The sequence below is a fragment of the Ammospiza caudacuta genome, chromosome 11, assembly GCF_027887145.1.
Source record: "Ammospiza caudacuta isolate bAmmCau1 chromosome 11, bAmmCau1.pri, whole genome shotgun sequence".
In the NCBI taxonomy this organism is placed as follows: domain Eukaryota; kingdom Metazoa; phylum Chordata; class Aves; order Passeriformes; family Passerellidae; genus Ammospiza; species Ammospiza caudacuta.
Window position 1 is genome coordinate 17,075,150 of NC_080603.1, and position 288,358 is coordinate 17,363,507.

General features: G+C 47.0%; 2 protein-coding genes across 4 annotated transcripts; one reads left to right on the forward strand and one right to left on the reverse strand.

Moving 5' to 3' along the window:
* The first annotated feature begins 28,758 nt into the window (after positions 1-28,758).
* Positions 28,759-93,236, forward strand: P3H2 (prolyl 3-hydroxylase 2). Its single transcript, XM_058812161.1, has 15 exons — positions 28,759-29,226; positions 75,844-75,990; positions 76,931-77,120; positions 80,212-80,343; positions 81,436-81,578; positions 83,049-83,138; positions 83,488-83,528; positions 83,984-84,078; positions 87,149-87,276; positions 87,791-87,886; positions 87,979-88,129; positions 88,614-88,731; positions 88,874-88,949; positions 89,860-90,000; positions 91,056-93,236. Exons 1-15 carry the CDS (start codon positions 28,759-28,761, stop codon positions 91,146-91,148), a joined length of 2,109 nt encoding a protein of 702 aa, XP_058668144.1. The 3' UTR covers positions 91,149-93,236.
* A 15,812-nt stretch (positions 93,237-109,048) lies between these two features.
* On the reverse strand, positions 109,049-192,341 carry TP63 (tumor protein p63). 3 transcript variants are annotated; one of them, XM_058812605.1, is made up of 14 exons: positions 192,310-192,341; positions 188,692-188,820; positions 187,823-187,955; positions 155,456-155,710; positions 128,082-128,268; positions 126,257-126,372; positions 125,853-125,962; positions 125,493-125,617; positions 124,389-124,471; positions 123,327-123,463; positions 112,948-113,105; positions 111,917-112,061; positions 111,017-111,110; positions 109,049-109,791 (listed from the first exon to the last, which is right to left on the reverse strand). In XM_058812605.1, exons 2-14 carry the CDS (start codon positions 188,763-188,765, stop codon positions 109,495-109,497), a joined length of 1,914 nt encoding a protein of 637 aa, XP_058668588.1. In that variant the 5' UTR covers positions 188,766-188,820; positions 192,310-192,341; the 3' UTR covers positions 109,049-109,494. The 3 variants fall into 3 exon arrangements, with proteins under 3 accessions (XP_058668588.1, XP_058668587.1, XP_058668589.1); XM_058812604.1 differs by having other exon boundaries at positions 125,481-125,617; XM_058812606.1 differs by lacking the exons at positions 187,823-187,955; positions 188,692-188,820; positions 192,310-192,341 and adding an exon at positions 173,719-173,869 and having other exon boundaries at positions 125,481-125,617.
* Between the last annotated feature and the right edge of the window lie 96,017 nt (positions 192,342-288,358).

Sequence of the window (288,358 nt, forward strand, 5' to 3'; positions counted from 1 at the left end):
CAGCCAGCCCCACAATGATGTAACTCTGAGCACCTTATACCTTGGCCAGGCCAAAATTATTTGGGGTGTAAGAGGAGATAGGGAAGAGGCACACAGGTACTTAGGTCAAATTTTCTTTTTTCCTTTCATGTGTCCTATCCTAGAAATATTTAACTGAAGAATAATTTAGTCAGGATTTTTCCCATGTTTTCTGTTGCGTGTCATGTATTTTGCTGGTGTGTCAGTGATGGAGGAACTGCAGAGCAATAGCTCACATCCAACAACAGTAAAATGAAAGTTCAGAGCCCAAGCAAATGCTCTCCAAACCTCTTTTACCCTGTTAGATAATAAAGAAACCAAAAGGTACCTTGGTTATCACCAGAAAATAGCCTGTGGGAACATCCTGCTCATTCAGCTATCCCTAACTTGTTTTCTTTCTTTAGCTGTATGAGGTTTCCAGTCTCAGCTGTCCAATGGCACAACATGAAAGGGTGAAAGGGTGGCCCTTGGGAGCCAAGTGCCCATCCAGAAGCTGAAAGAAACCAGTTACAGCCAAAGACAAAGCTTAACCTAATGAGCATCATCAACAGAGAAAAAAATGAAAGCAGGAGAGTTTCAAATTGTCCTGTCACTTCAGATAAGATCTGACTTTCTACACGTAAAAATGGAAGTAAAATTAAAGGGAGTGGGGGCGAGAAAGAAGCTGGGGAAGTGCTGAAAGCTTTCAGGCTTTGTTCTTTCATCACAAAAAAGAAAAAGAGGGGCACGTTTTCCCCTTTGTAAGTTTTACTTAACGGCTAGACCCTTCTTCATTTCGAGCCAAGGGAATTTTTGCTTTTGAGTTTGAAAAAAGCAGAATCAGGGTCATGATTTTTAAAAAGCTTAAATCCCAGGCGTGTTTTAGAAACAGATTCAAAAGCACATGCTCACTGCAATTATCTACGCCTGCGGTGTTTTCAGACATGTGGACTTCAGGAAAACAATAGCCAGCCCTGTTATCAGCACAAAGGAGGATCAGTTTGGAATTACCATACCTGTAACGTAGGCAGCCCTCAGCTCTGAGGGCTTCTATTCCTACTGTTGTTCAGCTGTGAATTTACTTACAACATTCCTGGAAAAAAAAGGAAAAAAAAAAAAAAAGAAATAAAGGAGGGCATTCCTGACTGAAGTGTGGAGCAATTGAGAGCTGGCACCCCCTAAGAAATAGCTCTCAGCACAGGTCTTGCCTAAAAGCAGGGGGATATTCTGCCACTGGAAACTGATGGTTTTTGAAGCAGGAAAAAAAATCAGAGAGAAAGAATGTCTGAACACAGGGACACTGCTCTCCAGTGCAGGCACTGCATAAGGGTAAAGAGGTGAGGGATGGAACACTCCCCTGTACAGGAGCCATGACTCCTTCCATCCATTTAAAACAAAGGACCGTGATGAACCATTGCAGCTCCAGAAAATGGTTCAATAGAAAGGTTTGGTGCTGATGGCAAATATCCAGATGCTACCTGGTGTGATCACTGAGGCACACACACCTTGGGCTGGGCTGGTGAAATGCTGTCACTTGGAAACCCTAAGCTTGTTATTTAGGTTAACTGCATGTGACTTTTTTATGTATTTGAGTTTCAAACTCCCAGGGATAATACTGTTGAATCTCAGAAAGCTGGCTGGGAATCAGGCATGGGCAGTCAAGCCTTAAGGACTTGAACTGGGGAAGAAAAAAAGTGATGGTGAGTTTTAGCAGGTCCTGGCTCCCCTGGGCGGCACCAGAGGAAGTGGTCCCTGTGTGGTGTTTGCATTGCAAACTGCACTGAGCAGGCAGTGACGCTGCCTAACCAAAGTACCAGAAACATCTTAAAAACATCTCAGAAATCCTGAAATCCTGGCTCTCTGTGTCAGGGGCTACAAATCCTCAGTGGCCTGGGTCTCAGTGCAGCCCAGGGACAGGGGGACAGGACCCACACCCCGGTATCTGCAGCAGCCATCTCGGCTCCTTCCATAATCGATGGGGAGAAACTGGGAGGAAGGCAGGCGTGATTCACCGCACCTGCCGGCGCTCCTGCCCGGGGTCTGCTGTGTGTCCCGCTGTGCGGCACTGCCCTGCCTGTCACCGCACTGCCACCACCTGTCCCCTGCTGTGTCCCGCTGTGCGGCACTGCCCTGCCTGTCACCGCACTGCCACCACCTGTCCCCTGCTGTGTCCCGCTGTGCGGCACTGCCCTGCCTGTCACCGCACTGCCACCACCTGTCCCCTGCTGTGTCCCGCTGTGCGGCACTGCCCTCCCTGCCACCGCACTGCCACCACCTGTCCCCTGCTGTGTCCCGCTGTGCGGCACTGCCCTCCCTGCCACCGCACTGCCACCACCTGTCCCCTGCTGCTGCCCGGGCACAGCGCTGCTACCGCCCGCCCTGCCGGCAGCTCCTGCTCAGAGCCGCGGTGCCGAGCAGTGTTGTACATCAAAGGCGACTCCGACGAAGGGGAGAGAGAATGATGCATCTGACTCCATCATCGGAAGGCTAATTAATTACTTTATTATTCTATACTAGGTACATTGTATCTAAACTGAATCTGCCCTGCACTCACTCTTGCTCACAGCTGCTCACACTGCACTCATCTCTGACTCTCCCGTGACACCGTGACAGTCCCAACACACACACACACACACACACACACACACACACACACGCACACTTCTTGGCCCCGATAGGCCAAGGGAACAAAACATCCTCACTTTGGGTAAACAATCTCCATATTGCATTCTACTTCAGCACAACACAGGCACACCAAGCGAGATAAGAATTGTGTTTTTTCCTTCTTCTCTGCTCGTCTCACAGCTTCTCTCTGTTCAGAGGGCATGTGAATACCACAGAGCAGCACCCCCAAAAGCAGCACCCCGCCTCCTGCACGAGCGATCCCTTGGTGGCACTTGGGAACAGGAGCAAGTTTGTGTCACCCTTATCTGCGAGATCTCAGCTGTGCATTTCATTTCTCTGTGAGCTGAAACCTGCTCCGGGTGTGATTCATGTGCCATTACCATGGGTAAGCCCCGTGGTGGCGATTAGCAATCTCTTATATAAACCGTGTTTCCAGGGTACCGAGCACCTGTGAACGATATTAAACCGTAGGCAGGGGCTTGGGAAGCTTCTGGACCTTTCTGAGCTTTGGCAGGGGCACCCGTGGGCTCCCCCCTGCCCCAGGCTAGCCAAAACTGTGATGCTGCGTGGCAGGGAGCCAAGGCCAGAGCCCTGCCAGAGGGCTTTCCCCAGCGTGGGGAGCAGATACCAAAGCTCCCTGGCAGGGTTACATGGAGGGAGAAAAAGCCAGCAAGAGACAGGGATGGGGAGGAGGTAGAGCAGGGTGATCCTGGAAGGGAGGGCTGGTTTGGAGAGGGGGAAGTGCTTGGAGGCTTGGCTGGGGAGGAAAGGCTGGTGGAGGTGTGGGGTGAGGAGGTGACAGTGGAATGTGGGGACTCTCAGAGCAGCCTTGCTGGGGTGATGGGATGGAGCCTGGAGAAAACCAGTGGAGGAAGGGCAATGAGGCAGATTGGTTTCCAGCTTTCTGTTGCAAATGAACAGAGGTGGGGGAGGCTCTGAGGATAGATAGGGAGATTCAGCTAATCTCTATCAAATTAGCCATTCTTTAAAGACTTGCTGAGCAGGCAGTGCATCCCTGGGGGATACGGGTGCCAGTTCTGATCCTTATCCCCCTGTGCCCGTGGAAGTGCACTGCTCACCACTAGTGCAGCATGTGCAGAGCCTGAGTGAGTCCCAGCTGGGGGCTGAGTGTGCCCTGTGCCACCCTCACACCCCTGGGGTCCCTGTCAGGGCCACACTGAGCCTCTGATGAAGGGATAAAGGGATCTGGGAGAGCTGGTCCTGCAGGGAGCTGGGCAAAGCCCACCTGACATCTTGTGCCCAGCTCTGCCATGCACTGGTTAAAGCCAGCTCCATTCTCAGCCAGAAAAACCCTCTGATCAGTAGTGAGCCAGCCAGCTGCGTATTTACCTTCCAAGGCTGGCCAGCACTGACATGCTCTGCAGGGCCAGGCCCAGCTCCAGTGCGAGGGAGTGCCCGGGAATGCTGTGTGGGAAGTGGGAGGATTTACAGTGTTTGCCATGGGGGTCGGGGGGGTCACCTGAGCCCAGGGGGCCTCCCAGGTCCTTCTCCTTGCCAAGAAAGACTTTCCTTGCTTGGCCTCCCAGATAGCTGGATTGAGCAGCCCCTTCCTGGGGTCACTTTGGAGCAGCTCAGAAATGAAGCCGTGGGTAGGGCTGCATCCCAGCGGGAGCAGCATCCTGCTGCTGGCACCAGGAGATGGCTCCAAGGGCTGTGGGGAGCTCGGCTGAGACATGAACTGGGCTGCAGACATTGTTCTGTGTTGCTGAGCATTTTTTTTTCTTTTTTGCCTGCTGACCATCTCTTTGTACACCCCCACCCTTCTGGGCTGCCCTGACACCAAATTACAGCAAAAAATAGATATTTCCGGGGTAAAATGGGGTCAGTGCCTGATCCAGGAGGGGTGCATAGGGATGGACTTTCTTTTCAAAGTGCAAAGGCTTAGAGAGACTGCTTTACCAGCCAGCAGAGCATTCCACACGGGCTGTAGCACCCCAATGTTTCCCCCACCTCCATGGACACTGTGACCATGTTCACAGGGGTCTTAGGATGAGGGAAGAGATGAGGGTCTGACCCCATGTTTCAGAAAGCTTGATTTATTATTTTATGATATGTATTATATTAAAACTATACTAAAAGAATAGAAGAAAGGATTTAATCAGAAGGCTAGCTAAGAATAGAAAAAGAAAGAATGATAACAAAGGCTCGGACTCTCTGTCCGAGCCAGCTGACTCTGATTGGCCATTAATTAGAAACAACTAACATGGGCCAATCAAAGATCTACCTGTTGCATTCCACAGCAGCAGATAATAATTGTTTACATTTTGTTCTTGAAGCCTCTCAGCTTCTCAAGAAGAAAAATCCTAAAGAAAAGATTTTTCATCAAAGATGTCTGTGACAGGACACAAACGTAGCTACAGCTGAACTCCCCCACCTCTGCTCATTGCTGGGTTGTTGGGGCTTTTTTCCCTCTGTTACCAAGAATGCAGGAACCTGCTGCTCCTGGATGGCTCTGAGCTGAGTTTCTCTTCCAGCAGAGCCGCTTCCCAAGCAGGGCAGAGAGTGCAGCCAGCCGAGCTGCCGGAGAACTGCACAGCAAGGGAGGCACCTGGCACTGAGAGCCCTGCAGAGCCCTGCAGAGCCCCAAGCAGCTGCCCTGCACAGGGAACGGCCCTGGGCCACCAAAGGGACACGGGCAGGGAGCCCTGTGTGCCCCCTGGGCAAGATACAGCCGGGGCACATTGTTCTGGCCACTGCTCCGGGGGAGGCTGAGTGCGAAGAGGGCTCACAGGAACAGCTTTCCACAAAAGTGGTTTGAGTGACAATAGGTGACATGTAGCCTTCTCCTCTGAGAGGAGTTCTTGCAGGAAAAGGCAAAAATCTGAGTAAGGTCTAGCAGGATTTCCTATAGCCAGCCCTGGGGACAGGGTCAGTCTTTCTGGGTCATTGAATATTGGATATTTATGCTAATTGAAAAGCCTGGCAAGGTGAGGGCTGGCTCTGCAGATTCGTGGTATGGTAGTCCCACTCCCTGTCTTAAACTGTGCTGAACACCATTTTCAGCTTATTTGCCCAGCAAATGCCCTGACAAGGTTTGGGTGCTTCTGCTGTTGCCAGTGCACTTTTGTCCAATCCCCATTTCTGAGATTTCTCACCCTGGTTAGGAAACCAGTTGCAGAGCACCAGCGATTCCTCTCAACACGACTATTTCCCAGCCTGGTGAGTCTCCACCTTCCTGAGACAAAGTCTGACCAGGTGAGAGCCTCTCCAGGTGTTCCTCTCCAGCCCTGCCTGGCCGCCTGCCTCACCCCCCACACACATGGCTTTGCAGGCAGGGGATGCTGCTGCTGCTGCTGCTGCTGCTCTTGCAGCTCCATCTGCAGGTGCTCACCCAGGCTGTGCCTGCACTGAGCCGCTCCCCAGAGCCTGGATTTCCAACCAGACTGCTTTGCTCACGCTGGGCTTGCACAGTCTGTTGCTGTCTGTCCCTTTGCACCGGGTTCCTGCCCTCGGTTGCGTCATGGGGTGCCGCTCCTGCTGGCTGCCCCACTGTCTGCCTCTCCACGCGCTGTGTTCTCATGCCTTGCCTCCAGACTCTTCGAACCAGTCTGTATGATCCTTCTTATCCTCCTCCAGATCTCCCCTGAGATGATTTCTCCAGGACAATGATGGGAAATTCATTGTCTAGCTATGAGGAGAGGAAGGGTGTGGGGAGGAATCTTTATCTCCCATCCCTGCTGGGACATTGGCTCCTGATGTGATGTGACCCATTTGCTGAAAACCACATTTTCAAACTGTCCAGCAGTTATTCTGCTCATTGCTGGGTGAGAACAGTCTCTGGAGAACAGGATCACACGGCCACAGCAGCAAGTCCTGGGAAGATGGTGCAGGCAGTGTGCAAGGCTCCTGTTCCCATCTGCCCATGTCCCCTGTGTCACAGCAGCTGTCCCTGGCAAGGCAGGAAGGGCTGTTTGGCCAAAGTCCAGCAGCAGCTAAAGCAGAGCCTGCGACAGCATTTCATCATCCCAGTGTCCCTCTGCACTCAGTGCTCCCCAGGGCACACAGGGGACAGTGGCAGCCTGTCCCAGCTCTGGGCAGCCTGTACAGCTCTGGGCAGCCTGTACAACTCTGGGCAGCCTGTACAGCTCTGGGCAGCCTGTACAGCTCTGAGCAGCCTGTACAACTCTGGGCAGCCTGTACAACTCTGGGCAGCCTGTCCCAGCTCTGGGCAGCCTGTACAACTCTGGGCAGCCTGTACAACTCTGGGCAGCCTGTACAGCTCTGGGCAGCCTGTCCCAGCTCTGAGCAGCCTGTACAACTCTGGGCAGCCTGTACAACTCTGGGCAGCCTGTCCCAGCTCTGAGCAGCCTGTACAACTCTGGGCAGCCTGTACAACTCTGGGCAGCCTGTCCCAGCTCTGAGCAGCCTGTACAACTCTGGGCAGCCTGTACAACTCTGGGCAGCCTGTCCCAGCTCTGAGCAGCCTGTACAACTCTGGGCAGCCTGTCCCAGCTCTGAGCAGCCTGATCCAGCTTTGGGCAGCCTGTCCCAGCTCTGGGCAGCCTGTACAACTCTGGGCAGCCTGTACAGCTTTGGGCAGCCTGTACAGCTCTGGGCAGCCTGTACAGCTCTGGGCAGCCTCCTGCTGCTCCTTTGGCTGCAGCTGTTGTGATGGGGGCTCTGGCACAGCCTTGAAACCACAGCCACAGGGTTCTGCATCAATCCAGGTGTTGGACAGTCAGGTTAGGATCTACAAGGAGAGGATATGAGGGCTGAGAAGGCCTTACACACAAAGAACATCTCCAGATCAAAGTGATACCTCAGGAGCTGTCATGACTGAGGAGGGGCCTTTGGTTTCACATTACTAATAACATAAATCCTACAAAAGCTAGTGTGGGGTTTACACAGGAAATTCATGTCCTGTTGGCTGTGCTTTGTGGAAGACCTGCTCTGAGATGTCTGTGGGCAGAGCTTGGCAAACTCCGCACAAGTGGGAATGTTGAGATATTGGAGCAGACTCTGGGTTTACTTTCCAGGAAGAAAAAGGATCCTCTGCCCAGGGCTGACTCACTGTCAGGTAGGAATTCAGGAAGCTGTTGTACAAGATGATAAAATAAAGAGGAACACCAGCCTGCAAGGCTTTTAACTTGACAGATGAGTAGTTTGCAGCCTGTCTCTTGTGCCTACATGCATGGGCCTTGCTCATCCACCTGTCTGGAGAAGATGGCAGCAAGGGCAGGTAGGCTGACCACTGGCCTAGAGTCTGGGAACTGCTGGCTCTCAATTTTGGAATTGGAGAAGTTCTGCCACTTGTGGTATATAAAATGGGGGGTAGTGATGCCTCAGCAAAAGTTGCTTAGAGTGGCTGTGGGGATTAACTAGTTAATCCTGCAAAATGCTGTAGGTCTCTGAAGTGTGATGATTATATTACTGAATTTCACACAGGCAAACTGTGTTCACTTCACCTGAGAACTTAAAGAAGACTGCTCTCATTCAGACTCCCAGAAGAGTTTTTGCAACCTCTTGTGTATGTGACCTTGTCAGGACTGACACACCAGTCTCTGTGAAATCAGCCGTTGTGATCCCATTCATTTTTCTAGCAGGCAAGAGTAGTTCTTTCATCAGCTCACGTGTCTGATGCAGAGACCAACACCTGGGATTTCAGGTCCCTGGACCTGGTGCCTCTTTTGGCACAGCCAGGCTGGTGTTGGACTGGCTTCACCTGCAGGTTTGCAAGCTCTCCATCCTGAGTAAGCTGGCAGGAAGCACAAAAAGAGCATCACTCACACATCCCCACATGGTAAATTCCAGCAGCCCTGTCAGGAGCAGAGCGTGCCTCGAGCATTTCAGAGCTAGCAGTGATGCCTCATGAGGCTGCCTAGAACAGAGGCTAGGCAGAGTTAAAGGAATAAATAGGTATTTATGAAAAGGCCCTCAAAGAATACACCTTGGGCAGTACAAGAGCCTGGCCAAGATGAACTCCAAGTAATGAGTTTTTGCACTTTTGTAAGTTCTGACCATTTCCATATTGGGGTTAAATGTCCAGCTACAGCTTCAGGTTATGAAGTCCCATCCTCCCAGTTTGCTCTCCTCAGCTTGCTATTGTTTGTTCTTTTTGAGCCTGAAGCTGCGGAACCAAGTGATGTCCTTGGTTCTCAGGCTGGAAAAGGATTGCTTTGTGTAACTGAACTGTGAGGAGATACAAATATGTACATATATGTATATTTACATATACATATATACATACATATATATCCTATAGTGACATATATGTATATTTTTATATATATGTCACTATAGGACACGAAACAACACAAGCACACACCACTGTTCTCAAGGTGAAGAAAAAGGAAGTTTATTTTCTGACTCCAACATCCATAGTTTTCCAAAAGTGACAGTGGATTGGAGGGTGAAAGTGCCACCTCTCCAATGACACTGGACAAACCGAGAGTCCATCAAATTTCTCCTCCTCCATAAAAGAATGCAACACAATAAGTTATTTACAGAAAGTGTGTGAGAAAGTTTGCTACAAGAATGTAAACATCAGAAGGCTCAGAAAATCTTTAAAAATCAGGGCGACACCTATATGTTTTATATGTAAAAAAACATATATGTGTCGCCCTGATTTTTTAGCATACAAAGTGCTAACACTATATGAAGTTCAAAGTCATATAGTAATGCAGTATTGAATGCACATAGAATGCAGTATAGAATGCCTGTACCTTTATTCTTCTGCCCTTTCTTTTCTGCTACCATATAGGTCCCTAACTGTAAGTGCTGCTGTCTGCAGTACAACTCCTTGGTCATCTGAAGCATCTCCAAATTTGAGGCACTGACCTATATTCCTTCTGTAGGCTTCCTTGACCTACTGTGGCTGTTCTGTCACTTGAGCTGCTGTATTTGAATCTGATGATCATACGTAGCATTTGGAAGAGCATCTCTGAGTTTTGAGACTCCTTCCTGAGGAACATAGGCTCCATGTAATACCCCTTTCATGGAAAGGTTTCATGAGATGCTGATCTGGCAGTAGCTCACACATTGCTCACCTGGCTGAATGACTGGCAGCCAGTAGAAGAAAGAAATTTCTCTTCCCACTCCTGTCAGAGCCGTCCTACCCAGTGGGCTGGGCAAGTCCCAAAAGAAAAGCAGCAGAAGTTCACCCGAGGGATTGTGGTAAATTTTGAGGGCAGATGGATACATAAAATTCAAGCACTTTGTTTAAAAATAATAGATAAAAGCAAGTGTCAGTTAACAAGCAAATTTGTTGACATACAAGGGTATCAGTAGTATACAGAATCCAATAAGAATGCAATACAGGATCTGGAAAACATGAAAGCTAACGCCTAAGGCATCAGGAGAGGGCAGTGAGGAAGCAGAGGGCTGGGGAGGGTGCCGAAGCGAGCGGGATCCCTGCGGATCTGTCCCGCACCCCCGGGAATCCGCGGAGCCTGCAGTGGCGGGGAGCGGCCGCCAGGCGGCGCTGCGGGCCCGGCGCGCTGCGGGCCCGGGGAGCGGAGCCGGTGCCGGGATCCCATCCCGAAATCCCGGGATTTCCCCCCAAATCCTGCCCTGCAGAGCACCGTGCCTGCGGCTGCAGGGAGCCCAGCGCCCCGAAACTGCACCGCATCGCAGCCAGCCCCCCGTGTGCTGCTCATTTGTGCGGCTGGATAGCGGCGTTTGTCAGCCGGGCTCGGCCGAGGGACCGCGCGGAGGATGGAGGCAGGAGCTCGCCCAGGATGGAGGCAGGAGCTCGCCCAGGATGGAGGAAGAAATTCGCACAGGATGGAGGCAGGAGCTCGCCCAGGATGGAGGCAGGAGTTTGCCCAGGATGGAGGCAGAAGTTCGCCCCAGGATGGTGGCAGGAGCTCGCCCAGGATGGAGAAGGGAATTTGCCCAGGATAGAGGAAGGAGCTCGCCCAGGATGGAGAAGGGAATTCGCCCAGGATGGAGAAGGGAATTCGCCCAGGATGGAGGCAGGAGCTCGCCCAGGATGGAGGAGGGAATTCGCCCAGGATGGAGGAAGGGATTTGCCCAAGATCTCACTGCATCTCACTGCATCCCAAACTTCTTCTGCAATACAGACCCCTTGCTTGCTTGCTACCCCCCAGCTCCCAAAATACAGCCTGTACAGTCCTGCACTTCAGCATTCCCATACTCTCCTTCTTGCCCTGCCTCCCATTCCAAGGAGAAAGGGAAGCCACTCTCACTGTCCCACTTTACAGGGCACTCCATCCTCATTCTCCCCCCTGCACCCATCCTGGCCAAGAGGATGAGGACAAGGGACTGTGGACAAACACCCAAACTCTGGGGCAGCCATAGAAACCATAACATTGGATAAAACCCTGCCATGAAGGCCAAGCCAAGGGCTGCTCCTTGCACATGCAGCGTGCTGAATCTGGCCTCGATTTCCAGCACACTTGTCAGGCCAAATCCTGATTTATTTATGGCAGTTTTCCAATCAACTAGAGTAGACCAGGACTCAGGCTGAGACACACATTCTCACTAATGTTTCATAGAGCTGTACTTTTTCTTCCAACACGATGGTCTTGTTAGTAGCTGGAAAGCTTCAGAAATGTGCAGAACAGATGCAGGTAATTTGGGATTTCCAGTCTTGGGAATATTTTGTGCACACTGAAGTCAGTGGGAAAGCTACCACCACTTGCAGTGGGTGCTGGAATGCCTCTGAGCTATTTGGCAGAATAAATTTGATTGCCTTAATGAGTAAAGGAGGGCTTGGGTTTTCCACAGGATAAAACCTTCAGCAGCAGTGAGCTCTGGAAATGGCTGTGTTATCACTCAAGTGTCCCATAAAAACAGATCAAACCCAACAACAGCAGCAAAGTCCTGAATGAGGGAAAAAGGAAACATTTTTTTCTTAAAAGCTTTGGGAATTTGGAGCACTGGGAACCATCTCAGTGGAGGGATCAGTTTGAAAATGAAGATGTTTCTTAACCCCAGCTCGTTGTGGGAATATGCAGCCTGATATTTCTATTCTGAGCAAAGATCTTATCTGGCAAATGAGCCAGATTACCCAAAAGGCCTGTGTTTATCCCATTGCCATGACACAACAAGGCCCAAGTCCCACTCCCTGACTCACACAGCTGTGTGTGCAGCAGAGCTCATGGCAGGAGGACCTTTGAGATGGAGATTCCAGGAGTTCCACAGTGTCCATGGGCTGCTTTTGTCCCACACCATGGGTGTTCCATGCACTCAGCTCACAAAGGCTGTGTCTCCTTCTCAACCACCCAGGGAAGGCTGCAAGGTGGAGTGAAAGGCTGAGATTCAAACCTTTGCTGCACTTCTTCTGGTCTGTTATGTGATGATTTCCCTTTCTCCAGTAAGGAGGTTAATTTTCTCTCTGAAAAGAGGTCCAGCAGAGGCAAAAAGAGCCCTCCATGCAAGAGCCAAATCTCTTGCATGGTGCAATGACAATTCACAGCCTCTGTCACACTGATAGGTAACAAGAGTGTCACCTGTGTAATGGGAAGACTATTCCCTGGAGAATATTGGAATCTTGGACTAGATACAGAAGTATCTCACTATGGAATATTTTACATCATAAGGCTGTTTAAAGAAATCATGAAAGCCACAGCCCTCTGAGCTTGTTGCTCAGGGAACTGCACATTTTCCTATTGTGGGAACAGGTGATGGAAAATCCTCCTTCCATTATCAAATGCTCATGACTGACCCCAGCCAGGAGAGTGTTTTCCCTATAGTGCATTTTCCCTTCACATTGTGTTATTTCATCAGTTTAAATCCCCTGCTTGTGTTTCTTCAGTTCCCAGCTCCAGCAAGCAGCTTCAGCTGTGGCTGTGCTCAGCCAAGCTGATGTGCTGCACGTAGGAGACCCTGAGCTGACCCTGCAGTGACTTCCCTGGGTGCCTCACAGTAACCTGTAGATACTGGTGCTGTAAAAATGCTTTTGTGAGAGGCATAAATACAAACACTGTGAGATCACATATTCCGGGCTGTAACTGAATGCAGGCTCTTGGAAGGAAAACAACTCAAAGCCCTCCTGGAAAATGCTGTCAAGTACAAGCACATTCCATAAATTTTTCCGCAGCCCCAAATGTACCATGCAGCAAACAGGCTACTCTTGGAAAGTGGGGCTGTGAGCCCCACAGTGGCTGGGCATTGCTAGTGTTGTTTGTGATCTGTGCAGGATGGGAGGAGGAAGGGTTATCTCAAGCCCTTGTTGTGGTGATGTCCTTGGGATCTCCATGGGAACCAGGAGCATCAGGAAGGAGTTGTGCTTGCTCTGCAAAGAGAGCCTGGTGCCGTTGGTGTGGGGCCACAGAGCAGTTCCCTGTGCCCAGGGAGTGCCCAGCTGGGCTGCTGCAGGCAGTGCCAGCAGAAAAACCAACCAGGGGCTCAGGAGAGCAGCACTGAGAGCCCAGCACTGACACTGGGCAAGGAGGGCACACAGACTGTGCAGGAAACTGCTGAACTCTGCCTTGCTGCACTCAATGCCACCAAAGGACCTGAGAGTCAAACATGACCCAGCCCAATACTTTCATTTTTGCTGTCTTTTCTCCCTGTTTCTAGGCAGAGCAAAGAGTCCAAGCAGGATTCCTAACAGCTTGCTCTGGGGCCATCACCCTTCAGATTTCCTTTGAGAAGCTTGACCATCCTGGCAGATGCAGTCAGAACAGCAAACATCTGCTGTGCAGGTGATTTAGGGACAGCTTACCTGGCTGTGCAAGGTGCCCCAACAATGACAATTGCAGCATGGCCATAGGGAGCTCAGAGCTCCCCACCTTCCATCTCACACTTGTCTATTAGTGTCTGGTGCTGTTGCACAAATGCCAGGAGCAGGCAATCAAAAAGAATTATGAACTTAATTAAAACCCACCATGACCATTTAACGAGGCATAATGAAGCTCTCCAGGCTGGAATTTGCCCAGCACTCAAACACTTGCTATTTCAAATGAGTGAGAGTGGCCAGAAGTGGTTTTGCAGTTCAGGGGAAAACGGCTTGTCCAGTCCTACAGTGCCTCTACATCCATGCCAAGGGCTCAGGGCAGCACAGTTGTTTGTGCATCTCCCATTGAGCCCTGTCTGGGCACAGAGCCACCCTCACACAGCCCCTGCCAGAGCTTGGCCCAGCTCAGTGTGCTGCACACCCCCTTCTGCCACTCTGCATGGATTTCTCCCTGTTTCCAGCAGTTACTCTCTAATTATTCCCTGGAGCAGGGGCTGGATGCTGGGACAGAAAAGCTTGTGCCACAACCCTGCAGAGTCCCTCCCAGACCAGTAAATAGTTGTTGATATTGAAAATAATCCCTCTGGCTTCTGTTCACCCTCAGAGGAGGAGAATGCAGAGGCTGCACCCGGCTCCACTGCCATCTCCTGCTCACGCTGCTTTTAATGAGCCTTAGCCATGCTCCTCAAGGCTCTGTCCCAGCAGCACAGGCACATCTGGCTTGGGAGAAGTGCCAGGGCTTGGCCATGATGCAGGACCCCATCCATCAGCAGGGTCAGCCTGCAGAGCTGTCCCTACAGGCACTGAGCATGGGCTGGGGGCACTTCCAGCTCCCAGACCTTGTCCCGTGTCTCTGTGAGCACTCTGAGCTAAAGGTGTCCCTGTGAATGTGAGCACCCTGAGCTAAAGGTGTCCCTGTGCCCTGTGAGCACCCTGAGCTAAAGGTGTCCCTGTGACTGTGAGCACTCTGAGCTAAAGGTGTCCCTGTGACTGTGTGAGCACTCTGAGCTAAAGGTGTCCCTGTGACTGTGTGAGCACTCTGAGCTAAAGGTGTCCCTGTGACTGTGTGAGCACCCTGAGCTAAAGGTGTCCCTGTGCCCTGTGAGCACTCTGAGCTAAAGGTGTCCCTGTGACTGTGTGAGCACTCTGAGCTAAAGGTGTCCCTGTGCCCTGTGAGCACTCTGAGCTAAAGGTGTCCCTGTGCCCTGTGAGCACTCTGAGCTAAAGGTGTCCCTGTGACTGTGTGAGCACCCTGAGCTAAAGGTGTCCCTGTGCCCTGTGAGCACTCTGAGCTAAAGGTGTCCCTGTGCCCTGTGAGCACTCTGAGCTAAAGGTGTCCCTGTGCCCTGTGAGCACTCTGAGCTAAAGGTGTCCCTGTGCCCTGTGAGCACCCTGAGCTAAAGGTGTCCCTGTGCCCTGTGAGCACTCTGAGCTAAAGGTGTCCCTGTGAGCACCCTGAGCTAAAGGTGTCCCAGTGACTGTGTGAGCTAAAGGTGTCCCTGTGCTCTGTCCATCTCAGGCACTTCCCTGGGTTTGGAATGTCTCAGCTGTAATTGTCCTGTTCTCTGTGGCCAAGATTTTGGACAGATATGCAGTTCTGTGCATTCTTGCCTCTGGTTTGTTGTGAAAACCAAGTGCTGCCCAAGCCTGGAGGTTTGGCAGGGAGTGCCCACTTTGATTGGGAGGTTTTTTGCTTTGCCCAAACTGGACAAGTCACAGGTGTCTGAAAAATTTCTTGTTGCACTTGCTCAGTGTCATGGGGCTTGCAGGTGCTCACTGATGTGGCTGATGTTAATATTAAATTGTGCTCTAGATAGAACAAATATGCCATAGTCTGAAAAATCAGCACATTGATGTCCCAGTAGGCACACCAAAATTTGTTGCTATATTTCATTTTCATTTTGTGAGGATTCATTTTATACAGCTAACGTGGAGCTAATAGTATTTATTTCTTGCACAAAGAAATTAGTGAATGTCAGAGCAGCATTTAGAGACAGCACAAAACAGAGAAAAGCTGAAAGTGAAGTTGTATCCTCAGAGCAGCATTTAAACACTTGCACTGAAGCTACAAGCTGAAGAGGAGAAAAAAAAGGATGAAATTGTTTCATATGACATGAACACCTACTCTGTGGTGTGAGCAAACCCCAGTGCTGAGGGGGAAGGAGGAAGGAAGAGTGAATAATGGACAGTATCCCCTGGAGATCTCCTGAAGAGCACTCAGCTCACAGGAAATCAGCAGAACCTTTTGGAAATAAATGGGTAGCACTGATACATGACAAAAATACAGCTCAGAACATGTTTAAGGGAGGGATAGCTTGGTCTTTTCTGTCCAAGCTGTTTGGATAAAGGAGTGAAAATATAGCTATGACAAAAACAAGCCAACCAGGACGGTTGGAGGCCTGGGGAAGAAGAGGCTGGGCTGCATCCATGGGTCCCTGCCTGGCACTTTCTCCCTGACATGCTGAGAGGAGCTCACAAATGCAACAATTATTGTCTGGGTGTCACATTGCTGAATGTCATTGAAATGTCCCAGACTTCAGGTTTTCTGTGCTTGGTGCAGAGGAAATGTCCATGGCCAAACCTCTGCAGAGATGAAGCACTGCTGGCATCAGCTGCTTTATCTTGTATTTGGGGCTAACTCTGGCCACTTCTGTGCTGACCCTGCTCATTGTTCAGAGCAGAAGAAACCCAGCCTTGACATAGCTTTTGGGCTGGACACAGGAAAACCTCAAGTAATGCTTTTTTGAACACAGAAGCTCATTCTATTCACACAGGAATGTTTGTGTGCTTGCGAAGCTGGGGGTGCAGCATGGGAAAGAATGAGTTCCTGTGATGTTTTGTGATGAAAAAGTGGACACACAGTTAAAGAAAAAAGGTCCCATTTTATCCCAGCCAAGCCTCATTGGGGAAACTCCAACAAAATCAGTGATGTTTGGCCCAGAGATTGAGCATGTTGGCATGAGCATAAAATGAAGCATCCAAATGGTCACAGATGATTTATGAGAATTCCTCATGCCTTCACTGCCATTTCCTCCAGCTGTCCGAGCTCCTTCCACACCATTCACCCATTGGAGAGCAGGAATTAATCTCCTTTTTCCTAAATGCTACATTTGGGAAAGACATCTGACTGAGCAGGCCTTCTCTGCACATGGGAATGGCTTCAGATATTCAGGAGTTTCCTTAACATAAACATAAAATGCTGGCTCCAGCTCCCTGGAAAACCAAACACCTCCCTTGGGTTCCATCTCCCTGGAAAACCAAACACCCCCTTGGGCTCTCTGGAAAACCAAACACCTCCCTTGGGCTCCTTTAGCAGGTATCATTTCCCCTGTGGAAAGTCTGTGTGGGATGGACACAGCATCAATTAGGGAACACCCAGCCCCAGCTCATGGGCAGTTTGGTACCTCCCCAGTGTGAAAAGGACAGAGTTGTTTTACTTTGGGGTCTCTACTTGCTGGTTATTTCTTCCTGTCAAGTTTGTCCCAGAGCTGAATAATGGTTTTACATGTGTCCTTCTCCAGTGTTCACCTACATCTTCAGGTGTGAGGGCTGGGTCCTCTGGGACCCCTGGGATGTTTAATGTCCTGCAGAGCCCTGCCATGGCTGCTGAGGGAGGAGGAAGGCCACAGACCTTTGGTGTTCCTGTCAACCTGACCACCATGAGCTTGACAAATCTCACTTCCACTGGAGCACAGTGCTCCTAGCAGGTCTTGCTGATGCCTCATGCCTGGGGAGCAATGCTCCAAGCTGGTTTCTTTGCTGCCAGGTGTCCTCTGGCTGGAGCTGTGCCATGCTGAGGACAGGAGCCCAAAGGAATGACAGTGTCAGAGCAGCTGGGGCTTGAGGGTGGGCACCAAAACCACAGCCCTGGGAGGGGCCCTGGGTTGCTGCTACCTGTGCTGACCCTGATGTCAATGTTAACCCTCAGCACTGCCATCACAGATGGATTTTGCTGTCCTCTCTCCTCAGGATCTGTCTCTGGCTGTGCTGTCCATGAGCCACCCCTGGCCTGGGGCTGTCCCCTCCATCTCCAGCAGGATGCTGCTCTTTGGGCAGGGAGGAGCTGAAAGAAAAGCTGTGGGCACAGCCACTCCAGGTGCCACTGATACAGCACAGGACCCTGACTGCAAGCTGCTTTCATGGAGCTGGGGAAAATCCCCAGAAGCCCTAGCACGTAGGGAAGCTCTGGCCAGTGCAGAGTGAATTATTCTGCTCAGATGTTAGTGCAGAGGGAGAAGAGCTTCCCAGGGATGACTCACAAATTCCTGAATGTGCTGAGGTTTTTCTGGGATGAGGTCAGCTCTCACAGAAGCAGGGCTGCTGCAGAAGGGGGTGAGCTGATGGCTTGGTCTCCATGCTGTGTGTGTTCAAAGGGACACCACAACAGCCCTGGTGCAGGGTCCAGCTCTGGCACACATCCCTCTCCAGCTGCTGAGGATCTCTGCCAGCCTCCCCTTTGCCACCTCTCCCTGCCGAATTAATACCTCCAAACTCATCTGGAAGCAGAATATCAGCAGTTCCTTGGGATTTGCTCAGTGCTCATACCCAGCAGTGTAGCAGGCTTAGAGGCAGACACAGGAGCAGAAAGAAACACAAGGAAACAGTGCTAACATCAGACATGCTTTTATTTCAGCTTTCAAGGTGGTTTTCCAGGTCTAATTGTGTTCAGTAGTTAAACAGCACATTCATTTCTTTGTTACCTGCAGCATATTGGGTGTCCCTGTTCTTATGTTGTTTGGATTTCCAGGTATTTGAGGGTTTAATTAGGTCTTGTGTTTGTTTAAGGAATTATTGCCCACCCAATTGAAAGATAATGGGACGCTGTGGCCTTGCCAAGTGTTTTTATGCTTCAATAAAACAACCAGCAATTTACACAAGGCAATAAAACAGTACCCTGCCTCCTCAATGAAGAAACACAAAGCCAGGTTTGAAACCAAGTCTAGCTCAGAAAATAAATCCACTCTTACTCAATGCACTCCATAAAATTAACTGGGTACAGAATCCCCCATACACTCTCCTTTTCCCAGAAGTTTGGAAAATCAGCACAAGATGTGTTTGAAAATCCTGTAATGTATCAGCAGGATTTGTCCCAAGCCAGGTTGCTGTCTGTGAAACAGACTGATTACTTATTAAGGCTTCCAAAGGGGCATAGGTTTGATCACATACCCCACCAATCCCTTATTTCTTTTCTCTCTGGGCTCTCTCACCCTTTGAGCCCAGCCTGGTGGTGTGGAATGCTGGAGAACCCCCTCTGATGTAAGGAATTGCCTCTTTACCCACTCTGCTGCAGGGCTCAGGCATTTGAGGGCATTTCCCACACTGGCATTCAGAGAATTCTGAAGGCTGTGCTGACCTTTTGCCCTTTGAACAGCTCTGGCATCTCTGTTCAAGGGCTGAGAGCATCCTCGAGCCCTCAGGGTGGGCTCCTGTTGCTTTGCCTGCTTCTTCTGTAGTGGCAAAGGAGAATTCAGGAGACTGTGGCAGGGAAGAGCCCTGTTCCCTCAGAAGTGTCTTGCCATGTGTCTTACCTCAGTTTGAGTCTTGAGCTTCAAAGACCTCCTGGCCACAAGGATGCTCTGGCCTGCCTGTTCAGGACTGCCATAGAGGAGAGATTTAAAGCTCTGTGGTGACCAAAGTGGCAAGAAGAGGTCTGAGCCCAAAGTGGAGTAGATCTCCCTTCTTGTTCTCACACAGCACTTCACTCTTCAGCAGAAAAGGATTTCTGCTAGCTGTTGCAGTGGGAAATGCCACAACACTGAGCTTTGGGTTTTGCTCTATGCAGCAGTTTGTGCTGTGTGTTGCTGTTGGTAGTGCAGCAGGGGCACCACCTGCTCAATTTTGCTCAATTTTGCCTTTGGAGATGCCAACCAAACTGAGGCCCTGAAGCACAGGATGGCAAAAAGGATGGTGGTGACTCACTCTGGGGCACCAATACTGCCCTGGATTGCAGCTGGAGCCAGCAAGAACACATTCCCCAGTGCATCCCCTGCTCTAAACCCATCAGCCCAGCAAACCCAAGCATGTGCTGGTTAAGAGCTGGGAGTCGATCACAGCAGCATTATCCCTGCTGCCCCCCCAGAGTGCCCCCCCAGCTGTGGCCAAGGACAGATATTGAGGGGCTGAGGTGTTTTTTAGGCCTGCATCTCCACCCAGCCAAATGCTAATCCTCTGCAAGTGACCTTTGCTTTGGGGTGCCCCTGCAGCAGCTGCTGCTCTGAGTGACCTTCCTGGCTTACAACAATGGAGCTGTTTAAAGGAATAAATACTCAATCTGGCCCATTGCAAAGCGAGGTTCACAGCAATCTCTCCTGACAAGAAAAGGTCAGAATCTCCTCAAATAGAAACACACCCTGGTACTAAGATTAAAGCTTTCCCATATCTCTTCTGCCATTAAAATCCCACTTCTCATGAGAAACATATTTTCTCCTTTCATAAAGGATCCAGATCATTTGAGCCATCAGCTTGTCAAAGTATGATGGATTAATGCAGCAAAAGGTTGCTGAGGCTTTTAGCTATCCTTCTCTGGACAGATACTTCAAAAACCACTCGACCTGGCACACAGAGCAGATTTCACTCCTAGTCCTGCAGGCTTGGCCAGGGGATGCTTGTGAGACCAGATCACTGCTCTCTGCAGAAATGACAGGGGTCAGAGAAGTAACCACAGCCTAATTTCTAACAGCTGAGACCTTCGATGCAAGGAGCTGATACAAAAGCAGCACTGTCTGTGCCTTACTTCTTTTCCATTAAAAGCTGGAACAGAAACCAGAAAATTAAGGAAAACTGAGTCCTTGCTACTGTGTTTAGACATCATCTCCTCTTGGCTACCCTCCAGAATCTTTTTTTGGACAAGTCCCAGAGGTAATGCAATGTAGGAGAGAGGGAGCAAATGCACACTAGGGTCTATTTTTAGTGATTACAGTAAGGCTGAAATCTGTTCCCTTCGCCCAGGCCATCCTCAGCCAAAAAAAAAGGCCCCAGAGAAACTGTACTGAGAACTGTACTGAAGCACAGACTGTGCTCTCTGCTGGGCTGCTCACCCACCAGCAATGGGTGTCCCCTGCAGGGAGCAGGAGAGCTTCTCCTCTGGCCTGGGTGATTTCAGGCTGCTTGCTTCCCTGCCTGGGTGCCCAGCATGTGGTGTGCTGGGAATCTGCTCCCTGCACAGCCTCCTGCTGCTCCCCTCAGAGGAACAGCTTCTAACCAGAGAAACAGCAGCTTTCACACAGTGCTGCACCACAGGGAACACAGAGGCCATCTCCCTTCCCCTTCTTCAAGAGTGTTTCTACTCTGCTACTTCTGTAATTACAGGGAACACTCCAATGAGACAGGGTATTTGCTCCTCTCCATTATCACATCTGGATCTGCTGCTCCTGCCATAGGTCCCACAGCTGATGTTACAGCCACCCTCTGTGCCTGCACTGCTGCCTGGTGCAGTTGCTTGCCCTGGAGCCTGGCATCCCTTGGAAGGGCAGGAGGGGAGCCTGAGGCAGATCTGATCTCACAGTGCTGTTCTGGAGCAAACTGGAGTCACTCCATATCCTTACACTGCTGCTCCACCACATCCCATGGCTTCCATACCCAGCCTTTTTGCAATTTACACCACTGTGAAACCGGAGTGAGTTTGCTGCTGCAGGGGGTTTGTCCAGCTTTAATGAAGCCTAAATGTTATCAATGGGGGAAGAGAAGGAAAGAGACAGAATGAGGGAACATGTCATTGCTCGGATTGGCAGGATCTTTTCCAAACTGAATGTTTTCCACTGGCCTGCAGTAGTTCAGCAAATAATGACATTAATCCACTCCTTCCAAGTCTCCTTCCTCCATCCACCCCTTCCAGCCCTTTCCCCAGCAGCAATGGCCCTGCAGAGCATCTGTGCAGCATCCAGCTCTCCCCAGTTATTGACACAGGCACAGGGGATGGGACGAGAGGAAGAATGGTGCTGCAATCTCCTGCACACCTGAGCTGGCCACAGAACCCCAGCTGCCTCATTCCTTTCAGCTGGAGCTGACTGTGAGGAGGTTTCTCATGGATTGAGGGGCAGAGGGTACCCCTGGTGCTCTGTGCTCCCAGCCTGGTGCCAAGCATGGCAGTGCAGGTGTTATGGACCCACTGCCAGGGGAATCTGGGCATGGTCCATTGCAGGCTCTGAAATCTTTGTGTTTGCTCTCATTGCCCCAGGGCCACACAGTTGGCTCCAGCGCTCTGACTCCAGTATTACATTTGTAAAGACTGATCAAGACCCCCCAGAGGACTCTGCATTACACAAAATGTTAAGAATTCCAGTTCTGTTTCCTTTCCCAGGAGTAATTTCCCTTAAGACAGGGTTTGCTGAGATGTCCTGGGTTGGTTATTCCCTTCCCACATCTGGGTGGGAAGAAGTGTGCCAGCAATCTGTCTGCCTAGCAGCTGTAGTGAAGTGAGTTTTATGTGTATAGCATTAGCAGAACATTTTGGGATTCTCTAGGATGAAAACTGTGGCCATATAAACCTAACACCTTGCAGTAAAAACGATTCAGCCAAATGTGCTCTGGAGTGTAGCTTTAATCACCTCTGGGCCTCCCTCTCTGCATGCAGTGTGTCTGTGATCTGCCCCAACAGCAAGCACTTCACCCTCATGAAGGTTTTTGATTTTTAACCAGGGCAGGTCTTTAAGGAGATCAAAAGCTATTTAAATTGATACTTAAATGTACATAATTTCTTCTGTTTTCCCTTGTGCTGCAGCTGATAGGGCTGTAGGTGTTATTTGCACCTCTTGATCAGCTCAGTCAGAACTGCATTAATGTACAGGAAGATGGACTGTGAAAAGTGAGCCATGTGGAACCCAGTGCTTGTGAAAGAAGTCAGCTTAATGTCTTTCATGGTCTCTCAGCCCCCCAATGTTTTACGGAATCATAAAATTAAAATTGTGAAAGGCTGCAAACACAGGAGTCCCCTCTACACCTCTGCCATGCCACTGCTGTGAGAGGCTCTGGTGTTTGCTGTGGTCCTGGTGGGGATGGATCTCAGTTATCCCTGCTGGTGATAACCAGGGAGCTCCTCCCTGCTCTGTCCTGCCATTGCCAGACTGTTTTTTCATTTCCTCAGTGGGCTTTGCCTTCTGGGCTTCCCCTGCTGCTCTCTTCACCCCTCAGGTTTCCCAGGCAGGACGTTAGGTTTCCCCCTGTGAGAGATCTCCACTCCCTCCTGTTGGGCCTCTTCCCCCTGCCTGACATTCCCTTCTTCCTTCCATAAGTTGGGATCTGGCTCATGTGGAGGGCTCTGTGGGGAAGACAAATATTTACTCTTGGAGTCACAGTCTCTCACTGCTGGGCAATGCAGGCAGAAAGCTCTCTGGATAAAACCTTGCTGCTTGTAAATTATATTTTGGATGGGATGCAGCATCTACCTGAGCTGGCTCAGCTGCCCCATGGCTTCTGCATAATATTATTTTAAAATGCCTTCTGAGTCCTGAATGATATTTTGAAACCAGAAAAGAACTGATAAGAGGAATGACAAAACCAAACCAAACCAAAAAACAAAAACCAAAAAACGAAAAGATGAAACAAAACAAAGAAACACCAAAAAAAAAAAAAAAAAAACCAACAAAAAACCCTCAAAAAAACAAAAAAAAAACCCAAAAAAAAAAAAAAAAGGAAAAAAAAGAAAAGCATCAAGGTGCTCAGATTATAAATTAATGCATACAAAAAATAAGCATGAGGTCATACAGAAGAAATATATGGCCATACTGGATTAAGGGTAGTTTTATTGATTTTAATGAGGGTTTATTTACCATTTCCACTAAAAAAAACACAGACTGCTTCAGACAGCTTTTGAGAGGCCCTTGAATATTTCCCTGTTGGCCCACTTCAATGCCCACATCTGACTTTCACAAACTCTGATTCTTCCATGCCACTCAAGTCCTCACTCAGCTGAGGTGAGGCAGCTCAGGCCAGCCCCATTGCAGCCAGCACAAGGAAACCTGGGGATCAAATCCACCTGATGTTTACCCCAAAGGCTTTCAAGGGCAGGATTTTCATGGGAAGCTGGTGGTGAGTCTGCAAACATCCATACCAGCTGCATGTGAGTCTGGGCCTCTCCATCTGCACACACACACATCTCCATCAACCTCATTTTGGGCGAAGAGGAGGTTTGGTCTCTGTGGCCTCTCTGCCATGCCATCTTTCTTCTCCACTCACACACCACCACAGAGAGCTGCAGTTGATCAGCCAGAAGTGTCACTGGTGTCTCTACATCCCTCAAATCCAGCTCAGCAGGCTGTGTCACCTCCAGGCACTGATGCATGTGAGCTCCAGGGCTGAGCCAGGCTCCGGCTGTGCGAGCGCACGCTCTGCACTTGACCCATCCTGTTGGCAATGTCACCCACTTCGGTCCCATTACAGCAGCCATGAATTGCACCCTGTTCATGCTCTGGAACTGCCACAGCTCCCAGCTAAAGTTCAGACAGTTGCACAATGGAGCCATTCACACGTCTCATTAACTCCGGACTATGCATTGAAAATAACTGTGTCATATGAGTCTCCGATTCAATTTTCCCAGTTTATATCATTTATAGGTGCCTTCCTGTTCATAACAGCAACTCTAGTTATGTAAAAATTTTTGTCTGTCAGTGGAGGAAAAGGGTAGAGTACAATGGTACAGTAGAGCACAATGGAATAATTCTTTGGTGTTATTAATTGTTGTCATCCCAAATAAGATAGGCCATAGAAGTATTTTAAATCTGAGGTCAAATGTGACAGGCATGGAGCCAACTCCTTCAAGACACCAGTGTGCCTTTGGTTCTGTATTTTAAACTTCTTGAACTTGTTTTTTTTGTTTTTTAATTTACAACAGCAGTCAAGTTCAAGTTTCCAAGTAAGAAAAGTGTGAAGGCACTTGGAATTCCATAAGGCTCATACCATTGCCTACACATGGGAAGACACAAGGATCCTCTGCTTATGTGATTTATAGGATTGTATTTCTCTGCCGAGTGCCAACAGCAAGCCTTATGTTGTATCTGTCTGTGCTCTTGTATTAAGGTTTTTATAGCAGATGCAGCACAGGGGTTTCTGTGTATCACATAGCACGTGCAAACTAAAGCACACATGTCCAAAGCTTCAGGAGGCACAGTGGAGGGGTGATTGCAGAGATGGCTTTGGGGAGTTACTTTTGGTTTGTGCTGCACTGGAGAAGCAATGGCAGATTCTAGAACACAAAACCCTGTCCCAAACAGGCAGAGGTACAGTAAATCCCATAAAATGCAGCAGAGAGACAGGACAGACAAAGACAAAGAAAAGAACGAGCTGTCAAGGCTGGTATTAATAATGGTGTGCAACAGAGAGAGAAGGTGACAAGCCTGTGCCAAGGCAACTTTGCTGGATGCTGCAAAGGAAGTTATGAGATGACCTTGACAGTCTGTGTGAGGATACAAGAGCAGGTCAGGCACTTAGAGCAACACTGCAAGCAAAGCTTTGCTGGCTATCATTTTGTGCTTCTGCAGAGGTAATGTCAAGAGGAAGTCATTAAGGAAAACAAGGCGGTCATCAGCAAGATATGAGGTGGCCATGCATTGGAGAAATATCAGGATAGAGGGCTGCTAGGACAGAGGACATTCCAGGTTCTTGAGGCAGTAGCTCATGAAATAACAACAGCTGGCATTTGATCACAGGTCAGATGTCTGGGAGAAAGTGATAGCTGCTCCCAGGTCCTGAGCCAACAGAAATATTGCTAGAAGGAAGTAAAAGTCAAAATGCTTCGGAATAAAAATTAAAGACCTGTTCACCTGTGCTGACCTCAGGTTATCAGCAACCCATGCAGTGCAATGCACCAGAGACAGGCCCAAACATACAGGGGACAGCTGTGGGGAAGCAGATTTGTGAGCCACCAGCAAAGAAACAACAGGTAGAACCTGGAGCAGATGCAGAGGCATCCCCAGCAGGCACCTTGTGCTCTCTCATCCATGTTCTACACTGTTGCAATGTGCTACATCTTGCTATACCAAGATTTAAAATTTACAGAGATAATTCCTCCTTGGTCACTCGTCCTTTCACTCTGCCCGAACCCAGACTTGTTTTATACAACTCTGATGATGGATTTTTCCCAGAAGGAGAGTCTCAAAATATGGTGCATGATTAATATTGCATCTTTTCATTTGATATTAATTTCCTGACATTTACTGACATTCACAACCACTCTCACACCTTCTAGAATAAAACAGGTGTTGGGTAGATGGAGGCATTCTATGGAATTCTGCTATAGATTCAGGTCTAAATCGTGAAGTACTTAACTAATGGATATGATATATTCAATTAACTTGCACTTTTGTACATGAGGAAAAACCCAAAACCTTCTAATTAAAGGTATGTTGTACTTTTCCGTCTGATTCAAAGCTCTCTATCTCACTAATGTGCATGGCTGAAGGGGTCATCTGTGTTTGATTTGGAATTATAAAGTTTGTCCATATTAAATATGAAAGCAAGTCTACAAATGAAACAAAGAGGGCTTGAAACCTGGGTCTGCTTGTACAGTGCACGTTGGAAAACCATTTTGAAAGGCATTTTAAGTTTTGCTCTTATCTTCTTGCCAAATCATCAGTGGTTTGACTCACATATCAGAATTTTCAAGCGAGAAAAAAAAAGCTTCAGATGAACCAATTCACGTAGGAATAGGTTTTTCAAAACAGCTGCACAGGGGCCAGGATCAACATCTGAACACGGGCTGAGTTGTTACATTTTTAGAATTATTCCTTTCATTAAAGGCATGAGGGATATCTCATGCATCTTGGGGCCTGATTCAGAGTTGTAACATCCTAAACCAGTAATTGCTGTGCTGGGTGAAACCCTCCCTTTATATTTGTTTTGGAAGCAAAGCCAGTTCCTTTCCAGCTCCATGGAGGAGAGCCTACCTTGCCTGTGATGCTGATGGCTGCAGCAGCAGCACTGCTGGATGTTATGGTGCAGATCTTCTGCAAGAACAAGACAATAAAGGGACCAGCAAACTTCTTTCCATCTTCTGCTTGCTGCTCGGGCAGTGAGCAGGCTCATAAAACTGAAAGTGGTTGTTCAAGCAACTGCCCTGAATGCCAGAGAGATACACTGGATTGAGAGCCTTGTATGTGCCAACTCTTGTTGAGCTCTTTGCTGCAATTAGCTAACAACAGACCACCACAGTGAGGGAAAGCCAAATGTCTGTGAACAAAGACAGTGTGACTCCAGGCAGGGAGGCTGCCAAGTGGGGTGGTGGCAGTCTGGTGTCTGCTCTAAAGTGAGTGGGTGCCTACAGGGAAAGCCCTGCAAGATGGGCAGCAGAATGGGTCAGAACAAATAACTTTTTCTTCACTGTTTCAAAAAGGACTTTTAATGACAATAAAGATCTGGACCAGAACATGCAGCAGCGTGAAATAAAACATTTTGTTTGATTTCTTTCTCTCTCCAGTCACTTGTGTACTTTCTGCATTCCTTCCTATGCAGGGCCTCAGTTACCACTGCAAGCGCAGAGATGCTGCTGACTTGGAAGCAACGTGGAATTGGGTACAGCAGTTCTGCAAACAGATCAGCTGAGATGTACCATTCAGAACATTCACCCAGAACATTCCCAAGCATTTTATCCCTGTGATTTGGGGCAGAGCTCTCCCCAGCTCTAAACTTCTGCAGTCACCAGTGGCACCTCTGGAACCCTTGAGAAGGTTTAAGCAGCCCTCTCATAATGTCACCTCTGCTCCCAGAGGAGTGCTGATAAACTTTTCATTGCAAAAGGCTTTATCTGGACCTGAGACCTTTGTTTTGCATGGGCAAATGGTTACAGCATGTACCCCTCCCACTGCAGATACCCCTTCAGGGCTGGGTTTTCCTGTTTGATACCCTCCCCAGCATGCCAGCCTGGCAGGCAGAAGGGTGCAGGGACACCCAAACCTTTAAAACATTTTGTGACAATTTGCAAGAAAGCAACAAGGACAATTGTTATGAAATCGTTGCCAGATGGGAAAGATCTTCACCAAGAACTCTAGTAATCTCTAGTCATGTGGAAAAAAACTTCCTTTATGTGAAACCGTGGTAAACTGACTCCATAATCTGATCATTTGCCTGATGAGAGGCTGTTTAGCCCTGTTTCTGATCCAGGACACAGCAGTATAAACAAGGCATGATTTGATCAAAGTCACTGGAGCAGCAGAGGGGGATGCACAGCATGACCGTGAAGAACATCTGGCTTATTGCAGTAACAGAGTCTGGACCAAGTGGAATTCAAGCATCTCCCATTTCCAGCTGTTTTAGTCTATGAGAAGATAGGCAATATCTGTGGAGATATTCCTGAAATGTCTGAAAGAAATAAGGCCACAATGCTTTGTGAAAAACCCTACTGAGAACAGTGCTGTACACACAGCCTTTGGAGCAGCAGAGCCCGGCACATCTTACAGTAAAGCACCTAGCCAAATCCAGGGTTTGGTAACTCCCCCTCAGTCAGGAACAGCTGATTTCAGCCAAATTAACTGTGTTAATATGAAAAACTTCTTGGTGACAGGTGTTCAACACTGAGATTATTTAAAATGCCAACTAAGATATTTTTTTCGTGTGTCACCAGTCTGCATTGCCAAGCGTCTCGTCACAAGAAAGCATTAAAATTCATGCAAAAAAAAAAAAAAAAAGTAACATTTTTGGCAGGGCAGGGCATTGCAGCATTGGAAGAAAGAAATCTTGGAGGAATCGAGACAAACACACAGCTGGGAGCTGGAAAAGCTTCGCCAGCCACTCACTGTGCCCATCCCAGATTATTTATTTGCAGAATTCCCGAAGGCAGGAGGGTGCCGGGGTAAGAAAAGGCGAGCGGAGTGGAGAACCCAGCGAAAAACGCTCCAAGCAGCAGCCTGGCAGGGAGACAACACCACAACACCAAGCATCCTTTGAATAATGCCGCCCGCGCGGGGATGCGGGGCGGCGGGAGGAGTGCGGAGCGCGGAGGGAGAAGCGGGAGCAAAGCCTGCTGCCGCTGCTGCCTCTGACATCACCGCGGGACGATTCACATTTCCCGACTCCCCAGCCCCTGCGGCCGCGGGGCCGGGGATGCTCGGAGCAGCCCTGGCGGCCGCCGCGCCCCCTGCGCGCCCCCGGCTCGCTGCGGGGGGAGCGGGGCCGGGCCGGGGCCGGGCGGGGCGGGCCGGGCCGGCGGCGCGGGGCCCTTTAAGAGGTGCCGGCGGCGCGGGAGGCGGCACAGGCCGGGCGTGCATGGAGCCGCGGCCCCGCCGCCACCGCAGCCCAGCCCCGCGCACGGCCCCCGGCGCCCGCCGCACCGAGCCGCGCTCCCGCTGACGGACCCGCGTCCCATTACACCGACATCCATCGCTCGGAGCCCGCCGGGCGGACTGCACGGCGCGGACCCCGCATCCCAGCACGCCGGGATCCGCTGCACGGACCGCACCGCACCGAGCCCGCCGGGCGGACCGCGTATCCCGGACCCTCCCGCATCCCGAGCCCCATCGCCCCGCGCTGCCCCCGGCGCGGCGGGCATGGCCCCCGGCAGCCGGCGCGGGGGGGCCCGGCTGCTGCCGCTGCTGCTGCCGCTGCTGTTGCCGCTGCTGCTGCTGCCGGCGGCGGGCGGCGGGTGCGCGGCGGAGGGCGGCCCGCTGGAGCCCTTCGATGCGCTCTACGCCAGCGGGGTGGAGGCGTACTACGGCGGCGACTTCGCGGGCGCGGCGCGGTGCCTGGAGCGGGCGCTGCGCAGCCGGCGGGAGCTGCGGGCGGCGCGGCTGCGGTGCCGGCGGCTGTGCCGAGCGCAGGTGCGGCTGGAGGAGCCGGGCCCGGGCGCCGGAGGGGACCTGCGGTTCTTCGGCTCGGTGCTGCGGCGCGCAGAGTGCGTGCGGCGCTGCGAGGAGCCGCGCCTGGGCGCCGTGTCCCGGCACCGCGCCGCCGAGGAGGTGCGCGCCGACTTCCAGCGCAGGGTGCCCTACAGCTACCTGCAGCGCGCTTACATCCAGGTAGGCACCGCCCGAACCGCCCTCTCCAAAGGGTTACCCGCGTTTCCACACTCCCGAGCATCCCAGGTGTGCCCCGTCTGCCAGCTCTCCCGAGCCGTACAGGTGTGGTCCCCCAGAACCTTCTCTCTGGTGTGTGCCGTCAGTGTTCATGGCCAGTTCCCCAGACAGAGAATCCTGGATGGCAACGTAGATTCTCTCCAGTTTCGGTTCACCTGTGCTTTTCCTGTCTTGTTTTGGGTGGTTTTTCTATTTGCTTTTGGAAAAGGATGTTTTTGTTTTAATGTAACACAGTTCTGAAAATAGTTCTGAAAATTGTCTGCTTTCAGTTTGCAACCCAGAAACCCCTCAGTAACCCCTCAATGATCTCTGCCAGAGGTGTTTCCCTTGCAGACAACCTAAACTGATTCCATGTTTCTGGAGCTGGAGCTGTGGGTGAAGCTGGAAGGTACATAACCTGTGTTCCAGGGACCTGATGGTCATTGTCCTGATGTGATGTGAAATACTTTGCAGTATTTCTGCAAAGTAACAGTGTGCAGTCAGTGTTTAGCAGCTGCTGACATCCTGAGTATCATCCTCCTATCCTAGTAACTTCTGCCTTATAACTGGTGCCTTCCCTGAGAAAAATGGTGTTATTCTTTCAACTTCTTTGCCAAAAAGAAGAAAAAAAAACCCAGAGGGAAAAAACCCAACCCCCTCCCACAACCCACACCACGATAATGGAATTTTTCTTATTCATTCTAGACTTTTGCTCTGTCAAGCCAGCTACCTGTAGTAAGTCTTCCTGTTCATGACTAGTAAGGACAAAAACTCTGGGAATTTTGTTTCATGCCAAGCAGAATGTTTAAAGCATTTCTGGAACATCTCCCTGTGGATTTCTGCTTTATTTGAGCACATTCATAACCTTTTAGTTGCTATAGGCAACTTAATAGGTGAAGACCTGCCTAGTGGTGCACAGGGAGGGTGGTTCTGCTGAAATCCATTTCTAGGTGGAGAAGCAAACATCTTTCCTAGGCAGTGCTGGTGCCTGTGATGCAGTTCTTACGCAGCAACATCAAGGAGGCGAACCATCAGCACTTTGAAACCTAGTGGAAAATCATAGCTACATTGCTTTTTCTATGCTTCCTTTTCTGTCATTGCCTTAATGTCCGTTTCACAAGTCAGGGACTAGAACTCCATTGGCTTAAACTGTAGTGGCCATGTGATGCATAGAGTTCCTGACAGAAATCCTGTAATTTGGCTTGTGTGCAGTGCCAGTGCAGCTGATGGTCCTTACTGTAAAAGATACTCTATGTAGTGTCAGCATCTGTGGGAAGTGACGCAAAATTTGTCATGATAAAAATTAATGATTCCCTTATCTGATTTCAAAGCCTTTTTCAGACTCACTGAAGAACTTTCCTCTAAATTAAATGATAGGGTTTTTGTCTCCCACTTCAGTAAAATTGATATACAAAACCCCAGAAAATTTTGGGGTGTGGGCTGTTCTTCCATGTATGCTTCTATTGAGACTGAGGTAATTTTCCTAACAGCATCCTAAGCTTATCAAAGCAATGTGTTGAAAACAGCCCTTTTAAAATTTATTTTATGTGTGACTCATCTTAATTTGCTTTTACAACATCTGGGGATTTTATGTTCATGCTAACACTGATTTCACTGCTCTCAGATGGAGTAGTGGATCTTCTTGTTATCTGCATGGCTGTCCAGGTGTCGGGCTTTGGAGCCAAGGGAAGCCACTCTCTGATTAGACTTGTTCGTGTTTTTAATACCTTTTCTTTAATCCTGTCTGATTCTCTTGGGTTTTGTAAGCAGCACTGTCATCAGCCATGCCCCTCAGAGCACCCTGCAGTGATTTATCCACATCCTCACCTGGCTGCTGCCTGTACCTGAGCTCTGCTCCCAGGACTGCCCTTTTGCTCTGGCTCAACAAGTCTGTGCACAGGAGGAAATGCCCCGTGTGGGATTTGCCTGCACTTGCACCAAACACGAGCTCTGCTGTCGTGCATTTGGATGTGAACCATCCCCTCATGCCAAGGCTGAGTGCCAAGGCTTTGGCATGTTCCCTGGGGGTTGGGATGCATCAGCTCCACATCCTCTGCGTTGACTTTGGCTGCAGCAGCTGCTCAGCATTTTGTCTGAAAAGGGGAGCTTCAAAGTGGGGCTTGTGCAGAGTCCCTGTGCCTTGCTGTGAGTGCACGGACAGGCTGCACGGCTCTGGCCACTTCACCCTCGTGTTTTGCTTCTTGAACCCAAAGAGGAAATGGGATGAGGTGAAATACCTTGCTGTGTGCCCTGTCCAGCTCCTCCCTGGGCTCCATCACAGGACCGGGATGGTGAACCCTGGGAGGATGGCAGGGTTTGGTGCCATTTGTGGTTTGAGAGAAGAGCAGCAGCCTGGAATGTGCTTCCCACCTCCCACTCTTGCTGACCTCGTGCTTGTTTGTTTCTCAGGAGGGGAGAAACACATCCCGTCAGGAGGGAGTGACAGAGCAAGGAACAGATGAAAAAAACTGAAGGGTTTGGCTCTTGTGCAGTGCTTTGAAAAATGGTGCTGAATATACATGAGGTAATCCTTGCACCACTCCTGTGGGGTAGGAAAAGCAAAGGCTTTCAGTCCTGCTGGACACATGCACAGCCTAACGCTGGCCAGCACTGTGTGTGCCTCTGCTCTTTTGGGAGCAGCACAGCCACCCAGATGCCCAGGGAGCAGGCAGGGCTCCCCACTGCCTTTCGTGCCCTGGGAATTTCAGGTTGGGGTCTCCCACTGCCTCTGGTCTCACTGCAGAGCAAGAACCAGCACAGCCTGGCCCAGTCGTGATGATGTGAATGAGACTCTGCAGTGAATTGCTGGAAAACTGGTGCTAGATTTGGAAGTTTTGGACTTCTTTTCCTCAGCTTTTTGGGGGCTTTTTGAACTGGACAGTAGCGGCAGCTGCACTGGGCTGCATTGCTCCTGCTTCTAAGCAGATGCTGAAGATATTCCTGCACAGAGCACTTTAAAGGGACAGGGAGGTGATGATGTGTGTAGGTGAAATACCAGTGCTATCCCTCTACGAAAACATGTTCTATCAGCCTTTGATGTGATCATACCCATCATCCTATCAATTATTTCCTCATTTATCCGTGCTTTCCTGAAACAGAAACAGTGTTCTTCTGAAGACCGCTTTTCTATTTCTCAGACATGATCTGAGTGTTTCTGGTGACTCTGGCATGATGTGAGGGGAGGCTGTGGTGCACTGCAGGAATGGGACAGCTTGTGGGTTCAGCGAAGGGTTTCTGTCAGCTCTGGGCTCAGGATCAGGCTCCTGAAGTTGACTGCAGACTCTACAGACTGCCGACAGATTGCATTGAACAAGCAGCCCAAGTCCATGTGTGTTTGCAATACTACTTTGTGGCTTCTCAATATGTATTTAAGTAGAAGACTCCTCCTTTTTCTAGGATAGCTGGTGTTTTCAGGTAATTCGGAAATAGAGTGGGTGCATCTGCTTGAGGCAGTTAGGGTGGGGTGAGTTTGAGAAGGTGTGGAAGCAGAGAAGGAGATGAAAACATGCAATGCATGTAGTGGGCTCTCCAGCCACAGTGAGAAGGTTCCTCAGTGGGTTTCTGCTGCCATGTCCCATGGGCTGGAGAGCTTGCCAGATGCTGGTGAGTCTCAGCTCTGTGCTGGCTGCGTGGTCTTTGTCAAAGCAATAACCTCTGGGCTTGGCAGGTGGGTGTGGTACGATCTCTTTGCCCTCTTAAATATTTTATTAGTCATGTCCTCCTTGCTTTGTTGCTGTAGTCATCTTGTTCCTGTAAAAACCCAGCCTGCAGGCCATGATGTTCCTAACCCTGCTTTTTGGAGTTTTTCTAGCTCTGAGAGTGAGTGGAGGAGGAAATGCACACAATGTACACTGTGGCAGTGTTTGCTGCTGTGTGCTGCTGACTCAGGAGCCGTGTTGGAGCTTGCCCTGGATGGTGTGCCATGAACCCTGTGACAGAGCATTGCTTCCAGTCCCCAGTCTAACTTCTGCAAGTCAGCTTGGTCCAAAAACAACGAGTAACCTGGAAAAGTTGATCACTGTGTCAATTGCAAAACCAAGTCTTGTTTCTCTTCTACTTACTGATCCTCCCCTTGAGGTCTCTTTCCTTTGTCTCGCCCTGTTACCAGCCGCAGCATTCCCTGGCCTGCTGGCTGGGTCGATGGCTACAGCCTGTTTTAGTTTTCTGTGGATATTGGTGTGCTGTTGGTGAGCCCTTCCTCCCAGTTTGTAAATCCTGAGTTGAAGTGTTCTTGTCTCCCCACTTTGCTGAATGCCCCGTTGCACATCGGTGAAGCATGGCAGGAATTGTATGTACGTAGCCTGTAACCACCAGCCTTGGATCTAGATGATGAAAAGCTTTTTAGCCTGTGCTTGGGTTTAAAACAATAAATAAAACAAGTCCCCAGCATGTTGGACATTGCTTCTCTCTTAGTAATGCCAGATTGTAGGTGGAGCAGAAGGGGCAAGAGCCTGTGTCTGGCTTATCCTGTCCTTGGCTTGAGCTCCCCTTTGCCATGTCTGAGATGTTTTTCAGTTTTGTTACCATCATGACTTCATGTTTTGCAAGCATAAAACAATAATGTTTAGGTTTTCTGAGTTGTAGGAGAGACTGTTTATTTGTTCTTTAAGGGTGTTTCTCTTTTTTTTAAAAAACAAGGTCTTGTTTGGGGAGAGTTTCCACTTTTATCTGCAGTGCTGTGTTTTCCACAATGCAGCAGACGGGGCAGTGCTGGAGGCACCACTGGAATGTGTCCTTGGTCACACTGACTGTCCTGCCCACCCACACCACCAAGATGTCTGAAATGCAACAGGCACAATAATCACTTGATAAAAGACCACAGGAGAGAAAGAGGAGAGACAAGTGTGAGGCCAGACTTCAGAAACACTTGTGATAAAGATTATTCCCTGACTCCAGTTCTGCCTTTGAAAACTTCCTATTTATGACAATCCAGACCCAAGGGAGGAGAGTTGTGTATGTAAACCTTGGCCTTTAAGCTCTCCAGTCTGGTTGTTCTGTCTTCTGCCAGTGCTTGTGTGATCTTTCCACAGCCACATTTGGGTGTCTGAGTGTACCAACCCTCAGGGTAGTGGTTGTTGAGACACTTCAACCAAATCCTTTCCACCTCGAGTAATTAATCACTGCCCACCTCTGTGTGTTTCACAGGGCCAGAGACTTCTGTCTCTGTGACAGGTATGTGGATCACCTACCTAGGGGTTGTGGAGCAATTGTGGTTTCACATCAATGTAGTTGCTTAGGGAATTTGGTGTGTTTCACTCAAGGACTGCTGTTTTCCATGAAGGTTTTGCTCAGTTTTCCTTCATGCCACAATGCTGCATGCACCTAAGCAGGTCATGGGGTCCTGTCCTGGGTGAGCCGCAGCCTTTGGGGAGATGTGGTTTCACATGCAGCATCTCATGGGCACTGACACAGGATAATGTGTAAAACTTCTTACTTTAAAGTCTTTGGGGGAGCAGCTGTTTCTCACCACAGGCACCACCTGTCCTGCAAAGTCTGTCTGTGCAGTTGGTCCTGTTTTTGCAGGATTTATGTGACATCTCAGATGAAGACCTATAGTAAAACTGTCAGATAATCATTATTATTTGGATTTTTACTATTAGTGGTGTTTATTTATCTTCAATCTTGAGAATTGGTATTACTCAGATACTGGATAAATAAACAGATCTGAGACTTAATCTCTTGGAAAGTCTCTTTATTTAGATTTTCTGAGAAAGCATTCCTACTCCTCAGCAGAGGGTAAATGTTAGTGCTCAGAAAGTTAAAATTATTTTGGACAAAAATAAACTCAGTTTATGGGGATGGAAAACTTTGAGTCTTGATGGTTGGGTCAGTGTCCTGGGTTTAGGACAGGATACTTAGTCCTGCCCTAAGCCCGGGACACTGACCCAACTGCCCCTGCTCCTGTTCTTGCTGACCATTTCAAATGAAATGCTTCTAAAATATTTAGAGTTGAAAGTATTGACAGAGAGGGAAAGAGGTGACCCAGTGGTTCAATTCTGCTGCCAGCAAATGCAGCCTAGGTACATCTTTGTCATGAAGGTATCTCAGTGTCTTCACAGGAGTCAGTCTTGACTTTTTGGCCTTGAGTATGGGCTTGTGATGTACTAAAAACTAGACTAGCTGGTTGTAGTGATATTTCTGCTAGTTTCTTTTCTTTTTTGGGTGTTTGTGTTTGGTTTTTTTTTTTTTTTCGGTTTTTTTTTTTTTTTTTTTTTTTTAATAGAGCAAATCCAAAAGCAAAACTAAGGTGTTTGCATTTGCCACATCATTTCAACTGGTAGTAAATTAGCACAGCATTGCCCAGCAAATCAAGACACAACCAGTAAACACTTACTGGTCTTGGACTCACTAAGCTCATTTCATACAGCCTAGTAATCATCCATTTTGCCAGGGCTGCTCTTTTTGTCTTGCCAAATTCCCCTTTCTCACTTCATGGCTATGAGGTTGTGCCAGGGCTTCAAATTATACTAAATAGAATAATATAGGAAAACATACTAGTTATAGACCCAGTGCAGTGGGTCCCAGCCTGCAATATTTTGCAGTCTTTTGGAGAAAACAAGGTAACCCTGACTTCCTCATTTCTTGGCAACCTCTGGTGACGTGGCTTGGATGATGGATGAGGCAGGTGAGACTCACATGGTTGGAGTGGATTTTTTGAGACCTTGATCTAAAAGCCCCCCCAGTGCAGGTTAATATCCCAAGTGGAACAAAACTGGGCACCAGCAGTGCAGGAGAGCCCAGGCTCCTGCTGCTGGGCTGGGACCCAGGAACCTGCCCCTTCCCTGCTCCTGCATCTCCTTAGCTTCTCGTGGATATTGCACTTTCCCCTGCTGGCTGCTCCTTGGCAGAGCCCTGCTGCTGAGCTGCCCTGTCCATGCACCGTGGTGTGCTGGGATTTGTTAAGTGGCTTTTTGAGCTGCTGTTAAATCTCATCCATATGTCTGAGAGCTCTGCTCTGGCTTCTGCAGGGCCCTTTTGTTGTCCTTGGCCACAGGAATAACAAACGGCAGCTGATGATGGACTGCATGTGAATGAGCAATGCAGCTTAGCCTGCTAAGCAAACTTGTGCCCAGTCCTCTTGAGTTGTGGCTGCGGTTTCAGCAAGGATTATTCCAGTTTCTTGTACAACTGGTGATTTCATCGTGGATGGCACTGGCAGTGGTGAGAAGCCATCCTGTCAGTAGCTGCTGCCTTACTGCCAACCTCCTGAGCACTGCTGGAGCCTTGCTAGCAGGATTCTGGGCTCAAGGCACTGCTGGACGTCTGGAGCAGGGAATTGAGGGGTTATTTATCTTAGTTTTTTCCTTTGGAGGTGGTATGAATTAGTCATTGTCATTGGGTTTGTTCCCAAGGAGTAGGAACCCCTGTGCTCTGCACAGGGCATATTTCCATGTGTGGAGTCTGGAGTGAGGCCAGGCTGAGCTGGGATAAATGGATGTGAACCCGGAGTGACCCAGCTGAGGGCCCTGGAGTTCCTGGGGAAGCTGAGATCAGGGCTTGGCCGGTGTGTTTCTGCAGTAAGGGATGGCAGGAAGGAGGGCACGAACTTCCCTGCACGCTTTTGTTTCCAGCCAATGTATCAGCAAGGAGGTATTGACATTTTTATTTCTTGGCCATGAGCTGGTGGTGACTAATGAAGGCAGGGGGTCTGCCTGTGGGTGGGTTCAGGCAGCAAAGAGCTGTTCCTCATCAGCCTGTACCTCCCAACATCCTTCTCCTTTCCATGACAACTGGTCACTTAAACAGACCCTCCAGGGCTGACGTCAAGGGTCAGGGATTTGGCCACCAAATAATTACAGCAACCAAAATAGCATCACTTCCCCACCCCTTCCTTCCCACACGATCCTGCTGAATCCCAACTCATAAATGTCCTTTTTTTTCTTTCTTGGATGAGAAGCAAAGCCCACATGTATTAGCTGGAACATATGGCAGGGTTTGGCTGCAGCCCATAAGTTGTGAAGGCCAAATATTCACTTGTAGCTTCTTGTTCACTTAAAAAAAAAAAAAAGAGGGGAAAAACGCGTTCTTTCAGGATTGGATGAAAGGCTGAGTCTGTGCTGGTGCTGGGATGGGTGTGGGATAGCACGCTGACCGTGCTGTTGTGACAGGGAACATGTCCCCTCACAGCCACTGAGAGCAGTGGCCGCTGTCCCCTGCTCCCTGCCCTAATGCTGTTGCTCATGTCAGGCAGGGTTTGCAGACAGAATGTCACCAGCACCAGGGGTGCAGAGCAGTCAGCAGGTTTTACATGTGGATTCGTCATGGATAGAAGAAAATTCTGTCTTTGTAGCTCTAAAGGTTTTATTAAGGGTCATGGGAGCATCTGGGTGGGTGCAGAAAATTTGTGAAGGAGAGGAAAATGAAGGGACATTGTCAGAAATTGTCTGTCTGCACCACCAGGATGTACCTGGTGTACCCAAACTAAAAAAATCAGAAACATCACAAAAATGCTTGTTAGACACCAACATGCTGCTTTTCACCATGGCTTTTCCAAAGCAGCTGCAATGGTGGTCTTGATCTCACACCATATCCCTGCAGAAAGATGAGCCTGAGACTGTGCTTTGTCCTGTCAAAGTCAGAGGTGGGAGCACATGAATCCACAGAGCCTTCTGCCTGGAAAAAAGGGTGGGTAAATCCTGCTCAGAGTATTGCAAGTACGGCACTGCCTGCACCCACAGCCCTTTGAGGCCAGGGCTGGGCCCCGAGGGTGCAGTGGGGAGATGTGCTGAAGTTCATTGCCCAGGGCTGTGAGTGCAGCTTCTTTTGAAGATGGAGCCAGCCATATTCCTTCCCAGGAAAGATCAGTGGTGCACAGAGAGCAAGAGCTTGGAAAATATCCTTCAGAATATTTGCTGAAGGTGTTGCTGTGACTGCCCAGGGACTGAAGCACAGTCTGTTGGTTCCCTTGCTTAGAAAGCTGCTTTAAAGTGGTTTTTGCTAAGGCACTGCCTGTTCTAAGGTTTATATATATTCTGGGGCATCTGTGACCTGAGTTACTCTGTGTCTTTGGAAGCAGATGAGAAACTGCAAAGTTTTGTTGAAATAGTCCGAAAGGAAGATTTTAGTGAAAGAGAGGAAAACATTGTGTCTTATCTGCATTTTTCCTATTTATGGAGCTGCTGGTCTCTCTGTTGCAGGGGCTGAGAATGGACAGCAGTTTTTCTTACCTGTGGGCAGCACTGATGCTGGGGATGTGTTTGCAGGCTGTTAACCAAGAGCTGTGAGATGCCCTGAGCTCCAGAGGTGGCTGGAGCTGAGGAAAGGCTGTTTTTGTAGAGGGAACTCATGCTGCTTTGGGAGAGGCTTTTATTGTGTGGTGATTATCTGTGCTGCTGAGAGCAGCTGCTTGGGGCAGGGTTTGCTGAGGGAGAGGTGCTGCTGCATCTTGTGCTCCTAATTACCCTGGTACACTCAGCACACTGTGTAGGCACTGCAGGATGCTGCTCTAACTGCAGATCCCATTGTGGGCTGCTGGGGAAGCTGGTCACCACTGCTCCCTTTGCTTTAAATATCTTTTAAGATCTTTTAAATGTCTTTTGGGAGATGGTGGTTCCTTGGTTGGCAGCCCCACTCCATTTTCTTGAACACAAGTGTTGCACCCTGGTCCCCAGGTGGCTCTGCTGCTTCTCTGGAGCTGTCACTCCAGGGTCAGCCACAGACTCCTGCAGCCAGCCACCTTGGCTCACTGGGTGCTGCTCAGCAAAACTTGGGTTCAGCTTGGATCCTGCTACAAGGCAGGCAAGCACCAAATAAAACAGTGATGTGCCACTTGAGGAAGCAGCTTGTCCACTCAGCTGTCAAACTGCAGGTCCCTTCTGTGCATCCTGGGCTGGGCTGCAGGACTGTGGCAGCTCACTGCAGGTGTGTGCTGTGTGTGTGAGGATGGAGAGGACTCCTCAGGCTCCCCCAGAGCTGTTTACCCAGGTAATGCCCATGTCTGGGCTGTGTCTCCAGCTGAGTTCCAGCTGCAGCCAGGCTCAGACTGGCTTCATGCAGCACTTCTGCCTGCATGGGGGAGCTGAAGCTGTTGCACCCCTGTCTGCCATCAGCACGACCTTTGTGTGCTCTCCCAGCCACCCCTCCTGCTACTGGAGTTTGCTCTCCACCACCCAAACTGCAAAATCTTCCTCACTGTACCCTGAGCACTTCTTGCCCAGGCTCACCACCCTCTAAAGGGGCAGATCCTACCCACATTCAGTGCTTTAATGCTGGGCTCAGGTCTCATTCCTGACTTGGGAATTTCAGGGTGTAACAAAAGCACAACATGGGTCATCAGTGCCTGGTTGTGCAAGCAGTGTGAGAGGAGGCAGCTCTGCAAGGCACTGCTTTGTAGAGGACAAGGCTTGTAGCTCCCTGGTGGCTTGGGATGTGCAGGACAGTTCAGTTTTGGCAGCTGGATTCTTCCATGTGATAGCTGAAGCTCTGGGAGCTGGAGTAGGCTATGATTCTGTGAATGTTGCCAAACTCAGATCTGAGCTTAACAAAAGAGATTTTCCCATCTTGGGAGACTCATTCCAACCTGATTACTGTTTGGGTAGTTCAGCAAAACAGTCCCTAGAAAATGATTTTTGCACTGTAGCACAAGGCTTCCCACAGTGGTGTTTTTAACTCCAAATCACTGTTTCTTTAATCACTATGCTTCTGTTTTCCAAATATATTTTTGGATCCTTGCTGGGAAATCTGGCTAGATGACAGACTCGTAAATAAACCCTTTTTAGCTTCTAATCCTTTTTGAATCAAACCAAACCAGGTAGAGACCTGAATAGCCATTCATCTGGACTTTCTCTTGGAAAGTTACAGCTCTTAAAGTTGTCACTGAGTTGCCAGCAATCAATATGCTCAGCTATACTGAAAAGCACAGTGTGGAAGCCATAGTGTCCTTCATTATGCTTTTGAGAAGTATTAGATAGTGAAGGTTTGCATGTTTCAGGCTTATTGTTTACATTCCTGTCCCTCTGCTGCTGTTTTGCATGGTGGATGTGGCAGCCCAGCTCCTAAGTGGTGGAGCCCTGCTCAGAAAGGGTTTCAGTCCTTTGGGATCTTCTGTGCTGCTCTTTGGGGTTACTTTGGTATTGCAGCCAACCTGTGCTGAATGACCAAGTCCTGCTAAGTAGGATTGCCAGCTGAGCTCTTGCCTGCTCTGGGTGTGTGCACAGATGTGCATGGAGCTGGGGAGATGGACAGCAAAGCCCTCCTGGTGTTTGCCCACCTGAGATGGGAGGGAATGCTCAGGTGTAAGAGCCTGCAGTGCTTAGCCCCTGAGTGAGGGATTATTTCATCAGGCTAAGAATGTACTCAAGCCTAGAAAGGCCTGTGTTTGGGAAGTGATCAGGATTGCTGTGCCCAGTGAATGCTGCTGTTTAAGTGCCAGTTGGTCAATGGCACAGCTGGGTCAATAGTGCATTATGTCAACCACTTTACTGTCCATCTTATTTAAGCCACTTAATGGCAGCTTTGGAAGTTATTCTCTGCTATTGAAGGAGGAGAGCTAAGCCCAGACAGCTGAGAGTTCAAGTGTATTTAATTTTGCTGTTTGCTCTTGAGTCCTTGGGTTGGAAAGGTAAGGACTGTCGGAAGACAAGGCAGAATCTGCTTTTCTTTTTGTAGTGTTTTCTCTGTGTCAGGACGATCATCAGGCATTTTGGAGGTTATCCTTGTAGATTCCCCTGTTGCAAAATTGCAGTAGAATTTTGGCTATGCCGTATTCTCCCTTTTATGTGCCAGCAGGCTTGGCTCTCTGCTCTTATCTACCCTTAGTGCTTTAGCAGTCCTGAGCATGGAAAACTAGATCTGCTTTTGCTTAGCATTATAAGCCAAAAAGCAGCACTCAGCTATCTCTTGTTTCAGAGCCAGGGTGCTGCTGAGTGCAATCAGAGACTGTGTCCAACCGGTGACGGGTGACAACAGAAGGATGTCAGTGCTGGGGAATTTCAGACAGAGATATGTACCAAAGGCTGCTGAAAATAGCAGGGTTTGAAGCCTTCTGAGCTGCACACTTTGATCTTGGTCCATGCTGAGGACATCTGCTCTGACTGATGGACTGCACTGTAAATTGGTGATGGGTTTAGCAGAGTCCTCACAGGTGTCTGGATTTGAGATTTGCTGATATTAGCAGTAAAGCTGTGTAAAATGTCTGAAGGTGTATCTGTCCTTTAATGTGAAAGCAGTGAGATGGAGGATAAATGGAAGGGAGTGTGATGCAGCTTATTCAGAAAGAAAAAGAGCTGAAGTGGTGCCTGTATTTGCTGTGGGCTCACATCTGTTCTAATGACTCAGGTTGATGCCTGATGACTTACTAAAGCACAGCTGCACTGTGCATTGAAGTGTGTGTGTTGGCTGCAGCCTGTTGGGTTTTTGTTCTGCACAGAGCTCAGATGAGATCTGGCAGACCTCGGGCTCAGGCACAGCAGCCCCTGATTGTCCCAACTGTGCTTGATTTGGGAGCTTGTGACCAGACACCAGGACAGCAGTGGCTGGGTTTGCTCCAGCCCAGCACTCCCAGCCCTGCTTTGCCCATCTGTGGAATGAGTTTGATGTGCAGTAATTGCACACCAGGCACTCAGTGTGTGAGGCAGGGCTGACATCACATATTTGGGGAATGTCAGATGCGCTGCGTGGTGTCCGTGCTCCGTGAGGGAGTTCCAGCAGGAACAGCACACACAAACAGTAGCAGATTAATTAAAGATGTCCTGCTCTGCAAAAGGCCAATTATGGAGCAGCTTGCTCAGAGTCAGTAGTGCTGCCTGGCCTATTAGCAGGGTGTGAGCTAAGTGTCCCCTCAGAGGAGAGCACTCATCCAGCTGTGGCAATGCACTGTCACAACTGTCCTGCACGTCAGAGAGGACACGTGGCTGTCAGCCATGCAGGTCCAGGGCAGGTCAGCTTCCAGCCCTCTGTTAAAGCTGCTCCACAGGCAGGGTCTGTGTTCCACACAGCAGACATTTGCAGCCAGGTGTTCCTTACTGCCTTTGCAGAGACTTCAGTACCTTTGGTATGTTTATTCCAGATGTTTCTCCTCAAGCTGCTACTGCTGCTGTTTAAAGGGCCCTCAAGACCTGATAATATTCATGGGATCTGGGGAAATTGAGCATTTCAGATGAGTGGGAGTCCAAAATCATCATTAGGCTGCAGAATAATGGCTGTCCTTGTTTTAGGCCTTCAAAGCCTGATAGGATCATGGTAAAAAATGTGACTCAAGGGTTTTCTTTGGAGTGGTTCCTGAGTTACAAACATTTTCTGATTGGGACCTGAACTGAATGTGGAAAACCAGCTGCCTTGTCCAGGGCAGCAGCTTTCATTTCACAGGACTCATCTGGCTGAGCATGAAGGGTGAAATGTCCTAAATGTCCTAAACCAAATCCCATCCCTCTGTCCCACCACTTTATGGCCCAATGCCATAAATCCCATTCTGTAGCTCACCAAAAATTACCCTGTGAATCTTTTCTACACACATCCCTGCTTCTTTCTGGTGGACCTCACCAGCAAGACCCCTGCAATCAGAATGAACTCCTGCAAGGAGAGTCAGACCCATCAGCCATGGGGCTGAGCAGGGCTGACAGCTCATCCTGTCTCAGCTGCACTGCTTGAGGAGAGTTGCTGAGAGGGATTCTCCCTTTCCAGCAAGGCTTTATCTATTTTTCATATTGCTTTACTTAAAGCAAACAAAAAAATAATTCTGGAAAAATAATTATTTCAATATCCACTGAGATTTGTTTTGGAAAGCTGATACTCTGCTTGATTTGAAATTCACAAGGTGAACTGAAATTTCAGCTCTGGAGCAGATTTCACTTTGTCTTCCACCGTGGAGAGCTGAAAGAGAAGAGTAAGCAAGAAAATGGGGCAGGGAAGAGAAGTGGCAAAGGGATTGGGGAAAGGATTCACAGCATCAAATGTGTTTGGCAGACTCCTGTGCCAGACTGGAGGAGGAGGCCATGGGGATGCTGTTGTATTGAGGGGCACTTGCCTGCACCAGGGTTTGAGGAGGATGAGCAATGATGAGTTTGTTTGTTTTGAAAGGAGGAATTTGCCAAAAGGTTGGATTTGAACTTTCTCCTGTGGAAAACCAGAGCAAGAGCTCCCGCTGAGGCTGAAGCAGGCAGGCAGGCTCACTGTGGCTGGAAAGGGAGCTGGGGGTCATCCCTCACAGGGTCTCAACCCTGCACAAAGCACACAGCTGCTGTCGTGTCTCTCAGCTTGTCACTTGGGAAGGTTTTGAAGGCTTTGTAGCTCTGCTTTCACCTCTAAAGCCCGTGTGCCAGGTGTATGGAAGAGCCAGCACTGTCCCACAGGGGATTTGGCCCTTCCTCAGGAGGGACTCATCCTCCAGGCCAGGCAGGCAGAGAGGTTTAACCAGGATTATTCTCAGGTAGTGTGCATTGGGTTTTCACATCGCTGAAACATGTCAAAAAATTGTTATTACTTTTTCTCCTAGTTCATAGTAGATTTCACATTTACAATAGGACATTGGTCTTCAGCAGCAAGCATAGACACATTTCTTTTCTGAACTACAGAGACAGGGATTGCTGCAGAAGAAAATTCACAATGTTTGGTGTTTTGATGGGCCCCAGGTTACCAATTGGGAGTGTCATAGCCTGTCCATAAACACCTTTTCTGCTGTAAAGTGAGGCTTTCCAAGAGCTTTTGGCCTTTGCCTTAGCAAAGAGGATACACTTCCCTGGTATGGGATGCAGTACCCCAAACCCTGCTTTACCCCAGACACACACCTTTGTATCCACTTGCACAAGTGTTAGTGTGTTAAACTGCTGTGTGATGTCTTCCACAGAGCTGGGCAGGCAGGTTTGTAAATTTGGGAGATCTGAGGCTTGCTTGTGCTTACACACTCATGTGCACTCGTGAGTGCAGAGCCTTAGGAAGGAGTAGAACAGCTGTATTCCTTGGATCTTTCCTAGCTCCTCAGTAGAAGAAAACTTGCCAAAAATATGGCACCCTGAATTTGTAACTGCTCTCTTTGTTCTCATTTGCTCATATCTCCAGAGGAATGAAGTAATTTATTTGATTTGCCCCGCTGCCTCACACTCCTGCTTATGAATGGCTGGGACAAGCCTGGCTGCGTGTGGTTTGGAAGGATGTGTTCACTTGCATGTTGGTGTCCAAGCAGAGTAGCTGGCTCTGAAATCCTATCAGTGAGGCTTTTGAGTAACTTGAAACCCTCCTCATAGATGCTTTGAATTTCTTCCACTCTGACATTGTGTAAGGCCCTGTTGAAGTTTCATTACCTCAGTAAGCATGGAAAAGCAGCCAGGCTTTTCACTGAAACCTTCCCCACAAAGGTCTGGATTCATTCCCTCACCCCCCTTTTTCCTTGAATGCAGAGCACAGCTTATTGTAGTTTAAATAACAGGGGAGAAGGCCAAGGCTGCATATGGATCTGGGTGGCATCCTGCTAAAGAAATGTGTCCTGTCCCCTGGCTGTCTCTGTGCCACTCTGTACTAAATATGGAAGGTGGCCTGTACAATTTTCAACATAATTAGGATATTCAGTACTTTTTTTAGAGTAACTTATAACTGACCAGTCCCAAGCAGCTGCTGTTTCATGGGCCATTCTTGGTATTTTCTGTGCTTTAAATAACTCCAGAGTTTCGTGATGTGCTCTGGTGAGACTTTTCCCTACTTTGTCTCGAAAATTTGTTCCAGAGCCTTGTGTATTGAGTCATTGATTCCCCATTGGTTTAGCAGGGCATTGTGGTGTGAGCAGTCAGAAGATTTCTCTATTGCTCCTTCTCTTAGGGGCAGTGTTCCTGGCAGAGGAACTTCAGCCCTCCCCAGAATGGTGCAAATCCTCCTCAGCACAAATATCCCCTTCCCACATTCACTGCTGAGCCCCATCCAGGTTGCTTCTAGCCTGACTCCTCCTGCTACTTGTAACATAGATCAGAAGAGTTACCCAGGAATAAAAAAATGTAATTTTTTGCCAATTTTTCATCTGGTTTCACCCAAGGAGACAACCACAGTGTATGCCACTGCTATGTAGAGAAGCTAAAATATCCTGTTAAAAAATTGAGACAAACATCTGCCAGCAGTCACTAATGGAGCTGCTGATGAGTTTTCCTTGCTGTGGAATACTGCTAGAATTTGGGAAAGATTTTAATTTTTGCTTTTTTTTTTTTTTTTTTTTTTTTTTTTTTTTTTTTTTTTTGAGTGACCTAAGCCCAAACAACTGAAATTGGTGGCGAACTGAACATCAAGTGAAAAGGGGTTTTATTTGAATCCCACACTTACCAGTTTAAATCAAGTCAAGTTCTACTTGCTGATGCTTGGAGAGGAAAAGGAAAGACCTTTTTAGACACCAGGCAATGCAATATATGTGCCTCCCCAGACACTCCAATTTTCAGCCTTTTTATATTCAGACACCTATAAAATTAAGGGATTATTTTGTTTGGCACAAGATCCTGTCTATTTTCAGAAGCACCCAGAGCTGCTCCAAATGCTGCAGTTGCTGCTGCTGGGGGAATTGGCGCCAGGCAGCTGCTTCTCATTTCTAGGGAATTTAAGAAAAGTTCACAGTGCTTAGCTGATGTTTTGTGTTTAGTAAAGCCTTTGTTTTCTCCCTCAAAATTTCATTAATGACATTATTTGTTCCTTAAACAGCAAGGAAGCAATCAGGCAGAAATGACTGATGTTATTTGCTCATATGCAATCCAAAGTTGTTGAAGCAAGGAAAGAAGATGAGAAGACTTCTCGGTTCTGAGAAAGAAAAGCTGTTGCTTCTGGCTGTGCTGTGGGAGATCCAAGGCAAGAAGTTTACCTTAGCTGAGTGAATAAGCACAAAAACCCCATCTAACAGCTTTCCTCTTTCATGGTGGTTATGGCTTTTTTTTTTTCCCCCTCTAACTAATGATTTTTTGATGTGCAATCTGCACAGAGCCAGTGTGTGATTCTGCTCAGTGCTGGAGGATGGGATGCTCAGAGCCAGTCACAGGTGTACAAACTTTTGGAGTTCTTTCATCTCATAGAGCCTGGAGTGCTTGCACAGGTGTGGTAAATAAATTCCTGGGAGTGTCCATGTTCAGCAAGGTGAAAGCAGGAGGGAGAGTTCCTACTCTTGGTTTGTGTCCGTGGTCAGAATCTGTTGGGCATCAGGCACCCACCACCCTGGTACAGAGGCACTAAAGTGTGATCATGTGCTTTGCCACAGATCACACCATGTCTTGTTAGAATTATTTGATTTAAAAAACTAAAAGAGCCCAGTAAGTTGCCTTCCATAGAAAAAATTAAGAAAAATAAACCAAAAAGCAATGTATGCCAGAAGGGTGGCAGAGGGAAATGGACCAACAGGGCTTCTCTGCCCTGCTCTGGAGAGCATGAACCTCTCCAGAAATCCATCCCTTTCTTGATTTGTTAATTAATTTCCGTGGTGTAGCTATTGAAACTCCTGTGCAGGTGGGAGGGTTTGCTCTGCACATTTTCATTGCAAGTAACTGCAGTAGGAAAGCAGCTCCAGCACACCACAAGGGGGGCTGAGCTCTGTGTGTTGGCAGCAGGACAGGAATTGTCTCTTCATTAGCAAGCTGTGAATGTTTGCTCTAAACTGATGTTGTGAATTGACTCCTGCAATTCTTGTCCTCCCCATGCCAGATGCTGTCAGGCTCATCAGTAAAGCCACTCCAGGCCACCCTGTAATTCTGGTTAGACCTAACCAAACCCACAGTGGGGTGTGAGGGGAAACAGCTCTTGGTGTGTACACGCTTGTGAATGGGTGAGGTTGAGACACACGCTTGGTCTTTGTTAATGTTTCCAAGACAGAGGTTTGCCATGTCTTTGGGTGGATGCTGGCATTGCCCCTGGGTCCCTCTCTGGCTGATATGCAGGAAACCATTTTGCCATAAAAGCTGTGGTGCTAGAGCTGCTTCTCTGAGACAGCTGACATTTCACCCTCCTTGCTGAGAAAGCCTGGCTGTAATCTGCTAGATAAGGAAAGTGTTTTTATTTCACCTCCAAATACTGTGCTTGCTCAGAGTCTGGCTGTGCCACAATTCTGCAAGGAGAGGGGAGGCTGTTGTTTAGCACAGATGCTGATCTTAGCCCCTCACAGCTTGCTGAGTCACACAGATGCAGCCCAGACATGATGCAGGCTGCATCTCAGACTTCCCAGGCTTTCCCACCCTTGCAGATCTCCCATTGTGGTTTCAGCTAAAAATAGAATTGAGGGACTTGATTCATTCTTCAGGAAAAGAGCAGAGGAATGACCTGGATTTTCATGTCTTTTGCATGCAGGAGTTGATGTTCCAAAGGCAAACATTGATGTTGGCTCCTGGAGAGATGATTGCCTTCCTGCTTCATTCCTGGGGACTCTTTCTGACTGTCACATTTTGGGCTGTGTGCTGGCTCCTGTGGCACTCAGAGAGGGGAAGCCTTGCTGGGTTGGGATTTTGCTGTGGTGCTGATTCAGGAAGGCAGATGGGGAGGATGCTGGAAGATGCCTGTGTTGTGACATGTGACCAGTCTGTTTGCAGGAAGAGAGCTGCTATGCTGCTTTCACAGCTTCAGTGATAAGCAGCCAGCCTGGAGCAGGGCCTGGAAAATGTACAGAGTCATGGGATTTTTCATTCTTGGTTGTGCACAGCTTCTTCATCTTGGCCCTTGAGAAAGAACAGAGCTCTGGTTTATTATTTTCCAGCTCACAGCCAAGGCAGACTAGTCTCATGGAAACTGGATCCTTGGGGGAGGAAAGTTTAGAGGGTGTTGGTTTGTTTCCTTTGCCATTTATCTTGCTTGAGGAGATGAAGGGCTGGGAGTGAGACAGGTATATCACCATCTGAATAATGTGGATTGTCTAGTGTGTTTTGGGATGAATCCCAGTTTCCTTTGGCTGTTTTCATCCTAAAAGGTGTCAAGTGCTTATGTACATTTCATCAAGTGACTTGTTGATGTTTCTCAATCAATAAATGCCTCAGCTGAACTGAGGCATGTTTCCAGCAGGAGGAAATGATCAGAGGCTCTCGAGTGCCCTAGGTGGGAGCAGCAGATCAGTCTGGAGGTGCCAGCTGAGGAGAAGGCTCATGGAAGCAGTGCCTGCCTGCCCCTGACACACTGATCTTGCTCTACACATTGATTTTCTTCTCTGTTTTCAAGGATGTCCATGATATCAGTCCCCCAGCTCCTTTTCATCTCCTTTCCCATGTCTATAACATTGGGTCCAACTGGGTGCCAAGGGGCAGCACAAAACAGAGGTGCCTGGCCCGCACAGGGCTCCTTTGAATTCTGCTGTCAGGAGGAGGCAGAGTTGGATGAGAAACAGTTTCCTACTTGGAATTTCCTGTTTGGGTGCTGGGAAGGTTGTTAGGGATTCCAATCTTAATTACGAATTTTCAATTAAGATGCCTCACAGATAAACTTGAGCCCAATACCAGATGTGTCACAAACTCTTGCCTGCCATTCTGCTCCTTTGAAGCTCCTTGCAATAACAGACTATGGACGTGCAGTGCAGTGCAGAGACTACATTTGGATTTTCTAGTGAGAAAACCTGTTTGTCCCAGGCTTTTTGTAATTGCTGATGTTACTTTTAGTAACGTTTGTGTGCACTAGAAAATACATGATTAATGATATGGGCGAGGAGGAGGTTTAATTTTGGTTTTTGTTCTTATGCAACTGACAGAGAGCAGCTGTATCCAGTTACAACAAAGGTCCCCAAGAGTGGCCAGCACTGGGCACTCAAGGAAGGACAGAAAAACATGTTCAGAGCACAGACAGGATGCTTGTTTTCAATATACAAGGCAGTTAGCAATTGCAGTGCTTCATTAAGAACTGGGGCAAATGATCTGGCCTGGCAAATTTTCTGAATTGAAAGTGCTCAGCATCTTTCAGAAATTGTAATTAATTGTCAAAGATCATAGATTCGTGTGAATGCTGCATTGAGAGATACTAAAAACCTTCTGTAGTCCAGCCATCTGCTTGAGATGGGTGCATGCCAGATTATTATTATTATATGTGTTTTTAAAATCCTCCTGAGGACAATCCTGAATTCCCAAAGGAAAATGACCTTGAAGTTGTGTATTCTTTTTCCTGATACCCAGATAAACATTTTCACATGGTACAAACTAAGCCAGTGGCTGTACTCTGGTTCCTCACCACCTTTCTTTTTATATGTCAGCCTGCATCTGAAGTATGTTTTCAGCTCCCCTCTGTGTTTTTGATTCTAGCTTGAGAAAGCCAACTGCTTTCAGTCCTGGACCAGACCTTCCAGAGTAATTTTCTCATGCCTCCTGTCCCTGCCCCAGCTCTGCTGGATGTGTGTTTAACTTGGTTCCTCTTTCTCCAAAGCACAGCCTTGGCATTTCTGGCTCTGGTGCCCTGCAGTGGGAAGCAGAGATTGGCTCTTTGGAAGGGAAGCCCACATTCCTCAGGTTATCCTCGCCCTTACCTTTCTGCAGGAATCAGATCACTGGCAGGGCAGGGGTGGCCTTGGTGTTTGTAGGTCCAAGGCTGAGTTAAAGGGAAGGTGCTTGTAAAAAGGCTCTTCCTTGGCACAGCAGGGGGATGTGCCCACCCCAGAGCACTGACAGCATGTGCAGATGTTTTGGAGACAATGGGATGGACAAAGGCAGCGTTTCCTGTCAGAGAAGGTCCATTTGCTGAGGAAGGTGGTTTCAGGGCCAAAAGAGCAAGAGCAGAAGAGTCCCGTGGGTGGTTTCTTGCAGTGTTTTTCCAGAGGAGATGCTGATTTAATGCTTCCTGTTGTTCAGTGGTATTCTGCAGTTCCCAGGGCAGGAGAGTTCATGATGCTGAGCCCTTGTGAAGTGCAGTGGCCACACGTGCTCCCCACATCAGCAGAATTGGGAGATGCTGGGTGCTGCAGCCTGTCAGGCTGGAAAACACTGCCAGCTTCATGAGGAGGGGTCTGGAGGGCAGGGGCAGGACTGCAGGGTGTTGCTCTGGATATTCAGGGATCCTCCTGCCCTGCTGGGAGCTGGTGAACAGGATAAGGCCATAGCAGAGGGTCAGAGCCAGCTCCACAGCAGCTCCATAGCTCCTGAAGCTGCAACTGCTGGTGAAGACAACATTTCCTCAGTGTTTTACTTATAAGCAAATTCCCCTGCACTCGATTATGAATTATCAGATCCAGACAGAGGAAGTCTCTCATAATTCTCTTCCTCTGAGGTAACTCAGATTCTTTGTGAATTAACTTGTTTTACAAACTAGAAGCACAGGATACAAAAACAGTGGTTAAGAATCTCCTCCAAGTAGTACTCCAGTGGATGGAAAGTTAATGTAGGTCAGACAGCTGTGCCAAATCCCAGCTATCCAAACTGGGTAGCAGACTTTCTGCTTTCCTATATGCCTTCACTTCCTATATGATGTAAGCACCAGTAAGCAGCTTGACACGTGTGTCTGTTCCAATCATGTCAATGGATAAAGCCACACAGAATGTGTGCTCCTTGGGCTGAAGTTGTCTTTGGAGAACTGGAGATGTGTTTTCCACCCCTCCTCCTCACTCTGGTACCTCCAAAGAGAGCTGATAGCCTGTCTTCCCTTCCTCCTGGCTTTTTACTTGCCTTAACCTGCTGATAGACAATGCACTCCAGTCTGTGATGAGCTGTCACAGAGCAGGGTTATCATCCCATACCACTGCAAAAGTGACAAGTGTTTGATACCATTTGTTTTTTCCTTTTTCCCTTTTCCATTTTCCATTTTCCATCCTATATGAAGTTAAAGTTCACTTGTTTATGGCTGATCACATTTTGTCAGCCTTCCCAGCAGCAAGCAGTGCTTGGCAGGGTAATGCTGAGAGTGCATGGACCAAAAATTATAAATACCTTGAAATTTAGGTTGCATGCTACAAATTTCGGTTTTTATAGGGGAAAAAGTGTTGCTTCATGTTACAGAAAGGAAGTGGAAGAAGTGGGGAAAATCAAATGCTTCAAGGCAGGTCTTGTCCAGGAATGGAGTCCAAACAGATGCTGTCAGCTTGTGGCTCTGCAGGCAGAGGCAGTTTGGGAAGGGGACGTGAGCTGAGCACTGTACTCCTGTGTCCAGGGGCTCTGCTGCTGCTGCTGCTGCTGCTGCAGGGTGGGGAGAAGGGCCAGGGGAGCTGGAAGATGCTGTTCCCAAAATGAGGGAGCCTCCTTAAAAGCAGGAATTAGATGACAAGCAAGGCCCCTTCCCACTGATCAGGTGGAGGAGGAGATGGGCAGGTGTGGGTGCCCTCCTTATGTGACCCCTGTGAGTGGTGATGAGTTATGGAAATGAGGATGTGTGCTGGGGGTCCCATCTGGAAAGAGATTTTCCTGTAAATTCTGGATTGCAATGAAACCTAGGTGGGAGGGGAGATGTGTGTATGGGTGACATTATCCTGCAGAGTTTTGGGATGCTCCAAGGTTGTTCTGGAGTGTTGGCTACCTGGATTTGTCGCTTCAGTGTAACCACCAAAGTTGTCACCATGTCCACACCTGTGAAATGAGGCTCCTAGTCATGGATAAATTCATTATATTTGGAAATTTTCATCATACTTACATAATAAAAAAAGGCCAGATACAATCCTGCATAAAATTCTGGGTGAGAACTGTTAGAAAGAAATTTTAGTAGGAGATGAGAGGTGACTTAGGGGAGAGATGATAGTAGGGATTATGGAAAAGTTGAACTGATGTGTTTCTGCTTTGTTAATTGAAAAAATATCCCAGGGAGAAAAAAAAACCCAGCACAGTAAATTTCTTTCAGGAGCTGGACACGAGTGTTTAAATACCCACTTTGGTTTTGCCCTGTGGTGTGAGAGAATAACCCCATTCAGCAATATATTCTGATTACTGTGTCAGTTCCCTTCTCTGGAACACAGAGATCAAAGTTTTTTAGAAAATTCTTCCTTCCCACACGGAGAGCTATTCCTAGTATTATTTTTGGAACTGGGGTTACCAGAAGTTTTCCAGGAAGAAAATTGCAAATCTCAGTGCTCTGTGGGCCATCTGCTTAATTTAATTTTATTCTTTTTTTTTTTTTTTTTTCGTACACGAGACATTTTGGAGCCTGTACGTAACCAGACAGTCGTGTTGACTGATTCTGGCATGTCACAGAATGAGCACCTTGTAGCCTGGACCAGATGTGGGGAGGCTAATGAGGTGTCTGTAACCTGAGTGTGAAAACCTGAAGCTGCAACAAAAATTTGGAATTTGATACCTCTTGAGGTAATGGAAATTAGTGCTTTAGGCAGAAGAGAAAGTGCAGATTTGGGGTAAAGTGCTATTAAAGGCAATGAAGCAGTACATTAATTAGAAATTAGGGATGTTACTTTGAGAGTTGAATGCTGGCTAGAAAGTGAGCTCCCTGGAAAAGCTTTCATGATGCTTCTTTATATTTGGTTATTTTTAACTGCTGAGAAAACCTGCAAACATGGAGTTTAAATCCATAGTCACATTTACCTGGAGTATGATTTCCTCTCCTGCACTGAGAGCCAGAGCAGTGCTGGTGGGAATTGTGGTCCTGCACAGGGTCTGGGGCTCAGGAGTGGCCACGAGTGGTGACACAGCCACTTCTCCCCACCAGTCACATGTAGATGGAGATGGAGATGTTAAGGAAAGAAACTGTTTTGGAAGCCACCTTGGGATGCTGGCTTTTCTTCTGCCTTGGCAGGAGCAAGAAAACTCAAACTTCCAGCTGTGTGCAGTGCCTTCAGACCACTGTCAGTCATTCTGACATGCTTGGACCTCCAGCCCTATAGCTCAGAACTGTTAATGACAGTATTTTTCTCTTCACCTGACCTCCTGACAGCTTCCTTGGAATGTGAGAGCCTGTTGGGCAGCACAAGTAGCAGGGGCAGAACCAGCCACTCTCATCAGCTGGAGATGTGGCTTTGCCTTTGCTTTTCTGGTTCTGGATCCTTGACAGGAACATCTCACCATCCCTGGATAGCTGGGAGTGTGCAAGCCATCTTCTCAGAGCTAAGGCAGGTCCCCCATAATCCCAGTGCCCATTGCCTCCTTGGGAGCTGAACCCAAGGAGTGGTACCAGATGGGACAGCCCATGGAGCCCAGGACGTGCAGTGCACGCTGTTGCCCATGTTGGTGAAATCAGGGCTAGCCTGTGTGGTGGCTTTGAATCTGGAACTTGCAATTTGGTGTTCCCAGGGGGTTCAGGCTGTGAAGATCTCCCTGTAAAGATCTCTTCTCTGGGGTTGGATTCCTGCCTACTTGCAGCATAGCACAGGTGCTGTGAGCTGGAGCAGGGACAAACTGCTTGTGCCTAACCTGGGGCTGCTAAACTCCCCTCAGATATATGAAACTGCACTTAAATTTGAATGCAGAATTTTTGTGGTGTCGTTCTCATAAAGTAGCAGGAGTGTTTTTATCATCTCTTGGAAACAGAAGGAAAACCCAGATAGCTTGGGGTGCAACCCCAGGCATTGCATGTGTTACAACTATCTAGACAGATAGAAATAACTACTTTAAATCATCCTTCTTACTTAGGGTTTTTGCTTTCCTTTGGGAGAGGGCTCTTCACTCTCTCACTTATATTCCTTTGAGAAACTTCATATGTTTGTTTTTGTCTTGTCTGTTTGGCATGTTGAAGCAAAATGATGTGATTGACCTTTAGGGTTACAGATGAAGCCTGGTTTCCGATCCTCGTTAATTTAGGATAACTGCAGGAAAATCTCAGAAGCACTGAGATAGATATTTCAGATGAAAGCAGAAGCTGAATGGCTTGAAGAGGTTTAGCACTTGGGAAATTTGTAAATATTCAGCTGAGAGGAGCAGAGCATATGTGTGATTTACTGGGTGTGCTTGGCAGCCTTCGCCTGTTTATTGGAGCAGAGCAGGAATAGCCATTATTAAAAATAATGGCTAAAAAATTTAGCCTTTTTTATGATTAAAAAATCCCAACAAACTAACAAAAAAAAGTCCCCCAGGAAATATTTTAGAATTTTGCTTGAGGCTTGACTGAGCACACGGATTTGGTGCTCTTACCAGGGAATGCCAAAGGCATGGAGAGGAGGCAGAGAGCACAGCAGTGCTGTTCCTGTGGTGCTTCCCGGTGCATCCCAGCCTTGGCCCTGGCTCCCCAGCTCTGCTCACTCTGCAGCTGCTCAGCTTTTTTCTCAGGGATCTTGGAACGTGTTGGCAGCACCACGTGGATCACATGAAGCCAGGTCCAGTTCCCTGTCTGTGGGATGGAAACCTGCCCATCCCTGTTATCTGCCAGAGAGAGAGGAGGGAGCAGCAATATGTGAATTCAGCTCCCAGGGGCTGTGGAAAACCAGCCTCTCTCCTGTGCAGTCTGCTGCAATAAACATCAGCCCAGAGCCCCTGGGACAGATGGATAAATCCTCCAGGACTGTGCTCAGGGACCACTCCAGGTCACCATGGCTCTGTCAGTACAACACTGAATATTCAGCGAGGTTGTTGCTGTCAAGTGTCCTGGGCTTTGGTTTAAACATCAGACCAAACCCTTTAAGCACCAGACCAACCCTGCTTGGTGCAGCACCCTGTGTGCTCGCTCAGCCCCCGGGAAGCCGGGGCTCTCATGGAGTGAAGCAATTCACTGGAAAGCATTGGGGTAATTACTGACAAGGCTGTTTACATATCAAGTTCCCTCGTTGTGATGCACTGATTTGGCTCTTTGTACACAGCTGCCGGTTTAATGCTGAAGCCAGCCCTTTCCCAAGCTGGGCTGTGAGAGAACCGCTTAAAAATGTGTTGCCTAATTGCTGTTGCTTAATTAATGGTAGGAGCATGCCAGCTCTGCTCTTGGCTGTGCCAGGGAAGGGAGGCAAGCAGAGCTGGGAGGGGGAAGCTCAGAGGAAGCCCGGAGCACAGTAGGTTTGTGCTGGTCTTAATGATCTACCAAACACTGCTGAACTTTTTCACTGGGCTGCAAAAAACGTTAAAATTTTTCCTTCTCTTGTCCCTTCTTCCCCACATGGAGCCAAGTCTGAGAGGCAGCAGCTTGGTAAGGTATAGGTTGGAAGGGAAGGTGTTAGGCTTAACAAGTCCCAGAATCACAGAATATTCTGAGTTGGAAGGGGCCCACAGGGATCCTTGAGTCCAACCCCTGTGTGAATGGCCTGTCCTGGAGGTTTGCTTCTGCTACCTCCATGTTTTCTCTGGGTGTGTGGAGCGTGGGTGTCCCATGGTTGCCAGCATCTGGGGTGGCAGTGCAGTCAGTGTGGAGCAGTGCAGCCCCAGCAGAGTTTCCAGAAGGAGCTGGGAGCACTAGGATCGTATTACTTCTCTGCACCCAAGCCTGGTGCTTCACCCATCTCACTCTTCAGCTCTAATGTCACTTTTTTTTTTGTTTTGTTTTTTTTTTTTTTTAATTTTTAGTATTTTACTGTCTTGCTGTCTTGCACTACTGGACTTGGGTGTACAAAGGTAGGAAAGGCTTGCATAATCTCTTGCTCTTCCCTGCCTGTGCAGGGGTCCTGTCCTGGCGTGCTGGAGGCTGAGCAGCATTGTCCTGGCTGCCCTTCTGGTGAGAAGTGCCAACAGGAAGGTGCTGATGTTCAGACTCAGTCACCAGCTCCCAGCTGTTTTCAGCATTAACTGTCTGCTGCAATGGAAGGGTCATGTTCAAGTAGAATATCCCTCTGTGGGTGTTGGATGTCTGTGGCATGGGTGAGGGTATGAATGAGAGGGTGTCCTGCAGATGAGTATGTGCAGCTCCTGCCCTTGGAGCTCGGAGAGGAGTTTAGATCCATCTGCAGACATGCACTGAGCCTCTGCCGTGGTTAAATGGCTGTTCAGACTTGGAGGGAAGGAGTGGAACATAAGATCAAAGGTGGATGGATGAGGCTGTAGGTCTCAGACATCTGCTAAGTGCATTGCAACTGGCTGTGCTGCAACATTAAACTCCCAATGCCTCCTGCAGAGGAGAATTCCCACTGTCTGCATTACATGGCAGCCCAGATTCACAGCCTGTGCTGTGCTGCAGTAGAGTTTAATTTTTTTTTCCAGACCAGTTTTTAATCCACTTACTTTTCAATAGGCCTATTTGAACATAAATGAATGTAATTAAATATGTGTTTCCCAGTTGGATGAAGGCAAGGTAGAGGAAGGCAGATGGCTTGGAAGGGAACACAAAGGCTTTGGAACAAGGTGCTGTGAGGTGCTCTCATGTGGTTTTTGGAGTTCATGAGCATCCAGTGAGAGAGATGCCAGGGAAAACGTGGCTGATACCCATGTGAATTGCCTTGGTCAGAATCCTCCTGTTTGTTGCAGAAGTGCGTGGGACTCGTCAGGGGAAGTGGTGAGGAAATGATTTCTTTGGGATCTCGGTTATTGCTCTGTAGGAGTGTGAACATGCTGTGCTGCTGCTGTAGATCTGTTGCAGCTGTGTCATCTGATGAGGTGCTGAGCAAAGAGCTCTTCAGGCCAAGGGGCATGGTGCCTTTCAGTGCTTCACAGGATTTGGTGCACCAGAGTAACTTAGGAGAGACTTCAGTGTGTGTATGTAAAAAGGAGCATCTGGGTATGAGCGCAGGTCAGATTTAATTCTCACACTGCTATGGAAGCAATTCTTAATTTCTTGTCCAAGTGTGGAGTCGATTACCTGGACCAGTGAAAATTACCTCAAGTCCTTTGACTGTGGGACAGCAGAGTTCAATGCCTGCCTGTGATCAGATAAAACCTGAAGCTTGCTACAGTCCTTGGACTGAGAAAAAGGGGCTCCACAAATTTGTCCATAAGTTGGAGTTGCTTAAAAGGCCCTCCCGCAACTGAATCTTTGGTTTGTTTGCCCATTATTCTGGGAGGTGAAGTGGGATGCAGTTTCAGTGCCTGAGTTCAGTACTTTCAGAACTAGTCTGTGAAGATTTTTTGATTAAATTTCTCTGCAAGCATTAAAGGGAAAAACCCACAATTTGCCATCAAATCTTCTCCCCAGGACAAGGTTCCTGCCAGCAGTGCTCTCAGAATGCTCCCTCTCATGCTGGCACCAGATTAGTTTTACACTGGAGGGGGCTCAGGGCGCTGCTGGCAGCAGATCAGTGCCAGCCTGTGCCTGGGGAAGGTGGCATTGGCTCAGGCTCAGCTGCTGGAAGGGAAAGGAGCCTGAAGGTTAAAGAATAGTTAAGCTGTTGGTACCCTAGAGCTGTTGGCCACTGCTGGCTGGTGGAAGATGCTGCATGTGCCTGAAGCCCTGGATTTCTTTCTGTTTTCATACAGCCAATGCTAAGACATTCATGCACACTGAGGAAACAGTGCAAGGATCTCTCAGGCTGCAGAGGACCAGTTTTGTGACAGCTCCAAGGCCTGAAGTGTGTAGCACCTCCCATCAGGGGAAGTGGGAGAAGGGGCAGGAGCAATGTTTTTGGGGTTTTGGTGCTGTGGGCTGTGGCTGGACTGCTCCTTCCCTCCCCAAGGCAGCTGAGTGGGGACAGGGCTGTGCTCAGAGCAGCTTGCTCCCCTCATGGTGACAGTGCCGGCCCAGCAGCAGTGCTGTGCTCAGAGCTTGCTCCCCTCATGGTGACAGTGCCGGCCCAGCAGCAGTGCTGTGTGTGTGTGTGCAGATGGAGCACAGCTGCTTGGGGAGGGTGGCAGAGGACAGGGCTGCTGCCAGGGCCTCCTCAGGCCCCAGAGCTGCTGCCAGAGCAGGGACAGGGTCAGGGAGGGCTGCAGAGAAGCCAAGGGCCACACGCTGGGGCAGGGTGACCTCTGAGCTGTCCTGTTCCCTCAGTCAGGGCAGCAGGGCAGGGAGAGGAGGTCAATGTTTCCAGTCTTGGCTTTTATGCTTTGTTGCTGCTGCTTTCAGCAAACTGGTTTGGCCGGAGGAGTTGTGGGGGCTTGCAGACAATGGCTGCTCACATTTTCCAGCTGTCAGATACTTAATGACATTAACTCCCCAGCCTCCTGGGTTTTTTTTACTGATTTAATTTTTTTTTTTTTCTTCCTGGCCCAGCCGGCTGAAAATCCTATCTGAAAATCAGGTAGCCCCAAATCCTGGCCCTCATCAGTGCCCTCCCACTCTGCCAGGCTGCCCCCCAGCAGCAAAGGGGTTTTTGCTTATTGGAAGCAAAGTGCCGAACATCTGAGGTGCAGTGGGGACCCCTGGCCTTTCCCTCCCCTGGAGGAGCTGTAAATGTGCATTAACCTGATGGATGTGTAGGAGGGAAGCAGCTCTCCCTTGAGAGCAAGGAAATAATTCATTTTGTGTATGGAAAAGGCATCTGTTCTCTGCACAGACTGCTGAAAGCAGCAAAAGCCACAGGCTCTGAGCATCCCAGAGAAGGGGAGGGCTCAGGGGTTTGCCAGCTCCATGGCCCTGGTCACACTCAGCCACCAGTGTCCCTGCCTTGGACCCTTGTGGCCCTTCCTGCCTGTACACTGATTAATAAACTAGAGCACTGACTTTTTGTGACTGCCTACTGCTATAGCATTATAAGCAAAGAAAGAAGATAAAAAGGTTTGTTCAGTTAGTTTTGTAAATTAACAGACAATTTGTATTCAGCTTTTCCTGAAGGAAGGGTGGTTGGAGAGAAGACACTCAGCACACGGAAACAAAAGGAAAAATACCTTTGAACTCTGTCCAGCTGCTTGAATTCTGGAGCTGAGGTGCATCACACCACTTGTAAACTGATAACTGATCCTTTCTACCTAGCTTTGACTCCAGGCATACAGTTTGCCCTTGATATAATATATAATAGATAATACATCATTTAATATTTTATATGTAGTATATACTATATACTATATACTATATACAATATACTATATACTATATAATAATGCATGCAGGTGTGCAGACAGTTGGCATGCTGTCACAATATGCTGCTGCTGTGTGTGAGCATGCCAGTATATTTAGATGATAAGAGCTCTAATGCTTGAGGAGACTTTGGCCTGGGAACATCCTGGAGATTGACAGTGCCTTTATGCCCCACTTGGGGTGTACCTGCTAGGTGTGTGCTCTGGATTTTGCACAGGATCTGCACGAAAAATAAAAAAAAAAAGCTCATTAGATATTTAGGAACATTCTAGAGAGTTTCAGTAAGTTGCTTCAATTGTTCTTTGGTGCTCCTGCTTTTTATCTGTCTTTGTGTATGATGCTATAGCAGTAGGCAGTCACAGAAAGTCAGTGCTTTAGTTTATTAATCAGTGTACAGGTGTGTTAGCAAACCCTCTCTGCCCAGAGAGCCCAGACTCTGGGCTGTGGGGTGGTGGAGTGTGAGTGACCCAGCATGGGAGAGCCACAGCACCAAAGTCTGGCAAGGTCTAAGCTGTCATTCTGTGTAGCAGCAAGGAGATTTCCTCTGCAGGTTTTGATTTAAGAGCTGAGAGCCCGTGGGTCAGGCTCATGAACCAAAATTCATTATTATAGTTAGATGCCAGCAAAAGCATCTTTGCTCCCCTTTGTGCTGAAGAAAGTGAACCTCAGTTGTTCTCAGAGGCAGCAAGTGAGGATGTTCTTCCCCCAGCCTCAGAGTGGGCAGTGGGACCATCTGGCTCGTGTCTCCCAGGGGTTTGCTTTAGCCTGCAGACACTTGCCAATTTACCATCAGTGCAGGGGCAGGAGTGTGGGAGGGTTCCCATGGGTGGTGAGTAGGAGTTGATAGCTTGTACCTCGCAGACCTCCCGATGTGCAAGAGGAAAACTCAACTATAAAGGGCACTTGAGGGCTGTTGTTGCTCCAGACTTGACATTATTCCAGCCCGCTTCACCTGAGGCTTCTCCTTTTTGCACCGTTTCATTTTCTGCTTCACTGCCAATGAAAGCAATATTCTGTTTTGATATTATTAGTGCTAGAAAGCCTAATCAGCCCTTTTCTCTCCCTGACAATATCTGCCCTGCCTGCCTGCGAGCTGATCCACCCTGCCCAGCCAGTCATGCAGCAGGATTTCCCAAGGGCTGTGGCACAGCGTCCTCCTCCCTTTCTTGGTGTTTTTCCTATTTACCAGGCACAGAAGGCTGTGGGAAAGAGTCAGGCTGACTGTGTCATCCTTCTCCCTCTGAACTGACACACACTGAAGTCATTAACTTGACTATCAAATCTCAGCTGTGGGCTGAAACTTGGCAAAGAAGATTTTGGGCCTAAGTGTGTGTGTGGAACAGGATATAGTGGATTTTCCTGTAGGAAGCCACCTGGGTCAGGGACATAAGAGGGGTCATCATGACCATGCCTTCAGATTTCTTCACAGCTATGTGATTTATGGGCAGGGCACTCATCCTGGTTCAGATTTCTTTCACTGGTATTTATGGGCTGTGGTTCTTGCTGATCTGCTGTGCCTGACCCCTTCTTGTCAGCTGAACACATAATTGAATCATGTTAGGGTTATTGATTACAGTGTTCAAAGTGCAGTCATAGAAATGTGGATTTCCCCCTGGGAGAATTCACAAGTGCCCCTCTCCCCATCTTCAGATTGGATATTGTCATCCAAGAAAGCTGTGAATTAAGTTGTTCAGAAACAGACAAACCTGGAGCATCTGTTTATTGGGCCAGTTTACCTGGGGTTGTATTTTGGACTCCCCTTAGCAGTAGGAGTTTTGCCATTGACTGTCATGGCTCTAAGTTTTGATGCAAGCAAGGTGAGCTGAAGAGGATTTTCTTTCATTTTGTTTCACCAGCTTTCTGGTTTGAGTCTGCCTGTTACTTCGTTGCTCCAAACTACTTATTTGGCAGGTCAGGAGTGTGAGTCACAGCCATGGCCCAGGATCCTGCCTCCTGCTTTGGCCAGCAGCACTGCAGCTGGGGCAGAGCAGAGCTGCTGCTGATGCTCCAGTGCCTGCATGCTGCAGGGCATGGAGGCACTCACCTGGAGCAGGGCAGGGGGTAAATTCATAGGTTAATGGGTAAAAGCACTCATTCTGATCTGAGCCCAGACCGTTTTCTAATGTGTTGCTTTCCAAGGAGAACACTGTGTACTCTTACTTGGTAACTTCAGCAAACTTCTCCCAAAGGCAGGATTACTCTCAAAAGAAAAAGTCAGTGGGAGATGCATCTGCACACAGGCTGTCTCTAATATCATGGGCTGGGAAATGAAACTGGATTCTAAAAGGAGATATTCCCTAGAGATTGAATGGGCTTTGCAGAATTTGTGCTGACTAGGGATAACCTTTCCATGAGGATTGTAGGGAACATGGGTTTTGTTCTCTCTGCTGTCTGACTATATGACTTGTGCTGGACCCACTGCTGGAAAAAGAAAAGCAGTTCCAGTTGGCAGGACAGTGAGATACAGAGTTTCCTGGAGATATCCCTCCTGGTGTCTGTAATGGCAGGATCGTGTGGGCCAGTCCTCAAGGATTCATCTCTTGCTCCCCACTGCTAAAAAAAGCAGAGAAAGTGAATATGCAGACCCTTAGAAAAACTGCCTGGCAATCTTGTTGGTGAAAATGCCAGTGCCTGCTTCTAATAAGAAAGACAGGGAGGGAGGGAGCAATATTTTGTTTCTGGTGTGTAATGTCAAAGCAAACAAAAGCCCTCTTAGGGATAAAGGAGGCTCTCAAAGTGCTGTGGCCTGCTTGAGACGTGCAGAACTTTGTTCACAACCTTGAGGACTTGCAGGCCAGCTTCAGGCATCGTGTGTGTTGGCCAGACAACAATGAACCCTTTGAGCACACTTTGGGTCAGGGTACTGTTTTCTTGGAGGGGGAAAGGGAAGGGAGTCTGGTGCTTTGGTCTTGTATCAGCAGCCGTCTGTGGTGAGCCGCAGATGGTTTCAGTGGATGGCAGGGCTGGCTGTGGCTTCTCTGTGCAGGGCTGGCTCCTGAGGCACTGAATCTGCAGCAGCAGAGCCATTGCTGTCTGTACAAGACTTGAAGTGCCTCTGCCCCAGCTCTGTGGTTTCAAAGAGAGCTTTTAAACTAACGTGGGAGTCTGTGAAATTACCCTGCTGCGTTGTGTCAGCTGTTGACACAGCAACATGACAGTATGTCATCACTTATTTCCTGCTTGAGGGATCATAAAGCCTTTTTGCATGGTTTGGTGCCATCTGTTTTCCAAAAGAGAAACTTTATTGTATTTCTCTTGCTCTCGTTGTCCTCCTCCTCCAGACTTGGCCTCTGGTGCCTTTCCTGAATGTTGCTCATGAGCTCTCTGGGGTGAGGTGAGAGAAGGAGTTACCCACCTTTTGTACATGTTTGGGGCTGCGCTGGCCCTGCTCTGAGCCATCTCTTTGGGCTGCTCTCATCTGCTGACAAAGAGGACTGTTCAGTGCAGTTCATGGGTACCTAAGTCTGACGTCTTTGCCTGGGCAGCCTGGGATCAGCAGGCCAGCTGACCTGTTGAGCATGAGACAAAAAAGTGTAATATGATACTTGGGAAACAGCAGTTGCTTTGCAGCCCTGGTTTGAGCATCTGGGCATAGTGGGAAGCCCTCAGCCCATATCTGAATGTGAGTTTGAATTTCTGGCTGCAGTGGGAAGCCCACCCTGTCCTGGGCAAACCAAGGGGTGCAGCTCCCGAGGCTTTGGTCCTCCTGGTGCTTCACTCAGAGCAACTCTTTTTTTCCAGCAGCCAAAAGCCGCTACTGTTGATGTTGTTCTGGTGCAAAATCCAGCCCAGGACTGACGGAAAATTGGAGGTGGTTGTCTCTCCTGCCCCATCACAAGAGAGCTTTTGCTGCTGTCCTGCACAGCAGAGCCTCTCCCCTCACCAGGGCAGGGGCAGTTCTGTGCAGCTGCAGTCGGACACACGGGCGGTCTCACGGCAAATCCTTCGCAGAGCTGCTGAAGGAGCTTGGCTCAGGTCTCGTGTCAAGCAGGATGAGGGAGGAAAACGCCTCCAGCTTGTTTGTGGTCTGGCAACCAGAGACCTTTCTGCTGCTGTTACTGGGAACCAGCGTTCCTTTTTACATTTACGTCGTTCCTGGATTGTTTCTGCTGCGAGTGGCTGTGCCACAGCCAGGCACCGTGAGCTCCAGGGAAGCGCTCCCAGGCAGCCAGAGGAGAGGAGAGGGATGCTGCTGTCATGGGCAGCATCTGTAAATAATAACCCAGAGAGCTGAATGCAGCACTGATGCTAGCTCTGCAAGTCTGCCCATGGTTTGCCAAGTCACCATTTAGGTCATGCAGATTTTATTCTGTGCCCCAGATTTATTTTGGATGGAAAGCCACGTGTTTCCAGTGAAGTTACACCTGCAGGGATTTATGTTTTGAATTAGCTTCAGAAATGACCAAAACACATTTTTCAAAAGTTCTTCATATTTGCACTTTTTAAAGTACAGATTTTTTTTTTTTGGTAGTGTTAGAAGGATGCTCAGCATTTTTAACGGTAGTCTGATCTGGGAGCAGATGAATGTTTCTCCAAGAGCTTCTTGAAATGAACAGCTGTTGTTCACTAAGTCAAACAAAAGAGTTTTGTGGAAACTAAGTCCAAATTGATTCTCTTAAAAAACAAAACCAAAATTAGATGCGGTATTATGGTTAGGTGCACGTGCCGGAGGCTGAGTAAATTTAACAACAGACTTCTGACTTAGTCTTCACCCTATTTAATCCATCAATAGTTGGCTGTAAATCTCTGTTTAGAATAGAAGTGTTGGAAAGTGCTGCAGCTCCTGCACTCTCACTGGAATGCTGTGAGCTGTTGTTAGGGGTGTGTGGTGGCAGATCCTTCTCACTGATGGGATTTCTTTTTTCTGAGGTTTTGTAGTTTCCCCTCAGGGGTTTGGGGTGAGTCCCATACAATGTCATTTCCTCCTGCCTGCCTGCTGCCCTCTGTGACTTTCTGTCTCTGCCTACCTGTGTTGTCACCCTGGATTGTGTTTAAGCAATTTAAGGGATCTTTGTGAACCAGATGATGATTAGCATCCTTACCAGAAGTTTTGCTAAAATACTTAGCTGTATTTTCTTTTAAAAATCCCTGTTTCTTTCAGCTTTATCTTTTCTGTGCCAAGGAAAGCCAGACTTGGTACCAGTGAGAGAGAGACTGGTTCCTCTGCCTTCATCCATGTCATGTGCTGCCAGGGAGGTGCTTGCAGGTTTTATTTTCTAAATAAATAATTTTTAAGGGTTCCTGAGTTTGCTGATTGGGTTTTCAATAAAATGAAAACATTTGCAGAAAGCAAAAGGGTGAATCAACATCTGGCAACTTCCTCAGCCACTCTATTGGAGTTCTTTCTTGTGGATAAATGCAAAAAAAGAATTCAAGTGAAGTCTTTGTGCACATAAAACCCTCAGTGTCCAAGCATGATTGATTAGGAACGCTTGCTGTTTCCCTAATTCTCTTTCTTAATCTTGGCATCATCCACGTTTTCCGTCTTAGCTGTTTCCAGTGGGGCTGAAATGTTTGTGGAGGGGCAGGAGCCACCCACCCACCCACGTTGGAGGCTCCCCAGACAAATGGGGCAGTGTTCCCTGCAGTCACGGGTGGGAGCAGGGAGCCAGCCCCTGGCCACAGCTCAGGGCAGCAAAGCCATCCAGAGCCTGACCCTATTTGACTTCTCTTTTCTAGATCTCGGTCTCTATAAACAGCTTTTTATGGTATTTGCCCTTCAAAGAGGAACCAGGGTGTGGATGGGAACAGTGACAAAGAGCCACTTATAAGGACTCAGTGAGCTCTTACAGGAGTCCACTGCGTAATTTTCAGATCAACAGAAAAATCTTGCAATGTCTTAAGCCCTGACGTGTCATCTGAGGTTTTTAAATGCTGTCATTCTGCCTCCCAGCAACCAGGGCCAAGAGGTTTGTGCTCCTGTTTAACAGGGAAACTGAGTCATGGGGATGCTTAGTGCCTGGCAGAAGAATTCCCAGTAAATCAGAACAGAGCCAGCAACTGAAAGCAGAACCTGAGTGCTTGGAAAATACTGACTTCTCCCAGGAGCATGACTTCATGTGTCCTCAGCAAGGGCAGGCAGCTCCTCATTTTTGCACAGTGGAGCACAGCTCTGCCCTAGACGGCAGGTACTGTCTCTCAGGGGGGCATCAGTGCAGGGGCTGCAGCAGGGGCACAGAGCTGCAGGGCTTTCAGTGATAGCAGCCTGTGCTCAGGGGGTCCCCACAGCATCCCTGTGGGACACACCACTCCCTGGGTGTCCTGCTCATTCCTGTGCAGCTCCCCATGGGCTGTGGATCATCCTGCAGCAGCTGGGAGCCATCCTTCCCTGGAGCTGCACCAAGCAGCTGCTTTCTCCATCTCAGGCAGGCAAAGCAGTGCAAGCAGAGATGGAATAAACACCTGTGTCCTGCCTCAAGAGACACGTGCATCCTTTAGGATGTTGCTTCCCAGAGCCAGTTGAGAATTGAGGAACTGAGGAGCTGGTGATTGGGTAGGAGCCCAGTGAAGGTCATCCATCACCATGTATCTTTCCAGCCCTTGATGTGAAGCAGGTTGTGGAGGGGTGTGTCTGTACAGGGTTTCCAGCAAGCAGGACCACAAGGGTGTGAGAAGATGGAGATTTACACTGTGTGTTATTAACTTCATCCAGGCTGTGACCTGCATCCTCTGGCTCTATCCACATCTGCTCCCAGTACAGGAATGTGTGCAGTCCAAGTGCCCAGTCCATGCACTGCTCTTGCCCAGGGTAGTGCTCTGTGTCTTATTTCCAGCTTGTGAGGAAGAAGGGTGAAGGTACACACCCATAGGAGAGCCTCCAGAGTCAGAAATGTGGGATGTGCTCATCATCAGCACTTGGCAGAGGGCACATCTCTTGGCTGCTCTCAAGGACAGACATGTGCCCACTTCCCCTTGGGTCACTCACTCCTTTGGCCACGTGTGAACTGGTCAAACTGGGAGCTGACACATCCCATCCATGTCATTCTACTAATTCTTGTAAAGGGAAAACTGCACCACTGGGAGGACCCACTGCATTTCTGTAGTTCTTTACCAAGCCAGGAGAATAGAATCAATGAGAATGCCTGGAAGCCTCAGTCAGGGGAAGCACAACCCCTTAGCTCAGGTCTCCTTGCCTTTGTTCTCCAAGCAGGTTTGCCATAGGTGTCTCCCATTGGATGGGGATGTTTGGCAGCCCTCCAGGATGGGCAGCAGCTCCTGGGCAGCTCACAGGGTGAAAGTGATGCTGCTGCAGCAGCAGATCTTGTGATTTGGTGCTAATGGCTCTATAACTCCATTACTGTGCTTTTGTAGGGGGATTTTTTATACACTAATTAACCAACAGTTTGATTTGGTGGCGATAGTCTGGGCTCTATTACAAGTGGGCAATTGTAACTCAACATCCCAGTGGGGCCCCGTGGCACAAAGGAGGGGTTTGAAAGAGCTGCTTTTGGCAAAGGCTCCTTCATCCCACCGGGGATGGAATGTCCTGATAAGGGATGGAGCTGCAGGGCTAGTTTCACTCCTTCGAGGAATGGCATTGGGAGGCAGCCCCAGGTCTGGTTCTGATTTGCTGTGAGACAGACTCCTTACCTGCAATTGAGGGAAAATGATACCTCTGTGCAGGGGCCTCGCAGGGTTCAGCTGAGATTAATAGGGGAGGGAGGGGAGGTGAAATATCTCTGGCATTTTGTTGTTACTATTAATGATGTAGAGTGAAGCCAGGACATTTCTGTGAAGGATCACTGCATTTGCCTCTTGAGATCTGGCTGTGTTTCTGCCCTCCCCTACACTCTACTAATCAGAACAAAGTTAAACTGTGTAGTAGAAGGGCTCAGAAAGCAGCATTTCTCAGTGTCTGAAGGAAAAGCAGCACATTTCCTGGTGTAATTAGGTTCAGGCTCTCAGGAAATGAAGGCTGTCTAGCTGATAAGTGTTTAGTAATGATTACCAAGCCAAGGCTGGGGAAAGCAAGCAAAGTGTTTTCATTTCAGAAGCAGCAAATCCAGCTGAGATTGCGGTGTGTGTCATGTATGGAGACAATTGTCCCAGTGGTATGTGGCCTTGCTCCCTGGAGCACGAGCCAAACCTGCCCTGGTGTAAGTCCACAGGAGCCTCTGGAGCAGCACCAAGAGCCTGAGCAGCAGAGCACACATCTCCAAACAGTGCCCCTGGGCTGGCAGAGCTGCCATTCACCCAGACTGGTTTGACTCTGCTGTCAAAGCCAGCAGTTCCTCTCTCAAATCAGTAACAGTGCTCATCAAAGCTGGGGGAGCTGGAGGAGGGTAAGAAGCACGTTTGCAAGGGTAGAGTTACATCCTCTCCAAATGAAATACACGTTTCTGCAGTGGTGCTGGGTAAACTGAATGTGGCAATGCACAAAGTGGGTTCTTCAGAGTGCTGTGTGTCAACCCTTATGACAGGGAGCCTCTCCCTTGAAATTCCAGGGTCGCATTTTTCAGGGAACATGCCTGGAGGTTGCTCTGCTTGAAGTCAACACAATCCATCCAGCCAGCATACTCATCCTGTCAACAGCCCTTGAGACCTGATGCGCTCTCAGTGTCCTGGATGAGAAGATGCCTTGTGGACCCCTTCCTCTGCCCTGTTTCGTGTCCCTTAATTTCAGAAGATGCCTTTTGGTAGGAAACCCTATCCCTGTTGTATTCGGATGTGTTTGAGTTTTATGAACAACGAGCATTGGAGGTACTGAGGAGTTTTGCATCACTGCTGCAATTCCTCTTGCCTCCCAGATGAGTCAGCCTGTACTTTGCAGCTCCACATTTTCTGAAAACTCTACCATAGCCTAGTGGTAGGTCTTTCTCTCCCTAACGTGTACTCTGGTGGAAATAATATACTGATGTCTTAAAATCTCCCAAATCCCTTATTTATTGCAGCCTGTGTAAATGAGTTCCAGAAGGGAGTACCCAACTCCCAGGAGGACAGGGCCATCAGTGGCTTTTAAGCGCAGTGCTCAGAGGCAAATCCTGGTTCAGGAAGCCTGTAAGCTGCTGGACATTGCTGACAATGCCCTGTGTGTGAGGGTCCCTGTGTACCTACCATGTATTTATGGCTTGCCCACAAGTGTCCACCCCTGGCCACTGCTGGGGGAAGATTCCTGGGATAATCAAACCTTTGGACTGGACTTGGCAGCCCATGCAGGCAGTGTTCCTGGCAGGACCTCTCCTTTGCTTTGCAGACCAACCAAGATTAAATTGCAGAATTGTGGATATATTTTCACTTCTTCCTTGTACTCTCTCCCTTTATCTGCAGACTTTGTTTCCAGTGCAGTGCCTTCGTGCTGGCCCAGTAGTGGAGAATCAGCACAAAAATCTCTCTTCAATTATGGCAGTTTTCTTCAAACCCACCTAAGGCATAAGCTGAGTTTGCTTCCCCTTGGTGTCAGTCAGTTCCCCTCATGGTGAGCACAGCCCACCCCCAGTCTGTAGATCTCCTACAGACTTTGCAAAATGCTTGGATTGGAACGTGATGGGTTTATTTAATCAGATCTGCAGTGCCCTAATGTCCATCACCATCACGATGGCTTCCATGAATTCAGCAGCTGTCAATTATTATTTGCTGGTTTATGATTTGAGCCCTGGAAAAGGTATTCGAGAAATATTGTGTCTGGAAAAAATGTGAATTAAAACCATTTCCTTGAAGACTGTCAAGGTTTTGGGTGAGAAACAATGCACAGATATGCCATGAGTCTGCTTTCTTGTTGAAATTTATAGTTTGTTTGCTTTTCCCTTTGCTGCCCCATCACAGATCAGGGCAGGGAGAGATAACCTCTTCCTCAGATAGCACAGTCCTGTTTGCAGCCCACCCTCAGGGCTCTGCACTCTGCTTTTCAAACTAAAGCTCTGGTGCTAATACCACAAACTGACCATGGTTATTCAGCTCCTTCTCTAGAAGACCTTTCTGTGGCCTAAGGGAAAGGTAGGGAGGCAGTCCTCAGGCTGGCACAGGCCTTAAGCCTGTTGACAAAATTCCATTTACAGCATGAAAGGGCTACAAAAAACAAGTATCATTTATCAGCAGGTTGCTGTGTCTTCCTGGCTCTGGGATGGAGGTGGAAAGCCATGTGTGCTCTGAGAAGGGCGTGTTCTGGGGACACAGGGGCTGTTTGGATGTTGTTAGGTAGCAGCAGACAAGCACATACATCTCCACAGGAAACTTTGGCTCCCAAAGGGCATTCAGCAGCTCATTATGTCTGACTCTTCTAAGAGGTGCTGAGCCATTGCTAAACCGTAGAAAGGGAGGAAAGTTTCTGCTGTAGGAATTTTTCTGCTTGTCTCAGATTTTTCTGTTGTGTTTTTCTTAAGTGTTTTAGTAATTACTGCCATAGAGATACCAGTGTGGAGACAGCTGGGTTAGGAGTGTGACCCAGTTATCAGTCAGTGCAGCTTGATTAGCTGCAGTGTGGATGCTGGAGAAAATTCCCATCTAAACTGCAAAGCTGCTTTTAACTGCCTGCCAAGTTTGTTTTGTTCTGGTTTTCCCCTAAAAGCATGAGACCCTCCTCCCTTGATGGCAAAGGCTTCCCTCACTCCTCACCAGTGTGTTGAGTGAGATTCACCTTTCTTCTGCCAGGTATTCCCATGACTTTGGGGAACACCTGACTCTCAGTTATCAGTCATAATATAGATGAAAGCTCATTATTTGTCTGTCAGGCAGTGGCCTATAGGAGTGCTGGTGGTCCAGGGAGGGAATAGTCACATCCTGCTTGTCCTAGCTGCTTGATTTCATTAGATTAAAATGCCTAGGCTAATCTTTGATATTTTTCAAGGTAAGCAACAGCTCAGGCTGCCACAGGGATGTTATAACAACAGGAGGAAGGACATGCAAGAAGAAATTCTGCTGTGGGAAGCCTGGCTGGTTTTATGCTGTTCACCTTTTGTTGCCATTAGTGTGTGAGTGTATTGCTTCTCCCGTGCTACTCATCTCTGAAGGAACTGGTTAATTATCTGGCCAAGGAAAACAAAACTCTGGGGTGCAGGAACTTCATGGGTAACCACCTGCACAGATTCCTGAGGGCTGAATGCATCCCACCTTTTCCTCATTGAAAATACTGTTTCACACACAGCTGCTGCTCTCAGGGTTTGTAGACTGAGTGTCTACACAGGACAAAATGTGGCTCAGAGTGTATTTCACAGTCAGATCGAAGGTTCAGTAAACACAAACATACTTCCCACTGCTTTCTCTGCAAATGAATCCTGCAATGCTTCAGTGTGTTGGAGATTTATATGGGAAGGGTCCTTCCCGCTGGGAAGTGGTTTTGCTGTGAGTAAATGCCTTGCTCCTTGTGCAGGATTGGTTACACAAGTGTGCACTGAAGCATGTAATGCACAGCCAGAAACGTGTGGAAATCTTCATTCTTACATGCCTGGGAACAGTCCAAGAAGAGCATGTCAGAGAGGGAAGGAAGGGAGAATGTGAGGGTCAATCTAATTTGTTTTTTTAATGCCAAATGGCCCTTTCAGACAGAGTTATCCAGCCAGTCTGCTCAGCATGGACTCATGCACACATGAAATAATGCCAGCGTGGCTCAAGTGAGAGATTCATTAAAAAAAATATTATTTCTGTCTTCATTAATTGAAAGAACTTTTTTCCATAAAGAATATTGAAGTGGTGTTTGGTTTTAGATTTCCAAGTATCTCCCACTTTCTGAAGACAAAATTAATCATGTAGTTAGCTCATTTGACCACGCAGCTACCAATCCACATATGTTTGTGTCCTGAAAATTGCTTGTTGGAATACCAAAAAACCCCAAGCTGTTTCTAAATTTCCTTTCTCATGAGAGATTTTCCTTGTGTCAGTTCTGCAAATTTGTTTTGTTTTGGATTTGAGTCTACCAGAGTGATTGGTAGGCAGCAGCACACCAGCTGGGATGGTCTGAGAGGAACTGTCCAAAGCAGGCTGGAGGTTGTCTTCATTTTGAAAATGAAAAAAACTCTGAAAATTTACATGGGGAGCCTCCAGGAATGCATCATTGTTGCCCTCCAACACAGCAGTAGCAGGGATAGGAGGCAGCCCTGTTAATCTTGAGTTGGAAGACAAGAAACTGGTAAAAGGTTTGGAGAGCAGGGGATGGTGTGGAACTGAACTCAGAGATGGCCTCACACCTTTGGCTCCTGGTACCTCTTCCCTGCACTCAATTAAGGTCTTTTCCTGCTTGCCTTGCTCCCTGATTTTGGTGGTTCTGTGGGAACAGTTGGTGCCATAGTGGGCTGCAAACACTTCAGCAAATGTGTGACCCATCAGCAGAAGGAAAATTTCCTAATTAACTTCTCTGGAGAATTTCGTCCTTCTTATTTGCAATAATACAATAGTTGAGATAAGGTCAGATGCTATTTATAACCATCTCACCGCTCCTTGCTCCTTCTCTCCTGGGCAGTAAGCTCTGCACAGACACAACAGGATTAATCCTTCATGGCACTGAACCTTTTATTTCCCTTGTTGTGCTTGCAGGCTCCAGAGCCTCCTTGCTCTGCAGAGCTCAGTGCACTGAACCTTCAGTACAACACAGCAGCACTGGAGCTGTGGAAAAGTTTAGAAAAACATTATCTGTTCAGCAAACCAAGGATTGTCTGTGAGGTTGGAAACTTTGGTTTCTAGGTCAGCTGAATGGTTTGAAATCTTTCATCACAGGCTCCATGCCAGGTTCATACACTCTGCAGTTAACTGAGGTTATGTGCAGGTAGGTCCAGTCCTGGCATGGGAATAAATGCTGAGGGATCTGACATATTTTCCAATATATAAACCTTACTTCTGTTCCCCTCAAAAAAAAAAAAAAAAGTTTTAATTGAAACTATATTTTATGTGATGAAGAAACCTTAATATAGAAGCAGATTGAGTTAGGACAGTTAGACACAGAATGCATGACAGCTGCCAATATCTGATATTAAGTTCAATGCAATGGGAACTCAGTATGAAGAATAGTCTAAGGTCTTGGCTATATCATACCTGTGACCTCTTTTCTCAATCAGTCAGTTTGGCTACATTCTCTCTAAAATCCTCTGGCTTTTGCACCTCTTTCATCCTTGTTTTTTGCCCTGGCAAGCTCAGGATGAGCTGGGAGCAGCTGAATACCTGTAGTTGCTGTGGTTACAGCTGCAGTGTCAGTGCTCAGCACAAGCAGAGTGGTGGTGGGAGGGCAGCCCTGGCTGCATGAGCTGACTGTAAAGCTGTGCAGTGCTTGTCTCACAGGCCTGGCACCCTGCCTGTTCCACTTCCTTGTCCCACTGCCAAGCTCCAGAGAGCAGACCTAAAGGACTGTGAGTTTTGGGTTGTTGTAGCTGAAGCCATGGTGCTGCAGTGAGCCCTTTTCCCTGGGGAAGAGGACAGGAGTTTGTGCCAGCCTGCTGAGCATCTGGCACCAGAGGGGCTTTGGTCAGAATTCATTTGTCTGCAAGGGATGAAGGCAAGTGTGAATTGAGAGCATGTGCCTGCCCTGGAGCTGAGCCAGTCTGAGGTGTCTGGGCAGCTGTCAGTGATGGGGTGAATCCTCTGGGTTTCTCTTTAGGGCACCCAGCAGCCGAAGTGGGGGTAAAATCAAGCAGCAAGCCAGACATGTTTCAGTGAGACAGCTTGGTTCTTTAGCCCAGCAGGCTGGTGACTGTGGCATCACAGGTACAAATCAGGTTGCTCAGCATGGAGTTTGCTGGCTTAAACATACCTGGACAGGTACCAGAATGGCAATCAATAGTAAGGGTCTGTTAGAATTGTGTTGTGTGTCACCATGCAGCCCATGGAGGCTCCATAAAGGATTTTCTCAATGGTTATCAGTGAGAATTGGGTTCAGTTGTCTAGTGATGATCAAGATGCTCACTCCAGGTCCTTTCTCCAGCCTGTGTTTGTTCCTGCACAGTGCTCCAGTCACAGCAGCCTTCCTAGTGCAGGCTGGAAGCCACAACCCCACTGAAGCCCAGGCCAGCACTGTCCCAGCTGGGAGTGAAACTGAGCATTGCAGTTTGCTCAAATTCTTTCATCTGAGGTTCTGCTGCTTAAAATATTTTTTATACGAACCACTCCTAAATCTCATTGAGGAAAATAAACATCTTCCAGCATCAGAGCCCCGCAGCACTTACGTGTTGTGTTTTCCCCTTCTCAGCTCTAGGTGTTGGTATGTCAAGATCAAAATGGACAGGACAGGGTGTTCCCAGGGCTCTCTCAATGCTGTGCTCTGATTTCTTGTGTCTTCTTTGGCTGAAATACACAGGGTTTGGTGCAAAGCTGCAGCAAGAGTCCAGCAATCTCATTCCAGTGGGGTGAGCAAGCAGGGCTTAGAGCACATACTGAGGTTGTGAGTGCTCATTTGTCATTTTTTCCTTGCTCATTTTCATTCAGCAGTTGTTGTGCAAAGATCAAAATCTCCTTGTGTTATGTGCTTGCACATGCTTATGGCCCCCAAGTTGTTTGCCATCCAGATAAACAAAATTACTGCTCTGTGGGAGAAATGCTATTATTTTTTATTGTTATTAGTTAGAAACAATGGAAAACCAGGCACAAAGAAAACAAAATTATATTTTTCCAGTGGCTGCACAGTGAGATTGTGACAGGGCCAGGAACTGAGTCCAGGTGTCCTGAGTCCCAGCCCAGACCTTTAAGCACCAAAATATCCTGCTCCTTTTGAATTCAAAGTGTTTTGGCAAAAGTTTCCCCAGAGTGTTTCATAACTAATGTCAGAGCTAGACACTGAACGTGTCTTACCAGTTAGGAATTTTGCTTTTATACACACTCACTGACTTAAAAACTATCCCTAACCTTAGCAGCTGTTGGCTTCTTCATGTTACTTGAATGTTTCTAAGGCAAATATGGAACGTGATAAATTGAAAAGCATTGAGTTGAAATGTTCTGCTTCAAGTCCACTTAGCAAACTCCAAAGGTCATCTCTGCTGTGTAGAGCCAGCAGGACTAGACATAGAATGAGCCTTGTTTGAAAGGGATTTTCTGTTGTCTAGAAATCAGGCTTGTCCTATTTCACAGAGGTGGATGTTATCCAGAAGAATTAAGCCCATCCTGGAATCTCTGACAGTTTGCTGAAAAGGATCTAGAGCTAAAGGGAAAAAGAACATCCCACAGCAGACTATTGCAGGTTGTGTCTTTAGGGACCACTTCCCCTCCTGAGAGGTCTTTAGTCCCTTTTAAATCTGCACGGGCAGGGTGCTGTTTGTGAAATCTGTGGTGTGGAAGAATGCAATTCCCCCAGGCAGCTCAAACAGTGGCTTCTTAGCAGTCCTCTGGATCAGGTCAGCAGCTCACATCTCCAACAAACCTTTTGTTCCATCTTGACTGTCTCTGATTACCAGATGCAGTGGCATTCCCACAGACACTCAGCAGGACCTGAGAATTGCCTTTGTGAGATGCTCTGGTCAGTCCTTTATCCCACATCCTGTGGTGTCCAGCTGCAATGAACTTTTCCAGAGTGGGATTATTTGAAATGATCTATTTCAAAATGGAACTTCTGTTTCTGAATCGGAATGTCTCTTAAAAAAAAAAACAACTCAAACTTCTATTCTGGAGGGGTTTTGGTTTTGTATGTGCTGTCCTAGTTAAAAATTTCTTATAGTCATTTTTCATGCCTGCTGGAAAGCCAAGGGATTATTATGGAGAGTGGTGTCCTTTGGAAAAATCCAAATGAAAGACTGGAATAGATGTTGTTTTTGCAGTAAAATCTGGCTCCCCTGCACATGTTGTCAGTCCAGAGATAATCCTTAAAAACTTCTGAAGTTTACACAAGGCAAATATTTTGCGTTTCTGTGGGCACTGCAGCACAGCTGTGCTTTGGTGTGCAGGGGGGTGGGCTGGGATGCTGCGGCTCTCACCCTCATTTTGGGGACATTCCTGTGTGTTTCCTGGGCTGGCTGTGCCCTGGAGCCACTCTGCCCTGCTGCAGGGTGCAGGATGTGAAGCTCATGCTTCCCTGCAGGTCTCTGTTCCCATCCTGCTGCTGGGGTTTGCCTGCTGGGTGCCTGTGCAGGTGAGCTGCTGTACCGTGTCCCATGGATGTGCCAGGGCTTGCTGGCTCTGATGCCTCAGGAGCAGCCTTGCAGCAGTGGCACAGGGCTTGCTGTGGGTTTTGCTGCCAAGGAGAACACTTGGACCCAACCTAGCCTGGGCTAGCATTAGCCTGGCCCTGGCTGACAGGTTTGGGTCAGGCTGCTGATGTATCCCAGGGACCTGCCTGCAGCTTGCTGGTACCCAGTGGTGTTGGCTTTCTTTCAGAAGCAAATGTTTTAGTGACTTCTCTCTTGCTAGCTCGTGAAGAGGTTTCACCTGAACATCTGTTCTGCTCCTGATGCTCCCAGCAGCTGCCATGGATGTGTTTAGCACTAGCAGTTCTGTTTGTTTATGAGGCTTTCTCTAGGGTGAAACTGATGTCTGGTCTCCTTCTGAATCTCTAAACACAAAATAATTGGGTATATCAAAATAAACCTCTCTTTACACCTCTGCCACCATCAGCAGAGTTTGGCCTTTTGCAGCTATACACAGCTGAGCTTAATAAATGGCCCTCAGTCCCTGTCTCCAAGCAGAAGCCTCAGCCTGGACAAAGCTCAGCCTCCAAGGCTTGAGAGAGAGCAGTGTTTGCAACTGCTTTCCCCTCCTCTCTCCATCTCATATCTCATGAGAGCATCTTTCCACCTGGAACTGTGCAGAGGGTTGGAGTAGCTGAGTTGAGAGGATGTGCTGCTGGAACACAGGCTGGATCCCATCACCAGCAGACCCTGTTGCAGGGACTTGTCTGGCTCTCAGGAGCTCCAGCTCTTTCCATTTCACTTATATGGGGCTTTCCTCTCAATTCAGCTTTTTACTTTAGCCTCTGCATTCAGGTTTTCCTTGGTTATCCCATCATTTCCCAATCTAATGGTGTCAAAAGGATGTCAGAGCTGTGTTTATGTTCTACATCACCAGTCTCACTTGGTCCTTCTCCCCTTGTTACAGCTGAACAAGCTGGAGGAGGCAGCAAATGCAGCTCACACCTTCTTCATGGCAAATCCTGAGCACATGGAGATACAGCAGGACCTGGAGAACTACAAGACCATGTCAGGGAAGGCCACCTTGATTGACCAGGAGGCCAGGCAGCACATGGTGAGTCTGAGGCTGAAGAGGTGCCCAGCTTAAGTATCAAGAAGTCTGGAGAGGAGAGACTAGGAGGCCAAAAGAGATTAATCTGTGACTGAGGAAATTCTTACCAATACAGCAAAACAAACTCTCCTTTCAGCATTTTCCCTTAAGGCAAGCCTGCTCCTGCCTTTTCTGGGCACTCTGCTCTTTGTTTGATAGCTGCATCCCCAGCCTGGTCCCTCTGTTCAGAGTGCTCTGGGGTTCACATGGCTGTGAACACACACCAGCAGGCAGCTTTGATGGAAGCTTCCATGACATCTCAGCTCCTGTGTGTTTCCTCCAGGACAGCTCCTGTGTGTTTCTTTTGACCTGAGTTCTCCCACCTGGGCAAGGGACATGCACATGGGTGGCTGTGGTGGTGAGGGTGCACAGTGGCAGGCAGGAGAGTGTCAGCTGCTTCCACCTCCACAAAGCAAAAGCCCAAGTCAAATGCCAGGGCCACCCCCAACTTCCCAATTTCACAAGACTCAGGGGAGCAGAAGTGGCTGTTGGGTGTAATTAATGGCGGTGCTTATTAGAGGCCATTCTAAAAAAATGAGCAATGTGTTCTCTTGGCATTCAGTGTTGTTGTTTGGTGGGAGGGTAAAAACAAAAAAAAAAAAAAAAAACAACAAAAAAATTTTTTTTTATTTCAATGCATAAATCTAGGAGTGATACTAAGGATTCCCTAAGCATGGAGGATTCAGAAGAGCCTTTAAGCAGGTTTATTAGGTTCCACTGGTCCAAAAGTCCTTCGATGGCTTAAACATTGTTTGGTACAAGTGGTTATATCTGATAGGTATGGGGAGATTGTCCCATCCCTGTCCCTGTCGCCTTGTACCTTCCTTTGAGAAGCCCTGCAGGATGCTGTGCTCCAGGCAGCATGGCCTGCTCATGGTTTGTGTTCTGCCTGCCTGCTCTGCAGGAGGACTACAGTGCTGGGGTGAGGCACTACGACAGGGAGGAGTACGAGCTGGCCATTGAGCTCCTGGAGCGTGCCCTGCAAGGATACTACTCTGAGGATGAGGATTGCCAGCTCATGTGCGAGGGACCACAGAGGTTTGAGGAGCACGAGCACCTGGATTACAAGGCTGGTCTCTACGAAGCTATTGCAGGTGAGATCTTTTTGCATTTTTAGAGTTCTCACCCGTGGCCCTGAAATGTTTTTAGTTATTGAGTTTGGGCTTGGCTGGATTTGTTGAAGTGTCTTCCCTCCCACCTCTGCTGCTGATGAGTAACGCTGCAGGAGGCACCTGGAAACCCAGAAAGTGCAGACTCAGAGCACAGTGAGCTAGAACATCTCATTTTGGTCCTGAACAGAAGCTGGGCGAGAAGAATTGCATTTCCAGATGTGTGGAGCATTTGCAGCTTTCTGTTAGAGCTGAAAGTTGAGGTGCTTTATCTAAACTGCTTCCATTTCCCCTGTACACAGTGTCACACACCTCCCTGGAATCCAGGCATTGCTGGCCTTTGTTTATGTTTTCTGTTTCTGAGAGCACATGAAGAGAGCAGCAGAGTTCTCTTGGCCGTGCTCCAGGTGGCCAGGAAAGTTGCCAAAAAAGCTTGTAACGTGGATTTTCTCCCCATCCAAAAGGATGGATTTGTCATTAGTGGAGGCCCACCTAATTATGATCTTGACTGAAATCTCTGGAGAGAATGGAACGTTGCTGTGTAATCTTCAGATTTGCATGTGTGGCTCTGAGCCAGAGAGGATTAAAACAGTTCATTCTCATTGGAAATGAGATTACATTTAATTAGTTGTAAGGGAAGGAAGAGCAATAAATTAACGTTTGTTTGGTGACAGAAATCTTATTTATCTGCTTATGGTCTTGGAGTTGCATCAAGCCCCGAAATCTTGCTTCTTATGTGGAAAATACTTCACTCAGATGCAGAATGTTTTTTGGGTTTGCATAATTCTGTTTGTGTCGGGAGAGGAAATCTAATTGAAACAACCAAGAGGAGAAACCACCAGCATACCGGATGGGAAGCTGCCCTGGTGGGGTTTGTTTACCATGCAAAAAATAGAAGTGTTGGAAAGGCTGACTTGGTCCCAGTGTGGCTGTCAGCTGATCAGGCCTGCTTTTAGAGCCTTGAGCAGGACACCCATCAAGAGAGCAGCCTTCAGTGGCAAAGCAGGCCCAGCATCCTTCTCACTGAGAGCTGCTGCTCTTCAGACAGGACAAACTGTTCCTGTGCTGTGCCAGCTGAGTGCAGCCCCAGTGGGCTGAGGTGTTTCTGTGCTGGCCCTTCCTGAGCACAGACAGGGCCATGGTGGTGCTCAGAGCAGGACATCACCTGGGGGGACAACAGCCAGAGGGTCCCTGCAAGGGCTGAGGCTTGGCCATGTGTGCCTGGCCATAACTACCCCAAACCCCAGGACATTCAGGCACCCAAAGGAACATGGAGCTGAGGGAGGGAAATAAGATCCTTGGTGCAACTGCTCTTCTGTAGGAATTGAGGTGGCTCCTTCCAGGACAGCATAATCCAAAGTTCACCCCTGGTCCAAGGCACTCAGGCTCAGACATTTCAGTAGGGAGTGGGAACACATAATACACCAAGAAAAGAGAGTTTAGGTTTCTTCAAACTCATTTCTTTTTAATCCCAAACTGATTTCCTCTGCTGCTGCTTGGGGTTGAAACACTCTCACCTTTTTCCCCTAAGGACAGATACATTTCAGTGAATTGATTACAGTACCAAGAAAAAACAGTACTTCTCACTGATGGATTGATTATTTCAGATCTAGGATGCTTAAACAGGTTTAAATTACAGCAATATGATTTATGTCCTTTCCCTTCTTGCTTTTCCTAATGTAATACCCTGAAAATGCATGGTAAGTCAGAAAACTACTCAGACTACCTGTCAAGAGCCAAGAGCACATAGGCACTGTTCTGAGTTTCCACTTGGTTTCATTGCAAATTCCTCAGGTGGTTTTTATGGCAGCTCTTAAGAAATGCCTTGGTAGCTGAGCACATGATTATTTTCAAGCCTGTGTTTGTTTCTTAAGGTTTTTAATGGTGTGCAGAGACAGAGCAAGCAAATTAGATTCGTAAGTACATTGCAGCAAAGGCTCCAAAATGGAATCAGATGTCAGTGTTGGCTTTGAAACTGTACAGCTGGTACAACGTCTATACTATGGAGTCCCACTAATTAAGAAACTTTGTTAATGGCAAGTATTTACCCCGTGCTTGTGATTCCCTGAGGGGTGCCTCATCTTTGAGAAGCAGCAAACAGGGGGATTTTTGCTACCCAGATTTGCACCTCAGACCTTTCAGACTGGCCTTGCTTGGCTGTGCTGAGAACCTGCACCAGCCCCTCTTAGCTAAACCTCCCTGTGCCCTCTGGAGCTTTCTTGCTGCAGGAAAGGAGAGGATTAAGGATGAGCTGCAGGAAGGGAGTCTGGAGGTGGATTTCATGTGTCAGCACATGTGGCCACCTTGTCTTCACCTCTCTGCTTGCTTTGTGGTTTGTCTCTTGCGGCTGAAGTGCAACCTGCCACCTGCAGTCCCTGCACGCCGCAGCTCCTGCCACACCAAAGAGATGCTCAAGCTCCCTCTACAGTTGAGAGAAGGAGAAAGGCATTTCTTAAAGGAGGCAAAAATATAACTGCAGCTCTGTCCAATTGGCTCTGGGGGGGAGCCTGAGCTGTCGCCACATTTTACAGGGAAGAGCAAGGCACAATCCTTCCCAAGCATTTCTGAGATTCACATTCTCTGAACCTCAGAGAAAGGGAAAACACAATTCTTATCACTTGCTGTGCATGTGTTGTGCCAAAGTAGAATGCAATACGGAGATTGTTTATCCAAAGTGAGGATGTTTTGTGTCCTTGGCCTGTCAGAGCTAACTGTGTGTGTGTGTTGGGACTGTTGCTGACAGTCATGGGATTCTGTACAGTGTGAGCAGTTGTGTGCAGAGTGAGTGCTTGGCAGATTCAATTTAGATGAAATGTATATAGTATAGTATGATAAAGTAATTAATTAGCCTTTTGATATCCATGGAGTCAGATGCATCATTCTCTCTCCCTCACCAACGTCGGAGTTGCCTTCGATTTACAATATGAGCTCTTTCCCGCAGTGCACACTCACCTGCTGGGCCAAAGCAGTGTGAGTTGCACATCCCTCAGCTGAGGAGTTTGAACCTCTGTCTGTCCTTGTCTGGGCACTGTCACCATCCCCTCAGCTCAGAGCAGCTCTCCCTCTTTCGTGGCAGATCACTACCTGCAGGTGCTGGCCTGCAAGCACGACTGTGTCCGGGAGCTGGCCACGCGCTCGGGCCGCATCTCGCCCATCGAGAACTTCCTGCCCCTCCACTACGACTACCTGCAGTTTGCCTATTACAGAGGTAAAGTCCTGTCCCTCACAGCACTGCTGAGTTCTGCTCATTCGGTGCAAGTTCTTCCATATGGGAATAAGGCTATTTCCCCCAGTGCCCACACTACAGCGACGCAGAGGCACGGTCTGAAAGAGAAGCAAAGGACACTGGAAATGGTCTCTTCAAAAGTCAGGTTGACTAAAATACAGTGAAGTAATTTTATGAAGGTGTTTTAGATGATCAGTCAGGTTTTAAAAGCCCAACCTTTAGCTTAAACATTACTTTTCTTTATATAAATCGTGGTTTTTTAGGGTCATTTCATTTGCCTTTTAATATTAAAATCCTTTGGATTCATATGTTTCACATTTTCTGAAATGAACTGATACATTTTCTAAATTAATATATAACAGACATATGACTTAGCTCAAGCTTATCCCTAGATGCCAATTTTTGACAATTACCAAATATTTTAGGATTCGCAGCGAAGTTGCAGGAGTTGGCAGCATGGCAAAATGTCAGGGGTTGGCAGTGCTAAAATATCATGCCAGTTGTGTGGTTCTGTGGGCTATTTTATTATGTTTTGTTACATAAAAGAAAATAGACATCTGCTCTCTCAGGCTTTTGCTAATAACTTTTTATTGGAAAGGGCAAACTGTGCAAGGGTTTCAAAATTTCTATTAAAACATAAAGATTCATCATCACAACAGGAAGAAAGCAGAAGGAGTCAGTTCATGTGTGGTGTACAGGCTTCTTTATTCCTCTGCCCGGTTAGAGGTTTGCTGTGGTAGGTGAAAACTCCTGGGCCCTGAGAGATGCTGCACAGATCAGAGGCAGTTTGATGCCAGACAGTGTCCACATCCTGCCCATCCATCTGGATGTAATTGGGACACCATCTGGTCTGTGTGTGATGGTAGAAAAGTCTTGTTTCTGTGCCTCAGTTTCCCTGCTGGTGAAGTGGTTAAGACAAAGAGGCATCAAAAGAGCCCCATGAAGTCCTGGGCTGCTGCTTCAGCTGAGGGGGAGCTCAGGCTGTGCTTCCCTCCCTGCAGAGTCCCCTCCTGGGCTCTGTGTGAGCCCCCTGTGCCCTCCTGTGCTCCCCTGACCACTGTTTGTTCCCCCCAGTTGGTGACTATGTGAAAGCCCTGGAGTGTGCCAAGTCCTACCTGCTGTTCCACCCGGACGATGAAGATGTCCTGGAGAATGCAGGTTATTACGAGGGTCTCTTGGAAGGCACAGTGGATCCAGCCATCATCAAACCCAGAAAGGTGAGACTGAGTGACACCTCAGAGCTCTTGGTGGGAGATTTTAACAAAAAAAATGTGGTGGAAATTAAAGCAGCCTGGCAGCTTTGCCCCGGTGGGACCACTTTAAAAAGAGAAGCAGAAGTCCTGGGCTCGCTGGTGATGCTGAGGTGGTGATTTTCAGCGTGCAAGTTCAGAGTCACTGGTGTAGGGGAGAAGCTCGTGGACAGGATTTTCTTTAAATGGGGAATTCAGCCTAGTAAAGCCTGAGCAAGGCCAGGGAGGGCAGTGACCAACAGTGTAAACCCTCCTCTTGCCCAGTGCTCTGGAGGATACATGGAGGAGGAATGCAATGAAACTCCAAGCAAAGGGCAGCATCTCTTCAGACAGGGCTAGGAAAAATTTCCCAGGGGAGGATGGGATCCCAGCATTACTCTCAAATCTCTTAGCTTGGAGTTCAGGGCTCAGCCTGTTCTGCAGACAGTAGCTCTGCTATCACAGGGTTAGGCTGGGGTCAAGTAACCAAACAGTGTGTGTTCCATCACCCAGCAGGACAGGCTTCCTCTCCAGTCTAGGCAGCCCTTATCTCTGGCCCTGGGGCTGCCTTCCTCACCATACAGAAATTCCTCCCATCCCATCCCATCCCATCCCATCCCATCCCATCCCATCCCATCCCATCCCATCCCATCCCATCCCATCCCATCCCATCCCAGTCATTTCTCTCGCACCATAAACAGAGTGTTGGCAGGAACTGTTTTTTCCATTCCTTTGGGAATTCCTTGACATCCAGGCAAATCAGGGTGAATTTGATAAAGTACTAAAAAATAAAAGTAAAATTATGAAAAGGAAAACAAGAAAAAAATGTTCTTTTCCATCACAAAATGAATCTAGGAAAAAAAACTCTGAAGTTGGCAAAAAAATTTAATAGTTTAGAGTGTTTGGAAGTTTTCTGTTAAAAAAAATAAATTTATTTTTGCTTTGCACAATAGTTTTCTAGGAAAAATACCAGTGTTTGCAGATTTTTCATTCAAAATAAAGCCCTCTGATCGACAATTTCCAGCTGCCTAAGCTTTGCCCCCTATCCAAGCACTCTGAGTGCATCCCAGGGCCAGGCCATGGGCTCCATGGCGGGAACTGAGGCACAGCCCAGCCAGGGTCCCTGCCCCACCAGCCTGAACTTGACCTCATTCTGCAGCTGGGGTTTCTCTGGCCAGCCTTTTGCCCAGATATTTCAAGGCTCACCAAGGTGTTCAGGAATTTCTGCCAGCTTTGGACATGTGTTTTGGGGATTCAGGCTCACTAATTTTGGGGATTCAGGCTTCTGTCATGTATTGAGTGGCTCAGCCTTGTGCCTCGGGTTGGCCCAAGCATCTGTCAACCTAAAGAAACCAGCAGCATTGCATGGAAACCAAACCCCTGTGAAGCAGAGGGGCATTGCACTGTCCTGCAGAAGCTGGCCATGTGCATCTGCTCGTGTTTTTGTTCTCTTTGCAGGAGGCCAGAGCGCTGCTGCGGCGGCACAAGCTGGAGTCCCACCTCCTGCGGGTGGCAGCGGCCGGGCTGGGATTCGCCTACACGGAGCCGGTAACGCCTGCCTGTGCTGGGCCAGCAGCTCACAGCTCTAGGACAGCTGCCCCTGCCCCTCTCCCGTCAATCCAGACCTCTGTGGGTGACTCAGGAGCTGGGTCTTGGCCTGGTTTGTTCCCTGTAGGAAAACAGGGATGGCAAAGCAAAGGAGGCATTCCTGGGGTGAAGGAGAGGCGCATACAGCCTCATCCACATTTTCAATCTGGTGAACTCAGGCCATTGCCCAAAGTTATGTGGGATGGAGCCAGAGAGGATGGTTGATGTCCCTGGGAGTCAGGCAGAGCAGGTAATCCCTGGCTTTGGCTGGAGCATTAGATTAAGAAGTTTGTCCTCTCTTTTCCCACAGAACTACTGGAACAGGTACGGCGCCCGCCAGGATGAGCACAGGTGAGCCACAGCTGAGCTGCAGCTTCACCATTCCCCATGGTGGGATCGTGGTGGCGTACCAGCCTGCCACTCAGGGGTACTGCCCATCCACCCAGCACACCATCCTGGTTGAATTAGGGCCCTCTGCCCCTTGCCATTGCAAACATTCCCACAAGAACCTTATTTTAACTGAGTGCCTCAAAACCAGCAATGATCTAGAGGGAACTTGATTGCTGAGCCAAGTTGTGCTGGTCAGATTTGTTGGTGTCTGTGCTTTGTTGGTGGAAGCTGTTGCTCTCATTACCAGAACAGCAATGTTTGCCATAGGACAGGGCTTCAGCTTGTATGGCTGTGACATTTGTACAAAGTACTGATTTGCTTGGAGTTTTTGTGTATTGTTTCCAAAGGAAGCAAAAATGCAAGTTGAAGAACTTGTGGCCAAAGTCATGATGTTCCTTTTCTCTTTTGCTCCTCAGTGTCCCATCAAGCATCAGCAGTGAACCCGAGGATGGGCCCCGGCTGTCCCTGACAAAGAAACCCATGCCAAAGCCAGATCGAGAGCTGAAGGAGGGTAAGGCTGTTGAACATGTCTCGACAAAACTGGGATTTTTTTTCCTGTTGCTAGAGACTGCAGACTGCAAAGGCTGGCCACTGGGTAGTGAGGGCTACTCCTATTTAAGGGAGTTCAAGTTTTGTTTAAGAGACAGACAAGTCTTCAGTGCTGCCACAGCATTTCTGTGGATCCCAGGGCACTGCTGTGTCCTTGGACTTGTTTTTCCACCTGCTGGGCTACTCAGTACAGAGCCCTGAGATGTGGAGCTGGGAAGCCGGGTCTTCCTCACCATGGGGAAAGCAAACCAGCAAACAGTAGTCTTCTATCCCAGTGCTTTTGAGATCAGTGTGTTCCCTGATGTCCAGGCTGCTGGACAGAGGATGGGTGCTGGGAGCAGCCTCATGCTTTGCTCAATGTGCTGGATCTCACCATACTAGCAATCACTTCTCTTTGCAGACTAAGCTTATGATTTCATGTCTTAGCTCACATGAAATCACTTTGTTTATAAGCCTGTCAGCAGACATTTCATCTGATTTCAGCACATTTTCGGCAGCCACAGAAAATACCATAACATCTACTAAAGATAGGATTTTTCCCCTTAACAATTTTGAAAAACAATATTGTAGCCAAGCACCAAAGCAGAATCCTTGCTGCAAAACAACGGGGTCTCAAGCCAGGAGATGTCTTGTGTCTCTAGTGAGCCAGCTCCACAGCAGCAGGCAATTAAACCTCACTGTAATGCAATGGGTGGTAGCTCTTTTTGGGGACTTTCACAGCTTTCCCCAACCCAAGTTGTGTCCAGCTGCTCAGTGTTGTGCTCAGAGTGTTGTTATCCCTTCTCTAGCTGTACATAAAATAGACAAATACCACAGGAAGATACCAAAGATCTTGCTTAAGCCAAGAGCTGGTTGAATTATATTTGTTGGCCTGTTTGCTGTTTATAACCCAGTAATTTCAGAGTCCTTCTTTCTGTTTTTATTCCTTTCTATGCTCTTATTCTGGTTTACTTGCAGAATGTTTTTGTTTACAAAGAAAACGGAATCAATCAAAAAGGAACTGGGATTTTTGTCCATCCAGATACTGCCTTTTTTGGTTGTTTTTTGTTTTCTTTCTCTCTTTTTACTTGGAAAAAGAAAAGGCCAAAAGAGAAAAGTCATTCTAATTTTGTACTCTTCTATACTTCTACCCTTCCCCGCTTCCTCCTTTCTGCCAATTCCTTCTCTCCCAAAAGTCCAAAGAATTCCTCAGTTTCTCTGGGGTGTTTTTCACAGAGCACAGACATAGGTCTGTCTGTGCTGGTGCTCAGAGCAGGCAGAGGCAAGGAAAGCAGGTGGGAGCACACTGTCAGTGTGGGGCAAGGGTTCCGTGCCCATGGCACAGAGCTGCCCCATTTGTTCCCTGGGAGGAACCGGGAGAAATGTTGGAAGTGTTGAGCAATAACTTCCATGTTCATCCCTCATGTGCTTATGGCTGGGGAAGAACAGCTGAGCTGGAGAACTCAGCCCTGTGTTGGAGCATGCCAGGAGCTTGGATTTGAGAATTCTGATTCTGATCCAGCTGCATTTGCAAGAAGTGTGATTATCAGGCAACAAAATCAGCACAGTGAACACCAGAAATATCCCATATTTTCCATTTCCAAGAAACTTAACTCTTCAGAAATAAAGCTGTGAGCTAATGACAGGGCTTGTGGGGTTTACGTGTCTTCCATAGGCCAAGGAGACCTGCCAAGAACACAGTTTTGACTCAATAGACAGGAAAAGTAGAAGTTACAAAAGCATTGTCACAGAGAAGTTTCCATATGCCACATGGTGGGAAGGAACTCTGCAGCTCTGTTTCCTCTATTTTGTTGCTTGTCTGTGACAACAAATAATTTTCTTCACAGTTTAGATATATTTCATTTTTTTCCTGGAGAGACATCTGGTTTAGGCTTTTATTGTTACCATTTCATTCCTTTTCTTTCTTTGAGGAGATGTGTGGAAGAGGCTCAAAAGACGGTGGTTTAGGGGCCTTGCTCTGGTTTTTGGATCAGTCAGATTTGATGGGGATGGATTGAAACCTCTTGTTAAAAGCGTGCAGCAGAGGGAGGCAGCTCAGAGGCAGGATGTGAGGGATGGCAGGGACAGCCCTGCCAGCTCCTTTGCCTCAGTGGAGGAGGATTATCCCGAGAGTCCTCTGGCTCACCCACTCCCTGCCCTCCTCTTGGAGGAGAGCAATGCTTGCTGCAAGCTCAGCACCATGTGAGGCTTTCTCTGTGTATGGCAGACAAAAAACACTGATGACAACTGCAGAGGGTGGCTTTGCATGCCAAGCCAGCAGCATCCACACAGCACAAAATGCAGTGGGAATCTACTTGGGCGTTGACAGCTGGGCTGGAGAGCCATTAGCCACTGTCCCTGTCTCTCCCTCTGTCCCACTAGGGCTTGGTGTTTCCAGGCTGTGGCCCCTGCATTTGCAAGGTAGCTGTTGAGAAGGTAGAAAATGCTGATGCTCCTATATCAAATTGATTTCATCTTCTTGTGTGCCCATTGCTTCTGTTTCTTTTGTGACTGATGGGAGGCCACACTCTGTAGTAATCACATGCCCTCTGAAAAGAGAGAAGCTGTGAGACGAGCAGAGAAGAAGGAAAACACAATTCTTATCTCGCTTGGTATGCCTGTGTTGAGCTAAAGTAGAATGCAATATGGAGATTATTTACCCAAAGTGAGCATGTTTTGTTCCCTTGGCCTATCAGGGCTAGGTGTATGTGTGTCAGACTGTCACGGGACAGTCATGGGAGAATGAGAGAGGAGTGCTGTTCTGTGCTGTTGTGAGCAAGGGTGAGTGCACGGCAGATTCAGTTTAGATGAAATGTATATAGTGTAGTATAATAAAGTAATTAATTAGCTTTCTGATGATGGAGTCAGATGCATCATCATTTTCTCTCCCCTTCGTCAGAGTCACCTTTGATTTACAATAACACTCTGTTCTCTGCTGCGGAGCTCTTTGCCTGTCAGCACACCTGGGTGACTTCAGCTGGCCTCCAGGCTCTGTACAAGATGTCCACAAGGCCAGGGCATGTTCAGCAGGATGGTTTTGTGTCTCTCCTCAGGGGGCCCTCTTCTCTACAGCGATGTGAAGTTTGTCTACAACTCTCAGCAGCTGAATGGCACCCAGCGAGTGCTGCTGGATAACGTCATCTCGGAGGAGCAGTGCCGGGAGCTGCACAGGGTGGCCAGTGTGAGTGGGCAATGTCCCTGGGCTCAGTGTGACACCTGAATGTGTGATCAGCCCCTGGAGACCATGGACTCATGCCTTGCTGAGTGTTACAGCTGATGGCAGGGTGCCTGTGGAGAGCAGGTGGATGCTTGTCCCCAGTGCACACCCATAACTGCAGCATGGGAGCTGCTGCTCCGTCCTGGGCTGCAGGACACAGCCTGTGCAGAAAGAGCTCCTTCCCCATGTTATAATAACCCAAAGGATGCTCATCCACAAGTCTGGGTGAGCCTTCTCATTCACCATTAACTGAGCTTGGCAAGGCACTGAGGGTGGCTGAACATCCCCAGTTGGGAGGTGGTGGTTGATATCCTGCATCTGTGCTCACAGAGAGCTGCAGCACCTTTCCACCCCAACTCACCTGGCCCAGTGAATGCAGCCCTGGAGGATTTGGGGAAGAGGGTGCCATGTGCTTCCATTGCAGATCCCTCTCTCCTGACACACCAGTTCACCCCTCATCTGTATTCCTGTTTTCCAGGGGATCATGTTGGCTGGAGATGGTTACAGGGGCAAAACCTCCCCCCACACCCCGAATGAGAGATTTGAAGGAGCCACTGTCCTCAAAGCCCTCAAGGTACAGCTCCCTCCTCCTTTTCCTCTTCTCCCATGCCCTCCCTCCCAGTCTGCACATGACACTGACCTCTCCCTGCCCCTCTCCTTGCCCAGTATGGCTACGAGGGCCGTGTCCCCCTGAAGAGTGCCCGGCTGTTCTATGACATCAGTGAGAAGGCTCGCAGGATCGTCCAGTCCTATTTCCAGCTCAACTCCACGCTCTACTTCTCCTACACACACCTGGTGTGCCGCACCGCCCTCTCTGGTGAGGAGCAGGGAGCTTGGGAGGGCTTCAGCCCTCCAGGGGGGCTTCATGAGCTCAGAGCAGCTCTGTTGTGCTTAATGCTTAAATGGGTGGCCAAGGCTGGGCAAAGTCAGCATCCCACAGCAGCAAAAAGTGGACACTGCTGTCCCTCAGAAAAATAATTTCTGGGATGTCTCTTGGTTTTCATATCCGCAACTCTTCTATTTTCTCCTCCCTTTTCTCTTGTCTGTCCCTTCTCCTTTCCACCTCAGCCCCAGCTCTCCATTTCACTTCCCTGCAGTCAGAAAAAGGCAGAGCTGTGCAGATCTGAGTCCTCAGATGTTGCCTTTTCTCCCCAGCCATTCCTTTCCTCCTCTCACCTGTGAACACCACCTGGAGTGGGGTCAGGGTAGGCTCCCACCCCATGATGGGACCCCACAGAGCATGGCATTCCCATCTCATCCATCCCTTCTCCTTCCCCCCTCCTCCACATGGCCCTGCCTAGGCCAGCAGGAGCGCAGGAATGATCTGAGCCATCCCATCCATGCTGACAATTGCCTCTTGGACCCTGAAGCCAACGAGTGCTGGAAGGAACCTCCTGCCTACACCTTTCGGGATTACAGGTAGGAAGGAATCTTCCTAGGAACTTCTCTCCCTCTGGCTGTCCCCACCGTGGAGCACTGTGGGATCTGTCCAGGAGGTGGGGGTCAGCCTTGAGACCTCCCCAGTGCTCCCCTAACTGGGGTTTCCCACTTCCTTCCCCAGTGCCCTCCTGTACATGAACGCAGATTTTGAAGGTGGCGAGTTCATTTTCACAGAGATGGACGCCAAAACTGTGACAGTGAGTTGGTGCTGTGGGCCAAAAGCTGTTCCTCATCAGTCCATGCTCAGGGCTCTGGGCTTCCCCAGGCAGCCTGTGGCTCCTACCTTGCAAACAGCTCATACAAAATCCAGCTGCAGAGGTGCACAGACCATCTGCTCCCTCCCTAGAGGCCATGCCAAGCAGTAAACCTGTGGATTAGGGGTTCTCCCCACCCCCAGTGCAGGCAGAGGGATGGCTGGTAGTTGTCCCTGGCCTGGAGGATTGCTGAGCTGCCACCCCATCTCGTGGTCAAACATGAGGTGGTGTCTCCACACAGATGAAGGGCTCTTGTTCCAGAGTGGGTCACAGTGGTGGATATCAGATCCTGAGAGGGATGTGGCTCAGGCATGAGCCCTCACCTCTGTTCGGGGCCATTAAGGAAGCTGGGCACCCACTTTATGGTTGGACAGAGGTCTGGGCACTATGCTGGGGTCTCTGGAGAAGCTGGAGGGTAGATTGTGTCTACTTAAGTGCCTGAGGGTTGGTTTGGTTGGCAGTTCTCCTCCCAAAGTCCTGCAGGACTCTTGTGGACTCTTGCCAAGAGAAGAAAGAAAGAGGTATTTGACAGCCATGCCAGGCTTATCCTGGACCTCCCTGCCATGGCCCCATTGTGCTCTAGGTGGTCACCTGTAGGCTTTCCAGAGACTCCATGCCATTGTGTCCTTTCTGCATGATGTCTGCACTGCAGGAGCAAGCTTCACAGCTCCCTATTTACCCCACACATTTTGCCAGCCATGCCCAGAGCTCTGCATGTCCCCCCAAGCAGCTCACCAGGTCCTGGGGTGAAGCAGAGGGATGCCCAGTAATGTCCCAAGCCCTGGAGCGTGGTGAGCCCAGCCAGGCCAGCATGTGCAGCCCCTTGCCAGCCTGTTGTGCTGTTTCCCTGCAGGCCTCCATCAAGCCCAAGTGTGGGAGGATGATCAGCTTCTCGTCGGGCGGCGAGAACCCCCACGGGGTGAAGGCGGTCACCAAGGGCCAGCGCTGCGCTGTGGCTCTCTGGTTCACCTTGGACCCTCTCTACAGAGAGCTGGTGAGTCCCTCCATCCTGTGTGAGGGGAGTTGGGGCATACCCAGCGTCCCACAGAAGCCAGGACCACCTTATTTTCTCTAGTCCCAGTAGATCTGTTTTCCTCCCATTACAGCCCCCACAGCAGCACTCTCATGAGAGGAGCTGGTGGCCCCAGGGCAGGTTTTTCCTGCCAGTCCTGGTCCTGGGCACGTATTGCCCTTGGCCCGTGGGGTGCAGTGCTGGGCTGGAGTGCTGAGTGGGGTGTGGAAAGGCAATTTCTGACACCTAGTGGCAGCAGCCTGATGGATGGGGAACTCCTGCAAAGCCATCCACAGCTCTGAGTGCTGGGTGAGTCCTGCTGCTAAGTCCTCCCATAAGCACTTCAGCAACTTGAAATCCATGGCTCTGGACACCCAAGATGCCTTGGAAGATCTGGGCCGTGATGCTTTTCACCAGGCACCCTCCACATTCTGTTTTAAAAGGCTGCTGTACTGGTCCCTGCCTCCCTTTGGTAGCAATTCTGCTCTGTAAAAATGAAAGATACAAGACCGAGCAAAACTAAATGCAAGGAGAATGCAAAACCCTCATTCCTCTGCCTTGTGATGGAGGTGGGCTGTGAGGTTTGGGGAAAAGCTTATTTTCAGACATGTAAATCAGTGTCTCTCAGGTTTTTTGCATTAGCAGAAATTCCTCCAGGCTTGGTGCCTGTATGGTGGGAGATCAGCCCTGCCTGAGGATCTGGAAATCAACAAGCAGAGGGGACAGGAGGAGGGTGTGCTGTGGCAGTGGCTGCTAGTGAAGTGTGATCAGGGAACCACAGAACATCAGCTCTGCCCCAACCACTGCAGCCCTGCAGGGAGGAGGGAATCAGGCATTGAGGTGGAAAGGGGTTTGATTAATTTTGCCCAGCAAATCCCCAGCTTGAGTCCCAGGCTCTCCCCCATCCTCTCACCCACACTGCTGGTTCTGGGATAAAATCCTTGCTGTGTGTCCTCCCAGCAGCCTGAGCCTCACTGAATTAGCTGGAGCAGGCACTGAAGCTCTGTGTTACCATTTCTTCCCTTCCCCTCTTGCAGGAACGAATCCAGGCAGACGAAGTGATTGCAATGTTGGACCAGGAACATCTAGGACCCAGTGAAATGAACATCAACCCAAAGGATGAGCTATGAACTCGGCCAAAGACTTTTTCTATTAAATATTTATTTAATATTGTTAATCTTATTAGAACCCTTCTATTTTTGTACAGAGATGCTGTATAAATTAATAGGTTAATATGATGGTGGAGTTTCAGGAATGCCTCTTCTGTGTTTAGCACAGCTTTTGCTGGAACCCTCATCCCTATGCCAGCACCTCCTGGTGGGGCTGCCTCTGCTTCCAGCATTCCCTGTTTTTCTCTAGCACTTCTCAGGACTCATTCAGGCCCACTCTACCCCCTTGGAGATCCCTTTTTTTTTTTTTTTTTTTTAACCAAAAGTAGCTGCTTATCTTTAGCATCTGCTAGAGAAAACTCTCAGGTGTCCTAATGCACAAGTCTTCCTGCTCTGCTTCCTACTGGGGGAAACTGGAGCAGAACTGGAGTTATGACTGTCTCTCACCATTTCAAATATGCCTTTTAGGGGAAAAAAACAAAGGAAAACCCAAGTCCTAGCAAAACGGAGATTTCTCTGTAGGCATGTGGAGCTGGTGTTTGGGCATTAATTCTGAGCAGAGCTTCTGGAAATGAGCTGCTGAGCAGGGCCATGAGCTGTGCACAGGGAGAAGGGATGTGATTTGCAGCTGACTCTAGTGAAATAGGGTCTGTCACTCATGTTCAGTCCCTTCTCTTGCTGATGGCCTGGGAACTGAAGGATGCTGCTTCACACTGCATCCTTTGAGTTTCCAGCCCAGTCTGCTGCTGGTAGAACACAGAGTTTGTAGTCATAATTTCTGGGTCCCTGCTGGAAAGCAGCTTAGGAAGTTACAGTGCCATGGTGTTGGGTGGTCATGGTGTAGCTCTGCACTCTGGATGTCCTGGCTGCATGCTGCCATCCTGGCAGCAGATGTTCATGGTGTGGTAGTATCTGTTTGATCAGAGGAGTTCTGACCCAGCCTGAGGATGTTGCAGTGAAAGCAAGTAGTCAGGTAACTGCTGCTGAGCTAGTAAATAATTCCTCCCCATTAAATTTAGTCCTGTGTGTGGGATGAGAGAAGCCCCTATCTCAGTCAGAACAGGCACTGGGTCACAGGATTTCTGTCCCAGACATAAGGGCAGCTTTTATTTTGATGCAAGAGCTGCTTCTGCTGCTGGAACACAGTTCCTAAAAGCCAGGTTTCAGTAATCTTCACTTGAAATTACTGCAAGGCTGCTATCCAGAAAACACTACAGGGACTTTTGCTGGAGTTCACATACTTGAGCTGCTTTGCTCAGCTCCCTGCTGCATTGGCTCTTTCATCTGTCCTTTTCTACTCCCCTCTGCCAGTTTTGGCATTCCCAGGACTTAAAATCTGCCACAGAGAATTGTGTTTTCTCTTTACTGCTGTAGCTTCTGCCTGTTCAAACCTCCCAGGCTCAGAAGCCCCCTCTTCCCATCCAGTCACTGACTGCAAAGGTTGTAGACAAGGATTGGCTTTCTGTAGAGACCTCCTCAAAAGCTGGTCCTGGGCAAGATAGAGGTAAACTGCATCTGGAAAAATAAATGCCCAGACTGTGAAGAGGGAACTATTACCACCCAGAAAATGCTGGAAGAGTTATTTGCTGCATCTCATCCAATGCTGCATCTGCAGAGGAAAAGGCTCCGGGAATTGCTTATTCCTTTGTTGTTATCTCCTTTCCCTCATTGATTGTTGAAAAGATTCATCAAGGTGGCTCCCCAAAGAACTGCCCAAGGTTCCTGCCTTTGAAGAACCTTCCCTGCTTAAGTGCCTCTTCTGTAAATGCTTAACTCCATCCGTCTTTTCAAAACAGCCAGAGGACAAGCTGGGGAGAAGAAGGGAAGGGCAGCTGTTCACTTTGGAGAGCTGGCCCCCATTTCATGGTCCCTCCACGTTCACCATGCTGCTGCATCCAAAGCTTGACTCTGAATGCTGCACCTTCCATGTGGGCCTGTGCTGCCATCCCCCAACCACCACTGCCCAGGTGCATCCTGCAGAGCTGCCCCTGTGCAGCCCCAGCCCTCCCAGGGGTGCCACCAGCTGCTTCTGCTGCAAGGTGAGGTGCAGGGGCTGGCACAGGTCATGGTTTGTTTGTTCCTGTGGTGGTTAGCCAGAGCTGTGTCTAAATCCAGGGAAAATAAACTGAACACATCTGGGCCTGTCTTTGTGTTTCTTCAGTCAAATAGAAGGAGAGACCGGGGAGTCTGGGCTCTGTCTCATGATGGTACCTGTGCCTTTGGGGTTCCCTGCCTTACACCTGAGAGCACAGCCCCCTCTCCATGCTGGAGCAGTGAGGACTGTGTGTGTGTGTGTGTGTGTGTGTGTGTGTGTGTGCTTTTGGCTGCCTGTCCCTGTGCCTTGCTGTGTATCAGCTGTGCAGTAACTCCATGCCATGGACCTGCTCCAGGCAGTGAGCAGGAGGGACAGTCCCTGTGCCCTGCTGGGTGTTCAGGGTCAAACAGGGTGCCCTGGTGAAACAGCTCTGCTGCAGGGCCAAGGAGCAGCCTTGGAGGATGCAGCATTGCAGGACTCACTGCAAACAGGCCCCAAGAAGGGAGGAGAAGACTCTGGGCTGCCTGGGCCACGCCTTTCACCATGCTGCTCTGCCAGTGAAACCTGCTGGCAGCCTGGGCCATGCTGAAGCCACGAAATGGGAATGCAGTAAGTCAAAGGCACTTTTCCTGTTTGTTTTTCCAGCCCTTTGCTCTGGCAAAATCTAGCTCAGAAGTGGATTTGTATTTCTGCAGCAACAGCAGAGGGGGTGCCAAGTTCATTGGCACTCTGTAGATTCACAGGAGCAAGTTGCAGAACTCTTTGGGGTATGCACCGAAATACTGCATAGGTTTTTGCATCTGTGGTATCCAAGTGAGATGGGTTGCCACCAAGATGGCTTGGACTGAGAAGTGATTTTAACTCTTGGATTTGAGGTAGGGCCTGGCATCTGCCAGAGCTGTCAGGGTCACATCCAGAGTGCCTGCAGGGCACCTGCATCCCTGCTAAAAGAAAGCTGACAACAGTACTGAGTGTATACACGCCTCCTTGGTCAAATATGCCCCAGGGACAACCTAGAGTACTTATATTTTTGTTTCCTTCTACTTAGGTTCACATTGTTACTCCTCTCCTGACCTGCCAGTCTGGTAATTGCTGTTTCCTAAAGCCCCATCATGAAGTAGCTCCCCAGGAAGGCAGTGTCTGCAGTCACAGCACTGAGCTCAAAACTGATGTGCATTTCAGAGCACACCTCATGGCTCCCAGGCCAGCCCCAAGGCTTGCCCACCAAAGGGAAGCACAATCCATTTAGGTGTTGGCCATGTGGTGTTGTACATTCCCCAGTTCTATCATCAGCAAAAGGAGCCTTTTGGACATGGAGGTGTTTGAACCATGCCTTAGTTCCTTGTTCACTCAGCTGTGCTCTCCCTAGTAATAATAATAATAATAATAATAAATGTAGAGTGGGATTAGCAGGGTTGATTTATGACAGTCCTTGAGGAAAAAAACAACCTACACATAAAGGAAACATAATGGAATTTAAAAGTATTTAAAACAACAACTCAGATGGTTCTGTGTGTGTGTTTGGGTGTGGATGTGGTTTGGAAAGTGAAGCTTGCATGCTGTTAATCCATGCCAGGGGACCTTTAATCCCAAGGAGATTTGTTTTTCTTTCATGTCCAAGGGGGCCCAAGCCAAGTTCACTCAGCCCTTGCACAAAGGTGCTGCAGGTTGTGGGGGGCACTGGGGGAGCCTGCTCTATGCCACAGGCATGTCTCAGCAAAGGGGAGTCCATCATATTTCAGGACAATGCAGATTAAATGATGCCTTTATTAAGGACAAGATGGCACTTTGCTGTCAGGGATGCAGCAACAGAGTGTGAAGAGCCAGTGACAGCAAAAGCACCAAGGCTTGGGGAGCAGTGGCTGACAGGAGTCATGACAGCTCAGCCAAGCACCTGATGCTCATGCAGAGGGTAGGAGCATGGAAAACACCTCGTGTAAGTAAAGAACCTCCAAGAAAGGCCAGCAGAAAGCCTAAGGCTGAGCCCCCTTGGGCTGTAAATGCCTTAGTCCAAGTGGCTGCTGAAAGCTTCTCTCCAGCCAAGAGTTCACCCCTGAAACCTCACCTGAACATAAGACTTGGGGCCACTTACAAATTTCTGCATCTATAATCAAGGCTGAAATATGTCTAGTGGCTACAGCCTAAAGGAACCTGGAAATTCCATAGGCATTACCCTGAGAGACTTTCTGAGGCATTAATTTAAAGCAACTGAACCTCGCCAATGTTCTTGTGGAGGCTTAGAGCCATGTGGACAGTCAGTCTCCAGCAGCTTCACTGGATGATGACTAAACCCCATTATTTCCAAGCTTATAAAATATGGTGTGTTTGGTCTTTTTGTATGTCTTCTTTATTTCCCAGGCCCTAGACAGATAGAGGTGCTGTGACCATGGGTGGGAGCAGAGCCTGCCCTGGTTTGTCAGCTTTGCATTGCAGCTCCTCAGTGCCTGAAGCTGAAAAGAGTGGCAAAGCAAGGAGATGGAGTTTGCACTGAGCCCTGCTCATCCTTCCTGCTTACACCTGGGCAGAGCCTGGGCACTCACAGGCAGCTGAACATCTTCCCATGAAAAACTGTCATTAAAAAAAAAGAAAGGTTGTTTCCTCCTGTCCACGCCCTTGCCCAGCCTGGGGGAAAAAAGAACAAAACAGCTGGCAGTGAGATAAAAATGGGCTAGTCCTGCTTTGGGAAGAATTATATAAAAAGAGGAAAGAAGTATGTATGTCTTTTGTTTCCACAACTGCTCCTTATGTCTACACCCCACTGTAAGAGCCACCTTTTCCTGGGGGAGGTGTTCCTGCTTGTCTGTGCATTGGGCTTTGACCCAGGCCAGGTTCCAAGACACTGTGCTCTTGCCCACATGTGGATGGCCCCAAATATGTGTGCTTCCCCTCCTACCACTCCATTTCCAAATCAGCACCCAAACGGATGAGCTGCCTTGGTGTCAGTGAGAGCACCAGAACCAACGGAATGCAGCCTTGCACAGTGAGATCCTGCAGTGCTGCTTGCCCCAAGCACAGCCCTGCCTTCCCTTGGGACCTGGGGGTCCTCATGGACAGGTCCAACTGAGATGGACCTGATGTCACTGAGAGCAGCAGAGCTCCCCAGTGTCCTCCAGCAGCCCAGCATGTGTGGGGCACCTGACCATCCCGCCAGTGGAAACTGCTGTCTCCACAGCTCTAGAGGATACCACAGCCAGCCCAGAATTGCTTTTATCTTGTTTTAAACACATGATGAAGGCTGGGACTGGGTTGTTTCCTTCTCATTTAGCAAAACTTTTGTTATGCAGAAAAAGAAAAATCATAAATGTCAGCAGGTCCCAACCACCTGGCCAGCGTCCAACCCCACCAAAAATAACTGCAGCACACTTGAGGAACTTGAGAAAGCTAAACAGGTGACTCAGAGAGCTGCCCAGCCACCCTCACCTTGTTTCTGGTTGAAAGCACCCCTGAATTTCAGGGGAGAGGGTGCAGCTGAGCTCTGGCCAGGCAGCAGCATGCAGGGCTGTGGTGGCACAGCACAAGTGCAGGAGCCTGCAGTGTGTAGGAGCCCTGGTGGGAGCAGGAACTCTGGGGGCCCTGTGGGCAAACAGAGCAGGCTGGTGAGCAGACACACTTGGCAAAGGGACAAGTCAGCTAATGATTGTTTCCAGGGATGGTTTGCATAATGAAATGGCAATTCTAGTAGGTATTTCCTGAAGTTGAGCAGGGCAGGGCAGGGGGAATTTATATGGGCTCAGTTCAGCTTCTACTCCTCCTTGATTTGTAATGAGATTAGCAGCAGAGATGGCAGGGCACCCTCGCCTGCTGCCCCGATGGGGTGAGCTGATAAGCACCTCCTGCCTGGCCCTGCATGCCAGCCCAGCAGCTGAGCCATGGGGGGAAATCACCAGGGAAAACCACCCTTCCACCACACAGGGCCTTCTTGCAACCGTCCTGAGCTCAGGGGTAAAATGCTGCATGGGACTGGCCAGCCTGATCCTGGCAGTGCCAGGAGTGGTGCTGGTATCCCAGGGCAGGACATCCCAGTGTCACATCCCCTCCTTGCAGTGCTTCTGCACCCGATGTCAGCTGGCAGCATCAGGTTAAACACTTGTCCCTGCCTTACTGCTGAGATACGAGGCCACCACTTGGCCACCAGTGTGCCTTGGGCAGCCCCAGCGCAAGGAATGAGTGTTGGATTTGGCTGCATTGTGGCAGAAGCTGTGATGAAGTGTGACTGCCCTGCAGAGCCTCTCCCAGCTGCTCACAGTGCTGTGACTGGACTGTAGCAGAGGTGGAGAAGTTGTCTTATCATTCCCACCCCCAGAGAGGAGAATGTGGATCCCTTGACCAATTTTGAAAAAATCTTCATAGCGCCATGACAAGGTCTGTTCATGGCAAACCCAGAGCCACCTCTGAGTGTGCATAGCCCTAAAGAGGGAAATTTTGTCTGTAAAACCACTGAAACCCCCCACCTGTATTTTAAAGACTCGTATTAGTTACAGCAACCAAACAGGTGTGGGCCAAGTGTATCCATCCAGGGCAGAAGCTCCAGCTCCTGTGGAGCACCTTGGCACCCAGCTTATCCTTGCAGGGCTCCCTGCCACCACTGGGCATACCTGAGGTGATGGCTGAGCCTGATGTCCCCTTCACCATGTTGTCACAGGCTGCATTGCCCCAAGCCAGGATGTCCATGGAAACCATCTGTGGTGACATGCATTTCTCACTCAGCCCTTTTCATTGAGCCAAATCAACATCTGCCCACAGCCCAGGGGTGACCAAGTTGCTACAGGGGGCAGTTTCCCAGTCATGTGGTGATTGTGGGGAGCTGCTCCCACCACCACACAGGAAAAAACAACCCACCAGCATCTTAAAACCAGTTTGCAGCCCCCAGGCACCTGGGGGTTGTTTGTTCATCTCCTTTCATTTCATCACCTCATGTGAGAGGCTGAGAGCTGGCACTCACTGCTCCTGTGGTGCCAACTTTGAGATTGTTTTATTTGATTTGCCAACCAAAATGGGTGGAAGGGTGGAGACTGTATTTTCCCTTTTATTTTTGTTTTCAAAAAACCCTTCTGGCCCTGGGTGAGGCAGAAGAAGCTGAGTAGTTTCACGTCTATCTACTCTGTGACAGTTACCTGCCTACAGCACAGCCGGGCTCCTTCAAGCAGAAGAACTGGGTGTGGGTGGATGGCCTCCCTGTCTAGGTGGGGAGAGCTCTCAGCCACCTCCCACAGCATTTTTCTCCCCACCAAGCACACTGGAAAAGGCTGTCCTGTGAGCCCCTCCTGCTTTCCTCTGGCCAGCGGGTCAGAGGAAAAATGAAGTCAGCCCATGGCCCTGGGAGAGGATGGGGCAGGCCGTGGACTCCTCAGCAGCAGTGGCGTGATCACTGCTCTCATTTTGCACAGCTGCAGGGAAGGGGTCTGTCCCTGAAGTGCCCAGGGAAAGCCCTGGGCCATGTGTGGTTGACACCCTGAGGTGTTGTGGGCAAACACTCTCAGAATACCTACCCCCACACCAAACTGTGTTCCAGTGACTCTCAGGGATGGGATGAAGTGCATCTGGACTTTCTCTGGAGCCTGGCTGCACCCTGGGCTTCTCCAAGTGACTCACAGAGCTTTCATAGCATCTCTGCAAGCAGAGCAGCCCAGGAGGGTTTTTCCATCTTGCTTATGGCTGTGAAGAGTCAGATGTTCATAAGCATCTTCCAAAAGTTCAGCCACAAGCAAATGATGCGCTGTGCTCTTCTGTGCCCAGCAACCTGCCAGATCCACCCTGCCAGCCACAAGCCCACAAGATGCTGCCACAAGGCTTTCCTGACATCTTGGGCTTGCCCACCCTTCTGGAGCCTCCTGAGAGGCTGTGGGGAAAGTAAACGTTCCTGCACCAAAGCCAGGCGCTGCAGGGAGTGAGAAATCCTGGCTGATGAGCGCACACACCCTGCCCTGCTCAGCTGGCACCGTGCACATCCCTCCCTCCCTGTTTGCCGCGGTGCTGCCCCTGCAGCCACCTCCCGCACCCTGCTAATGAGCCTTTAGTTCCCCTTGAGGTGCAAGGTGCCACATCCTTTCTCCCTTTTCACACTAATTACACTGAAACAAAAGGGGAGATGCACCGTACCGGGAATGCTACCGAGCCTGAGTCCCCCACCCAGCGGGATGAGGTGGGAGCTCCTGATGGCACGGGCACAGGAACCAGCAGCCAGCCTCCCACTCCTCTTGCTCAACTGCTGGCGCCACCAGGCAAAGATAACAAACATCTCTCCTGCTCCTGTGATGAGCCTAGCAGCAAAAGGAAATTTCCAGGTCAGAAGCTCCTGCTGGATAGCCCGTGCTCCAGGCTATGGGGAAGAGCTGCAGTCCCATTTTGCTCCCACTGTGAGCACTGCATAGGACTGGGGAGACCCGTGTGCTGCACCCAGGCACTTCCTTGGGTTCTCCCCTGCTGCTTTCAAACTTCATCTCCCTTCCAGCATTTCCACCCTTCCCAAGAAATGACATGGCTGCTGCTAATTCCTTCTAAATACTACAGCTTCTGGAGAAAACCCAACTGGACTTTTTGTTTTCTCCTCCTTCAGTTGCTCTGCAAGCCAATAGTCACCATGTGCCAGGCCATGGTAGTCTGAAGGCAGCTCTGCCTTGCAGGCACACTCAGTATGAACAGGGATAAATGCACCAAAGGGATCATCCTGTTCTACCCTTCTAGAAGGGGGGAAAGGGCAGAGTGCTGCCTGGGAACACAGGCCAGCTCTGGGAGCATCACATTGACCTTTTCTCTCCCTGTCATGCCTGGCCACCCCAGCCAGCATTGCTCTTCTCTCACTTGCAGGGGGGATGCTCACTGCCAGCTACAGCAGCATGAATAGGAAGAAAATCAGGCTTAAGAAATTGGCCAGAATTAGTACAGATGTCTGTCTTGGGCATCCTTTTCTGCAGCCTCTCTGGGTTTGATTTGCCTGTCTCAACTGTCAAAGCTATTCCAGATGCCCTGGCCTAAGCAGGCATGCAAGGATTAATCTGTGCTCTCCTTGGGCCCAGCATCACCTCACTTCAAATGGAGATGTGAGACTCCACAGCTACAGTTTCTTTCCAGCTAGATTCTCTGGATGGGCTTCACCTCCTGTGAAACATCTCTGTTCTGCTTCCTGGCCATGGGGGCACTACTGCAAAAACAACAGCAAACAAACAAACTCCAATTTCATTCAGCTCACTGGTTCCTGGGGCCTTTTCAGACAGCAGCTGGTCACTGCCTGTGCAGGATCCAGGGTGCCTTCACCTCCTCACCTGCCCATCTTCATGTGGCTGCTGGCATCCCCGGCAGGGCTTTTAGCCATGTCAAATTTCCTCACCTCCGAGGCAAGGCTGAAACCATCTGAGACAGCTGCTGCCCATGGCCTGACTAATGTACTTGGCCTAATGGTTACTTGCTCACATTTACCCCTGGGTGAAATGATAAGGTTCTGGGCCAGGTGAAACACGTTCAGACATCTCTTCTTGGGGGTAAGCTGAGTCTCTGCTGTTAGAGTTGTGCAAAATCAGGTCTGTGTGTGGTTCTGGTGCTTGCTTTTTAACTGTGAGCCCTAAACCTCTGATGCACAGCACTATCCTGCCTGCTGATAGCTCCTAAACAACTGACTTCCTCCTGTTCAAACACTAATTAAGCAGCAGGAAAACGAGAATATAAACCATAATAGAGGCAATTGTATTGCTACCCAGTCACTTAAAGTTGGAATAAAACATTTCTCTAAGGAGAGCAAATCACCCTCAATGGCAGGCAGAAGCCACCACAGGCTGCTCCTCCAGCTAAGGGAAGCCCTGATCAGGATTTTCAAAGGATGTTGTGGGTTTGAGGCTTCCCAGAGAGGGAGGACTGGCCTCCATCAGTGATTTGCTCAGCATCAGCCTTTAGGGGGCAAATACTGCCCTGAGGGGAGGGCACTGGGCACTGCTCTGGGGCCAGGCTCCTTACACACGGGCATTGTGGCACCTTCTAAGCACAGCATGGTGGAGGTGATCCCTTACCTCCTGTTTCTGTGGAAAACATCTCCATGGAAATACTCCTGTTCACCTTCAGGCCAGCAGCTCTCTGAAGGCTTGGCAAGAGCCGCTTGACCATGTCCTTGGGATAAGAAATCAATGCCTTTATCTCACATTCTGCCACGGTGCGTGGATAATTTGATGCAATTGTCTAGCCACCCACGCCTTTAATTAATCAAAGAGTTTTTCATGCAGCACTGTGCAATATTTTATTTCCTAACACCCCTGCTCTGGTGTACTAAGGTCTGTTGTAACATTTCTTACCCAATTCCAGCACTGAGGGCTATGCAGTCAAGAAGAAGATGGATCACATGTGTGGAAATCTTCAGTGTTGTCTCCAGAGGCGACTGCCAAGGAATCAGAAGCTGAATTAATCAGAGGTTCACAAAGACATTTGGGAAAACAAAACAAAAACAAAAAGGAACCAGCCAAGAAATGAAAACAACCTCGGGAAGAAAACAAGAAGTCAGCAGTTTTCCTGGGGTTTCATTTAGGAATCTCAGGAAAAAACTGGAAGACATCAAAGAATCTCCTAAAAAACTGGGAAACACTTTGCTAGAGTTCACTGTTCTAGGACAGAGCTGAAAATCCCTTCCAAGGGGCCACCACAACATCTTCCCCTTCAAACCTTCTTCTGCCCAGCTTCACGTTGGTGCTGCTGATGGGGAAAAGGGTAAAGCCTGGATATGGTTGGGCCAAATGCTAAACACCTGAACAGCAGTGCCTGAAAAACGCCTGTCCACACCTGAGAGCTGAGCAGCCCTCTCACACCTTTTAGTGCAAATGAGTACTTCTTTCCAGGCTCCTTGAACATTGTGGCAACCCCAGCCAGGAAAACGGGGACCTGGAGCCCGAGGCAGGGCTGAGCAGTGGCGGTGCCTTGCTGCCGAGCAGAGACACGGCCCCACACAAGCACTGCCCATGACTGCCAGCACAGCACCGCTCCCCACCTGCCAGCCAAGGTGGGCGCCATCCTCTCCAGCTCCCCAGCTTTATTCTGGGAGCTGCACACCGTCTCCACGGCACAGCCCCGAGCTGCAGCAGGTGCCTGCCCAGCTCTGGGGGCCCTTCTCACATTTGGCCGCCACAGAGCAGGGTGCCAGGCTGAGCTTTGAAAGACGCACCATCCAACTGAGGCGCCGCCAGCTCGCAGCCCCGGGCGAGCCGCCGGCAGCAGCAGCCCGGAACCGCACAGGCGCGCCCGGGGAGCCGGGCCGGGCCGGGCCGGGCCTGGGGAAGTGCCGGGAGCCGGGCCGGGCCTGGGGAAGTGCCGGGAGCCGGGCCGGGCCTGGCCTGGCGCGGTGCCGGGCTCCCCACCCAGCCCGGCTGTGGCGTGGGAGCTGCAGCCAGGTGCTGCTGTGGGAGTTCCTGGCTGCGGCGTGCGCTCTGGGCAATCACCCGCCGGTGTTTTCTCAGCTGGAAGAAGCGATATGTATCGCTCTGGCAGAGCACTCCTGCAGCCGAGCTCTGTGTGTGTGAGTGAGGGGAAGGGGGAGCGCCCCTGCTGCCCTCGGGCACGGCACGCACGGTGCTGCGAGCCCGGGGCTGTGGCTGCGGCACAGCTGCAGCACGGGGCACCCATGCAGGGCTACTGTCTGCAATGTGCCTCCTGGCTCTGAAGGCATCTCTGGGCAGAGGCTCACTGCCTGGGGTGAGAGGAGTCATCTCTCCTGCTTTGGCAGGTGGTGGGTTTTGGACTTCATCTTCTGAATTTCCCATTTGTGCTGGAGTGGGTTGGGATGGGCACAACACTGGGGGATTCTCTGTGTGCACGGCAAAGGGCAGGGGAGCACCATCTTTCCCAAGAGGTGGCCGCAGGAAGATTTGTTTTGCAACACCAACAAGTCACTCGCTTATTCCGCCCGTGTAGAATAAACAAACAGGAGTTGCTGCCCTTCCACGTGGGGTGTAGGGGGTGAGAAGAGGCGGGTTTATAAACCTCTGCCCACGCTGTGAGCGCCGGAGGTGGCCGGGGGAGACGCGCGGCTCCCGCGGGGCTGGAGCGGAGCCCGCACCCCGGGCTGCGGCTGCGGGGCCGCGCGGGGCCGCCAGGGGGCACTGCCTGCCCGGCACCGCGCTGGGCTCTGCCCCCTTTTTCGTCGTTTTTGTGATTTTTTTGCCCCGCAAATCCCCTCGACATGGAACCCACGCGGCGGGAGACGGGACACGGGAGAGCCCTAGCTTCTGGGCAGCCAGCTCTCACTTTGTCTCAATTTTTTTTTTAATACATGTTTGGATTTCTCTTCTCTTCTCTTCTCTCTTGATTTCTCTCTCTCCTTTTTTTTTTGTTTGTTTGTTTTTGGGGGGGGTTGGTTTTTGTTTTTGTTTTGTTTGTTTGTTTTGTTTTGGGTTTTTTTTGGGTTTTTTTTTTTTTTTTTTTTTTTTGCTTTAGTCTGCTCTGAGACGCTAATTTTGAGACTGCTGGCAGCTGAACAGAAGAGGAAAAGCACCATCTCTTACCCAGGCCTGCTGATTTGTTTCATTGTTCCCCGTAGCCCTACACCAGTTTCTTTGCTGTGCCATGATGGTGTCTCTCAAGCTTTTGGAACTTAGCAACGCTGATTGTATGGATAGAGCCACCCTGCTAAATATTAACTAACAAGCTTAGTCTTCCCTTGGCCTTGATGCAGGCAATAATGAGACTGCATCTTCCAGGGCATGATTCAGAGTGGGAATCTAATATCCCCTGAATGGCTCCCCAGGGACTTTCTTGCCACTGCTGATGCAGAGAGCCTAATCTCCTACCCTAGGCTGTTGGGAGAGACAATGTAAGCATCTCCCTTGCATGCTGTAATGGTTGGTATCAGCCCAGCTGCTGGTGAGTAATTGCTGAGCGTGCCAGCAGGCACACACCTCCTGTTGCAGCACGTATCCCCATCATCCGGGGAAGTGGCACAGCCAAAAAGCCACTGGCTGCTGTGCCCACATTGCCACAAAGGCAAAGGGCAGGGCACTGCAACACTGGTGAGAAAATCAGCTGAAAGGTCCATGGAGACCCTTCCCAAACAATCTTAGAGCACTGAAATCAAAATCCAGTGGTTCATGGGCCTCTTACGGATATGGCTGTGCGAGCAGGGTGGGGCACAGCACTGCTGTGACTGCAGTGACCAAGGCAGAAGCACACTGGGCACAATCAATGTCCTCAGGTGTAGCAAACCCTTCAGGCCTTGGCTTCAATGCTACAGGTACACAGCCACTGTATAGCACCCTCAGTGTTACCTCTTGGTGCTCATCCATGCCCTGGACCTGTAGCTGCAGATCCCTGGTCCTGCCCCAGTTCCTGCATCTCCTGCCCCTAATCCCACAAAGTCTTTCCTATACTCACCTGTGGCCCCAGGCACCTGGTTTATTTCATGAAGGCAGAGCTGATGTTCCTAAGAATAAAACATATGACACTAAGAGCGTTTGCAAGGAAGTAAAAGCATTTTTACAAAACCATTTAATCCTCCAAACCCTCCCCCAAAAAAAGACTTTGACCAGTTTGAGCCAAGGAAGTCCATAGCAACGCTCACCCAGCAGCAGGGCAAAACTATCGTATACCTCTGAATATAATTTTGGCTCCTTCACCTTAGGGAAGCAAGCTGGGAGAAAGCCACAGCCAGTCCTTGCCAACAGAGCATAAAGATTATCTTCCTTCCTGTTTATTTGACCTTCATGGCCAGTGTATCCAAATATCAACAATGAGGCTCCAAAACTCCAGCCTCCACCTTCTGCTATGTGCTCAGGAGGACATTTCTGCCATGGGTCACAGGGAGGCAAAATAACCCAGGACCCAGAAACCACCAGCTGGAGCCTGGCAGGCAGAGAGAGCTGTTTGCCAAATCTCCGTGGCACAGGCACAGCCCACAGGGGCCAGGCAGGGCAGCCCTGCAGGGCCTGCCACGGCTCCCCAGCACCCCCCACCCAGCAAATCACACGAGGTACACATTCCACAGCCCAGTGAATCAGAAGGGCAAACAGCCCAAGCTCTGACTCTGTGCAGGGCTGGGCTGCCCACATGGTTTTCCCATGGAGAAACAACTTGGGAAGAGGCAGAGTGGGAGGCAGGTCCTGCAATCCTTCCCCCACGGCACAGGCAGCTGCTGTGCCATCAGGAAGGGGGTTTGCTAAGGCACACAGGACAGGAAGAACATGATGAGCAAGACACCCTCCACAGGCTCCACTCAGGTACTTGCCAAGTTCTGTTGTGTCTGGGTAAGCTTCATTCCAGGGGACTGCCAGCTTCAGCACACTTAGGACTAACAGCAGAGAAGGGCATGCACGTCTTCAGAGGTCCACCCAGGCTTGCAAAACACAGCTGGAAGCTCATCATGAATCCCTGCCCTGAAAACTTTGTGCTTGCCTACAAAGCATCCCAATATCCAAAATTCCAATGGGTATGGGTGGAGGGCAAAAGGGAGAGAAGCAGCTTGGGATTCCTCAGCACTGAAAGCCTTGCTGTAACCTAAGCAATGTAGAGGTTCCCTACTTCAGCAGTGGACCACAGCAGTCAGAAATGACAACCATATTTGAAACCTACTTGTTCAATGGAAACTGAAATCTTGTTTTACGTGATCCAATTCACTCATCTAGAGGCAGCATCCATCAGCTGAAATAGCAAATTCTCACAGCTGTTCTAGTAGCACTTCTCTTTTTTGAGACCAACATACTAATTTTTAATATCACATTCATTCATTCTGCCAGAGTACAACATGGGTTCTGTTACCACTGGATATTGATCTCTGGAGTCAACTACTTCTCTAGTAACTTGGAAAAAGGGAAAAGCAACAGCAATCAGAACCAAAGAACTCAGGCAGGCATTCCCTACCCCAATTAAACCTGCTCCCAAGGGAGGTTGGGGCAGCCTCTTCTTTTAGGACCTTTGACAGGTTTTCTTTTGACTCTCCCCATTCCTAAGCATCATCCCCCAACCATAACCCATAAAAACTGTAAGACAGCCATGGGGCCCGTGTCAGAAACCACTAATGAAGCTGGGATGTTAATGTGGTGGTCCATGGACAGAATGAAGCTCCCAGCAGATGGAGGGGACTCCACTCCCATCCCTTTCAGGACAACCATCCCATCAGCTCTGACCTGTTTCTTCAAATCCTTGAAAGAAAAATTGAGATGCAAAGGAGAAGGAAATGGCTTTGCTAGGATGCATAGGGTGATGCACAAAGCCTTTCGTGTAAGGCTATTTCCCAAGTGTGGACATCAGAGGACAGCACTGACCCTGTCTGTTCCAAGCACACCTTCCCTCCAGCAGGACATGGAATGTGGGGCACTAACTGGTGCCCTGCTCAGAAAAAAAACACATAAATCTGATGAAAGGTCAAAAAAGAGCCATGCCAAAGGCTGAAGACCTCACAGTTCAGCAAGAGGCTTAGGGGCTGACCTGCTGCATCTGTCAGAAAGGCAGCAGATGAATGTGTGATGGCACTTTGGACCACACCCTCAGGACATAGAGTCTGTGGGGACAGAAAACTGCACCCATGGGCAAGGGTGGCACTAAGTCCCAGCTGCTCAGAGGAGGATATTTCCAAGAAGACGCACAGGAAGGAAAAGAAGGTGCTTGGGAATTCAGCATCATTTTCAGTTCTGGCTTTTATTGTCATTCACTTCAACAACAAGGTGTTCAAAAACACAGAGGGCCTTGGTGCAGGTAACATGGTCATTGCTACAAGCATTGGCAGATTCTCAGCTCCATTAAGCCATAACACTTTGATGCATCAAAACAAAACAAAATCACAGCTCTACAGGGGAGGGCAAAAGCTACAGCAGTTCAAACTCACTTAAAGATTCCAGTTATACAGAAGTGGCATCCATAGTGGCATACAGTAGAAAGGTTTTCACAGCATATATTTGAATCATTAGTGATGCAGCAGAAAAGCTCCATCTCGCTGGCTGAGTTGAAAAGCAGATACTGAAATCTTGTACCGATTCTGGGCACATCATTAACTGCATTAACCTTTATAGTCAGAAGCTCCCTAGATCCTAAAATGACAGTGTCTTTTGCATCAATGTATGTACAATACTGAAGCAGCTCAGAAGGACTACACAATGGAGATGCAAAATCTTGGAGGTGAGAAGAGCACAGCCTAATTCACCTCCAGGGATTTGTAAAGTATCTGCTCTCTTTCCTCACACTAACACTGCCCTGCTGAATTAATCATTGCATCAAGTTTGAGCAGAACGACTCTCGTGCTTTGTACCATATAAAAAACAATAAAGAGCTATAGTAAGTTCTCACACTGAGCATGTTAAATACTTTGAAATCTAGGACACTGCTCTTTGAAGTGTTACAAAATAAAATGATACCACAGGCTTTCAGTAGGTGCTCACTCCCCCCTCAACTGCAAAGTAACACAGTAATCTCAGTATGAAAAATACAAATTATTCATCCAGTGACTGGCTGTTTGTTACATTATTTGTAACCCCTTCTGCATAAAAATAATAATTAAAAAAACAGAAAAACAAACAACAACATTTAATTGTGGTTCTGTCAGACCCAGTCGCCCAAAAAGAAATAAAACTGATCATGACGCACTGTAGGAAAACAAAAAAAATACACATACAAAAAATATTTATATACAAACTTGACAATAAACCATGTGGCATTATCATTTATAGCTAACCAAGAGGCTTGCAGAGCCACCAAAAGGCAGTCTTTGAATGCAACACACTTCTGGCACAACAGACAGGGCACCCTAACCACATTGTACTCATGAAATTCGCAACAAAGCAGGGCCCACAAACAGCCACTGCATTGAGTCAGGAATATTTAGCTGTAGTAAGATAGGATAACAAGTCATTTAAGCTGCTTTTTACATCTTTCCCCAGCCAAATTAAAAAAAAAGGCAGGCTTATGTTAAAAAGAACAAGCCAACTTGAAAGCAGCTGTGCAGAGCCTTGCTCCTCAGCTTAGGTTATATACCTTTAAGTATCAGTACTTTGGCTAATAAAAATGTGAAAACACACGTTGTTCAGTTATTCATCCACAGGACCACTGGCAGTCAGAAGAAATGCCTCAGAGCACAACTGTGGTAGAACCAGTAAGGAAAAAAACAGAGAAAAATCAATTTCTCATGTAAACATGGCTTATTGCTATCACAACACTCAACTCATAGAAACACAACACTCATAATTCCCAGAAATTATCCGTGTTTTAAGGCATCTTATGGTTATTTTTGTAGTTGTTTGTCACTTAACCTATAGCAACAACCACAACCCGTTCCATCCCTTTTACAGATACATCTATAGACAAGTCTGGCTTCCTCCCAAGTAATCTAGCACGGTCCAAACAAAAGGTAGCCTGAGTTTAGGGCAGCTAAAGTCCTACAAACTGACGTGCAGCTCTCACTCCTCCATTTAACTGGAGGCTAGGTGGGCAAAAAATCCTTATGCTAAACTAGGCAGGCTGCATGTGTGGCAAAGCCTAATTTTATAGCTTAAATGTCAGTAGTATCGTGGCATATGGTTGTATGTACAGGATTACAGTATACGGTTCAAGATCCAGTGGGGACAATTGGCGTGACCAGTAGTTTTATTTACACTTTCAAGCCTGAAAGAGGCAAACGAGGACATATGTATGAATGTATACCCAAAACGAGGGGAACACAGCTGGATTGGTTTTTCCAGAGAAAGTGAAGGACAAGGCAAAAGTCAGATGGAGGTGCTGTCAGCGCTGGCCTGCCCAGCAAAGTGCATGTGCCGTCTCCGCTGGAGAATATTACACATGAACAGAGCACTCAGCTCTTGAGAAAAGGCTGTTTAAGTGCAGCGTTCAGCAGACTGATTCCCATTTATTTTTCAGATTGACTGTCAGTTCAGGGTTGGGTTGCTTTGGGTTTTTTGCATTTGGTTTCATTGCTGCAGTGCATTTGGGTGCTTGGTGGTTTTTTTTCCCAGGGTTTTTGGGTTTTTTTTTTAGGCTTTTTAGAATTTTATTTCAACCTTCCTGCTTTACAAAGTGGGATAGCTGGGTGAGAGAAGCATATTTCAGGTCAGGGCACCCACAAGGTGTGTGAGGATCCAAAAGTCAAGAAAAGAAGCCCTCTCCCCAAAGGAAAACACAAAACAAGTTGGCCTTCTCAAGAAGGTCAATGGCAGTCAAGGAAATACCACCCACCTTCCCCCTTTGCTCAGCTCTTCCCCTTGCAAGAGCTGGAGTGGAGGTTGCAGTCCAGGAGCATGACCTAGACAGCACCCAGGGCATGACTTGGCAGGAGTGAGCAAGAAGGTTCCTCTGCCCTCCATCCAGGGGTGCGGTACCAAGCAGAAGGAAGACAAATGAAGGGCTGAGCAGTTTGTGGGCGGGGTGGAGGGGGGCCCGAGGCTCTCACTCCCCCTCCTCTTTGATGCGTTGCTGTTTGTTGCGCCGGGCATCCATGTCGAAGTTGAAGTCATTCCACTCGTCGCGGGGTGGGAAGGAGATGGTCTGGCGCAGCGTGAAGCGCACGGCGTCGATGACGCGCTCCCCACGCGTCTCACTCGAGCCCACGCTCACCGTGGAGGCGCCGCTGGGGGTGCGCAGCAGGTGGGGAGGGGAGGAGAAGTCATGGAGCTGCCGGTGGTCCAGGATGCCCTTCCAGATGGCATGGCGGAACTGCTCCGGGATCTTGAGGCTCACCAGATCCTGCAAGGCAAAGAGCAGGGCTTAGCAGAGGGGTCCCAGGGCAAGCTGGGCTCCAGGAGCGAACACAGCCTCTGTGCCACCAAGAGCCACCACAGCTGCTAAAACCCAGGTGGGCACGATGTGCAGCAGAAGACAAACCACTACTCCTGGAAGTAGGCATTTGTGGCCACAAGGCAGCAACAGCCTGTTTTGAAGGCACAAAAGTCTATTTTTAAGTACCACAAGACACTTGTTCATGCATAAGACGTGGTGACCTACAGCTAGAAGCTTAACTGGACTGCAAGGCCTCCAAGACAACCTCAGGTAGATCTGCTGGCTGTCAGTGGTGGGGGATGCTGGGCTGCTGAAGGCCAATGGCCTTGAAAATTTCCATGTTAATTACAAAGCCTGTAAAAGGATTTTAGAACCCAAGGCTGAGCTCCAGTATCCAGAGCTCTGGGTGTGACTCTATAGGAACTGTCTTAATTACTTTAACATAACCAAATTTAGTAACAGACACATAGCCTTAGAAAACCTGTACTTTGAGGCCCCATCATTTCTGGTGCAAAACATGAGAGTTGCATTATCTAAACTCTGGGATACACAGTATTAGCTTCTGAAAAAATTAGCCACCAACTTCAGTTAATTTGGGTCAGCTTTTCTAATTAGAGCAGCAACAAAAGGAAGGCAGCCCATGCTAGGGAGCAACAGCACCACAGTCTCCCAAAGTCTTGGGGAAAAATAATGGGACAGCCAGCTCAGAAGAGAGCAATGGCCCCGGAGAGGAAGCAGCAACCCTGCAGCAAAAGCCATGCAAGAGTAAAAAAGTGAAAACAACAAACAGGGATGAGATGCCAGTGGCAAGGGAAGATGATTAAGGTAAGGCAAGAAAACAGAAGCAGGGAGGGAAAATTGCAGACCACTTCTGGAGAGCCTACTTGTCTGCAGGCAAGTGAGGTGTAAACTGAAACCAAGCCTTGCAGAATTAACAGGCGCATGGGCTGGGGCCACTTCAGGGGCTCAGACAGACAGAGCTGGGGAAGGGGAGACACTTTCTCTGTGCCAGGCAAGGCAGTTACAGTGCTGGCCCCAAGTCCAGCCTCTCTTCACCTCACAACATCTCTTCTCTATGTGCAACAGCCTTAAATTAAACTAATAAATAAAAGTGTACTGAGTCTGGATTTCTGACCTGTTCCTAAAGCAGGGCCAAGAGCACAAACAAAGGAAATGGTGAGGAGTTACTTACATCCATGGAGTAATGCTCAATCTGATAGATGGTGGTCAGCCCCTGGGTCGTGAAATAATCCACACAGGATGAGCAGCCCAACCTCGCTAAGAAGCTGCAGAGGAGGAAGGAAGGAAGGAGAGAGAAAATAGGATCACCCTGGCTGCAACAGCCCAAACCACAGAAAAACCAAACACTCAGCCAATCTGCAGCAACAGGAAACAAAGCTTTCACCCTTGGCTTGACCTCCTCCAAGATATCCCAGGCCAGCAAGCCACATCGCTGCCACATCAAACAAACGAGGGAGTCCTTCAGCTCAGCACCCAGCAGACAGCCCTCATGGCAGCATCTTGCCTAAGTCAAGAGCCAGTGCTGCACAGCCTGGGTCTTGAGGCAGGAGGGCTCCTGCCAGGTCATGTCACCCAGAAGGTGGCTGAGCCCATGGCAGCCTGGTGCATGCACAGAGGGCTTCAGCAAGGCATGGGGTCTAGGGCTCAGACACATTATGCACTGCCAATCAGCACATTCTTCTCTAAGTGTAAAGGATTCCTCGTTTATGGGCAGCATCTTTCAACTGGTTTGACCTCACAAAGGGCAGAGGGGCTTCTGACCCCAGCCACAGCTTGTCAAGGGGCCAGAGGGGAAAAAAGAAAAGAAATGTTTGCAAGACAGCCTGGCACCCTCAAACTCCACCAGTCCAACAGATGCTGCAATCCCTCAGCTTTCTCACAGTCCTAACATCCCTGTTTCTCTCAGCTCCTCAGAGGTGGGGATTTGAGGCTTGGTGCCCAGAGGGTACCAGCCTCAGGACTGCCAAGAGCCCAGTGGGATCCGGTGCTCCAGGATCATTCAGGCTGCAGACCCATTCAGGGCTCTCTCCCCTGGCATGGGCAGCGTGCCGGGCAGCCTGCTCCCGCTCACCTGACGATGCTGCAGTCTGAGGGGTATGGAGGAGGGGGGGTGCAGTGGGACGTTGAAGGCATGGAGAGGGGAGGAGGCAGCGCCTGCGTGGGGCTGAGGCCATTCATGTCACCGGTCATGGCCATGTGGGTGCCCATCATGGGAACTGGAGGAGAGAAGAAGGAGGAGCACATTGTTACCCAGGCATGCCCAGATCCTGGCTTCACCCACAGCACAGCACAGCACCCAAGGACAGCACCCACAGCTGAAGCAGCCTGAAATCCCCTGTAAAACTCTGCACATGACAAGCTCATGAGAAGTTTCAGGCAGAGCCAAGGACCAGATGACAGACAGTCCTTCTGGAGCTCTCTCCTCACAGGAGAAAGTGCCACTGTCACGTCACCTTCCCTCCAAGACAGGCTGGATAGAAACCCTGGCTTGCCCTGCCACAGAAGAGGAGCAGGACAGAGCCAGCAGAGTAACCCAATACAGCAGCCAAACAGCTTTGTTTTCAGAGACAGCGAGAGCACCAGAAGGGGCTCAGCAACAGGTGTGGGCAAGAGTCCAGCTGTTTTGAAATAAATTAAAAAACAAAACACCAACCAAAAAAAGCCCAAATAAAACTCAGCCCCAGAACCATGTCTGTCATCCTGAATTTACAGGGCTGCTGAGCACACAGCAGCAGCCAGGAGGAACAGAACTGTGAGATGTTTCCTTTAAAATTAAGAACGGTTTAATTTAACTGAGGGGAAAAAATGCTGCCAATGTTTGCATCTCCTCTGCAGGGAAAGGAAGAAGAAACAAGTCTCAAAAGCCAGAGGACAGTGCAGCCAGCTAGATCTGCAGCAAGAAGCAGCTCTGATCACCCTGTGCGGCTCTGAGCAGGATGCTGAAGCCTTGCCCTATGGCACACCAGTGAGCAATATTTATTTGGTTCTGCAGGTTTACAGCGAATGACTCCAGGCTCTCCAGCTTCACACTAGCCATGTGGAGATGCCAAGTCTCCTTGTTCAGACTAGCAGGGAGGAGAAGGAGGAATAAGAGTTTCTTACTGTTGGTTCCCATGCTGTCGGGGATGGTGGTTGGGGTCAGGGCGTTGCGCTGCTGGGGGTTGATGAGCTGGCTGACCGAGGGCAGCTTGTTCATGCTGTTCATCTTGCTGAGAGGTGGAGAGTTGGAGCCATACGAGGACTGCGACTGCATGGAGGTCCTGCAAACCAAGGAGATGTTAGGACAGGGATCACACACAGCAGCTGGTTGTTGAGAGTATGCACCCAAAGGGCTACATGGCCAGGGAAATCACTGATACCACAGGATCATCACAGAGAAAGATCCTTGGAAAATGAGTCAAGAGGAAATAAGAGGTTTCCCAGATATTCTCAGCACTTTAAAAAAGTGAAATACCAAAAAAAGGAAAGCTTAATTTTTAGCTGAAACTTTTTATTTAAGGAGAAGTGTGTATGCAAGTTTTTCAGTTGAAAAGAATATATGGAATGCTGTTGAAGTGAAGGGAGACGACCCATCTTTGTTGATCAGTATCGACTCCCTTCACTTCAACAGAATGCCAGCAAACATGTGCCAAGATTTGAAGAGTATTTTAAACTCTCCTTGTAGTCAAAAACTTTTTCATAGGAACAAGAACTGAAGAAACCATCTCAAACCATCCTAAACACCTCTGAAACCTGACTGAAGAAACAGTTTTCAGTTTGGGTCTGCTTATCACCTTGTCTTTTCCAAAATTCCTAGTTATAACAGCCAGAGACTCCTTGCTCAAGACAGATTCCATGCACTTCAAGGACCACTACTGAGATGGTCAGAGCTGCCTGGGATGCCAACAGGGAGCTTTTGCTGGTGTTAATGCAAACCTGGTATCCAAGCCCCGCAGGCTGCTTGCAAAGAGGATCAGGTTCCTGCTACCACCTGACAACAGCACTAGACTCCCTCAAGTCCATCCAGCCCCAAACTCTAGCCAGCACACTCATGGAGTGGGCCAGAGAGGCTTGCCAGAATCCCTGCTGCCCAGCCCCAAGGGTCCCAGCTGCAATCCTGCCATGTCAGTGATCCAGACTGCCAAGACTGGGCTGCTTCTGAAGGGCAGCCCAGCTCCCAGATCGAGTTACAGCTGTGGCATCCCATCTGCAGTGTGGTCCTATGTGGGACATGCAGAAAATTAGCATTAAAGCTGGCCCAACAGCACAATTGGCATAGCACTACCATGCCACAAGGGAGCAGGTATTTCTCTCTCTGACACCAGGGGCATTTGTAGGACTGGGCAAAGGTTTGGGAATGTGCCTGCTCCCCAGGCACAAGTACCCTCAAGCTGTGGTCACCCAGCAGAGCAGAGGTCACAGAGCCCAGCACTCCTCTCACACTGACCCCACAGTGAGTGTCCAAGGGCACATTCCCATCTTAGTTCCCACTGGGAAACTTGTTCCCATCTGGGTATAACTGGTTACACCAATTGCTGGGAACTGGCTTTTCTTCTATGCAAATAAAATAATTATTACTCCAAATAAGCAAAGTGTAAAAGGAAAGAAAAGGCTTATTCCTAGACAATTTATTAAAACCTTCAGCATTCAAGGTCAAGTTCCACACAATTACATTGTCTCCAGCTTCCTGCACTTTCAAGACTTGCAGTGTTGGGTGGAGAAAACATCTATGCTAACAGGCTAGAGTATCTAAGGCCCTGAAGAAATGTTACCTAATTACACAATTACAGGAGGTGCAGATGGGTGTGAACTGTCCTTTGGCAGTGAAGATGCAGGACAAGATCCAGCAAACTTCACAGACTCAAGGAAGTGGAAAGGATAAGAAGCTTCACAAATTAATATTAACAATGGCAGCAGCTCCCAAGGGGAAGTGAAACTGAGCCATGAAGTTCAGACCCGACTTTTCAGAGTGAAGGGAAAGATTCAGATCTGACATTTCAATTCCCCAATTATGAAAGTTGAGGCCAGCCATGAAATTCAAGTCAAGCTGACACCGCCCTTAGCCCAAAAGGCTTCTGGATTTAGGACCAATGAGTATTTTACTTCATGGGTTCATGCACTTATCTTAAGCTCCAGCTGAAATTAACACACACCTGAAGAGTCTATTAAGGCAAAATCTGCATGATCTGCAAGTGAGGAGGTCAATGAACACAGCAAAATTCCAAATCAAATCAACAAAGGCTTCCCAAAGGACACTGAGTTGCATTGTTTGAGGGCAGCAGTGGGCCTACCTTTGCCCTCTCCACCACCAGTAGTGATCTCAGCAAAGCTAATTAGGAGACTACAAAATACTTGGGGGTAAAAGAAAAACAAAAAGCAATCAAACACAAGCCAACCAAAACTTTAGAAAACAAAGGCATACTTTAACATATAGCTTAGGGACTCCATGCTTATCTCATTCATACTCATAAGAGTCAAGATTACCATCATCAAGTTCAAGGGAGTAAAACAGAAAACAAAAGCATTTTTCTTTGTACCCACACTAGTTTCAACTAAGCTATTCCATCCCATGAGCAGATGTTTAAAAGGACATCTAGCCAAAGAGAAGTCTCAAGATAAACCAAGATGCAAAATTTTATTGAAAATTAATGTCACACATCAATATAGCAAGAGCCTTAGAAACACAAGAAAATGTTTTTGGTATTAAGCACAAGGACTACATGGTGTTTGAGGACCCATTTAAAATATATTGCTTTTTTTCCTCGATTTTTAAAAACAGATACAAGAATGTCATGCACAGTGATTTTCATTAAAATTTTACTTACTAGGTCTCAAGAAAGATTAGAAGTCAGAGCATTAACATTTCTTTGATATCAATGCCAATGAAATGCATTTTAATATCAAGGTATAAGGGCTTCAATTAAGAGTATTATACTTCTTGGAACAGTCTGATACAAAAGGCACTGAGTCACATTCTGCAACTGAGTTTTCTCTCTTCAAGAGGCTATGTAATTATTTAGCAAATAACATCTGTAGTTATGCAAGCTCATATGAGGGCAATCAGTCTCTCATGCTTCAAGGCATATACTGATCATCTCAAGAGGTCAGGAAGGAACTTTCTTGTCCCATATATGAACAAAGTTCAGTTCACAGCCTCGTATAACTCTACATTTTCCCAGCTCACTGGATACCAGCCCTTCACCAGAGGCAGCAAACTGCTGGGACAAACACACTACCTGACTGAGCAGACCAGAGTCCTTGTTGGCTAGAGGAGCATACAGCCATGTCAGCAGCCTTAAATTACATCAAAGGTTCATTAAATGCAATTGGGCAGATCAGGCTCAGAGTTTAAGATTTCACCCAAGCCCCTGTGCCTGCAGTTTGCTGCCCCTGCAGACCCACAGCCAGTCAGTGCAGACACACAAGTAGAATCAGAGCTGCCCAGTTCTGTGTCTGCCCTCTTTTTCAGCAGCCACACCAAGGATGACATCCCAGGTTCACACAAGCCCAAAGTGCTCATGGACAGTGGTTTTTAAAGCAAGGCTTCCCACAGGGCTGTGTAACACTGGGGTGCCACTGGTGTAGTTTAATAAGGGCATACAAGTGACACAGATGCTGCTCAGTTCCATTCCTCTGCTTTGAAGGCCCATGAAGCATCAGGGCACTGAAAAACAGAGAGATGCCCTTATTGCCCCCATCCCAAACTGCTTCTTATTCTAAAGCAAACAACAGTGCATCTTTTCAACCACTCCAGTGGTTTAAAGGCTTGGTACCTCGCTGGGAGCAGGGAAAGGAGGAGCTCCAGCAGTTGCTGGGCAGACAGGAACTACAGCACAGGGCCAGAGGTGGCAATAATGACTCCCCTTAGATTTCAGGTATGGGAATTTCCCAAGGCAGGCCATGGATGCAATCTGCTCTCTAGGGAACGGAGCTGTAGTACAGGGAGTGGATATATATCAAGTAGTTGACACAGACTGATATGACCTGAGTATACCTGATAAGGCCCAATTAGTCCACTTGGTTATTCCTTGAAAGGAAAAGGCTTATTTTCCTGAAGACACAGAGATGGCAAAGAAACAATGAAAAGATAGCTGGGATAAAGTTTTCATTTTATCTGCAGAGGACAGACTACAAAGCAACTCAAATTGCTTACAGCTCCAGGTATTTGATAAAAGAAAAAAAGAATAGCACCTTCTAATATAACCACCTGGTAGTTGGAAAGCAAATCAAGTCACCACTAAGATCAGCATCACAATCATCATCCTCTTACAGCCAAGTGGGACAAATCAGAAAGGCTTTCCAGAAAACAATAGGATCCAAATAATTTACATTCTTGTTCAGTGGAAGTCTGGGATGTTGTATTGCCCATTACAGTACAAAGCATTTCCCAGAGGCCATACCAAATGATGAACCAGAATCTTCCAGTGCAGGCTGTGCATGCCTCCTCAAACTCGCTGGTGAACAGGTCCAGAAGCAGTGCTCTAAATACAGATCAGTATATCCCTGTCACAGTACTTCCATATTGCCATCCAGAAGCAGAAAAAGCAAAAATCCAAGAATAAACCTTCACTGGAAGAACAGAAAATAGTGCCAAATATAATCCTATGTCTGGGCTGCATTTACAGTTCAGGTTCCCACCTCTCACAGGGAAAGGAATCACATTGCCTTTCTTTTCCCAAATAAAAAGGCACAGAATAATAGTGATCTGCTTTGTGATCTCAAAGAACTTCCTGGAATTTCCAGGCAAGGTAACAAGGCACTTGATTTTAATTAGCTTTCACAAGGAACGACCATAGAGCTGCAACTGTATGAAACAGGCACTGCTGGTGCTTAATTACTTGTTATTTATAGACTTAACCCCAGTTTTGGGGGCTCTTTTCCATCAGCCCTCCTCCACACTGCTATGGTAGAGCAAGTCTTGCTACGGCATTGGAGATAGCCAGAGATGGGATATGGCTCCCAAAGGGGATGTCAGTACAACTCATCACCTGCTCAGATCCCTGCTTTGCTGCCTGGAAGCAGATGTTGTGATGGTCAGAGAGAAGAGTCTTCTCCAACTGCATCAGGCTTTTTTTCCAGAGACAGAGTTTGATAAAAGCAGTGTGAGAATTTACAAGTCCTTGCTGAGAAACAGTCTTCTGTGCAGGAACTGCTAAACCCAGAAGCACTTCAAACACCCTCTGGTTGCAGGATTAATGTGCAAGGTGGACATGGCCTGAAGCCACTTGGCTGAGTCAACTGCAAGATGTGATGACACTGCTTTCCTTTGAACTATGAGGCTTGCAGAGATCGGGCAAAAGATAGGAGGGTTGATGAAAATGTTAAGGCAACATCTAAACTTCTGAACATCTGTAAGGAGAGGGGCTAGCTCCAACCCCTTTCCACAGCTAGGGCACTAGGGAGTTTTGGACACCCTGGGCTGCAAAAGGACAGGGACACTGGGCACAGATGGATATCATTACAACTCTACCACACATTCAACTTGTGCAGCTCAGCCCACCACTTGGGTCAAGCCCACAGAGTTCGGAGGAACTCCCAAGTTCAATAAAGCTGGATCAAAGTCAGCAGAGCTGGTGCAAAGTCAAGGTTACATGGCCATCCTTACAATTCTGATGTACTTTACATCAGACCCTTTAGAGTGGAAATAAGTGGAAACAACTCATGATGCCAAAGTCAAGGGCTTTTTCTGCAGGAAAAAAAAAAGTTACCTTACCAGCGCCAGTCCATATAATTATTACCTCTCCCTGTCCAGCAGTACAAAATACATCAGCTACTTATACTAGTGCATGACCAGCACTGAAACAGGCCAAATTGACTACCACAGACCATTTAAACACATATCCTCTGCTTCCATCACCCCAGTCCATGGACACATTTTTTAACTTAAACAAGATAAAAGGCATTTTAAAATTGAGACCTGCTCAGAGAAACCCCACTGAGTTTCACAAATACAGAAGTAAGAAGAAAGAGTATTAACACGTTACAAAAATGTTACACCAAGGGGAGAAAAGTTACACCAAGACAGACGAAATTGTGGTTCCCGACCTCACAAAGCTATAGGTCACAGCTAAGAGGTCTGTACAAGTGTCTGTTGTTTTTGCAAAGTTTGAGTCCCTTCAGAAGTTTGCTCTCTCTATTCACTCTGCTGCTATCAGGCTGTGTATTTGCCCCACTGCTCCTAGTCCTGCCAGCTGGGCAGAGTGACCCTGCCAGCTCAGTTTAGGGATATACTGATGGGTTTGGGGGGCTGGAATGTTTTAGGATGGCATCGGTCTGTTTGGGAGGGTCTCTCCTTGAGTCCATGAGTTCACTCCTGAAGCAGGCCGAAAGGAGACTGTAAAGAAGGAACCAGAGAAAAGAAAAAGATGAATGTACAGGACCCTTTGCCAGCCACCAAGAGAGAAACAGTTACTTTCCACCTTCATGATCACAGCATGGGCTTTCAAAGAGGGAAAATGCAGATGTCTTAGCACCTACAGTGAGGGTATGTAACAGAGATTCAGAAAGCTGGAAAGCCCCAGGCACAAGCGAGTGCTTGGCAAGGAAGGGAAAACAACCAGCTGATAGAGAAACCTGATGCTGTCCTAGTCTCATGGGTACAAATAAGGCCCTGATAATGTTTCCAGTGACAAATGTAGGAGGAATAAAAGCACTCAAAGAGGAAAAGGAGTAGCAGCTTCCATTGAGTCCATTTCTAAGTACAATCACTTCAAACTCACAAGCTGGTGCTAGAGAGGGAGAACAGTGCCTATGGGCCATACTGATTACAGCTCAACTCTTCTTCTTTGAGAAGCTGAGGGGTCCCTGGGGCCACCAGCTGATGCAGAGGGCACTACATCCTCAGAGCCCATTAACCACCTCTTTCTACCTGGTTCCTTTCATCTTGGCCATTCTGTAGGGAGAACACTATCCAGGTGCCTGGAGTTCACATGCAAGCACAGCACTACAAAACCAAACCAAATCATGCAAAATCCACTGTTAGCTTTCACACCAAAAGTGAGAATAATGAGGTGAAGGTACAAAGAATGCCTTCCCCACCAGCCCCCTTCCCACAACAGCAAGCACTGGCATCCTTGCAGCTCAGCTGGAGCACTCCAGGCACTGGATACTTCAGTCACAGCTCACTAATGAGGTTAATTCCTTCTCATTTGGATAGTGAGTTGTGCTGCTCACTAGTCTGAAAGGCAGCCAGCGGGCTCCTAGCTGCAGCCCTGCTGATAGGAAAGAAATCTTTGCTGGGTACAAGATCCCACTTGGATGTAAGAGCCCCCTTCTTGGTAGCCATTGGAAGACACTGTGAAAACCCTTCAATCACAGGAATGGGGCTGGGTGTTCCTTATGAACTTTATGGGTCTCTTCCAATTTGAAATATTTTGTGATTCTCTGCTGTAGGAAACTGAAATACACATAGTTTTGAAAACAGTGCTCAGCAGAGTGAAACCCACTACATGAAAAAGTGTTTCCTAATGAAACCCTCAAAGACTGTGCAGGTAGCTGTGTGGGAATATTGATGGCAAACATATTTCAGGGTAATGAGGAAACATTCCCTCCCCAAAGCATGAGCCACCTCTGATCTCTCTGGCAGGAATAATCATCTGGCAAATCTGTGTTTTACACAAATGGTAGCAGACTATGAACTCCTCTAAATAAATGTGTGTGCTGCAGTTCAAGTAGGGATCCAAGGATTTGACAGTGAAAAAGGAAGAATAGAAATTGAAAGAAAAAAACCCAACAACTTCCCATCTATGATCATGAAGGTATTTGGCATAACAGTAAATAGGAGAAAACCATGCACAAAGGAGCAAGCAGAGAGAGGAGACGAGACAGAGAAATACTGTGGTCTGGCACAATGTGGAGCTTTGCAGTATTTTGGTCATCTATTGGGACACAAGAATTCTGATTGTCACCAGATTTGTCCTTCCTATTCCAAAACAGTCAGACAGCTGCGTCTGCTGGTCTGTCAAATGCAATGCTGGTCTGTATGTACACAAGAACCATTATACAGTAGTTTTTAATCTGTCATTTTGGAGAACAATCTTTCACCATGATCATCTCAGCCTTACTGTTCCTACTCTTCAAAAAAGATGAAGCTTTTCATGTTATAGGAGTGACAGGGAAAGCTCTTTCCACACACCTAGACAGCTTCTCTATGTTAAAGACTGCCCCAAAAAGTAAACTGAAAAATCCAGTAGTTCCTCCATCAAGGTGTTACTCTGGAACACATGTGGGTGCTGCTTCATTTTGAGAAGGAAGAACCAAAGGCGACTTAAAAACATTCCATTCCCACAGATCCCTGCTAGGACCCACAGCTTCCAGCACATTCCACCTTGGTCACAGCATACACACTTTCCCAGCTCCCACTTTTCACATGGGAAACTGACCAAACATGAACCGGGACCAAAATTTCAAAGTACATCCCTGCATACAAAGTGAAAGGCCAGAACAGACTCAAAAAGGAGCCCCTGTGCTCCTGAGTTTGGCCACTCTGACAAGGAAGCAGTGGCAAGACATCTCCCAGCAACCTCCTCGTATCCAAGGCTGCTCTTATCCCAACCATTCCCTACAAAGCAGCTGCTCTCCCCACCCTCACATTGACACCTGAGGCTCCTTTTTTGAGGTGCAATTGCATCTTAGAGTCTTTTCAGCCTAAACATCCCTTTGCCCTGAACACATTCCTTCAGATATTAAGCCATACCATGGATTACTAAAGAAAAAGCACCAAAACCTAAAGTGCACCTAAGAAACTGCCTGAATATGCATTTCAGCACAGAGAACACTGCTTGATGGCAGGCTGTGGACAGAGACAATTGCAGCAGCTCTGGACAAATACTAGAAGTTATTTTTCTCCATGCTCCTGGCACCCTTTAAGGCTCTTAATCTTTCTCCCCTGCATGAGCACACTCAGCAACTGAGAAAAACGAGTATATAACTGGACAAGTGCCAGGAGACATGCCAAAAGAAGTTTCATTAAATTAAATGGCTGAAGTTCTACATGCTACTCTTAAAGGTAACACAAACACCAACCTCATTTGCCAGGAACCTATTCTACTGATATAGAAAGAATGAAAAAAGTAATCATGGCAAAGCCAACTGTCAGCACCAAGGGAAAGCTGTCATCTGCTGCTGTCCATTTCTGCTTACAAAACCATTTCTCAGCTGAAATGGTTGTGGTTCAGGTGAAGCTTTGAAGACAAGCAGTAGAGCACACAAATGCCACAATGCCTAGGAGCTAGTAAACACAAGCTATAGTATACACAAACAGTTCAGATGACTGATAAAAGTAAATAACAATCATGAGATTTTTAAGTACCCCAAAAAAAAGAGTCCAGAGCCCCTGGATGCTCCAGACATTTTGGCAGAAGGCTTTTCTCACACCTCCACAAGACTCCAGCTGACACTAAAAACATACAGGCCGAAATGTGAACACATGCAGAGATCTGGCAGAAAGCTGTGGTATTGCAGAAGTCCTGAGACAAGGCCAAGGCAGTGAAATAAATCCCTACAGGCTCAAGTGGGACTTATGTGGTGCCTTGGCCCCACGCTAACCTCTGCAGAGGAATGAGTTATACCCACAACCTCCTGACATGAGATCCCAGCACTGCCGCTGGCAGCCACCTACAGCCCAGGGCCATTTGCTGTCACCCGAGACAGCAGGTGAAGCAATGCCCATGGATGACACTGCTCACTGCAGCCTGGGAAGTCATTCTCTGCCCAAGCCTCTGACTGCAAAGCTTTGGGAACCCAGACACCTATCTGGCCTTTCTTTTCCCCATCCTCCTCACACTTAGAGCACCCAGAGCAATCCCTGCCAGCTGACCTCGGAAAGGATGGAAAATTTCTCATGAGCAATGTGAAGAGTCATCTGGCAAAGTGAGTTTGTGACAATACTTCAAAAGTGTGTATAGAATCTTTTTTTTGAAGTGTCCACTAGCTGCAAAGCAAATTTTTTGTGTTTCAGCTTTGCTCTCAACTTTCAGCTGCCTGTTTTAGGCAGTTTAATAGTTGAACTGAACAACTTGAAGTATTGCTGTACCACTGAAACACCAGCCCTCCAATGCACAGTTCAGCTGAGCTCATGCTCACAGTCCCAGCTCTAGACACTCTTAGCAAGGTGGTCAGATGGATACCCTGGAGAAGGCACTGGAGATGCTTCATGTTTGCTGCCATTCCCATGAGCAATGTGTGCCGGGATGGGCACACACAGCAGGGTTCTGACCACAGCCTGTCAATGGCTCTGCCTTGGGCTCTGGCTGGAAGTCAAACGAGGCACTGAGCCCCTCCTCATTCACCCTCTAGGGCCAGAAGTTGAAATATGTGAGATGAAAGACTAGAGAGGGACCTTGCCAGCAGTCAGGACATGCACTGGGGGAAGCAGGACTGCTTTGTCCCACTGCTCAGCCCTCAGCTGAGCATCGCGTCCCGGTGCACATCTGTGCAGAAACCTTCTGTGTCTCTCTCCTCTCTCCCCCCTGCACTGACACTGCAAGCACACTGGTACTCACTGCTTCTGGAGCAAGTGCTGGTGCTGTTGTTGCTGCTGCTGCCTGTAGGTCTCAATCGTGTGCTGGGGAAGGAACTGCATCAGCTCCAGAGACTCTTTGATCTTCAGCAACATTTCGTAGGTCTCCCGTCCCCTCACCTGGGTCACAGGAAAAGGACAGAGATTGGGGGGAAAGAAAAGCTTTAAAGGACTGCATTTATAGACCTTATTGATAGTCACCTTAAAGTCTTCAAAATGTCAAGTAAACAACCAGAGCAGGATGCAAATAATCTGTTTATACTGTATGCTCACACAATAAAAATGCTAGCTTTGTTCTAGAGGCGCAGCAAATAATGCTGAAGAGTGATAATCTCACACTGCAGGCTGATGAACATCTTGGGGCTGTCATATGGCTCAGTGTGAATCTATGCCAGCCAAAAGCAACATTCTGATCCAACCTATTTAGACAGAAAATGTCTTTACTTGCCTCAGATGTAAGCAGATCTAGTGCTGAATCTTACATGCCCTCAGAAAAGACATCACATAAATTTGGGAGCTGGGTTTGGTTCTCCCTTCTTCTCCAAGCACATCATGACTTGTGATTTAAGCAACTAAACATGGCACATGGGAAGGAGCTAATTAGCCAGTTAGAGACATTTCTTGCCCTTTCAGAGTCTGCACTTAATGCAGCATATTTCACTTCTATCACTGCATTACAATTGCACATAAGAGCCACAGAAGCAGCCACCTATCAGTTTTCTAGAGAAAGGTCATGTGCCACAGACCCAGAAATGACAGAGGAGGAAACCTAGTTAGATCTCAAAGACAATGTTTCCACCAGGACAGAGAGATCCCCTGCAATATTCTCATATGCCTTGCATAAGCCATTCTTAGCACCTAGTGGGATTTTTAATATTTTTTATTTGGAATATGTATTTAAAATTAGTAGTCATGGAATTAAAGAAAATAAAAATTATTCTTTCACACCCCAACCCCATCCTCAGTTCTTTCTGAAGTCTAGGTGAACCTCAAATCACCATTAAAGATACTAAACATAGGGTAAATAAAAAGAGAGAGAACTCACTGGCAAGTACAAGAGCTCATCATCTGGGGAACGTCTTTTTTTGATAGATGTCATCTGTATGCCATGAGTTCCTTGTCGAAAAGCTGGAAGAAAAACCCCAAAGGCACCCCATTAACAAAAAAGAAAGGGGGGGAGAGGGAGGAGAGTAGCATACAAAGAAGCAAAAGGCAAAAAGAGAGATACAAAAGAGATATGAAGTGCGTGACCAGCTCAGATCTGCAGTGCTCTGAAGAGATCTCTGCCTGAGCCACTCCAGAACTGTCCTTGCAGCTCCTGGCTCCTTAAGGCAGACATGATTGCAGATACTGGCTGGCCATGTCACCTGGAGAAACACATCAGCCAAGGAGTGCTGGATATATGACAAAACCCTGGCAAGCCACACTTTGAACAAGTACTGGCTCTTTACAGGAAAATTACAGAAAGTTTTGGTATTACAAGGCTCACAAGCTGTTGGTGAACCAGTGATCCATGAAGGTGAGACCATTGGCAGGGAGCAGAACTCACTGAGAAAATAAAGCTCCTCTCTAGTCTGCCTCCAGTCACAACCTGTGCCTGCTGTTCAGCCTGCTGCCTCCACTGAGTACAGGGGAAACCAAAGGTGGATTTCCACACCCTGCATGTCCAGTGAGGACCTGGCTCCCTTCAGAGCACAGAGAGGCTGCTTGCCAGGGGGTCTGCAATGCACAGAAGGGTTTGTGTGCAGTCTCAGTCTAGATCCCTGTGGCTGGGAGACACCTGCCACAGCACAGAACACTGGCTAGATGAAGCAAAGAATAACAGCATGACCCCAAACAAGCAGTAAAGGTTCAAAAGGTTAGAGTTCCAGACATACAACTGGAAGATGGCAAATAAACACCCCCTCCACTCACCATGGCAGGGCTAATCAAACACTGGCAACACTGCAAGGGAGCCCACATACCCAGACTGTCAAACACTGCTTTGTGAACACCAGCTCAGTCTCTAGGCTGATTCACCCTGGGAGAACAGATGCCCTCCTGCCTGCAAGCCCATGCACAGCACCACTCTGTCCCCGTGGCATAAGCACCCCGAGACAGCCCCCTCTGCCATCTGCCCAGCTGTGCAGCTACTTACGGCGCTTCGTACCATCACCATTCTTTGTGCTGTCGGACACTTGCTGCTTGCGGATGCTGTCCTCGTCTGCCTTGCGGTCTCTGCCCGGGCAGGCACAGATACGGGCTTCGAAACAGCGGCGCCCCAAGACCTGCCCACTGCGAACAGAGGTGAGGACAAACATCAGCTGGCATATCAGACATGGGCCAGCAGCCTTCCTCAGCTTCACACCACACTCTGCACCTGCCATCTACCAAGGTGCTGGGCAACTCCCAGCTGCAAAGATCTAAAAAATATCCTATAGCCCCTTGAATTAAACTGTTCTAAGGATATGGAATGCTGTCCTAACTGGAAGAGGAGCCAGAAGGGTTACACTCATGATGCACAACTCACTCTCTGGTTTCCAGGGTCACAATGATAAGGATTGGGCGGCGGTTCATCCCTCCAACGCAGCTGCTGTTGCACATGAAGTTGTACAAGACTGTGGTGAACTCAGTACCGACCTGGGTGAGACAAAGGTGGAGAGGAAGAGGTGGTGGATGGAAAGCTCTGCTTTTTCCAAGTCCTCCTCTTGCATTTCCCAAGCTGGGCTGCAAGTGGACCAGCATGAAATAGGCTCCCAACACAAAGTTTCCTTTAAAGGGATAAGGAGGGTGTTTCACAGCTTATTTCTGACAGAAAGGAAGATTCATTGTGATGAGGACAGGAAAAGCCCAAGATCACAACTCCTCTGACCAGAGTTACAACCCTCAACCCTTTGCATGCCAGGATGCCAGCAGCTTGAGCTCACAACATACCTGGGGTGGCTCGTAGGGGACCAGCACACTCTGCCTCCCAGTGATGGGGTCTTCTACATACTGGGCATGGCTGTTCCCTTCCACTCTGATCAGGTGGCTGGGAGGTGCAATCTGCCCTGCAAAGGCAAAGAGGAAAAAAAACAAGAGACTGTTCAGTAAGGTCATGCACAGGGTGGCAAGATCTGCCATTATGGGAGATGCACATGTCCCCACCAGAGGCCCATCAGAGCACACACAGGTGCCTCTCAGCCCTTGAAGCACCCCTTCACAACATCCCTACTGCCAGACCAAAGGTAACACAGGCTTCCCCAAGCTCACTCTGGACACCTGTGGCTAAACTTGAACAAGGGCTTCCCAAGATCCCAGAAGAAGTGAGCCAAAATGTGAACTGAATGGCAGCTCACAGCAGTTCTTCCAGCAGGTAACTCCTGCTGGATTTTCACACCAGCTGAAAGCCTTTATTTTCCTCCCTCTAATGCATATACAAAGTAAATTACTTCAAGTCTCAATTCCTACTCTTTTTCCTATCAATTGCTAGTCCTCTTCTGCTCCCTTCCATCAGTCTTGATCCTTAAAAAAAAAAAACAACCAAGAAGCAAAAGAAATATGCATTTAATTAATGGCCAGCTTGAAAAATCATGCTTGCTTACAGCAGCAGCAGAAGGGAACATGATCTTCTTCGTGCCTAGGCCGCTATCCAATAATTAAAAGCTTCCTTCCTACAGATTATCTTTATTGTTTCTACAACACACAACTACATTCTGAGGAGAGAAGCCTGCTATTGGTTCATCTCAAGAATTTGTTTTGGGTATTAACTGTTCATTTCCTACTCAAAATACAGCCTATTTCTACAGAAATAATTATTTCAGAATAAGAATTTATAGGGTTTTTTCTCCTTTCTTAAAGCTTCATTATTGAATGGTGTCAAACCTCAATAAATCCAGTCCTGTCAGAAAAGCACTTTTTTATATAAAAAACTATTTTGAAGAACTGTTTCACTCCACTCTGATTTTACACTCCCAAGTCCTTGCTTATTTCTGGGGCTTGTCTAGCTGGCTGCACTGTAACCAGCAATGGGATCCAGACTCCTAAGACATGCTGCTAACTGACACCAACTGGGTTTTTTTACAGTAGGAGATAAATAATGTATGTAGAATAAAACAGATGCTCATCTGAACATACGTGAACTTAAATGACCAAGGCAAAATGGAACCCAGCCCATGAGCTTGCAGAAAACCAAAGGACATTTTAAAAACAGCTGCTCCTTCAGCAACGTGAGGAGAAGCAAGTAAAAGATTAAAACATTTATACTGAACTGGGAGTGTTACATGTAGAAGAACGTTGCCTACAGTTGATGCTGGCACTTAGCATTTCCCTGCCAGAGATAAACAGCCCCTCCATCTCTGAGGCGTGGATTAAGGACGGAGATGATATTGCATCCTGTTACTAGATCCCTGTCCCAGCCACATGGAAGCTCATTCCTGAGCACAAGAACAGCTGCTTCTCATTGCAGGAGCAAAAGCAGAGCAGAGAAGTGCTGCCAGAGGGGCAGTGCCTGCCATGGGGACAGACATCCATCCGACCTGGGCAGGCATGAGGTTTATTTAGTGCTTTCCTCCCAAGGACGAGTGTGCACAGGGACAGCTAAAGCACTGATTGCATGATCCTTCCTGCCAAGCACAGGAAATAAAAAGCTGCACAAGGTGTCACAGAGAGGTCTGTTTCCATAAGGTTTGCTCTGAAGCTGCTGTCACATCCCTTGGTGGCTGCTCATCAGCCAAGCAGCTCTGCAGAGGGACTGCCAGCACATCACTGCCCTCCTTACCCTCGTTGAACTCCCGGCTCAGCTCGTGGTTTGGGCAGCGTTTGACCACTTCAGTGACGTGCTCAGCTTTCTTGTAGACTGGCATAGCCCTGATGACAGCTCCCTGAGGCGGTGGGGTCATCACTTTGATCTGGATGGGACACGTCTTGGCGATCTGGCAGTACAGCTTTTTCAGTTCGGTGGAATACTGAATGGGGAACAGAGCAAGAGAGAGAGAAGTTCAGCTGGGGATGAAGGCACACCAGGAACATGGAGCTGGCTTTGTACCTGTAACCGAAAGCACCAGCCACTAGTGCACAGGCACTGCATTTGTTTGTACAACAACCATGCTTCCAGAGAAGTGACAAAACCCCTAGACCTTTACCTGCTGTAAAATAGCAGAGCATAAATCTACATCCTAACTTCCCCAAAGGCAGAAATCTTCAGATAAAGAGCACTTCATTTACTCAAACAAATAAAGCCTTTATTTCTCTTGGGCACACACTCCGTCTTGCAGAGGACACCCAACACCCACTAACAAAACAGATGCTATTCTTTTCACAGCATCCTGTAATCCTGGAAGCACTCAAAACCACAGACATAAAAGTGTTTCATCCTGTTTTCTAAGAAGCCCTCCTACTCTTGCAGAGGGATTAAACAAAAACATCAACCTTGGAACTGAACAGTATTTTAAAACAACACCCTGATCAATTTAAGAGTTATACCAAATCTGACACTTCAGCCATCTTTTAAAATCATCTCCTACATCTCTGTAGTAGTCCCTTCACTTCTGAACTGAAATCATTACACCTAAAAGTGAGGTAAATAAAATCCAGTATTTTGTTTTTCAAAGGCCACAAGAGTTGAACAGCCCAAAGACTAGCCCACAGTGACCAAAACCTAGAGTATAACCCAGCAGCTGGCTCCAAAAGGGAGGCTGTGACCATGCAATGAGCACTTGGAACAGAACAAGATGCTCTTATTCACTGTGCTAATTTGAAGCATACTAGATTTCTCTTAAGATGTTCTTCACTACAACAGTAAACTAATGCAGCATTTTCATGGAGTGTGTTCACATCTGGAAACCTTAGCTCAGCAAAACAGCAAGGGTGAAGTTGGTGGTTTCTTTTCAAAACCCCTCACCCAAAGTAAAAGCATCTGCTTAGCAGGGAGGGTGGCAAGGAAAGTCCCAAGTGGTTCAGTATTGTACAACCTAAACCCATTTTCCTGGATATCTCCCATGAAGGAGACTGTCCAGTCTCCCCTCCTGTGTAAGGCTGTTCCAAAACACAGCAGGTTTTTCAGAACCATGCTCCAGAGGCATTCAGTTTTCTCCTGGTATTTAGACATTTTTGAGTGCAGAGCTCTCCCTGTAACAACCTAACCCACAGGAATTGCTGGCATTTCCCCATCTCCATGTCCTCAGTTCTTGCAGACAAAGAAAAGTGAAAGCCCCAAGGTGGTTGTTTCCTCACAGGAAAAGGTCTCTAGGAGCCCTGGGCCAATAGAGCCCCGTTCCCAGCTGTTCAAACACAGCAGTGACAGGTTCACACTGGTCAGGAGCACCCTGTGGCCATGGACCCCACCAGGACAGGGAGAGCCAGCACGTGCAAGGGTGGGTGGCAGATGATGCAGCAGGAAAAGGATTAGCTAGTGATAGTCAGGGATTATTTGCATTTCAGAGTGTACACACTGCTAACATAGGAAAAACCAAACTTGCAAGAGACACAGGGTAGGAGAGAGGGATTAAACATAAGCCAAGCCAGTCCCTTCCCTCCTCACTCAACACCATCCTGCCATGTGGCAGAAAAGATGCTACAGGTATTGAAGATACAAAAAAAGATTTCTTTAAAATGCAAAGGCCAAATTGTGCAATGTATTTTATGTGCCTGCAGGCTAGAGATTAAGCCCACAAAGGATTTACCCAGCCTGCGGAAACGGGGAACATGCCAAACAATTACAAAAAAAAAAGTTGCGAAACACATCTAGATGGTGATTTGTATCATACATCTTTTAAACCTGAAATTCCTTATTGTTTTTTAATTAAAAAGCAATTCCTTACTGAAGGTAAGAGTGAGCTCACCATGTTGTCCTTCCATCTGAAGAGGTAGGAAAAGAATCACTTATATTTAAACAGGAAGAAAACCTGTAAAGCACTGTTTCCTTCAACACATCAGTTTGCTCATAGCACTGTGAAGGTTGCAAGGACAGAAAGCCTCAAAAATCTCAAAAAGCCAGCTAATCACTTGGATGCCTTAACATCACTGAAGCATAAAGAATTGGGCACCCAAAGGTGATAGGCTGAAATGCAAGGACAAATATTGAAGAGCAGGGGTGTACAGAGGGCATGGCATATGCCAGGAGGCAACGTGTCCAGTGTCTGCAGGCATCCAGAGAATCAAACAAATGGAAAGAGATACCCTCAGTCACTGATCAGGACTCCTGGTGCTGACTGTAATTTTACATATAGTATCTTCAAAGACAGAAAGCTGGGGTTACAAGAAAGGGGAAAACCAAAAATCACTGCTTTCAGAAGGACTGAGATGTACCCAAAACCAGCACAAATACTGAGGCTTGTGATCAAACAGCACAGCCCCTCTGTGAGCCGAGAAAGGGATCTGCTCTTCATCCACCCTTTGGCACCCCAACTGTTGGACCCTTTGGCTACAACCAGCAAGGAAGGCATTGGACATACACCCCAAATTCACACCAAGCAAACAGCCAAGAGCTAATGGGTTATGATGAACAAGCCTATCCAACAAAGAAACACAGGGCAGACTCAAGAGCTGCAGGTTCTGGCCAACAACTTGAGCTTGGAATGTCAGGATGGGAGGGTGCCCAGGAGCCCACCTCTGCCTCAGAGCACAGTCAGGATGGAGGAAGATTTAGTGACAGTGCCCAGCAGAGTCAAAAGAGGCAACAGGGGGCTGAGCTGCCTTTTTGTCACCTGACTGCAAGAAGAGTTCAAGCCTCACAGGCACTGCACAGGGCTTGGGGACATGGCACAGAGCCATGATTTCACATCTACCCCAGGCACAGCTGCCTGTGAGCGTGTAATCGCTGAAGGGACAGTCATTTAACACCGGTGTAAATCTGTCCACGGGGTACCTGCTGTCAGACAGAGACAGGCTTGAGTTTCCCCAACCCGCCAACTTTGCTGCAACCAGGAGTAACTTGATGCACAGCCATTTACTGGCATAAATAGATGCCAACAACTAGGTCATAGTGACTTCGTCCTGGATCAGTGATAATCGCTATATCCACAGAGGAAGACAGGATATTGTATATAGATTTCAAAGCAAAAGCACTTCAGAAAGTAAACCCAAGGCAGAAGCTGTCTGTGCACTCAGATAGTGCCTGAAAGGAAGGATCATCCTCTTGGCACAGGTGCTGTTCCTCAGTGGTCCCACTCCACCCCACCCTGCAGGAGGTGACAGTCCCCCTGCTCACCACTTTGCTGTGAACTTACACTCGCTGTACGAGGACTAAGATCATGAGCAATTCCCAGAAATCCAAAACATGACTATTAATCAATACACTTGAGCAGGAAAACGAAATTAATTAGGAGTACCAATATAAAAAAATGAGTCTGACCAAACAAAAAAGCCTATCAGGTAACAAGATGACAACCATTATCTAGCAGTAGGAACAAAGCTGTGAGGAGCCTGAGGAGTGCAACACCACTTCCACCAGAGAACAGACGTGAAAGCCATTGAAAACAAAAGAGCTGAGCCTGAAAATGTGTTATCTACTCAAGAGGGAGAGGAAAGAGCATTGGCATTGGACTTTTCCTTGGAGTTTGACTGCTGCCTGTCAGAAATTTAGCATTTTGCTTAATAATGCATTTTAAAATGAAAGATGCACACGTTCCAGTGCCTGCAGCTCTGCTCTCCCCACCTGCCTGTGCAGACATACTGTATTACCCACTCTTGGCACCCTGGCTGGTAATTCAGTATCACAATACACACGGCAGCTACCATCAGGCAACACCTGTCTGATTTTTTAGTAAGCCCCTTCTACTGAAGGTGTGTCAAAGAGTTGAAAGGCAAAAACAAAACACTTCTTGACTCTCAAATGGAGAATTTTTGCTAGAAGGGAGTGTAGTCTCCTGAAAGGAAGTGCTCAATGTAATACAAGCCACAATGGCTTTTTACTGAGTACTCAATTCCTCTGCAAAACTCTGATGCAGTGAAATCCCCCAAACACTACTTTCGAAATCTACCTCTAATATCTGTTTTACCATCTGATCCAGCAGAGGGATTATGGCTCCTAAATCTTTAAAAGGAGTGGGGTTCAGTCAGCTCTACAAATGCTGACAGATGTCAGCCTGAAGGTGATCCCAGGGGTTGGCTTAAGGCATTACAGCTCCCTGAGCCCCTCCTGCTCACATCAACAGGTCTTTCGAATCTTTTGCAAGCTTCTTTCAAGCAGTCATGTTTTAGTTCAACTCAGTTAACAAGATTCATTTTACTTGATGTTTTCAAAGCTGTCAATCAGCTATGCTTTCTCCCCTACCAAATTAACTCCTTAAGATGGGGGGAAAAAAGAACAGGTTAAAAGAGTGGGAACAGAATAGCTACCTGCACCAAAGTATTCACAGCTGAAAACAAGGAGAGTCACAAAGAAACAGAAAATAATTTGAACATGTTTTAATTATTTAGGAGAACAAAAGGCATTGGGAAGAAAGGAAGCTACCAACTAAGAACAAAAAGTGAAATCTACACAACCACTTTAAACATTTTTGCTATGCTTGACCATGATTTAACTTTTCATTTACAAAAAACTGCTGGAAGCGTGTGGGGGCACGTCAAACACACGTGTGCACATGCACACACGCTCTTAGGAACCAACTTGTACCCAGAGGACACTCAGTGAAAGAGGAGTGATGCACACATGGACACCTCCTTTCAGATTCAACCTTCAGCTCAGCATAACCTTAACCACATGGCTTGTGAGCTGACTTGTTGCAGCTTCAGTGTGAAGTCCTCTGTCCCACCAGGCACCAGAGAAAAGTGGATAGCTTGCTGCTTGTGGGCACAGCTGGCATTCAAACCAGGGAGCCAGGCACGCCTGCGAGCATCCCCCATCTGTGATGCCCTGGAGCACGGGAGCAGCAGAGGATGCTGATGCTGCCCCATCAGTGCTTTGCAGGCATTTACCAAATTTCTCCACCCCAGAGCAAAGGAAAAACCATGTCACACTCTTTTCCCTCTTGAGGGAAGGGCAGTGAATCACCCAAGGGCGTTTGCCTTCGCAAAGACTTAAACTTCATTTTTTCCCTGGGGCTCTCCTGCCCCCTCCCCGTCCCCACCGCCTCTCCAGGCGCTCACGAACAGCGCTGATGAGTTATTAAAATCCTTCCTCCGAGCGCTTTTCCCCGAGAGCCGCAGCCAAGGGCCGCCTGTTGCCACCTGTCAGTCGCGGGGATTAATTACCTGCGCCGGGCGGGGAGCGGCACATTCCTGCTGGCCTCGCCCGCCGGGATGTTGACATCAGGCAGGTGGGCTCCGCATCCCCCCGCGCCCGGGGGGGAGCGAGCGAGCCCGGGTGTGCGGGGCCCAGAGCGCCGCGCACAGCGCAGGGCAGCGGGCACGGGTAGCGCGGGGTGCCCGGGGCGGGCGGCAGTCCCAGCCGGCAGCTGCTGCGCCTGCAAACCTTAGCGAAAACATAAATATACGGGCGCGCGTGTGTGTGTGCTGACCTGCTTAGGTAAACGGGCAAGGGGAGGGGTGGCAGGGAGGAGAGCGCAGAAACGTAGCCTGAGGACAGGGATTCAGGAGCCGCTCCCCGGCCGCGGGCACCGCGCTGAGCGGCCCCCGAGCGGCCCCCGGGCTCCCCCGGCCTTGAGCGGCCCCCGGGCTGCTCCTGCACAGCCCCCGAGCGGCCCCCGGGCTGCTCCTGCACAGCCCCCGAGCTCCTGCGGCCCCGAGCGACCCCCCGAGCTCCTCCTGCACAGCCTCCGAGCTGCTCCTGCGCTGAGCGGCCCCACGGGCTCCTCCTGCGCTGTCCCGCCGCAGGGCAGCGAGGGGGAACAGCAGCTCTGCCCCTCTGCAGAGGCACAGCCGCCTCCGGCCTTGGCACACTGAGAGCTCCGCGCTGCCCTGCCCTCAGGAGCTCCCTGTGAGCAGCGCTGCCCGGCCCCACCGCCTGCCAACACACCCCAACTCACAGGGCGGCATGTAAAGGGGATATGCACAGCTGGACACAGTACAGAACACTCCCTGAAATTCCCAAAAATACCGAATTGAGAGCATCTGCTAGATTTGCACATCTTTACGATAATAAAGATAATTCCTTCATTTGACAATATTCAGCGTCTCACTTGAGGCTCCCCGGGGGTTTTAATTCAAAACAATTAGGATGTATCACCTCTACCTAACACTGTATCACCTCTACCTAACACTGTCAGAAAAGCCACGATAGTAACAGCAGTAACACTGATAATTTCCCATACTGCTTTTGCACTATGAAACTGTTGTAACTGTGAAAACTTTACACATGGCCGCTTTTACATTTCAGTTTCATATCTACAGACTCACTTCATCAACAAATGAAAACCTCTGGAGGTTCAGCTTGAAAACCATTCTAAAAACAAACAACAAATCAAAAGTATTCTGTATCAAGAGGAAAAAATCTCAAGTGCAAAACTTTGGAGGCAAGCTTTACCCATTTTTTTGATACGAAGTGATAGGTGTAAAGGAAGGCTTTGCGAGTTCCCTTCCTTTGCTAGTCTATTATTTAAATATTTTTGAAATTAATTTATTTAAAAACCAAAATCATAAGACTCCTGCAGTAAAATGGCCTTAGTTTGGTGCACCCAGCTCACACACTGCTTGTGTATTGTATCCAGTCTCTCTGTCAGTTTCTAAATCAAAACTTCAGCAGTAGCAAACAAGTTTCAGATGCTAACAATGTCTAGTAATTTACATTTCCAATAGATTCCTTCGCAGCAGAGATTTTTTGAGGTAGAAGTATGAAATGAGAGCAAATCTCCGGAAAGGCAAGCTGATCTGATGCTGAACATCATCCTCAACATCTACATCTGCCAGCAACTTCTCCATTATGAATGCACAACCAATCAGAAACCTGTTTGCCTACCACAGAATATACAACATTAAGAAACATACTCTATAGGAGGTTCACTCTCATTCTACCCAAACTCACCTACAGGCTATGATGTGTTAAATTCCAGCAGAATAGTGAGGGGTGATCAATGTTAGTCTAAAGAATTACTTAATATTGGATCTGGAAAACATCCACTTCAATTATTAAGCATTAATTAGTAAGCCAACAAAATTGAATGGTAAAATTTTTAATCATTACAGTGATCACCAAAGCAGCTTTGTGGATAACTCCATTGCATTTCTCCCCTCCTTCTATAGGCCTGCTACTCTCAAAGACACGTGGCTACTTCACATCCTCCTAGCAAGGGGGTAACCCACTGCTAACAAAGCACTACACTGGAGTTACAAATATTTGCATCTCTATAAAATACACTCACCTGCTTGCAGGTGATGCAAGTGAGTGGACAGTACACCTATCACATGTTTGCCTACATGAAACTAAGCTGATTCTATGACCTCAAGTGTCAGAGCAGATGAACACTCAGCAGTGACATAACCAGCAATAGTCCTTCCAGGCAATTCTACTCATTACACCAGAATGAATACTCCAATGCTGCAGGCAAAAACCTCCAGGACTTGCTTTAGTAAAAAAAAATCTTCAGCATATGCTTAACTTTTGGTAGCACAGTTAACCACCGCCTGCTCAAGCCAGCATGCCTCTGTGTCAGGGAATTTGTAAGCTCAAAGCTGAATTTAAGATTTGATTCAACAATGAAAATTGTATTTTAATGAAAATCTTATTTCTGTTATAAAGGACTGCAGAAATTCACTGAAAAGCATGTATTCAGGCTCCCAACAGCAAAACCTCCCCATCACATACTGCTCCTGACTCACATGCCTTGGCCTCTGATACTGAGCACCAGAACCTGTTCTGCTCATGGACTAATTTATTTTAAGTCCAGGTTGGCCCTTTCAAACCTCCTCCTAGCTTGGTGTGGGGGATTCAACTTTCTTACAGTCACATGTTCTAGGCTCAGCGAAAGAGGAAAGCTGTTGTGTGTTTCCTATTATCCTCCCAGATCTCATTTGTTTCAAGTTCACATGTTGCAGCATGCTCCATCCTACCAGCCAAACTCCAAAAACTCTAATCAGCTAGAGGAAACATCATCAGGAGTAACCAGACACCAGTTTTTAGTGCATCTCCCTGTCACTTTTGTCCCCTGCTGAAAGTCAAAGGGTGATGAACTCAACCATGAGGGAAGAAGCACAGCAATACATAAAAGTTGCTCAATTAAGACAAAGTAAACAGCAAAGCAAAAATCCCAAAGCTCTCAAAAATTAGTCTGCTCCCACCAATTCTAACCTGGTTTCAAAAACATGAGTCAGCAGTAGAAGTCCCAGACAAGCAGATCAGATCTTGCAGCCCCATAGAGTAGATAGAGGCTTTGGGTCCTCTGCAATTTGTGACACAGCCACAGATTCAGGTGGCTCCACACCAGCTAAAGATCAGGGGAAGAAGCAGGGTACAAGCAAATGCCCAACGTAAGATGTTAGTACAAAACTCCTTTTAGTTCCTCCATCTGCAAATAAGGGGATTTCATTAATAACTCAGAGGAAAGTGAATGAGTCACTCATACAGTATCTGTTACACCAGGGGGAAGCCAAGCTGGACACGAGAATACATTAAAAAACAACAACAACAAAGTTGGTCTGGCAATATAGTCTTTTCAATCAGCAACATCCTTAAGCCTGCACATTCGTGTCAGAGTCAGGCTCAGAACTATCAGGCACTCTGCCACAGACTGCACCAGCCATTCAACACCCTGGGAAGCAGGACACTTTACTAGATGGTGACAGATTTCCACCCAAATTCTGGCTCATGCCAAAGGACTGGCCTACTTGTAAAATACCACAGGGTCAGCACGTTGTGAGGATAAAAGTATTTACGTCAAATACTGGCCCAGCTTCCTAGCTGGGGCACGGACAGAGTCACAGGAGATGCAAACCAGTCTTTGCACATTCATTCTGATACAGGAAAGAAAGTTCAAGCAATTCCAAGCTAAAAACAGGTTTAGTGTCTTGTGACCTCTCATACTAAACACCTTTGTCCAGATAAATTTTCTATCCTATTTGTTCTTTCTTGACTTGGCTTTCAGACTCACTGTACTTTACAAAAAGGGTAAATAATCCCTGAAAAACTTCACATAACAAATAATTTGGGTTTTTTCCCTTGCCTTCCTATAGTGCTATGGCTGTTGTGCTGTGACCAAGTGCAGGACTGCTCCCTGACTGTTTCTGGATGGGGAACTGGCCAGTGTACCCCATGGAGCAGGGCTGGTAGCTAACTGGGAGGCCAAGGGGCTCACCTGTGAACTGGAATAAATCAAAGGGCTACCAACCAAGTCAGTAAATGAGCACTCTTCTGGATGTGCACTCTCAACAAAGACCAAATGGCTCAGATGGACAAAGGTGATCCCCTTTCTCCTACTCATTGGCTTCCCCTCCTGTTTATTCCACCTGAGGGAAGGTGTGGATACCTCTCCACTTCATCCTTCTAATAGACTATTAATCACACCGATGGGAGGTGATGGAAGGGAAGACAGAAAATATTAAATCTGACAGGCTCTCAGAGTGGCAATGCCAGTGAAATGCATCATTAAGGTGAGTAATTTTCCTGTTTACTTCATAGGCTCTGAGCCCCCCCGCTCCTTCCTCCCTGCCTAGATGTGGGCAGGACCCATCAAGGCAAAGCTTTGGAAGCAAGCAGCAGCGTCCCCAATTTCTACATAAATGCTGCAGGCCAAAGAGCAAAGGCAAGTTCCAACTGAGTCCTTGACAGTAATCAAGCACTGCGGCGCCTCTGGTCTTGTCTTGTGCATACCTTGCAAGTAGCATCATGTCTTCCCAGGGAGATTTCACTGGCACAGCACGCAAGCGCCTTGTTCCTTGGCTTCTACCTCAGAAAAAGAAAGTCCTGAAAACACACACACACACACCCCTGCTTTTCTGCTCCAAGGGACACCATTTCCCTCTAAATTGTCAGTGCAGTGTTAGAAGCCCTTTCAGAACAAATATATGAATTCACCAGAAATCTCTTTTGTTCCTGTGCAGAAAGGATAGTGCCAGACCCTTGCCAAAATGGCATTGAGTCTTCTCTGTTAATGTCCAGGAAACTATCCTGAGTCAGATCTTATTACATTTTAAGCTAAGTGCAAGTACCAGCAAGTCTCTTCCATGATAACAGCCAGGGCCTGTCCCATTTCCTGATCACATTACGCTCAACTTCCAGAATTACATCTATGCAAATATTGTTCTCCTGCTTGTTGAGCATTTCATTGATAATTAAAGTGAAAAGTCAGCAAAGCTTTTCTGTCCAGGATGGTGAGCAAGGCAACAAACTCACACAGAGACACCAAGCAGGAACAAATGTTCTTCCCATGTGTGAAGACCAGCAGAAAAGGGCCCTCTCCTTCTTCTAGGCAATAGAGAGTCCAGACTGAACCAAACTATTTCTGCAAACATCACTCTGTTTTCTGAAATTACTGACCCAACAAGGCCACACTCTAGATCTGAGTCACAGTGAAAACATAAGGATTAGGAAAGACAAAAATTAAACCTAACTGAGCAAGTCATAAAGATGCAGTAACTCAGGTCAATAAAGCATGACAGCAGCTCCAGAATATTTAGGATGAATGGTGACTAAGTCAAACCTTTAAATCTTTTATTCATACAGTTAAGCTTTGGGGATGAGTAGCAAGAAAGTCAGCTATTACCAGCATTTGCAGAATTCTGGGATCTCTATTTTACCCAGATCTTCCTCCTCAGCCTTCTCCTTCCATCCTCGATGACCTAGCTAAGCACAGTCCTTGAGTCAACTCATGTGGTTTCTCCTGAGCCTACTTTCAAAGTCAAGACATGATTCAGCAAGGTGTTTAAGCAGATGCCTACCTTTAAGGTTGGGAGCAGCCTTGCTGACTCCAACAGAACCCAAGAGATTTCACTGGGAATATTCACGTGCTAGAGGTTATGCACTCACTCAAGTGCCTTACTGAACTGAGACCTTGATTTTCCTATGTACCGTGGGAAACAATTCATCAAGTTCCATGCTGAGGAACACAGCAGAGCTGCTGCAGCAGCCATCGGGACATTCCCTGCTCAAAAACACAGCACCTCACCCCCAGCCAGCCAGTGAGGTCAATGCTGTGGCATCTTCTCTGCTAGGAGGATGAACAAGCCCATGCCAGGTTTGGGGTACTTCATTTTGTCTCATACTCCCTGGAGCTGTACAACTGCAGCAAAGGGAAGAAAGCTGTCCCATAGAGCAGCCTTTAGAAAGGGAGGAGGGCTTGCAATGAGTTCAGAAAATGTTAGCAGCAGTCCTTCCTATCCCTCAGAGAAATAACTAATCTTCAGTTTTGCATCTCCTGCCCCCTAAGAGTAGAGTGTAAAACCACATCCCAGAGGACATGCAAGCCAAAGGGAATTGTGCAGTAACATGCCACAGGAGAAACTGAAGGCTTGAACACAGCATAGTCCAGATCTCTGATTTTTAGGCTGCTTTGAAATTTCAGCAAGAAAGCACAAATGTAAAAAATAAGCTTGCATGGAGCTGGATGCACTTCACAGGCAGATCTTCAAAAGCCTGCTAGGTAAACTCCAAAGGAATGACTACTCAAATACTCCATGACACAGCAACAGATCTATAAATTATTGGAAATAGATAACATCAAGTCTCTCAATACCTAGCAATTGATTTATTTCACTTGGTAGCACAGATAATGCCATCGGCATGATCTAACTAGAAATATAAAAGGAATTAATGTGGACTTCAGATGCAAATCCTTGCAACCACAACCTGAAGATAGCTTTCCAAGGAAAACACCAAACAGCACTTTGTCCCTGCAGACCTCACTACTCTGCACTGCTTCATTTGCAAACTGCAAGCTCTGAAGACCCCAAGCAACAGATGCTTTGTGAGAAGACCTAGTCCATTCAAAGCAAGACTGCTTTCCCAACCAAAAGCAGTCTTTGTTACTGGATAACAATGAGAACAGGAACAGTTCCCTGGGAAACATAATTTTAAAGTCAGATTTCCCAACTAACCACACCCAATTAGTAAGTAATGCCATGTTTTTGACTGATTGCGGAATCCCAGCAGATTTTTTACCAGTTTCAATTTTGTGATTTTCTCTATTGCCATAACAACAACCAAAAAAAGAAAACAAAACCCCATCATGATCTTATATAGGTGGCAGGTAACAAAAGGCAAGTCCCCTCCTCACTAAAAAGGAGTAAAACAAAATGGAACAAAACAAGACAGAGTTGCAACATCAGAAGTTATTCACTCACACTGTCTGGCACTCCCATTTTCCTTACAGCTCATATGTGGTGCATCAGAGAAAGGTGCAAAGTCTCCATGGGCAGAACAGGCTGCTGCCCTGCACCATGCTGTGCAGGTGAATTCCTGCCCTGGCAGAAAGCAAGCTTTGTGCTGGGATAGCTACCCTCAATCTCATAAGCCTTCACCACTGCAAGTGCTATCAAGGGCAACACTTGAAAGCATCCCCTTAGCAGCTCTCTGAAAGTAATGCTGTCCAAAAGAAAAGGCAGGAGAAGGGCTGGACTAACACTAGCAAGCCATTTTCAAGTGCAGCCCGCTGAAAACAATCAACTGGAATCAAAGAAGTCAAGGACTTGGAACCTGCACAAGTTCACTGCCTCTCTAGAATTTTACCAGCCACTATGTAGAGGAAGACACCATCGAACAATCAACTCTTTCCATCCACCAGCTTCTCAACTGAACAACAGAAAAAAATTTCACAGGGGAGTAAACATTTAGCTCTCCAGCTGCAGACAGCAAAGCACCAGGATGCAGAAAAACCATAAAGAGCATCAGAGATAATGCAAAACACACAACAAGCATGTGACCACGCTACTGCTACGATGGACAGCCGTTCATTATTGTGTAAGGGGGAGTGCAAGGCTCCTTTGCACTAAGCACTGGGTTAGAAGGAAAAAAATGACAATTTTACAAAGTGTGGAGGCAACAGATTCAAACACTCCAGAGGGAAGCACGTGGGAAGAAGGAAATTGGTGAGGGAGGCAAAGCCCTAGCCACAGCACACCATCTACCTGACCCTGAAGGACACCAAGGAATAGAGAGGCCCAGATAGACTGTAACTGTTGCCATGTATTTCTTATTTAAATACAATTTGTTTAATCTCAGGTTGGATTCAACCATCAAAGGCTCTCTCCTGTAGCACACCGACAGCTCGCTCTAAATCTCTGCACCTTTAATCCTTTAATTAGCCAAGAAAAATGTGATCTCAACTCTTCCACCAACCTAAGCTAATTTTCTGCATGAAGCTTCCAACTCCTGTAGGTTACAGGTTTTAGCTGCTCGTGTAGCCAAGGGGAAAAACACTAAACAAAACACACACCCCCAACACCCCATTCCCACACAGGCTGTGTGCTTCTCCAAGGAGCAATCTCCTTGAAAATTCCAACAAGAGGAACCCATTTTCCCATTGCAATAGTGGGCTGGGAGGCATAATTACATCATTCAATTCAGATAAGAAGCCAACAGAGATTTCTGGGAACAAGGCAATGTTTGCACACAACAGGGATAAAACTGGAGTGTTAAGCCAATGCTTGGCTAAGAGAGTGCCATTAGAGGCTTCAGCCATCTTTCTCAGAGATTTTGGGATGGGAGCTCCTAAGCAAGCAAACAGAACCCCAGACAGTCAATCACTGGAAACTCGCTCCAAAAGAGGATTTCTCCAGAGATGAGCCCTGCTATTTCTCAAAAGTGTCACAGCAACGCAGCTCTGAAAGAAGGAATAGCAGACTGCATAAGCCACCAGAGCATCAGGACAGAGACCCATTTGGGCAGCTTGAAATACATATCAGGCACTCCATGCAGCCCCAGCAAGAGCAAACTCAAGGAAGGACAAGAAAGCTACCTAAATTCTTCTTGTCTGAAGCCCTAATCACACTGGAGTGAGGTATAATCTGCACCTGAACACAACCCTGACCGCCTCTCCAGCTCAGGATGAGTCTTGCAGGGCAAGGCAAAGGCAAACAGTGCTCCTGCTCAAGGCATGGTCATGGTGCAGCTACAGGGACTGCTGGCTGGTCACATGCTGATCCCATGCAAGAGAAGTTGTTCAAGCACAGCAAGCCATCCTTGCACAGCCCCTAAACCATCACATTCCAGCTGCAATGTGCCAGAGCCAATGACCCTGCCCATTGCTGCAGCCCTACACAGACACAGCATCTGCATGTCCATGCAATGCTGCACAGAGCTCAAGGCCATGCCTCCCATGGGTGTTTACCTACCAAGCATTGACAAGCTGTAGGAGGCCTTCCTGTAGCTGGCCACATGTGAACAGCAGCACCAAGAGTCATCAGGGATTTGACAAAGGCATGGAGACTTGGCAGTAAGTATAACCTCCTCCTGAAGTGCCAGTGCAAAGCCCTGTTGACATCAAAGGCAGAGGACAGGCCTGTGTGCATCTTGCCGTTCTTTAATTTGCTTCTGTGTTGAGGTCTTGACAAAGATCAGCACATGACCAGGGCTGCCCCACTTACACCAGCACTTTTGGTGAAGTCACAGCAGGATTTGGTTTGACAAAAGGGTAGAAAAGACCTCAACAGTCTGCTGGTTTTAAGCACTAGCAAAATACTACCCAGGCAGTAGTACAACCCCATCTCTTCCTAGAAGAGACCAGTTGGAATGCATGCACTTTTCCTCTGAAAAGATTTTAGAGACACTGCATTCACAATGTCCACCTGAATCAGCCCAAATCAGTTCTCTCATCTCCTCAGCAAGGAATTCAGCCTGCTAGACGAGCAAAAAGATCTGACTAGCAGTTGCTACATTCCACTGACAACAAACCCCAGTCACACACAGTCCGCACCTTCAACACCCACATTAGCTACACGTGCAAACCAGAAATACAGCTGCATGTACATCTCTGGGGTTGTCTTACAAAAAAACCCCAAAACAATGCAGAGCTCAGTATGATGATGAGCACCATCAGCAATGATAAGAGAACCTCAGCATGGGAGCTTCTATTGCCAGCCTCACCACTCCAGCCACTCCTGAGTCATCTAACTGTTCTCTGCTGCCACAGGCCTTCAGAGGCATTTCAAATACACAATTAAAGGCAAGCAAATGAGCTCTGCAAGCTGCAAGAAGTTCATGCTCCATGCAGTTCCGACAGGACAAAGGGGATGGGAGATGGGAGTAGCTGGCAAGGAGCTCTGGATGGGAAGCTGCATTCCAGGGTCCAGGCAGGCAGCCTGGTAACTGAACCTCTGCACTGCCTTTGATCAGATGTATTACAGAACATCCTTCCACCAACAGTCCTCAGGGCGAGTACAGAAAAGCAGCGAACAGTTAGCGGATTTGCTCCAGGTCACAAAGCAAGCTCATCTCACAGCACCAAGATGAGGAGAGTTGTTTTTTTCCTCTTTTAAGAAAAAAAAAAAAAAGAAAGGAAAAACTGTTCTGTGCTCTGAAAGCAGCTAATCAGATTATTAAAGTGCTTAAAAGTTTAATGAAGAAATCAAGGCTATTAAGTAAACATTCAGCTTGATGTCTCTTTTCCTTCTTACCCACCCTTCCTCAATGCATTCAAAATCTCTTTTTGCTATGGTATAACATGTTTGAACAGGTACTGAGATACAAACAAGTCTTGGCCCCATCTCATACAGAATGGATTGGTTGCAGATGTTCTCCTGCAAGCTACATCTTGCCTCCTGCAAGAGCATTCATCTCAAAAACACATCATTTCACCTAGTTTGCCTGAAGCCAAAACTCAAAGGTTATTTAATTTTTAATATTTTTTTTATTAACTCTAACATACCTACAGCTGTGCAAGCAAAACCCCATCTGGTTTTTCAAGGCACAAAGAGGTGAGCAACTAAGTTTAGATAAAAGTAACAAAGTTGGGGCAGTCATCTTTCTGCTCACCTCTGCAGGAGCCAACAGCAAATGTCAGGGGTGCAATAAAACAAAAAACCTGCTATATTTCAGAGAACCCTGACATATTTCACTATCTTCCTAGGACAAGTCAGACATGAGCTCATACAGTGGCAGGTGAGTCAGTGACGAGTCAGACGAGCTCCTTAATTAAGCTTTAGGGGCAGATGATCCCTCGAAGGTGTAATCAGATTGGTATGGCCAGTGGAAAAAAAAAAAAAAAAAGAAAAACACTTTAAAAGGTTGAGTGAACTGCTACACCCTTGTTGAGCCATGCTGGAAAAGCTGAAGGCAGCAAAGCTGCCCTGAGACCCCAGCATGCAGGAATACCTGGCCACCACCCAGCAGCCAGCACCTGCCTGCGTGCTCAGTTCTGTCCCTCCAGGGATCAGAGAAATGCTGACTTCCCCAGCAAGCAGGTCAAACTGAGGTCACATTGTGGACATAGTGCCATCCCAGGGTCCAGTGTAAGGGGCACCCCAGGAGCTCCCCGCTCAGAGCAAGGGTTGCCAACAGCTCTGACCTGTGTGGTGGAGAGAGAAGAGGTCACAAGGCAGTCATTCCCAATCACTAACAGAATCAATCTTGGCTAGGTGATTTATCAACATTTAACATGCTACCAAGCCATCTTCCTTAAGCCCCATGAATTCTGTGTTTTGGAAGCTTCTCTGAAATAAGCTGCAAAACACGCATCAGAATACCGCTGCACTGAAACAAAACACCATTAAACAGATTGAGATCAGCAGGGTGACTAACAGCATCAGAGCATTTTTTTTTCTTGACACCAGACATGCAGCATGGAAATGGTTTTCTTCCAGCACGTGTCCCTGCAAATTCATCCTGGAACTCATCTCGCCCATGCAGCTGCTCTTCCTGTGCTGCAGTGCTCCCTCTGAGTGCCAGCAGCATCAGCACAACCCAGCTCTCCCCATCTTTATCTTGCACAGATCAGGCTGCTGAAAAACAAGCCCAGAAAGACAGACTCCAACCTCAAGAGGCATGGCAAAGGAAATGGGCAAAAATGACTCATCAGAGAAGTCAGCACACAAAGGGAATGCCAAATAAAGGTCAAATTTATGAATTCCCTGTAGAAACTGATCAGTCCACATGCTTTGTCTTCATCAAACTGTACAGAACTAATGATAACACTTCTGAAGATTTTCCTAAGGCCTCACCACTTTCTTTCTGACTACCAATACCATAAGAGGTTTTAGTAGGATATCTAGAAGGGCACAGACTCCCTGTTGTTGAAGTCATGTTTGCTCGTATGCCTACAAGAACTCACCAAGTATGGGTCTAAAAAAATGACTAAGAATGAGTTGTATGAGAGGTTTGCAGGAGAAGAGATGGGAGACAAGGAACTCATTGCAAAAGCAGCCACCACCCTGCTGATTAACAAAGCAGGATCATTCAGTGCTCAGACACTGGACTAACATCTCATGGGAAGACTCTTCTCTCCCACCCATGGCAGTGCTGATGCTCAAATGCAGACAGAGCAGATGCACTGCCTGCCCTGGCTCTGCAAACTCTTCAGGCTGGGCACCAAGCCCAGTGGCACTGCTCACATCCCTTCGCCATGGGAATCCCTTCCAGCCCTGCCTTTTAAGGGGGGGGGGGGTCCAAGGAGCTCTGGGTGAAGGTCAGATAGCAAACCTGAGCTCATTTTCCCCCACTGTAAGGTCAGGAGGGAGGCAGCTCCCAACCACAGCTCACACAGTTGAGCTAATGAGCCCTGACAAGTGGCAGGGTGAGTTTGTTAAGACTCAGCACCACAGCTAACACAGCACTGGTACAGCCCTGTGCTCTGCCTAGAGACAGGAACAGGCTTTCCCTCTAGCCACAGCCCCCAAATGGCCTGTGTGTCAGGAATTCTCACACCTGGCAGGCCCAGTGCTGGTAAAGCTCAGTATCTCAAGCAGGGGAAGCAATAACCCAAGCAGCAAATTTTAGCCTGAAGACATGTTTCAGTTGCCTCAAAAGCTAGTCAGTAGAAAGACTCTGATGTCCTGTAAACAAAGCAAAATAAGAGACATGAAAGGTAAAGCTAGTGATAGGGCACACACAGCAAGCAGCAGTGTCCAGTTGCCCCCCTCGGGCATCTCACATCAGGGGTTGAAGTGTTTTACAGCATGGGATCACAGTTCTGTATTTGAGGGTGGGTATGTGGAAAGGGGGAAGAGGGGGAGCAGAGGCAGAGGGAATGACTTGCACAATGTTACCCAGATCACATCTAAATCACAGGGCAGGAGTGGCTCCGAGGCTGGGCTGGGAGCCAAACACAGGCAGGGCTGCTCCTGAGCAGGGCACCTCCTCTCCAGGACATCATCTCCTCTCCCCAGGAGCAGAGCTTGGTGCACCTCAGGGCACCAGACAGGCAGGGAGGAGAGCCCCAAGGCAGCATGGCCATCATGGCTAATGGGGAAAACAACAGGGCCACAAAATGTAGACCCAAGTCCTTTCTCATTTGTTTAGGAAAGCCACGTCAGCCTACAGGTGCTGTTTTCCTGTTTCCTCTAGCACATTTTTCACCTTTCCACAAAGCTGAATTCAGATGGACTTCAGCAGATAACATGTATCAGCAGACCATAAAATACTGCTTCATATGAGACATGTAGTATTTTGCTCTGTTAAGAAAACTCTCACAGAACATATTTAAAAAGAAATAAAACAATACAAATGAGAGAGAAGTAGCACTCTCCTCCTACAGACAGCTCCACCAAGTTTTGTTTCAAAGTTTAAGTGTTATCTTGAACAACTGGAAATGGCAACTTTTTCATCAATACTCAGCTCTGTTTGCAAGAGGATCTAAGCTCTTACTTGGGCAGCTATCCTGCTGTGTTTACAATAACAAATCTGACACACCTGCACATAGCAAAACCTCATGAAAAGACTTCCATTGCATAATAAAGTTCATGCTCCTTCTATATAGAAGCCATCCCTACTCAGGACACTTCTTTTTAAAACAAAGTAGGAATTTCTTCACAGTATATGGCCTGCCAAGCACTGCAGCTAAACCCTCAGCACACAGAGCATCATCAATGCAACACACAGAGAATTATTCTCACTTCAGCACACCTCCAAACTGCTGTGTGCTCTGTGCAGAGTTGGCAGGCACATAATATCTATGACAAATGTGGTATTTCAGCCAACCTAAAGAAAGGAATGATTATCTCCAAGGGCAGTCTTTGTCTACACAGTGAACAATACCTCTTGCACCAGCCTCCCTGAAAAAATTTACCCAAAAGCAACTTATTCAACAGCCACTCAAATAGTTTTTGCACAACTTTTTTTTTTTTTTTGGTAGGGTTGAAATATCTTCTAACAGTGCTCAATTAGAAGTTTAGGTTATAGAGATCAATGGTATGGGGGAGACTGACAACTTATTAGGAAACCCTCCTTGCCCTGGAGCTGCTGCCTCCCTTCTGGGCCAGCAGCCGTGACCTTTGGAAAGGTAAGGAGGCAACTGTGCTGATGCCTCTCTCAGCTCTGCCAGGCTGCTTTGCATGCCTAGCACTTGTGAAATCCAGGAGAGCTCAGCAGCTTTTAACATGCCAGCCCAGAGGCAGTCCCCATGCTGAATGCTACAAAAACCAAAAAAAAACCCAAAAAACAAACAACAAAAACAATGACAAAAATAAAAAATCCCAAAAAGCCAACCAAACAAAGAAAAATCTACCAAAAAACCAAAGCATTAAAAAAAAAAAAAATCCACTCCAAAAACTGGTGGTTGGGAAACTTTGGCACTTCTGGGACCTCGGTTTCCCTTCTCTAAAATGGCGACTCCACTCCTGATTTGCCTACCAAGCAAAGGTGTTTGCTGATTAGGGAAGTAATGTTTGTGCAGCACTTTGAAGATTTAAAGTACTACATTAATCCTACATGTTGTTCTTAGTAGAAGCCAATTTTTAACTAAGAGGAGGAAAAAAAAAAAGAAAAGCTGATTTAAATAGTGACCCTCCCCTACTTCAAGATGTTCACTCATCTCCCAACATCAGCTATTCTTATCTGTAAATGTTTTTTTAACCCTTCCTTCTCACAGTTCTCAGAAACCACAAATCTCATTCAGCTTTTATTTGAAAAATGGCTTCTTTCCAGGCTGTGGCTGTTTCTTGTAAAGTTAATTCCTTTGGTAATACTGCTGGAGGCACATTGGTATGTTTGGTGTGTGTATGTACACTATATATTTTCCCCCTTTTCACACGGTGTTGTTTTTATATATGTGTAGTGAAAGATACCTAATCCAGGATTATGATTCTCTTTATTCCTTTCTCATGAAAGTAGGTGGGGCTTTTTTTGTGCAAGTTGCAATGATGAAAATTATGTTTAATTATGCTTTTTCCTCTCCACATAGACAAGAAAGTCTCCTTAAAAAAAAAAGTTTTTTGTGCCTAATTTTTCCCCTCTGAGTTTTCCTTCAAAAATAGCTAAAACCTTAAAACTAAAATTATGAAGAAGAAAAAATTTATGATGCCATCAAAACTAGAAATTGCTTGTACAAAACAGCAGAGGGATCTTCTGTCCCAGAGGGGGACACAACTCCTTCCCCATCCTCTGTTCTTATGCCTCATGGTTTTTCACTTGCAGATCTCAGGAGTAGTGTAGGATCCCTGGAATGAGCTCTAACTCATCTCCAGTTACAGTGGGAGGGAATCAGCCACAAACATTGCAACCAAGAAGCTAAATCCTAGTGGGGAGAGGAGGTCATTCACACCATCTGATGCTTTCTCCCAGCAGGACAGGCGTGCTGGGTGCCCCACACTGACTGTGCTGTTTGAAGATCACACTCAAAACAGGAAAGTCAAATTTTCAGTTCCCAGTGCTGACAAGTACCAGTTCATACACTAAGTAAATAACTTCCCTCCTCATTGCATGGGGTACAAACTGTCCCTCACAGCACAGTCCTGCACCACAGTTCAGCTCTGTCACCATGGAGGGCACTGGTCAAACAGCATAGAGCAAAACTCCTGCTCACACAGAGAGGCTACACTGCCTTAGTAGGATTTACAAAACAATCCGGGACATAAAAAAGCAGGAAAAAAAAAGCAAAACAGCATACACCACAAGGCATTTTCTAGAAACTGCTTCAAAGGTCTGTACAGCTACTTGTAAGGAGTAACAGAAGATAACTGGTAATAAAAACAAAATATACATGACAAAGATATTATGGGGAAAAAACACAATTACAGTCTAATGGGAACCTAATGCACTGAGATCTCATTTTACTCAAGCATAAAAACCCAAACAGAAGCCAGCAGTCCCCTCCTGACTGGTTCTCACAGGTGAACTGGTTCTTCCCAGCTTTGTGAGCTTGAAAACACCTCCCTGCCGTGAGAAAGGCACCTCCTTCAAAGACAATAAGCCTGGCTCCTCTCTTTCCAGGTTGATGACCTAGGACAAGTTACTTATGCCTGAGCAGCCTTGGTGTTAGGCCCTGTAATGTAACACAGAGGGAAACACACCTCAGGAGCTCCTCAAGCAAGAAAACACAAATGCCACCTCTCCCTGCATGGTGACAAATGACACCTGCCCTGGGCCAAGAGCCCACACGTGCTGCAAGCAGCCTCTTGAGGCAGGCACAGCTGCTGAGAGCTTAAAGAAGCCAAATCTGAGCCACGTGCCCAAGCACAGCAGCTCTGCTGATCTGCCACGAAGGCCTCGGCTCCCAACACTGCCGATCCGCCGTGAAGGCCTCGGCTCCCAACACTGCACCAGCCTGCAGCACCTGCATCCCAAACTGCAACCCATTCTCTCATCTGCTGCCTTCTCCTTCCAGGTGGCTTCTTCCCCTTTGAATTGCACCATCTTTGCCCTTCCTCTCTGCCATAACAAGTGAGGCTATCACTAGTGAAATAAACATTTCCGGGGAACCTACTGGGCTGCAGACACTTACTCCCAGCGCGGCCCACGGGTGCCCAGTCTGTCTGCGCGGGGAGGGCTGCAAACCCCTGGACAAATGCATCTCACAAGGATCCTCCTCAACTGCCCTGTGCAAACAAGCACAGCCTACACCCCTGCTGACCAGGAGCCTCTGAGGAGAGGCAAACCCAAAATCCTCCTACAAGGCCATGTTCAACCCCTCTCTCCCAACAGCTTTAAACACAACATTAAAGGTGAAACTGGAAAGCTCAAATGACACTGACCAACACCACCAAGCAATCACAAAGCTAAGATTCCACAGGAGCACTCAGCACAGCGTTCAGGTATATTCAATGAGACAGTCACCAGTCCTTAAAAAAGGTTTTCATTTATGATACTGAGAGACAATCCACAGTCAGGACATACTGGACATGACCAGAGTTACTGAAATGATGCACTATTTGAACAGATTATTTAAGAGAACACTGAACACATAATTTGGAACTGTTGAGTCAAGGCAACGTACACCTCTAATTGCCCTCTCACTGCTTCACTATGCTTATGCACAGTCTTCTAATTCATTTTATAGGGACTAGCAAAAAATATCCCAAATTTAACTATGTGGATCAGAACACAGAATGTATTTAAACTAAAAATGGAATGAGTCAATCTGAAATAGAAATACTGAGATAGCCCAGCCAAGGAATCTGTTCTCTCAACCACAAAAACCTGTTATTGCTTGTGTGGACTAATTTAAGTACATTCTTTTCAGCTTCCTTAAAATGCAGCTTTTCCAAATTCACTAACCCCAGCCAGCACAATCCACTTAGTTGCTTTCATGCATGTCACACACACTATTATCCAGCTTTGCTAGCAAAGAAAGTTTGAAATCTGAGCATTTTCTGATGGTTGAAGGTACAGCTGAATTTACTGAGAACAGGAAAACCAGTGAGCCTGCCTGGAACGTGGATTGCAGCTTTGGAGAGCTCCATGTTTCATAACAAACCCTGAAAGGACCAACCCAGCTCAGCTCCAACCTACTGCAGGGCATGAGAATAAACTGCTAAACTCAGGTATTGCCAACACCTGAATTATGCAAGTCTTGCAGGGCTTGGTGTCTTTCTTCAGCAGAATCAAAAATTTGCAAATAAATTTCAGTTTTCATTTAAAAACTTAAAGCAATTTCTGCCTTCTTGTGATTATCAGGAAAAGTTTTAAAATATTTAGCAGATGCACCCTAAAGGCCCAAAAACCTGGGAGAGAATAAGAAGAACCTGTTTGTCTTTTAAAAAAGAGTCTCATGACTTATATGGCGGTATCTTGCTTTTGGGGATGGGTGGATCAGATTCATTTTTTGATAGCTTGCATTTGGCAGTAATGTTAACTTTTACTTACCTTGACATACAACTCTAATTTTTACTTTCCTACTACTATCATGCTTTCCCCCATTTAACAGGTTCTCCTAGTGGCAGGTGGTTGCCAAATATTTTTTAGGGGGAAAAGGGAGTGCAGCTGTTTATTTATTTGAGCTCCAGGTGGGGAAGATCGGCATGCAACTTCCACAAAGCAAAAATTGGAGGTGGCACACTTTTGAAATGCCTTGTTTTCTTCTGCTGCAGAAACAGGAGGAGATACTGCAATGCATGGGCATATGGGAATTCTCCCACAATAAATGAGACACTATTCTGCTAAAGTTCTTAGTTCACCCAATTCAGAGGGCTTCTCCCTCAACCTCCAAAATCTACTTTGTCTCATCTTTACAAACAATCACTGCTTGTTCCTTTGCAGCATGGTTTTCAAGAAGGTTTTGTTGTATGAGGGGGCATGCAAGAAACTTTGTTCAATTTAGACTATAAAGGCTTTTGTTTTCAAACACTTCAATAGAGTTTAAATTGTTAAAGATTTTCCTTCTGAAAAGGCTGATTAACCTGCTTATATCCTTACGTTCTGAGGTCATTAATTAAAAAAATAATCAAGGATGCTTATAAAGTCCTCTGCAATCCAATCTCAATTTGTCATCATTAATTAGATCAACATTGCATACAAATGAGACCTAACCTGATTAGACAGCATGTTTTACTGGAATTCCTACTGACGGTCATGAAAGACTTCAGAGAGAAAATCTGCAATATTTTCAAAGTGAACTGCTCATACATATGGAATCACCCTGTCATCTAGCATCAGCTAGTGTTTCTCTTTTTAATTTTTGGCCTTTTTTTCTTTCTCCCCCCCCACTTTAATTAGGAGCCCATCACACCCCTGAGCAGAGAAGCTGTCACACTCATCTCCCTCCCAGCCTATAGTACACAAATACTGCTGATTTTGCAAAGGGTGTCCACTGTCCTAGGACAATAAACCTACCCTTCGGCAGAATCTGGAGAAGAAAAAACAATACCAAAAAGTTTTAAGAAAGAAATTATTCCAGGTCTGTTTCCAGAAACATAGCATTTAAATAACCACCAAGTACACTCTCTACTTTCCCCCACCTCCCACAGAATTAACCTTGGGTTCTAAATGCACAAAGTGGCTTAGAAACCTGAAGCACCTTCACAGGTCTCCAATCATGCCATGAAAGCAGCTCTTGCTTTTTGGAGAAATAATCCATTCCTCTTACCCAGCTCACTGCCTTCACTCCCATAACCTAATCTGACATGACTCAGCCCAGAAGATCAGAGGAGCTCTGCTGCAGCACATTGTCAGCCAGGAGAGCTGATCCTCTGCCAGGCACCACCAACCCCTTTTCCCAGGACAAGGTGGGTCAGACTGGCTCATCCCCTCCACAAAAGGGGAAAGTGGAACACAATGGACTTCCTTACTCAATATTGTTATCTGGGGAACTCCAAGAGGGAAAATGGGGAAGAAAAATAGAAAAACTAAACCAAACAAACAAAGAAACAAGGCTTTCAAGTTTTAGACTCTTAATAAGGGTGGGGCCATCAAGTAATTACACTTTTAATAGGTCACTGCAGTGGAAGAAACTCTTCCAGTTGGGTAAGTTCCTAATCCATCATTAAAAAAAGACGACAGGCATTAATCAAAGTGTATGAAGTCACATGGGGGGGGAGCAACTCCAAGAACTTGCTCTTGCTGAGAGGATGGGGCAATCACTCCTGCTTTCATCAACATTTCATGCGTGTTTCCACACTTCTCAGGACGACAGTGGGAAGCAGAGCCTTCACGTCCTTCCCCACCCACCCCACTGATAAAGCTGTCGAACGCAGATTACCAACTGCTCCAGAGCTCATGTGAAATGAGTTGGTGGATTAATTAGCAGAAGGGCAGAGCTCTGAAGATGGATAGATGCTCCACTTCACAAGGTGCATTGATTGAAGGTCCCCAGCCAGCACCACAGGACTGTCATAATCCACTGTGAATGTACAGCTCACTGCCAGCTCCTGCACGAGCAGCTACATCTGGGTCACTTGGCTCAGTGCAGGGACGGGACACCTGGACACACTCCCTCCTCCCTAATCAGACAGCTGTTTAAGAGCCCATTCCTTTAGTAAAATACATGGACTTGGACCTGAACAGACTTGCAACATGCATGGGGAACACACCTTCATCTGCTGGTCCACATCAGGGCAATGAAAAAGTAAGGAAGGCTAAATGAGCCTTTCCCCAGGCTATACACATCTGATGACTGCAGTCACCAAACAGTAATTTAATTTCTTTTTCAAAATCAGCATGTAATCTGAGCTTTGACCACTACCAAATCTACACTGAAATTCAGCCCTCACTTCCACCCCAAAATGCCACTATCACTGAGGTGAAACATCTCATTTAAGCTTGCTAGTAGCTCTCTTGCCTTCATCTCTGCTGGAGCAACCTACTACATACGTTCAAACCTCATTTCAAAAGACTGCTTTTCGTAGTTGAAAGGACAGCATCAAACACTCTAGCTCCTTGCAGCTGCGTTAGATAATTCTTTGTACCATACGTATCAAAAGAGAACGTCTTTTCATATCTCCTTCAAAGGACCCTCTCCAGAACAGCTAGCAAAAATCCAAGCCAGCATTTTCTTGCCCTGAGAAATGCAAAGTAGAACTGACCAAGAGTTTCCTTACCTAAAGGGAATTGAAAATAAATATTGTGTGTAGTGTAATAGGAGAAGCAAGGACATAGAAACAAGTGCGAAGTACAGCACAGCATCACTACCCAGGCTGATGAGTAAAAAAAAATGCAACTTCAACCTCACTTAGAAATACCTCACGCTTTTATGCATAAACAAATGAAAATCTATTTGTGACTGGACCTATCACATTTTAACCTCACCTAACATGATTTTCTGAACAACGTCATTAGTGTCAGTTCTAGACAAATTTTACCAGAAAAGGCTTTTAAAATGTAAGGGACATAACCTTATAGTGATCTGTGGTTATATGGCATCTTTTTCCACATGAGAGCACAAGGGCTCTGCTGCTTTGCTGGCAGCAGTAGCTGGGAGGGTTTTTTAGTTGCATTTGCAGCTAGATTGTATCTCAGATCAAAGAAGTTCCTCAGATTAAAAAGAAAAATAAAAAAGCCACACTATTTTAATGCTCTTAGCTTTCGGTAAAAAGTCTCTTTTTTTGGTTAAAAAAAAATTAAATCCTTGCTTTTATTCAGATAGCGTGGGGCAGGACATTATTCACTGCACCTTCTCCAAGTGCCAGCAGGAGAGGAAGGCAAATATTGAACATCTTTAAGATAGCAATATTATCCATTGTAAACATCTCTGCTCTAGAGCCCTAAGCCACAACAGCTGGACTTTCAGCTCCAGCAGTGCTGTGTCCTGAGCTGTGAAGTATCTAGAGATTGAACAATCAAGCCAGCGCCACCAAGGATCAAGAGCTGGGCTTCAGGCTTCAAGCTTCTGCCTTTTTTTTGTTAAGAAAAAAAGTGTTCTGAGAGCAAAGCATTAAATAAAAAACCCAAAACACCAAACCAACAACAAAACAATCCCACTCCCTTCAACAAAACCCCAAACAACACACAGGGCAGACCCAAGCTGGGGACACACTGGGGTTCCCATACCAGCTGCAAGAGGAGAAGGACACAGAAAATGACAGCCTCACAGTCCTGACGCTGAGCAAGGAGCACCACCTCCACCCTGCTGGCACAGCCCTGCATGCCAAACCTCACACAAACCCATGGATGTTGGGGAAAGCCAAGGGAAGCACTGAGGCAATGCTAATGCCCACCTCAGGTTTTACTCCAGTGCTCCTGCTAGGCCCAAAAAGGGAGCCACTCGTTCATCACGCATGATCTCTACATGACTGGTTTTCTGCAAGGCATTTTAGTCTCCTGGGATTTAGTGGTATTACTGAGGGTTAAATTCCCACCACACCCTCTCAGAGCAACCAAGATAAATGTCTCCCTTCTGTGTGACACATCACGCCCTGCAGAGCACTCTGGTCACTTTGCTCTTGCACAAGCCTGGGTATATATTACACGATAAAGTCACTACGGGCAGGGGGACCAAAGGCAGCAAAGGGATGCTGTGTCCTTACCGTCCATGTGGCTGACTTTGCTGTGCTGGACTGTTGAAATGATACATCGAAGCTGTGAGGTCCTGGGTAGTCTGTGTTGGAAGGGATGGCTGGCGAGGGAGAGAGGGCATCAAAAGTGGAGCTGGGCTGGGCATAGGGCGAGGGGGCCGTGACGCTGTTCTGCGCGTGCTCCGTGTTGTACGGGCTGGTGGAGGAAGAGCCATTCTGGATCTGCTGGTCCATGCTGTTCAGGAGCCCCAGGTTCGTGTACTGTGGCTGCAGGCAGGAAGATGCACAGAAATGTTAGAGGAGTTGCATCAGCACGGGCTGGCCAGACATGGCACAGCCTCCACCATGGAGGATGCACGGCATCATCTCAGCACCACAGCTTGTGTCACACCAGGAGGGAGATTTGCAAAGGATATCCCCCACTTGACATTGGTGACTGAAACAGAAAGGAGCACAGCTCCTCAGTCACACACTGGATCAACAGCAGAGCTGGGAAAATAGCCTGTGCATAACCAGGAGGTGATTTGCAGGGCAGAAAGCCATCACAAAGAGGCAGGGTGTCTACATCTAGCAACACAATCAGATCTTTTCAAAGGTACTGCTGAAACCTGACAAAAGTCAGCAGGTCCCCTATACAATGCAACTTGTACAAGGCTACACCACCTTCAACAGTCTGATGCCCTACACAAAGGCTATGGACCTGATCCCACTATACAGGATGACATCAGGACCTCTGACTCAGGTGGTAACTGTGCTGAATAGTGACTCACTGGAAAAATTAGTTAGGTGCCACTATCTGCACCTTGCACTCAACTCCCAGTGACCAGTCACAGAGGGTGGTGGAGAATTAAAGTTCTCATCAAGTAGAATGGAAACAGCATAGAAGGCTTCTTCTCTTAAGAAGTATCAGTTGTACAGTTAAGTAGTAGTTAAGTGCTACTTAGCACTTTAAAAGCTTTCAAGTACAAACAATATATGAAACAACCAGAAGACATCAAAACTGCAAACCTCTAAGAATAGAGTACAGAAAGGGCAAAGGTTAGATTAAGGAGAAGTTAACACAAAAAATACATCTAACACCCTAAATTCAATGTGTAGCCGTGGTCCCCCATATCAAAGAGAGGGGAACACAGTTTAGAGGAAGGTGAGAAGAATAAGAAAATCCTTTTAATGCCATCCTGTAATGTGACAGTAGATAGTCTTTTATCCAGCCTGAAAAGTTATGAGAAGAAAGGTGGAACTCGGCATGATAGAAGGTGACAAATTCCTAGACAACATGGAAAAACAGCAAATGCAAAAGTAATTTTCATGTTATCTTAAAAGAGGAGCTGTGGAATAAGCAAACATCTTGAGCAGAATTTTGGCTTAAACACACAGTTATTCTTCATAAAGGACTTATGCTTCACAAAATCCACAAATAAACATGGATTTTTTTTGCCACAAAAATGTCACAATACTAAAAACCTAAGTTCAAAAAGGCAGGAGACAACTTCTGCTTGAGAAAAATCCATCAAAACAAGTGTATCTGATTTAAAAATTCTGAACTACCAACACCTGGAAGCTGGGAAAGTATTCTGGAGAAAGCTACACAACCGCCACACAGTTTTAATCCTCTGAAGGACTCGCCTTAGTGACAGGGCAGCAGGCAAGTGGGATTCAGTCAGATACACAGGGATGAGGCTGTGAACCCAGTGGGTGTCCCAAGGGCACTAACTGTGCCCATCTCAGGGCAAGCAGCATCACAAAGGTTTATGGTGCCCACTCCCAGCAGCTCTGGGCTCAGCCAAGAACATGCAGCAATAAAGGTACCTGGTTCTGCTGTTAACTGCTGACACAGCAGAGGGAACTCTGGCTTTTTCTCTCATCCAAGGCTACAAGCAGCTCATGTCCCTCAACACCCTATAGCTCCAGTCCCACCCACAGTGATCAAGCTCAGCTATCTGTCAGTATTTCAGCTACTCTGCTCACAACTTCCCTCATCTTTCCAACAGTTATTCTTCTTATCAGCCACAAAGCAAGGCTCCCTGAGTCAGAGCACCAACCACAAGATCCATAACAAAAAGCTTTCTCAATACTGGGAAACCCAGTAGCCCTACTGAAGCTTTGAGTAGCACAACACTCCTCCAAAGACCTGGAAGGGAAGGGCACAACCTATCTGCTGAGCTCTCTTGGGAACTTTGGATAAGCCCTTTAATATCCAGCTTTACCAGTCACTTCAGCCTTTCACAGAGGAAAACAGGATGGTCCCTTTGCAAGGATGAAGTGTCTTCCACGTGAACAAAGACTTCACACTCTCATCTGTACATCTAGAATGGACATAGAGAAATTTAAACCACCCAATGCAGCTCTTCCTTAGGTTTTTGTTTCATTAGAACAAGCTAATATTTTACGGGGGTTTTATTAAACACCCAAGATAAGGCTGGTGCTCTGGGGTCTTCAGTGAGGCACATGGGACCTTCCAGAGACGGATCAGCTCACAGGAGCTGTGCTGTGAAGGTCTGGTTGGGGGGAACAGCACAGAAAACTTCATTTTGGAAGCTGGGATAGGCTGCAGAGAGAAGGGAGAGCTGGTGAGCAGGTTCCCTCCCTCGTTCTGTCGGTAACTTGCTATGTCCTTGGGCAAGGCACCTCTCCTCCCCCTCCACCCTCACCCTACTGCAGGCAGCAAGGTCTGCAGGGCAGGGATTGCTCCTCACCCTGTAAAAAGCCCTGCACTTAATGGGCCTCCTTTGTCTCAGGCCTGCAGGCAGCTCAGTAATAAAAGCAATTACATATTGAGTCCTAATCCTGGGTGAACCAGTGACTCAGGTTAGTCATTTGCCCTCCTTGCCTCAGTTTCCCCCTCTGGAGCAGTGTGGATGTTATTAGTGCCCAGCACCCCTGTTAGATGGGAGAGCTGGTACTTAATTGGATTCAGAGCTAAACAGTTGATGGGGGAGAGAGCAATCCAGACTGGTTCTTCTTCTCCAAAAGGAGATTGCAGCTTTGGCAACACAGATGACAGTTATGTCTCATCTCCTGCAGGCTATTCACTCAACCAAGACCTATTTAACGGACTTTAGGTACACGTCTTCCCTCGAGGCTAATTCCATATGGAAAGAGCCAGAATTCTGATGTGCTGTACCCGGAAGAGTCTTTTACCTTATCAATGATTTTGCATTTAATCAAAAAAACAACCTTCCTGCCCCAGAATATCCTAGTGAAACCTGAAGACTTCTCAAAAATATACAAGTATCATTCAATTGTTTCATTCCTCACAGAGATTATAATCAGACACACTCCCTAACCAGCAAATGATGAGAAGACAGCTGTGATGAAAACAGTCTCCTACACCAGCTCAGACACACAGACAGCAGAACAATAGTGTTTCAGCTTTCACTTAAAAACTATTTCTCTAATCCCAGGCCACTTAAGCTAATGGGGAAAGATGGCCAAACAAGCGGTCAGTGTTAACAGGACTGCACAGCCTGGAGATGCTGAAGGTGCTGCCTGGGATCCAATTAAACAAAAATAATAAAATAAGTGCCCCATTAAAATGTAAGATATCCTTCAGATATTCCAAGATCCTTTTCATTACTTTCAGTCCAGGGACCATCTGTCTAAATGTTATCGGCGGAGCAGCCATTCCAGTGCATTTATACACTCACATGCCACAGCCGAATGCCGTGTCCCCATTTGCTCTTTAAATAACTATTAATCTCCTTGCACTTATCCTCATGCTGACACAAGCAGCTGTTGGACTCCCCTTCTGCTGCTCCGAGTCCCCGCCAGCCTTTCACCTTCCCTGGCCCCTGTGTCCCCTCCCCAGGCAGGTGCTCCATCCCTGTGACAAAGCCACCAGGTTTGCATAGCCCGGCACTAAGCCCGGTCTCCCAGCTCTGCCCCAAGGCAGGCGTGGAGTTGTTTGCGCTCAAGGGGTCAACACCTGAACTGCCTGCAAGGTTTTGGAGGAATCTGATAAGGCTTGGGGAGGCACACGCCTTCTGACAACAGGACAATTAGAGGGGCAGCAGGCCCGGGGAAGGCACACGCAGGAATTCACCCCCCTGGCCCCTGGAGTGGGAGAACAAAGAGAGGCTGCAGACTGTCTGCAAGGTATTGCCCCTCCGGAGGGGGCTGCAGGGCGTGTGTTTGCACACACACCACTTCCTTTCACCAGTCACAGAAAGGAACACAACAGCATTTCATCTAGAAATTAATTCTTGGCAGGTTGGGAGCACAGAATTTAACACACGCTCATATTTTTCAGTCATTTTAAATGACTGAAACGTAGCCTGACCACCAATTCCTGATATAAAGAGAAAACTATTTGGTGGAAAGAAATGAATTGCATATAAAGCTGAAAGAATGGATTATCTAATATTCAGTGCCTTTGTTTGCTATTTTGTTCCCTCCACCAAGTTTCTGAAACTATTAATATCACTGAACCATTATAAAAACCTTCAGGTGAGTCTAATAGCAAATAATTAGAGAGCTACAATTAGATCTCAGACCATGTATTTTGGAACATCATCTCAGAATGCATCTTGAACTACCAGTTTCGCTTCCTACATCCCATCAGCTTCACTTTCGGGTTCTCATGCTAACTCATGCTTGCGGGTTAGGAGAAACATGGCTCTGCAGGAGGGGCTGCTGAATTAAAACCAGACTGGAAACTGGCGATGGTTTAAGCACGGTTGTGCTGCCGGGAGGGTGGATGTCCCCAGGGAGCACGGGGGAACAGCAGGGGACAGCAGAGCCAGCGGCTCCGGGGCGCTTGCCAGCAGAGGGCAATGCAAATGCTCCAGCACGGCACTGCCCGAGCAGGGGAAGATGCCCCAGCCCACCCAAACCCTTCTCTCACCCTGCCCTGCAAGCAAGAACCCAGCCCTGGCTCTCCAGCCTAAAGCCCATTGTGTAAATTAATAAGGTTGTGAGAAAGATCTGCAAAAAGACCCTCCGTTCGAAAGGAAGTAACTAGTGCAAGTCATGAAAAGCTCTGAAGGGGACTTCCACGCCAAAAAAATCCCCTAAAATACACAGCTCCAGCTATTAACTACCCAGTTAGCAGCATTTCACAGAGTTTTGAGGGTTTCTCCACTTGAGAAAACAGACGAAAAGTTACCACCTTCAGGTGTAGAACACCTAGATGCCTCCACCCCTATCAAAACCCTTCTCCCCAATACCAAAAGATCAAGCATTACCATACACACCTACTGACTGTATTTTAATTCTCACCACTGGGTCTATCTACACACCTCAAGAACAGTGTCCAACTACCCAAAAGCCTTGCAAAACACCTGGTGCTTATTCTCCAAAGATAGGAGGTGATGAAACTAATAAACTTCCTTAGTTATTACCAACAAGAAGATTTGCACAGCACTTAGGACATCCTGTGCTTTGTCCTTAACCACACCACAATGATGCACTAGGGCCAACTCTTGTAGGACTGGTAAGCAACTTACAGCAATACTGCTGTGCTGGCCCAGGGAAACATTCAGATTCCCGCTGGACAACAGCTATCTTAAAAGCAGCAGGATAAATATTTCCTATCCAAATCAGATTACAGACACCTCAAATATATCCAGATTCAAATCCACTAAGTTTTCAAACCTTCCTAGCAAAGGATTTTAGTAGGTGGAAATAAGTCCCTTAAGCTCAACAGAAGGGCTTCTATCACAATTATTAACCAAGATATTGCTGACTGCCAGCTGCTGTGATGGCAGCTGATACAATACCCAATGTCAGCACTCTGCTTGTGCCATGGCAGAGCAGTGCCAAGAAATAAAGGGCTCCACCCATGGCCCTCAGCTAAGATCAGGGCTGAAGCAGACAGCTCACTCATCGCAATGAAAGCTGTGATTTGCTTTGCCTCTCCAGTCTGTTTTCTCACACAAAAAAACCTCAACCAAACAAAAAACCAACCAGAAAACAAATTAAAAAAAAAAAAAAGAGGGAGACAAAGACTGAAAATTTTCAAACTCAGTTTGGACACTGCTCTGGTCCCCTTCAAACAATGAGGGGAAGAAAGGGAAGAAATGCACAGCTCATTTCAACACTGGCTTAGCCACACTCCCTCCAGCTCCAGTTCTAAAATGGAAATAAATCCTGTGGGTCTATTTTGCAGAGGCTTTTCCACAGAGCTACTGTGGAACTGAGTACACCAAGCACTTAGAAACCCTCAGATAAAATGATAATGTGCACCATACACTCAATGTGAAAAGCAAGGGGACAAATAACTTTGGTTGAACCAAAGATACCAACAGTTATCAAGATAGGTTTCTGGGCACTATACTAGAACAAATCAATCTGATTTGAGTAATCCCACTCTTGGGTCATTGCTTTTTCCAGGAAGAGAGGAGGCTATTTCCCATCCCAGTAGTATAACAAGTTCCCAGTGCAATGGAGGGCATTGAATTAAAAGAAGCCCTGGAGTCAATCACTCTGGATATCAGACCTGCTGCAGCACAACCAAACAGCCTCTCCTCAGCTCAATCCCACCTGTAAGCAGGGAGCACAAATATTTCTGCATATTTCCTCCTATACTATTAAGAAGGTAATCTATTTGAGATCTGCAGGGCTGTGCAATATGTACAACCACCATAATTTAAAGAAACTAAATTCAAGAATAGTAAAGAAAAAAAAATTCTTCTTCCAAGAAGAACAAAAACCCAAACCCCATGAGTGACACACACAATCCTTCTGCACAGGTATTTCATGTTAAGTAGTTAGATAAACCTAGGAGTTGCCTGGACAGCTTCCAACACCACCTAAACACATAGGAAAGCTTAAGGAAGATGCTCCATTTCAACCAGCTGGTGAGGAGAAAAAAACAAACCAAACCCAGCCCCCCACAACTACTCTCTTCCCCTCAAAAAACCCACCATTAAATGACCAACTCAATCACACCACTATGTTTCAAGCTTAAAAACTTGACTGCTCTGCCCACTTTACCAGAGCATTCCTTCTGTCCCAGCCATCTCCAATATCCTTGTGGCCCATTTGGTGAACAATACACCACAGAAGCTGAACAGGAGAAATCAGTGCACAGCAAATACACACAGAATCACACTTGAAAAACAATCTGGCTTGTACACAGGAGGAGGCAGAAGAGCCTGTGCCATTTTCACTGGGATGAGCTATTCCAGCAGGCACACAGTGCCACATCTACACACCTCAGGTTCACAGAAGCAGCACAATTTCAAGAGCCATACCCTGTACGGCTGCAGGTCACATTTCACTGAGCCACAGGACTGTTGAATGCAGCAGAACTTCATGTTCGAGTCCACATATGCAAGTATTTGTGGGCTCAGAGAACGAGACAAATGAACAAAAAGTAACGTGAGGGCGAGTTCCTTTCCACCCACAAGGGCTGTAAGCTTTGGAGCTGTCCTGTTCCCCCCAGCCATAATAGTTTTCTGTTTTAGCTAAACTTTGAGTTTTGCCCCTTGGTTAATTAATTTTGTTTTTCAGCCAGGAGCAGGGTGTCTTTTAAAACAAGTACAGCCCAAAGCCTGTAATTCCTGACTCCTACCACCTGCCACAGGTTCACTTAAGAGACCTTGTCTAATTCAAGGATTATCAGAGTGACAGTGCATCCCACTCCACAGAAATATTAAGGCTGGTCACACTACACTGTGTAAGTACTTCTAAATATTTTCCAGTGCACATAAAAATAAAACCCCTGATTTCCCTAGAGCAGCATTTAAGGCTCTTAAAAAAATTTCTAAATCGGGCTCTTGAAAAAAGTTCTACTTGCATAGAAAGCTACAGTGTTTCTGAAAGTAATTTTAGGGTTTTTAGACTATAAAGCTTTATAAAAACAAAAAGTCCCTTTCATAAACATAAACCACTTTCATTAGAGTATCTCGGCTATGCTCAGTTATTTTGAAAATTCAGACAGTTTAAAACAGGAAAGTCCAAGACCCACCCCCGCTGCACACAGTCATTTCTTGACCCTGAGCTCGTGCTCAGTAATTTATTTGACATGTAATTTGAAAACATACCAACAAAAAAGAGAAGGCAGTAAAAAAAAAAGTAAATCATACAATATCATCTCTATGAAACACATGAAATCACAAGACATTACAACTCCATGATCTTAAAAGAAATTGATTAATAACCCAAACACTCAGCTTCCTAAAACTGAAAGAGAAGCCAAGAGTTTCCTACATTCTTCTATTACCAGCTGGACAACACAACATCAACAAAGATCTGAAGAGCCATAAAGCACAGACAAATAGGAAAAGCACCCCCTTGTGCTCCCAGGAGATGTAAATATAACTCAAGACAAAGACCTGCATCAGAAAAAAATGCCAAGATCTTGGCAAGGCTTTTTTTGCCTGATTTCAGTGGCTGAGAACAACTGTGAGATCCTAGCTCAGACAGCTGCCCAGAAATCCTATGTGCTGAGTTTGTACAGCAATGCTGAAAAGTTGGATAAAAAAATAAAAACTTTAAACATTAAGAGGGACCAATTAAAATACAAATGGGGAGGTGGGGAGGAGAAGCAGGGGCTGGAGAGGAAAACTCCAGTAGTTGATTAAAGCTGCCTTGTTTCTAAAGCTCTTTACTGGACAGTAACCATTGATATTATCAGTCATCTCAGACATGCAGCATTTTATTGTGTTGAGAGGGCAGCTTAGGCTGGACAGGATATCTGTGCGTCATCCACAGTGAAAGGCTGCAGGCACAGTAACCACCAAAGTATGGCCAAAGGGCACAAGGACAGTGAATAACCAGAGTCAGATTAGAACCAGGAATTGAAGTTAGCTCCCAAATTCATCATTATGCTCAATAAAATCCAAATGCATCATCTTTTAGACATGAAATAAAATACTCCAGCTAGGTAGCATTTTAGTCAGAACAAGAAATTCAGATAATCTGCAAGTTAAATAAGTCAAGCAGTTAAACACACAGGAACAAAAAAAGAGAAAAAGAAAAAAGAAAAAAAAAAAGCCACACACATAAACCCCCCACGCCCACTCTTTGAAGCATGGTGCAACTATGGAATATAAGAATTCATAAGAAGAGTTATAGGAGGGCAAAGGGCAGATCAAAACAAGTTAGAGCAAGCAGAGGAAAAGGGTTACACTGCAGAATCAGAGTCCTTATAGGTAAAAGGAAGATCTAGTGGATTTTTTAATGTATTTGGCCATTGCTTCTGTCCAAATCAAGCAAGAAAACTCTTGCATGGTGACCCCAAAAGCCTGGACACAAAACAGCAGACTGAAAAGCTTTCAAGGTTGAGGGGGGAGTCAAGAGGACTGGATGCCAAATTTGGATTAGATTCCAACTGCAGAGAACAAAAGGAGGCAGGGCTTTGCCTTCCAACACTAGTTTTTGTAGCAAAGCAGCTCCTGGGCTGCACCAAGCTGGCATTGCCTGAGCCCAAGGATCTGTTGGGGTTCAGTACAGCAGGATACACACAGCCAGGAGACCTGTATCAGCAACAGCTTCACATCACTACTGCAGCTTACTCAGAGGTGAGCAGGAACTTTATGTGGTGTTTTCCAAAGATGCCAGGCTGTGCATACACGAAACACAAAAGCTGTCTTTGAGAGAGGGGGTGTGAGTGCACACAGACACAACATCCATGCAAAGGCACTGCCTCTTTCACAGTGGCTTCACTCCATCAGCTTTATAAACATCAAGAATATTTTCCCCAAGTATTGCATCACTTTGCCACATATGCTGCACATGCAGGATTTCCAATGGGCTCTCTGCCATGGGGCTTCCAATGTCTAACAGCAAAACTAAACTCAGTTTTCAGCACTTCCCTCCCTGTCCAATACTACTGACTGCACCAAGCACCAGGACACACGGTGCCGTGGTCATTTATGCAAGGCACAGCTTCAGAGATTTCCATTTGAGATATTCAGATGCACAAACCTTTCCCTGTGCATAGAGAAAGCTGTTCCAGATTTCTGAGTAATAATATACCTACTAATTTCCATCAGACACCACATTAAACTCCCTACCCCCCCCAACTTGAACATTCACAATTCCTTTCAGACACAAAACACAGTGGACTGACCAAGGCTCATCTCAACTTTGGAAACAGAAAACTACTGCATGATACTGAAGTGGCAAAGTCCTGGTGACACCTAGCCAGGGTACATTCTAGTTTCCTTTAAAAGAACTTCTTGCATACTTTCCTGCTGCTGAAAGAAAGTGGAGGGAGATTTACTCATCTATTCAGTTCTAGTCAATCACCACCAGCACTCCTGAGGAGCCAATCCTTTGACTATGGATGAAATGCAGAACAGAACTGCAGCAGTGAGAAATCACAGTAAAGGCTTGCAGAGGCTACTGAGAATCTCAGACATAACTTAAATCTGCAGAATCCAAATTTTACAGAGCACTTAGAAATTTTTTTTTGTGCCATCGCTCTCCAAAAAATACTTTTGTGATTCCCAAAGACCCCATGACATTACCTAAAAAAGCTAAAACAAACAAGCAAAATTATTAAATACACTTTTCAGTCATTTCCCATCAGCAGAGATCCAGTTGCTGACTCAACACTTCTGCTGGCATCCACCTATTCCCATTGTTCTGTTCCCCTTGGCTCCCGAGGCGCTGTGCTCCAGCCCTGTGCATCATCCCCTGACACAGCTGGACCAGGGCTCTGCAGCACAGACATTTCTGCCTCAGCAGCACAGCCCAGGAGCCCAGCACCTCCTCCCCTCTCCCCATAGCTGGCAAGATTCTGTGTATTTACTTCCTAGATGTGGATTAAAACTGAAAGATTCATATCTGCTGAGACACAATCCATCCCTTTCATTCCCAGACACTACCCCACCATAAAATATTTCCCCTTCCCTCCCTAAGCTGGGCGTCTCCTCCCACTTTCTTGCCCTTCGTTAAAACATTCATCCTCTTGCCATCTTGAGGAAGTTGGACTAGTCTCAAATTTCACCAGGTCCCCTTGTACACCACTTCCCAAAGTCCTTGGGGGGAAGTTTAATCCGGATCCAAACTCTGGAATTGATCCCAAGAGGCTGCTGGGCTCCAATCAATGCATTAATTTTCAAGCGTGCTCAGCCTTGCCACTCGGGTCCACTTCCAGAGTGAGCGGACGACTGAGCACAAGCCCAGAAATACATCACACCTCAAGCCATCCACTCAAGATAGAACACACACATCCTGGTTAAAACTCTGCTCCTTTAGCTGTTCCACTAAGACCCCAAGTGAAACAGCAGTGGCAAGAGATTTGCAAAAATACAAGATATCACTGAGCACACTTGGATCAATTCCCAGGTGACTCAATTCTAGTACAAATTAAAAAAAAAAAAAACCAACAGGCACCAAAAAAAAAAATTTTAAAAAATTAAAAAGGCAAACATTCAACCAACCAAAAAGCTGCCCTGGACATCTTCCATGGTTTTTGTTGCTTGCTTGTACATCAAGCTAATAACAATGGCCAGTAATTTCAAATAAAATCACCAAATTTAAATTCAAGTTTCCAAAGAGGCATTTGCCAATGCCAAGGACCTAAACCTTTCCAGGGTCTTATCTGAGATTTACTGAACAGTTATTTCTTATTGGGTTTACTCCTTCTATTAGCAGCCTTACAGAAGTAAAACCCCAATCCCCCTGCTCTTTGCTCCTTGGCCCAGCAGCTAAGCTAACCCTGGAGAGGCTCTCATAGGCCCTCCTTTAGAAGAGAGCCAAGATTCTCACCCAGGACCTAGTGTGCTTACATGAAATAGTGCAGAGAAACAGGGGTGAACCTTTCTTGCCAGTAACTCACAGCCAAATCATCAACTGCAAAGCCTTGTATGTTCTGGGCTGCTATACAGAAAGCTTTATGTCATGGTCTGCTCCTACAGCTCTTTAATCCATCTGACAATTACAGCCTCTTCGCCCAGCACAGCAAAGTTCTGATGGGAAGCTCTGGGAGACTGAAAACGGGAAGATTTCTCAGAAATAATTTAGTACTGTAACTGAAGAAAACAAAACAAAACAGGGAGATTTTTAAGAACAGCAAGTTTATTCATTGGAGAGACCCACCCGCATGCCTGACCATGGCTGAGCTCGCGTGTCACACTAAAGATCACTGCCTTGGAGAGCTGACAGGGGACTGCAAGGATCATGGCACTGAGACAGAATCCAGAAAGCACGTGCAAGGGGAAAAAAAGTCGAACCTTAACACCCTTGGAGAGTAATTATTTTCCTCTTAATTCTACTTGATACCAAAAGTGACTTAATACTAATCCAGGCCAAGTGGCACAAAGAGCTTTGAGCTCACTTCTGTGCTGGAGAGGATGGAGTGAGTGCTGCTGTTGGAGTACAAGAAGCTCCTCTCCTTTCTCATGATTTATGCAACCTAGCTTTAAAAGAGTTGCATTCATTTTATTGCCTACTCTGCACATTCTCAAGAGGCGTTGGAGGCAGTGCCAGAAAAATAACAGGGTTTAACAATGTCTAGCACAAATCCATCGGTGCAAGAGCTCCTTTCTGAAGCGTTTCCAGATTTTTTTTTTTCAGTGGGAACATTTTGTAAATAGAATTTAAAATTTGCCTTGAGCCAGGCAACACCCGCTTTTATTCAGCCCTCCACGATAATGAAATAAGTAGTTTCTCCACTAGTTATAACTAATGCCTTCCAGAGGAAAAAGTGCAAAGCAAATGGTTTACACCCTCTCACATCCCACATCCACAACTTTCCTGTTGCAAATGCCATGTCTTCTTCATAGATCTACTGAAGCTTCTGTCTCACAGTAAACAGAGCTGCAACTGGAAATAAACCCTTCCACAGAGTTTATATTTTCCACAAGGCATAACTTGACAAATGCAAACAAAAAGGTTGCCACCAGATGGGCTGAAACACAAGGTAGAAAAAGTTCCTTTCTGGTGTTTCTCTATGCCCAAGGAGAAAAAAAAACTATTTCACTCAACTTAAAGCCATTAGATCATTATTTAAAACAAAGCAGGTAAAAAGAAAGAAAAATAGCTCCTGAGGAAGGTAGGCAATAGCATAACTGGGCTCATGCTGGAAGAAGAAAATCAGAGAAATTGGTGTTGGTGACACCATCAAAGATTCAAGTCAGACCAATAAAAATAACTAGTCAAAAGAGCAATTCTAGTCCCCAAGGAAAAAACATTACCAGACTATGTAGATATATACACACACCCCCCTATATATATATATGGATAATTTCATCCCTTCTCAAACAATGTCAATTTACAGCAAAGAAAATGGATCACCTGTTGCAACCACTTCAAGACGTAAAACATCCTGACCACGCTGCAATGGCAGCTCTTTTTCATCTCTCACACTGAAAAATGTATTTTCCTACTAGAAAATATTTAGTTGGGGTTATTTTTTGCCAAATGAAACAAGAAACTGAGAAGATCATCTGTCCCTGATTTCATAGTGCTTACTAATCTTTCTTTTGACCATGGAAAATTATAAAATGGAGCTGCCATTTCCAATCTGATGTCAAGTGTAATTACATGACTGTACAAACCCCAGAGCACGTACGTAACTGAGCAGTACCAACACTTCACACACAGCCAGACTGCCCTGATTTCTGCACAAGTACTGTGCAGTTAAAGCAGTGCAGATGGTCAAATGTCAGCAGGTTTCATTTCTGTGTGATAAAGCACACATTTTATTTTTTCCATCCACATGCAGGTTACAATCTGCTGAGGGCTCATCCCTCCACCTAAACAAGGAGAGGATTTCTCCAGGCAAAATCCCCAACTTGCTGCTCTGCATAGGGGTCCTACTGCCCATACTACCACAGGAAACTTTTGGTACCCTAGGAGAGAACAAAAGGCAATCCATGGCATGACAAACCTGCTGCAGTGAGGGGTGGATCTTTACTGGAAGCATACTCAACTCCTGCCCTTCCCTGTGTTTTTCCTGCAGCACGATCCCCTTGTTTCAGCCAGGAGGGAGGTGGGCACATGGCAAGAGGCAGGTCTCAACTTCCCACTACCCATCTCTCCAGTCTACTTAACCCTCTTCCCTGGCAAACCCAAACAGGGCAGTAGCATCCACTTAGTCTCTCCAAACAAAATATCAGCTCATTTCCAACCTTCGGCTTTTCATCTTCAGATTAAACCTTTGCAACTGGAATGCAGTTTGAAAACCTCTTTGAAAAAAGAGAACCTGGCTATATAGGGCCTCTGCAATCTTGCAGAAGACCTCTGCAGCTCAAGGATAAGACATATGCCTCTCCAGCCTGCACAGATGGCACCACATCACAAAAACTTTAATCCCCTAAGTGCAATTACAGCAAAATTGAAGGATGAATGCACAAGAAGCGTAGCTGGAATTGCAGGGATACCATCATGAAACACAACCTCCAATGCATCTCCCTATTTCTTGCTCCTAATGATAGACTGTGCCCACCCATGTGGGGTGTTGATACCATTTAAATAAAGAGAGTCCACTGGAAGGCATGAATCCTGCACAGCTCAGGAAGAGATTTCCCTCCCCAGGGACTGGGAATTGTTTGCCTGCTCAGAGCCAGCAAAACTCCAAGATAGCATCACAAACAGGAGAGCAGGAGAGAGAATCTGGTTGAGCCAAAGCCTTCTGCCTTGAGAAAAAAAAAAAAAATAGGCTTTATACAGCATCTATCCAGTGTTAGGCTTTATATAGCATTTATCCAAATGTTTTCATCATTGGTTAGACAAGATGTGGGGTTCAGAGGCTAATGCACAGACAATCCTTTCCTCCTGATACCTCCAGGAAGGAAGCAGGTGGGCTTCTCTTCTGGGCAGCAACCAGGCAGCATCTCTGAGAGATTGCTTCCTTTACCTCAAGTTTGGCTGCGGGCCACAGAGAAGGGGCAGCAAGAGGGAAAGAGCCTTTGTCAAATGACAACTGTGCCATGTTGCAAAATCAGCCAAGCAAAGTCACAGCTTTGTCCTCTGGTAGCTCTCAGCCAAATCCAAGCTGACAACAAGCATGATAAACCCTGGACACACTTTCACTGCACACAAATGAAGCTGATGCTCAAAATACCAGTTATATCTCAACACCCAGAGTCTTTCACCTTAAACTAAGGTTTGCTGAACTGCTCCTACAAAGAAAGGACTCACACCCAGGGCACTGCAGCTCAAACACACACATGTGAATTATTACTTAAAAGCTAAGAGAGACAAGAAAAACAAAACCAAAATGCACCCTTCTGAAGAGGCTATCCTAACCCTCAAAGATATTTGCAGTCATATATATATTGCTCTTCTTAATTTTCAGTGTGAAGGAATGCTGCCAAAAACCCATAAAGCACTGCACAAGTTCTTTTAGAATAAAACTAGTTTCCCCCCACAACGATGATAAAAATCTTAACGGAAAGAGATTCTTTAATTTGTCTCCCACAAAGAGCAGGAAGATCTTTGGGAAGGATGACGGATATAATAAAAAGTCATGGCACATATTTCTTATCAGTGTTTGAACAAGATGCGTTTATTCTTTTGGCAATGATTTAATTTGATTTTAGCAAGCACTCCAAACTCTGCATCATCACTCAGCCAAACTGCAGAGGAACCCAAGAGTCCCTATAGGGAATCTCTACTGCTCTCATCTCCCCTCATAAGGACACAGGAAACTTGGACAAGACCAGACAAACTTGCAGGTTCTCTCCTTCACACCCAATTTTGTGCATGTTATCTCACAAACATTTGTACACAACACAAAATTCCACATGTGGAGATCAGGCAGGAAGACACAGCGACATTCAAAGGGTTCCTATTCATCAATACCTCATCATCCTATTAATAACCACCCAAAGTCTCTCTCCTTTTCACATCACCTACTCATAAGCACACAAGAGCACATCTCCAGGGTCATCAAGTCCAGTGCTCTACCAACAAAGAGCTTAATTATTCTTACAACTGACCCAGATCAAATGCTGGGATAGATTAAGCTGAAAAAGTGGTTCAAACAGGTTCTACCTCCAGCCTCCCAGGGCTGTGATTCACTTTAACACCCTTCTCCCCTCTCTCAGCTTTTCCCAAGCAGATTTGACCCATTTGGAAGGAACCCATCTGCCCATGGCGTTGGGCACCCCGCTCGCAGGCATGGGTGGCTGTGGGCGATGGTGCAAGCTCACCGCCCCGGCCACACAGCCTGCACTGGGGCTTGTGCAAGGGTGCAAGGGCCCGTTCCCAGGCTGGGAATGCATTCCCAGGGCTGAAGACACCACGGAGCCAGTGTGTGAGGACAGCAGAGCTCAGCATCTGCCAGCACGCAGCCAACATCCTGGGGTGGCTGGGCACAGCGCCCCAAGCAACAGGCTTGGGATGAAAGAGCAACCCCTGCTCTTCATCTTAAAACTTGACTTTAATATAGGGGAAATTATTTCCTTCCCTTAAATAAGGTCCATTTCTACCCAGAAAGTCGCCGATACTAAGTTGTTCATGAGTTGGTATGTCTGCCTTGTGACCAACCCAGCAACAGCTCTAAAATCTGAACTGCAATTAGCAGTGACAACAAAGTTCTGCTTCTATTTGCACATTGAAAGCTTTTTATTTTTTTTCTTCTTTTCTAAGGAATTCATGCCAAAGTCTACTTCTTGTTTGCAAGCTTAAGGTGGGTGAGGTTCATCATTACCAATATATTTTAATTGAGCATTAACAAGTCTCCTCTCTTTTGAGACAAGTCATTAGCAAGGCTGCTCTTCCTCAGAAATGAAGCCAAGTCAATGCTAATGGGGTTTGCCTTCCCCAGAGTACAATGCTTCACTGGATGAATAAAGTCAGTGCACCTTGTTCAAATCCAAGGAGGTAAGAGGGAGAGCAAGGAGAGGTGGAAAAAAAAGAAAAAAAAATCAGTGCTAAAGCCTTTTAAAAACCTCCCCTGACAGCAGCAGTGACGAGTGGCATTAAAGCAGAGTGAGAACGCTCCTGAGCGCATCGCTCCTGACAGATGAGCCCAGCCAGTCAACCATAGGGACTCCACAGCCCCACTGCTGCTATTCAGCGAAAGTTGATCAGATAGCAGCAGACAAATAACACCAAGCAAACACTCCAAGAAGGGCTCTCTCCACATTTAAGAGTTTATAATTAACCTAGGAAAAAAACAAAAGTCACCCATTTGGGTCTCCTGCATGGAGGAGCAGAGGAAGCGGGCGCACACGCACAGGGGTTTGGGCTCCCTGCAGACAGGGACGGGGAGAGCACGCTGGTTTCAGTTTACCTCTCGCTCTCCCCAGTCACAGACCCGCCATCCCAGGCGTGCAAGCCTTGAGTAAACCTCCAACAGGCTTCTCCTCGCCACCTGCCTCATCTCCCAGCTATGCTCTCCGCCTTTCAATTTCTACTTTGTTTTCTCTCCCAAGTGGCTGAGGTTCTGTCTGCTTTGGGGCTCGTACCCCGTGCCCTCCACTTGAAGCCTTTTCTTCAGGAATATACACACACGCGCACACAGAGCTTTGGCTGCTTTGCCACTCTGGCAAGTGTCAACACAGCTGCTGTCTCCGCTGGAATGTAAACCAATATTGTCGTTAGATCTCCCTCAACCCCAGTAACTTCCTCCAAGATTTGCACAGCGTGTGGCAATCCTCTCCACTGCCACCTTACAAAGCATTGAACCAAGCTGGTTAAAAGCAATTAAATAAATAATTTTAAAAAATCCAATCAAAGCTGCACCTGAAGTTTGCTTCCCACTCACACTCATGAAGTGCAAAGGGCTGTAGAAAGTAAAATGCATCTATTGTACACGCATTTATCCTTATATAATATGCCTCTGCAAACACTCTGTGTAAAATACCTTGCTGCTGCAAGTTATGAGGCAAGGTATAAACAGCACTGAGTAAAAGAGGTGTTGGTGCGGACGCTAACACAGCATTTGCAGCAGAGGACCTTTGTTTGCATATTTTTATGCTTTAAAAAGTAACCTAAGAAGGGATTTTTAACACAATTTTAGTTATTTCCTAGATACCATCCACTTGAAACCACAAGCAGTAATTTTGGCAATAAAAGACTCGTAAAAGAGTTATAATGCAGACAACACAGCTAGTATTCAGACTGCTACAGGAATGCAATCTGTGTGCATTGCCCACCATAAAAACTGCCTTGCCTTGCTTCTCCAATGAAAGAAAATTATGTTGGCTGATCAGGCTTCCCAAAACAAATTTGCTGTCCCAAATGTAAAGATTTGAAGTTCGCTCTCATTTAGATATTTAGCCCAACAAACTCTGCTTCCCATTGTAAAATGCAAAAGTCTCACAAAAACAAGTGTATATTCCACACCTAACTTCAGGGGTGAAGAAACTGCACATATTCACTAAAAATAAAAATACATTAGTGATATCACAGCTGAAACCTAGAGTCCTTACCTCGCTATACTGGGACTGGGCATTGTTTTCCAGGTACAACATGTTAGCAGTCAAATTGATCAACGCTGCTGTTCTTTCTTCTGGCTCCAGGATTTTGACAAACACCTCCCACCCCCTAGAAGACCCTAAAAATATGGGATGATACTGTGGAGATAACAGGACTCAGAGTGTGCCTCTCTGCATAATTGAAGTTTCCCTTATATACCTAACTATAGGCAAGGAGGAGGAGGTGGGGCTCTCCTGCCTTACCTGTCCAATCTGTCAAAGTGCCACCTGGAGTCCTCCACTCCAATGGAGAGAGGCCTCTCCCAGCTCATTAAGTAGTTAGAATTCCTTATCACCAATCTCTAAAAAGCAAAGGGAAGGGAAGGAGGGGGGAATGGCCAAAAAAAGAGAAAAGAAAAAAAGAAAAGACAGGCAGAGAAAAGAAAAGAAACAATAACTTTCCCCTGTCACTTTTCTACAAGTTTAGGAATTCAAGAGAGCTATGGGATTGCTCTAAAGGAGCTGCTCCAAGAAACTTCTCCTATTTATTTTCTACAAAGATTCCAGGGCTGTTTTTTTCCAGGCACCGACCGGCTTGGCTGCTACCAAGAACCTAAATATTCACAAAGGGATCGAGACGCAATGCTTGACACCAGTGGTACGGTAATGCAGCTGAGGATTTGGCTGCTGCTGTGTGCAGATTGGGGACAAAAGCCCCAAGGACCTTTCTGAGAATCAATCACTGGTTCTGTGCACCATAACCCAGCTGTATTCTCTGTCACCTGTGTGCTCCCATCCACACTCACAGCCAACAGGTCCTGTGTTTGCAGGGCATCACTCCAGCTACATTTTTTCCCATCCTCTGCAGTTGCTTCGAACTTGCATCATGATTTAAAAACAAGTTAAAAAAGACTCGACCCATCCAAAGGGATTCACGGTGTTAAATGAATATATGGGACAAGTTTTCGGGTGCTGCTGCTCAGTAAAAACCACCTGGACAGGATGCCCACGGCAAACTTTTCAAAAGATAGGAAGAGCACTTAGCCGAGATCTGCAGGAGAGATCCCCACTGTGATTTCACTCTAGACAAGCAGACAAGCCCCCTGTCCTGCCCTGGCGTCCCCCAGAGCGGGGGTGCCGGGGTGCAAGCTCAGCGCTGGGCTGGCTCACCCAAGCCCCATGAGGATCCGCCGGGCGAGCGGGATGCGCGGCAGAACAAAGGCAGCTGCTCCCGGAGCGCCGCCGAGACAGGCGAAACAGAACACCTTTCCACAGGGCTGGGGAGGGGGGAGAGGAAACCAAACATCCCGAGCAGAGTGCGGCCCAGCCTAATGACAGCGCTCCCAACTTTATCTGAGCACGGGTGTTCACACAGGGCTCTGCCGAAACGCAAAGGGCGGACTGCCAGCGCTGCCAGGGAATACCGAGTCCTGCCGCGGGCGGCGAGAGACAGACCACAGGGGCTTTGCAGGGAGGGACAAGGGTCCTGGGCAGGGCTGCCACCCACACACAGCCCCAGCACCTCCCCGCTTTGCCCCGGAGCGGCTGCTGCTCCTGCCACGCCTGGCCCCGGGCACCATTTAACCCCGGCTTCTCCGGACGCGCAGAGGGGGACTGGGCTCCGGGGTGATGGAAGCGATGTGGAGCAGGCTGCGCTGCTCACGGGGCTCCGGGGAGATGGAAGCGATGTGGAGCAGGCTGTGCTGCTCACGGGGCTCCGGGGTGATGGAAGCGATGTGGAGCAGGCTGCGCTGCTCACGGGGCTCCGGGGTGATGGAAGCGATGTGGAGCAGGCTGCGCTGCTCACGGGGCTCCGGGGTGATGGAAGCGATGTGGAGCAGGCTGCGCTGCTCAGGGGCTGGCGGCTCCTGGGCTGCCTTCCCGGCACACGGCAGCTCCGCAAATTAAAGGACGCTGCAAGCTCACCAGCCTATTCCAGGCTGGAGCGGCCAGCACATTCCTAAAGGCTGCCACTAATAAAACGGGGCAAAACCATCTTCAGGCAGGATGTGAAACAAGAACACAGAGCAGAGGATTACAGTATCCCCCCTTCCCCTGCAGCAGCCCCTTGCCACAACAGTCAGGGGTCTGATGTAGCTCTCACCCTGCAAGCACAGCTCACCGGAGCTGCTGGGTGCAAGTAAAAGGTTGGGAGCATTCTCAGTGCTTACCAACTCCTCACCGAGCACAGTGCAAGGAGGCACTTTCCAGAACAGGCTGCAGAGAGGAGCACTGAGCGCTCCTGACCTACCAGGACCAGCAATATCCCAGTCCAGGTCAGAGCCACCTGAGCTTCACACACACCTTCAGTGCTCCTGAGCTACCAGCAAGAACTGCTTGGCACCCAGACAGCTTCCCACAGCACAGGAACAACTCAACAGACCACTGCCAGGGCCCCTTGCCCTCCTCCCCATCTTCCCCAGCACCACCTTACACCAGGGACTGTGCCCATTGCAATTATCTCATCTCACCCGGGATGGGCACAAGCCAAAAAGCCACACCAGTGCTAATCTGGAGATCCAGGGAAAGTTTGCAGGGAGCAGCCACAGCACCGTTAGCCAAACGGGCACCTTGCAGCACCACTGCAAAGCTTAAGCAGAGCTGGACATGAAGCAAGAATTCATGTCACCCATGGATCTTCTGCTGTCTAACAGTGAGGATATATTATGCCGTGCTCCGATGACCATTTTGATCCCTAAATACTGTCCAGTTTTTCATACTGGCCCATGAGTTCAAAAACTGGAGGGGAAGGAGACAGCAGGAGAAGGTACATAAGTCTCCCAACCTCAGCAGGTCATTGTAAAATCCTCTTTCATAGCTATGCTCTGAAACTCAGAAGATCCTCCTTTTCCAGGTCATTAATGCAGCATTGTTGTGTGAGGTATCTGCCATCTTCTGCCCCACAGGTGGCTGGAGGTGGCTGTGGGTGAAGCAACACCCAGATACAGAGAGATACGTGGAAGTTTATCCAAAGAGATCTGCATGTCAAACACGAGGAGAGGTGTATATAGCATGAATAAATTGACATGTCAGCACAAATCCCTGCCCTCTGTACACACAGCCCCGACGTGGCTCAGTGTTTCAGATGCATTACCCTGTGCGGTCACCTTGAATCAGATGCTGGACAAGTGGCTTTTTGCAAATCCATCATCCACAAGGGACACAAAAAATGACACCACCACACCAGCAGGGGTGGCAGGAGGTAACAGAGCAGGCACCAGACACTGTGCCCACCAACGCTGCTGCAGCCCAGGCACAGGTGTGTCCCTCTCATCCCCCACAGACCCAAATTTTGTTTCACTGGCTTCAGATCTAAATGCACTCTCCTCCTAAGATGCTCTCCTGGCTGGTGCCATCCCCTGAATATTCACACTGGCACCAGAGAAAAGTAAAGCTTGAAACTCTCTGCCTTATCATGAGGAAGAAAAGCTCCCAGACCCTCATTTGATTCTCTCCTTTTGCAGGTACAAAATTTTCAGATAGATGAGCTTACAACAACCTAATGGCAGCCAGGCAGCATCTCTTTGGGGTTCTCAGAGGAAAACCTGATTTCCTGAAATATCATATGGTTAAATGGCTGAATCATAAAAACAAAAGGACACTCCCACCCTCCTCACACTGCACACTCAGTTTTCAGCTCTGGGACAGCAATAGTCATAATTTGTCTGAGCCTTCTGGACAGGTCTGCAAGGGAATCATCAGCTGTAATGTCTGAAGTCATGGCAAGACAATCTTTGTAAACAGAGATTATGCCTTATCATACCAATTAGCCTAATCAGACAAAACAAAACACTCAAGCAAAGGCCCTCCTTTCACATATCTGTAAGAACAACTGCACACTGAGGGCAGATGAACAAGGTTTAACTCTGCTTTTAGAGTCCAACAAGCTTTCCACCACCCCAAACAGGAAAAAAATAAAGTAGAAGACAAAGAAAACAAAGTGTCAAGAGAAGAGCCTGGCACTAATGCTCTGGATGCTTAGTTGGATTGAAATTAAAAAAGTAGCTCAGCCTCAGGAAAGGAAGTCTTAAAGTAATTTACCTCCAATACTGTAGAAAACTAGAAATAATAATTGCTAGTTAGATTTGAAAGTTTCAGCTGCAACCCTCCCAGGTCTGACTCAGATATTCTAGAAGGCTTCTGGCAATGCTTTGTGGCCCCTGCTGGTATGCCGAAGAACAAAATAAAATACAAACAAGACCCCTAAGTTCCCAAAACGAGCTGTTGGCTAAACCAAACTGCTGATTCAGAGTCTTTGTTTGAATGCTTTTCCCCATGCTCTTACATGGCTCATCCCAGCTCCTCTCACCAGTACATGGGCAAGTTCTCAATAACCCTCTCCGGTCCCAAGGTAAGTGTGCAAAATGGTGATGATTAAAAATGTCATTAGCACAACTGCAGGGTTAGTTGGGGGATTGTGTAATTTCTTGTAGAAGGGGGGTGTGTGCATGCACACCTGCCTGCGTGTTAGGCAGTTCATGCAGAATTTCCTGCAGATCAAATGAAAAAAATCTGCTCAAACCTCTCCACTCATACAAAAATAGCATCTGGATCGACTGCGTCACCACAGACTGTGACATTCACTTCACTCAGAAATGTTTACAAATTAGGACTGAGATAACAGGAGGAGGAGGGAAAAAATAGAACATCGTTTTTGGAGGATTTTTTTTTTTCCTGTTACCTCTGAATAACTGCTGAATGCTCAAAAAACAAGCCTCTGCCAATTGGCTTTGACAGCCTTTCCAGTGCAGATCTTATAGGGACAGATGTATACTCTGCAATAGCAGGAAGCCAGGTTAAAGAACCAAAAGAAAATACTTTCAAAAAAGAAGCAAAAATCAACCTGCCTTCTTGAAAAGTCACACAGAGTTGATCTTCATTGTTCAAACCACAAGGAAGAGAGGGAAAAACAATGTGGTCCCTGAAATAGGTACTTTCCTCTATTTTGTTTTTAATCTAACCATTTATGGCAAGACAGAACAAATAAAAAAGAGATGAGGTATAAAAGGCAGCATCATACTGGCTGCTGACTGGCTACAGCCTTGTGTGCATCGCAGCACTGCATGGAACTGCAGCTGATCCACACACAAGAGAGGGACCTGGCACCCCCAGCTCTCAGAGAAACCTCTCTATGCACCTGAAGCACAAATTCAAACCTCCTGGCTCCTCTCCACTGACCCAGGGAAGGTCTGAAGTCCAGAAATTTCTTTGAAATGCACTCAAATGTACAAACCTTCACGTTAGAAACACACCCTGTCTGCAGGTGTTTAGTACTGAGGATCAATCCCTTCTTCCAAGGACTCCTAACTGCATTTTTCTCCACATTTTCAAAGGGCAGGGTAAAAGGCAGGAGGAGAGCCCAGCTCCTAGCTCTGCCCATGGTGCAGGTTGGCTTCTCCTTCCCAAGGAACATGCCCTCCCCAAGGCAATCCCTGTCACAACAGCCCTGCCCTCCGACCCTGGGTAAACATCTGCACACGCTGCTTATTTGAGCTCCTACAGTCTCGTTATCTCCCCCAGAACACCCCTAGGGCTAATTAGAGACTTAATGGCATCATGTCAAGAGATAACGCTACGTGGTGGGGGAGCAGGGAGAGGGAAGGTGGAAAGGAATTGTGAAACAAAACCAGTTCCCTTCACAACCGCTGTGCAATATTGGTTTAGGAAGGGCTCACGCAGCCCCTGGGCCTCTGCCCTCGGGCTGCTGAGCTCCATTTAATGAGAGAGAGCAAGACACTCCTCCGGAGAGATTCAGCTCTCCAGCCAAGGTGATGCAAGGTACCCACACCTTCCTCACTGTCTGCACAACCAAAAACCCTGTAGCCCCAACAAGGGTCATTCGCACCCAAGTGCCAGCAGTGACTGGCCTCCCACAACTGGGGTATGGCATAGGAGGCAGAAAAAGCATACAGATCATTTATCAAAAAATGTTTCTGCTTATTCCTGGCACATCTTTAATCTAATTTTCCCACTTTTACTGTACCCTAGTGATTGTTTTTAGAGGAATTTACTTTCACTATGAAAGCTTAGAGGTAAAACTATATGGACACATATCTTGGCAAGGCTGCACATAAGCTTACAAAACTACCAGCCTGCAGATAGTGTCACACTGATGAATGCAAACCCACGGGTCAGTAGACACTCATGCATGCAGATGCATCCAGGGGCTCAAGCCAGGGAAGCTCTTTGGTTGGAGTAACAACCCTCAGCACTCAAACTGCATTTTTGCCTCACAAGGATCTCTGGATGCTCAGCACAGTATGATTGACCACCCCCAACTCCCCACATTTATAAAATATTTTTCAAAAGTTAAGAGAGAGGAAGTTACACAAGAAAATTCATGAAAATTGATCCTAATTGGCATAAACAGTCTCATCCCTCCAGCTAGAGACAGGACAGGGTCATGGCACAAACCTACATCCCCAGAGACCAAGCACTTCAGCCAGGGAAAGGGAGAAGGAGATAGCAACAGATTACAGAGCTTTTGTTTTCACTCAGAGAAAGGAGCAACTGTTGACAGACCAGGGCTGTTCTTGCACAAGCAGATGAGGGGAAAGTCCCTTATCTTATATAAACTACAGACAGATCTCCTGAAATGCACCACTGTTTCTAAATGCACAACCACAGCAGCTCCTTCTAACCAGCCTCTGCTCAGCTGCCAACTCTCTCCCACCCAAGCCCTTTTACAATAATCCAGTATTTAAAAGAAAGTTACCACTTAGCAATAATTCAAGAAGAGTCTTCCAAATTCCTGGTTGCATCCTGACCCTGCAACCTATGGCCATTCACAGTTCTCCTATTAAAACATCACTGTTATCCAATATTGCCCAGGTGCTCTGGAGTGCAACACACTTCCCAAGGCAGGAAGCCTTTTTTCCTATGAAGAAAGGCTGCACTTTGCAGTGGTCTTCCCCAGAAGATTGATCATTTTTGCTTCACTCTTGTTTAATTTTAATCCAGTCTGGACATCACCATGAGGTCCACTATACCCATCCACCCTCTCAAGGAGGAATAAAAGTGCTTCAGAGTACATTTTCCTTTTATTTAAACAGACTGGAGATAGAAGTCCACACTTTTTAGAGTGACAGTTATATTTGTTACTGAACACTCCTTTGATCTCTCATTAATCTCTGCAAATTCAGCTGCTGATTAGAGAAGAGTTCAGTCAGCAGTGAGCAAATGAACCCAGGCCACAAACCACTCCTTAAATCTACACTTCACAGAGACAGATTTAATTTTTTGTGACTGCCTGACAATTCATTCCCTCATTAATTTCAGTGCTATCAAATCAGTGACAGTGAAGTGGAAAGCAGGTGGTAGAAATTCATTCAGTAGAAAACATTACCTAGTCCAGAAGTCTCCTCGTGAAATATTGGAGGGAAAAAATAATAGTCATTAAGAGGACTGTGGGCAGAATCTGCAGAACCACAAAGCAACATATATAGTGAGACTTTGGATGCCTGAGACTCTCTTCAAAGCAAGAATCCCAATTAATGCAAGAGAGAACTTTTAAAGCAAAAGCTACACCCCACAGCTGGCTGCAGCACAGACACTTGGCTGTGCTGGACAAGGAAGGGGAGCAGGACACTCCCAGGGCTGTGCTCCGGGTTTGTCTAAGTCTGGAAGGAGAAATCCCTCCCTGGCATGGTCAGCTCTGCAGCTGGAAACAGCACTGTGAGGTGCTTCCCATTCTCTATTCACCTCACCCCACAAGGAGGGGTACCACAAAGCTGCACAGAGTTTCCATTTGGCTGGACATGGACAGCTCAATTCATCACCCTTCCAGCTAACAAGAGAAAAGGACCTCATTTTCCTTCTTCACACAATTTGGTTTATAATTTTAAAAAAACAACCCAACAAAAAATAACAAAACAAACAAAACATCCAGAGGAAGGTGAATTCTGGGGGAAAAAGAGGATCCTATCACCTAGATAGAAACAATGAGTGAAGTTCCCATCAAGATAGCATAAGACTTAAACTTTCTCCAGAGGAGAAAGTGCCAACAACCTATTGTTTCAAGATCAAGATGCTTTTTAATTAGGTGTTTGTGCAGACCTTTTAAAGATGTAAAATAAGCACTAACATACTATTGCTCCATACTTGCTCAAGGAGCACGTGTAGCACCATGGAAACCTCTGGAGGCAGGCCTAGCTGCTTGAGGAAGATGTTTTCTGAAATGACTGCTTCTTTTATTTGGAGGCATTTGCATATAGTCAGAGAAATCCAGTTACCACATTCTTCCACATCAGGTGCTCAGAGCACTAGAGTTGGGGAGTTAAAGCCACACCCCCTGAAACACCCCATTTCACTGTGACAAACCCTGTAGGTTTGTGCTTTTCAGCTTAAAATTAGTTTATTCCTTCCCAAGATGAGTGTACAGCAAGATGCTGAAAGGGAAGACATATTTAAAGGAATTTTAAATATGCTTCTAAAATGAGCACACAGCACAAAAATCACCCATTAGTTTTCTTTAGTACCATTGAGAATCCTGGGGAGTGACATTAAAAACAAAAGACTTGGTTTAAGGATACTACTCACAACTGGCTACATTCCTACAAGAAGAAATGTACCCATCCCTGGTCTACAGCCAGAACTAGGGCCCAATAGCACAGCAAAGGGATCTAGGGAAAAAATATTTAAAAGACATATAAATGTCTTTAGAGCCCTGCTACACACAAGAAGTCTTCAGACTCTGAACATACAGATACATTCTTCACATTCATTCTTATCTGAAAGAACTGACCATTTCTAGATCTGGATCTGCAGGCCTAAACGTGATGATTACATCATTTGGAGGAACCTACGCAGCAGAAGATTAAACATCAGCAGGCTTACAAAGCCAAGCCTAAATTAGGAGAGCTTCTGAGTTCAACTGCAAACAGGAGAGGTGCTGCAGGGAAGCTTCCAATAGAATAATGCCTTTGCTCATTATGGAAATGTCTTTGCATAATCTCAACTTTCTTTGCACAGCTATGGAATGAATAAATAACCACAAAGAAGAGAAACTTGGCAAGCCTCAAACTCTCTCAAACAAAAGCCAGACAGTAATAAAAGCTTTGATCACATCCCTGTGCTGTACAAAGTCCTTCCTTCCTTCTCTGCTATGGTCAGTCCTGGAATACTTAGGCATGGAAATGGATGGCCACACAAGGCACTTTGCTGCACCTCCTTATCAAATCAGCCTCATCCTCCAGGTGCAAAACCATTTTCCCAACAAAATGCAGGGCTGTGGCAGCTGCCAGAGCCCGTGGCAGCACACATCATATGTTAGCCAGTCCCTGCACAGAGGCACCATTCCTGCACTGTCACCACATCAGCTCCCTGCCCTGCTGTGGGCACAGAGGGACATCCTTCCACCCCACAACCAGCTTCCATCTGTTTCTTCAGCCATTACCTTGCAACAAGTGCAGCTCTCTTCTCCTGATCAGAAAAACACTTTGAAGAAGCAATTAAAATTAACAGAGTTCAGAGCCTGCACATTAAAGCATTGGATAGAATGCAGCAGTCATGCAGGACAGGAGGGAGGGAGCTTTTTGTGTCTGTCCATCAGGTGCTGGTCCTGACCACAGCTCCCACATGATGGGAACCAGGAATTCTGTGCATGGCCATCAAATATGAATTACTGATTTACATGGTGCTAAGGCTGAGAGCACAGACAAGAGAGCCAGCAGCCACCTTGGGCCAGAACAGCTCCTCTACAGCTTGCTGGGCTGCAGCCTGGATTCCCAGGTCCTTGTATTGTGTACAAGGTGGTTTGGTGGCACTTTCATGAGCCTGCAGCAGATTAAATATGGGAAAGGTTGCTTGTTTCCATTGGGAAGCATCAGATACCAACTCTAACTTTTTATCATCGATAAAAGCACTGAGGCTGAGAGCATCAACACCTCAATTTCCTGCACAAGATGCATCCAGTCTATCCACCCTACTTTTACCTCCACCTCTGTGCATAAAGGAGAACAGCAGAGACACAGAACTGAAGCTCTCAGTTTTAAAACTACAAAACACACACTGCACTTCCAAAATTTCTGTAGCTACCACGCTTGGGACACCCACAGCCCATGAAGCTGTACACCCAAACCCAGCCCTACACACACCACCATCCCCAGGTTAGAAACCCACCCCACACACTGCTCAGCACTGCCTGATCAAGCCACACACAGCAAAACCCCACAATTATTTGCAGAAGATGGAGAACAAATAAATTTAAAAAAAAAAAAAAAACAAGGAATTCTCTCTGCCTTTTATGGGGAGGGATGGATCCAGGTTAAGAAAACTCTGACCAGGCAGTGTCTGGGGAGCAGGCATTCCGCTGAACTGGTTAGGCAAGGGGCTGGGGAGAGAGGACGCTGGGCTCGCTCAGGGGCATGACAGGAAGGTATGTACAGGGGGAGGGGATGAGCTGCTCCATCCCTGGGGACAGCACTCCAGCTCCTGCCAGCACCATCCCGGGCCTGGCCACACTGCTGGGGTGGTGGCAGAAGATTTACAAACTCTGCCAACCCCTCAAATAACACTTTTACTTTACACGAGGCTCTTGCTGAAATCCTTAGCCCAAAGCAGCTTTGGGTCCAGACCAGCATCTCTTAGCATCAACGAGTTTGTAGGACTTTTGAGACACGGTAAGAGAAAGCAACTTTGCACCTGGTAGAGCAGGCTGACAGTACTAAGAAGGCTTCAGGACAATGCAGGGGTTATTGCACTGCCACACACCCACTCCTAGAGAGGGATCTCCAGACCTCTCCTCCCTGATGCTCCAGGGCATTTAACCAGTCAGACACAAATATAAAACTGCTGTAACATTACCTGATTTCTAGCACTGCAGGATACAGACTTTGCAATCAGTGTTCATCCTGAATGCAGGGAACCAGACATCACCCCACAGCTGCTGGCTACATCCTTGATCAGAGGACAGGCTGGGGATCACCTTCTCTGGTACACTCAATGAATGGCAGGAGGCCCACAAGGACACACATGCAACTCCCCTTCCTGGCCATCCGCACCTCCATCCCACACCAGGGCCATGGCACAGAGTAAGTGCTCTCCACACCCACAGGGATCACCGGCCCTTCGCTCCAGTTATGCAAAGAAGGCAGATCTTTGCTGGGGTTTCCCAGGCTGCCTGTGGTTCACACCAGGGGACAGGAAAGGCCACAGCTGACAGCCAGGACAGGCCACCCAGGACATTGTGAAAGAGCTTGTCACACAGCTGGGGAAGGTTGCTGACTCTAATGTTATACCAGAGCCAGAAACCTCTTCCTGCCCCCCTTCAGATCTCTTCATCCCAAGCTACTGCAGATCACCAGTTTCTCTTACCCCTTTCTTACACAGGCACAGATTATTTCTTCCTCAAAACAAGTGCATGAGAACTGCAAGGTCTCAGCAAAAGACAGGGCTACAGCCCAGACAAGAGGGATTTCTGTGTCACCCAACCTTCTCCCCAAAGAGCTGCATTTTCAAGGCAATGAACACAACTGATGGGTGTTCAACAGGGCAGGACTCGTGCTCATTTTCCAGCCCACTTGTGGGGCAGCTTTTTCAGGCTCTGCAGCTCCTTCCCCACTACTAGCTCTGTTGGGAACAAGCACTTGTACTCCCAAAAGTCAAATAATAAAAAAAAAATTAAAAATCACAGGTTCCACCAACACAACTCTTAGGCTCAAGGATGAGCATCTTTTAATACATTTCCTTTGCAAGTTTCACTTTTCAGACAAATTGCAAGAAGGGGCAAATCTTATTTTAAAAGCTGACTGGAAGTGCTTTAAAGTCCACACAAGGACAATTGCTTTAAATAAACCACTCTTAACTGCTCTGCACTGATTTAAGTCTCACATGGTGTTGCATTTTGGAGAAAACCTGGCCTTGCTCTTTTCCTAAGACAAATGTAATACTATAAAGCACTCTGCCTTGATCTCAGCACTCATCTCCCCGGGCCCCTCTGTTTCTGCTGCATTCCTTTGTGTTTATCTGCCCTCTTCAACCCTTTGCTGCAATCAGCTGCGTGCAGCACCTCGTGTCTGGGAGTGACATGGCTGAGGTTACAGGAGAGACAGGTGCAAGGGAAGCTCGTGCCCCGCAGCCATCCGAAGGAAAAGAGAAGCTGGAGGGGAAGAGAGTTGTAAGGTATTTCAGATTAAAGCAAACACCTTGCCCCAGGCTACACATTCTCTGCCAATGAAAGCTGCAGCCGCTTCGAGCCCCAGAAACAGCAAAGCAAACACAGACTTCTCTGCAAGGGGAGTTGTCACCTGTCAGGGATGTTTGCAAATTTATAGGGAGGTGGTGGTGGTGGTAAGGGGAGTAAAAAGAGCTTTCCTCATTTTAAAAGACAGGCTGTTTGCACAGGTTTGCAGTGCATATTTTGCTTTGTGAAGGCTTTTGTCCAGCATTCAACTGAGAGAAGGTGCTGTCTTCCACTAGAAGACAAACTGGAACATTTATTAATGTACATACATTAATGTACTCCGAGCTGCTGCCTTTACAGTAAGGGTGAGGATGGGATGGAATTTCCCCACTCCCACTTCAGCTTGTCACATCAGTGAAAAACACTTCTGAAAAAGAAGTCACCCTGCAGCCTGGCCTCTCCAGAAATGCCTCCTGCAAGGCTGGGCTCAAACTCATCATCAGCAAGAAGTAATTGCATAGAGAAAGCTTCTTGTCCCCTTCCCAGGCAGCAGTGCTCAGAGAGAACAAGGGGAAGGGACTTTCCATTCATGTTTCACTGCACCACTGAGGCAGGGGGAGACTGAATAGGCCTTCAGTGAGCCCAGCAGCCACCACAGGGCTCTGCAGGCAGCCTGGAGGGACAGGAGATGGGAGGTGAGCTTGTGCTCAATGCCACAAATCCAGATTTCAGTATGGAAGGAGGAAAGTTACTGCTAATGACCTTTAAACTGTTAGGAATTGGTTTTTAGGAGGACATGGTTCAAACAGACCCTTATAGTCCACTTTGAAAAGCTGAAATCTCCTGTAAACATGGAGAATCTTTTGGACTATTGAGGAGATACCATTTCACTGGAGCTGTGCTCTAATAGTGGAAAAAGCCAAAATCTAGATGCTGATGGAAGGCCTGCACCCCAGCAAATGCTGAATCAAAAGATAACCAGACATGAGGTAGGTCACCTCTCCTTGTGCACTTGGATTAGTTCACCATATTATCCAGGCACATACCCAACCTCAAAGCAACTTTTTAACCCTTTGCAACCTTCCTGGAAAGGGAAGAGCACTGCAGCCTCCCCAGCAGTCACACCACTGACAGGCCAAACCTCCTGTCACCAGGGAGTGCAACCAGAGTGACCCAGGAGCTCCTTCCTTGCAGACACAATCCTCCAGGTCACAGACTGCCAACACATCATCACTGGGCACATCAAAAATTGTGGTTGATTAGCCAGGGAATTAAACAGCATCAGCTTCTCAGGATGGAAACATCCTGAGAAACAAAATTTACAGATACCAACACAAATTTCAAACTACACTTTATCTTTACCCCAAAGTACACAAAACCCAGGAAGAACAGAAACAGGACATGAGCAGCTCAAACTCCAGAAATACCTCCTGCTCCAGCCTGCAAGAAAAGCACCTGGCTTCTTCAGAAGAGCTACTGCTAAGAAAGAGCCAGTCTGTTAGTGCCAAAGGCAATGAACCAGCAAGCACCAGTGCCTCATCTGCATTCCAGCCTTGAGCCATACCCCTGAGACACCCATGGCCAAGACTCATTACAAACACTCTCTAGTCTTAAGAAACTGGAGGGGAAAGGAACTCAACTACAGTCTAAAACAAGTTTTCATTCATATATGACCCTCAAGAGAAGAAATACTAGTGAAGAACCCCTGGCCTTGGTCAGCAAAATTCAGCCGTGCGCAGAATTATTTTAACCATGAGGTCAAACTAGCTCTAAGCAGGGAGAGTGCAGGGATGGTCGAGCAGCCTGTGCAAGAGGCTCCTCAGCTCTCCTGCCAGTTCAGCTGCCTCAGCCCTCTCTCCTGCCACTGCTGCTGCAGGAGAAGAGCAGGTGTGGAGCCAGCCAAGGTGGGAAGCTGGCCCTGGGGCAATGCAGCTGGAAGAGCTCCTGCAAAAACTTCCCTTCTGCCCCCAAAGGTTGAGGAAGTTCCTCATTACTCACCCACATTGGGTCATTCAGCTCGGTGTCCTGCACCCGGACACAATCCATGCTGATCTCAATTTTGTTTGTGGAGCCATCTTCTGATGGGCCATCAATGAAGTTTAAATCAATTGGCTGAACCGAGCATATTGGCCTGGAAAAACACAGTAATGGAGTTAAAGCTGGCCAAGTTCTGTTTTCCACCACCCCACCACCTTCCTCCCCGTCCCCTGTGCCCAGGACTTGGGCATTACCACGAGCCAGTCTCATGGCAAAGTCAGGAATTACTGAGGAGCAGCCCCCTCCTCACCACTGTACTACAGCAGCCCCAAACAGGACAGGGCCCTGAGGAACACTTCACTCGCTCTGAGGCAAGAGCAGAGGAGTCAAATCACTCAAAGACAGAGCTCATGGAGGATTTACAGCAGTGATTGTTTCAGTATCAGTCATGGCAAGTCAGGAATGGGAACAGAGTCAGCTTTCTTTCCACCAATGGACCTGACAGGGCAAACTCTGCGCCATCTTCACCTCCTCTCCCTCCCTGGCATCAGCAAGGGGCAAACACGCAGCCTGGACACAGAGTGATGAGCCCATTCCTGAGGGGAAACGCCAACCACGCTCACAGGAAGCAGCCAGCTCAGGCACCAGAGGCCTGGCAGACAATCAGTGCCACTGCTGACCCTGCACTTGGTGCCCACAGCTGGGTGCAGGCCCTCTGGGGAGCTCCAGAACTGTCAGACACCACAGACTGACACATCCAACCAGCACAGCCATAGCTGATCAACACGTACAGGATTCCAAACTCCCCAGCATCAATCCCTGAGCAGCCTAATTACAGAGGCATCCTGCCCTAAAACACCTTCCATAGGTTCCACATAAGGGTTACTTACTGTTCCAGGAAGTCCCAGATGTGCTGGATCACCTCTGGGCTGAGGAATTCCCTGGGCTGAGAGCTTTGGGACATGGCTGACCGGTAGTAACTCTCCTTCCAGGAGAAAGGGCTCGGAGTTTCTACAAACCTTAAAAAACAAAGGCAAAAAAAAAAAAACAAAAATAAAAACAAAAAAAAAAAAAAACCAAACCAAAAGAAAAACACACAAAAAGACATGTTGAATTCATGTGTCCAGCTCAATGAAAACCCATAAATAGAAGCTATTGTGTGAAAAAGGAGACACGCTGAATGCCTGAGACATTCACAGCTGTACAACACACATTCCACACTGCTGCAGATGCTGCATTTAGATGGGAGAGAATTTGGCCACCCTTCCCAGTAAGTTAAATACCCATCAGAGTCCACTGGGATGTTGTGTCATTAAATCCCAGAGATTCTTAAAAAAAAAAAAATAAAAAAAGAAACAAACCAAAAATCCCAAACAAACCATTTTCCCTTTTCCCTCAAATACTCAATTTCCCATATGAAGCAGGTAGTCTTCGCAGTGGGTGAAGCAGCTAAGCAATGTGGGATTCCACTGTCCCAGGCTGTTTGCCTGTCTAAACGGCATGCCCTTGAATGATTTAGGTGACTTCTACACCCAGCCACTGCAGCTGAGGTCATGAACTAAGTATTGGATTGTAGTTTTGCTTGGTTTGGGTTTTTTTTGGTTATTTTCCTCTTTTTTTTAATAATAATAATAAAATAATATTTTTGTTTTCTTTTCTAAAGAAATAAGTTAAATGACATCAGATTTTATCTGCTTGTCTACTGCCTTCTCACCTCCACCAATTTCTGAGCCAGACCAACTGATTTCCAGCAGATCTGCTAATTACCTTGGCCATTTTTATCCCCTTAAGCTCCCACAAGCCTCACAGAAATAGGTGGGCCCAAGAGGAGCAGTGACAGAGCTGGAGCACTCATGCCTTCCACAGCTGCACATTCTCATCCCACTGGCCAATTTCTAAATTCAAACACAGCAGCTTTTAGACCCATGTCAAAATACTTGACAGATGTAAAGGGGGTGGGAGGAATTTCTCCACTATATTTGCAGTTGACAAAAACTCTCAGTTCAGCTTCAGAGTATGAGGCAGGTGACCACCTTTCCTGCTACAGGGTTGGGGGTGTCCTGCAAAATTTCCATATGAAGAGTTTTTCAGCACAATGCAAGTGAACAACCACATTCTCTGCCAGGGGAATGGCCATGGCAGGAGCCAAGGTTACAACTGAATTCCAAAGAGACTTGAACTAATATTTGGTTTGGCACATATTGGTCCTGATTAACACAATGGTCTAAAATTGCATGGAAGACCCTAATTTATTAAGCTGCCAAAATTAAGAAAGAGTGTTTCAGAGGCAGGATCACACTATAGTGCTTATACTCCACTTTTCCTGAAGTATTTACTTCTGGCTGCTGTCATAGAGGTATCTAGCACTCTTTACTGAATTTTTATAGCCTCTTTCATTTTGAGGATGACTCTGGTCTCCAAAAATCTGGGCTTTCCTCACCTCTGCTGTCCACAGAACTCCATGCTCTTAAAAAAGAGCACATTGTTATTCTAAGCTAAAGGAAATAAAAGTGGCTTAAAAGCCCCCTGGAGCCAGTGCTGGGCATGCCTCAAAATAGGTGAAAGCATCACTTCAGTCCCTCATCCTTTTTGTGATTAGGGAAAAAACTTCCAGCATAATTTAAAAGTTCAGAAACAGCCAGAAACAAAAATGAAAGGCAGAAATGCATGGGTAATAGCTCTGCCTCACAGATGGGAGCACATGCTCACACTTCATGTGAAAAAATAATCACAAATCCTCTGAGAACAGCAGTTATCCCACAAAGAACCCAAAATTGCTCCTTTCAGCCTTTCAGTCAGGTAAGGCACTTTCAAGAATGCCACATTGAAACCCAGAAGAATAGCTCTGGCCTAAAGCCTGTCATATAAACTGCAGATCAATGCCACCACGAGCCTTGGAGGAGCACAGTGGGAAGCCCTGCAACCTCCTCTGCTGTACACCCAGACAGACCACAGGCATTGCTCAACACCCTGCACCCAGTCCTGACCACCAGGAATGGGCAGAGAAACCCCACAATGGGTTCTCTCAAACCATCAAAGTGCTCATTTCTAACAATTATTTCCCGCTTATAACAACTGCTTTTGACTTGTACACTAAAAATCACATTTCATTACTACACAGACAGGAACTGACATTAATGAAAAAAAGAGTTATACCAAACCAGACCTCTCTCAGAGACCTTTCCTTCAAAAAAACCTCAGTGCAACAAGGTTCCTGCATGCCTCAGCACGCCCCAGCTTTGGGCAAAGTTCTGTCTCAAAGTGTCGCAGTTCACCCTGCCTGCTCTGCTCCTGGGGATGCTGTTCAGATGCAATTCCACAAACCTGCCCCAACCAAGCAGTGCAGGAGATACCAGCTGCACAAACAGATACAGCCAGGTTTGTTCCTCTACACCTTTGCAGCTAACAGAGCTGTTGGAAAGCACTGCTCCACCTAAGGACACAGCTGTTGCATCCCTCTGCTAAACACAACTCTGAATTTCTCTAGAGGGGAGCACTTTCCAGCTACAGCATCTTTATCCCTGTAGCCAGACAAGCTCCTAGCTTAGTGATTCTAGGAAAAGCATTGCCAGATTTTACCTGATGACCAAAAAGGCACATTTCCCTATACAAAGCCCAAGGAATCTACTGCTTAATGTTTTCACAGAGACTCCTTCAACACCTTTACCACCTGTACAGCTCTATTTCCAAAGAAGGCGGCAAGATCAGGCAGTCAGCCTTGGCAAGGCAGCTGTGACAAGGCCATAGCATTACAGTAAGCTCAGCTTGGTTTCAGATGGGAAAGAGCATCTAAAAGGCAAGAAAACCAACCTCAGCACAGAGCTGCATGCAAGATAAACTATACCCTTCCCTGTGGTCTCAACAAAATCCAAACCTAGAGCTATTTTCCTTAACTAACAGCCTTCAACAAAGAGAAGCTTCGTTCTACCAAACACATACTTAAGTGTCAGAATTTCCACTGAAAAATAACAGCTAAAGTCTATATAAAATCTGTGCATAAATTTCACTACCTTAGTTAATTGTCTTTTCCCACATCAGCAAATGCTCTACTTTCAGCAAAATAACTGTTGAGTGCCTAAATTTAAATATAAGATTGCATTGCTTAAATTGCTTCTATGAACCAGATGCTTTTTTTTTATTAACAAGCATTAAACAACATCCCTTTTACCTACATCTGATCATCCCAAAGGCCATCACAGGAAATAGCACTACTGAACACAACCTCTTATACCAAAATACTGACTAGAACAGAACAAGGCATAGCAGTAAATCTTGTCTAGGTTGTCTCTGTTCAAAGTCTGCAAGGTCCCCACACCAACTGCTGAACAATCTGGCAGGATGCTTTTCACAAACAGAAAGCACTAACTGCACCAGGAACTACAGGGGGATTTACAGCCCCCATCAAACTGTAAGCTGAATAGGACATTGCATCCACAAGCCCCTCCTTTAAAAACCACCAGGGGATTATTAATAGCAAGTTAAGCCTTCTCCCAGAAGCAGCACCTCACCAAGAGCAGCAGTGTTCCCTCGTGCAGTGCTGGCACACTGAGCTGGAGGATCCCAGGACAGGCTTCAGGCAGCCGTGCCCTCCCACTGAGCTCCCATTTATCTGCTGAAACAGGAGCAGCCCAGAGCCCAGGTGAAAGCACTTCTCCAAATTCACTAGGTGGGCTGGAGCCCCAGGCACAGTGATTATTGTGCTGCCTCCTGAGCGAGCACTGCCCCAGCAGAGCTGTGTTACAGCCCCTGAGTGGGGATGTGCCCCAGCTGATCCCCCTTGCCACCCCACTGATGAGTGACATCTCTGAAAACATGGCAATAACAGCAACACGCACCTGTAGCTGTGCCCACACAGCACTCCATTTCAGAATTTACAGAAAAAATCCCAAACCAAAACCAACTCACCCTTCCAAAAAAGGAAGAGCACAGTATTTGTTTCTCATAAGCTGTGGCCACACTGCTGTTGCCTTTCCCTGGAGGTGAGTGTCCCATCATGGGAGGAAACAAAGACCTGACGGCTTGGCCAAGCATGACATAAAAGTGGTGGTGAAGTGGAGAGAAAACAAGCCCATTTCTGCTCCCACTGCTCAGTCTAAGCAGATCCTTACATTCTTCACCACATTACCCCCTTTCCTACCTTCATATTAAGGACATTAAAGATAAAGCAAACAAGCCACTCACCACCCCAGGAAACAATGACAGAAAGCCATTAAACTCAACTATTGCAACACAGCAACACTTCTCACCCCAAATACCACCTTCCACTGCAAGCAATCTTTCTTAGAAAGGGCTTAAACCAAAACACCCAGGTTTGACTTACCACTGGGGAAAAGCCACGAGCTCCCGAGGAGAGCAAGACCCAGGCTTGAGACTGAGCATGCACAGCCCAGCCTCTCCTCTTGGTTTTGAACCTTAAAGGCAGATGGCACCTGCTTGCACTGATAGGGGTCAGATCTGACACAGGGTGCACCGCTGGCACAAGTGTGAGTCCAGCAACCTCCTTCCAAAAATAAAGGCTGTCGCAACCAAGAGGTAGCTGGTTTCCTTTGTGTTTTCATCGAAAACGGGCTTGGTGCTTCAACACTCTGAACTACTCTGGGGTGATATCATGGTTTGTGAGGAAGCCAGAAATGAATAAGGTATCTCAGTGAAGCTGCTGTGTTGGGTTTTAAGAGGTCCAAGTACCTCCATTTCTCCATAACTTCCCTCAAAAGCTGGAGCTCTGGTTTGGTTTGTGTTTCTCCAGCAGTGTGCAAGTTCTCAGAAACTATCAGTATGGTTTATGGGTGCAGAGCTTTGTGGCTTGATGTTGTTGTAAAGCCACGCTGTAAAATTTTGTAAAATAAAATCTTTCACAGCAGGGATGAGTAAAATTATTTGGAGCTTTCTTTCTGTTTGTTCCCAAACTACAGTGTTGCTTTCTGCTTCTCCCTATGAGATGTCTATCAATGATGTACAATTTTCTATAATTGGCCTGTAGTTCTCAGTCAGTGGACATGCAGATGGAACCAGCGAAGTCTTTGTCTGTGAGCTACAAATTTTTCTCTTTTTTCACAAGTTACAGTCGCCTAAGGAATAAACTAGTGGAATACTCAGGAAACCTTGATGCAGAGAGAAGAACATCTGTTCTTATGAAGACAGCACTTCCACATTATACAAATGTACCCAACAAATGATTAATAAAGTCTAAATAATGATATCGAATGTGTCTCATTTTATTCATGTGCTCTACAAAGGAAGAGAGTATGATTACTCCCATATTACCTGTAAGAAAATGAAGACACCGGTAGGTTATAGAATTACTCACCATTAGTCAGCAAGCCATAAATACAACCTTGGTCACCCAAGTCACAATGTGGTGCTTGCTCTAAAAGGAACTAGTGATTTTGGGTGTTTACATAGAGAAATTCAGAAAGGCCTTAATTTCTTCTGGTACAGTATACACTGTACCTCCTGCACTAAGAAACTCCCAAACTTCATTTATCTTCAGACACCAAAATGCTGATGCCCAGGAATGAAAATCAAGGGGCTGCAGAAATGCTGTGACCAGCTTTAAGACACACACAGAGTTCAGGGTAGAATGAGAATTCCAATCCAGACTAAAACCTAATCTTTCTTCCTGAATTTATACAGCAATCAACCCCCTAATCCCTTCATTTGTGTACACATTAATACATTAGCCCTCAGCCACCACAGGGTATGAGCTGGATAGAGATTTAAGTCACAGAGGAGTCAGCAGCTTCAGCTCCAGCAATCCCAATCCACATGCTCGTCCCTGCCTTCTCCAGTTACACCTTGAAGTGCATCAAAAGCAGTGGTAAACGATTTAAAGTTCATGAGCATTATGCCTAAATGCCTGAATCTTGGAGTCAGTTGTATTTTTAGTTTTTGCGTGGGGAGGGGGCTCCTGTTCAGATCACGCCGTTAAAACTGTAGGAACTTGGCAGCCCTCGTCCTGCTGGAATTCCCCCTGCATTGCATTGTAACGCTGCAGTGATTTGTAGCCATCGGTACCTAATGAAGCTCACAGCTGTGCAAGAGGAGAAGGATGCTGGGTCTGGCAGCACGGGACAGGCGTGCGCCTGGCAGGCGATGTCATCTGGAATTCCCCGGAGCGCTCTTGTCCCCCTGCCTGGAGCAGCCACCCTCAGCCAGCCGAGCACACCCTGGAAGCACCCCCTTGTAACCCTTTCCCAAAGGCTGGAGGCCTTTGGAAATCAAACAGGTTCGATGCTACCCCCTAAACAGACGGGCAGAATGAAAGCCAAATGGGAGACAGGCAGAATCTTCTCCTCGGAGAAGATTGCAGTTGAATTTCATCTGCCTCTACTGCACCTTTTTCTGTGTCTACTTCATTAACAAGCAGCCTCTCTTCCCAGCATGAATTGCACTGTAGAATGCATTTTCCTGCTTCTTTCTTTGCCTGATGCCATATTCCAAGGTCATAACTCACACAAGCCCAAAAGAGACTGACTCCCATCCTGGCAGAGGCAGGTTGTGCTGAACTGAGCTCACAAGCCGTTATTCTCCTTTCGATTTTAAGCCAAGCTTTCAGGTTTAGCATTTTAAAATTTAGACTTCCAGCAAGTTCTTTAAACCTTCAGATTGCCTTTGCACATAATGCTGCTCCTGTGTGTCAGTCCTAAAAAATAACTCCAAGAGAATACTGACACATGCATGGGCTAGAAAGGACAAATGTAAGGAATAGCAAATGCCAACACAGGATTCTTTTGAGACAGAATAGAACTTTCTCCTATGGTTCAGTTTTTTCCCCAGTTCCCACATTTCACTGATCTGATCTCTCTCAAAAAAATGCAGACAGCAGCACAGGTTATGGGGAGGGGCAGCAGGGATATGCATTAGAAAATGAAAGAAGCTGACTGCCAGAAGGGTGAACCCTGATCTCAGACGTGGCCAACAGCCAAGGAGATGTAGGGAACACATGAAGGAACAGGGAGTGGCAGCAGCAAAGGCTCTGTGACACTGCTGGTGTCCTACAGCATCTGTCAAGGACGCACCAGGCAGGACTGTTAGCTTCTCCTGTTCTCCAGGCAAAGGGTGCTTGCCCTGCACACCCTGTTTCAACTGTGAGCTGCATGGTATTGGGGGGAAATAAAGGAGCCCTGTCTCACAGGAATGCTGAGTGTTCTGCTAGGGTCTACTCTAACAGTGCCTCCTGATCTCTCTGTGACTTAGGTTTGTCTTTTGAAGGCATATGTGTGTGAGACGAATGGAAAGCGGTAGGAAGGGATGGTTCAGCTTCCTGGTTGCTCTTGACTCAAGTCTTCAGTGCACAGGCAACACTGACCTAATCAAGAAAGTGAAACTGCCTGTACAAAGTAATCCTCCCAATTCACCATGCTGCAAAACACAAGGGGGATTTTTCTCCTTTCATCATCTCCTTTCATCTTGAGTAAGACTGCCTGCAGTGAAGGCAACATTTGCAGCTTTGTGGCAGCCCCTGAAAGCAGCCCTGTGTCCCACACGAGTGCCCTGGTCCAGTGCCGGCTGCAGAGCCCCTCTGGGAGGAACAGACTGCCCCTGCATTCCCACCGGGGTTCCCAGAATGAGCCCTGCAGGGCCTGCAAACGCCTGGGAGTGGCTTCCTGAAGCTGAGCAATTTCAGAACCTCCACAGCGCAGGAACCCACTGCATTTCCTATCAACAGCTCATCTAATCAGCTAACTACATATCATCATTGTCAGCCTGACAACAGGGACCACTTTTGCATAACAGAGATTTCGTCCTCAGGGCTTCAGGCAGCTCAGCACTCCACCAGCATTTGAGACTCTCTCCCATAACTGTAAACCCTATTATTTTTTTTTTTTTTCCTTCAGGATTTCCTTCAGCATCTTGTGAACTTTCCCAGACATCTCTTACCTCCCACTCAACTTTTGACACCCCCTTCTTATCCATCCTCAGAAGCTCAGCCATGGACATCCCCTCCTTTCTGCTTAGCCCTGACACCCACTCCCTTTCTCAGCCCTGGCCACAGCAATTCCCCCACCTGCCCACTGCAATTGGGGCTTTCTAGTCGGGGGTACAAATTCTTCATAACCCACAGAAGACCACCTGTGGGGAGAAGCCCAGGGTTAGAATGCAAACCTGCAGCTCGGGACACCCAAGCTCAACCCCCAGCCCCTGGGTGACCTGTCCAACTTTGTTCTTCCATTCCTAAGGTATAATCCCCAAACTGGTAAAGCACATAGAGACTTGCTAACAATTAGTGCATCTCCAGGGAAACAAGACTTTCCAAATTTAGATAATAAAATAAAATGTAAATAATCAATTTTAAGAAAGCCTTGAACCTGAAACCAATTAAAAGCATTTGCATTATTTTGTAACTCACTTTTCCAGTCAATCCCTTTCCCAAACCTATTGTAGTGGTGGTGAGAAGCAGTGCCCATCTGGAGAAGGAAGAGTCAGAGCTGCTGGACAGAGATGAGATCTTTTACTGCAGTAAGTGAGAAAGTCTTCTAAAAAGCAGCACAAGTGGGAAATCCAGGCCCAGCCCTCAAAATTCTGCGGTATTTTTGGTCCAAGTCCAAAAATAAGTGTTGTAAGAAAAATTTTACAGGCAAACTGTCTAGAAGCCACAAAACATTTGCAAGTCCCTTTAAAAAATAATAAATCTCTTTGGTCTGAGTACTAGATATTATCTGCTCTCGTTCAAATACCCAGCTGAGAACATGTATTTGGGTCTAACTTTGAAGTTGATACAGGACTTTTGTAGCCAGGCAGCCCTGGTAGTTTCACAGTAGGATGAATGCAGTGGTGCATCCTCCCCTCAGGAGAGGAGAGGACGAGCACAGCTCTCTGCTGAGGCATCTCCTGATGGGTCAGTGCTGCCTCCAGCCCTGCTGCCACATGCCAACCTCTGCTGTCCAGATGCAGCTGCAGCTGAAGACAACAAAGACCATTTTTTGTCTCTCTGGGGTCAGTGCCTAACCCAAAATCACTCCATGGCCCACTCATCCACCATCAATAACCTGCAGCAGGTGCCTGGGGGCATGTGGGGCAGTAGGAACTCAGACACCTCTGCTGTTGAATTCTGCTGCACAGAAAGATGGGGAGACCCCTCATCTTTCCTGGAGGAGCAGTGTTAAGTGCCCAAAGCAGCCTAAACCACTGAACCATATCATTTCAGATGCTCAGATCTCTGTAGCACCAGGGAATTTTAAAAGAAATAAAGCAACAGACACAGAAATAAAAAAAAGGGTAAGGTCATTTTCAGGAGGTGTCAGTCATGAGAAAAATACAGCTATGACAGGTCTTCAGCACTGCACTTCTCTAGTGATTTTAGATATTTAATGAGGAAAATTGCAAAGTTCTGGAGAGGCAATGGCAAGAAGTCTCATCTTCCTGAGGCTTGCAAAATCAAATTCCCCTCTTTTGAGATTTGGTCATTAGTATTTTTCCTGCTATCGCAGCATTTACCCAGTAAAAATATTTACCTGATTTCATTGCTAGTTTTTACAAGGAGCTTGCAGCATTTCCTACAGAAATGGGACTTTCTTAATAATTGTCTGCCAAACTTTTGCAGTGTTGAGTCCAACCAGCATCTGTAAGTTTTCACTGGTCTACCTCCATCACACCAATACAGAGACCACAACACAGAATGAAAAAATGCTTTATTTATTTATTTATTTAATTGTTTGTTTGCTTGCCTGAGAGAAACCCCTGGATGAGGGGTTCATCACAAGTATGGCTGGGCCCACAAACCAGGGCCCTTCAAGGGAGATCTCTGTGAGTTCCTGGCTGCCCTGCTGGGTAACACAGGTGGAGACTCTGTGGTGCAAAGAGCAGAAGGCTGTGGCCCTGATGGCTCATGATGGGGTTGTAACATGCTCTGAGCTCTGTTCAGAGTCTGGCATGTTTGCCTACAGCCTCTTCCCTGCTTGCACCATATCACTATCAGCAGTATTAAGGGCACGTGGTCCCAAGGACAGTAACACACTCTGCCAAGAGTGGAGCTTCTTTTAAACTTGCTGAGATTTGAACTTTTTTGACGTGTCAAGGAGTCAGATCATGCCTCTGCCAGGGTTGCCCAGCAGCTCCTGGGTTTTTTGGCCAAGTGCTTGGTGTGCTGCAGCTGCAGCCTCCAGGAAGGCTCTGGGCACCCCTGCATGCTGAGCAGCAGGTGCTGAGCTGCTGCTGGCCCAGTGCACACAGGACAGGCATTTCCCAAATGTGGCCACTGTGAGGAGGCAGCAGGGAAAGGACATCCCACGTGGGCTACCTCAGGATGGTTCCTCCACCAAGAGGAAGCAATGTAAGAGAAATCAAGCAGCCCATGCTGATTTTCAGGCCTGGGAAACTATGCATTGCAGGGCATTTAGTCATATAAATACAGTGAGACAAGAGAGGGACAGACAGGGAGCACGAAATACATGCTTCTTTTTTAGAACAGGAGGCTTCTCACACTGACTACTGCAAAAGGCTTGTGAAATTTTATGTTGAGCCAGGTAAGACACTTGGCTCCCTAAGGTACCTGCTCTTAAAAAAACTGCTTCTATCTTTAGTTACACAAACTCCTTATGAACTGCTCAGGGGACTTATAAGTCCTTCTCACAAGCTTTCTCTCACCGGCTGAATTTTTAAAAAATATCAGAAATCATCATGATAATACAGAAAGTCCCTAGAACTCTTTAGAAGCAGGAAACTGTAAACAGCAACATCCTGAGTTTCAGTAAATAATTAAAATGCAAAACAGAAACACCAGCAAAGCAGATGTTAGGTGCAGATTCCTGTAATATGAATTTCGTTGAAGCTCCCCAAACTTGTTACCCCTCCAGCCAGCCTGTGAAATCTGGTGTATTTTGGATACTAAGCATTAACTCCCACTCCTCACCCTTGCCACCAGTGGTACTCCTACAGGAAAAGGAGCTCTTCTGCTAAATACCATGTGGGCTGCATTTTTCAGCGTGTAGCAACTCTGTGGCAGGGCAGCTATTCCTAAGCCCAAGGGCAGAGAATTCTCCTCTCAAAAATAAGAGCACTTACAGAAACCTTCCTGTGTGTCACAAAATAGCTCCAAGACAGGGCAGATGAAGGACAAAGACTTAAGAGCAGATTACAGTCCTGGAAGACAGGAACAAATGAACTGTTTGTCAGGAACCCTGCTGGTGTAAGGCAATGCTACCTGGAGCACTCACGGCATCTCTGCTTTTGTAACTGTGCCGGGTGCTGAGAAATTACAGGGTTGACTCCCTATAATTTTATCAATACATTGCCACACCTAATGTGATTTATGATTTTTGCTTGTGATAATCTTAAAGCTGTAGCTGCTTCAGTGCTATGAATGCATAGAGCATCACCCTTTTCATCAAAAACAGGAATGATGTTTCCAGCCTGTCTATTTTACGAAGAAAATTCACAAATATGAACAACAAAACTTGGAAGGCTGTGTAAAGAAATTTTGTTGTTTTACGTGGAGAGTTTCAACCCTGCAATATTTGACCACCTAATGGCCATGTTAACTCTCAAAGCCAGCTGAACTACAGTTTCCCACTTGTTGCCACCACCTCATATACCCCACTGACAGCAATTCCAGCCATCCCACTGATATTTCCCCCCAGCTCCTGCTCCCCAGACACTGTTGGCAATACAAGCTGAGCCACTGCTGTTTGCAACATCCATCTCACCAGCACAATTCAAGCTTCTCTCCATGCATTTGTTCAGCCTGCAGTGACTTTTGTGCCTATCAACATTACTAAACCACACAGGCACTGAACCTCCCAGGGCAAGGTTTTGTAAGCAGGCTTATTTTTATGTTGCAAAGAACCTGCTGGAGCCCTGATCACTTACTGCAGGGTTTCCCCCTTCTCACTTGGGGAGTTGGCTGTTCTCTTTATAGCTCCATGCACTAACTGAATTCCCCTTGCTTGTGTGTACTGGTATTTATCACATCAGACCACCTGTGGCATTTAAACACCTGATTGGAAATGACTCAGCAGCAAAATCCTGTGGGGAGGTGATTTGCTACACAGGAGTGATTGTAAACAGGCACCAAAAACTCCCAAGCAGGGCCCAGGAACAGATACAGATGTTTTCATGACGCTGTCTGAGCTGATGTTATCTATTACCAGCAGAGCTAGTCAAACCTCAGAAATCTATTACAGCAAAACATTTTCCTTCTGATTATTTCAGTGTCGATCATGGGCTACAAAATTTTAAGGTAAAAAGAAGTCAAAATTTGTATGGCAGAATAACCACTGGCTCTCACCACCATGTCCACGTTCCCAGGAAGGTTTTCACGTAAGTGCCAAACTAGCTTAGAGCCAGGCACCAAACTGAAAGCCAAGTTTCCTTGATTTCTTCTTCATCCAAGCCCCTCCTTCCTCCCCCAGACATTATTACTGCTATTGAAATGTTTTATGCACAAGGCTTCAATACTCTTTTGGACACGTGTTGAACTGCAGAGGGTTTTATTTTTCCCCAAATTGTAGCTGAGCCTTTTTGCTTTGTAACAGAGCAGAAATCCTGGTGTTTGTTGAGCGGAACTTTTGCAAATTAGCTTGTAGCAGAAGGTACAATGTCAATCATCATGGAATTATAACATTCACCATGAACATTCCAAACACCTCTGAACAGATGAACTATTAAGAACTTGCTTCTTTAATTTCTTCAGGATTTTTTAAATTTGGGCAAGGCACTATAAATCAGGCATTATCTCCTCACAGTACAAAGGACCCTGTGAAGATTTCACATATTCTCCTTGCAGTCCTTTGGGATGTGAGAAAAAAAAAATGCTTGGTTTGGTTCCACTTTAATCCTTTAAGCAGCACTAAAAGGACCTCCAAGCAGACAGGTATTTTCTTGAGAAGCCTCCACAGTTTTGAAGAAGAAAAAGTGCTGTCCTTGTCAGTGACTGTGGAGTAAGGAGGGTGCAGCAGAGACAGAATGGAAGAGGGGCAGCAGGGATAAGCAGACTTTGGGCCTGCCAGGAAGAGAGAACTGAAGAGGGTTTAATGTGCAAATCTTGAGTGCTGTTTTGCAAAGATTCTATATTTTAAACCCATTCTTCTGATAAGATTGCAGTGCAAGAACAGGACAGTGACCAAAGAACAAACCTCACATATGAGATAAATACTCTCCCCTCCTCACCATGAGCAGCACACACGCCTGATGGGGTGCTGGAGGCACCTGAGATGTCCCATGCTGGCATCCACTGCAGAGCTGCTCAGGAAAGCCCTCCTGCCAAGGAGGCCACTCTGCAAAAGTTATATGGCACATGGAATGCTGTCCTCTCATGTGCATCTGCCTCCAGCTGTGGTCCTTCCCCCATGGAATTTCGACCAGTGGTGGCAGCCATAGCTGTGAGTGTTACCACAGGAGAGCTCACAAAGGCCAGAAACAAAAGCACCTTCTCACCTCTCCTTCCTGCATCCAGCCAGTTCTGCTCCTTCAGGGGTCACCAGCTGCCCTGAGCACACCACAAGCTGCTCACAACAATTTCTGGGCCCTCTCTGAGTCTCTGGAAAGTACCTGCACTATCACTGGCTGTTTCTGCAAACAGATCTATACCCAGTCATGCATCTTTCTTTACTTGACTTCAGGTCTTTCTGCCAACACAGCAAATTTGGGCTCCCGTTGCATAGGTGAAGGCAACTGAAATTTGTCCACTCTGTCATAGCAGGAGTTCAGCTATTCCTCAGCAAAGCATAGCATGAGGAAAGGGAAAAATGTGCAGCTGCCCAAATGCAGGGATTCTGCAGAGCCTGCACGTGGGATGAGATGCTCCTGTGGGACACGACCCTGTGACAACTTGAGCAAATCTCTGTCACAACGTCACCCAGCTGATACCTGAGTGAAAGGATGACTCCAGCATTGATTCACAGCCATGAGGGGCACAGCACTCTGCTGCCAGCACTGCAGGTTTTGCCTGGGTCTGTCCCCTCCCAGCCCAAGGGACAGAAGCCTGCAGTGTCACTGGTGCCTGTGGGCAGTGATGAGCACGGGGTGCAGTGAGTTTCCACCTCTGTGCTGTGTTACAGCATTGACCTTGGCCAGACTCCTGTCTGATCATTGCAGTCTGCTCACCAGCCCTGTTTGATATGTGTGGGAACCACTGAGGGAAGGTCAAGTGTCACATGCAGTGCTCCTGATGAAAGATCTCTTTGAACCCTGGAGCTCTGGCTGCCTGGAACTGTGCCCTGCTCACCAAAATCCATCCAGATATAGCACCCAATAGATGATGTTTCCATGGCCCAAACACTCCTCTCCATTCCAACTAATTTCTAATACCCCCCCTGAAGTAATTTCTTACAGTTTTCCTCATTGGTTTCTAAAAATAGAGTTTTTTTTCCCTACATACCTGCTGGGGGGGTTTGTTTGATTTTTTGGTTTCAGCAACTTCCTCAAAACCCAGGACCATGTCTGAGAAATCAGGTTTCCAGCACAGATGCTGCAGAGAGCAGTGGTTTTCAGGGCTGTTCCTCTGTCATTAGTGAGAATTGGGAGGTTGGACTGTATCACATTGTGCTGAGAATACAAAGTGAGAAATGAAAGGAGATAGAGCAGCTTGTGTGAGAGCCCTTTCATTCAGAAGGGAAGAGTGAGGCATGGTGAACACCTTCAACACAGCAATGATGTGAAATCCTGAGGCCACCAATTAGCCTGGGCATGGGGAGAGGGAGGGGCAGAGCAGGCAGGACTTCAGTGCAGTGCACCAGCAGGTGTATTCCCAACAGCCCCCACAGCAGAGGGCTCCTGGGTAAAGCACAGCCTAATGACCATTATTTCCAAGAACACAAGTAACTTATCTGTAAACATCATTCCCCCAACCAGGCATTAGCTGGAAAAAAAGCAGCTTTGGGGAGAGATACTAATTACACAGCTCTCAACAGCTGGACTTTGATCATAATTACAGTGCCTTTTTCATCTTACATTAGTGGCTTTCAGCTGCAGCTAGGTGGGCACTTCTTGGAAGGTGGAAATCCCGCCTGTTTCAGATAGCCTGCTCTTTTTATGACTCAGAGCTGACCTGGGTTTTGTGCAGCACAGGATGAGCTCCCACGGTGCCATCCAAGGCAGCAATTCATGGGGTCAGTGGCCTGGCCCTTCAGTGCAGGTGCTTCTGTCATTACAGCAGCACCTCCCAAGTCCCAGAGCCAGGGCGCTGAGTGTGCATATTCCTGATTTCAAGGATTTCCCTTTACAAGGAAAGTAGAAGGAGAAAGAGTTCGAGGTCTGCTGAATTTTAGCATCCCTCAGCTCTTTCCGTTTAAGAAGAAGAAAGATGGGCAGACTCAGGATACACCTGTCCAAACAACCTCACTGCAGTCACAACCTACATTTGCATCCTTCACTTCTGCAAAAGGATGTACATCCCCTTCTCAGCACCCACTGCTCCTTTGCCCCTCTGCCAGCTGGGCTGCAGCTCCAGCACTGATCTCCAGCACTCAGCAATGAGTGGGGCTGTGAAGGAGGAGGCTGTGACCCAGCTGATTCCCTATGATTCTTTGTGATGCTTTGCTTTGATACCCACATTTTTAATAGCCTCAATGAGGGAGCTGGGCTGTTGAGGCAGAGGCTGAAGTGGCTTAAACAATCACACACAGCACAGAGTCTGGGCACTCAGCTGTTTTTCCTCATCTGGGGCACTGAATTACTGTGTTCTATGGATATATAATTTCACAGTGGCATGTGAAATGGCAGGCATAAGGCACATGAGCATTATAGAGGCACATTAACTAATGCTCCTCACTGTGCTCTGCGTTCACCTCTTGACAGAGGAAATGTTTTAGCTGGCTTCCACGTGTCCTCCTGCTGCACACCCCCAAACTGAAGAGGTAAGTAGATGAAGCAACAGCAGAGGGTAAATCAAAGCCACAAATCTTAAGAGTTAACTGGGATTTATAACTTATTCCACCTCCATGCTGAGCTATAGGGATATCTGTGTGGCATGCATCCCTCTCAGCAGTTTAACAGAGTTTAAAACACTTTTCACTATTGGTTTTTTGCCAGCATACCTCAATATTATCAGTTTGCTGGTTAGATAATTACTAGATGTAATTTTAAAGTTGCAAAGAAGCACGCTGGTATTAGCTAAATGAAGTATTTTGGCCACATCAAAGCAGAAGTGTTTGAAACTGTGTAAAATAAATGCAATTCTGAAACTATTGAATGTTAAAGCAGTCAGAGAAATGTCACATAACACATTATGAATGTGCAACCAATGGAGCTTAAAGATGAAGACCCTCTATGTCTCAGACTGAGAAAAATATCTTTGGGATCAGCTTTGAGCTGATTTTGACCTGTGGCAGAGCACAGTCACTAACAATTGAACAAATGCCACTCTTGGCTCATGTAAACAGACATGCATAACAGCTGGGAGATGTTGTTACTCTAAGCTGTATCTCAGACAGGTTTTATGACTGAGGGGTGTCACAAATTCTGTTTGTCCTGAGGCTTCCCACACTGCAGTGGTCACTTAAAAACTCATCATGCTGCTCAGGCATGTGGTGAGGAGCAGCATTTCTACTGTAAGGCCTGACTTGATGGGTGAGGTAGATTTGTAGGGATTGAAAGGCTTATTAAAAAAGTTCCACCAAATACAGCCAGTGGATTCTTTTCTCTTTAATTCATGCTCCAGCTGAATTTTTTGCCTGAGCCACAGCACCAATTTTCAGAACCTGTTATTTGGCATGAGGTGGGATACAAACTGGCAGGAGCTGATGGGCTGGGAAGCTGTCCCAGAGCTCAGGTACACTTCCCAGTGCATCTTCTTGCTTTTTTCCTTTTTCTTCATTTTCACTTTTGGAATTTGCCTGGCTGGGGCTTCCAGCCATGGAAACATTAATGTGCTAAGGACTCCATAGCTGCCCGCCCAAACCCACCTTGCAGGGTGGGCACTGCTCTGGTGCTGCTTTCTTGTGACTCCCACACTTTCTGCTGGCCACAGGCACATCCCCGCCGGGCTCAGCAGGGCTGGGTGGATTTGCAGGAGGCCAGAGCGTGGCTGCATGTGCCTGGCCAGCCCTGGGCTGCTGTTGTGGAAGGTCTCCCTGGGGAATCCAATACCCTCGGCTTCATTCCACCTTCCTGTGCCCGGCAGCGCGGCCAAGGACCGTGCGCTATTTCCCAGCCTCTCTCCTTTCCCTCTGCTGGCCCCAAACGCGGCCCCTCCTCGCTGCCAGGTCTCCACTCTCCTCCCCAGGACCTTCACACAGCAGTGCCACCAAACACCCGGTTGGGGGGGAGATAAAAGCCCCCACAAACCTTGCAACAAAGCACAACAGTGGGGAAACAACCCAGGGATCATCACCAAGCTGCCTGCAATGCCACGGGCTGGGTGATGGTGGCCAAGCCCTTTCTCCACCACAGAGCTCTGCAGCAGGGCAGCCTTCCCCAGCACGCTGTGGAGGATGCAGAGTTAATAGTTAACTCTTCCAGGGATTAATGCCCCCGTGAGACACCAGCCAGGCTTTTACAAAACACAGACAGAAACCAGTCTTATAAAGGAGCTCAACAAGTGACTGTGCCCAGAGGATTTCACCTCTCCAAACTTTACGACTGGAAAAATACCATCTACATGTCATTTGCATGCTTAAATATAGTATCTTCTATTGGGAGAAACAAACAAACCGACAATGTGATACTGTGACACCTCATGTGGACATGCTCTTTTATCTGCTGGAAAGTTATAAAACTCGGCGTAACAACAAAGCTAAAATAAGAGTGGTTGTCAAGCTCTGATGCAGGCTGTTAGACAGAAGGAAAAAATATTCCTGGAAAATTGCTCTCTCTTAGAAGGCAGTTTTTTCCTTCTCTGAATCTTTTAAATTAATTATTTATCCTTTAAATTCCAAAATCTCAGGGCTCAATAGGTCAGCTTGAGTTATTCCCAGAAGTTTTTTTCACTTAAAGAAACAAACAAACACACAACAGAAACCTAAAGCCATTCCTGTACTACCCAAAGCACAGTGCAACCTTCTGCTCCAAAACACCAGGGAAAGATACTATCAGCCTTCGTGTTATTTATCATATATTTTTTTTTTCCCCTCTAATGCCAAAGAGGAAAAGGGGATATCTTAAACGGATGCCTATAATTAAACAGTAACCTGTTAGAAAGCCAAAAATAATAATAAGCTCCAGTGAGCATGAAGAGAGCGGCACATTTTTTCCGCGTGCAGCCCAGCTGCCGGCGGCCGATAGCAGGAAAGTTAACGATTATCAGGAGGCTGCGATAAGCGCTGCGATAAGCGGGGTTACGTCACTCACCGCGGGATGCAGGCATCGGGGTAGTACGGCAAGGTGCTGAAAGGTGCCGCTTCAAAATTCATTTCCTTCCAGCCCCTCCCTGGGGACAAACTGAAATGAAATAAAATAAATAAATAGATATAAAGCCAGCAGGCTAAAAGCAATAAGGTCAAGTGGTACACGAGGTACAACTTTAGAGATTTATTTTACACTTGCGGATGGGTGGGATCTGCCAGGGGCTTGGCCAATGCGATTGGTCCCGTTACCCGAGCATCACCACCACTCCCTCCTCGCCAGCTGGGCATCTTCTGCACAGATATTTTCCCCTCCTCTCAACATCCTTAATAAACTTTGGTGTGCGCTGGCCACACTTGTTGTTGGGAGCTCATCTAGGGCTTCTCTGAACTTCTGATCTCGCCGGTCATTGGTTGCCTGCCCGCCTGACTTCACAGTTTAATTTTGGCAGCTCTTGCAATTTTACAAACTGCTGTGGCCGCTGGTCATCCTCGTCTCCAGATGGCCGGAGTTTCCTCTGCTGGGTGCAGCGCCTGTGCTGAATTTCATCCTCCTTTAAAAGCTTCCCTTGTCAGCTCTGGGGTTGGTACCTGCTTATAGCTGCCTGGGGAAATTTTCAGTGTCCCTCCCACCGTACACAGTTCACACAGTCTGTTGTGGTCACAGTTTCAAAACGGAATGACAAAATATGGGGAAATTCCTCAATTAAAAATAACTTTTTTTTAAACTTTTGCCTCTCTGCCTCCCCTTCCTGCCCTCCTCCCTGCAAGAGAGCTATCAGATATATTTGTTAATCTTTTCCCTTTTTTAGCTTTTCATTTTTTCAAAAAAAAAAAAGAGATCATATAAAAATCTTGTATTGTTCTGGTGTCCTCTAAATAACATATACATTTTCCACATTTAAAAACCCCCAATATTTTCAATGACTTTGAGGAGATAGTAAAAGTAAGAAAATAGAAATCACATCTTTGTCAGACATTAAAGCTTAGAGAAAAAAGAGTGAAATCCACCAAAACAAACTACCAAAGATGAAAAGCTGATCTGATTTTCCTGAAACAGCACAAAAGCAAGAAAGGATGGCTTTAATTCTCTCTCCACCACTTCTTTTTCTTTTTTTACTATTCTCTTTTGAGTCACACAAAAAGTCATTCAGGAAAGCAACCTGTTTTGTCCCCCTGTTTTTTTCCCCCCTCCATGATTTATCCAAATAGTACAGGCTGTAAACCTATCCTGGTTTTGTGGGTTTGGAGAATGAATGAAATATGAATCAGGAGCTAAATTAAAATGGATTCCAGCAGGAAAAAAATAGCACCCACATATCTGTGCACCAGAGGGATTGCATCTTCAAGCAGACTTATACATTTCTGTGGACAAGGGGAAATGTAAGGGACTGATCTATAGCTCACCTATAGTGAATATTTTGTGCCAGTGTCAGCAATAATTCCAGCCACCCCTGGGGCAAAATTCAGGAACCCTCTGAGATGGCAGCAATTGCCTCTTATTTTTCCCCTCTGTGTTTTCCTTGTAGGAAATGTTGGTTTGAAGAATGTCACGTGGAAACATTTTCTTTGCTGCCTGTGCCAGGGTGGCAGGAGAGCTATTTCAGACTTGACATTCCCCACCCACACTCAGCCTGATAGCTTCTAACATCTGTGAATTGTGAATCCTGTAAACTCGCAGGGCTGATCCCCAACCAAGCCCAAGCAGCTTTCACTAAGTGGCTCTCACCAAGGAAGAGAGGCTGGAAGTGAAGGATATGTTTATTAACTGGAGTTAAGGGCTCCCTGCTGCTGGACACTGCTTCCCCTGCCTGGCCCGTGGAGGAACAGTAATATCAAACATCTTTTGTCTCTTAGGCTGAACCCTGGAATAAACATCAAACTTTTTAGTTTGTCTTATTGGGGAAGAGGTATGGGAACCTCCAAATCTGCTGGGGAGAAGAGAGAAAGATTCACAGCAGGGTTTGCACACACACAAAGCAGCCCGGGGAGAGCTTCCGAGGGGCTGCATCCTTTTCTGCTGCTGAAATCAGGGCAGTGGGCAAATACCTCCAGGGAATGGGCAAGGAGGGCCACACCAACCCATGGTCCACACTGCCAGCCTGGCTCTGGTCTAGGCCTTGAGCACCCACCCTTAACCACAGACACAGCAAGGAAGTGCTCTCCCTGCCCAGACCATACCCCAGGACATGCTTTCAATCTGTACCCATGGATGTGGGCATGGATAACCAACCATGCACACAGGCAGCAGGCTGGGCTCTGGACCCACTGCTGAGACCTCGTGCTTGCTCCTGGAGAAACACCAGAAGCTGCTTGGACTTTGTCTACCATGCCCATGGTGGGATTAGCTGTTACCTCCTCCAGCCTGACTTCATGGAAGAGTGGTCATGCATTGTGTGCTCTCCAAACAGCCTGGAAAAGTTTGCCTCTCCTCATAGGTTTCAACCTAAAAGGCAAAAGAAATGTCATGAGAAAAGTGCTGTTCTTGAGAAGCCCTGCTCTACCTTCTTCATGGGAGCTGCAGAAGGGTCTCTCCCAGAATGGCCTGGGTGCAATGGCCAATGCTTGGGGAGCAGGAAATAACTCCCAGCTGGAGACAGACCCTCTTCTGATACTGGCCATTCTTCTCACCCAGCAGGTGCCCAGTTCACACATCCCAAGGGCTTTGTGAAGTAAAACTGGCAGCTCCTGACCTTGCTGCTGCTGGGCGGGCCCCTGTCTGAGGGTGCAGCTGCCCTCTGGTTTTACACTGCCTTAGCTCTGCACAGCCTTGGCACCCCAGGCACAGTAAATAAAAGTCTGTTACAGCCCAAACCCAAAATCCTGTGGTTCCTGTTTGCAGTGCTGAACACATCTTGCAGTGCTGCAGTTAAGTGATAGTCTCCAGCTAGCAATTCACACCAAAAGAACAACTTATTCTGAAAAAAAAAATTAATTTAAAAAAGCAGCACCACATAATTCTGATGAGATATAGCAGCTTGTAGCAGGGCTCTCTTCTCACTCACAAGTCATTGATGAGAGACATTTCTAGCAAGGACATTTCCACAAAAACTTCAAAAGGGGCTGCCTAAGACCTGTACCACCCCTCATGCCTGGAGTTGGGTAAATGCAAATTGCTCATGGTTTGATTTTCCTTAGCAGTGCACACACCAGCTTTTCCCAGACATTTTCAGCCAGCCCAGAATTCTGGACATGTTCTGAGGTAGCTCAGAATATCTATCGTTTGCTTTATCCTGCTGGAAAAGGGAGCCATGGAAACTCAGAGGCAGTAGTGTACAAAAGCCCCCTGCAAAGCCACCAAGTGTCCTGATTTCTCTCCAGAAACCCAAACAGCCTTCCTGCCACAGCCAACACATAGCTATGGGTTGACTGACCAGGAATTTGGGCAGGGATGTTCACCAGTGCAGTGAGGTTGCATGCAGCTCCTCTCAGCTGCAAGGCACGCTGCATAGCACAGCCAGCAGTGGAAACACAAGCACAGGGTGTGTGCCTGTGTGCATTGCCAGTGCCCTGTGCATAGCTGGGAGGTTCTCGGGGCTCCTGGTATTTGGCCAAGTTCATTTGCACTGCCATAAAGGAAACCCACTGGGAAATGGAGCCTGAGACGTTTGAGAGTTGGGATTTCAGGGTGGGGGGGTGGGGGGGGGGGTGGTGGTATATGAGGACTAGTAAATTTAATTGAAGAAGAAGATATCTGGGGAGAAATTCTTTACTTTAAGAAGAAATTCTCTGCTGTGTGGGTGGTGAGGCAGTGGAACAGGTTGCCCAGAGAAGTTGTGGATGCCCATCCGTGCAAGCGCTGAAGGCCAGGCAGGACAGAGCTCTGAGCAGCCTGTTCTAGTGGGAGGTGTCCCTTCCCCGCACAAGGGGCTTGGGTGATCTTGGATGGAAGGATCTTTCAGGTCCCTTCCAACCCAAACCAATGCCCGGCTCTGTGACCCTGGGGGCAGAGGCAAGGGGAGCTCCTTTCAGTGGCAGAGGGGCTGGCGACACGCTCGGTGCGGCCGGTGGATGTGCGGGCTGCAGGCACGCGTCCCGCAGGAAGCGGGGCTGCCGGGGATCTGTCTGGACAGCGGATTTACAGCCAGCCCCGGAGCAGGCAGCGCACCAGGCATGTGCGTAGGTGGGCAGGAATGCGGTGCCCCGCTCCGCTCCGCCGCTTCCACGTCTGCGGCGGACAAACAGCCAGGAAACAGCTGCGGGACACTCTCCCGTTACCCTCCGTGCCCCGCGCCCGCCCCAGGCTGGCGCTGAAATGACCGGGAGATTATCCCTTGGAGAGGCAAACATTTCTATCCCCGCGAGGAGACTGCTGCGGGGGATTTGCGATGGTCCCCGCACCGCCGCCGCGGTCGGGATGGCTGTGAGAGCCCCGCTCCTGAAAGGGGCACAAGGAAGAGGCGCTTTCCTGACATCTCTGTGCCTCCAGCCCTGTTCGTGGCTCCGGGAACCTCCGAACCACTTGGAGCCGAAGAAGACAGGAGGATGCTTTGCTCTGAGCCACCTTGGCAACTGCTGGCTTCAGGATTTGCCTGAAATCAGACCCACCCTTTATGCCAGGGGATGAAACGATTCATTCACAGCTTGGGGTTTCCAGGGGAGTGGTTGTGGTACTTTGTTGGTTTGTTTGGATTTTTTTTTTTTTTAAAAATTTAAAACTAATTTCTTTTAAGAGCAAGAAGTCTCTGGGATATTTGGGGAATTTTTTTTTTTGTTAGAAAAGGTGAAGAGAAGGAAATAATTCCCTCCTACCATCAGTAAAATGTTTTTACCTTGGCTATTCAAGGAAAGAGAAAGCCACATCGGCGTGTCTTTTGAGCACATTTTTCAATTTTAACTAAATATTAGGGATGTTTAAAGGTTTCAAAGGAATTAAGACTTTAGGAGTTTCATGAACAGAAGTAAGCAAAGACAACTATTCAGTAGCTCCAGTGAAGGGAAAGAGGAAACAGGAGTATGACCCTCACAGGATCTGGAGGATCTCCCTGAATGCTGTGATGGTAGGGGAAAAGCTTCCTTAAGAATTCAGATTTTGCCTCTGGCTAATTTCTGATCCCACTGCTTCAGAAGTGTCAAATTTCTGGCTTTTTTCCAAGCTTTCCCCCCTGCACCTTCCATATTGAGAGACAAGGGATGGGAGGAGAGCAAACTTTAAATAATAAATTAATAAATAAACCCACCACAATTCCACACACGATCCTGCCCGTTCCCCCCAGCACCTTTGTCCCTGGTGCAGACACAAAGCAGTAAAGAGGGGCACTCACACCCCAGGTCCCCACGCTGGCACTGCCCTGCCTGGGGAGCACAGACCTGCTGGTGGGGCTGAGCCCAGCAGCAGCTCCCCCCCACATCTGTGCAACATCTGGGCAGGTCATGCTTGGTCACCAATGGCCAAGAGAGGCCCAGGACTGATGGCAATCCAGTGAGCCAGCAGTGCAGCACAACCCCACAGGCACATCAGGTGTCCCAATGTACCACTCCCCACATCCTTCTCCTGTTCAACCTGGACATCTCAGTGCCAACAACTGTGGGCTTTAAAACACACACCAGCTTCAAGCTGCCATCTCCATGTGAATGCCACACACCTGGAGCTCTGCACAGTCCTCATGCTGGCCATCAACTGCTTAGGCAGAGTTAGGAGGCAGCAAAGGGCAGGGCAGTGTTCCAGCTCTGCTCAACAGGACAATGGGAACTGCTTTCAGAGCTGTCTGGTTGCCTTTGGTGTCTCCTGTGTCACATCTGTAGTGCCACAGCATCATCCCCTCAACGGCAAAGGTCAGTATAGTTTGCAGGGGTAACAGATATTTTTGTGAGGCACAAACCACTTCTTGAGTGTTTGTCCCCAGGATCTTGTCTCAGCAGGAGCTCAGATGACAGGGACTGGAAGACTGACATCCTCAGAGGGGTAAAGCTGAAGTCTTCCATGCTCTCATCCCTCACCATCTACAACTACACCATCTACAGCTACACCAACTACAAAAACTTTGTAGTTTTTTCAGGGCATGCCCTAGTTCTCTGCTTGAGCAATCCTGAAACTATTAATACTTTTAAGTTACCCAGAACAGCTACAACAGGAGTTTCCCACTGCCTCCCTTTCTACTCCAACCCCACAGCTTCTAGCAAAGCACTTTTTACACTTTTCCTGTTCTCCCACATGCTTATGGAGACTTCCAGCTCCCAGGGACACTGAGGGCATCCTTTGTTTCCTCTGGGCTTTCCCATCTTCCAAGTCCCAGGGCAGAGACTGGTTCTAGGAGAAAGCCCAGAGAACCCATCTCAGCAGGTTAATTCAGTTGTGCTCTGGGCTTCCTGCAAGCGCCAGCTCTGTGTGTTTCCATGGGATTGGGCTAAGCCAAAAAGCTTGCCTGAGGCTGGCCTCACTTGTAACCCATCAGCCTCTTTATCTCACTGACCCCCCCCATCAAGGTCCTTAGAGGTGTAGTTTCCTATGTCACAGTCTGTTGGGTAAGCCTCAGTACAGCCATGGATGTCCCCTCTCCTGGAGACATTCCCACCACTGAGGGCCACACTATGTCTGTTTTCTCCAAAAGTTGGGGCAGCAGAAAGTTTTGACCCTTGTTCTCGAGCTGGAAGGAGATGGCAGAGGAGAAGACTTGAAGCTGAACATGTGTTTTGGACGCTGCAGTCTCCATTTTCTCCCCTTTGAGGAGTCATCAAACAAAAGTAACTATAAGGGTAATAGCATCAGTGGAGAGCAGATGTGAGCACTGGAGAGGTTTCTTTCACTGTTACTAAAAACCAGGGCACTTCTCCCTATGAAGAGGGAGCAGAGGGAAGTAGATATAAGAGACCAAATCTGGAGTATTGCTCCATGTCCCTTGCCAAGCCTTATGGTTATTCAGGCACACGTGAAGAAGGCAAACCACAGAGCAGCGACTACAGTGATAAATCAGGAGCAAGGCCAAAAGGAGGCTCTCTCTCTCTCTCTGGCCCCAGGAGAGCCTGCCCTGTCCTCGAGAGCTGGCAGGCCACTGTGCAGCTCCCACGGGAAGCAGAGGAGGGAATTTCCCTGCCCGACGTCAGCGCAGCTGTGCCGCATCTCCAGGGCTGTTCCGAGACACTGCGGGGCCACAGCCCGGCCCCGAGCAGGCCTGCAGGCTGGAGCGGCCCAGGACAGGTGCCAGCACCCTGCCGTGGGGTCAGGGCTGCATATCAAAGGGGTGGCTGGGCTGTGTAGGTGGAAGGCTTGGTCTCCCCACTCAGCTGCCACACGACATGTCTGGCATTCTGGCAAGAGCTGTGCCACAAATACGCACAGCGTCATCACACCCTGCAGGGTCAGGCCCAGGTTGGGGACAGGAACCTCAGTGAGCACATCCCTGTGGGTGAAGGTCTGCCCCAGCCCTGCTGTGCAGTGAGGGGTGGGGAAGGAGGGCAGGACTGGGAGCTCCCTGCAGTTTCCCATCAGTTCTCTAGCCCAGGCTCACGCTCATCCTCTCACCACAGACCCATCCCAGAGTTTTCTCACGCTCTGCTCACATCTTCCAGGTGTTCACATCAGAAGCTTCAGAGGCTGGTTCATGGAATTCCAGGGTATCAGCTTCTGAAGTGCTGCTGACAGCCAGCAGCACCAGCCCAGCAGCAAATGAAAGAAGAGTCTTCCTCTACGTAAAGCAAAGCAAAAGATTTGCTGAATCAAGTTTTCTGTGAGGAGAGATTGACTAAGAGAGAAAGTTCCTAACAAGAACAGCATTTACTGTCAGCTTCAATGGAACACAGAGAAATGCAGTAAACCGAGTTTATTGCTGCATCACTCATCTTTCACAGCCTCTGACTCTTCCTCGTGAGTCAGAGCTGAGCTGAATTGTAGCAATGTCATGCTGCTGCTATCAGCCCTGCTGCTCCTGCACCTTCCCATCTCCTGCCTGCTCTGCAAAAGTAGAAACCTCTCTGCCCTTTTGGCAGATGCAGAAAATAAATCCTCAATGCAAAAGCACTGGTCTCAAAAGAATTTCTCGTTTCCAAACAGGATACAACAAAATCTCACTGCTTGGCTGGCAGAGCTCTAGTTCCCAGCATTAAGGCTATGTCTCTCCTGCAATCCAAGGTGCAAGCACAGCTCCTGCAGGCATACCTGAACTAATGGGATTAAAGCCAGTTCAAGAACAGTAGCAATTAAAACAAAAATCCCTAAAGCATTAACCACTAGCAATGGAAGCCCTGGTTGCAAACCTGCACATCCTCTGCTAAAGCCTGCACTTCCACACCTCCCCAGCCAGCAGAACCCAGCTCACCATTACAGTGGGTGTGTTCACATAGGCAGTGATTTCTCTCCTGTCTGTGCTGCAGATAGAGCCCAAGAATGCCTGCAGTTAGGGGCACAGGTCCTTTTCCAGGCTTGCAGTTTGAAATACACTAGGGGTGGGATGTACTTAATTCTGCTCGTTGGTGCATCCTCCTCAGGATGGAGCACAAAATCCACTTAATCACTGACAGTAGAGGACATAAAATAAGAGTTTGGCGTCACTGAAGTTAATAAAACCTTCTTTCCTGTCTCAGAGCAAAGCTGAGGAAAGCTGAAGAGCCAGTGTTTCATGTCTTTATGGAGAAGATAACAACTAAAAGAGAGTCTCTTGCATTACCCCCATCCTTGTGCTTTGATGTTAATAACCATACATGCATCCCTGAAAAAAAACAAAGCCTCACATGTGATATGATCAAACCTTCGCACCTCACTTTTTCCAAAGTGAAACAATTTCTGCTGTGACTCAGCCCAAGCACGTCATACACTGCACCCTTGTAGTAGGCAAAAGATAACTCCCTGTCCCAAACTCCCAGCTCAGCTTCAGCTTTTCAGACCGGGGTAATTTTCCCACGGCCACGGGATGGCAGAAGCCAGAATTGCTCATCCCTGGGAGGTGAGGCTGCCAGAAGTGACACCATCGGTAACCCAGCTAACACCAGAGGTACCCATACACAGGTAATCCCACATTTGAGAAGCCCAGTCCCTCCTTCTGAGGGGATCAAATCTCCCCCAGGAGCAACGCTGTGGGCAGAATAAGAACCAATAGTTGTTTTTCAACAATCAGAACAATCAGCTTCTCAAAAACCTCGGCAACGCTGCCTGGTCCGAGGCAGCGCTGTGCAGGAAAGGGAGTGTGCGTAACAGTGCCATCTGGTGATCCCTGTCACCAGGGATCCTTGTCACTGGTGATCCCTGTCACTGGGGACCCCTGCCACCGGGGATCCCTGTCACCAGGCATCCCTGTCACTGGTGATCCCTGCCATCCTGTGATCCCTGTCACTGGGGATCCCTGCCACTGGGCATTGCTGCCATCTGCTGATGCCTGCCATCTGGTGATCCCTGCCACCAGGGATTCGTGTCCTTTGGTGATCCCTGCCACCGGGGATCCCTGTCACGGTCATCTCTGCCACTGGTGATCCCTATCATTGGTGATCCCTGCATCTGGTGATCCCTGCCACTGTGGATCCTCGTCGCTGGTGATTCCTGTCACAGGAGATCCCTGTCACCGGGGACCCCTGCCCATGGCATTATTGACAGCTGGGCAGTGGCCCCCAAAACTCCTGGTACCAGTGGGACTGGCTCCAACGTGCTCCACAGAGCCTTTGCTGCCACGTCTCACTGCTGTTGTCTTATGGGGTAACGGGTCAGAAGCACTCCAGAGCAGGGATAAGGGTGAAGGAGGGTGCTTTGTGTTCTCTCTGCGTATTGGCTTTCCTGGGAAGTCCTGCAGGCATGAGTTTTAGAGAAACTGAGCTAGGTCCCTCTGTTCCCCATCCTATTGCCATGCATCAAAAGTCTGCATGAGCCAAATCCTCCTTTTGTGGTGGCCATTAACTTTCCATACTTTTTTCCAGGAGGCTGCTCCAGATTCGCTGAGAGACCATGGTCTGTGTGGGTGTGAAAGCAGAGGTCAGCTGTGTCTTGCAGGAGTGCACTACCCTGAAGAGCAAGGGTATTTTAGCCCCTAGGTCCACATTTGAGACAAGTGCAGAGATGGGAAACATTCCTGCTTCTTTCTGTGGTGGTTTTGTTTGATTTTTTTTTCCCAAGTCACCCTTCCTAAGAGTAGAGCTCCAAAGCATGGCACAGGTTGGTCAAACAGCATCAGTTCAGAAACCTTAACACCACCTGCCTCCTGCTCAAGCATTCCCAGCAATAACTCCACTAAACCTAGCATCTCTTCCAAGTCCTGTGGAGCCCAGACAGAATACACACCCCTCCTGCACCAAAATCTGCCAAGGCTCAAGACAGCACTAAGGAACAACCAAAATGCAAGGGATGCTGATTAGCCACTGAGCAGTCATGGGCTGTCTGCATGCCTAAAATCCACAATAAATATCAAATAACTGGCATTCCTTGTTCCCTTCATGCTCACCATCAAAGAGATACCATCCAGGTCCTCCAGGGACAGGTTCTGAAAGAGCAGTGGCCACTCAAGGCTGATGACAGCTTTGAGAAAAACCTGTCACTTAACACTGCTCTTTCCAGCCTGCTGCAAAGGGAGGAGGGGACACCTGCCAAATCTCTCAGGCAGCTGTAGCCCAGCAAGTGCATCATTAATGGACCAATGGATGTCCCCATATCCCAGGAAGATACAGGTGAATCTGTCCAGTAAGTCTTCTCAGAAGATGAGGAAGGGGAATGCTCATAAGGGCTTTGATGTCTTCTCCAGTCTCAGGAATGGTCCAGAACTGTTCATGTTCTCCTTCTGGGAGAGCTGGCTTCACATACCTCTGGCAGGATGTATTATAGACCTCCCTCTGCTCTAATAAGAGTAGGGTGCAAAAAAACAACTCCAAACATATAAACCATTTCCAGAGTCTGCAAAGCTCACAGTAACACCACTCTGTGTTTCTTTGCCTGATACTAACTCTTACTCTGTTCTCCTGCCTCTCAGGAAATGAGAAGCTTATTCAATGTCTTCCAGTTCTCATGTCATGAGGTCTCTACTTGAAAGTGGTGTTAAATGTGATTTAAATGATATTTCTGAAAGCTTCTTTTCAAACAGATTTATAAATAAAATATGTTCCTGTCTAAGAGCACCTAATTAATGCCTCTTTCCAAATACCTTAAACTGAAGCATTGGCAATCAATGACTAGGCAGACAGGTTTTAAGAAAGTCTCTTCTAAAACGAATTGCAACATACAGATTCTGTGTTGTTAAAACGATTCACATGCCTTTTTCACACATGATTTCAAGTCACTAAGGTAGGCAAGACCACACAATATAACTTAATACATAGCAATCAAAACTTTCCACACCATCCTTTAATACAAAGCCATGTCCCTATGTAATAAGTGATGCAACAGAATTTCCCTCAAGTCCCAGTTCCTACAATTGAAGCTTAAGCCCAGCAAAAAAAGAATTAAAATTCTTTGGTTGCTGCTGAATCACTGGCTGCATTGGGTTATTTTCCTGTGCATTAGACTTTAATTATAACTAAGTTTTAGCCATCTGTTCTACTCCCTAATTACAGATGCAACAAATATTTCACAATGCCAACCGTTAAAGCAATCTAAGAAAGCTCCATCTATGGTGTGCAAGGTTGGCTTCACTGGAGCCCTTTGCATTCCTTTTTAAGCACTGGGGAAGAGGAGAGGATCCTCCTCACATGAAGCAGATCCTGTTATTAATTGAGCTTTTCTATGTCACACCTCTTGGAAGGACTGTAAACTTCCCTGTGCCAAGGCACAGAGGGCCACAGCAGTGCTGCGTGCTGGTGGCCTCTAACCCAGAAGTTCCTGTCCCACAAGGACTTGAAAGAAAGATGAGCAGATGATTCAGAGCAGCTGATGCATCAGCAGTTACAGCATTGGGAAAGGACTCTGACATAAATTCTGGGGGATTTTTTGATGTGGATGCTAAAGGTGCTTCAACCCCAGCTGCCCACCTGGCTCCTCTTGCTGTGGCTGTTCTCACACCACACACATCCTACTAGGGCAAATCTCTAGTAGTTTTGGGTAAATTCCTACTAGTAAATCCCTAGAATTACTAGCGTAAATCCCTAGAAAGTGTTTCAGCTTTATCACTTCATGGGCCATTTTCTCATCCACATGAAGAAAGGTGGGACTTGACATCATCCTGTGCTCAGCAGCATCTGAAGGCAAAGCCCCCATTGTGTTCCATGCCTGCTGCAACAATAATTATCTCAGCAGAGAAGACGGCTGGATGAAGACACCCCAAGCACCCAGAGCAGCACACCTGGCCTATCTGGGAGCATGGTTACCCACTCTCCCTGCACATCTGGGGCTGGCTGTTGGATGGCCCAGGAGGAGAAGCTTGCTGCAGGCTCTGGAGCCTCTCAGTCACCTTCCCTAGAGCTCTGCTCACTGTCACGAGACACTGCTGCAGCTGCCTGAGCTGCCACCACCACAGTGCCCTGTGCTGAACCCTGCCCTGTCCACAGCCCCAAGCACACTCGTAGCTGTAGGGCTGTGCTTGTGCCTCCACCAACCACCTGGACAACTGCCCAGTGTTTTGTAATTGCACACGCCGCCACTGACCTCAGCAATACCTTCACCAGTCATAGTCAGATGCCTGCTGAGCTCCAAAGCTGTTATTCATCACAAAAAGATTTGGTTTCACAGCAGCTGCCTGCAACTGTGTCCGTGCCCAGTTGTGGAGAGGAGGGCACGTCCTGCCCAGGTACATGCCACGGGCTACTTTTTGTTTGTGTGTGTGTCTGGGGAAAGCACAGACAAAGAGGAAAAGAGAAGAAAAGGTTGAATTCAGAGCTGAAGTGTGCATGCTTATATTTGTTAGTGTACCAGAGAAAATATAGCTTTTTAGACAAAAGAGAAAGTTAAGAAAGGGTAGAGTAACCCAGAAGCTCATACAGTTTCCATGGTGGGATTTCACATAGTTATATTTAAATTATCTCATCTCCTGCATCCACAGTAAGTTTCAAATGATATCTAGTGGTTTCTCACCACAATTATATGTAAGACCCTCTTTACATTTCTAACATTTAGGTGTACGCCCAGACTTTCACTCTGAATGTAATGTTAAATTGAATTTTTAAAAAGTAATCAACCAACACTCCTCTGCTGTGCTTTGACAAGGACCCAAAACCACCACGTTTCTTGTGGTTTTCTTCTAAAATCATTATGACAGGGCTGAGTGGAATCACGAGGCAGGTTTGCTGAGTGGTTTGGTTCTGAGAATATAATGGAGTCCAGAGTCAAAGTATTTATCTCTGACATCAGGGCAAGGGATCACAGTGTTTCTGTATTCATAACCATGTGCTTGCATGTCCTAGCCTCTGGGTGATTATGTATCACACAAGGTGATAACATGCACACTGAGAATAACCCTGCAGGAGACACCATGCATGAAAAGAAGCCACTCTCCATGATAACTTCCTTGAAGTTGGTCCTAGAGCCAGAAAATCCTGCTCTGTCATTCTAGTTCAACTTTAGGCCATAAGGAAAGTAACAGCAGAATAATATCAGTTGCTTCAGCCTCAAGGAAGAAGGAGAACAAGGTCTAGCATTCTCCAAAGACCTCCTAAAGCTTTCCAGAACCATATGTGGAGTTATGCCCGTGGGCAAAGCAAAGTTTTATTTATCTCTGCAAAGATCCTGAAAGCTGGTGTCTTCCCTTTCTGCCACAGAGGTCTGTTTGGTTTGGACTTTGGTGTTGCATTCAGGAACCATTTGAGAAATGACCAGAGACAAGAGAAGCCCATGGATGAGAGTGCAACATGAAGTTAAAAACCTAAATATAAGCATCAAAACCAATATAAACAGGACACATGGATCCAGGTCTGGGCTGAAACTGTCCTTATTCTAGTCACAAAAGAATTCTCACTGACTTCAGTAAGGTTTTTGCCACTGGGATATTGTTTTCAGTTTAATTAACAGGCTCCAGCTGTATCTTTCCCTTTTTTGTATTTTCCCACTTTTCATGCCCTGGGGAGTTCTCAGCAAGCAAGCAGCCTGGGGAGCAGGTATGCAGAAATCCCTCTTAGCACAGGAGTCAGAGCTGTGAGCAACTTTCCCTGTGCTGAGGCTGACATGGACACTGTGAGGAAATACCTGTGAGGAAGCAAGATGAGGGGATCTGCTTAAGGACATCAAATAATTCACTGTGGCATTTTTCAAGAGCTAAGTTAAAAGGGAATCAATCTCTTCATTTGAATTATTCCCCCTCCCCCTTGCATAAAAGGATAAAAACCTGTTTTTCTTCCCACACATGATCAATTTTACTCAATATTATTTCTGTTCCTGATCTCCCTTTACTGCACCCCTGAGCCAGCAGTTCTGTACTGCAAAGCCCAAGAGAGGAGGAGGCAGCACAGTGGAACACAGGAGCCCAAACAAGAGCTGCATGCTTTGAGTCAGATGTGTGTTCTTACTCACAGATATAGCACAAATTCTGAATCGAACCCCTGGATTTTCCCCACCCACCACCCGACGTTCACTGAACATCCCAGGCAATAAATTCAGCATGTCGGTCTGGGATATGAAGTTATGCTCCCTGCATAGCAAGGACAGCTGTGCTGCACTGAGCACACACTCAAAATGCAGAATTATATTGATTTTGGCTGAGCTCAACACTGCTGACCTCACGATGTGTGATGCCAGATGAAGATTAATGGTGAGGAATCTGGATGGATCAACTACTAGATTCTGTAGACAAGTTTGCCATGTCTGTGAGACACGTATGTTGAGCTGTCCTGCTGGTCTCTGAGCAGACCCATGGCAAGCTCACCCCAGCCAGGTAAGATTCAGCTCAGGACCCAAAGCTGTGCTGTTATTTGAGTCTGGCTGAGACCCCAGACCAATATACTCAGCACCAACATGGCCGTGCCTCAGTCCAGTGCTGGCTTTGGTCCAGACCAGACAGGGGCTCACATCTGTCTGCAAACACTGCACTGCCATCTCCATCCAGCCAGGTCTGATCCTGCTGGGCTCTGTGCCCAATCATCTCAGATTAGAACAACCAGAGGCTGTAGGAGAAACTCCTGCACTTCACAGGTCAAGAACTGTGCAAGCCAGGCTGGGGAAGCCACTCAGCAGATTCAGGCTGTCCTTAGACAATGTAGCTGACCAAAAGCAAGTTATTTGCAAGTCGTCCTGCTTGCAGCAGCAGAAAGCATCACAAATATGCAAGTTACAGTAACTTTCCAGAAAAGGAGAGGGAGGAATAGGTGGAGACCTGCTCGGAGGTGATTAAGTGGAGAGAGTCATATGCCCTAACCACAGTGCACCTGCTCCCAGGCTCTCCTGCTCCAGCCCTCGGCATCCTCACCTCACTATCCACATCAATGCAAGCCCAATGCACCTCTCCGTGCCTGAGGCAGCTCAGGAATTCCCAGCAGAGCAGGAACAGGAGCAGAGAGGGGCAGAGCTGGGATAGGGAGCTGGAAAGGGTAAGAGAAGGGCAAAGAGCCCTGTGGTCACTGCTTGTTTGCCACGTGGAAAGGATCAAAGGAACAGCAGCCCCTTTCTGCAAACATCCCCTGCCCTGCAAGAGCCATATGGGCCAAGGTTTCCTGCAGCAGGCACACAGCTGGTGTGGCCACCAGCATGGCTTTCTTGGGCTCCAATCTCAATGAAATGGAAGGCAACTTTGCCAGGGCTGCCTTGCGTTTTGGCAGCCAGCTAACACAGGCAACTGCCTGTGGTTAGAGAGTGCCCTACAGGCAAGAGCACCAGATGCCTCTCGTGAGGAATTGCTGAAGAAAATCCAAGAGGTTTGGACCATCTAAAAGCGTAGAAAGAGGTTCATAAGTGCCGGAAAAAATTATTGACTCTGTCATGGAATAGGGAAGCAGCCCTTAAGCAATGAAAGATAAAAAAGCATGATTATAGCACACTGTATTCAGCACAGAGAGACCCCAGCAGAGGGGATAGTCTGGAGTCCCAAAGTTAAGGCTGTAGAGATCCTCTGATGATGTGTTTGAGTACAGGTCTCCTCCAAAGTTGAATATGTAGCTGTAGAAACTAGGGTTGGCAGAAATGGTTTAACCTGTTTGTGCTACAAGTCCAAAATATGTGCCATTCTGGAGCAGCCTGCTGGAAGAGGTTTTGCTACAATCTTGGAAAGACATTGGAACATGAGAATGGATCTCCAAGGATATGGACAGAAGGAAAAATGAGAAATCAGCCTAGGTATGAGGCAGGGTGGTATCCTGATACCTGACAGGGAAACACTCTCATTGCCCTAGCTTCTATGTATTGTCAGTATGAACTGTTCTTTTTCTTTCTGATAAAGTTGGGTCACCAAGAAGTTACAATTTTTTTTTTTTTTGGAATAATGGGTTGAGTTGAGGTCAGAGGTTTTAGTACGTACACTATGTCAATGGCTTGAACTGATCATACAGCCATAATCTGGTACCAACCCACAAACCTTCAAAGACTGAGCTTTTGCAACAAAGAACATGTGCACATGGAAGAAAACTCCTGTGAATGCCACCTGGTTTCCTTGCAGACTCATAGAAATGTATAGACCAGGTATAGATGATGTACATAAATGTGCAGTGAGCTGGAAAAGAGGGCCCACAAAATAGTCAGGACAAGGATGGTCCTCAGAAAAATCGAAGTTGTTCTCATCTGTGTGCTAACTCAGCTGCCCAGCAACCATGAACCTCTGTCTTGAACATCACAAATGAAAAAAGATTCATCAAAGACATGCTAAGAAATGCTGGGCTCAAACACCAAGTTTCCTTTCTAATGGAAATGACCTGCTAGATATTGAACATTGTGGGTTATTTGCTGGTGCCAATGGGGAACAAGTCACACAAGATTAATTCATAAACATCAGAACTCAAAATATTAATTCTTGGCTTGCAAATGAATGTCACTTCAATTAAGGAGATGCTGCCTTGTGCTTGCAAACGTTGGAGCCCCTGAGGCTTTTATGGGTGTGAGGATCAAAACAGCCAAGCTGTTCTGATCCAGTGCAGTGGTGCACACAGCACCACTACAAATGAAAGAAAAAGGACAAAAAAATCTCCTTCTCCAAGAACTAGACAGCTAAATATTGTGGTGTGACCATGCAACTCTGGTAGAACCAGGTGAGGAGAAACCACATGAAAGACAACTGGAAAGCCAGCTGGAGCTGGTGTTGAGAAATGCTGTCACCTGCCACTCTGCAGTGGATCCCAGTTGGCCACTCTGTTCCTGAGCAAAAGTAGCTTTAGCTCTGGGAAGTTCAAAGACAACTCATCATCCTGGGCAGCTTGTCTTCTGCTCTCTACCCACGACCCATGACCTGGACAAAGTCTGTCGTTCTAAAGCAAGATAATTATACCCAACATCATTAGCAACAAAACAATTAATTCCTAATTCTAAAGTGCTTATACAAAGAAGATGAAGATAAGAAGGAGAACCAACTCTTTGCAAATGCAGCAGGGCATCGACTGTCTGCATATGCCTCACTTAATTACCTATTCAAAAGGAACAAAGCGTCTTTCATACTGTGACTCCAAAAATTAATTAGTCTCAGATCTCATTAAATAAAGATCCAGTTTGACTCTAATTAAATTAGGCTGTGTTTGACAATCAGCTGCAGTCTAGCTATTGTAGGCAGCAAGCTCCTTTTCCTCACATCTCTCCCAGGTGTCACAGAGTCAGGGATGCTGGCAGCATCTGCAGCCCTGGCCCTGCCACCAAGATGGAGCAGGACCAGGATGCCCTCAGGCTTGGGGGTAGCTGGCACACAGGAAACCTCTCTGACTTCAGGTCTTCTGCTTCAAGAACTAATGTCTCAGGGAGAACCAGCTTCTCTGCAGCCAGACAACACACATTCAGCATTGTATTTCAGCATGTTCTGGTTTTTGTCACTGCTGTGTTCAGCCCCAGGTGTTCCACATAACCCTGCAAACTCTCTATCTCTGACTGCTGGAGCAGACTCAGCCTGGCCTCAGCATTTGTTCTCTTCATGATTTCTCAAGGACAAACACAAGGCAAAGAATCATATTCTGGGCTTCAGCTAGAGGATGAAGGTCAGGGAGAAGACACAGTTTCTCCAAAAAACAAGAGGAAGGCTGAAGTTTATTACATCACCCTATCCCCACTGATGCTGACACAGGGTTCTGCCCTCTGAGGGCTGAACCCAGCTTTCAATGCAGGCTTCCTTCTGCACCACTTGGGAGTGGTGGGATCTCAACCACAGCAATATCTTTCCTGCTGTGCTGGTGCCTTGCAAGTCTCATTATCCTGCAGCTGGTACAGGACAATTCACCTCCCACATTTTCTCCTGTTCTGTCAGACCCCAAAGAGAAGCTTAAGGGAGAGGGACCAAGCTCATCCTTGGGTTAAAGGGGTGGGTTACAGCACACCAGCCTCACCAGGATCCTACCTGCAGCACTTCATCATTCTTTAATTTAATGTTTTCCAGATTTGGGAAGCTGGAATAGTCAGAGTCAAGTCAGAGATGTTAATATTGCATTTAATAACCCAGCCATATATCTTTCATTAGGTCCCTAATTTTAAACTGGAAGGAGCTTTTTGTACTCACAGCTTTCTCTAGTAACAAGTTACACCATGTAATGGCTAAGTGTGACAAGAGCAGCTCTGATAAGAGGAAAGAAATGCACAGCTTCAAGTTGGAGGCACTCTCCTTTGGATTGTTCTGCACTTCACAGCCACCAATTTACTTTTATGCTCCAGCTTCTGAGAGAAAGAGAGCAGGAAGCATCTGGATAACCTCCATGTCACTCAATAGTTAGTGGACTCCTCCTCCCCTTTCCTTCACTTTTTTGAGGCTGGAATTATCACCTCCTTAGCTGCCTCTTTTATCAGAACTGCTTCATCGCTTTACTCATCAACTCACTCTTTTGAATCTTGACTAAATTACCAGAAACCTAAATTTTTCTCAAAAATTCACTGGGAAATATAATGAGCAAGAAACTCAGGGTAACTGCTCCACCTAAATAACTTTTACTCCTATAACATTTTACATCTCCCAAGAGCAGAAAAATTTACGGAGGCAAGGAGATTATAACTGTGAATAGATCAACAGCGACAAACCACAGATAAGCATTTCTGAGAATTTACATAATAATCTGTGTGTCAATAATAATCTGCTGTCAATAAAACCTGACTGAATGGTAACCTTGTAAAACGAAGTCCAACTCTTCAGCAAATACCTACATTAACTTTTCCAGGCAGCATCATTATCCACTTCTATCTGAAATATCACCTCTGCAAAACACCACATGCAGCTCTCCCTGTGCCCTCATCACTGCAAGGTGGCTGCTAGGTGACAGCCAGTGTCCTTACTCATTCAGTGAATGCCTGCTCCAGCAGAAAGCCAAATGGACCTGCTGATTCCCCTCCTCATTTCCCAGGCAAGCATTGCAGCTCCCAACCCCACCAAACATCCACGCTCAGATCTGTGGAAACTTGTACTGTTCCAACAAGTTCAAGTTACCCTGAACTCCCTGCAATCCGAGAGCTCCCCAAGTGCCCCCACATTAAGGAGATTACACAAAAATGTGAAATGCTCCAGTCATTTGAAATTGCCATGTGATCAGCACAGAGTAAAGGGACATTACTGGACTGCTTTGGATGGTTCTGTAAAGTCTTGTAGCTTGGGATTCAAGCAGCACTAGGAGATGCACACACATCCCTTAAGAGGTATCAGGCAGAGATGGAAAGGGGCAAAGAGCTGCAGTGGGGCCTTGGCTCAGATAAGATCTGTATGCCAACCACATCCACATGCTCTTCTTAACCTGGTAAGCTCTTCTTAACCTGGTAAGGCCTTCTAGGAATCAGTGAATGAAAACCATTCCGTGAAGGGGAGATGTGTGGTGGTGCTGGGGAACAGGACAGGAAATGTGAGCCACTAGATAGAGACAGACCTGCAAGAACTGAGCCATTTTCTCAAGCATAAGAAAAAGTGGCATGTGTTCCAGTTTGCATCCCTACAACACACATACAGAAACCTCCAGAGAACAGTTAAGGTGTCTTTCTTCAGGGTCTGGTGCGCTGTGACAATGTCTGAATGCTTTGTTCCCATTTCTCTTTACAAAGGTTTCAGCAGAAGGTGGTACTGTTTTTGCAAGAAAGCTTTAAAGAAGATTGTAATAACGTGCTTTTCCTCCCTCTGCCTTTATAACTTCCCTACTTTCCTTTTGGAACTGGTTAGTTCCCACTGCTGCTGACAGATGTTCAGGAAAATTCCCAATTTTTACAAATTTTATGCTGCCTGGTGATAAGGTAGGTAGAAAACATGAGTGCCCTATGTTCTTTAAAGGGAAGAATGCAAGAAGTGGTTCAGCCTTCATCAGATTTAAATTAATCTTAATGAGAACATGTACAAAACTAGGATGTAGGAGAAGTAGCCACAGGGGAGACTATTTTATTGAACAGCAGAGGATCCCTTTGTCCATCGGGGGATCTCTCTGCTCTGCATATATAATGCTCATTATTACATTACAGCCTCAATATAATGCAGTAGGGGAAAGAAAGTTTTGGGAAAAAACCCAAACAAAGCCAGCCCTTCATTATCCACCAGACAAAGCCCTAGGAAATCTAACTTCATTGACCATTGTTAAAATTGAAAAGTGTCATGGTCTGTCTCAGCATGGAGAGAGAGCCTGGAAAAGCACTCATTTTACAAGCCTTGCTTTCCCACTGGCATGAGAGAGAGCTGGGGGTGGATTTGCTGCAGAAGGAAGCTCTGGGTTCCTGTCCCTGCTGCAGGGACAGGGCTGGCCTGGGGACACAGGAAGCAGATGTGCACATGCAAGGGAAGCCCTGCAAGACACAAGGGACACAAGGTGGGTTTTGTGATTGCAGCTCTGATTGCAACCACTTGAGCATCACTGCTGTGAAACTGCCTACATTACCTGGGCTTTGGGAGGGACACACGTGGGAACAGGAGCCAAACATTTCTCCAGGGAATGGCTGTGAAGATGTATCCCTGGACCTCAGGGACACCCACCCTGTCACTGAAAAAAGTCATCAGTGGGCATAGCATTAGCTACTTTGGAGATGTAAATTTGGACAGGTTCCATTGTGGGTGTGCTATTTTGGATGCCAAGTACCTTTCTAAGTTAGCATCACTTTTAGTGTTGCGTTAAGGGATGAGGAAGCAGGGGAGGGGGAGGCCAAGTTCCCTAGCTGGAGCAGAAATGGAGCTTCTCCAGCTGAAAAGTGACAGAATGTGCAAGCAGATCCCTAATTCAGAGCAGGCTGTGGGGAGCATTGCTCCACACTACTTGAGTGGGGTGGGACATGCACAGTGTCTCTGCCTTGGACCACAAGTGAAAGACCACGTTGTCAAGTAAACAAGCAGACAGCAGAAGCTTTTTTCTCTAAGAGCAGCTCTTGGATTCAAAGCCTTTTCAAAGCCAGTGAAAGAGGTACCGAGAGCTCAAATTTACACGGTGATGACAGTTGCAAGAGAAGGATTCCACTTCTTACATTGTACATATTAGAATTTCAAGGGCTTTTAACTTTGTCTAATCAAACCCATTTTCACTCAAAGACCTTGAATGAAATCAAGATAACTCCCTTGCCAAATTTTCTCTGAGTAAACTATTTCTCCTCACATGCCAAGTTGAATAAAAAGAAAGAGTAACAAGTTTTAACATTTTTCTCTGCTATTAGTCAGAGAGGAGAGTTAAACCACTGAGCCTTGAGTTTCCACAAAAAAAAAAATCACTCTAATTAAACAGGAAAAAAAAAAGGATGGTACATTTTACCAAGATTCCTGAAAAAAGAACAGGGGATAGAAAAGCTAAGAGAACTCAAGCCAAATCACATTCTTCTCATCTGCAGTAAGTTCTGTCTCCATGACTGAGGTGTGGATTTTGCAGAAGTTCAGTTTGAGCTGCAGACACTGCACAGCTCCCACAAAGCAGAAACAAAAGCAAGAATCTCTCACGCTGCTTGGACACATTTCTGCAAGGCAGTGCCTCACCCAGTTCTTAACAGGAAGCTTCCCATTAACAATAAGAGATGGATGACAAATGAATGCTTACATACTCTCCAAAACCATTCACTTCTAATGGCTGTATGATATAAACTATGCCAGTCACACAAGTTTTTCAGGGAACTTCTATTCTGTGTGTTCAAAATGAACCAAAATGGTTCTGTGGCACATCTTGCCCCTGCACTGTATTTGCAGGAGGATGCTCTGGCTGGCTATTGCAAATAGCCCACACATGCTCTAGAGAACTCAGGGAGGGGTCTGCACCCCATAACTCCCCTTTTCACATAGCTTGTGTCAAGTATTGACAGAAAGGGCAGCAGGGAATTAATCAGTTTTTTGCTTTGGAGGGATGAATGCTAAATCACATCTGATACTCTGAGAACAGCTCCCAAGAGCAATCCTACACTGAGGAGCTTATAGGAATTTCCCACTGACCACCTGCTCTTGAAACTGTAGGGGGAAATCCCACATGCTCTGGGATGAAGGGAGTTCAGTTAAAAAAAGCCCTTAACAATTACAGCTGCAGGTTATTTTTAATTGAATTCAGATGATGGATGTGAAATAGATGATTTTGAGTGAGATAAGCAGGGAAATACTTGTTCTTGTAAAGAAGGTAAGGAGCAAACAGTTTTCCCAACCAACCTGGATAGGAACTTTTTAATCACTGAAAGAGAAATAATGGATTCAAACTATCAAGATTTATATTAATCCAAATTAGGGATTTGACTTTAAGTGGCCCAAAATCCAGCTCTATTGGATTATTTTGAAACTGCAGCTGAGTCTGTAAATTAAGGGTCTCCAGTGCTCAAAACAGCCCCAGAATGAGTCACCAGGAGGTGCAGGTTTGTGTCTCTGCACAGACACAGAGGGTCTTGAGGAGCTTCTCTGTTCCTGGGCTGACCACAGAGCTGGTGCTCAGCTCCCTCTGTCGCATCCACACTGTGACTGTCCCAGCTGTGCAGAAAGAAGAGAGGTGATGTTCTCACACTCCACTGCAGTTCAGAGCTCCCTACAGGCTCCTCACACAACCTCAGATGCACTGATGAAATTGTCTGGGCAATAGTTCCCCCCCAGAGAAACAGGGACAGTATTTCCTATCTCCCACTCTTTGTCTTGTCAATCTGTGTGAGGAGTCCTTTCACATGTGAAAGGTGGTGTGAAACAGCAAGGCAGCCAGAATTTTTGGCGATGAGCAGTACCTGTAACTTAACTGTGGCTTTGGTCCTGCAGAGCTGCCAGCTGCTTCTCACGTGTCACTGGGCATTTGGGTGGGTAACTGAATGCTGAAATGCAAACTTTGTAGGCACAATGGATGTCCTTCAGCATTGACAGAAAATAAGAATAGGTTTGATAATTTTGGGGTATTTTCCACAGAAGCTGGTAAAAACATTCATGAAAGCTAGGGACACCAGACCAACTATTAACAGAGCAATGTGGACATGTGCCCAAACTGCCAAGATGGGCATCTCCCACCACCACCGCACCTTTTACTTAGATTTTAAGCTCATTTTGCTCACACACATGTCAGAATTGTAAAAAAAGACAAAAAAAACCTTTTCTCCAGGCTATTGTTACATGAAAATACCCCAGTGGAACTTGATCAACACTCATTTCCAGTGTAATGAAAAGAGCTCACACACAGCTCCTCCCTTTCCCTCAACCCGAGACCTTTGCAGGACATTATTTCCATTAGAAAACATTAACTGTAAGTGCATATGTGAAAAAGAAAGGGATGAGCAGAGCTGGGAAAAAAACAAAACAAAACACGCCTAAAAGCACACACAGTGTTTTACAAGATAATTGCAGAACAAATAGAAAGCAGAGCCAGATAAATTCAGTCACAGCCTGTGCCACGTTCTCATGGCCATCTCAATAGCATTTTAAGACAAAGAGAAATGGAACAGGAGAGTTATAGTGAGATATTTTCTGGTATCTCAAAGATTACCAAAAATAAAAATTAGAGTGGAAGCACTACTGAGCAGGCACAGGTGCTGCACACACTGTGCACGTTCAGAGCCAATGCCTCTATGCTTGGAGGAAGACAGCTCAGCACAGCATGGAACCACCCTATTTCTTAAAAGCACTCCACAGCGGCTGCATGGCAAAAAGCCCTCACTATGACCCAGCCAGGTGGGATTGGGGCTGGCAATCTCCCTACAAACATTTTTACAAACCTTAAGTACAGCCTGCTCTCCCATTCTCTCTCTGAAGAGATTCAAGCAAGATGGATAAGTTTTATAAAACCATGCTAAGAGAACGAAAGGCAATCCAACAGTTACTTGCCACAATTTAAATGCAGAGTAACTGGAAACTACCATCCAAACAACTGGAAGAAGAAATAATGCATCCCATGGAGCACCATTCCTGCTCCTGCCCCACCCAGGTTATCTCTTGGCCAGGTGAGCCACCTCCCAAAGGGAGCATCGTTGTGCTCCACCCTGGCTTAGCCCTGGGCTCCAAGCAACTGATCACTGTTGCCTTCCCAGGGCTCTTTCAGAAGTGGCAGGCACTTACCTTCTCCCTGGAGTGTGGGCTGATTTGTTAACTAGCTATTGGAATTAGTAATCCTCAGTTGAGTCAACAGTTAAGCAGTTGCTTATATCACCTTACAAGGAAAAAAATATTGACACTCTTATACTGTCAACAGATCAGAAGTAGGCAAATATAGACAGAGATAGAGTATTCAGATAACCTGCCAACCCCTGCCAACTGCAGGCAAAAATATAAACAGAAGGCTCTCTGCTCTATGAAGATTTGCAGTAGGGCAGCAGCTGCATAAGGAGCCCAAGAAGCATTTTCTGAGCTGAGTTGCAGGCCAGAGAAGCATTATTTTGCTAACTTAAGGACTTTGATTTCTGCTTAGAAGAGCTGCTGATGTTATAGGCTTGAGCAGCTGTTAAGGGTGCCTCCTTCCCTTTGGCAGAGGCATCAGGAATTTACAGATTCAGCTGCAGTTGCAAAATAAGAGAGGAGACTGGAGCAGTCTGGATTTTGAGCAATTTTAAACCAAAATTCTTAATTTAATTTAAAACAAATCCTGGTGTTGTCTTGCTCATTATGGCTTGCTGACAAAATGTACACAGACATCCTCAGTCCAGAGCCCATCCCAGATTTCAGGGATACAGTGCATAGCCCTGCTCTTCATCACTCATAATTTTCTCCCATGGCTGGTAAATGTCAGAAGATGCTGAGCCAGCAAATGCTTCTGATTACCCTGTCAGAAGCTGCTCCCTTTTCTGTTCCCCTTCTCCCATTGGTCTGTGTCCTGTAGCCCTTCTTTCCATCTGTACACTGCATGTCCTCTTGCAGCCACATCCCTGCAGGCTCCTTCCCTTGGGCATCTCTTTATCACTGGGCCATCTTGTGCTTCCCATTCTCCATGACCTGGGAGGGACCAATGCTTTAACAGGTTACCTCTATGGAGGTAACAGGCAGATCATCTTTCCCTACACCAAGTGTCATTTTACAAAAATCTGGCTAATTGTTCTTCCTCCTAGAGCAGCTGGAACAAAGGCTGGGTGAGCTGCTTGTAACCCTTTCAGCAATGACCTAGGGCTGGTACAGCTGAAAAACAACTTTGTTGTGCAAAGACCAATTCTTTATGGAGGTGTAATCACCAGAATTGCCCTAAGGGCAAAAATAAACCTCTCCATGTAGCCCCTCACTCTATTTTTTCTAAGTCAACTCAGAGGAAGACTATTCAATCCCTTTCCTCACAAAAACCACACAGACTCTCCAGCAATGACAAGAGGCTGCTTGGGCTAACCACATGCATCCCCACAGCCCCTGCTTTCTAACACCCTCCTGGCAGAGCCAGAGGGACACAGCAGTTTGTGGTCCTGCGGGGAGGAAATCACTGCTGGAGGCCTGAAGCCCACACCACTCTGGGATGGGTGTGCATGGAGCAAATTCTGGCTGATGTTCAAACAATCAACCTCAAGGCAGGGGAGAGGGGCAGACGTGCAGGAGGAAGATTTTAAGATACCAGCTATACATTTCTCAAAGTCTGTAAAGGTTAAGCTCTGAGGACAGACATATTCCCGGTTTAGATTTCTGAGATGGAAGAAGACAAAATTTAGGCTCAGCCCATCAAGAAAAGGTTCACTCTGAGCTGCAGTTTCTTCTACCTGAACCAGTTTGCCCAACCCTGGAGATGCTACTCAAGATATTAGCTTTGCTGAGGTTCCCACCTGACATCTCTCAAGGAGGGCAGAAGGGCTCAGAGAACTCCAACTCCACCTTGGCTTATAAACCAGCCAAACATGTTTCTTGGCAAGGTAGCAGAGTAATTTCCCCAAAGGCATGGTGGTTTTGCTTTGTCTTTTACCAGGTTCTAGCCCTGTGGTGCTAGCAGTTGTCATTGGGAGACAATCATAAACCAAGAAAGCAAAGTAGGAAAAAAGTAAATAAATTAAAAACAGCAAAAAAACATCAAGACCACAACGACATACAAAAAGGACATGTTGTTGAGCAGACAAAAGCCAAGACAGATGAAAAAAAGAAATGACTCATTTCTTTTCATAAGTTTTTTGCTTGCTCCAAAGTAAAACCAAATGGTGGAATAAGTAATTTCCATTGTGTTTAGCTGCTCTCTGTGGTTTTCACCAGTAGCCACAATTGTCTGCGTTGACTTAAGTATTATTTATAAGGTACAAGGAATGAGTTGTGGAAAAGTCAACCAGGGATTTGACAAACTGCAAGAAAGAGCTTGGAAGTTTTCCTAGTCCACACTGTGCCTGACACTCACCAGCACTGGCCTTTTCCTGTCTCTTTCCCTTTTCTGTCCTTGATAAGAGACTTTTGTAATTTCATCTATTCTGTACTACAGGCTGAGAACTCCTCAGCATCAGCAGTGACATGCATTCTTCCAGCAATAAAAAGAGGAAGATGCTGGCACCTCATTGTGACAGCACTGGAAATGAAAAGGGAAGAAGATTGGTTGATTCTCCAGGAGACCTACAAGCATCCAGGCTGCAGTGGGAGTGTCACTCCTCCCAAATCACAGCAGCCACAGATGTGTCAGTGCAGTGGGTGCAGAGATGCACAAGCAGCTCAGCACGGGGCAGCCTTGGGTTGGCATGGCCCGTGAGGGCAGTGCAAGCACATCCTCCTCTGCTGATGCACACAACCAGCTTTACTCTAGAGGTGGCCTGGCCACAGCTGCAGGCATAGCTGTGCAAACCCACTCTCTTTCTGAGCAGGGTTAGCACACTGAAATGGCACTTTACCAGCCTGCACATACTGTCTCACATGTCCAGCTGACCATTTTATGTTCTACCATGGAAAAACCACACAGTTCTTCCCATGACAAAAACCTCCAGACCTCACTCTTCCTCTTGCCTGTCTTGGCTCAAGCATCATTTGAGTTGGAATTTCTAAGCAAACCAAAACCTTTCATTTTAAACCAACTTTTGAGAATTGCTTCAGAATTCTTAATACTTGCAGACCCAATAAAAGTTTCATTTTAATCAAATACATTACAGAAGTTTTATAGACTATATCCAGACCAACATACTGTACTTAGTTGTAAAAGAATCCCCTCATTATTTCCTGAATATCTTGACACTGTTTCTCCCTCTTAGGATGAATGCAAACACATCTTAGAGTTTCCAAAGGAACAGAAATACATTATCAGATCCTCTGAACCTGCCTATTAGAACATTCCAGGCTTGCACAGTTTGTAGGAACTTTTTTTGGTTTTGATCAGCACAAGACAGCCCAGCTGCTTCTCTTGACTCACCTCCTAACATGGTGATTTTAGTCTCAAACTGGGGCAGAAGTCAAATTACAGGCAGCATGATTCATGTGCCTCTCACTTCAATCTACCCTCTTCTTCTCGGAAAATGAATTACCCTTTGCTTTGAAGTAATATTTCTCTCAAGTTAACTTTTATAGGATTTGCAACCTGCTTGCTGACTTGGTTTGGCATCAATTGTTGTATTACTGTGGTGATCTCACTGCTGAATGCAGCAGGGTGGTGACCAGAGGAGCTTTCCTGCAGCAGGGCCGTGTGGTCCTTGTGCATTCCTCAGATTTGTTCTAGACACACCATAGCAGGTCTACTGGCACAGCACAGGATCACAAAATCACAGAATCAGGTCACAATTAGGTTGGAAGTGACCTCTGAGACCACCGAGTCCAACCTCTGACCAAACACCATCATGTCAACTAGACCATGGCACTGAGTGCCACATCCAGTCTTTGCTTAAACACCTCCAGCAACAGTGACTCCACTACCTCCCTGGGCAGCCCATTCCAATGTCAACCACCCTTTCTGTGAGGAATTCCTTACTAATGTCCAACCCAAACCTGCCTTGGCTCAGCTTGAATCTGTCCCCTGATCCTGGTGCTGATTGCCTGTTAGGAGAGCCTGACCCCCACCTGGCTACACCCTCCTTTCAGGGAGCTGTAGAGAGGGATAAGGTCCCTCCTGAGATTCCTCTTTTCCAGGCTGAACACCCTCAGATCCCTCAGCCATTTCTCAGAGGACTTGTGTTCCAGACCCTTCACCAGCTTCATTGCCCTTTTCAGCACCTCAATGTCCCTCCTGAACTGAGGGGTCCAGAACCAGAATAGGGCCCCAAACTGTGGCAAGATTTTTCCTGCAGAGAGATTGACTCTGCGTGTATTAAGACAAGACTAAGGGTTCTGCAAACTTGAATAACCTCAGAGTGATTCTTGTCCTGTATAAGAACTGCAGTTAATCTTGTCTATTGTCAATTAAAACAAATAAGAGAAAAAGAGGTCCAACTCCAAATCCAAGGACATCTGGATTAATTAAACATGCAGCTTCCTTTTCTTTGAATCTTGCTCTTTCCATACAGATGTTCTCCAAGTTGTCTTGACAAGACTACTCCAAGCCAAATTTTAAATATATCCTTCACTATTCTCTTTCTAAAGAAAGATATCCTGCCCCAGGCTACCAGCCCCTTTGATTTGCACTGGTCCCTCATCAGAATCTAGAGAACTGTCATCAGATTCCCTGGCTCTCTCAAGTCAGCCCTTGGTAATATGTATCTTGGACATTTTGAAATTGCATACATAATCTTCATTGGCTCAGCCATTCTTAAGCCATGATTAATAATCAAAATAATAAAATGTAGAAAAAAAAAAAAAAAAGAGGTAATTACACCCATGCTGGTAACTAAAGTGAATAGATCTCTTGCACACAAAACAAATCCCTGTACATTGACTTCCTCTGAGTCACGCCCCAATACACCCACGCCTCGCCTCACTCAGGTATTTCTCATGTCATCGTAGCCTAAAGCAAACACCTACACTCTCCCGAGCCTGCAGGAGAGAGAACCCAGCCTTGCAGCACTGGGATCAAAGGTGTAAACGCCACCATCTTCCCCAGGATGTCCTGCAATTAGCAGGGGATAACCTGGAGATGGTGGCATGGCTCGAGGTCATTTCTCTCAAGGGAGAGGGTGTGTGATGACTTCTGGTGTAGCAACAAGCTCCAGGCACTGGGCCAAGTGTAGCAAAGGAACATCCAGCTCCTGGCCCCAGCCAGTTTGACCCCTCTGAGGACCACGGTTTGGATGGAGTGAAATGAGGCTCCTAGACGATGTGACTGGTTTCAGACTGGGGTTTGCAGGGATGCTTGGACAAACAGGCATAACTTGGCATCCAAAAGGAAGAGAAAGAAAGAGATGGAGAAATGGAAGAGAGGAACAATGGGGGGTGGGGGGGGGGGAGGGAGGGAACAGAAAACCCATAAAGACTAAAGTGTTGGAAATGCTTTAAAGAAAACACAGTCGCTTTCTCTTTTTTGCTGGGTTTGCATTTGTGAATACAGCCCTGTCTGACAGCTCCACTTTCTGCTGCAAAGCAACCCTGGGCTAACACTTTTGCAAGGTCCCACTGCATAGGCAGGATGTTTTACAGATGAATGTTCTTTTTGCTTTCCACAAAGCATTCTTGCATCAGCTCTAGCTGCTGAGGAATGGTGTTTCCCACCAGACATAGAAAATGTAATAAGTGTTCATGCTCTTGGGTTAGAAAGAAAGGCAGGTCACGTTAGGGTCACACAGTGCCCTCAGCTTGCTGTGAGCCAGCCTGGCCTGAGAGCCTCAGTGAACCCCAGCTGCCACAGAGTGACCTCAGGTTCCTCTGGGCTGCAGGTTCCTCTCCTCACTGCTGTGTCATAGGGTCTCAGCTTCCTGCAGAGCCTCCTGCCTGCCCTGCTCGTCCTCCTGCCAAAGCTGCAGCTTGGCTGGGCATCAGTTCCTAAAGCTGGCCATGGTCTCCCTGCCACCACTGCCCTGCTGCCCCCCAGCACACCCTGGCCTTGCCCAAGCTGGCTGCAGCTTCACCAGGAAGGTCTGGACATCCCCACAGCACTGCCCCACTCTGCTCATGTGTTCCAAATACCTGCTGGAGGCAGAGAACACTGGGACTGTGCTCTCCCTGAGGAAACCAGGCTTGTTGAGGAGGGATTTACTGGTCCAGGTACCCAGCACCACCTTTGAGCAGCTGCAACCCCTCAGCTGAAGCTGGAGCTGACCCTCAGTTCTGATTTATACATCAGCTGTGGGTTGGGTGGTCGTGTCCTGGGCTATTTTGGGCAGCTAAATCATTATTTATGCATGGAAAGACTCTTGTAACATCCAAGCCTGAAGCAATACCTTTCACACCAGCAGGGTTAGCAGTATAACCAGCTCCAGATCCAGCAACAGCTACAGGAAGGACACCAAGTGATCAGTCTTCATGGCCAGTGCATTATCTGTGAGGCTGTCCAGCCTCAGAAGGTAGAAGCAGAAGTAAAAACTGAGGTCAACAAAGTGGTTTAAGCAACATTTTCTTGTCCTGCAGTGTCTCCTTACAGATTTGACCATCAAAGCAAAAGCTGGGGCCACTGAACTGGATTTTCAGCAACTGTGCCCTTGAGACAGAGGAGTTGGGAGGACCCTTACCTCCTTCCCAGCTCATGGACATCCTACCACATCCCTGAATTTACAATGGCTGAAAATCCCAGGAGACTCAGAGAGGTAACATGGGGAGCAATTACCCTGTCAGTAACTGTGGACTGAAGTGCTTTCCATGCCAGCCATGTCCCTACCTTTCCTAACAGTACAGAAAAGGAACATAAACCAGCAGCAAACAGCACGCTGGTGTGTTTCAAAATCTTTGCTGGAATACCAACACCCAGGCAAACAAACAGAGCTGAGCATGCTGCAACTAATATCTGCCCCATCTACAAATAAGAGCTCTCCCAATTTCAGTAACCTGCAGTGAGGAATTCAGCCCATGGCTCTGCCAGCTCTGTGCCAGGCAAACACACAGCAGGGCTGCTCTGCAGACAGAGACCCATGGAAAGGTGATAACCATGGCACAGTTGGATAGTCCCGAAACCAGTTTCCCCATAAATAGGCAAATCAATTAAAGGTTACGAAATGCAGTAATTTTCTCTGGGTGTAGCTACATGCTTCTGAGTTTAATGAGCAAGTAAATGATGTCGGGAGAGAGAAAGCAAAAACACACTTTGGGCTTCTACTGTTTTGTTCCTCAAACCCTACAAAACTCCACAAGCCTTAGATCACACCTGGTGACCCTTTCAGGGCTTTCCAGCTCACACCATCCTGCAAACAGCCACTCCTGCCCATCATCCCCTTAGGCCTGATGACTCCTGGGAGGAGGGAAAAGTAGAATTGCCTGTCAGGCACACAAAGTCAGGCACAGAGATGGGATATTGTCCAACCAATTTTACAGATGGTGTGGGGAAAGGAAAAGGGCTAGGAAAAATGTCAAAAAGCAAAAATTTGCAGAGAGAATTAGGACTGCAAATGGACTGAGTTAAATGTTGCCCCATTTTCTGTCCTTTAAAAAAGGTTTTGCATCTTTTCTTTTCCAAAGCCAGATAAGGACCTCAAGCATCCAAAGAGGTTTTGTATCTCCTGCAGGAGACCATATCCCTACAAAGGACAGCCACCTGTGTATGATCCTCTCTCTCAAAAAGCAGAAGAGTTTTCCAGATAAACTTCAGGAGAACCCTTCATAATGCCCCAACTTTGCCTCTTAACTTATAACCCGATCTCCCCAGTATCCTACCTTTAAACAATTCCTTGTTGCTTGAGGGGCAAGTATTCACATATGCCTATGAACCTTTGGGCTTGTGTGCCTTGTTTCCTTTACACAGTAACATTTCTGTTAATTCAGAGCCATGACCAAGAACTTTGCCCTCATTTCATTCTCTGCTGTACTTTTTTTGGGGGTTCCTCCTTCACAGCAGCCCAATTTGTATAAAGAGGTGGTACAGTGAAACATTCCAAGTCTTCCCAGCTCTGGAGGGACGATGGGGACTAGGCCATGCAAAGGCAATAATACTCTTTCTGAATCATTCTACAACAATTTCCTGGCATTGCATTTGGGGGATGAGATACACCTCCAGAGTTCCCCACTCCCCAAAACAGAAGATACTGCCACTTGGGCACATTTAGTAATAGACAAAAAGTAGGAATAAAGTTCCTGTTCCATTAGAGCTAGCCACAGAATTTTCTTATGTTAGTTTTTGGTGCACAGAACCACATTTGCTTGCAATTTGCTCATTGAAGTCACTTCTGGGACCACCTTTGTGGCTATGTGCCAAAAAGTGCTCCAGCCACAGTCAAGGGCTTGGTCCCAGATTTAGGAATGGAGGCTCTTGGGCATGACCAGAGATCTGGCATTCCTGCCCGGAGAAAGCAGGAGCCTCGCTCAGCCCAAGGCCCAGAACTACAAAACTCACTGTTTTCCTATCACAGGCAGTGTTGATAATCAGAATGAGAGAACTCTGCTGACCTGGGATGCAGACAGAAGCATGGTGATTTCATTGCACAGCACGTATGGAAAGTAAAGACTGCTTCTGAAGGAAATGTTATGTCTAACCAGGAGATTCCTTAAAAGAGTATAAAAGTTCAAACACCACAGTGTAAACTAAAGTGAGAAGAAAGCTGTTAGATGAAAAGTTCTTTTATCCAGCACCACCAACTTTAGATTCCCTTTTTTAGATTTACTCTAAGCTTATTTACATTACAGGATTACAAGTAAACAAAATAATTCAGTAGGATCGAAAATCACAAACCAAAGGACCTATAATTTTCTGTTAAAAAACAAGGACAAATATTTTGCGTTTCACAACCATTAAAAAAAATCTGAATTCCAACACTACAATATTTGAACAGTGTGTTTAACTAACAGATGCATCAGCAGGATCAATATGACAATATTCATGTCCTGGAATAATTTCAGCTTCACATCAGGTACAGAAGGGAGACTGTGAGTGTCATTGTGAACACAGGACCTGCCCTTGCTAATATTGTGCTCTCCCAAACCAGATCTCAGCTTTACACATTGGACTCCTCCTGATGCCCATTTACTGCTGCACAGCCATTCCATTCTCAGTGTAAAGGGACAAGAGGAATTCATGTTACTTCTAATAAAGAACCACTCCAGAGCCCTGATTTTAAATTTGCATTACACAGACACCTTTAAAAAGAAGGTGTCGTTAGGCCAGAGGAGGTGGCTCTGCAACATGCTTCTTTGGTAATAATATCTTCCACATTCTGTAACTTCTGAAATATAGGTATGACATAAACCCTATGGGGGCTCATATCACGGAGGTACTGCTAACCCAAGCCCTGCAGCCCTTCTCATTGGGTGCAGGGGGCAGCCACTGCAGCCAAGCACCCTCCCAGGGAAAGCAAAGATGCTTGGATACTGTGCTCTGCAGCTGTGCCCTGCCTCCAGTGGTAACCTTAGAAAGACTATCTTTTCAGTTTGGTCATTAGATAATTTACAAAAATATCCCATGCTGTGATCTCAGCACAAAGGGCACACGAGAGCACAGGTGGAGGGAGATCAGCCTCGCCTCAGGAAGATGCTAAGTGGAAACCAAAGTGAAAGTTGACGATGCCAAGGACCCTTCAACAGTTTTTCTGAATTTTTCTTGCTCCTTGGAGAATGTTTATTGCCACTCTGGGAGATCTGAGTTCAGCTGCCTGCTTGGAGACATGCTTCTTTTCAGCCAGGGGTGTGTACACTGACTTTGGGCTAGAGTGAAATTTTGAGTAAAAATACCTTCAAGATAGATTTGCAGCTCCTGTGATGACACAACCACACAAGGATGTCAGGAAATTGGATGGTCTACTTCCCATCCTCCTCCCACACTGGTCAGGATGTGAGGATCTGAGGTGTGATGAAGCTGCTGTTGCCTAATGAGCTATTGCACATCTCCTGACATGGTGCAAGAGATTATGTCCTGAGCTTTGCCTGCAGCAAATGAAGGGCTCTCTTTCCTTGTGTAAAATGCAACTCACTGCAAAGTAGGTGTCTGTGTGTGCACTGTTATCATATGACAATGGATATTGTTGGGCTGCTGTAAAGGGAACAGTGTCCTTTCCTAGGGAGCTATATCTGACACAATAGGCAGGAACTCAACCTCTTAAATGAAAACTCTGTAAAATGGCATATCTTGTAAAACAGGATGAATTTGGGCAAGAAAATTTAGGAAAGGTAAAGTCCTGAAAATCTGAACACCAATCAGAGAGAGATCTCCTCTCAGCTGCTTCTATAATGACACTCCTCTTGAGTAAGGCACCTCTGTCTCTCTGCAGCTCCATCAGGGAGTTGTGTGCCTCAAACTCAGCAATGGGAGCCAGGCTCATGGGCCCTTTCTTAATCCCAGCTGAGCCAATCCTTCATGATTTTGATCAAAAAAATGCAATCCTGCAAAGCATTGGTAAGAAAAACAGATGCATAAAGCAAGATAGAGGTTGAGCTGCAATTCCCCAGAGGCATTAAACTCCCAAATTCTTAGCTTTCTTTTAAGAAACTTTACCTACAGAGAAAAATATGGACTAAGCAGTGTCTCAGAACTGGGCTGTCTTCCAGACTCTCTCTCACCTCTCCTGAGAGTGTCTGAAAAAAATCTAGCATTGCAGAACAAGGGATGTTTGAAAGTTGGCGCCTCTGGGTGCTTCTACGAAGCCTCAAGTGCTTAAATACCTTCATCTATGATCTTGAATAAATACTAGATTTCATGGAACAATTTTGCTCCAAGTGCATTCACTTCATACACAATGGAGAGCATTTTTCCTTAAAAAAGAAAAAGGAGGGTCCCTTCCTTTGGCAAGGTCCTTGGAAAAAGACGAGGAAGCTTCACAAACACTCTTCACTGAGGCACATTCACCCTGAAAGTGCTTGTGTGGGCACCATGAAAATATTGTGGGCTTCAGCTCACTGGGGAGTGAGAGCTGTGCTCGTGAAGTGGGTGACTGATGAGACACCCCAGGGAGCAGCTGCTGACTGGTGCACAGTCAGAACAATCCCTGCACTGAAGAACATCTGAATAACCAGCAGGGTGGATACACAGCCAGCACACTTGGGGTGAATAATTCCGCACAAACAAATTCGTAAATCTGCCTGTTTGCACAACGTGAGCTCAGACTTCAGGAGAAAGTTAGGTAATAAAATTAAATTTTGACTCTTAAGGTGAGAAGTGATGGTTGCACTGGATTTTGGAGACAAAAGGAGACATTTTGTAAGAGTCAGTTTTCTGTTTGAGGGCCACCTTTTCCTCTGCCAGGTCCTGACCTAACATACCTCAACCTCAGCAATACTCTGACAGCTGTTGGGATGGGAAAGGCCATGGTCTGCCAAGTAAGAGCCATATTCCAGGATCACATCCAGGAGGCAGAACATTAAGAAAAAAACAAGCAAGATTCTGCCACTCAATGGCAGCGAGATGAGCAGCATTGGGCACTGCGGCCCGGGGTCATCAGAAAGGGCAACTCACTAAAAGCTTAAATGAGTGGAAGAGGTGACCAAGCACACTCATGGGATTTACAGCTATTAAGTATCATGAAAGTATCAGGATGGTCTGGGAAAGCACCTGGTTGCAAGCACCAGGCCGTGTCCTGTTTTCAGGCTTATTCCGAGCCATAAATGGGTACAGCCAGAGGCAGCACTTGGGTTACTCCAGTCCTTAGCCTTCAGCAGACCTCTGGGCTCCTGCAGTTCTCCTCTTGGAACAAATTTACTTCCAAAAAAATGCTAGATGTCCATTATATTACAGTACATACATTATAGTTCACTGGCCAGTGCTGGCAGATGGTATGGAAAGCTTAAACACAAGTTCCCTAATTCTCTCTTGGCGTTCAGCATGTGAAATCTCCAGTGCCATTGCAGTGAGAGACAAAATGACACCATCATCTTGAGACTCCCCAAAATCTAACTCCCCTTTCAACAGCTACAATCCTATGAAATGCTGAATTAGCAAAACGTGCTACAATATTATAAGCTAATGAAATCACCCAAGACACTGGCAAATGGCTCAAAGGTCCCAAGCCCTATTTGCTGGTAACCATGGCACTGCAAATTCTGTTTGCAAAATACTGGCCCTGAAGGGAAGGCAAAGGTGAGAGGCTTGCAGCAGGCAGGGTACAGTGCATGTTGCTAAGCCACTGAGCAATAACATGTTATGTGTTTCATGGGTGTGATGGCATCAGTCAGAGCAGGCATGTGACTCAGCCCCACCAACACTGAATAGACCCTTGTAAAGCACATGGCTAAATTCTCTTATTTTCTCCAGGGGTTACCAGAGGAAGAAAATAAAAACCTGACAAGAAAAACCTTTCCATTTACTTAACATTCATAGAAGTATCAAAAGATTAAACAGCTAAGCAGGGTAATTTTTCAAATGCTTGATACTTCCTTGATGTAGGATAACCAGGCCTTTTTGAGTTCATCCATCAATACTCAGCCAGTAGGAGCAAAGTTCCCAGTCACCAGGAATAACCACTTTCAGCCATCCCAAGCTTTCAAGATCAGGCTGGTTTTGGACAGGAGAGCAAATAGTAAGCTGGCCTTAGGAGCCCAGCTTCCGTTAATGTCCCACTGACAAGCAAAGAGCTTTGATGCTATGTAATAAAACTCAGCACAGAGATCTTGGCATTCATGAAATAACCAGTAGGAATTGGCCTGGCCAGGCTCTGGCAGTGCTGCAACCAGAGCCCATTAACAAGGTAAGGAGTTCAGCCTCCTCAAAACTGTGCACTGCTTCATGAGCAATGACCTTTGGCCAAAACCCCCTTACATCCCCATTGGGACAACGTGACTTTGAAAATACTACCTTGCCTGTCCTACAGCCTAAATGTCAGCCAGGAAAAGAGGAGGAAGGAAAGCAAAGACCCACCAAGTGTTGCAGAGTGTGTGCTCTCAGCTGCCACTCTGCTGAGCCATTCCTGCTCCTTCCAGCACTCTTTTTGGGCAGGCTAAGGCTCTTTCCACTCATCTTTCCTGGTCACTTCATGTAGGTGTTTCTTACAAGTATGAGTGTTGAAGAGCCTCAAGTGCTTCTACACTAAACTGCATGTGGTTAGTCAAAATCATAATTTACTGATACAGCTGACTCCTGGGATGAGCAGAAACATGCTGAGGTCAAGCTGTGCAAATTAACCCTATTAAACGATTCTTCAGTGGCTGCCTGTGCTCGTGAATGCAGTGTGCACATAACTCATGAAAGGAGCTGTGGTGAGAGCAGGTGAAGGAGAGGATGAAGCTCCTTCTCCCCATGACTGCAGTGTGGTAAGTCTGGGAGGCACCACAGCAAGACCTTTGTTGAGGAGCAGCTCCCTCACTGATGCTCAGAGTGCAGGAGAAAACACATCAGGAGTTTCACTTCTGCCTTACAGCCACTCAAAGACACAAGGTCAACGATCAGTGGGTGGATTGGGATGGAATAAAATCAAATTGTTTTGATCCCTTCTCCCAGCTCCCTGCAGCACATGAATCTGTCCTTTGGAAAAGTCTAAATTCACACTCTCCAAATCTCTTGATTCCTACATGCATCAACTCTTTTCATTCTCCAGCACTGTAGCATAACCTCCAGAGATGACGCTGGGTTTTTTCCTTAGAAGTTGCTGTACTAAGGTTTAGATAGAGCAAGAGCATGTTGTGGACATTAAAAAGATGGCAGGCAATTCTTCAAAATGTCTGAGAGAGAGACCCTTGGATGTTTCACCTTGTCACCACACCAGCAGCATTTTCTGTGACCACTGCTTGATCACTTCTTGCAAAGATGCACTTAGTGAATTGAGCGTTTACAGAGGTAAAGGTGGTGCAACAGGAAAGTCCATACTCTTCCCTCCTCATTTTTTTCAGGATCCAGTTCAACCATAATGCATATTACTTCGGACTTTAGGGAGAGCATTGTACTTGGCACAAATTTGGCGCATTTTTCAGTCTTCAGACCTTCTCTACTCTTCATCAGATGGCACCCAGCATCTGGATCTGTGCACTCTTTGGAGCAGGGACTCATTGCTCACATACAGAAGGCAACTAGCAGACACCATCTCTGTAGTACTGCTCTATCAGTGACAAAATCTAGCAATGATTTTAAAAGAAGACCCATTACAAATCTGTGAGGTTTTCACTAGGTTAGGACTGCAGATCCAGTGTATCTTTCATTAAGCACATTAAGCTCTTTAAAAGACCAGTTTCCATGTGACAAAAAGCCCTAAGTGAGCACGCAGCAGGCGAGGCGAGCTCGCTGTGTTACCTTGGAGGCACACTCAGTTAATCCTTGTGGAAAGTCCCCTCAGTCCCCTGAAGTCATTGTAACATACACGCGAGCGCGCGTGCATGGGTATAAATAAAAAAATGCATCATGCACCTTGGTCCCCAAATCTGGCCTTATTTGTAAGTGCTCCCTTTGCCACAGCCTTTTCTAGCCTTGACAGGATGGGGAGGAGGAAGGTGTCACCTGTTGGTGTCCTTGACAGATGTAAGTGTGGGCATGCAAGGGGAGACATTTTAGAAAGAGGGAAGGAGGGAAAACCACTCTCAGCAGCAACCAAGGGTCCAGCAGAGCCCCTGATGGACAGTTCAGCCTGAACAGAAACGAAAGGCACTCAGAGTGAAGGGGAATGAGAGACTGGAGAAAATGCAGAACAGTGCATCTCTGCACTGGGAGCAATGGAAGGTGGTGCTAAGGGCAAAGCATGTTTGCCCTAAAGCCCATCTCCACAAAACCTGCTCTGTCTAGTGATAATCAGAGTTTGTTAGAAAGTTTCTAAGAAAGCATAAGGGAAACATGGTTTTTGGACAACATTAATCACATAGTCACCCCTGTGAATGTGAGATCAATTCCATGTATCTTGCATGTAAGTGGCAAGGTATGAGCTATCTTCTGGTAAAATTTTAAGATTTTATGGCAGTTTTGTACTTTGTTTATAATTGTTTCCCAGAAACAAAAAAATCCCCAAAAAACCCACAAAATGCCAACAGCTTGGATGTCACATTTCCCCTGAAAATTTGAAAACAGACAGAAGAATTTGTTTCCTTGCTATACTTCTTTACATGAAATTATTGAGGAGAACCTTTTCACATAATTTCACAGATTCTGGTCTCATCCTTCACCCGTTTCATCATCTTATGTTCTCAGGCTGACATGCAAGTGTAAACTTCACTGTGCACAGGGGTGAGCGTGGTCAGAGCATCCAGGGTTCTGGACACTGCTGTAATGCAGCCACTAACAGGACTAGGCACAGTTCAGCATCTGCTGTTATGACACGAGAGCAAAGGTGTGGTTCCATGAGTTAATTCCAAGAGATATTAGTTGCTTATCTTTGGCTTTGGCTGCTTTAACCAGAAGTAATTGTATCCTGGAAGCATGGTACAAGCGCATTGATTTAGAGTGTGCCTTTTTGCAGTCACACGAGTGCCTTAAAGAATGTACAGAGCCTCAAACAGACCAGCACTGAGGGTGCACACAAAACCCACTCTCCTGTGTGTTAGCAGTGCCAGAAAGCCACAGGGAATGAAAAGCATCCCCTCCTTAGCTGAGTACTGGGAACCTGTATTTCAAGTAATTTCTGTTTGCAGAACTGAACTGAGCTCCTCTGCAGCCCAGGTGGGAGGCAGAGCAGCCCTGGCTCCTGGCAGGAGCTTCAGCTGCAGAGCTCCCAGAGCCCCAGACCCAAAAGGAAAAACCTCCACAGCAGGCAAGGGCAGAGCAAGTGCCACTGCCCCAGAGACCGGACCCTCAAACATCAGAGACAGCAGCTCCGCTGATCCTCCGTGGGCTGAACACCAGGGAAACAGGAGTTTGGGAAGCTGCCTCCAAGGTTCTGGGGAGCACGGGTGGGTCCTTCACCCTCTAATGCCCAGAGGGCAAAAAGTGCCCAATAACTCCTTATTTGAGTAGCATTTGGGCAACCCAGGGTGTTGCAGTGAGGAGCAAGTTTTGACACAAGATTGCAAGGGTTCCCAACATGAGAGATGCCCCATTTTCTACACAAGCATACAGCTGCCATACCAGAACTGGGCAGAACTGGAAAATTATACCATATATTAATGTGGCATGTGAGAGGGTTACGGTTTACCTTTTGTTCTTATTTAATGAGAGAGTGGGAGAGGAGGGGGTTAAGGGAGGGGTGAGATTATGATAGATGAAGAGAACTGGCTTGGCTAACTCTCCATAGCCTGTAGCTACTGCAATATTTATGAAAGGGAAGGTGCACCTTGGCAAGCTAACCTGCCTGAAATTGGAAGGTTTCAGATGAAAGGGAAACCCTGTAAAGTAAAACTGAGTGGTGCTTGAGAGGAGCACGATGGCAGGGAAAGAAAATCCATCTCCTCACCAGAGTTTCCATTTCTGAATGCTTTGCTTTGCCCAAAATAAAACCAAAAAAAAACCAAACCCAAAAAAAAGCCCACAAAGGAAAGCAACTTGGCCAGGCCTGCCCGCTCCCAGAGCACAGGAACCAAAGTGCCAACAAACATCAAACTCCCTTTTCACAACTGGCAGAAGTCCTCTGGTATGTGCTAACACTGCACATTGCCCTGCCTGCGAGGTTGGAAGGGTCCCATCCCCAGAGAGGCTGATTTCTACTGCATTTTCCTGAGTTTTGAGGTTATTTGCACAGACAGGGCAGGGCCCTTGGGTGTCCATTACAGGTCTGCTTTTTCAAGAGGAAAAGCTTGAAGATGCTATCATGAATGGCATTTCCTGCTTCTCCTACAATTCTTATTGACATAGAAAATAGAAGAATTTTCTGTCAATGTTACCAAGACCTCTTATTTACCAAACTCTGTATCAGTACAGGGCTTGGATTATTTTAGAACAAAAAAAGGATGTCAGTGATATAAGCATGAATGTCAGGATCCTGCAAAGTATTCCTTTGATTACTTTTTAGCAGAAGACATGGAAACAACTTCGAAAAATTTCAGGAAAATATTTGATATAATACAGATAATTTTTAATTAAGATCTTGCCTGTGGGCAGACCCACAGCCCTGGCATCTCTTATCTACAGCACAAGGCACTCCCAGTATCCTGTACTCCTATGGAAGGAGCAAGCTCTGTTCATGCAGGGATGGGTTTCTTTTAGTTGCTTAACTGTTTCCTCCATGAAGAAAATATCTCATTCTCTCCTCCCACCAAAAAGAAGGGTTTTAACCAGACTGGATGAGTGGCTGTGCTTTCTATTGGTCTCATTTTTTAAATTATAATTTCCCTAATTTTGATCTCAATCTATCGCTAAATACAAAAGAGCGGTCTGGAAGCTTCAAAAGAGAATGGTGTGATTTTTCCAGCAGTTTTCCTTATTGTCCCTGCCTTCCCACGCCAGCCCTGGCGCACAGGGGCAGGGGAGGAGAGTGCTTGGCACTCTGGAGGTTCTCACACCCCTCTCCTGTCTAGACCAGGGCTATGTCTGATTTTGTATCACCCCAAGGCTACAATTTCCAGTGAAGAAAGTATTAAATTCAAAACCATCTGCCCATCTCGGCTCCTTCCGAAAAGTCAAAACCCATCAGAGGCCAGATTCCCACGTCTGGCATCAGAAAGGCTCCTCTCCCATTTGCAGCTCTAACATCATCATTGCCCAACCCATGACGTTAAAGGCTCTCACAGCGTGTTTGGGGCAGGGACAGGCACTCATGGAAAGCCAGGATTTCACAGGGGCACAGAGAAAAGGGTGGGTACAGCACAGAGCAAAGGTGCTGGGAGCTGGGCAGGATTTAACCCATTCAAATGTACTCTTTGTCGGACTCGTTCTGTTGTTCTCTGACTTTTCCCTGCAGAGACCTTTGGCTCAAGTTTGCCTGCTGCTGACTGGGGCAGAATCTCATTTGCAGCATTAATCACGGGCAGCTCTCCTTGGGGCTCGGTGGCAAGCCGGGGTCAGCGCTGGGCTGCTGGGAGGGGAGGAGGAACAAGGAGAGTCACTCAATCTGCTGCCTGGTGTCACCAGTGATTTATGGCCCGCTTCAAACACAGCCATTGATCTGCTCTGCTTTCCCCAGCACGCTTGTCAGTGTGTAATAAAGCCAATGGGAATTCCTGGGTGTTGAGTCAAAGTTAAGTATGCTCAGGTTTACTTATTTAAAAAAACACACCTGAAGTCTCTCCGTTCGGGAAACAGCTCAAGATTTACAATCCTGGAGAAATTTGCAAGGGTAAGAACAAGAAATACAACCCCAACCAGCCCTTCGGGCAGCTGGCCAATTAATCTTCCCTTTGCTGTCTGCTGCTTGTTCTCCTTTCTGCCTTCAGCACTTTTGGAAGATCTAAGCCAGGCAGCAGCAGTGACTTCCTCCCGCCTGGCCTGCAGTGAACCCCCGGGATCCGTCCCGGAGGTGAACCCGGCCATCCCTGGGCTGCATCTCCCAGAAGGGCTGCTCTGGAAATCACCTGCTGCTCTCAGTGCAGGGGAGCCCCGGGGCCAGGACAAGCACCCCGTGGGCCCAGCAAGGCAAGGGCTCTCTGGCCACAGGAGCTCACCAGAAAATGTCTGCTCAGCTCCGTGCTGGCTGGATCTCGGAGGAGCACTGACCTCAGCGGCTCTGGGTCTTGGGGGCCTTTCCAAGAATGGCTCTCTCCTCACCTGGGATTGCTGCAAGGAGGGAGGAGGTGCAGGGCAAGCCAGGTCAGGCCAAACGTGACTGTGCCATTGGCACTGCAGGATGGTGCACGGTGAGGGATAGCACAAGGCACTGAGTTCTCCCCACACTGCTCCCAGGTCACCTGAGCCGCAGCCCACCTGTGGGTGTGCACCCAGCCCCTGCAGGAGAGCATGGACTGAATGGCAAGAGAGGCACCTTGCCCAGAAGGCAGCCCAGATATTACCAGACAGTTCATACTGCTCTGCCTCTGCAGTATCTGTCCCTGATTATAACATCTGTGGCTTCTCACTTCCATCAAGAAGGAAAGATTGCTCTATGGCATAGCATGCACAATACATTTAAAATAGTGAAAGAGTAACACTTTTTCCCAGTAAAATGATGTAAGGCATCTTAGTCTCTTGCTTTGCTCTTGATTTAAAAGCAAACAGTAAAAAATCTCCAATAAAACAAATCCACATTTTCTCATGCAACCTTTTAAAACAAAATATCTGCATCATGCATCAGAAATACATCAGCAAGCTCTCAAAATTCTACTTCTCAAGAGTAATTTCCCTAAAAGTAGCATTTCCAATGCATTTATCTTTTTCTAATCAGAAAACATTGACTGAGGAACCTAATAAGAAAGTAGTTGATAAGCTCCAGCAGTTTTTATCCTTACAATATATTCATTTTTTGGGCAAAGAGAATTCTCATTAACAATTACCAGGCAGTAGAATAATGAGATTGCAGGAGCTGCTCCACAGATCTCATTAAAACTGCCAACCTAGGAGCATGTCATGCTCTATTTCAGAGCACTCACAAATGCTCAGCTCCTTGGAAAGGCAGGGGTGAACCATGGTATCTAAAGGTATCTAAACCACAGGTATCTAAAAAAAATATCACAGAATTCCCAATCAGTGGCCATTGAGAAGATGTTGGCTCCAGTTCAATGGATTTTCAATTTCAGCTACTGTACATGTCATAACAATCAAACTGTGTGAAATAGAGAGCAGCAGGTTCCTAAGAAATATCAACGCCAAGTCTGATTGAGTAATAAAAGAAAATGCACACCTATGGGACTTTCCACAATTCTTATCTATTCTCAAAATCCCCAAAGGACACACATCTTCCAGCCTCTTTCTTTTTCTGGGATGAACTTCCCAGCACTCTGGGGAGGAGGGAGAGAAGGTGGAGGAATAAAAAATCTCTTTTGAGTGAAACATTGAATTAAATGCCAATGAAATGTTGATATTTAAAACTCCCACTCATCTATGTACAGTCTGGGGAGGTCAGCACACAGGGGTGCTGGATGAATAGAACAGCTTCAGATTTTCCCTATCTGAGCACTGTTTTTGAGAAACTCAGTCCTTGTTATTGTATCTTCCCATTTGAAGATGGTCTGTGACATGCAAAGAGACAGGGAGAATTGGGAAGAGGTGATCTCCTAGGAAAGGAGGCCATTTTGTGGCCAAAACCAAAACTGCTAGGACAGAAAGAGGGAGTTCTTGCTTTCTGTACTTCAGTTTTTATTTGCCCTCCCAAGTGACAGCAAAGCTGTCCCTACAAGTGCAGCAGAGATATCAAAAGCCCCTGCACTGGGAGTGCCAGCATCTTCTGTACAGATTAACACCACTACCTCCTCTGCCTTTCTGAGGCAGATTTGGTGACTTTTCTTGTCCAGAAGGCAAGTCCCAGGGTGATGAAAGCAGCCAGCTTGTCCTGCTAGCAACACAGACACTGCCTCATCTCTGTAGCAGAGGGAAGCTTTTTCCCAACAGACCCTGCCTGGCTAAATCCTACTGTAGCAACCAGCTGGAGTCTGCATGTAAACAGCACACACATCCAAAAGCAGCTGGGCAGCTTGAGTAAGTGCTGGCATTCACAGCCAAGCCCTTGGAGCCCTGCTCAGGCACAAAAATTGTCTGCAGTACAATCCTTGCAGTATGGAGCTCTCAGCTCTGTGACTGAGCCCAGGAGTGGTTCCCCTGAAGAATCCCAGGTTAAACTACTTGCCAAAACATTATTCTGCTGGTACACATCAACCCCTGACTTCAGTGTCAGCATTCTCCCAGCTGAGCAGAATTAGGTCCAGAAGTGTATGGCATCACCTCAGCAGGAAAAGGATTTGTGGAGGTCTGAGGACGTTGTTTTATACTGGCTGAGAATCTGGCCCTAAATGTTTTACAAAATTTGGTAGAAAACTGCACAGACTGCTGCCAAGAGGGATGCTCATTTTGGGGCTTTAGAGGAAAGATAGAGGCAGATTTGAACCTGTGACTTCCCCAGAATCACACAGTGGAGACCCAGCAAGAGAAGTGCTGCATTTGAAATAGGCTCATACAATGCCAAACACTCCCTCACACTCTCCCAGATAAAGTGAGAGGAGTTGCTCTTCCACCTCCCAGATCAAGCCTTGAACAAGGCAATTAATTTGAAAAGGGCAATTTGATTAGACTCAATTTTGCCTGGAGTAAAAAAAAAACATCCATTAAATAACACCAGCAAGTGAAAAGGTGCTCAGTTTCCCCTGGGCTTTCTGGCTGTGTCAGTTGGGAGTGTACATGGTAATGGATTCATCAGAGCTAAAGGTGGCAAGCTGGGGTTTACCACAAGATGCTGTAAACATGGTATTTTGTATTTTTCAAACTTCACACAGGAAAAAACCCCAAGATGCTCAGATTTTGACAAGACTCTCAGCAAGAAGGGTTACATGGGGAAGTGACAGACACCTGGCTGTGTTCCTGCCACCCTGAACACTGTCCCAGTGCAGGAGCTGCCACACCAACAAAACCAGTGTTAAATTAATCTCCAACAAACCAGGATAAAGCCACTGGTGTAAACTGGAAGATACTGTCCTTGTGGGAGATAGTTCCATGATCAGGCCACAACCAGATTGTCTCACTGGCTCAAATATCTAGAAATCTCACATCTCTACACCCAGGAATGACCTTACAGCCACAACTTCCTTTACCAGTTTAAATGTGGAGTGTTAAATTTATCTGAGAAGCAGATGAGAGCCCTTCCCGGAGGACCACAGAGTTAAGAAACAGGGGGTGAGATGCAGAGCCATCACTGCTCTGTGCTGTGTGTTCGCTCCATCCAGGGGGCTGGAAAGTGCTCTCTAACTTCTAGCCCAGTGGCTGTGCATATCCACCCACCCACACAGGCTCATTCACTGCTCTGCGGTATTTTCTAGGCACAATCTAGTGATGAGCAGCCCACACTGACACAGCCTGAGGTACACTGCCACCAGGCACACACTTGCACATTTAATCTGGCAGCAGAAGCAGCAGTGCCTCTTGGGACACCCAATTCAGACCATGGAGGGGAAAACCAGTACCCAAATCACACAGATGCCTTTGGGAGCATCTGTCAGTATTGCCATAACGTGGTATCTGCTGGACTCATTTAGCACTAAATGGGTAACATTTTGACTAACTCTAGCTGCTTGAGCCAAGGTTGCAGAGGACACCATTAACCACGGTACACAGCACTACTGCATGCCCCTATTGGGCTCAAGTTCATGGCAACCCCCTTAGAAAAACTTGGAATATCTGCTTACTGTGCAAATTGTAACAATAGCCTTTGTGCCCTGGCTGTATGGTAATGGAGCGTGTTTAAGCCACTGACAATGCTGAGTTCCTTGAAGTTGCTAATGGGTTAAAGCTGGGACATCTGGTGAAACACTAGCCTCAGCTGTTCCTCAAGTGACATCTTCTTGGGTCAAATTTATCTCTTCTTGCCAGTCCATCTGCTCACAGCCTGTCAGTGATAAACACTTGAGAGCCACAGAGCAAGTGAGGCAGCAGACAGCAGTGAAGGACAGCATCTTGGAGTCTAACTAGATAGTGATATGGGAGCAAAAATAGCCCCAGTGCTCGCCCCCTCCCAGTCATCTTCCTCCCGTTGCTCTACAGGTCAGGGTCAGGCCAGGGAAGCAGTGTGTGCCACGCTGAACACAGAGCCCACACCAGGCCACCCAAGGGCTAAGGAGAGGTTTGTTTGTTGCCTAAGGTAACGAGGAAAAAGCCAACACACACAGAGCTCAACACACTTCTGTACTTGCTCGTCCTTCCAATGTCCCAGGGGAAAGGTTCACACCTGTGCTTCCAGCTGGTGAATGTTTATTTCCTTCTGCAAGGCACTCTAGAGCTTCCCAGTCTTTGGTGGCCACCCCTGGGCAGCCCTGCCCACATACCAGCCCAGAACAATGCAGCAAGAGGCACAGGGGGCTGGGGGCTGCCAGGGGAGGCACAGGGGAAATGAAATGTGCTGCTCAGGAGGAGTTGGTACATCCAAGGTCCATTGCCTCCTTGCCCATGTCTCTGGGAAAGACACCTTTTCTTCCAGAAGGCAATGACCCTCCCTGTAGACATGACTGTAACACACACACACACAGAGTGCTCTCCAAAGCACAAACTCAAGAGTCCCAGGTCACCCTGCAGCCTGTAAAACAACAAGGTGGGGGTTGAACATGACTTCCCCCACTGCTTTAAGGGGATTATGTATCTGAGACCAGAATGGTATAAACCCATCCAAAAGGGGAAATACTGCAAGGATTTCTGGAGTTTAACTGGTGTGTGTGTGTGGGTGTGTGAGTGGGCAAGGATTCACTTCACATTAAAGGTACTCTGGGAAAACCAGATTAAATTTTCCTTGGTGTCAGCTGACCAGCAATGGCCTCTGAAGATGCATTAACCTGATGGGTCTCAATCTGGTGAATAAATATTTTGGTTTAAAATGGGCAAACACAGCACAAAGACCACAGTTTTGCCCCATGAGTTACAAGAGTGTATTCACAGTTAAACAAGCACTCTGTGCTCTTATGTCTTGCTGCCACAGTGGTGATGTCCTGCAGCTAGTGAGGATCAGTTTCAAATTGGCCCTTTTCTACGCAATGAGAAACTTCTACCTTGAGTCACTGGGATTCCTTCACAGCAGTGTCATAACACTGCCCTGTGCTACTGCAATGCACCTGCTCGTGGCCCAGTGCTGCCCCAAACACCACAAGGAAACATCATCATGACCCCCATGAAGCAACAAGGCTTCTTGGCATGCTACGAATACCCTTGAAGAGAAAAAGCTCTTTCACACTGCCAGTGCTACGCAACTGCTCTAATGAGGCACACGACTATAAGGAAAGCATTTGCCTTCTCCATCCCCCCAATTAACTAAATTACCATCACAACTCCCCCCTGTGCCTGGCGTGCTGGCAGAGCCCACAGGTTCAAGACGTGCTTGATGCATTGCTGCACAGCAGATCAGGGCACAGACATTTTAGTGTGCGTCAGACACCACATTTCTCCATCCTTGAAACTGATCCTGCCAGAGTGTGCTCTCTGCAGAGCCAGGACTTTAACCCGAGAGCGCAGCTGCATTTTCAAGTATCATGTTAATACAGTGTTGTGGTGGGGATTTTGTTCAAGGGAGGATGGCTCCACTCTGACCTTTGGATCCAGAGGCACACTTTAAAATTAAAACCTTTCTTCTTCTGTGACCCACCACCAATTTATCTCCATTCATACAGCAGTGGAATTCTAAAAAAGTGTTTGTGTTCTTATCTGCTAGTGTGCATGGCACTTTGTACATGCCAGAAAAGGTCAAGAGAAGGACAATACATACTCTTTAATCCAAGAAATCTTTTAGAGATGTGTTAACTCACAAAAGGGAGAAAGACCTTGGTATTGGCCATCTGGCACCGTGGTATCCCAGCTCTAATCTTGGAGCGCCACAGACCAAGAAATTACATTAAACCAACAGTAGAGCCAAACCAAAACCCTCCTTTGGGAGCCTGGGCTCTGGTGAAGAGGGAGCAGTGAGGATGGTGGCCAGGAAGAGGAGCAGCAGCACTGGGAGCCCTGCTCTGCTTCTGCTGCCACGTGCTCCTGATCCATTGGGGAAAGTCCTCTCCTCGCCATGAGTTCGCTTCTGGTGCTCCACTGCCCCATCCACGGGCAGCCTGGAGGCACGGAGTGCCCACAGAGCATACAGAGGTCTCACCATCCCTGCTGCGCACCCTCGGCACAGCCGGATCCACTCCGAGAAATGAGACTTCCTTATGCTTTTAATTGTGCTACCCTCTAGTGGCCAATGCCATCCCCTTGGAGCTCGGATCTCCGCTCCTGGCAGACAACAGGCCTTGGACTGCAAGCCCTCAAGACCAGAAGGGAGCTTGGAGCTGTACAGAAATGCCTTGCACATGTGAAAGGAGACAGAGCCCTGGCAAGGTCAAATGCCATCCCAGGCTCCACCACCCCAGCTCTGCTTTGGTCTCAGGAAGGGCAGGATCTCCTTGTCCAGGCTAGAGGCCTTGGCTAGAGCAGGGTGCAGCCAGCTCAATATCAAGTGCTTGCAACACAAAAAGCATCACCAAATTATCACTCTTGGCAGGCTCTCCCAGAGCACATGCTTCTTTCCTTCTCTGCTGTCTCACACCAGGTGCTCCAGCAGCTTGGATGGCAGCAGAAACACTCAACACGTCAATAAAATGGGTTAGAATTCAAGGAACATCCTTGCAATTACCAAGATAATTGCTACATTTCAGAACCAAACATTACTTAATGGCGCTCAATTATCTTGTGGCAGGGCCTGCAATGGCAGCAACTAATTGCTTAACTGAAGACTTTCTTCTTTCCACCCTGTGTCAATGCTCATGCATGCAATTAGGCCATTGGTGCAGGGAGGAGAGGAGATACCTGTCGTGAAGAGAGGGGTTAAGTGGCAGCCACAGCCATGTGCCAAAGTTCAGAGGACAAGTGTCTTGCCTCAGACTTTATAAGGATGTGAAGCAGAACCTCAAAAGTCCAGGAGGGAACAAGGATACAGGCTTTTTCTTCCTGTCTCTGAACAAAGACCTCAAATAACTACACAATGTGACTAGTGACCCTCTTAGAAGGCTATAGGCCCCTGAGGCTCAGATGACTGTCAGTAGCCTTTTCACAGTGTATCAGTCTGCAGAGTTCATACATACTAACAAAAAAAAAAATCAATTGCCTAAAAGCTAACAGAAGACTTTGCTTTGATTACTTTCAAGCTGTTGAAAACCTGCTTGTTGTTAACCTCTTCAGTGAGCATCTCTCTCATGAAAGAGAAGCAATGGGAAAATAGGTGCACTTTCCTCATTATTTGCCATTTCATCACTTCTTCACAATTCTTTAATATCTCAAGAACTCTCTTAAGCAGAGCCTTTCACTTTGCTTTGGCACAGAACTACTCTTTGTCCCTCAAGTTCCTGTTTCTTCTCTCTGGCTTTTTCAGCCTCTCCTCCTTTCCTTGAGGTGGAAACACAAGAGCCCAGATCAGGCCATGACCCTTGAAAACATCAGGTCCTGGTTTCTACTCCTCACTGGTCATGTTTGGTTTGTTCCTGTGACCAGACAGGATTCACCACAGAGCCAGCCCCAGGCCTGGTGTCGTGAACATTGGCTACCCTGCATCCAAGGGCAGTTCCTGTTCAGCTCTGCTCATCCTTTCCAGACTCACATTTCTCAGACAGGAATTCCCAAGGCCATTTTGCTGGTCAGTTACCAGCTCAACTCCCTCCCTTTGAAGCCCCTCCTTGCTACTCTTAAGGATAGTTTTTTTCTACCATTCATCATAGTTTCCACAGAAGCAGTAAACAAGCTAGGGTTGACTGTCCTGCTCAGAGCCCCTCCTTGGGAGCCTGCAGTTTGATGTAAAACTGTCTGTTCTCACCCTGGTTTTGTATGTTTGTCTGTTTGACTTATAGTTACAGTTTACTCTCATTCTTTAAGTCAGTGAACAGTCCTGTGAAGATTTGAGACAAAGGCTTCAGGGCCCCAAATTTTATCTTTCAAATCTCCATTTTCCTTTGCTACATGAAGAGCTTTCACAAGCTAAAGGACATGGTCTCCTCTCCAGAGCACCACACCAGTTTGTCCTCATTTCTCCCCATCGTTTATGTCCTGTGCATGCTCTTTGCACTCGTATTCCAGTTACAAGCTGAGAAGGGGACAGGAGCCAGGGGGGTACTAAGTCCTTGTGGACTCAAACTGGTCACTTAAAAGAATCATAACCCAGCAAGGGAATAGTTAACACTCCCTAAAACTGAGGCAGTTTCATAGCACCCAGTTCAGTTTGCTAGCAACTCCATTTTCACACACAAGCACACAGGCTAATTATTTCACAGGAATAACCTCACCTGCAATTAGACACTGTTTTAAGCCTTTGATCTCTATAGCTCTCCAGAGGACAGCAAGATTCCCACATGAAAGTGTTTTATTATTTTATTCCACATTTGGGAGTGACCCTATGCTCCTGGATTTCTTAAAAAAAAAAAAAAGTCCTTACCTGATCTCAGCGATTCCCAATGAGCTGAGCAAGGCTGGGGCAAGTGGAAAAGCTCCCTTTGGGGGATGGTTCTCCCAGGTGTTAAGGATAAGTGAGTACAGCCCCCACCTGATGGCCTTCACCTGCTCTCTGAGCAGACTGCTGCTCTGCCAGCATCAGACCCATCCCGGAGATGGACTTCTTGGGGACAGGTCTTGTCTTGCTGATTCACTTCCTAGGGTAAATTTATTTCTTTGAGCTATTGTCCAATTCACAGTTAAGGATCAGCACACGTTGTTCCTTTCTAGGGAGCTTACCTTAGCCACAGGATAGGAGACATCTGCATCTGATGCTGAGCACCAGCTCGGGCCAGAGGGTGCACACAGCTCTGAAGAGCAGGTTGCCAGATTTTGCCTGGCTGTTTTTCTAAGGAAAGGGATGGGGCAGAGCAGGTAGCTCAGAGGCCCAAGCCATAGGTCTGGTCCCAAAGAAAACAAAACGTCAGGGCCTCAAGGCCCTTAATTAACTCTATTAGAGTGATAATCATGGCCTGCCCAACCCCAGGGGAATGGAAAAAACCCAGTGTGAAATGCATATAAAGGTATTGGACTGAAACATGAATATTTTCACCTACTGTCAGCGGTTAGAAAGCAGTGGGGGGTGGGAGGATGGTGAAAAGATCCTCAGCTGAAGGAGTTTCTGGTTTAGCACCAACACGTAGGAAACAACCTAGAAGTCAAAGAGATTTCTGTGAAGTGTATTTGCTTTTTGCAGGGCTGCTTTCGAAACATCTGAAAATTTTAGACTATATCCTTTACAGTTCATCAGTGCACAGTAAAATATGCCCCTAACCACTTCCTTTTTTTTTTTTTTTTTAAATTAGATGTGTCTTAAAAATAAATCTCTCACATTTCCATGCAAAAGAACAGAGAGGACAGTGCTTTAAGAGATCCAGCATTGCTTCCATGCCTATGTGCGAGAGCTGGGCTCCAGTGATGAGGCTCTTTTCATCTCACAGGGATGTGCTTCCAGAAGCTGGTTCAAGGGAGCAGGAGAGGTGCCTGCTTCCCACAGCTACCCAAGTCCATTCAGTGGCTGGTACTGCAACTTCACAGAATAATTGAGTATCCTGATGTGGACAGGGCTCAGGAGGATCATGAAAGTCCAGTTTTTGGCCCTGCACAGGATTGCCCCAAGTTCTGTCACTTGGGAGCTTCCTTCTGCCTCTTTGGATATAAAGAGATGTTACAGGAGTCAGGGCAAAGCCACCACTCCGGGCCTGGTGTGAAAGGACACGACATCAGGCAGGTAGCAAGAGGCAAGCTCATTCAAACTGTGTGGGTTTGGAGTTTCAGATGTAGCTCCAGGAAGATGCATAATTGGAGCACCCCAGAAGCTGCTTTAAATTATGAAATCAGCTTAATTTGCCTGCTGCCTTTGGAAGGAAAACTTCACACCAGCTTTTTTCATCTGAGCCTGCAGGCAGGAGATGCTGGGCCCAGCCAGTCAGTGGGATCAGCACAGCTTTTTCCCCTGCCTTATGCAGTTGTGGACCCCCAGCACATGCTGATAAAGGAGGTTTTAGAAGACAGCCCAAAAACGCTGGGTGGAGACCTAGCAGGCTCCCCAGCTCTGCCTTTGGTAGTGCTTCTCCTGCCAGCTGCCCACCAGTGCAGTGTTCTTGTGTTTGAGCACATGGCACATGAGTGGCACCAAATTCAAAAATCCCTCCCTCACTAGGCACCAGCTCAACCCACGGTCTCAGCTGTGAAATGTCTCTTTCACCTTCTTTGGTTGTCAAACCTACAGTGTCAGCTCATCACTTATAAAAGCCTCTCTGAAGTGTGGTTTGCCCCAGTCACAAAAAACCCCCACAATCACAAATAATGCGTACTCAAAATGATCACTTAAAGGTTGGCTTTGCTTTCTCGCTTCTTCACTTTCAGGCAATGCACATTTCACCCTTTCAAACTTTTCTTTGCTAATCTGGGAACTGAAATTTCACTTTGATGTTAGTGAGTATTGAGATGAGGGCAGAGAAGTGCAAGTGGCTGACTGGCCCTGGCTTAATGCACAACGTTCCCCAGCTGAACCACAGGCTCATCACCCTCCCACCCTGACCCACAGCTCACTCAGCTGATGCTGCACCAGTGTGTTACTGTCACAGCCTGGACCCTCTGTCACACTTCCAGAGCTGGCATGTTAAAGGGGAAAGAAAGGAAAGCCTAAGTAACATGAATTTCCCAATTAAAAATCACCGAGTTGTGACACTCAAATTCATATTTTATTTTCATCTTTAAGCCCAAGAAGTCTCTGGGATATGGTCCCTTCTGCATTGCTGTTAGTGCATCTCACTGAGGGCAGACCTTGTCGGTGTTTCATCATCTCCTTTCCTCTCGCAGGTCCCTGACCTTCCCACGTGACTGGCAGAAGTCAGGGAATCGCGGTCTGTGCTGCCCTGGTACCTGCAGGTAGTATTCAGTAACAGGTGCTGCAAGCACAGGGCTGCTCCTGCCCTGACCCTCCTGCCACAAGACTGTCAGGCAGCTGCTCTGTCTAAACTGTACCCTGCTTAACAGAGGACAGTGCTTGTCCTTTTTCCTCCCCTCCTCCTCCACTTGAAGCTCTTATTTCTCACCTCCCACTGCAACACTTATCAGAGAGTATATCCTTCACCTCCAGCTCAGCGTCCCTCTCCTCAGACTGGAAAGTCACTGATGATGGGGGTGGAGGTGGCAGCTTGTTCTCAGCTCATTAATCTATCACAAACCCCTGCAGCAGGCTAGCTGCCTGCAGCCCTGATTCATTTTCAAGCACAAAGGATGTTTGTGTTTGATTGGGTATGCTGGATAAATTATTCCAAGCTGTGAATTTCATTTCATCACTGATCACAGACACGGGTTGAAATCCTGTGCATGAAGATGACAAGTGAACTTCCATTGACCTCCAAGGCAAGGTGGGACACTGGTCACCCTGAAATAAATAATAATGTAAATTAGATCAAAGGGGTCCACAGGAAGGGGATATGGAGGAAGAGATCATTCACATCATCCTTATCTTTACTCCTGGTCTGTGGATTACATATGAAGGGGATCCTTGCTTTCCTGTATCGCTGGTAGCTGTGAAACAGAAACACATCATTGAGGTTCCTCACAGTCCCAGCTCAGATAAACCCCAGAGGTTGCTAACCCAGCCCCAAGATGCTCTCTCAACATGTCAGACCTTTCAGCTTTGCTGTAAGCTCTGGTATCCCTATGGATAAGGGATGCTTCTCCTCTGGGCACAGAGAAATCTCTGCCTACCTCCAGTAGAAAGCTTTCCCATGGGCCTCTCACCATCCCTGGAAGTGTCACTACAGGGCAGGGGGCTGGTGGCACAGCTTCAGCACTGCTCATTTTCCAGCAGAGGAGATGACTCAGACTCCCTTTCCAAGGACTTAAAGGGTCCCCCCACCAAACTGGTAAATCCTTCAAGTGCTCAACATGGAGCTCCTCCCAGGAATCAGAAGCAAAAAAACCCATTTAATTTCTTATTATTTTTTCTTAAATGCCAGTGATTGTGTGATAGGGTCTAGATGTGCATGCATGGCTCTTTTTTCACAAAGACCCCAAATCCCAAAGTCAGACCAGGGAAATCAGTTACAGATTTCAGACAGTTCCTCTCAGCACCTCTACTGTGCCCAGGCAGACTGGAGTGAGTTGTTCAGTCCTGCATGAAATCAGCTGCCAGTTCTCAGCCCAGCCCTGTAGTGCAGCAACCTCTTAGAACAAAGCCCCTGTATCACATATATCATCACACACGAGAGACAGGGGGAGAAAGAAAAGGGGGGTAAACAGGTGACAGGAGGAACAGAGAAGAGAGCAGGACACACACTCATGACCTGTGCTTGTTACTAGTGCAGCAATGCACATCTGCACTTCACAGCTTGTGGTCTGTGCTCTGGAGCTGCTGAAGGTCTAATGGCTTCTTCCACTGCTGTGCCATGATGTGCCATGTCCTTGTCTGGGCACTACAGGCCCAGGAGGAAACTCTTAGGGAAAAGCTGCTCAGCATTAACAGTGCTCAGCAGGGCAGCACGGGCACCCCCTCCCTGGCTGAAGGATGGATGGCCTCAGCACTGCAACCTCCACAAAAACGCACTTGCCTGAATCCTCCACAGCACCTCACTGGCCTCCACAGCCTAATTCCTGAAATTAGGTACTAGGGCAGAGGTTTTTGGTTTCCAAACCAGACAATGTGCTGGAGAGTGGCCAGGGGCTGTGGGTACACTGAGCGAGGGTGGGGTAATTTGGGGGGAAGCTTTCTGCCTACAGGGAGAGCAGGATGCGTGAGAGCAGGTCTACAGCTCTCAGCTGGAGCAAAAATTACCGGCAGATTATCATCCTGATAGCAAGATTTAGTGCAAGGAGGCCCAGGCCAGGTGAGTCAGCCTGCTGCTGCCGCCAGGCGTTGGGGCTGCTGATGGCTGTGATAACCCAGTGGGGACCAGCAGGGAGATTGCCAGGACAGTTATGGAGCTGGGCACTCTGGAATGCCAGCAGCTGCTGCCTGTGCCCCTTTGCAGCACCACACACTGCAGAGGACAGAGCCCAGGGCCTGAGACATGCCAGCTTTTGCCACTTGTTCCTTGGGTGGACTGCACCCTGAGCACAGTGCAGCCAATCCTATCCAGGAATTGGGTGTGGAAGCAGATTTTGCTCCACTGCAAGCTCCTCTTCTGGAGTGCACATGAGGAGCTGAACAGCTCCCAACCTCAACCTGGCAACAGCTGAAGCTGGCTCACTGAGCCGTGGTTGAGCATCAGGCACTAAAACCTGTGGTAAGCCCAGAACAAAGATCTTAAAGAACTAAAGCAGAAGGGAATAAATTCTCCAAAACAAGAAACAGCCTCTCTGGTTGTTTTCAAGAATACCAGGCCCTGGTGAGACAGGAAGGTCTGGGCTCTGCTGTCCTCAGTTCAGTCCCACCGCAGATGAATGAGCTCAGACACTTGTGCTTTGCTTCAGAGCCTGCATACCCAGCAGCTCACCCATCCCAGCAGATAGTGTCACATCAGGTATAGTTTTGACACTGTGGTCTCTCACCCTCAGTGTGGGTCTAAATAGAACTGGGATGGGCTCCCAAACAGTCCTGCTCAGTCTGTGAGCCAGGGATCACATCGCACCAGAGGGTGTGGAGAGGCCCTTGACACCAAAATGTTTTGACAATCAAACATCCCCAAACAACTCTAGGCATTGAGCACAGCTGATGCACGGGTGGCCAAAGCAGCTTTGAGCTGTCCAGAGCTACACAGACACATAACAGAGAGCTCAGCAAATCCTTCCTGAGAGGTGGTGTGAACTCTTGGGTTACTGCTGCACTCAGAGCCAGCTGTCCTCTCTGCACACCCAGTGCCACCTATGCTGCTGAGGCTGATGGGAGCCCCAGTCTGTGCAAGCTGAGATTCTGGTGCACACTGGTGCTGCTGACTGCTTGGTTTTACATCCTACAGAGCACAGGAAAGCCATCGCCTCCTCAAGCCCTTCCACATGCCAGCACTGCAGCCGCCAGCACATCCCACAGCAGAAGGAAACAGAGATTACAGATGCTGCTGAACAGTCCCTGCAGGCATGAGGCTGCACAGACTCACCACTGTAACCAGCAAAGGATGGAGAGCTCACACTCCCTGGCTGACACTATTGCAAATCCTGCTGAAGAGCAGAGATAGTGGCTGGCCCTGATGTGCATTGGGGCTCTCTCTCCCATGGATGCACTCTAAGCCCAAACACATCATCCCATCCTCTTGCTGGGGCTCCCATCTTCCCTTTGCTCCAGATGGAAGCAGTGACTGGATGTGATTAGGTGCTACTTGGCTTGAAAAATCTTTATATGTTGCAATTTGTTGCTCAGGGGTTGCAGCTGGACTAGATTAGATTACACTAGGCTAACCAGAGAGATTTTTCTTTGGGTTTCTCCAGCTAGAAACTAACCACAAATCATGAAGCAGCAAGAAGACCTAAAAAAATGTTCACATCTGAAATGCTTTCTCACAGAGCAAGTCCAATTAACAAAAGGTCAAAAGAGAAATTAAAAGTAATCATTGAGGTCAGAGGTTGTACACTGCACTGAGTATTGAAATTACTCACCCTGCTGCAGTCCAGCTACAAGATTTCCTGTTTGCTTTGCCCTAATTGTTGGGTGTTTTACAGTGATTGGAATGTAAATTGAAATTAAACTCCTACACTAGAAGATAGCTGGTGGCAATGGAGGTGGGGTAATTTCTTGAGTTAACTGTGACAGAACAATGTGAGAGGCATTATGGTCTTATTTTGGTTTCAATTTGGAGGCAAAGGCACACCTCAGTCCTTATTTTATTGAAATGGCTTATTCAGCTCAAGAAGATATTCTGCATCCCTATTTCCCCTTCTGCACAGTGGAATATGATGCCGTGCACTCTGCTTGTCATAGCTCAGATCCTGTCTTGCATTTCTGTAATGCCTTGCATGCTGGAGAGTTGGCATGCTTGACAAACTGCTGTGTACATGGCCAGAATCAGACATGCAGCCACTTCTGGGGTGGAAGGCAGCAGGAACTGCGTGTGCTGCACTGGGGGGAACAAGATTCTGTCCTGGAAGAGATGCTTTGGCATAGCAGGTCATTAACATCAATCTCTGAACAGCCAGCAGGCTCCTGGCTATGAGTTTAGCTTGCATGTCAAGGACTGGAAATTTTACTGCTGGGATGTGAACCTGTAGTTCCAGGCAATCTATTTCTGCCTAACCTGCTAGGCTGTCAGTAGCTGATTTCATCACTTATGTGCACTACAGAACAATAATAGATAAATATCAATGTAGATCTCAGCCTCCTTCACCTTTTGGAAGGGTTATGTCTTCCCTTGATGATTTTGAGAAAGGAACCAATGAGTGGAAAACGAGTGAAGCTGCCAGAAAAGAGTCATCTTCTCTCTCCCACCTCTCATGATCTGCATGTCTCTCTTGTCACTGTCCCACAATGCAAGAAGGAGGCACATCCTGGTGGTTGGGAGGGCAGAGGTGGGGAAGGAGGGAAGGCCATGGCTTGGGCTGTGGTTCTTAATGAGCTGCATTAGCTGCAGAGATTGAAGAGTGTATGGCACTAAAGTTGTGACACAGGTTCTGTTCTCCCAGTGCCTTCTGCAGCCCTCAGGGTCCTGCACATCCCTCCCTGGCTGAAGAGAGAGCAGTGTGACAACACAATTGACTATTACAGTGAGAGTTTGTTGCCTGGAGCTGGCACATCCCCACTGAACACACCCCTTGATTCAGGCTCCCAATCCTACTCCATATTCCCAGATTCCAAACATCCTGCAATTTCTGTGACACCAACTTGGAGTCATTTGCCATAGCCCATCTGCCCATCTCTGTCACCTTTCCCAAAAACCTGGACACCAATAGCATGTCCTGGTGGTCAGAGAGAGGTTCCAGCATGGTTCTTGTTGAGGCACCAGCTCATTGCCTTCCAGAACTTGGGAAACTACCAGTGAAAAGGCAGGTGATGCTTAGCAGGTTGGAAGCTGACCAAGGGCACCTGTGACCTGGCACAGCTTCTTCCTCAACGGGGCATTAGTTTACTTGTTTTGATGTTAAACAGGCCTAAAAACCAGCTATTCTTAGGGAAGGAGAAAGACAGGAAGATAATTCCTTTTTCCATGCTGGCCTTTTTTAACATCATCCTGATGCTACATGAGGAGAATGATGCCTCTCTTCCTGCACACTGAGAAGGCACAGAGGAAAGTGCAGCACCTGTGGCCCTGAGCACCGCCTGAGGCACTGGCTGGCAGCTGAAGAAGACCTGGTTTGCAGCCACACACCCAAGTGCTGTGGTGTGTGTCCTACCTCAGCCTGAATCACAGCTGCCAGCAGGAGAGAACACCTGGGTCTGCAGGGAATGCTGCCTTTGGCTGCACCCAGCTCCTCATGCTCAGGAAACCCTGGGTATGGTGTAGCTGAAGCTCAGGTGAGCATCTTTAAGCAGTGGGCAGACTACAGCTATTCCTTAGAAGGCATTTTCATTTTGGTGGGGTGGAGGTTACAGAGTGGCTGGCAATAAAATGGTATCTAACATACTGAAAAAATCAATTGCTGCTGACACACAATAACCCTGAACAGTTGATCCATCCCTGGTTCTCAGTGGCCATGAGGACACAACAGCCTCCCAAAGCAATCAAGTGAATATTCTGCATGCAGGGCTGCAGGGTGTTGGGTACCCTGCTAGCTGGAATTTGCTGGAATGTAAACTTACTTTCGCAAGCACTGACGTAGGAGTGATAGGCCACTGGTGAGCCCACGTACCAGCCTGTCTTTATAAGGTGCTGTGGCTGAACAGGGCTGAGGCTTCACCTCCAAAGCCAGCATTTGGATAATGAGCTTGAAACCAGAAAACAGAAGAAAATCAAACTAATTTGAGGCTCTGCCTTTCCTCGCTACCATGCACCATCCCAGATACTTCCTGGTCCACAATAGCATCTTCCCCCTTGAGATATTTGAGAGTGTTTCCCTTCATCTCAAAAGCAGCATGAGAGGGGGAGAGAGAAAACAAAGCACTGATATCTCAGAGCCACATCTCTGCCTTGTGTATTTCTGTACAGTGCCAAAAACCATTGGGGTGGGCAGCCCTGGGATAGCTGCTATCTCCAGCCCTGGCTCTTCTCCCTGACCACGGGCAAATGCAGCTCTGGTTTGGGCCAGGACCTTGTACCAGCCTCCAACGTCATTTGTTCCATCACCTGGACCTGTTGTTTTCAAATGTGCAGGGGGCCAAGGGACACATTTGTTGACTGTATGTATGTTGGTTACTACCAGGATGGCAGTTTTAAGGATTTTCCACATATCGTGTGTCCTGTGTCCCTCCACGTTGCAGTGCAGAGATCCAGACACAACACTGACAGCTGCAGGGTAAATAAATAAAAACAGAGTATTTTGATCTTGGAAGGGGAGGTGGTTTGGAGGGGAAGGGGGGGCCAGGGTGTCAGCAGCCAGAACAGGGTGGCCACAGCTGTGATGGGAACAGATGCGGCACAGGGAGCGGGAGCAGGGAATAAAGTTCTGCCAATGCAAGCAATGCTGGAGAGTCTTGGGGAATGGCACGCATATTTGGGACAGGTGGGAAGTGTTTACATTGAAATAAGAAGGATGATGGCCTGACAGAATGCTGGTCATATTACCTGTGACCCAAACTGACCAGCCACAGCTCTCATGGGCCCAGAACATCTGAGACCACCATTTCTTTGTCACAGCAGGAGCCACTGAATTCATGAATTCCTATGCAGTGGTAGGTCTGCTGCTGCTGCTTGGAAATGTTTTGTCCCTCTCACAAGCAAGCTGATGCTGCCCCTAAGCCAGCCTTTATCCCAGTCTAGCTTGTGGTAGGTCTGTGTTGGATCCCTGTGCAAGCCTTGAACCAGGCAGCTACACGGCAATATTGAGACCTGAGCCAGAAAACCTGCCAGTGTGGTCTCCAACACAGCTGGAGCAGAGCTGGCAGTGGCCAAGGACACTGACTCACCCCAAACAGCAGCTCTAAGCTGGTTAAGTTGGTTTATTGGCTTTGGTGCTTGGTTTTTGTTTTGGTTGTTTTGTTTGTGGTTTTGTTTTGGTTGGTTGCTTTTTGGAAGTCTAGAAGTTGTTTCTCAACTGATGTTTAAATGATGAAACAACTAGAGTTGTACACCTTTTGGATTCTCAGAAGCAGCCCAGCTGCCAGGAGGAGCTCACTGAGGCTCTTGCAAAGCAGGTGAGCTGCTGCTGTCTGCTGCCTGACCAAAGTGGTGTTTGGGTACAAACAGTTGTGTACACACTGTTGTTCTGTGTGCTCTCTGCTGATGGTCATTAAAGACTGGAGGTCGTGGGCCTTGTTGCAGAGGATCTTTGCAATGCTTCACTGAATTTCCTCCATCCAAAGGACTCATCACAACTAATGATGTGAGCAAAATCCTCCTTCTGGCCTTTTATACCCTTTTCATAAAACATTAAGGGCTGGGTTTTTCAAGAACCCTAGAGGAACATGTGTCCCCATTTGAAATTAGTGGAGGGCTGGGAACCCATCTCCCTTAGGTGCTCATCAAACCCCAGATAAAGGGGTTTAGCTGTCAGCAAAGGCAGACAGCATGGCTCTGTCACACCTGCATTACCCAAGGGTGGCAAGGAGACATGTCCAAGGTCATTTTATATGCTGCACTGAAGAATAGAGACCAGGGGATCCATCTCCTAAGCCTCCAGTCCACCTCCAAGCTTCCCTTTTGCTCCTGGCTGCTTGCTGTCTTGCGTGACCCATGGCAGAAGAAATCCTTCTGACTGCAGCTATGTCACAGGAGGATGCTTAAAGGCAGCTTGCAAGAAAGTTTGAGCATTTCTAATCAAGTTGGAGAAAGGTTCACGAAGCCATGTTGAGAGACATTCCCTGCATTTATTCACAGCCTAGCCCCTAGATAAAAATGGCTTTGTATGTTAAGTTTAGGACCACAGAAAGCCCAGTGGATAGCAAGGGATTATCACAAAAGGGCAGCAAGGCAGTCAAAAAGAGCCTGAGGGACATTTTGTATGAATTCCATGAAGAGAATAATTAATTCAAACTGTACACAGACAGCTCTGGGAGTGTCCACTCTGGAGATGTTCAAAGAGTCCTTTCCTGCCTTGGGCTCACTTTAAATCAAGTGTCCTAAAAACCCACTTCAGCTATGCATTTCTTTTCAGTTATAGAGAATGCGTGAATGCCAAGGGATCAGGGAAAACTTTGTTATTAAAGACCTGCAAGACTTTAACAAGGTACACAGTCATTAGAAAGTTGTTGAGTCATGAAAATACTCTCAATAATTTGAAATTAATGTTTAGTGTGTGCTGTACCATAAAAATGCTTAGATGTTGTGGCTATGGATACTAAAGCAAAGCCTTAAGGCCATGACTACACGAGCAAGTTACCGCAAGGTGAGCGAGGGTGGAATTTTAGAGCACGCTTAGAATAAGGTAACTTCCCTTTTTCCAGCTCTTGTCCTGAGACCAGGGAAGGAGGTTAAATCCTTGCTGAACATGGCACGGGCTGCCTTTGAAGGCTGCTGGCTGAGGGCATGCATGTGGCTGGGTACAGCAGAACAGATAAGGTGCAGTAAATCTGTGCAATAACTGATCTTACCTGTTAGTAACTTTGCTCTCCAGCACAGATGCACAGGATGGATGGACTATGTGCAATAGCCAATGCCATAGAAATGGACACAATCAGGGAATTAAGAGGGTGAATAGAAAGGGCTGGATCTTAATGTGAAGATTCTGTTTCATAAAAAAAAAATATATATATATATATACATATATATAAAAATAAATGCTTGCATATAACAAACAGGGGTCTAGTTTCCCTGTACCAGAGGCTCTATTGACAAGGCAATGCTTCACTTCACAATGACAAACTAACAAGTGTTTCCTTCTCTCCTTTCTTTTCCAGAAAAACACGATTATCTGATTTCAGACTGCTTCTGGTAATCTGTCCTTTCTTTTCCACCTTTGGATTGTGCCAGACAAAGTTTGAGTTTCATTTATGATTTGTGAAACTTAGTTGTGGAGTTTGTTCCCAATAAAACAGGGCTTCTATCCCAAATGAAGAGTTCATCCTGGAGCCTGGCCTGAGCCTGTCCAATGCTAGGTAAAGAAACACTGTCTTTCTAACCCAAGTTCAGGATATCCTGGAGATTTTTATTTTCAACACAATAATGATCATTGTTCCTTTCCTTTCCTTTCCTTTCCTTTCCTTTCCTTTCCTTTCCTTTCCTTTCCTTTCCTTTCCTTCTATTAGTTATTTTAAGGAAGGGAGAGCTGTAAGTATATTTTCAATCCAGATTTTGGAAACTTCTTATACCTCTTCTTGTAAAGACAGAAATGGGGCTTCACCAAGAGAGCCCTGCTACTGCTCAGGTGAGCGGGAGGAAGATCAGTCCTCCAAGGCAGGTGAGTAATCCTGATATTCAGACCATCCCTACAGTCTCTCCTTCCATCCAGATTGATGCTATCAACATTTAGGGAGTGAAAGAGACTCAAAGGAAGCCACGAGCCTGATGAGTACAGCAATCAGCTTTCATTGCCTCTCACAAGGTAAAGACTTCATTAGACAAGAGTGCAGCTTCCTTTGGAAGGGTGTGTTATACTCAGCAATAACACCCTGCACAGCTCTTCTCTTGCAGGTTAAGAGTTCACGATCCCATATTCCAGCTTGCCTCCTTCCCTTGTGGGCTGGCCTGTTGGTCAGGACTGTAGGATTTCACTGGTACATGACACCTTACTCAAAGCAAAGTTATGAACATAAGATTATATCCCAAAATCCCTGTTTATATCCCCAAAACCAAGACAGAACTGAAGTACCTTTTCAAGGCCTGGCCTATACTATGTAAGCTTTGCAGGCATTGCACAACACTGTGTTTTCTGGGTGTGAAAAGGGGGATATGATGAATGGGAAGAGTGGGAGGACTGTGAATGCCCTTTCTGACCAGGGCACAGGGGTGTACTTTGGGGCTGTCTTACCTTATGCTGAAGAGAAACAAGCTGTGATGGTGCTGCTCAGTGTTCCTCATACTCCTTGTGGAAGCAGGGATAGAATGAAGATCCCAGCCAGGACAGTGCCTGAAATTACACAGAAACTGGGCAGAAATTATGGTTCCCCTGCTAGAAAAGGGTAACTCACATTTCTACTCTTGCTCAGTTCTACACTAAAGAAATATTGTTCTGATGGTGGGTGTCTGCAGGCATCTGTTTTCTTCAGGTGCTCGTTATATCAGTGTCTCAAGAGTTAAGCTGCCTGGAAGAAGGGGATTTTAGTAGAAGATCCGGAGTGGTGAACATTATCAGCAGTGTTCATCTGTCACATCTTTCCTGGACTGTACACACCACGCTCCACCACTCTGGCATGTCATGGCCTGCCTGGTTACAAGATGTGCTGGAGCTGTAGCCAGCTATAGTTTGGCATCTCAGTGAACCTTCTGATCCAAGAAAATACGGGAAGGAGAAAATAATAGTGCCATTTTCAAAAAGCAAAAACCCTACACAGACCAGCCCACCTTATAAAAATCAACCCAAACTAACTCCTGGACTTCTAAGCAAGCACTAAATTAGAATTTTTCAAATACAACTTTAGAACAATTTGTTTGAATTAAAAGTGAGCTAGACCCTTGACTGCACATCACTAAGGGATGCCAGATGGCTCAAAATCTAGAGTTTTTCTCTGTCATTTTTCTCTCATATCCAGACACATACAAACTAAAAAAAAAGTATTCGTTTTCCTGGTTCCCACTTCTGACAAGAACCTGGCCAGCAGCCAGGCTGGCCTGGAAACATCCCATGTTATCTGAGCTTGGAAATGCAGCAGATTCAAGCTGGAGCAGTCCTTGGAGTTGACTCCAGAGCCCACACCCCAGTGCAGACACCAGAGGAGAGGGAAGGCCCTTGGCCCTATTGTTGTTGTTGAGCTCCTGGAAAGGACCTAGTGAGAGGAAAAATATTCTGGATAGGTTAAAAAAAACTCTCCCAGGAATGGATGATCTCACTTGTCCACACACACACACCCAGACGCACAAATATATATAATTAACTGGAAAATACTGTGTGGTACAAAGGTTTCTTCAGCTTGGGATCATCACAGTTGGGCTAGTTAAGGTTGGTACAGCCATAACAAAGATTACTTCCCACACATCTCCTGTAAGAGCCCTTCTACCACATCACAGCCTTTTTGTAGACATTTATATCTGCTGATAGGTACCTCTATGCTTTTCACACAGAGAAAACTAGGCATGTGATACAATTATTAAATGTACATGTAATAGCCCAACTAGTCATCAGTACAGCAGACGGGCTCTATGTACACACATGCTTTTATATGGACAGTCTGTGGACCCCTTTAAATGGTCACAAGGCTGTAAAAGGGACAAGAGACAAAAAGACTGTGCTGTTTGAATACCATAAAGAATAAAAACAAAAGGAAGAATAAAACCAAAAGCCACTGTAGGCAGATCCATCTGGTTTTGCTCCTGTGTAGGACATCTGTGGTGGAACAAAGGAAGGACCACTGCGGGTACTGTGGGATTTTGGGGTTTCTTAAGCAGCCCCATGACAACCTGGACACAGTTCCAAAAAGCAGCTCAACTTACAGACTCAAGTTATCAGTTTCAAAGGCGTAACAAAACATCTTCTGCACCTCTTTCCCCATTTCCTAAACAGTGCTTGCTAAGGGGCTCAGCAGAGTGCTCCTCAGAGCATGGCAGAGAACTGACCAGCTCACCAAAGCAGCAAAGTCATTGCCAGGCACTGCTGGGCTGCCATATCACATTACAAACAAGTCCTTGCTCTATTCTGGTCCAAAAATTACACAATTACACATATATATATATATATATATATATATATATATATATATACACAAATACAGATTTTTTTTTAAATTTTTTTTTTTAATGAAACACATATCCCTCTATTTGTTTTATTGTTTGGTTGGGTGGTTTTTTTTGCTGGGTTGTTGCTAGGGTTTTTTGGTTTTTTTTTTGGAAGGGAGCAATTTGTTCAGGTTATTGTTTTGTTCCAGGAAAAGCTATTAAGCATTCCCATATACTTTCCACTCATGCTGAAAATGAAGTTGTGTCCTTGAATAGAGCTACTGGTACCCATTGTTTCCACCTCAGAGGTGCACATGGACATCCAACCTTTTCCTTGCAAAAGGCCCACACAATATCTCTTAGAATTTTGCAAGAACCAAAACTATCTTGATAAAACCAAGGAGAGCAAGAAAGGAGGTGTGTTACCTCTACTTTGATAACTCCAGGAGCCACTCCATGCCCATAGCATTAAGTGGAAACAGTTTACTGCTTGCACTGTCCTGCTAGAGCAGGAGCTGTTCTGTTGTTTGTCTTCACTGAAGTAGGACAGTGTTTCTCAACAGGAAGGCTTGTCTGGATCCCAGACAAAGAGGGCTCAGGAACACCAGCCCTCAAATAACCCAACCACTCACTCATCCCGACCCTGTACACACTGAAGAAAACTCACCACCACAGCTGCAGATTTCCATCCAGCTTCCCCACAAAACAGTTAACGTAATCCCTAAGCAGAGATATTAATGTGAGGAGCCAAGAATGGTTATTTTTTAGGTAACAAGAATGCCCCAAATTTTACTGGTGTTACATAACTTTTAGATTCTTGTTCCAAGCCTCAAGCTACTGAAAAGCTTCTCTGTTTTTTAGGACTACAGGTCATTCCTTTCTCTGTGTCCAAGCTGCTCTTCCAGTATATTTTTAAACTGTATGCGTGTTTCCAGAGAGTGGACTCCAAGTGACAGGAAAAACTCTGTAAGAGAGATTGTCTTCTTGCATATAAATCTTACTTTGAAAGGAGACAGTATTTTTGGAATTCAAGAGCTAGGGTTTTGTTTTTCTCCACAATATTTTTCTTCTGCCACTTACAGATACACTTTCTCTGTAGAAGGAAGTTGCTTGATCAACTCTAAACTGAAGCAGGAGGCATGAGGCAAAAGTCTCCTTTCTAACCCACATTTTTTGGATGCAGGAGGTATTTCCTTTTAGACTGTTCAGGACTTTGTTCATTTGTCTACATCCAGGTGTGCAGGATTTCTGTTAGGGAATGCTACATCCCCCTAAATACAAGAGCACAATTTTTTGGTTGTTTGGTCTCACTCTAAAATGCCCTAGGATGTCAGTGCTTCACCTATTTCTAAATCAGGAGGAATGGCTCTCATGGTACAGACAACTCAGAGATGCTTTGAGGTTCACTGACGCACTTTAAGAGTCTTGACCAAAAGGTTATTTATTACTGGTTACTCAACAACAACAACAAATATAAACTTGCAAGAATGAGCTGGGAGTGTCAAAGGCAGAAAAGTTCTACCCCAAAGGCTTGTTCTTTATGCAAACTCAATGGAAAGAAAGAACACAACACAATGATGTGAAGCTCAGAAAATGGCTTAACATCTCAGACAGTGGACAGGTTTCAATGGGTGCAAACATACTCCTAAAGCCAGCTCCTCTCCCTTGATGACTCCTTGCATCCATCTCCTGATTTATACACTGCTGCTCTGATGGATTGGCTGCTAGAGCTCCTGCTGAATGCTGTGCCTATCACCAGGATCTGGAAGCAGCCCAGAACTGGAGAACAGCTAGCAGAACCCCAGCCACACACCTGAAAGTCACTTAGAATCTCCGCTCTTTTTTGAAGCCTGGCGCTGTGGACTTTTCTTCACTAAGGGACTCAATTCACCCCCACATAATAGGTAATGATCTCATGCTTGGGCAAAGGAGACACCAAGGATTTGGGGACTTTGTGTGTAACTGATGGTAGCTCTCAGTAGGGTCTGACTTCCTACAGAAAGGAGATACAGTCTTTGCTCAGCACTGTGCCCAGCTGGTTGCACTGACCACACTGAGGCACCTCCAGGTGTACAGTTCCTTATAAGATGAAGAGGGATATATAAAAATTCAAGATGGGGCACTGACTTGATAGCTGGATGTTCCTTTTGCAACCCCAGAAACAGCGGAAGACCTGGAAGACACAGAGACCAGCACAGAACAAAATCAGCTTTCTCATCTGTTGATGCTTTACACGGCCACAGCCAACACAAAACCAGGGAGAGGGATTCAGCTTGCCTTACAATGCAGGATCTCCATCCAACCTGAGCACTCTGGGCTCATGTTGCAGCTGCTGGAAAAAAACAGGCATCTTTTTAGGGCAGATTAGGCAGGCCTGTTTGGGCTGTCACGTTAAAATGACTCAGCCCCTAGCCACACCTCTTGCTCTTTGCTTGTTAGAAGGGGCGTCTAGACAGCTCAGGTGTAGGCGTTGCCCTGTCCACATTGAGTGGGATTAATCCCCATTGGAGGACCACATGCTGTGCCAAGGCACCCTCTGACACCACCCTGGTAAGCAGGGCAGAGGGCTGCAAACAGGCACAAGAGGCCCAGACACCCATGAGGATTTAGTGGCCTCACTCCTGGGTGACTTGCACAGCCACGTGTGGCTGCAAGCAAGAAACAGTGCCCAAAGGCCATCTCTCCTCTGCCCCTGGGGTATTTTGGTAACTGAGTTGTTCCCCTCTAGGAGCTCTGCAGGGGCAGCAGGAAGCCACATGGCAAGGAGGGCCAGTGCTAATGAAGCCCCCAATTAACCTCCCTGATGGATGAACTTCTCCAAGCAGCTCCCAGCATCTGGATGAAAACAGGAACACTGCCCTAGCTGCCACATGGTCTCCAGGGCAACATCCTTGGTGTGTACACAACAGGACCATCAGGTAGCTGTTTCTGTGTCACTGATCATCACACCTTTTATTCCTGGCACAGTTTGCAGAGAGATGAATGAGGCTGATACGAGAAATGGCACCACCCTGCTGTAATAGAGATAATTCTTCAGTGCCATTCTCCAAAGCTGACTATGTGTCTACATACACACAAACACACCTCACTGCCCCTTGTCTCAGTACCTCTCAGTTGCACTACTTACCATAAAAAGTACCTTTTTTTTTTTCAAAATTAATTTTCACTACTTGTGGTCCAATATTAGTGATGTCCACTTGTAGGTAAGGGCATCAGTCATCATGTTTATGTTTAGGAGTGGACTCAAATGGTTTGACTGGAAAGTAGTAAGTGAATAGTTTTCATAAAAATGTCTAAATGCAAACAAAATTTGGAGTTCAGCCCTGCTTCAATTTGCAACCAATTCCTTTAACAGACAGGTTCCAAAAGTAACTAATGATATTTCCAGTGAGAGAATAAGAAAGGTATGAAAGATCCTGCAGACACATTGCCTGTCCTAAATGCAAAAAGGACTCCAAAGAGAGGATTTAACAGATGAGAATCAGTGCCTCACACAGCCAGCATTCATGTGAAGAACTTCACACTCTATGAACCAGTTACAGTGATTTCAGTGAGCACCCTGGTGTTCTTACCTGATGCCCAGTAGGTTTCCACTTGTTCAAACCTTGGAAAGCACTGTTAAACAGCTTATTTTAGTCTTGCCATGTATATCAAAGTTCAAATAGCTGGACCTCTCTTGATACCCAAACCTATGGTGATGACCATGAGCTTAATCAACCAAAGGACTTTTCAACCACTTCCCAGATGCATGAAGAAAGAGCAGCCCTGGCAGCCAAGGAACAAGGAATGCACTGACAAGTAGGTATAGAGGGACTTGTGCAGAAATATCTGCATGTGCATGTGTGAGGGGAAAAGACAAGATGAACTAATCCCTTTCCTCGGGGCTATGTCTTTACTCTTTGAGACTGGCACGTGTCTTCTTTGTTTTCGATAATAAGAGGTAATTATATCTGAAATGTTAAACTGTAAATCCATCACGTAATTAAGGGAATTCAAACTGCACAGAACTATGGGAACATTAAAGGATGGATTAGGGACAGGGACTCTGATAATCACACTCTGTGTTTTCCATTCCTTGACTCAAAGACTCAGGCAGTTTACTGCTTTCCCCAGGGACTGCCTATCTCCCCACCACAAGATAAGGGAACCACATGCTGATTCCAGGGAGAATTACTAGTGTACTGTGGTGGAACCAAACAGCCTTCAGAGAGGGGTTTATGGCTTGTGTTTCCTTTAATTTTTTGACCCTTCTTATCACTAAACAAAAGCTTGTGGTCTTCCCTAGATAATCACATTTAAGCTCTAATAAAACCACATGCCTGGATAAAGCAAGTCTTATGCAACTCAGACAAAGCTGGTTTTCCCCAGTGTAATTATTATTGAAGAAATCTATCATATTTTATAGCAAAGCTTAAAATGCAAAGCGCTTAATTAAAAATACAGATGAAGCAATGTATTTCCAAATCCTCCCACCCCTCTACCACTTGTATTTGCAAACACAAGAAAGAAGAAAGGAGGAGCACTGAAAAAAGGAGACTCATTCTTTCCTCATAGGATCACCAGTGACACTCACCTCCCGTGGGCAGTGAAGGAGGGAGCACCTGGGCTTGTCCCACAGTGCTGCGTGGAAGCCTCTCCAGGACAATGCTGGAGTGATGGCACTGGTGAAAGCAAGGATTCATCCATGGAGCCTTAAATGCATGGTCTGGTGTCCTTCACATCTCTCCCTATTGGTTGCTGCTGGCCAAGCTCAGGCCCAAGGCATCAGTCCTTGCCTAGAGTAAGCTTGGCCTTGCTGCTGCTGGGAAGGTGCACATCTGTGCACAGCTGGCCTGGGCTGCCATGCCCAAAGACAGGAAGGCACCATGTCCATCCTTATAGAAAAGGGAGGAGAGGGTGGTTTGAGCAGAGCCTCAGACATGAGCTCCACAAGAAAAACAGGGTCAGACATCAGGAACTGGAGATTGCTTGGGTCCTGCTGGGTCTGTCTTGCTCTTGGTGTCCAGGTTATTTGTATGTGACATCATGAGCAGAGGCAAGAGTCATTTGCACCTTTCTCCCCAACAGTTCTTTCCAAACATGAACAGAGAGTGATTTTTGGGGGCTGATCTTTGGGCAAGGAATGCCATTACTTACACCACAGTCACTTGGGATAATATTTATTACCAATAGGCTTTTGTGGGGCAAGCTCAGGCAAGGGAGATCAAATCACTGCTTCAGGGCAGCCCTTGACTTATAACTGCAGAAATGCCAACACCACAAAAAGTGAAATACAAAATGGAATATGAGTGTACAGGGCTTGACTCAGAAACTGTAAGATTTGGTGAGGTATTTTTATTTTACTTTGGGGTGTACATGGGTCATATTCTCCATAAGTGTAAGGACTAGAAACACATTATGGATTGGTTGGGGTGGTTGTTTGGTTGTTTTTTATGACAACTGAACTTCTTAGATATTAACAAATTTTCTTTTTTTAAATTTTTTTTTTTTTAAATAGTATGACTGTAAAATTCAGAATAAAATAATGGGAACTGGCTACATAGTAACTACTACTCCCACTTCTGCATCCAGCATTGCAAAAATGTTGATTAAAAGCTAGACAACTTTCTTCCACTCACCACATTTGGATCATTAAACACAAATAGCTTCATATATCAAGTATCATCCAATATTAGTTGAAACCTTTTGACTGGCCTGGATTTGTTTCTTTGCTGGAAGAAGAAGGATAAGTACTCCACCCTTTCTTTTAAATAGACTTTAGATGTATCATTGAAGTTACTTGGAACCGGGTTCAGGGACAATCAGGAAAGAATTAACTGTAACAAAATCTTTGTGAGGTTGAAAACTGGGCAAGCTGGTCATTTAAACTATGTAATGGGTCATTTGCCAGTAGCAAACCAACCTTTCCAAAAACCAGCCTAATTAGGTGTGTCTACCCTAAAGGTGTTGCCTGAGGGTTTCTGCTGTTGCTGGAAGATGCCCCACTGGAAATGCCTCCATAAAGCTTTTAAGGAGCCCCAACTCGGACAGAGCAGACGGGTGGACTGCAGACTGGGATTTATTTAGTGAGAGGTGTGAAAATCCAGCAATCCAGCCCAGCATTCCCTGGATTTCGTCTCTGGCACAGGAAGGGTTTTCATGTTTCCCGCTTGTGGCTTCTATTTTAGCCCGTGTTCATTGCTGGGATGCTTGGACACAGCTGTGCTGGTTCATTAACTGCCCAGCATGTCACTCAGCCCAAGCAAATGGCTTTGGGGTAGTGTTTTCCAGTGATTCAAGGGGAGGGTAGACCTTTCTGTGAGGAAAGGAAGGTGTTGGTCTAGGAGGTATTTGATAATCTCCTGAGATACATTCAAAATGAGGAAAAAAGAAAAATACTCAAGAAGGCTGGGACTCAAGTGGACATTTCAGGAATAATCCTCAGCAACTAAGACTCTTTAATGAGGTGTGACCCAAGACCACAAGGTGATCAATGAACCAATATCTCCCTTTGTGTTACAGCCAATATCTGTAATAGAGAGCTCACTGCTCCCATGGTTTTCCCTGTAGGCTCACAAGTTAACTGTTTTAGGGTACTAACTGGACACCAAGAATGAGGGAAAAGGATCTGCAATATCCCCACCCTTTTCTGGTCGTTACATCCTGCTCTGGGGTGAGAGCCATTCACAAAATTAGAGCGTGCTCAAGCCTTGCCCGCGAATGCTTTGGTTTGGAAGGTGCCCTGCCCTGTTCCAGAAGCTGTGTCAGGGACGTGCTGAGTTGTGCAGCTGCTTCCAAAGAAACAGGGTCCACATCCTGCTGCAAGTGACTCATGCTGAGATCATCCCACTCAGGAAGACGCAGAAGGAGCTGTCCCCCTTCCTCCATGGAGGATTTGTGGCATGGAGGAGCAAAGCAGGTGCTCTGAGTGGGGAGGTTTGGGGCTTTTTTATGCAGAAGAAAAGCGACAGCCCCTAAGGAAGATGTTGTCTGCCAGCCCACACCATGGCATCCATCACAGTGACAGCCCTTGGCCAGGGGCAGTCCGGGAGAAGGATCCCTGGCACGCTGGCACGCCTCTGCTCCCTTCCTGAGCCTGGCTGTAACCCCTGCACTGCCCTGCCACAGGGCAGCCTCCCTGCTCGGGTAGAGTCAGGGGCTGTGGGGACACTTGGCTTTAAAGGCAGGAAATCCACATGACACCATGACAAGAACAAAGTCCCCATGACTATTGTTGTGCTGGTACCAGCCCTATCTCAATAACCAAATGTGGAAGCCACCCATCCTAAATAATTCCCAAGGCATCTAAAAGTAGTTCTAGTTTAAAAAACAGATTCAGGCTGAGACAGGCCAGCAAGAAGTGAGCCCAGCAGCCCTAAAGCTGTCAGTCCAGCCCCCTGCTGTGGAACTGCATTGCTCAGAATGAACCATTGAGAGGTCTATAATTTATACACTCATGTCTACATCTCTAGAAACACGTATGCTTAGGAAAATAAGGACTCTGTAGGGTTACTTCCCAACTCATCCCAGTCTGCTTGTTCCAGCCTTTGCCCTGCACCGTTACAGTTCTTCCCAAATGGGATCCTCTGTAGTCACTTCCAGGCACAGGCACTCACACATGCCTGCACCACACAGGTTGCTGACTCCTGCTCCTCCAGGCAGTCAGTGCCGTTCCAATTGCCCACTGGAAACCCAGCTTGGCCCCAAAACTGAAGAGATTGACAAAAACACATTTCGCTGCTCTTCCTGCAAAACTCTTGAACTCGTGAAAGTTGAACACATGAAAGCAATCTGAGGTTAATGTGTAATACAAAAACCACATGAAAGAGATAATTTAGCATTAGACACATGTTACTAGGAGCAGGTTGAAACTAATACAGGTTTTGCATTCCGGTCATAAAATATAGCCAGCCCTTACATTGCCTTGTGAGGTGTCCCTACTTAGCATGCCTTGATGGGAGAGCAGCCACAAGTACGTCAATGCTGATATGAGTTGAACACACAAAACATCCTTTTCCTTCACTCTTTTCACCCAATCTGTGAAGGAGATACTCATACCTGCAGGACAGACTCTGAATGGTGACAGACAATCCAGGAGGAATAGGGTAAAAGACATTTTCTGTTCCCATTCCAGACCTACTGAAAGGCCAGACCAACAATCCAAGCACTCCAGCAATCTTAGAACTGTTGTTTAGCTTTGCCATAACATACCTTTAAAACTTGGTTCCAGTGATCCAGTTGGAGCTCCAGAAGGGAGAGTAGGTTATCCCCAGCACTGCCCACTGCCTGTGGCTCTGGAAAAGAGGGATGAGGGCAGGGATCAGCCTACCAGCAGCATTAAGGAGCCCTTGTGGGATCTCTGTTCTGATCCTGAAGGAAATCACACACAACATGATGTTAGAAATGTCTCTCCACGGTTGACTTCTGCAGGATTCAATCATGTTACCACTATTTTTACCCAAACCCAAAAAGAACCTGAAGCAATCACTCTCACTTTAGGCCAGAAAAAACTCAACAAATTCAACAAATTTCAACAAGATGAAGTTCTAAAAATAAAGCTGTATTACCCCTTTAAAAAGTGTGTTGGCAGAGGAACTGGATTTACTTTGAAAGTTAGTTTGGTATGAAAGAGCTACACAGCAAAATTCTAAATCCCTTTAGAGAACAGAATGAAATAAAAGCAGATATTTCATCTCTTAACACCTTGTCAGCAAAATTCTCCTTTTCTTGGGGAAGACTTTTTTCTTTTGCAAAATTATTGTGCTTGTTTGCCAATGAAACTTTTCTAAGAACAACATAGCTGCTTTCTCACTCTGCCTCTCCCAACAAAGCACCACTCCCTTCTGTAGGCCAAGCAGAAAATTCTTTCCCTTGGGGCCTGCAATGAAGCTCCTACAAGTTTTTGGGAGAAAATTCTGCACTGATGTAGAGCCCATGTCCCTCTTTCCTCTCTTCCCTCCCTTTTAAGTTCCTGACCTTGACTTTCAACTACTGTTCTAGCTGGAGTCCCAGAAATGGATTTGATTTCAGATATTTCTACTGATGTGCTTTAAACAAAAATAAACCTATCAAGGGGCACTAAAAATATTAAGATCAATCAACTCAGAGTTAGGCTGAAAAAAGTTCCTGTGTGACCGATGGCCTGACTTGCCAGTGATGTACTGACAAACACAATTTAATTGATCTTGTGGTCTGCATTCAACTCAAGCTTTTAAAGAAAAACCTGGATGGAAACGTGAATGTTAATCAAAACACACTATCACCGAGATAGGTTCTATAAACAAGCTGGGCTAGCAGTAAAGACCACAAAAGAGGACGGTCTACGTCCTATTTTTAACTCTTTATTCACCAGCTGAGAATAGCTGGAAGAATAGCAGAGGTATCACATACTGACCTTAATTAAGACAGTGATTCACTCTTTCTCTCTGCACACAAATGGAGCAGCTTGGAGCTGGAAGGCTAATGTGCAATTAGAGTTTTTTGGGTGAAGAGGTAATATTTACCATGCAGGGCATCTTTTAAGGGAGAATACAGAGTTCCTGATAGACACAACACCCCAGAGAACACACACAGTCATTCGTCTGTTTTTCTGGAAACTTAGAGAAATATAAACATGAAAGGTATTGATTTTTGAAAAACTGGAAATCACAAGTTAATTTATTGCTTTATTCTGACCCTTATACAAACCGGGCTTTCATCAATCTAACAATACAATATATTTATTTTACAAAAACTGAAAACTCACATCATCCAGAAAACTATTCTTTAAAATTCTTCCTCACCTGATTTTTCTTGTTCCAGGTGAAATGTCCTTCCAGAACAGCTCCAGAAAGAACGTTTGTCTTGTAAGAATCAGCACAATCTATTTCAGTGTTATTTTCGCTTTGACTGGATCTCCACAAAGTTAATTTCAACAGCAATCTTGACTAAGGAGACCCAATATTGATGGTATATTGAAAACAGGAAAATTTCTTTCCAGTTTTATTATTAGGTTGTTCCAGAGGCTTCCAACTAATCCAAACCAAACTCACTTTTTATAAAACAGAACATATTTTAAAAGATATTTTTCATTATATCTCTACCATTGCTCCGCAAAGGTATCAAATGTAATCATCCCACAACCTATCTTGAATGCCTATCTACTGCTGATAACTAAAATATTTATATAATTTTACAGTCATCATACCAAATACCTTCAGATGAAACAGAGAACTACATCTCTATCTACCACATTGATAAAGAGCTTTAAAGAGAAAAAGTGAACAAGAAATCCCTTAGAGTTCCTGGGGGATGGGATTTCAATTCAATTGCTTACTTTACACAAGCAATTGAACAACCACACCTGTTCTGATGTCCAAAGGAAGCCAAGGGCTCTGGGTAGGTGTGAGCATGGAGAGCCTGGTGCAGGATCAAAACCACCTCTGGGTCCTTGTGCTGGGCCCTCTTCCACAGTCTGGGTAGGGACAGAAAAAGGAAAGTTTATCCAATAAAAATGGGAAAAACTAGAAGTACTTCTTGATTGAAGAATCAACTTCAATCATAGCAGAGTCTGGGTCTTGCAAAAACCCTCCTGGAGGAAGATATATATAGACATGAAAGTAAGGAAAAAAACCTCCCTTGAAATAAAACATTTCAGATCAAGGCTTCAGCAAAATCTCCTTGCTTCACATCATCCCGGTGACAATACTTTTCTGTAGGAGGAAGCAAAGTGGCCTCTATTTGTTAAACTCAGAGCTCAGAAATCAAAGCAGCCCGGTAGGGAAGTGGAGAAAACCACAGATCTGGGTTTATTTGAAGAGTTTTGAGAGATCCTAGAGAAGCAGACCAGAAAGTAGTATTTCTATAATGTCAATAACCCAAATTCAAGGCTCAGACATCCTCCAAACTTGAGGTTTGATCAAAGACTATTAGAATTCAATCCCAATTCAACAAACACTGAGATGTGCCATGCCTCTTTCTGTTTTTAAGGGCTGAGGAAGATTTCAGACAGAATTCTTCACAGGTGGGCAGCAGAAAGGCAGAATTTCTCACTGTGCCATAGCCAATGTGCTTTTTTTTTGCTGCCCAAGAGGAATTCTCTCCTCAGAGAGGAAGGCAGGGCTACAACCAGGGCCACAGGGCACCAGACAGACTGACTGCTAGTCAAAACTGCTACAGGGAACATCAGGGGTAGGACCTGGGATGGTTCTTTTCTTCCCTGCTCTCCTGTGTCCATTTCACAAATGTTGGTGGATTCTTTTGCCAGACCATGACTTCAAGCCTTTGAGGAAAGGAGCCTGACTCTGACTGTTCATTCAAAACCTCCTACCCTGCCTCCTGCCAAAGGCTGTGTGCTGATATGGGAATTGTAAACATGGAAAAATGGTTTTAAAATTAACATTAGTCCCAAAGCTTTTCACATGGTCAAACAAAATCTCACATAGAAATTCTTCCACAAATTCTTGCTGTTTCTATCCAATCCTACAGTGAAACTGAAGAACGGGGTTTAGCATCAGACAGCAGAATTAGTATGTTGGAGGATTTTGTGTCTCTAGATCACAGTTTGGAGTGAGAACTCTGATCTGTAAATTAACAGAGCCAGAGGGCAGCCATGGTGATGTAGGTCTGACTCCTTAAAGGATGCCAGCAACAAGACTGCTCTGAATGAACATCCTGCATAAACCTGGGTGAAGCTGATGGGAAAAGCATCCAATCTCTACTGTAAATGATGGAATAAATCATAGCCCTGACTTCTGTTCCAAGAACAGTTTCCTCTGTTAAATGTTGAAGACTTGTATGTGGTATGAACTTGTCCAACTTCTAACTACTAATTCTTATTACACTATTGCCCAAAGGAGCTTCTGTTTCTGAATTTCTCTTCCTTATATAGCATACTTGAGAACCAGACTTCTCTTGACTTCTCATTTGGTAAGCAAAGGGGATGGACTGCACTGAGAAGTGTTTGCCAATCCTCCAGTCATTCTTGTGGCTCCTCTCTGAGAAATCGCCAGGTTTTCAACATCCTTCTTTAATTGTGGGTGCCACAGCTGGATGGAGTGCTCCCAGAGCAGCTGCACCAATGCCAAACACAGCAGTAAAGCAATCCCTGAGTAGAGAGACAGGGAATATCAAGCAGGCATTAGAAAGGCTCCAAGGATTGCTTTAGACCCTTTGGCCACGGCACTGAAGTGAGAGATGACACTCAGCCAATTATGCACTCAATTCCTCAGTCATTTTCCAGATTGCTGTTTCTCAGCCCAGTCTATTCCATCTGGTACATAGATCTCAGATTTTTCATTTCCTTTACCTGTAGGATCATGAATTTGCCATTTCCATTCTTCCAAAGGATCCAAACCATGCTAAACTTCTCCTTCTGTCATCTGCTAACACCAGCAGAGTGGAGTCCACCCTTTCTTGCAGTCACTGCCACACTATTAAGCAACTCAGTGCAACAAATGGGTCCCATTAGGAACACAACTATTTGATGCATTTATACTTTAAACCTCTTTATAAATCCCACCTTTAAATGTATAACTGAAACAGTTGGAATCCATCTGCTGTTTCTTATTTGGTACTGTACCATTTGAGTTATGAAAGAATATGTATGGGAGCAAGTTTAAGGCATATAGGAAGCTCTTCCATCAACATCAGTGTAATAATCAACCAGATAGATTTCTGTTTTTTAAATCCAACTGAAGCTGACTATAATTAATTTCCAAAAAACAGTACTAGATGTCTCTTCATGTGATACATTACTTCAGTATGTTATTCCTTATGTATTCCTTGCATATCCTTGAATTAATATTAATGTTAATTATTAATGATCATAGCTATTTAAAATATTGATCTAAATTTAGATTTCTTTAGCCTCCAGAACTTCCCCAGTGTTTCTTATCAGAAATCAAAATAAAGACCTAGGGAGCTCTCTAGCTTTGTACCTCTAGAATTTGGAGTTAGAAAAACCCAGTGAGATTTGCATATGTAACTTTAAAACCTGATTAATATACTCCCAAGTACCAATGAAGTGAAAATTATTCCATTATCCAGAGAAAACATTCATCTTCTGTTTATTCATAAGATAAAAAGAAGGTTCTTTTTGTGCCACTATTATCACTTTTATCACATCCAGTCAGCCAATTGAACTCCTATGGATTATTTAGTTTAAACTCTACTATCTTCTTTATTTATCTGATTCTCCAGGTAAGAATGTCCTAATCAGACATTCCTTGAGGCACCAGCATTGAAGTCTAATTGGGCATTGGTGTGCAAAGTAGCAGAAGCAGTTTTCACACTTAAGAAAACAAGGAATCCAAGCGTCCTAAAAAGATCTGATGCACAGCATTTTTTCAGGCCACAAATCCACTGTGATAGATACTTACTCTTGAAAAAGCTCTAGGCTGCATTCTGCCTCCCTGGTGGCAGCCCTGCTCTGCACTGGTTTGGCTGCTGCCTCCCTGAAAACAGGGACTGCAGATTCCCAGCAGTCAGCTGCTGAGGGAGATGCTGATCCAGAGTTCAGTTTGTGATTCCACTGAAGGTCATTTTCTCCCCTTGCAGGCGAGCACAGCCCAACTGGTGCATTAGAATAAACAGATGCTATCAGCACCAGCAACAAATTATCTTCCTAGGCTTTGTAATTTCTGGAGAGTAGCAGGTTGCAGCAAGTCAATTTACATTGAGGATGGAGAGGGAGGGAAGCAGAGGTTATATTGGCATTAGCAAGGAATTCAGTGCAAGGGAAAAAGAACAGTGAATTGGAGCTGGACAAATACATTGTGAAAGAAGCCACTATCTGTGCACCCATATTGCTCCAGGTGAGCTACACAGCAAACCAGAGGTGGGCATGTGGAGATTTCACACCTGAAGAGGATTTGTGTTTTACCCTCAAGTGCAAAAAACACAGAGAGAGCACGTACATAGACATGTAGATGTTTAGGGAGATGTAACTGCCCACACAAAAAGCAGTTCCTTGCACCAGGGCTTGGGGATGTACTGCAGCAGGAGAGGACAACACACTCTTTGTTTGCTGTTTCCAGGAGAACCCTTTCCTACAGCTGAGATTCCAGTCCCAGAACCAGAATGGTGACATAACTGCCCTCAGGAATCCTTTCACTGCTTCTCTGCAAGAGTGGGAGAGCACATCTCCCTATATATTTTTAGATGCACAAATATTTTATCCTACAGTACTATGCATAAGTATCTGCCCATAAACTGGCAGAACTGGAAGGAAGACATGGAAAAACTTTATAACAAAATGAGAAATGGACCTCCATATTCCTAAAATCCCAATGTGGGGTCCCAGAGAACAAGACTTGCTCTATTTTTGTGACCTAGGCTGGTCTCTGCTATGTTCAGACAGAGCACACACACCTATTTGTGCACAGAGCTGCAAGATAAGCCCAGAAGTTTATGTAATTTCTCCAGATAAAGTACCCATTAAAGTTAAGTCTTACACCTCTCCTGTTAGCCATGGTATCTCTACACCCATTTCACATCAGCATACAAAGCCTGCACAGCTTTTTCATAGTATTTTCCTCAGTGTTTTAAGCAGAATTCATATTTCTGATTGGGACTGGGGAACAAAGAAACCATCTGCTGTAATCTTATTTGCAGAAGACAGCAGACACTCATTTCAAAGGCAGTCTGGCTTTATCATCACATTGAAAGACACTATTTCAGCATTCCTTGCTGGGATGGAAAGAAAAAGCTGCCACACATCTCTGTGCAGGTGACTTTTTCTACCTCTAGATTCAAGGGAATTGTACTTCCTATATGTGCTAGCAAAAATTATTTATACCCCATTTATTTATTATTTAGCACCCTGCAGCTCCAGCCCTGCAGTTTTCTACTGCTGTCAAGAAAATATCTGCAGATATTGATGAGTTTTGGTGATTCATTCATATCAATCCACAGCTGCCTACAAAATCAAGTATTAGTTTGCATTTGCCCAGCCAAAAAAGGAGGCTAATCTTACCAGTCCTGAAAGACTTCAGTATAAATGTGAGGAGGTAAGCTGCTCAAAAAACTCAGAGATGTAGAAATTCTTTTAGTTTTTCTATAAGAACACATTTAGATTTTTAGTCTAGAAGAAGACATAAAATTTAGTAATCTGTAACCTTTGTGGGCTATATTAGAGTTTGAGACAAAAAATTTTTAAAACCCCCAGCCACTCACGAAGAATTACAAATATTACTCTATATGTTCCCTACATCATCCTTTAGGTACTTAGGGGTTTCCACCTGTTGTCCTGATCCCTCATTTCCTTTACCTGACAGAGTACAAAGAAAATTCTACTGCCATTGTTCATCTGATGTTCACTAAAGGTCTCCTAGGGGACATCTATAGACCAAGGGTTTCAGCGGAGTGGGACCAATATTTCCTTCAGAAGATTCTAGGGATTTCTCATGCCTTTTCCTTTCCTCTATTAAATAACCAATTCAGAACAAAGAAATACATTCAATAACATAACTCAAAACTAAGAGCTCTCAACAATTTCAAGTTAGTAGCATTCTAAATTCTAGGACAGCTATTCACACAGAGCTGAAAGCAACTGGTATAAATCTAGATTATTTTATGAAGAGTCTGATGTCTCCATTTCAAACTGCAGGGTAACTGTAATACAAACAAAATCAGGCTGCTGATTCTCTGATTTAGGAGCTTGCAACATTAGAAATTAAAGAGTCCAGTCTCCTGACTCATTTCCATGCATTTGGACTGCTATCAAACCTGGGTGGGTGCAGCATCTCATCCTCCTAGCATAATATTTACAATGTTCTGCTATTCCTCTCTCAAGCACTTTTGAGGTTTCTTGATTTTTTAATTCAGTTCAAAATAGGAGCAGTACTTTTTCTCTCCTAATATCTGCTCACATTTTAAGCAAATCCAGTTGAAGTGGCTTGTGATTACCTTTCAAGGGCCAGATTCTTATGTTATGCTATGGACAAACTCCTACATTGCTCAACATTTTAAAATGATGCTGAAAAAGAAAT

Excerpts from the sequence above, each read along its gene's own strand:
- TP63 (XM_058812604.1), bottom strand. The coding sequence starts at position 188,765 with ATGTCCCAAAGCTCTCAGCCCAGGGAATTCCTCAGCCCAGAGGTGATC. Across the intron at positions 187,956-188,691 it reads ATCTGGGACTTCCTGGAACA|GCCAATATGCTCGGTTCAGC; the intron begins GTAAGTAACCCT and ends GTGTTTTTCCAG. Across the intron at positions 112,062-112,947 it reads CGACAGCATGGGAACCAACA|TTCCCATGATGGGCACCCAC; the intron begins GTAAGAAACTCT and ends TCTCTCCTCCAG.
- P3H2 (XM_058812161.1), top strand. The coding sequence starts at position 28,759 with ATGGCCCCCGGCAGCCGGCGCGGGGGGGCCCGGCTGCTGCCGCTGCTG. Across the intron at positions 77,121-80,211 it reads TCTCTACGAAGCTATTGCAG|ATCACTACCTGCAGGTGCTG; the intron begins GTGAGATCTTTT and ends CTTTCGTGGCAG. Across the intron at positions 84,079-87,148 it reads AGATCGAGAGCTGAAGGAGG|GGGGCCCTCTTCTCTACAGC; the intron begins GTAAGGCTGTTG and ends GTCTCTCCTCAG.